The sequence below is a fragment of the Chroicocephalus ridibundus genome, chromosome 6 (genome assembly GCF_963924245.1).
Source record: "Chroicocephalus ridibundus chromosome 6, bChrRid1.1, whole genome shotgun sequence".
NCBI lineage: Eukaryota > Metazoa > Chordata > Aves > Charadriiformes > Laridae > Chroicocephalus > Chroicocephalus ridibundus.
In genome coordinates, this window is record NC_086289.1 from 66,809,695 (window position 1) to 67,044,628 (window position 234,934).

The 234,934-nt window shown below is 46.1% G+C and overlaps 6 protein-coding genes across 12 annotated transcripts; 3 read left to right on the forward strand and 3 right to left on the reverse strand.

Moving 5' to 3' along the window:
• Window positions 1-12,265: 12,265 nt before the first annotated feature.
• On the reverse strand, window positions 12,266-18,285 carry C6H3orf33 (chromosome 6 C3orf33 homolog). The gene is made up of 5 exons (XM_063339807.1): window positions 18,174-18,285; window positions 17,972-18,031; window positions 15,544-15,697; window positions 14,613-14,773; window positions 12,266-14,177 (listed from the first exon to the last, which is right to left on the reverse strand). The coding sequence occupies exons 1-5, from the start codon at window positions 18,252-18,254 to the stop codon at window positions 13,905-13,907; spliced, it is 729 nt and encodes a 242-aa protein (XP_063195877.1). The 5' UTR covers window positions 18,255-18,285; the 3' UTR covers window positions 12,266-13,904.
• An 888-nt stretch (window positions 18,286-19,173) lies between these two features.
• Window positions 19,174-32,473, reverse strand: SLC33A1 (solute carrier family 33 member 1). 2 transcript variants are annotated; one of them, XM_063338674.1, is made up of 6 exons: window positions 31,568-32,473; window positions 28,047-28,237; window positions 27,207-27,391; window positions 26,125-26,242; window positions 25,057-25,272; window positions 19,174-23,407 (listed from the first exon to the last, which is right to left on the reverse strand). In XM_063338674.1, exons 1-6 carry the CDS (start codon window positions 32,337-32,339, stop codon window positions 23,240-23,242), a joined length of 1,650 nt encoding a protein of 549 aa, XP_063194744.1. In that variant the 5' UTR covers window positions 32,340-32,473; the 3' UTR covers window positions 19,174-23,239. The 2 variants fall into 2 exon arrangements, with proteins under 2 accessions (XP_063194744.1, XP_063194745.1); XM_063338675.1 differs by lacking the exons at window positions 26,125-26,242; window positions 28,047-28,237.
• Window positions 32,474-32,585: 112 nt separating this feature from the next.
• GMPS (guanine monophosphate synthase) lies at window positions 32,586-63,694 on the forward strand. The gene is made up of 16 exons (XM_063338709.1): window positions 32,586-32,710; window positions 38,400-38,581; window positions 42,154-42,268; window positions 43,862-43,959; window positions 44,979-45,082; window positions 46,786-46,979; window positions 47,269-47,434; window positions 48,925-49,076; window positions 49,562-49,735; window positions 51,535-51,640; window positions 52,683-52,798; window positions 53,832-53,957; window positions 55,100-55,215; window positions 56,900-57,030; window positions 58,633-58,805; window positions 60,366-63,694. The coding sequence occupies exons 1-16, from the start codon at window positions 32,684-32,686 to the stop codon at window positions 60,465-60,467; spliced, it is 2,082 nt and encodes a 693-aa protein (XP_063194779.1). The 5' UTR covers window positions 32,586-32,683; the 3' UTR covers window positions 60,468-63,694.
• Window positions 63,695-75,241: 11,547 nt separating this feature from the next.
• On the forward strand, window positions 75,242-149,305 carry KCNAB1 (potassium voltage-gated channel subfamily A regulatory beta subunit 1). Of its 3 annotated transcripts, none has more exons than XM_063339097.1 (14): window positions 75,242-75,528; window positions 124,517-124,560; window positions 129,682-129,719; window positions 131,188-131,267; window positions 132,090-132,134; window positions 133,337-133,381; window positions 134,609-134,652; window positions 138,024-138,110; window positions 143,306-143,391; window positions 144,421-144,541; window positions 145,035-145,129; window positions 146,470-146,590; window positions 147,011-147,099; window positions 147,786-149,305. In XM_063339097.1, exons 1-14 carry the CDS (start codon window positions 75,257-75,259, stop codon window positions 147,873-147,875), a joined length of 1,257 nt encoding a protein of 418 aa, XP_063195167.1. In that variant the 5' UTR covers window positions 75,242-75,256; the 3' UTR covers window positions 147,876-149,305. The 3 variants fall into 3 exon arrangements, with proteins under 3 accessions (XP_063195167.1, XP_063195168.1, XP_063195169.1); XM_063339098.1 differs by lacking the exon at window positions 75,242-75,528 and adding an exon at window positions 78,507-78,980; XM_063339099.1 differs by lacking the exon at window positions 75,242-75,528 and adding an exon at window positions 96,733-97,913.
• Window positions 149,306-151,540: 2,235 nt separating this feature from the next.
• Window positions 151,541-154,819, reverse strand: SSR3 (signal sequence receptor subunit 3). The gene is made up of 5 exons (XM_063338032.1): window positions 154,603-154,819; window positions 153,841-153,967; window positions 153,333-153,431; window positions 152,781-152,912; window positions 151,541-152,094 (listed from the first exon to the last, which is right to left on the reverse strand). The coding sequence occupies exons 1-5, from the start codon at window positions 154,739-154,741 to the stop codon at window positions 152,028-152,030; spliced, it is 564 nt and encodes a 187-aa protein (XP_063194102.1). The 5' UTR covers window positions 154,742-154,819; the 3' UTR covers window positions 151,541-152,027.
• Window positions 154,820-155,939: 1,120 nt separating this feature from the next.
• On the forward strand, window positions 155,940-197,343 carry TIPARP (TCDD inducible poly(ADP-ribose) polymerase). Of its 4 annotated transcripts, none has more exons than XM_063338029.1 (6): window positions 155,940-156,064; window positions 173,579-174,579; window positions 189,465-189,633; window positions 191,210-191,391; window positions 195,287-195,562; window positions 196,598-197,343. In XM_063338029.1, exons 2-6 carry the CDS (start codon window positions 173,642-173,644, stop codon window positions 197,043-197,045), a joined length of 2,013 nt encoding a protein of 670 aa, XP_063194099.1. In that variant the 5' UTR covers window positions 155,940-156,064; window positions 173,579-173,641; the 3' UTR covers window positions 197,046-197,343. The 4 variants fall into 4 exon arrangements, with proteins under 4 accessions (XP_063194099.1, XP_063194097.1, XP_063194098.1 ...); XM_063338027.1 differs by lacking the exon at window positions 155,940-156,064 and adding an exon at window positions 170,364-171,435; XM_063338028.1 differs by lacking the exon at window positions 155,940-156,064 and adding an exon at window positions 170,364-170,674.
• Window positions 197,344-234,934: the final 37,591 nt, after the last annotated feature.

The following is a 234,934-nucleotide window of genomic DNA, read 5'->3' on the forward strand; positions in this document are numbered from 1 at the left end:
CTGGCAAAAAATTACCAAAGTCCTGAACAGATATAAATTTGAGTTCAAAACTAATTTGTGTAGTTACTTGATATCGCAACCAATTCAGAGAGTTGAAATCACTCCTAACTTTTCCATTCTACAGGTTTCTCAACTTAGGGATATCACTCTTTCATAACAAGCAAAATTCCTGTAGGTTCAGCCCTAAGCACAGCACATTCATCCCAAGAGGTAAAGCAATTGGTGCTTCACTACCTGAGCAAAGAGATGTTACTCCGGTGTTCCAAGAATCCATCTACTTTGTATCTGGATAAAGCGTATTAACACGTAATTGTGCAAGGGAGTCCATTATGTGGTCTGCAGAAACACAGGAACTTGAAGGAACTGTATCTTCTATTTCTGATTTATTTCCATTAAACGCGTGTCAGCTGGGTTATTTTAGTACTTTGAGTACTGCATTCCATAAGAGATGTCCTTCCAAAGGAAGTACTTTACAAAAGTACAGTACTTTACAAAACAGTTATTAATGGAAGTAGACTGATTTTGCACAAGTTTCATACAAAAAAATAAGTTAAACTTGTGTATGCATGTGCATATACACATATCTGTGTAGATATAGATGGATAAGTTGAATATTGTTTTTTTATCAAGATAGTAGGTGAACTCACAAGCAAAGTTTTGTTATATGCATGCTTTATAAAATTATTTTATTTTAAAAGTTAGAGATGAATGTGTAAGATACTTATGAATTTAGCAGAGGATGCATATGCTCTCCCTAGGTTGTGACAGATGCTTCTTATTCCAAGAGGCTTAACACCAAGAACATAACACCTGACACCTCCTGGTTCCACAGTATTCTACAGTTTCCCCTGTTTCACAGAGAAAACCTCCATGCTTGTGAGCTGTGCAGAGAAGTAGGATGTTCATTCCAGGGAATCACAGCTGGAGGGTGAGCAGCGCTTGAGTGAAATGTTCTCAGCTCAGGCTGATTGTTATGGTTAGCACTAAACTATTTTAGAAAGTAGCAGCATAATCTAAATATTTACCTGCAATATTTAAGTTAGACACCATACAGGTCCCAAATGTGAAGAGGGTATTAAGCACACATCCATTTAGCACTAGACAGAAACAGGTCTGAGTCCTGTGCACAGCTCTCAAGAACACTCAGGTTAATTGGTAGTTAAGTGAGAAGCATACAGGGTGGCGAGACTGCTAATCTCACTTTTTCTCAGATGCCCTCTCCCCTTCTTGCTTCTGAAGTGCTTCAACAGATAACATATTAAGTCAATCAGATAGTATGAATGGTTCCTACTAACAGGAGAGATACTGCAGTTCACCAGCACTTCCCTCTGACAAAACCACACCTCCAGTTTCAGAGCTTGCTGCTCCAGTGTCTAGCCAGTGAACACATTTTGAAAGTATGATTTATAAAAAAAAATGTATTCCTTTCCCTAGCACAAAATGATGTACAGTAAAAACAAAGATTTTGTAAAGAGTTCTATCAACATTTACCAAAAAAAAAAAAAAAAAAGCAAGCAGCTGGCAATTCTGTCTTCAACAGAAAAGAAAGTCCAGAAGACACTGAATATTCAAAGGGCTCTAGATTTTGGAAGCTTGCACCTGTTAATGACAAATTTTAGAGTGAAAAGTAGTTTAGAGATACTGGATGCTACAAGTGACATAAAGGAAAGGTATAATAATGAAGAAAGAAAAAGGTTAGAAATGAGAAGAGCAATACAGAGTCAAGCAAAGGACATACCAAGTGTGTGACTGGAATAATACTGCATTAGCTCCAGATACAGACAGAAAGCACTCTTAGAAGCATTAGAGACATCTGTACGGGAAGGCAGAAAGACCATCTGGCACGCACTAAGTAGCAGGAATATACTGTCCAGAGAGAAACACTGGTCTGTAATCTGTGTTGTGTGATTGCGGTGGGGGCACCCAGAATCTCTGCTGGCTGCCGTCACGTGCATTCAGTTTGCTTCCAGTTATGGCAAACAGAAAAAATAAACACCAAGTCACAGTAGAAATACTACTTTGAACTTTCCTTGGAGAATACTGAGGTAGTATTCAAAAGCTAAGTGATTTTGCTTCACAACAGATCTACACGTATTATTAGAATAGACAGGTTAACTGATTTACCTTAAGTTTGAGAGCAAGCAAAAGATTCACTTGCACACCTCAGGAACAAGATGAGGCCTGCCCAGATGGGATCACTGATCTTTCTGTACAATTTTTTGTTTCTATAAAGATATGTTCCAGATCAAGCTCTACATCATTTCTAAAAGTGCCAACAGCACTCAGCAGCTTGGCAAGCACATTGCAAGACACTTATCCTAGAACATGCTCTCAATAGTCCAAGGGTTCAGCCCTTTGTTATACTAATACTATGAAATAACAGATACTGAAGAGAGTATGACAGTCATGAAGTCATGACTGAAGTAATTTGCAATTCTGTTTACACCACAACATGCAACCAGGAATATTTATGCTCTCACCAACTTTCTTTCCTTGGACCATGTTAAAATATGCTTCTCCTAGGTTAGTTTATCAGTAGCCATCAACAGGAACCTCATGCCAAACTTTATAAACTAGAAAGAGAGCTGCTGTTTCCGGTTGAGGTTTTTACTTTCTTCAGAAAGTATCAACAAATCCTCTGCTGGAACAACCTTCAAGCTTTCAGAGACCAGCTGCTGTACAACATGGGCTGTATTTTTATTATTTTTTTTTAACAGTATCCACAAAACAAAGTAGCCATAGGATGAAAAGCTTAGCTTTCTGTACACCAGTTAGACCTGAAAACCTAATCCAAAGAGATTAGAAAATCCTAATATGACAATATTTCATGGGGCATCCACCCACCTGCAGTCTTGGGCTTCTTATTTCACTAAGCCCTTAACAGTCATCCAAATATTGCTAAGCATTTAAACTGGTCTGAATTTATGCAGATTTAGATTTAACCGTCATACAAACCCAAGCTCTAAGCGTTCCACACATCATTTGTGCAAATCTCCATTTTAATCAGCATCAAATATCAACATTCACTCAAAATAACTTGCATAAACGTTGCTAAAGTTACACCTACAGGAGCCATGCAGAATAGGCAAGGCACGTTAGCGGCATGGGATGAAAGATCCACACTGTTGATACAAAATGACATCTCTGCCCACAAATTGATTTTGCTCTCATAACTTAAAAAACAAAGTTTCGCCTACCTATGGTGTAAACTACTTTGTAAATGTACGGATACCTTCCAGAAGTTAAAAGTATCTTGTATAAACAAAAAGCTTAAAAAATATTCCCAAAGTTACACTTCCTTTTCAACAGCAAGTATTTATCCATAAATATCACCAGCATGAAAAAAGATTATTGATAATACTTGGTAATAGAAAGGAAAAACACCCGGTAACTGATCCTTTATTTATTTCTCTAGGCACTGGTCTGGAGGAATAAGAGATGGTTTGGTTTATTTTTCTGCCAGATGAGTTCCCTGATCTAACGTGCCATGAGAACAGCTGTGCTGGTACAATGCTAGCCGTAAAGGTGTCAGAGTGTGCAAGCCAGCATGGTAGAAAAGTTTCCTGTGGATTTCCCTGGAAGCAATTGGAAACTCTTAAAGGTCAGAGTTGTCTATTCAAAGGGAAAAGGTCAGTGCACTGGATATGCACTGTCAGGAACAGAGAGTTTGGACTTGGGATACAGATGTTGCACTTGTATGCTCCTTAGACAGATGAAGCTTCCTGAAAATGCAGATTATTTTTTTTTAACCTGGTATTTTGGCTATTCCCCCATTAGAGCATTAAACACTAATCTTAGTCATACATCGTTTCACCAGACAAAGACAGGCTCTGATGTCAGTTTAAGAGTTTGAAAAAGCTGCTTCTAAATCTTTGTTCATTTTACAGCAACTAACAGCCTACATCAGCAAGCCAGAAATAGCACTATCATCACTGACATGGCTTGCCACATGAGGCCACAGCTCTCTTCTTTGCCCCCTACACTTGTTCAGTCTCTTGTCCCAGTACCAACAGTCTGCTGAGGACACTCAGAAAATGTACCCAGCTTCACTTGGCCAGTGCCAAGGTGTAAAAGGCAGGTGGCAGTGGCTGCACATCTCCCTCGTAGTGGCATTACCAATTTGTGAAGTTCAGCCTAACTCCAACAGTATCTAGCTTGGCTCATGCTGGAGTACTAACACCCCATAATTTGATCCATAAGCCACCCTTTCACTTTCCAGGACGGAAGCAGGTAAGTTTAACTGCATGGCACAGTACATGGTGTCTGGCCAACAAGTTACCCAGCACCCATTTACCACCACCCCGCCTCCCATGTAGACCACCTAGTGCAGGCAGAAGGCCAGTCAAGCTGTGTTAGCCTGTATAACAGACGACTTTCATCTGTCCACAGCTAACAAACAGCGACCCCCAATCTTCCTGCGGCTGGTAATTCTGATGGAGCTTTTGTTTCAAGTCATTTCTCTGCTCTTTCTGGGAAGTCACGAAAAGCATGTGTCAGCACAACTTGCTACTGAGGAAGGCATTAGAAAGGATTTGAACTGACTCCCCATGGCAACAGACCCTGAAAAGGAATTAGCATTTGCTCCCCATTCCTCAAGAAGCCCAAATGGAATTTGTTTTTCTCCTATTTAAATAATTATTTCCAGGAGTGCAGCATGCTGTTGCCTCTATTGCTCAGTGGGCACTGCTTCAGAAGACACCTACCTCACGCACTCTGTGTTCAGCATAAGTCATCCCACCATACATGGAACTGATAGAGATGAATTAGTGTACATTAATGTTTTCCTTACACAGCTTTCTAGTACCCTGTACACCTTCCTGCTGCTTTTGCCATCTCTCTGTACACCAAGTCACTAATCCAAATAATTTTCTGGTTTTGCTGCACAAAGGTTTTCAAACTCCAGATGTTGAACACAAGAGCCTTTCTACACCAGAGATTATCATCTACAGAGAGAGAACTCACTTCACTACATTGGCAGTGCTATTTTTTTTGTGCATCATCAACAACACATCCTCAGACTCTGTTATACTCTTTGAGATTGTTTTATATTTTCTCCATTGTCTTCTATAAACACCACCCCTCACTTCAAAATAGGCAGAGTAACACACAGCAAGCCCAGAACTGACAGCTCCAATAGGCGGAGTAACACACAGCAAGCCCAGAACTGACAGCTCCAAAAGCCATCCACCCAAATACGAATGGTTCCAAAGTTGGGGGAATTTATTAATCTCAGAGGCAGTTCATGAGCTCCCAGAGATTCCTAGCTCATGCCTCAATTCTCCAGGTAAAAATTGGAGGCTGGTGTGTGTGGCACACATGGAGTCAATCCAACTTTACCTCCCATACTGGGGATGATAAATTTTCACAGACTCCAATGAATTACACTTCTGCACATGGTCAAGAAAAGAAACTCCCATTCACAGCACTCAGTCAAGGGGTGCTGATGCTGACTAGGGTGACCTATTGAAAGTATCAGCAAAAGGACACCACTGGTCTCCCAAGAACACATCCAGTACTGCTTTTAGCTGAAGCTCTGGTTAGCACTGCTTCACTACACACGTCTCTGCCTGGAGTGTGAAACATAAAAGGCAAGTTAAGGGAGTAGATGTTCTCACGGAGATTCAACACAGCGAGAAATTCACCAAACAGCTGCTAATAACACATCTTTAAGACCTTCTGAAAATACCTGTCACAGACTTTAAGAAATTTTCCCAACAGAAAAATGATGCTTTAAAGACATGAAGTCACAATAATGAACCTGAAGTGTAAGCTTGCTTTGTTCTTACCTATCATTATTTTGGAAAATATTAATTCTGTTTCTAGAAACTAAAATAAACATTTCTTTCTCACAGATCATTTCCCAACTTTAAGAAGAACCTTTTCTTCCCCAACAGATCATCAGAAACATGCTGTGTAAAAAGCAGGTGGTATGCAGCACACCAGACCATGCCTAAAAGTATCCATCTCTCACTAGGAGTAAATATTTAATAATTCAGACCAGTCACATTCAGACACACTGTTAATATACAAGACCCTAATCTTTGAAATGGGCAACACTGCCATTTCAATAGCTGAAACAGCTATTGCCAAACTTACAACTATTGCTACACAGAATAATTCAAATAATGTGATAAAATAGGAAGATAAAATAAGATGCCTGGAAAGGACTTGTGCCAAGACAGCCAGTCACATGCATGGATAATCTGCATCTTGTATGATACTTGGCTACTTATCAATTGATGTGCAGTCCCCCAAAGAGCAGACATTTCATACCACAAGACCCTTTACATTTGTCATCAATTGACACAGTTGACAATTGTCAATATACTTCCATTTTTTTCTTGTGGGGACACTACCAACCAATGTGTCAATCACCCGCAGCCAGAACTAAGACCAGGCAAAGAATATGGGAAATATGTCAATATGAGGCTCAGCAATGCCCGATTTAGACCTATGCAGTTACAGTTGACACATCCCATACTCATCTCAGTGACATGCTTGGTCATGCTCAGTGCACATGGGTATGTGAACTTTGCGTCAGTTCCAATTAATCAGGCCTGTAATGGAGCATGGACTGCTCTACTCAACAGCTTGTCTCCACTTGAAACTTCTTACAAGCAAACTTGAGTTATTTCAAGTTGAAGAGGCTCACATGGACACCTCTTGCCAAAACTGATACACCTCTTCAACGCACGTGGCCAAATGCCCTTGAAGCAGTTTTGCACTGTTCAATAGTGAACCTGAGCCTCCACAGGGGCCCATGTTGCATCCCCAGCATCGTGTCCCTGACTTTTTTCAGCACTGCAACAGGCACCTGCTTCCAAATCACTGTCAGCAGCTCTGACCACCTCTCCCTTCCACTCCTCTGTACTCCTGCTGCCCTTGAGGAAATATCAACTACTGTGGACAGGCACTTATTAAGGTTCCCACACCTTCTGGATCTCCCAGCCTGCCTTTCCATCTCTCAAATACATGTTCCACATCACTGTCAGTTACCCAGGTACAACTAGATAGTGCTTCTGTAATGCCTGATGACCAGCAAAAGGCTTTGTGAGTCAGGAAAGCAGAGTACAAGCTCAGATCTCTGCAGTAGTGATAATGCCCTCAGTGGCTATGGGGACTAGAACAAAAAAGCCACCTTTATTACAGAAAACAATTCCAGTTTCCTAAAATAAGCAAGAAAGGAAAAAAAACAGCAACCCAAAACAAACAAACAAAAAAAAAAAAGAGTACACACACCTCTCTCCTGGTCATTAGGTCAGTCTGCACTAATGTTGGCCAACCTCAGTAGTTCTCCACTGGAAGCACCTTCTGCTTAAGGACTTGGAAGCAAAGACAGATTTATCCCTAGCACAGTCCAGACCCAGTGGCTAAAAGCAATTAATCTCTGGCATGTTGCTCAGCCCTGCTCCGCTGCCCAAGGGAACCACGCTTTGCTGGTTAGTGGCTTTAACATCCTCCCAATACAATAACCATGATGATTGCTCAGAACATACTCTGTATCCTACTATGCCAAGAGGAAAACACCATAACAACTGCATTCATAAAGACCTTTGCTTCAACACATTCAAGTAAATCTGAAGCACTGACAACAGAAGTTTCTGTAAGACCCTACAAGGCAATTATGTATGGCAATCTTACCTCCTCTGAAGAAACAGGCAGGAAAAACTTCCTATTGAAGACAATACAGGAGGTCTCTAACAGACCTCAGATTTCATAATTTGGAGTGTTTGTGATATTTTTTAACACTCAGACTTTAAACTTATTTAAAAAAAAAAAAAAGACAAAAACAAAGCAAACAATCAAAACAAAAAAAAAAAATCCACCACCACACCACCCGGTGCAGCTGTGGCCCTGGCTTTGCCATCTAGGTTATCAATTTAAATTGAATTGGATCTTGGTTAACACCTTAAAAAAAAAAAAAATCCTTATTCAGATTTCATTCAAGGAAAAACATCCTATTTATAGGAAGATTATTTTGCAGAGTCAACAGAAACACACAGCTTTGGCATTAAAGCCTTTCTCAGAAATAAGGTGAAGCTAAATATTGAATAGAGGACTAATTTTCATTCTGCGTTCTGCTGCTCATCATAAAACTGTTTTACTGCCACGGGCATTTGACAGTGTTCTAAGTTACAGATCAACTCATGCAAAACTGGGATATCTGTTAATAGCGAGTGGCCTCTCCTTTGCTTTTATGAAGTGAAAATTTTATTCTCCTTTACAAATACTGGTGATTTTGATCAAAGTCATCATGGGACACCCGCCTCAAAGGGTGAAAGGACAGAAGCATTAAATCAATTCCCTAGGCAACCTCCCAAGCAGAGCCAGTATTGTTAAAATAATGAGTTGTGCACCACTTGATCCAAAACCACCAGCTGATCCCCATTTTTATAGACAAAAGGTAGCATAAAACCAGAAAGCGTCTGCAACCAGTCAGATCATTTTTCACAAATCACGCATCTTCGACTGATAAAACACAGCATTTTTTCAGTAACAGCCTACTGGCATTTTTAAACCTAGAAAAAGCACCCTTCAAAGTTAAAAAAAAAAAGAAGAAAGTAGTGTTCTCAAACTTATTCCACGGAGCTAAGATTTAAAGACACAGGCACTCTGTTGTCTCTCACCTCACGAAAAGTCTGCGTTTTCTCTCCATATACCACATTAACTTCGCTGTCTTGTTGCGGGGTTGAATCCTGTCTATCTTTTCAGTAATGTTATGTGCAGGTATTCTTTCACATTTCAGAACAACAGACACCCAAAGTTTTCCTTTGGTTCCTCTAAGTTTTGAAACGTACAGGCCAGAAGTTCCAAGGACAAGTAAATCACGAGAGTCCACTGAAACAGGCAAACATTGTGCTTTATAACTCAGAAGCTAAAGCACACTTTAAACAAAGAGCCTATGACTAGTTCATCAGATAAGGCTTATATCTTTCTCCCTGTAATTTAATAACACTTCTTCTAAAAACACTTTTCAGTCAGCTAGAGTTGAAGTTCCCAGAATTATACAGTTGCTTAATCACAACAAAATGTGCACTGAGTCTAACTCATAGCTCGTTGTATTTTCTTTTTTTTTTTTTTTCCCCTCTTGAAAAATGGTTTCTGGAGTAGATTATCAATGCTCAAACAAGGTATTTTTAGGAAGGAGTCAATCCAGCAAAAGGCTTGACTCTTCTTGACCCCCACCTATGTCAGCATCTCACAGGATGGGGACCAAGAGTGCTCCATAAGCGTCGCACCCTGCAGCGCTCTTGGGGTCATGTCCTCCACTCCTCGCGACGGGGCCAGGATTTTACGTTTTAAGCCTCATTTCACATGGTTTGCCCTAAACCTAAGCCATGCCCAGCGGCCGCAGTTTTCTCTAGTTTTATATCGGCACCGACCCGGGTGCTACAACTTCTGACGCGACCCCACGGCAGAACCTCCCGCGCCACACGGCGAAAGCGGGTTTTACCCGCAAGAGAGGGAGCACAGAGCCCAAGAGACGCCTTAAAAGTTTACCCGGCACCATTCATTATTTTAACCGACAGAACAAATACGGTCAACGCAACCGCCGGAGCGGCTCCTTGTGACTCCGGCCGACACCAGGCACACCGAGGAAAAGCCCTCGGTACCGGCAGCACCGCGGCCGCTGACTTTTCTCTCAGGGACCCCACGACGCTGCCGAGGGTGCCCCGGGCCGGCCACGCCACAGGGACCCCCCGCGGGGGCCACCCCCCGCCCGCGCCCCAGGGAAGCTTGGGGCACCTTACCTTACCTTACCTTACCTTGCCTTGCCCCGTCCCGTCCCGTCCCGTCCCGTCCCGTCCCGTCCCACCACGGACCACCAAACTCAGCTCAGTCCCGTCCCACTCCACCACCGCCTCAACCTGCTCTCCCGTTCAAACGCACGGCGCTGCCGCCCGCACCGCCCCGGCTTGGCCCGCCCTCCGGCGCGGAGCGCCAGAGAAACCCGGAGCTGCGCCGTGCCCGGAGCGGAGCGCGGTACCGCCCGCCAGCGGAGCCCCGGCGGCGGCGGCCGAGGCCGGCGATCCAGCCCCGGTGTTGCGGCAGCCCCGCGCCCGCTCCCATTCAACCTGCTCCATTGTGTGTCCGCTGCGAGTCGGCGGGGCGCCGCGATGCCCCTCAGGGCCGCCCCGCCTCAGGGCTGCCGAGGGGCCCTTTTCCTCACTGTCCCGGGACAGGCTCCCCACGGCGGGACTCACGGAGCTCCCCGAGCCGAGCCGGGGGCAGCGGTCCGGGCTGAGGCGAGCCGCCGTCTGGCGAGGGCTGCGGGCGCGGGGCCGCCCCTCAGGCGCGGCCCCTCGGGCTCACCTTCGCCCGGCCGGCGGCGGGTGCCATGGAGACGCGCGGGACGGCGGCAACCGCCGCACCTGCCGCGCGACGGGGCGGGGCGGCACCGCCCGCCCTTTTCCTCACAGCCCCGGGGAGACCGTGAGGGACCTGCCCCCGGGGGAGGGAAATCACCGGGTTTGACTGACTTTAGGGGGTTTTTTTACCTTTAAAAATCTACGATGAACCTCCAGGGCTGTTCACCTGCATTGGCTAAGGGAACGTAGCTGCAGGAAAGCAATAACCGGTACTCGCATGGCTCTGGTTTCCCTGACTTTGGCCACTCAAAGTCCTGGCGTGAAGGAACGCACCTCTGCTGGAGGAGATGAAGTCTAAAACTCTGCTTTTGAAGTTATAACTTTTTATATCTGGTAGTCCAGTGGGCAACTGAGGAGCATTTTGTAGGGAACCAGTAGGTGTGAGGCCCGACGCACTGGTAAGAGAGTGGGCACGTTGCGATGAGGTGACCTGAGGAAGGCGACTCTGCCATCTCCCCTCTCCCAGGGAACCTGGCAGGGGGGATCCCCCGGTGCCCATGGCTGCGCGGCAGCAACGCCTCGCTCCGTGCACAGGGCCAGGCTTCCTCGTGAGCTTGTCAGGGAAGGATGCTAACAGCACCGTGCCCACCGCTTTTGGTAATGTTTACAATGACCATTTGCCTTACATGCCACACCAGCAATAAAAACCCTGTGCAACACTGAAGGTTATTTTTCTTAGTGGGCCATTTGGAGGCCTGTCACTCCCTATGATCTTTTTAAGTTGTATTGCTCACAGCGTATTCAAAGTTGCAAGGGGTGAAGGCGCTAGAGCTAAACAGTTTAATTCTTGTTCCAAATCACACAAAAAGTGCATCCTCTGCTTGGAAATACTCTTGCGTGCATTGCTGCTGTGGCTGAAGGAATGGGATAGTGCTCCTCAGAGGCAGCGTGGGGTGTTTTTATATAATGGAGAAAAGTGCTTTTTCTCCCCCTGACCTCCCAGTCAGTTCCTCAGCGCTATTTGTTTCTACTCCTGTTACCAGTTTTTCAATAGACTGGCCTCCCACAGAGACAAGATCTGCAACCTCTCAAGCCTTGCCCAGACGGAAAGCCCAGCTTTGAACTGAGTTGTGCTTTTCTGAGGGGGGAGGGTGTGGTGGTGGTGCTTTTTTTTAAACAGATAAGCCAAGCCCTGGATGATAAGGAAACCAGCATTAACAAACAATTAGAGGAGCTGACCCTCATGAAATCATTTGTCACTGCAATCTCAAATCCTGGACCGCTCAGTTACTCTCTGTGAGACTAGCGTTGTCCCTTACAGCACTGAACCCTTACACCAAGCTGCTTCCCTGGATTTCTATTCTGACCAAAACCTATAGTAAGAGCACGTCACCAAAACTTCTTGTCATGTGCAACAAACGTGAAAAAAGATCAGAGGCCTAAATTCAAAGATTTTAGATATCCCTCTCCATAGTTCCTTCTGAAATTATTTGTTAGACTACCTCATGACCACAAATACAGGGAAGGGAACTTCAAAAATTTAGTTCAGACTAAGGAGAGGCTTCCTCTACCTAAGTGATAAAACAGCTGTATTGACACCTATTAAAAATCCTTCACAAGCCACAACCTAATGGAAAGGATGATACAACAATTTGCTGTAATTTAGAAAAATCTCCGGGTTTTTTCTGAACTTCATCAAGGGTAAAATGGGCTAAGAGACAAGACTGTGAGGGAAGAAACTCGGTTCATATTCGCCCACACCACACCTCTGCTTGCTAGAAATGTAGCATGTGGTTTCCTGAGATTTTTCTCTCAGCTTTACAGTGGATTTTTGTGATAAATCCTCCTATGACTTATTTGTAACACAGAAGTGCAAAGTCCAAGTAGAATTATATTTAATTATTACAGAAAAAAAATCATAACTGTACAATTATGCCCAGTTTGGAAAAGCTCTTTCTACTTATCAGATGTAGGAACAGTTATAATCACTCATGGGTAGTGGACAATTGCTGAGACTGAATTTGTAGTTTGGGGTTAAAAGTCAACTTCGAGTTTCGCTTCGGAGGATGCCACGGCTGATCCCGAATCCCTGACCATCTGTATGACTTTTATGCGCAAGTACCACAGCAGTGGTTGGCCTAGTCCTTCCCTGTATAACGCATAAAACCAGATGCCTCACTTTTTTTTTTTTTTTTTTTTAAACAGGCAGAGGTTTCCAGCTCCGATCGAGGTCTGCCTCTGCCCAAAGAGCTGCTCCCCATTCCCCACACTGGTTTCCAACACTGAGATCTGCACTGCAGGTACTATGGCTAGCTGCTCACTGTGCTTTGCAAAAACCAGCCTCACCCCTGAGAGGACCCAGGAACAAAAGTAATAAAGAAGCACTAACATCTATTCTTACTTGAGGAAAAGCTGCTTTTTCTTTTAGGACCTTAGGATTCACAATTTTGCCCTGAAGCCAGCAGGTAAAATGATGACATAACAACTAATTGTCAGACAAGCAATGCTCAGCTATTAAGATTTTTTTTTTGTACCACACTCTTCTCCCTAGTATTTCATTGGCAAGGAATCACACAGAAAGAAAGAAAATCTGTAAAACACTTCACTTTAAATAAACATTGCGACTGTGGGATGTTAAACAAAGGTCAGGTGCTTGGTATATAAAACATGTAACAACGAACATAAGAAATTCAATCTTTATTCTGAGAATATTTACAAAATAAATAAGACATTCTCATATACTAAACACCTGTTTCATAAATAAAACAAGAACAGGAATTTAAGTTCTTAACATGGTATAGTCCACCTTTTCAAATTCCATGTTCAAGTTCTATTTTCATCTAATTTTAGGTATTTATAAATCCATGAGAAAAAACAGCATAGGGTTTTCCTCTTCAAGTGAATGTTGTCTTCTAAAAATTTGGATTACTGACATATTAATTTATATTCTTTGATATACCAAGTGATTTTTTTTTCCCTGAGAAACTTTAGTTGTTATGACCTTATGTCATATTGTTATGACCAGCTTTTTAAGATCAGCCATAACAAATTACCTTTTATATCGATAACAATGCAACCCATTATTCAGGATGAAAGATTTTTAAAACACAAGTTATGCATAAAAGAATAGAACTCAAACAAAATGCTTGTGTGTAAACACATACCACAAGCTTTGTAAAGGTCTGAAACAGAGTTTTCTAACCAATGTGGGCTACGTAGTAATGACATGTAACAGAGAAGCATTTAAGGCCATATACTGTGAACTAACTCTGTACCTCTTAAAAACTAGACTGTTGACTGCTTTCACTAGTTCATTAACACAGCTGTGTAGGTATGCAGCAGGTGGAAAAGTGGACAACTCATTCAGGACATTATTGTAGAAAAATTTTGCTTCAGAACATTTTAATTTGTGGCCTGCATACTACTACAAAATTTCAGTCCCATCTCAATTATAATACGGCATTAAGTAACTATGGGTTTTCTGTTCAGGATAGGGACCCTCAAAAATATGGCACTGTTTTTTATCATAAACTTCTACTTTACATAAAGCACATAACATTGGTAACTGGCATTGCTCCAAGCAGGTCTCCCTTTTTACCTTTTAATAGAGCCTCCTAACCAGTTCGCAAATTGTTTCACTGTCTGTACAAATTTACTGTTACTTATACGATCTCTAATTCTTTCAGAGTAGCTTTCTTCTCTCCATATTCCTTTATTTTTCTTCAAGGCCTTTAGCTCTGCTTGAAGCAGTCTTTTGTGAAGTTTCCAGTACAGGCGGGAGTCATGGTGTAGTCCTTCAATACGTGCTGTTCTGCCAAGCCCTTGTCTCAAGATCTCTTCATTTAAGCACACGCTGAGAAATTGACCCTATAAAAAAGCAAAATAAATGTGATATTCACTTCACCTTTAAAACAGTCTTGAGGGGTTTTTTGTGTGTGTGGACTCCCTCCGAGACACAAGCTTTACTACTAACCTCTGGCAGAAAGAGTTAGAAGTTAAGAGGAATTCAGATGACTGTTAAACATAATACTAATGCAAGACATTTGTGAGAGAACATATGATGGACTACACATCAGGGTCATCAGAACTACATGATATAGCCTAGAGAAATACACTCCTGTTGTGAATCAGTCTGCAAAAATACTAGTCTTGAAATGCGATTTACAAATCCAACATTTAAAATTCATATTAAGATAGATAAATTACAAATAATAACATTCCTTAAATGTACTGAGATAACTGAATTGTGTAAATACAAACTCAAAACTGCAGATAAAAGTCAATTTTTGTCAATATATTTACCTTATTTACTAAAACAAGGCACTCGAGGGACGAGTTCTCCCGTCCGAGAAGTTGGAACCATATCATTTGTTTGGGTTTTAACTCTTGCTGTAACCAGGCCATGCCACCTGGAGCCAACTTCACCCCAGCAAGCCTCACCAGCAGAAGACCTTTTGATTGCCCTGATTATAGAAAGAGGGAACTTTGTTACTAAATGCAGCAAAAGAAATTTCATGCTTTGCACTGATCCTCAGCTGTTGGTAATGAATTTATTCCCATGGATTTAAAAAAAGAAAAATAATCCATTTCAGTTCCCCAAAGCACAGCTCATTTGCAAATAAGGATTTGGTCTCATCTCTCCTTCAATAAAAAAAATAATTCAAGACTGCATAAGTGGTTTAAGCTAGGTTGGTTTATTTTGAATACAAATAGAAAGAACTGCTTTCATTATCAGTCACTATTACTTTATCTGAAGGCGCAGAAACAACAGGCAAGAAACATCAGCACCTGCAGGTATTCACAAAGCAAGTGTGTGACTCACAAGACTTGATGGACAACTTCTGCGAAGTCACTGTCCCTAAAGAATGGGTTTGTGTACGTGGCTGCCAGACCTTCATCCCTAAATAAAAGAGTAATTCCAATAGAGTCTTTTTGCCAGGAAGGAGATGAGCTATGTATGCAAATGAACTGCCCGCATGCTAGCTTTTGCTGCCAGAAAAATATCACAATAATGATGCCAATTAATACAAATACTGTAATTGGCAAGCTCTTTCTACAGGTCTCCTCGCAGTCCTTTATTCCCCAATTTCCTGCCTTGTGAAGTATGGAAAAAGACAGAGCCAGGATTGTAACTCAGCCCTTCCTCTCAAGCTTGCCCCCGCCCGTTCTCTGTGTAGCCATGTTAAGAACAACATTTCATTCATACCCTTGTTCTTCACATTGTTTTACTCACATTTTCTCTGTACTGACGTAATGAAAGGAACGCTAATGGGAATGTGTTCAACTTCCAGGCCTTTCTCAGTTATATGATGTAATTTTCCCCGCAATTTCACATTCTTTTCTACAAACGCCACAGGTATATCCGAAGCACGTGTAAACTTTGTTGTCTATTGATGGAAAGAACAAGAAAAAGTTTTTGAAAAAGCATAGAGCAGTAACAATCGCTTTAAATACAACTTCTTAAAACAGTTTGGCAAATTACAGATCTATTATTAGAAAGCATGGGCAAGAGTGTGTGTGTGTGTGTGTGTGTGTGTACACATATATAAAATTTTTTTAATAGTAATCAGCTGCAGAAGCCATTATGTGCCAGCCTTTCCAGACACTTACAGGACTTGCAATATTAGGAGAGAGCATGAAGGTAACATTTAGAGAAAGAAAAGAAACAGGCATTTTCTGAGCAGTGCATATTGAAGTTCACTTGATTCACCATGAAAAGAGCATTTCAGAAGTGGCCTGAACAGTGCTAGAATAGGAGTGAAAGGAAGCCAAGACGTGCAAAGAACAGACACGCTGAAAACAAAGGCAAAGCAGGGAGGACAGAAACAACATAGACTTCGATAAGGGAGTGAAAAAAGGAGAGAGACACAAGCAGGTGTACACCTTTGAAAAGATCACAAGAAGATTAAATTTGACACCACAGCCCTCAATTAACAGGAGGATTCAAAGGGATAGTTACGTGATCACACAGGAAAACTAAGCTTAGCAGCAGGAAGGACTTGGCCAGCAGCAAAGGAGCGAAACTGCCACCGGTTTAGGGGTCGAGGGAGAAGGACAGGCCCTGGGGATGGTGGGACACCCAGGACTTCAGACGCCGTCTGGAAGTCTCAGGGCAAGAAGCCTTTTGTAGAACACCGACCTACTTCTCTACAGCTGTGGAAAGTACTGACCTGCTTATGTGCAACTGCTGGGACACACCAGCCCTTAGGGGAAATAAACCAAAACACTATGTCTAAACTTAAAGATCTTTTTACTCTATATTATTTATTCAGTAAACCTTCCCATTTGTGCTCCATAAGGTCTCCCACTAGGAATACAGAAACTCAGGACCTTGCAGGCAGAAAGCCTGAAGGTTTTTACAAAGAGAATTTGTTCAAGTCTCATCTCATTTGCACTGGAAGCTCCAACAGCCTGGGTAACACATTCACGAACCTTGGGTTTAATGAAACAAAAAGGCAACAAACAAACAAAACAGAAAAATGAAAAAAAAAAAAAGAATTCTGGCAACTTTTGTAGTTCAGGCTTTCTGGTAAGATTTTAAAGTAAAACCTTTATACGAATGTTCTCTCATAGCAAATTGCATTTGGAGTTGTGCAGAGGGAAGATCAGAGTGACTATTATTTTTTAAAGAGCTGTATCGACACCGGAGAGCCATTGCTCCCTACCTGCATGGGCGCAGCTGCAGCTGGAGCTGGCAGGGGAGCATCAGCACATGCCACAAACCGGTCATTTGAAGAAGTGAAGGAAGATTTAGGGTCATGCTTAAAAATATTCAAAAGGCAGTTTTGTTCATGGAAGTATGGAGAACAGATGTGAGAAAACTGCTTCTATTTCAGCTTTACTCAGACTATGAGACAGTTTGGCCAAGAAGGCCAACGGTGTCCTGGGGTGCATTAAAAGGAGTGTGGCCAGCAGGTCGAGGGAGGTCATCCTCCTTCTCTTCTCTGCCCTGGTGAGGCCACATCTGGAGTACTGTGTCCAGTTCTGGGATCCCCAGTTCAAGAAGGACAGGCTACTACTGGAGAGGGCCCAGCAGAGGGCTACAAAGATGATCAGGGGAATGGAGCATCTCTAATGAGGAAAGGCTGAGAGACCTGGGTCTGTTTAGCCTGGAGAAGAGAAGACTGAGAGGGGATCTCATCAATGCTTATAAATATTTAAAGGATGGGCGTCAAGAGGATGGGGTCAGACCCTTTTCAGTGGTGCCCAGTGAGAGGACAAGTGGCAACAGGCACAAACTGGAACGTGGGAAACACGAGGAAAAACTTCTTCACTTTGAGGGTGACAGAGTGCTGGAAGAGACTGCCCAGAGAGGTTGTGGAGTCACCTCTGGAAATATTCAAAACCCGCCTGGACGCCACCCTGTGCAACCTGCTCTGGGTGACCCTGCTTTGACAGGGAGGAATGGGGCTGGACTAGATGGTCTTCAGAGGTCCCTTCCAACCCCGACCATCCTGTGGTTCTGTCTGGGCTGCACACCAGAATGGATGGTGCGTACGAAGGACTGCAGGAAGCTGCAGAGGGAGAGGCAGAACCGAGGAAAACAACACCGTAGGTTAGAAACAAACAAACAAAGGAATGGCGGGGAAGGTGCCCGGGTTCTGGCCGCGGAGATGCCGCACGAGGGGAGCCACGCCTGACACCGGCCCCCCCGCACTCACCATACGGACGCTGCGAGCCAGCACCAGCACCCCGGCCACCGCCATCCCGGTGCTCAGGTTCTGCGGGCAGAGGAGAGAGGGGCTCAGCCGGGCCCGGGCCCGTCCCCGCACCCGCTCGCCGCCGCCCCCCCGCCGCCGCCCCCCCGTCCCCGTCCCCCCGTCCCCGTCCCCCCGTCCCCGTCCCCGTCCCCGTCCCCGTTACCCGCAGCAGGCCGAGGTGCGCGTCCGCCCACTCGGAGAGGCGGGACAGGCCCTCGGCCGCCGCATTCCGCCGCTCCGCCATAGCCGCCCGCCCGGCCGGCCCACAGCGCCGCCCGCCGGCCTGGAGCGCCGGGGCGGGGACACGGGGGAGCCGGGGAGGTGCCGGGGGAGCCGGGGCGGGGACAGGAGCGCCCGACCGCTGAGGGGGGCGGAATCCAGGGCCGGGCCCCGCCTCGGACTGTGCCAAGCGTCCGCACCCAGCGGCGGTAACGCTGCGACACTCGGGCAGCTGCAAAGCAAGACTCTGGCGATCGCGGAGTCGTTCTATGAGATCTCGGTCTGGTCTCATAGAATCACAGAACGGTTTGGGTTGGAACAGTCCTTGAAGATCGTCTAGTTCCACCCCCCTGCCCTGGGCAGGGACACCTCCCACCAGACCAGGTTGCTCCAAGCCCCATCCAGCCTGGCCTTGAACACCTCCAGGGATGGGGCAGCCACAGCTCCTCTGGGCAACCTGGGCCTGGGGCTCACCACCCTCACAGTCAAGAATTTCTTCCTGATATCTCATCTAAATCTCCCCTCTTTCAGTTTAAAACCTTTCCCCCTCGTCCTATCGCTCCCCTCCCTGATCCAGAGTCCCTCCCCAGCTTTCCTGTAGCCCCTTTAGGGACTGGAAGGGGCTCTAAGGTCTCCCCAGAGCCTTCTCTTCTCCAGGCTGAACAGCCCCAACTCTCTCGGCCTGTCCTCACAGCAGAGGGGCTCCAGCCCTCTGATCATCTTCGTGGCCTCCTCTGGACCTGCTCCAACAGGTCCATGTGCTTCTTATGTTGGGGGCGCCAGAGCTGGACACAGGGGCAGTCTCACAAGAGAACTGGTGATTACCTCATCTCTTCAAACCTGCGATACACCTTCTCTGATTCTGCAAAATGCACTATGATACAGCTCCCTTGTCGCACCTTGGGGTGCTATCTTAAGAGAAAAAAACAACTTTGGAACATTCCTGTATTCATCATTGTTGTTTATTCTTTTCCCTTAGTTCAAAACTAACAAATATTTGTAATTCATTACCAAATGGCTCAAGTCAACTGTTTCCCTCAGGTGAATCAAATGCCCGTCTGTGCAATGCACCTATATGGTCTTTACAGAAATACATACGCTCTAAGAAAATAATCAGACAATGACATAAAACTGGATTTATGTTTACACAAGTCTCCCGTTTCCATTACAGCCCAATTCTAGGTTTTTACATAAACAGCCAATACATGAAACGATACTGGTAACGGTCACAACTCAGGATTTCAGGAAAAGCACAGATTTAGTTGGGAGTTTATAATCGAAGGCAGCAAAATTCATACTTGAATCAAAACTTTTTATGTAAGGTTCAAACTAAAACAATTCTTAAATTACTGGCTATGAGGTAAGTTGGACAAGTAAATATCACCCCTGTAATTTTTTTCAAAAAAAGCAGTACAGTTGTTAATTTTACTTTATTTACAAAATGTGAACATTTTAAGGTTAAGTAATAAATATAGAGATAGTGCAAACTCTTGGAAAAACATAACTTGTATCCAAACAACAATTTGGAGGCGTACAGCTGACTGCTACGAATTGGATGTTGGGTAAAATGCTAAACAAATAGCATTGTCTCCTGGTGGGGGCAAGAGTCAGACAATATTCCTGCCTGCAAAAGCCCGTCTGCTCCGTTCCCTGCTGCAGGGATATGCTCTGCTTTCCCACAGTGGACTCTACAGTGCTTAGTGACAGAACTCTCCTTCCCATTTTATCAGATCAAAAATGATCTGAACACCCTCTTTTACCAGCCAGTGTCGAACAGCATTTATCACGTGGAACTACACTGAGAACAGCCAGAAGATAATGAAACACAACAACTTTACAGAAAAAGAAGAACCTTTGACAATCGGCACCAGTGCCTGTAACAAAGATGAAATGTGGAGTTGGTATTTTAAACCAAGAACTGCTGATTGTTGCAATGGGTAGCGCACTGACAGCACTGAAGTTCACCAGGACTGGCGGGTCTGATCCTCAGCTGATTCCTGGCGGGGCCGCAGGAGCAGGGCGCAGCAGCAGCAGGTGCACAATCCTATTTTGCACAGCTTGTCAAACCTTAAACTTTGCCTTACCCATGCTCTTTCTGGGCACTAGAATTACAGAATTGAATTTTGGAGCACCAGTATTTGCCTCTTAAGGAAGTCTTGTGAAACAACAAATTACACTGGGGAGCGCAGGTGCTGATGACTTTCCTGCATGGCAAGTCCCCACAATGACGCAGCCCTGTGTATCGGGCACTGAAGAAGGGGAAAGCTGTTTTCTCCCTCTCCTCCCATGCCCTGCTGCACCGGCCCTTCGCTCCACCCTCTCCCCTGGGACCTGTCTCACTTCACAATGAGCCTGATCAGGAATTTAAATCAGGACAAACCCTTTACCTACAAAAATCTAATTTCTGCCATTTCCCTTTTGCTAGAGAGAACACACATCTGACTCCCCCCGGGCCCTCTCGGGTCACACAGGACCACACAGCCCCGCAGTAACTCAGGGATCTATAGCAGCTCCTGGTGTCACTCCTCCAGCTCCCGTTTCAATGACAGACTCTCAAGGAAGAGGTTGGGCTGCTTCTTTCTTGTCTTTTGAAAAGTTTTTTTTTTTTTTTTTTTTAATGTTAAAGATGTTTAATTCTACAATAATTTTAATATTTCAAAAGAAATTAAATTATTTCACTTTAAAATTCGTTAGGAGAAAAAAAGTAGCAAGACCAAAAGTTTACTGATTCTTTTTAGCTAATCAGCTGGTATAGCAGTAACATTTCTGACTTGTGTTACAAAATAGCAACATAGATTAAAAAACCTATTCCATCAGTTGTTTCTCCAGTGGGAGAGAGGAAACAGTTACTTGATTTAGGTCCCATCATATATAGTACTACTGATTTGGAGTGTGTGTTCAATTTTGATTTTGCCGAGTTCATCAAATGTACTGATAAGCAATTCTCAACCCATTGTTATTAATAACAAGTTTCACCGGCACCTTCAGAAATAGTGAAACAAAATTGCAAAGTAAAAGCATACCCTAAAACATCTATGAATTTGATTTCCCACATTCTGCAGATGAGAAGTTTTTCCTCAAACTCAGAAAAACTAAAAAACAAACAAACGAGAATCTCCAGGTATGGACAAGATGCGATTAAAGCAAGTGGCCCATTGTTCCAGTAAAGACACAGAACCGAAGTGCCTCATACGCAGTTAATCCAGTGGAGATGATCTGGCTAGGACTGACAGACGCATCCACCTTTGACTACAAATCTCTGAAATATTCTTGCATTCTTTGTGCTTATGCAGAGGTGAAATTGGAAAACTTCTAGTTTAGGGAGTAAAAACAATGTGCTTTTATTTAGCTTGATTGATTTTGCTGTACTTGAAACAAACGGCAAGAACGTGGTGTGGCTGGACCACAGCTCACAGCTGGAGGAAATCTACAGCTCAGGATTTGGCTTTCCACTGACTGCCAAGGGCATCCCCCTGAGAAGGGAGAGGGGAAGAGACAGAGGAAGCACTTGGTCACACTGTCCTCTTCTGGACACCTTCTTACTCCTCATGTCATGTAGACACTTTGTACACACCCATGTCCCTTCCAGTCAGTCAAAAGTTGGTATTGATTTACTTTTTTCTTAAAACATACAGCAACAAAAGATCCACAACCCGTTTTGGGAGTCTGGAACACAAAGCTCAGGAGGCAATACTTCTAATATTGACAAGGCAAAAAACACAGAATGGAAAAGAAAATCATGTACCTTTCAAAGGTATTTTTAATAGTTTTTTTTTTTTAATAACGATGTACCATATACATCCAACATTATCCAGGTGCCCTCTCTCTTGGCGTACAGTATGCTTGCTGTACACCACTAAGGCACTCAGGAAGGAATTCATTTTTGACAAATGCAACGGGAATGTTTCCACTACACAGCATCAGGAATAAGTTTCTGTAGCAGCTCTACCACAGGATTTAGCTTGTTTGATAAATGTGACAGCAAGTTGTACACCAACTCACTGGGAATTTGGCAAGTTTGTCATCACCAAATCACTTCCAAAGGCACTGATCATCTTTTCTTACCCCTAGCTGGGAATAATCATGGTTTTTTCCACTGATATTGACTCTGAATGTTCAGACATTTCAGTGACATAGAGGAAACAACACTATCAATTCATTCCCTCAAAATAACAATTGCCTTCCAAAGGCCTGCGTGCCCCCGGCCTTGGGAGCCTGCCTTTGTGTGCTAACTGCTGCTCTGTCCAATTTATATCTTCAGGACTCAAGGCCTAGAGTATTGTGCGTTACTCTTAAGTCCTACCTTACAACAATTTTTTTGTCAAGAAAGTACCTTGAACGTAAATCAAAATGCTTTGAAACAGCAGAAATAAATTAAACAAATGTAATTTGTTTATAAAAATATTTTCTTATAAATCTTTAAAGCTTATAAAAGCCAGAAAATACATTTAAAAGAATCTCTGAAATGTTCCATCCTTTGAGATGTGGTTACAGTTCAGAAAGTGAGAAGAAACAAAGCCCACAGACATTTTACATTTATCTTCCCACAAGGAATTCCATAGTAGAACACGCTTAACCTACAAGTCAAAATGCCTTTGACATCCTTCCCCGGGTCAACTCCCTGTGTCAGATCATTTCTGTTTGAAAATAAAGAGCTGGAACTTAGCTGACAATGCTGCTGTTTAGACAGACATGGCACATTAGCTTTTCCATAGTTACTATATGGAAATTCAAACGCTGGTTATACCAGCGGCCGTGACTCTGAAGCTAGAGCTCAGGGATATGTATGTAGTACATAGGTGCCATTTTTTTAACAGTTACTTTCTGAACTTACATTTTAACATTGGGAGGGCAAGTGGTATCACATACAAACATACCACGGTCTCAGCCACCCCTTTTTTCAGTGATGTGGCATTTAAAAATACCTATATTCCTGTTTATTAATTATGGGATATGTCTTTGTAATAAAACTAAAATGACCTTGCTAGTCCATCCAATATTTAAACTGCATCAGTTGGTCCTCTTGCACTTCCACGAAGACTGTCCTTCATCCTGCAGCCTTTTAAATTTTGGCCCAAGTAGGAACCACCAACCAAACCCCAGAATGACACAGATGACAGATTCCACGTAGTAACCGTCCAAGGTAGTAACACAGGAACCACCAGCTTTTGTGCAGAGCTGAAAGACAGAAGCAGAAGTTGATGCATTAAGTATTCTCTGGGAGATACAGAAACACAGACTTTTAGACAGTAGGCATTAAATATCCACTGTTTTTTTTTACTTGCTCTTGGTTATGACTAAATATATTTGTTTAATCTGCTTATGGAGTTAGTAAGAGAGGCTTCCAAGTGTACCATTGCTATGAAAAGTAACAAAACTGTTATAAAACATTTGTTAAGTGGAACATATTGGCCCAAGGGGCTAACTCTAGAAAACAGAAACTGTCCAGCTGTCTCATCCTGGCCTGGAGGTACAGGCACTGTTCTTAATCCCATGAAGATTTTTTTTTCCCTCTGAGCCATGCAAATGACTTCCTTAGAAATTATAACCTTGCATCTCACCACACTGAGTCTGCAAACGGACAGTACAAAATGCCACGTATCTCTGGGAAAAACATGCCCAGGATGTTTTCTAGTTGCAGAACTGGAAGACAAAAACTCCAGAATTTAAAAGGTACATGTATAGCACATGATCATTTCTGCTATTGTTCAGCTTTCAATACTGCTATAATCCAAATCAATCCTCCGACTTGAGGTTCTGCCAGCATTTTCATTATTCTGAGACATGTCAAGATCAGATTAGGAGTAAGGGAGTGGTGGTGGAACATTACCAACTGGGAGGATGCAAAAAAAGATCAGGGGAGTGAGGTGAAGGTGGAAGGACTTAAGCTCACTAGAGGCCCAGGCCCAGGGAACCTAATTAGTGGCAAGCCCATGACAGGCAGAAAAAGCACACATTAGGGGGAAGCAGTTTCCTGTCTGTAACTAGTAAAAGCTGCAACTCAAGTTCAAACAAGTCACATTTGACTCCTAGAACACTTTGTTTATTTAGAACCTCCACATCCCAAAGAGTCCTGGCATTCAAGAGTGAAATCTCAGACACGAGTACGAAATAAAAATCCCCCAAACCCCTAAAACATTTCCACCCTTCCAAACACCTAATTTGCTCATGAGGAGATCAATTTGAAACCTTGCTTTCCAAGCAGTTTTGCATCGTGTTGTTTGATCTGTGTACAGTAGCACAGCACGTTCTTTGTTCTCTTCCACAGGGCTCCCCAAAACTGGGAAGGCAGCCAGTGACACCGCTCAATTTCACATAGAAAGTGAAGATCAAAGACAAGAGAGCAAAGTAACATCATGGGAGAAGGTTTAAAGGTATTCAGATAGGAAGCCTCCAGAAAGACAGACGGAACAAAAACCTATCACAAAACTTAAAGGACTTGGGGAACAGACAGCCTGACAAGAACAGAGCTCCTAATTACAAAACTCTGAACTTAGCAGGGTTTACTCTCAAAAATATAACAACAGCCTCCTCACACTCCAGAAAACGTAGCACCAATGTAGTGCTTCTACCACCAGGCTTTCCTGCCAGCCCAAAAAGAAATGGACAACTACTCTGCAACAGCAAATCTTTGGTAAGATGTTAGTTATTAAAAGTGCAAAGATAAAAACAGACTTAATTTTATCAGACAGGAAAATTAGCTCAATTGGTGGGAATTTTTAAGCATAAGCTATGCACTATGAAGGTTTTCAATGGCAAAAAAATACCAAGAGAACCAATTTCATTGAAAATAATGGAACAAAGACCTTTACAGCCTCCAAACTTACTTCTGCAGCAACTGTAGTTCCGCAGGTCTGTTCCTGGGCCCCTGCACACTCTTTCACCGTAAGTGGGTCCACAAGCCAGAGTGCAACAGTGGAAGGCCAGTTCCCTCCCAGATTCGACACAGTATTTAGGAGTGTCATGTAGGTTCCTCCAATCAGTGGATCGCTGACTTTGGCGTTGAAAGCCATTACTGCAACATACATGCTATACAGCGTAATCTATAGAAGAAGGAAGAAAACCCACAGGACAGTAAGGTCTCCCCAGTTACGGACAATGACAACTAAAAACCCCAAGATAAAAACTGCTTTAAGAGATTACTTGAAGCTAGCAACATTGACTGAAAAGTAATCCCAACAGCTTAAAATTGCATGAGAGAGAAATTACTTTGTCAGTCTGTCTCTCTTGTCATACCAAGAAGTTAGCCTTGCCATTTGTCTCAAGTCATGCTGAAATGGACCCAGCCTCACATGCATCGGAATGATTGAGGTTATCAAACTGAACTATAAGGCCAGCTAAAATAGCACATAAAAATAAGAGTCTTGCATTTAAAATAAACTCTCAAGGCATTGCATACACTTTAGTTCTGATCCAAAGCCCAGTTTTTATCAGGAGTTTGTTTTCCAGGCCTTTGGATCAGATCCATTATGATGTTCCTTCAAAATCAGTAATGCAGTTTTTTCTAGGACGAAGACCATATAACTTTACAGATCTGCACAACAAGCACAATCATCACGTCTGCGAAACTCTGACAGAATGCTGGGATTTCTCCAACATCACCCTGCTTTTGAGCTTCTGGTTGGGGGGGATGGGGGGGGAAATCTATGAAACAAAAGCAGATCTGACCAACTAAAAGTAACTTCATAGAAGACGTCTAATGTACCACATGGAAGAAAGAGAAATCATATTGGCAAGGGTATCAAAACAAAATATAGCCACACAGCACAACAGGTCAGACTTAGATGAATTCTAGTGTAAGTAAGAAAAGCAGATAACAGCATTTATAGTCCTCTTGTCGATTGATATAAATACCCTCCCATCCCTCTCCCCTTCCCACATACAGTATACATTACCTGATGTAAAGCATAACTCAACAATACTACAACATAGTAGTAAACAGGAAATCCTCCTTCATGTTTTACTTTAGGAGTCCACCATACCAAAAAAGCAAATTCCAGACCAAGCAGTAATCTGGAAGAATATGAAAGATAATACATAATTCATGTAATTCTCTTCCCCTTGTGTTTCCTTGATACAAAGCTACTCTCAAATATTTATACATACAGAATACATTAAAACAGTTTATATGTAAATACTTAAAGGTATTTCTGCCTTAGATAGAATTAGATATTAAATATCTGACAAGCACTGAAATTGTAAACGTTTTATACCTAAACAATTCTATCATCCATATAAACATAATTGACTACCAGATCTCCTATACTAGCTTTCTCCCCTGCCCCTCCAACAGACACGTATTTTTTGTGGAAAGCAACACACAAGACATCTAACCAAATTCAGCTGGAGGAAAACTTACTCTTTTTTTTTTTTTTGCAAAAACATATATAGTTGCATAAGAACATGTTAAAGTAGCATCTACCCATTACAGACATGTTACATGATTTACCCAGTCACAGTATTAGGTAATTTGCTGGATTCACTGGTTTTAGAACTCCATAAGCAAACTCCTATATAAAACATGTAACAGAGAAATTAAATGTTTCCTTGTCCATATCAGCCTTATTCAGCTTCTTTCACCCTCAGTTACTTCAGTAAAGCACACACCCAGTAGATGCACCAAATGACTTGTCAATGCGTTCTGCCACTCTTACATTGGGAAGCATGCGTAATTTTACAGCTAGAGTCCCGGATCTAGTCAGAATGGTTCATGAATAAGGAACTAACAACATTGAGTAAGAGCAGGAGAGTACTGCTCTAATGTTGTTGCATATGTACCTTAAAAACACCTCATGTTCCACTTGCTTACACGTGTTACTACATGAATCAAGGCACAAGACACAGAGTTCTACTTACTATGAGAATTCTGACATACTTTCTTGTATCTGGAAGTTTAAGAGTTACACAAGAAATCCTATACTTGATCTGAATACACAAATTACTAAGTTTCTGTCAAACAAGATTTGTTTGTTTTTACCTGAAAGGCATAGCTTTGTAAAATGTGTTCAGCGGCTGGGGGCCTGCTGTGTATTTGCTGATAATCAGAGGCAATATTATCTGTAAAGGAACCATTGGAACCGCTAGCAGAGCTAAGTGCTCTTTCGGGACTCCCTCTTCCACTAATTTGAGTCCTGTTACAGCATCTGCCGCTGAAAATCCAACCTGCAATATAAGTTAGAAAAAATAAATTGAGGAAAGCAGTGATAGTTTGACTAGAAATTCAGGTTACTCAGTATTAAGTAAATTGAGAAATGTGATAGAGTACAATTCTTTTGTGTCTCATTTGATTTCCAAATCCGTTCTGAACCATGTTCTACACTTGCATACTCTTCTTGTCATCAGTGCCAAAACTATACCAAGAACATTAAACAGAGCAATGACATTCATGCTTGTGCCTTAATTGCTGTCAGTATCTACGATGGCCAACAAGAAGCCATGGAAACCTAGTTTGCACAGAGTTGCAGATTCTGGGAACAAGATTTAGGTTAAAAGAAACATTTTCTGTCCTTTTAACTGCAGACTACACAAAAACCATAACTGTTTAAAAAATGTTTAAGAACAAATTAATACTAGATTGCAATCAAACTTCTCTTTAATGCTTGTGTAAACACTTAAAAAAGCTCAAACAAATGTTTTCTGTTGTATAACCCTGCTTAGCACGATGATATAAACAATTCTGTTTCAAATTTTATGTGAAAATTTGTAACTCTGATGATAACCACTAGCAAAACTAACATATAAGTTACATTGCAAGGATTCAACTACCTTTCAGACTGATATCAGCAGCATCCAACTGTTCATACATGTATTTACTTACTTTTGCTGTGAGAATCAAGAGACAGAAAGTAAGAACTGCTGGCATCTTGATTATTGAGAATAGCAGCCTGTATGTATCAGTGATGCCTTTTGTTTCTTCTTTTGTTGGTGTTAGTTCCTTGTTTTCCTTTTTCAAAAGGGCAACCAGTGTAGTGGTAATTAAAAAGACAGTTCCCCAGAAAAACAGGAAATCTGGAGGGGAAAAAATAGTTACAAGACAGGGAAAAAACTTCAGAGGAAGAAGTCATTCACAACTCCCCAGCTGATTTACTGTGTAGTCATGTAACTATTCCATGCCTCGGTTCTATTCTCCCTATATAGTATCTATCTACCATCTGAAGGAAACAAAAGATTTATACCTATGAGTGTAAAGATGGCCTGGTGAAAGTTCTTACACAGTCATCAAGTAGCGCGTCACTCAAATATGGCTGTTTTAAGTAGCTATTATACTTGCTAACCCTCAAGCACTCTATTTTAAGCAGATATAATATTTTCTAAATTGGGGATTTGAAGGCAGCAATAGTAAAAACCCACCAATATTTTATGGCAAGTACTTTTTGAGTTAGTGAATGGATTAATCTAAATTAATCCTATCCTCTACCTTTATGAAAGAGGCAAGAAAGAACTCAGTAACATGCAGAGGGTAAGACAGAAGTAGCCTTTTATCTTCCTGGTCACGAGCAACTTCAGAAGCCTCACGGTGACTTGAAAGAAAGCAGCAAGGGCTGGTGAAAGGGCAAAGACAGTGCAAAAGTTTAGTCAATTATTAGCTGCTTCTTATGCACAGGAAGAGCGACAAGCACAACAAGCATGTAAGAAAACACAGAAAGACTACTTTAGCTATATCCCAGCATTCTCAGTGTAAAAGGAAAAAAAGGCATTTCAAACCATTTTCTGCTGCTTCCACACCAGCTACTTCTCCCTTTCCTAAAGTAAAGAAGATCCCATAACCAATGCTGTCTGATTGCTCTCTTCTCTGTTAAAAAAGGTACCCTGAATATGTATTTTTAAGTAAAAGATGAATTTTCAGGGAGTCGTGCTAATCACAGCTACTGTTTACAAAAGACATACAGCAGTGGTACTCTAATAATAGCACTAAGCATTATCACTGCAGTGAGACTTACAGTGTGAGGACAGGAATAGAAATAGCTTTGAGCATCATCGCATGAATACTCCTGATCAGGTCAGCCCTGTCAGATGCAATACAGTAATGGCTGGATTACCAAAAAGAAAAAAAAAAAAAAAAAGAAAGGCAGCCATATAGTCCACTAAAAGGCTACAAGCAAAAGAACTTTTTAAAATTATAGTTTACACAACAAGTTTCTAGCATAAAGTTTTTGGTGCCACCAGTGCTGCTTAGCCCCATCCCTATTTTGTCTCTGCCTCTACACTATTATGAGCAAAATAAACTGTTGTGCTGGGGGCAAAGCAAACCTTTGAACTAGACTGGGGACAGACCAGGCTTGAAAATAACCATCAACGAGGTGTCCATGGGGGGACTGGTGTTTGATCACAACAGCTTTAGTTAATCCTACAGCTACACATCTCTTCCCAGGAAAAAAGGTGCTCCACAGTCACCAGTCCAGGTAAGTTTGCGCTGCCTTGAAGGGGTACCTTCTTCCTGCACTTGCGCTTTACCTCTCTCCCATCATGCTGGGACAGGCATTCATGTGACTGCATGGCAAACAACTAACGCTGTTGCTGCTGCACAACTTGAAGTTGACTTGGGATCACAAAGTGTTGACTTGTTCTTTCCCTCGCATCGGCACACAGCCTACAAAAGCCTTCAGAGATCTGAATGGGCAAAAAGCTATTATTTTAAAACTATTTTCTGCTCCTTTAACTGCCTGAACAGGCTTATCACAAGCCCCATTACAACCTGTGCTAGGACCAGAGAGCCACTCTCCTCATTTCAGTGAGCTGGTTTTCAGTACTGCTCTACAGCTGCTTCAGGAGAAATGTGGACACAGCAAACTGTGGCAGTCACATGAACAAGGGATGAGAAACTTCTTGCAGCCAGTTTTACCACCCAAAAAAACATATCCTGCAACTACAGTATCAGAGCTATTTGCTTTTCTTACTCCACCCAGGTTAGTACTCCAGGACAAGTTATACAGGTTGCATTGGTGTTTTTTGATTTTGGGATATTTTTATTTTTTTTCAAAGACAGCACTCTTTCAATAGTAACAAATCCATTTATGCAAACAGTACTGAGAGAAAAAAAACGAAGACAAGAAAAAACCTGGACATTGGAGGTAAGAATAGACAAACCAAGCTCTCTTAACTACACTAGTGATTTGCAGGTTGCATCAGCAGTAAAAGACATCAGTCTGCCGCTGGAGCAAGAGGGAAGAGACACACCAGCACTTATGAACTACACAGTAAGGGAAAACAAAGGAAAGCAATAAACTAGCAGGGTTACTTTGAGGGCTACTCTACATAGGGTTATCAACTGGAAGGAAAGTGGAAGACTACTTAGCAATTGTGATAGCTGCACAGACAAAATAAGTACAGCAGTCTTGGAAACTGATATCCTGATTTATCAATAAGATAGGTACAGGACAGAAAGCGAAAACTAGCCTGTAAACAACAATTCACTCAGTTTTGGCATACCTTTTCTCTTACATGATACAGGAAGAGCATCAATGTAAGAGACAGAAAAGAAACTAAAACCATGAGAATTTACTCTTCATTGCTAGCCATGGTCACTTTGAGACTGCAGCCAGAAGCCGTGCCAGTTTTTCTTGTCCTCCCATAAGCTGAGCTGGCTAAATTCAACCTTGCAAACAAAACATGTATTTAAACATCTTCCAGGCAATATGCCAAATATCAACCACTACATATAACCTTTCTGAAAAAAAATCAAAACCAAACAAAATCCCACCCCAAACCAATGCCAAAACCATCAAACAGAAAACATCCCTACACTAACAGCTAGGTATGGTGGTATTACCAGACACTATTAATTCATTAAAGAGAAAACAAAATCCCCCTTAATTTACTAAAATAAGGCCTTCCTTGAGAAATTGGCTACGTGGTCAATCCTGAACACTTGTCATTTCTATTTCTGTGAACAACACCACTTTGGAATAATCAATTATTTTTTTTTAATTTCCCCTTTCCTTCCTCCCAGATGGAGATGTTCTTAAAAGGCCTCCTTAATAAGAGGCAAAGCATTTGGTTTGTTTGGGTCGTTTTAAACAATAACCTATTCCACGGTCATTACAGCGGGGGGTGGGGTGGGGGGGGTGGGTGGGGAGGTGAAGTCTCTAAAGTGCTTAGATCAGCCAAGATAATGACAAGGCAAGTTTCCCACACTCATAAGGCCAGAGAAGCCTGGAAGTTCAGTGCATGCAGCAGTGGACTCTACCAGCCTCCTGGCAGGCTGTGCTTTCTCATGGGCAGGGGAGAACCCAAAGCTGCTCAGTTCACAGCGCCAAACCACCGCCCTCTCTGAATGGAGCTTTGGTCTAGGTTCAGGGAAGAATCATCCCCATCCCAGCATCATCAGGCCAGCAGTACCTGAGAGGGTAACAATCCCCTGGGGCTGGGGCTGGAACCGCAGGTACTTGTTGCAGAAGGAGGCCGACTCCAGGGCCAGGAAGAGGACGTTGCCCAGGAAGTAGCCAGCCGTCTGGCCCACGGAGTTGCAGGTGGAGGCGTAGCCCACATTCTCCCTGGACAACATGGTCAGGGCCCAACCGTCCACTGCAATGTCCTGAGTCGCTGCCAGGAACTCGAAGAAGAAGAAAGTCCCAGTGAGGGCCACCACGTTGGGGCCCCGGCCCTCCCCGTCGCCCAGCAGCAGGTCCACCTGGGTGGACATGTAGATCATGAAGAGCCCCAGGATGTACTGCGTGGGCACCAGCCACGACTTGCGGCGGCCGAAGCTCCGCAGGTAGACGGCGTCCACCAAAGGGGCCCAGAGCAGCTTGAGGCTGAAGGGCCAGAAGACGAAGCTGAAGAAGGCCTGGTCGGTGTAGCTGGCGCTCTTGCTCTGCAGGATGAGGGGGACGCTGCCCGCCAGTCCCAGCGGGATACCCTGCAGCACGTACAGCACCAACAGCAGCAGGATACTGCCCAGCTCCGCCCGGCACCCCCGCGCCCCCCGGGAGCTTGCCTCCGGCGGCGGCGGCGGCGGAGGCAACAGCAGCGCCTCAGCCTCGCCACCCGGCAGTCCATCCCCACAGAGCACCAGGCCAGGCGGCGCCTCACTCCTCACGTCCAGGTAGTGGTGGTGGCTCCCGGCCCGGCGTTGCCGGCCGCCCTCCTTGGCCGCAATAGCAGGCGACATGTCGGCGGCAGCGCCGCGGGACCGCACTGGGGGCCGAGGCGGGAGCGGACGCCGCCGCTGAGGAGAAACCGCGCACCGGCCCGTCCACCACCAGCCACCGCCGCCCCGCCCCTTCCGGGCACGCGGGGCCAACAGCAGGCGTGGCTGCTCCTCATTGGTGCGCTGCGCGCTTACGTCAGGTAGTCGCCCCGGCTCCTCCTCCTTCTCCCCCTCCCCGCGGCGGCGCGGCGCAGCCAGGCGGCATTAGCTCATCGCGGCGCGGCGGTGGCGGCTTCTCGCCGCCCTTTCTTTCCCCTCCCCGCCTCGGGGCTGCCCGTCTGCCGCTCCCCGCCCTGGCAGCCCTCATGGCCCTCTGCAACGGAGACGCCAAGGTCAGTGCTGCCGCGCTCCCCTCCGCCGTGGCCCGGGGTGCTGCCCGCCGCCCGCCCGGGCCTGACGGGCGCTTTGTGCCGCTGGGGCCTGGCCTGGCTGTCGCATACGGCGTGGTGGGGTCCGGCCTTTCCCCGCAGAGCAGGCCGGAATCTGCGGCGGGGAGCGGGGCCAGACGGCTGCAGGGGCTGCGGGGGGCCGGTGCCTGCCTGCCCGCTGCCGGTAGCTGCCCGCCTCCCCTGTCCCCTGCGCCGCTCTGCCCGCTCGGTCACGCAAGGGGCTGTTCGGAAAAAATCAATTAGTTTTACAATCCAGTTTTTTTGGTAGGGTTTTTTTAAGCGTTGGCTCGCGGTGTGGCCCAGCTCATGGCCGCCCAGTGCCTCGCACGGCCTGCGCTGCCTGCGGGCTGAAACCGAAACGGGGGCATGGCCAGCACCTCCCCTAGCAGCTAGCCACGTTCTTTTTTTTTGGCGTTACGTCCTAATAAGCACGGCAACTTATTCAGCCAACCTAAGAGAAAAATTGGTTTGCTTAATTGCTGCGGGTTTGCCTGCGCAGGGCCCTCTGCCCCGTCCCGGTGACCCCCGGGACCGTGCTGCTCCCTCACCATCGCCCCAGGTCCCGTGTGCAGCGACAGTGATGAAAAAGCTGTGTGTCGGCGTGGCTCCTGCATGGCGGGGGGACAAAACGACTTATGCGCCTTTATGAAATAGAAGTTTTTTTCTTGACAATGCAACTTCTGAACCAAAGCCCTGTAAGCTGTCTCAAGTCGCTTCTGTAGTAGGATAGAAGCCATGTTTTAGACGTTTTATCTAATTTGCAAGAAAACATGACTCTGAGGGTTTCTTTAAAGCGCTTAGTTGGTTGCTGCTTTAAGTTTTCTGACACATTTTTCCTGACCGTTGACACCATCTCCTTTCCTGGCCAGGGCTGCTCTTCAGGACTCCACTTCTCTGGGGTGCTCGCGCCCACAGCCAGCTATGTGCTGCGGAGCTCATCTTCCATGAGCCGTGCACTTGCAGGAAGCGTGTAATGAGAGTGGCTTCCGCAGGGGGCCAGGCCCAGCAGCCGTTGGAAATCTGCATGTGACTTATGTAAATTAAAGTTTGCCTGAGATAACGGGTTGGGGGCTCTTGTATCAGTCTCGCGGATTGCCCAAGTTTGAAGGAGTTGCTTTCCTGTTATACTTTGAAAAATTATGAGTAAGTGTTCTTATACCTGCTTAATTTTAATACCACAGGGAAACAATTAAACTCCTGTAAAACCTGTGCTGTCTTGAAAGTGCCAGATCAAGGCTCCTGGTTTAGGCTTGTCTGAAGTTATTATTGTGGGTGAAAGCTGAGGGCTCGGACAGAAGGGCTGTTGCTGCAGACTGGGCTCTGCCAGGTGCTTCTTGGTACTCCAGATTATGACTGTTCTGTATGCTAATGTGTTTTATAAATTGCATTAATGAAAATCCTGCAAGCGTGTGGGAGTGTGAAATGCTGAAAAATTCTGTGATTGTGCAGAAGTGGGCTGTTGTGAGCCTGCAAAACTTAGTTTAAAGTACTAGGTAGGAATAAGATATGTGGTGTCCTTAGCTGGTAATGCAAGCCTTATGGCAAGTCTCCTACCACAGTTCGTTATAGAACTGATAATTATTGGTTTTGGCACGAAAAACCCAAGAGCAATGAAAGTTTTTTTTCTTACAGTGTTACTAAGTGGTAAAGCTGAAATGATGGATTAAAGCTGAACCTCGTGGTGCAGTTGGAGGTGGCGATAGAGTTCAGGTGACAGTCGGGACCTTGGTTCCAGGTTTTGCGTCTCTGAAACAGGGAAATGGCAGTCTGGAGATAAAGCATTTTGGTGGTGTAATCAGTTTATTTGGTTCATTGGTCACAGAGGAGAGTAGGAATCTTTCACATATGATGTGTTTTTCAGGATGACTTGTGTTTTAAATTATCTGAATGTAGACTTTGTTCCTCCATTTTTTCTCTTGGTGTACACAAGTTCCATTCTGTTTTTAGTCCCACTCTCGGGACATCAGGCTGGTGCATCTGTCTGCTGTGCCTCACACCTGAACCTCCTTGGGCACCTGCCGAACCAACTTCAACAGAAGTTGTGAAAAAAAGCAATTTCTACAGATTTTTGTGAAAATAGACCAGGAGAAGACAAGGAACTCTAGTTATGCCCCTACTGAAGGGAAAAACAGCTTTTATTAGAAACTGGAGAATCCCCACTAGGAAGAGGTGCAGGCTCCATAGACCCTGTTCCTGCAGGAGTTGGGCTGCCTGGTATCCTCTTCATCTTTCCCTAGCATGCATATGGTATACAAACATGAGCTAAACTGCCATGTTGGCTGCATGTTAACAGCATCTGTTCTTTTTTTTGATTTTATTAAATGAAGTTTCCCTTGTTAAATTTGAGTTCAAAATCTCTAGCCTTGACATGGTGCCTTTAAATAAAGCCAGATCCTGTACTGACTTACCACCTTTCTCCTTCCTCTCTTTCCATGTGGTTTACAATAACGTTTCTGTTGGGCTCTTTTCAGAGCTGAACCTCCTTACAGTTCTACATTAGCTCAAAAATGAAGTGCAAAAACTCCTCTGGCAGAGTCAGTGTGATGATAGTCACCTGTATTGATTCCTGGGATGGGGCTTGCTTGGACATATGCTGGGATGTGCTGTGAGGCTGCCTACAGGAGAAAAGCAGAGCGGGCAGTGCCCTGTGTAATTTCTGAGAGAAAAATATTTCAGCCTGTAGTTCACTCTAAGACCACATCTAAGGGGGCGGCAAGTTTTTAGATGAATGTTGTTTTGTTTTGTTTTTTTCTGGTGAGGTGCCTGTTGCCTTGCTCATCTTATATATTCCCCATAAGATCTGTGTTGCTTGATGGATGCAGTACTCTTACTGGATTTTAGCCCATATGCCTTTAGCATCATCTGAGGAAAAACCTTGTGAGCTATGATTAGATGCTGGCTTTTGAGATTTTGGGAGGGTATTAACAGACTCCCAGTGGAACTCAGGCAATGAGCTATTACTTGAAGCCTTAAACAGCCATCTTTCAGGGCCACAAAACCCCTTAAGAAATAATTCTAATGTTGATGCCGTTGTCTGTGAAAGTGTTCCTCCAATCATTGTACAAATGATGCTATACCTAACAAGAGCGAAGAAGCAGGGACGGCTCAGTGAGGGGGTTTGCCGTCTTGGGAGCTGAGTGCTCACACCTGGGTGACTACAGTGCAGAGGATTGTCCCGTTCATGCTGGTGACAAAGGGGTAGGTATCACTGTCCTGCTTTTACCGAGCAGAACTAAGGAAGGTGCAGGTTCATTTGAGATATAGACCTACTTATGCTGCCTTATGCAATGTTTTTCAAACTACTCCCGATGTAACTTTGAGCTCTTTTTGTTTTCACGTGTGTGTCTCCCCCACAGCTGTTACTTGGGCCCAGCTAATTACACCAGACTGCTCAAAGCAGCTCGATGCCTTCAGGGTAGGGCGCTGAAAATGAGATTTATGTACTAGCTCAGCCATCGGTCCAGCTGAGCTGATGCCAACAATAACTTGGGTTTAGCCTTTTTTATTGTAAAATGTAAAAACTGCCTTCACAGCTACTTCATTCTTACTCATTCTGCAGGTTCTTAGGAGTCAGCAGGTTGGGATGATGGGTATGATGTGTGGGTAGCAGTGTTGGCAGGTGGACCCATCTGCAAGGGCTGGCTATGCACCCCTGGCTTGCCTGGGGCTCTGGAGGGGACTCCTTACATCCCACCCTGGTCTCTTGTGGGTGGAAGTGGACAATCTTGAACACTAAGCCAAGAGGGCTGCAGAGCTCTGTCCCTTTGTGGTACAAGCTACAGCATGTGCTCTGAAACAATTAAAGACTTTAAATAAGAAATAGCACTGCAAGGAATTTGCCACAAGATGGAATTAGAAAAGAATAAGGATGTTGGTCTTTCTCTCAAGAAGCACTACTTTAGAAATTGCTAGGTGAAAATGCCCAGAATCACTCTAAAAGTGGTTCCCTCCCTTCCAGTTCCCCAGAAGGGAAGACAGTTCTGGTGACCTCTCTCCATCTGAGCAGGGGCTTTGAAGGGGCGTTTGCTGCTGAAGTCTGCTTTACTCTACATGTGCCCTTTTTGTTATATAACCCAAGACTAAAAAAGTCGTTAAGAGCTCCCCATGAAGCACACTCAGCTACCAGTTGAAGGAAAGAAATTAAGTAACTGACTCTAACCTGGATTTAGGCTTTTGAGGGATTTAGCATATTTTTTTCTGCTTGTGTCCTTTAATTTAGATAAAACCTTTTCCAGCTAGCGTAAACTTTGGAATTTTCCAGTGTGCTTGCCTTCCTTGGTTAATTTGAAGACAATTATCTGAAGTGTCTCTCAGTAGCCGTCGAAGAAAGCTTAAAGGCAGCCTTTTTTGTGTATTTATTTGTTGGGGAGAATGTGTCCCAGCAGGGTGATGCTCTCCTCCAGAATCAACCTGTGGTTGATACGGGGGTGATTATCTGACCTGCGTGGAAATACTGTGGCATGCTGCAGGCTGCCCCAGCTTCCTTTGGAGCCCAGGCAGCGGTGGTGGGGACCTCCTGTGAGCCCTGGGTCAGAGGCTGCATTGCCTGGTACAAACATGCAGAACAACTCTAATGTGCCATAATTAAAACTTGAAGTGATCATAAGCTTCAAGGTGTGTTTTGAGGCTGTGTTTGCCTCAGAACCCTTCCATGTTTTTCCTTCGTCAAGGTACATTGTCAAGGAAACAGTTTAAGCTTTAAGTTAAGGGAAAACCACCCTCGAAATAAGTGATTTCTTTAAGCAGCAGAATTTTTTCTGCATGAATTTCTTGGTGTATAACAGTGCAGTTGAGTTCACATTCTTCCTTGAAGATCGTTGGATGCGGACACTTCCATGGAAGTGCCATGCCTCTTTTCATAATTTTTTTTAAAAAAATAACGAACCAACCAAACTTGTCCTTGCATTTTCCTGCCCTCGTTCAGATTTAGCTGAAGTTGGCTAGTCAATTCAAAAGTGACAGGTTCAAAGAGAACCATTGCTTTGTTCCAATGTGCAATCTGCTTGAATGCTGCAGTCAAAAGTTGAGCTTTTTTTGAAAAATTGTTTTAGCGGAGACATTTGTTCTCAATTTCTCCTTTTTATTCTCTCCAGGAGGTAATGTCAAGTGAAAGCTCAGCCTATGAGGCAGTGTGATGGGGAAAAACATTTTTCTTGTGACTTTGCACTGTCCTGTTTTGCTTGAGGAAAAGGCACATGGTCTTAATTATCATAGGGTGTGCTGGGTTTTGTATGGAACTGTAAAATGGAAAAAGCTGGAGTGGTGAACAGGGCATATGACTATTTATGGAAAGCTCTGCCTTCATTAGCTTATTTGCATATTTTTTTTTTCCGTAATTTATACCATGTTTGGTTTTGGGGATGGGGATGTCATGTTTGTGTGGCTGCTTGGAAGGGATGTGCTGTGTTAATGCATGGCCCCTTTTTCTTGCTAGTGCATCTACTGGTCCTTATAAATTTGAGGATTTTTTTCATTTAGAAGTTTTTCCACTACTCTTTATCATTGTAATCATAAATTAACTTATAGGCAGCCTTAGCAAGTTTACCAGATGTTAGTTGTTTAAGAGATCTGGCTTAAAGTCTGTGGTCTGCAGTGTGTCACCATAAAGCGCTGACATGAGTGATGTTCGCAGCCAGAGAACACCGGAGGAGACCTCAAGGATGGGCAGCACCACTACGAGGGAGCCGTCGTCATACTCGATGCCGGAGCGCAGTACGGCAAAGTCATAGATCGTCGGGTGCGTGAGCTGTTCGTCCAGTCTGAGATCTTCCCTTTGGAAACGCCAGCCTTTGCAATCAGAGAACAAGGGTTTCGGTAGGTTGTTTCCTGCGATGCCTCTGCCTGTGTGTGCTGCTTGTTCTCTCCTCTCTGTCTGACAGTATCTGTGGATGTTGGCAGCAGTAGTAATTGCCTGTGTTTTTATGTGCAATAGCTTTCATTGTAATTACGTTAATGATTGCATCTTTAGCTTATCCATGGGAACAGCTGAGTTTTGCTGGGGAAACTTGCGCGGCAGTATGAATTTTGTCTATTTGCCTTCACGTCATTTTAATCATTTCCATTTGTAAGTATAATTTAAGAGTCTGCATTTTAAATATGTATCTGGAGAAATTTAGATGATCTTGCTGTTTTACCTGTTAAACTAGAATAGCTATTGATCAAGAAAACAAGTTTTATGAGTTTCTAAAAAAGATTTTTCTTAGTTATTTATTTTTTTTAAATTAAACTAACTTGGATACTGAACATATTGGGGTAAATCATGCCAAACTGTTTCTGGGAAGCAACTGGAAAAAAAACCCAACTGAAACTACCACTCATTGTTTGCAGCAAGGAAAGGTCTCACAATTATTTAGTACTTTGTGCATTTCTTTTTCTTGTTTTATTAGGCTTACAAGGGTATGCCTCTCTTTTGTGTGGGGAAAATAAATACCCTGAAGTCTACAAATCATCAAAGACCTTACTTGTTAGTGTGGTACAAATCCAGAAATACAGTGCGTGTCTACTTCTTGGTTGTGCCCAACAATAGATAAGACAGTGCTTTGCTGCAGAATTGCATTTTTCTAATCAATTGTAATTAGTGAACCAGTAAACAGTGTATTTTAGTAAGTCAAATAGGAGCTTATTGATCTCTTCTGAAAACACAAACCAGAAAACCCAGGACCTGTTGGATCTGTCAGGTAGCTGCTGTGTGAAGAATTTCTCTTTCAGAAATGTTCTGAAAAATACCTTCTACCTTCTCTTATCAGATCTTGTTTGTAATTCTCCAACAATCAAGTCTTTAAAAGATGGACATACCTAATTACTCGTTTAAAAGGAATTCCTGCATCTGCTGTGTGTTGGGTTTTAGGTGTAGATCATAGTACTAGTGATGTTTTGTCTCAAACCTGTACTGTATTGATGCAGGTTCGTAGTGGGAAGGCCTTTTCGCCCTTTCTTTTCAAAGTTGAAAGTTCTTCAAAGTCTTGTGATTAGACCTGTTGGTCTTGTCATTCCAAATAATTGCTCTCTAAAATGTGGCAAAACCTCTTCATTCAAAAGGTCACTTCTCAAGGTTAAGATAGTGGTTTCAGGTTATCGGTTATCCAGATTGGTCAATAAGTTGTGTGTCCACAGTCTCATCCAGGAAAGCTCAACAAATATTGATACCAGCTGTTGGGTGCCTTTATTCACTGACTGCCATAAAAATGAGTTTGTGGTTTGCCTGCAAGATTTTGAGATATATTCTGTGTGTCATGGGAATAGTCAGGTTTCCATGTTGCAGCTCTGCATTGAACGGGCTGAGGAGCTTTGGTCTATGCTAAGGTTTGAGAGGCAGCAAGACTGAATGGTTTGCTAAATTGTATTTACAAGTTGTGTTTAGAAAGCCAGCTCCTCAATTTTCATAGTTTCAGAACAATCTCTAGTGACAAGTTTCATCTAAATGTGACATAAATATATTAGCCATTTCCACGAGGTCCTGGGCTGAGAAGGTGTCACGTTTGGGGGCTCTCCTGGCATTAGTCTGAATTCTGGCACCGTCTGAGCTCTGGTGTGAGTCCTGAGGTCAGGGTATCAATGCATGCATTTTACTCTTGCTATTTTTACATGGTTCCTGATGTGCCTTTAATCCATTGCAAATAGGCTTTCCAAAGCTAGCTCAGGTTGTTTTGGAAGTGGTTTAAGGTAAATCAGAAAAAGGTATATTCATACCAACACGAGAAGGTACGTAAGAAATTACATGGTGTTGCAGTAAAACTTTCAAAGTCTACGTCTAATGCTGGTTTTAATTTATCCTGGACAGTTGAGAAGATGCAGGTTCCTCTCTCACCCTCAACTCATAACTTTTTTTTCTTTGCTTCGACAGATTGGATAACCTTTCTGTATTCTGTGGGATTTTAATTGGTATGGAAAAATAGCAGATTTTAAGACTATACTTTTTGAATAGGACAGTGTATAACGATTTTGACTTGTCATAAAAATGTTCAATTTGTAGGTGTGGCTGTATTTCTTTTCATTAATACTAAATAGTGTTCTGTACACTTAACTCCACATAGAGAAGCATTTGCTTATTAGAAGCAGTAATACCACCGGACATTAAGAGTTTTCAGGCTCTTTCTGGCAGTGTCTGAGTTTAGGAAATTCCTGGTGTCTCCAACTTGAACAGAAATGCCTGTACATGTACAGCAGCTACTAGTTATCAAGATTGTTGAGTGTAAAACTACGCCAATGTCAGCTGTATGCTTATTCCAAAGCTCACTTGTAGATCCCTACATACAGAGAAATAAACGCTGCCTCTTCCAGTTCACAAGCCACTGTGCTTTGGCTCTGAGGGGTGTCCCCATACAGCCTTCCGCCTCGTCCCCTGCCATGGGATGAGGAGCCCAGGCTGGGGGACGAGGAGGTGGGCTGCTGGGGAGGGCTAGCCCTGTGTTGGTGGGAGCAGGTACCCTGTGTGACTGCAGTTGAGAGGTGGCATTCGGTATGTGGGCTTGTAACTACATGATTATTTCTGCTGGTGGTACAGATGTAGTAGGAGCACTACCCGTTTCTGCTGCTTAAAAATAGAAAAATTCTATTTTGTCAGTGCTTGCATGACAAACACTCTAAATAATGCTGGAAGAAAGCTTTATTAGGTGCGCTTAATCCTGTGTATGCAACTTCTCTCTCAGCCCATTTTGCATTTCTTGCTTTGAATAACAGATTTGATGTTCTCTGTGAAATAAACAGTACATGAGTCCAAGGTCTGGTACACCTGTGTTCGATCCTGGGCCAAGGCCAAAAAGCATTGCTCAACTGGCTGGTCCTGCAGTTCACAACCTTGCAAATCATCATGGTTTGCAAAAGCTCTCTATTCTTCTTTGAAAAGATTTAATTTTCTGTGATAGCGTGATGTATTAACTTGAGACCATAAATACTTGCATGTGTTGGACTTTTAATTCACAACCTGTGGCTAATGCCATCTCACTTTGTAATCAGGGTGGATTAAAGGACGTTTTCTCAGCAGCTCTAGAAATTTGGGAGTCTGTTTTCTGAATGCAGCTTGCCTCCACATGGCGCAGACACCATGAAGTATACGTGTCTTCATACTAATGCTCTGCTTTTGATCCTAGCCATCTTGCTTTTCTCATAGTTGACAATTCCTATGAGGAATTTAAAATACAGTCACTTTTTTAGATGGTTTATATTTGACTTTGTTTAAACTGATGAAATACTTCTCTGGTAAGTTTCTTTTTTTACAGCTGTAGCATAGCAAACAAGCTGTTTTAGGATATCTGTATTAAAATTTACGTTAGGATATATAGAGTTCTAAAAGTATTATGAAGTAATGTCAATGTTTAAAGCAAATAAAGACATTTTAAAGTAAACGATATATTTGAGTTAATGTTTTCTTTATCTTTTGTCTGCAGAGCTATCATTATATCTGGAGGACCAAACTCTGTGTATGCAGAAGATGCGCCATGGTTCGACCCAGCGATATTTACAATAGGAAAACCAGTTCTTGGAATCTGCTATGGCATGCAGGTGCTGCTGAGAGATATGTTTGTCTTCAGCCATCTTCCAGGCCTCATTTCTGATACTAACTGAAGATGAACTGCTAAAGGACCTGCTTTTCAAATATAAGCAGTATGCCACATGTGCAAAAGATACTTCTAAAGTGCTAATTTATAAACTGAGAATACTGTGTATTCTTCTCTTGGCTCTGCCATATCAATAGCATAAGTGGTTTTTCTTTACTTAAGTGACGTGAATTGAGTTCCACACTGCCTTTTTTTTTGGTCACAATAAATATAACCTGGCAGTCATTAACTAATTCTGTCTAGTTGGTATTGGCAAGTGTGCCCCTCATGTAAACAGGTGAAATAGTTTGGGTTTTTTCCCCTTTTGTTTTCAAGTGTGGAATGTTTCTAGCATAGTTCTTAAGAGTGCTTAAACTCCACCCTTATGAAACACTTATTTACCTTAGGACTGAGCGGTGATCCTGCAGTGATCTAGGATATCCAAGCTGAGTGAAGAAACAAACTTCCAAGGAGACAGGGGATGGATTAGATGCATGACTTCTGCTTGTGCATTTTGTTTTTTTTCCAGGGTTAGTGATTTACTAGGCCTTCAGAGGTGCTGAATAATGGCTGGAAAAACTCCTTTAGAAAGGCTGGTAATTACGGAAACAGTAGTGGCACTCCCTGTTCTAAAGGGAAACATAGGTTATATTAAAATGTGTCTTAAGCAAACTGAAAATATGTTACTTAGCCTCAAGCAGGGGAGTTCCTTAACGCCAACTTTATGGAAATGAATGGCCTGTGTGCATTAACGCACTACTACTTCATTATAAAAAAAATTGAAATCAGTCAAGCACAGTAGGTATAATATCAAACTAGGCCTAAACTGAAGTCTTAAATCTCTGAAAGTTAAAGTAGTTGGAAGGTGAAACTCTAAAAATATTTTTTCGTTACCAGTTATATTTACAAGGGAAAAAAAAAGTCTTTATTTTGAGACCTCTGAAATCTAAAATGCAGATATCCAACTCCAAATGACAAGGTGAAGTTTTAGAAAGAAAACCTGGTTCAGATACTACTCTTTTTATAGTAAGGATTATTAAGAGTTTACTCCTTTAGTGTTATTTTTGGGACTCAAGTTTTTGATAGCTTCTTCAGAGCTGAGGAGCCACATGTTGAGAAGTTTAAGCCTATCTGAGGCCTTTAACTAAAAGATAGATAAATCATATTGTTGTTCAGCAGCTTAACTGTTTTTATGATAACTGGCCTCAGATACTCAGCTGATTTGTAGAGCACCCACTTCTATGTGCAAGTATTGAATATGCATTATTTTGCAAATCTCTACCTATTGTCTACTGTTGTGGATTTCTGCTGCTCATTGTGTGCGGCAGCAGTCCCCAGCTATGCCAGCAGAAGGGAACGAGCCCAATACAGAAGTGTGATTAATTTTGAAGAGAATTCTTATTGTTTTGGAAAATAATATCTTAAATGAGTATAATAATGAAAAACTAGGTTGGTACGTATTGGAGGGCTAGAGCTGTTGTCAGTCATAGGCAGACTGAGATATGAAGTGGTACTAGGTTGTGTAGTGCTTTTTCAGATAATGTTTTTGTTTTGACAGATGATGAATAAGGTATTTGGAGGTACGGTGCACAAGAAGAGTGTTAGAGAAGACGGAGTGTTCAGCATTACTCTGGATAACACATGTTCACTGTTCAGGTACATAGACATTTTAAGTTATCAAAACAATATTGGAAATACCAGTCTGGAAATTGGTGGCTAGATGAGAGGAAGCTTATTTTAAAGGAAATAGCAAAATTGCACCCATGCTTATCTGATAATTTCTAATAAAACTTCTACAGCTGTGTTCATGAGTAAGCAAGTAACTCATTTGAAGAAATACTTAGGCATAACTTTTCAATTGACTCTAGAAATGCAGATGTATTTGCTTGGAGTAGGGTGTAAACCCCTTATTTCAAAGTAGAATGTTGTCTTTAAGACACCATAAAGTGTACCACAACAAGAGAATCTTTGTGTTGAGCTCTTATCTCCTTCTGCTGTGCAGTGCATTACTCTTGTATTGGTTGGCACCCTTCCAATTTTTGAAAGGTAATAGAAACTCTGAAACCATTCTTTTTCTACTTTCCTTTAAAATTGTTTAGTGATGTTTTGTAAAACTAGAATTAGATTTCTTGGTAGTTTGTCAATGCCTCTCAAGTTTCTTGTAATAATTCTAACAATTTACTCATACCTGGCATTCCAGTTTTATTAACATTCCCCTGTAGGACTACTGCAGAACTTTATACCCTGTCTAAAGTCTGAGGTGCCCAAATTGTCCTGAAAACACTTGGTTTTGAGCAAGAAAACTTCACTCCGTTGAAATAAAAAGCAGGACTCCAAGTATCCTCATTGATTCTAGATGGCTCTACATGTCAGAGGGGATACTTCAATATTGGCGTGTTCATCAAAAAACCTCAAACCCTTCTGAACTAACACAAATTACCTCTTGCATGAAGGATGTGTTGTAAAAGAACTTAGGCAGCTTCCAATGAAGGCATCTCAAAGCTGGAGATTACTTTTTGGGAAGGAAATTCTGCGTGTATTTCAAATGCGCCTGGCCAATCAAGATGTTCCCTTATTGGGATCCCTAATGGCTTCTCTTGGAAACACAGATAGCTAGGTCTTTGTTCTTTTTTTTTTTTTTAATTGATTGATTCTAGTTTTTAATCTTTGTTTAGGGGCCTTCAGAAAGAAGAGCTTGTGCTGCTCACTCATGGAGATAGTGTGGATAAAGTAGCTGATGGATTCAAAGTGGTTGCACAGTCTGGGAACATTATAGCAGGTATTTATTTTACACTAAAATTGCCTTTTGATAGCATTCACCAAAGGAAAGAATACGGCAGACAGTAGTTGGAACGAAATGGGAACAGAATATCTCTGTTATTTAATTGCCAAATAAGTGAATTGTTTTTAACAATTTCTTGTGTTTGCTTGCGTATTGTGCTGTCATGATACTAAAGAAAGAAATAGACATGAAAATGAAAGGTTCTGTTTTTAAATTGGTAGCTTAAGGAAAATTTAACTTCTACAGTTTATTTTAAAGTATGCACGTGTTGTTTCTCTTTGAAATAAAATATTGTGTGCCCTTAAGGCCCGGGAGGGGAAGACATGTACTGTAGTGTGCAGCGTAAGTGCTGTTTGGTTTTTGCACTGTAATAGTACAAGTGAAACCCTGTTTAATTACTAAAGCTTGATTAACTTGCTATTGTATTTAATATTATTGCATGAATGTTCAACTGAGCAAAAAAAATGTTGGTACTGAAAGCAGTGTTTCAAATATTCCACGCAGATTGTCACAGAAAAATGTAGAACCTTAGAATTTGGTTTTTGAAAGCTACTCAAGTTATTGAATGCCAAACAGACTCTTTGAGTCTCTTTCTAGGAGATGGGAGACCTGAAAAGGTCTTAAGTTTGCAGAGCCTCTTAGTAAGATCTCAAACTATTCACCTGGTTTATTTTAAATCTTTCATTTAAAAAAAAAAAAAAAAAAGAAAAGCTTGAGCTGCTGCTCTTAAATTGGACAAGTAACTAATTTGAGAAAATCTGGCTTTTTAAAAGATTTAAGAATGTCTCGTTATGGAAAGATTCTTTCCAAACTACTGTTAAGATTAAACGGAGCATTCATTGTATTCTGGGTTGCCTTCAAAGTGATCTAGAGCTCATGACTGCTCAGATCTCTCTATAAATTGTTTTGCTGTGTAAAGTTTGCTGCATCCAGTGTGCAAGCTGCACCAGGGCTCTGATACCTTTAACCCTGCTTTATGTAGGCATTAGAAACAGAGTTGTACCTTTCCTATCCACAACACTTTCCTGTGCCATTTCCCATGGGCTTTTATAAAAGCCTGTGGCTCCTTGTGCCTAAGCAAGCAGAGAAATGCTGGTAAAGTGGTAGCCAGGCTTCCAGGAGCCAAAGAAATACAGAGGTACCGTGTACGTGGGAGTCTGACGCAGGTTGGTGGAATTAGGCGGTTTCCCTACTGCTTTTTTTAATCCCAGTCTGATCAATGCTTGCTGCAAAATGCAGTGTTGTGATCTACTCAAAGTAAACCTCCAGAGACTGTTAAAGAGAGGGGTGGTGCTCACAGGCGTGCTCCTGCAGGGACATCTGCACAGCTTGACAAGCACAACCCTTTTACTGTGGGTGCAGCTGTGTCCATGTGGCTTAGTTGTAGGGTTGTAGAGGTATCCTGTGGTGAGGAAAAAATTAATGTAATTGATTTCCTGTTTTCTCAATGGTTTTCCTAGGATGTCTGAGATGTTTTCCCTGGTTTCTGAGGGATTGTGTGTTCTAGATATGTAACAAGTACCCCTGTTCCTAATCTTAACCAGAATCTTTGGTTTTGATGGGTGATTTGTGCCAAAAGTGATTATGACAAAATGTGGCAGAACAAATCTCTCCAAAAAGTCTATGCTTGACTTTCTTGGGTATGCATTTCACTTCCAATTTTTTTTTTTGGTCATGCTCATTTCTTTGCACCAATGAAGGCATAGCAAATGAATCTAAGAAACTGTATGGAGCACAGTTCCACCCTGAAGTTAGCCTCACAGTGAATGGAAAAATGATCCTGAAGAATTTTCTTTATGATATTGCGGGATGCAGTGGCACCTTTACAGTGGAAAACAGAGAGCTTCAGTGCATTCAAGATATCAAAGAGAAAGTGGGCTCATCAAAAGTCCTGGTAAGTAGATTGAAACAAAGCTGAAAGATTATTTGCAAAAGCCTGGTAGAAACACTGACGCTTACAGTTACTGAGGTTAAATTGAAAAATGCAGAATTGCCATGATTTCTGTAATATATTAATGAAGTTTTAGACAATTTGCACAATTGGATCAATACGTTGTTTGACAACTTGTTTTCTTCCACATCATTGGCTCTAAGTCAATAGTCTGTTCTAATCCTCACAGTCGTATCTACTTTCCCTGTAGACAGCTGATCAAATTTTGGTTTTGTATATTTTTTATCCTTAGGTTTTACTCAGTGGCGGTGTGGACTCAACAGTATGTACTGCTCTCCTGAACCGAGCTTTAAACCGAGATCAGGTCATAGCTGTACACATAGATAATGGATTTATGCGGAAGAGAGAGAGTCAGTCTGTGGAGGAGGCACTCAAAAAACTTGGGATTCAAGTTAAAGGTACCATAATTTTGTTAAGTATGCCTGATATCGCTAATGATACAGCCAGTGTTCTAAAATTTACGTTTAGTGTTTTGTTTCATTGATTTGAATTGACCTTTGCAGTTCTCAGACTTTATATACCAAAGCATGGTTGCTAATTTGGAACAACCTAAGCCTATTCACAAAATTCAAAGCTAAATTTTAAGCCTTACTTACTTGATTGGAGCATACAATGAACTGACCTATCTCTTCGGTTGTTGAGATGTGATAACCTGCTATCGGGGCACAACAAAGCAGGGGGTGTGTGCCTCACTCACTGGTGCTCAGTCACTTTTCTGCTGGTGGGTAAGTAATCCTTTTCACCTGCTGCAAAACTCATTTGACTGCAGTTTTCTTCAGTGGCTTGGTTAACAGTCCTCCACTGGGGCTTTATTTCTTGTCCTAGACCTCTTTCTTTTTAAACTGTAAGCTCATTTGGGTGATTGAATTCCGTTATAGCCAAAATTACTTTTTCAAGGCTTTTTTTTTTTCCACTCTCCTGGCTTTTAAATAGGTGCGTTTTAGTTGTTTTTGGAGTAGCTTGTTGAGAAGCAATAGGTTATGAGAGAGTGGAAGGTACCTTGTCATGGCTGATAAGGTTTAGAGTTTTTTGGCGCTTGAAGTAGAAGGAGGTCAGAGAAGACAAATTATGTGTTTGAGTTGTGCGAACAATGAGAGCTTCTTTATACTGCCTGACTGATTTATTTCATAAGTAATAGCTGCCTGTTCCTGGGGCTGTGCGTAAGGACTGCTGTCAAGTGATTCTCTTGTGTTTTGGTCAGGAAGCATGGCACTAGGTGAGCAATGCTTTCCACTAGCCTGACAGTGTGAAACAGTGCAGGGAGGTGGCACGTTAGCATCTTGCAGATTGGGCTGCAACATCCTGATGTAGCAAAGCCTAAGCTTTGTTCTATACACTTTTTTTTTTTTGCGCTCTGTAAACCAGGCTGCTAGAGAAATAAATTGAGGGAATCCCTTTGCTGCAAATGCTTCTTCTGTAGGTCATGGAGTTCAGTGCTGGTAAAAGATGCCAAAGAGCCTCCTAGCTGATCTCTGCATTGAGAGCCTCTCTAAATTAAGCAGCATATAATGTACCATGAGTAAATAGTGCATCATTTAATTTTGGTTGCCGAAAGGCCCTGGGGAAATACCATCCTGTAAACTATTTAAATAAAGCAAGTAAATTATAATCTAAGAGGGAAATCAAGAACTGAACTTTCACACAGCTGCCTAGACTCGTAATATGAAAAATATTGCCCTCTAGAGTAGGTTAATAAGACAAATAAAATGCTTTTATTACAATTAATTCTTGAGGGATTGAACAGGCTTATCTAATGCAGTTAATAGTTAAAGGACTGGACTGATTTTTATTTTCTTTTTTCAAAGCAATAAAGTGAAACTTATTTTTTTGCAACCTTGCATAAAAATCTTTACTGGCTTTGACAACAAATTCCTGTAATTTCATACAGTGGTGAATGCAGCCCATTCCTTTTATAATGGTACAACAACTCTGCCCATCTCGGATGAAGACAGAACTCCACGTAAAAGAATTAGCAAGACTTTAAATATGACTACAAGTCCTGAAGAAAAAAGAAAAATTATTGGTGATACGTTTGTTAAGGTAATATTTATAGTTATTTGTTGGTTGCCTTTTTAAAAATGACATGATTTCTAGATACATCTTCTATGTCAGACTGTTTCATTCTAAAGCACTATGCACTCAATGGCATCAGTGGTTTTAAGTTGTGGGTGACCTAAGAAGCCTTTGGTACATACTAAGCCTAAAATTTTCCACAGTCATTTAGCGGTCACAACACGGTTCACATGCATTGTACTAGATCCAGCTTTGTGTTTAGATGTACTGTATTGGTTGGCCATTCATTTCTGTTACATAAACTTGTATATAATGTGGTGTTTGGGTTTTTTTGGTTTTTTTTTTTTTTCCCACCAAATCAATGGGTAATGTGGATTGGAGCATGCTTCCATTGCTTTGCTGAAGATGAGCCATTTTCTGTCTCTCAGCTATCAGTGTTGATGATGCAGGCCTTTGATAACTGACAAGTAGATTGGAACGCTTTTTTTTTTTTTTTCCTCTCCATCTTGCAGATTGCCAATGAAGTTATTGGAGAAATGAATCTGAAACCTGAAGAGGTTTTTCTTGCTCAGGGTACCCTCAGACCTGATCTCATTGAAAGTGCTTCCCTTGTTGCAAGTGGCAAAGCTGAAGTGATCAAAACTCACCATAATGATACAGAGCTGATTCGAAAGTTAAGAGAAGAGGTAAGCAAAAATATCCTTCTGGTTCTCACAAATGTTAAGCTGAGTATCAAAATGAAAAACTTCTGTGTTTTGCTGGTATAACTGTCCCATGTTGATGTGACCCTGTCCTGGTGAGGCCCTTTAGATTCTATTGTAATAGGGTGCAATTCATTACACTTCTTTTTAGCCCCTACGTTCCCAAAGTAGTCAAAATTGTTTGAGTATTGTCCAGCATTGGATACTGAGGAAGACGTCATAGAATCATAGAATTGTTAGGGTTGGAAGGGACCTTAAAATCATCTATTTCCAACTCCCCTGCCGTAGGCAGGGACATCTCCCACTAGATCAGGTTGCTCAGAGCCCCGTCCAGCCTGGCCTTAAAAACTTCCAGGGATGGGGCTTCCACCACCTCTCTGGGCAACCTGTTCCAGTGTCTCACCACCCTCATGGTGACACCCTCATGTCAACAGATTGAACCTGGATTCATTCAGTGTGAACAATGGTGTTCTCAGCTGCAAGCTGTTTCCTCACTCTCCTACTTTTTAACCCTCAACAAATCTTGCATCCCAGTAAGGAAGCAAATGCCTGTACCAGGAGAGTAGTTTTAAGACTTTTCTCAGACAACTTTATTCTGGTTCAGCTGGAATTCATGATGTAAAGGATTACTCTATTCCTTCTGTTGTATCTTGTTCTGAACACCAGTCAATGGGTAATCCTTAGGTACCAATAGTCCAGATCTGGCACATTATGGATTCAGGCAAGAGCTGTGACAGTGCTTTAGTGAAAACATAATCAGCTCCTGTTGAGAGAGAGGGCCAAAGTTCTCCTTCTTTTGAACTTCTAGTAACATTCATCACTGCAAGCATAGTATTCTGCTCTATTTTGGGAGAGCATGAGAACAATATATTTAAATGGGTTGAAATCTAGAGATAGTTCCTGCAGGATGAGTTCTTTCTGTTCTTATGCAGCTTCTGCATCACGTTACTAGTAACCTGATTGTCTGTCTGCCAGCAGTATGCTGGTGGCACACAATCAGTTTGCCAGTTGTCAATTTAAGGACTCGCAAATCTTTCTGAAATGACCCCACGTGGACATCCATGGATGAGATTGAAGATGATGTGAACACAGGAGGTTGAACTGCCTGAAGATAAGCAGCCCAAGTCCCATCCCTTTGATTGCACTCTTGTTCGGTCTGTTTAGTCTAGAGTCCAGAAAAGCTTTTTGAATACCTTTCTTGCGCAGAGCTCTTTAACTATTAGCACATGAAGCAAATGTCAGAGACTCCCCTGTTTTGCCTTTTCTGACATTAGAATGGAAAGTTCTCTAACCGTATTATAAAATAAGAAAGAATCAACATATGAGACATCACATAATAACCCTGTTGGAAGGTGCTCTTGTTGGAAGGTGTTGGTTATTAGTAAGTGCCCGGCCATAGGAGAGAAAGTAACCGTTACTGACCCACACTTCTAATACTGTAAAAAGTATTTTCAAGGCTTTTAGTTTGGTTTGAACATCTAGGGAAGAGGAGAAGGGTTTGAATTTCTGAAGACAGTCAGAGCAGGCTTGACCTACAGCTATATCTACACTGATGGAGCCATTGATATTTTTGGCACGAACTTAAACTTCCTTGTCTTAGCCTCTGTCCTGCAACTGTTTTACAAAGCCCACATTCACACGTACTTTTCTTTGCAGGGCTTACGCAAATGTTGGCAGCCGATGCTGTGAAAAGCAGGCCAGTTTGACTGCCATAACCTAAACATTTGAGGCTTTTTGTTTGAATGTGTAAGCTGGACTCTAAATTACCTTTTTTTTTTTTTAAGGGTAAGGTAATAGAACCACTGAAAGACTTTCACAAAGATGAAGTGCGAGTACTAGGGAGAGAACTTGGTCTTCCTGAAGAGCTGGTTTCGAGGCATCCCTTCCCAGGTATGAGTGGTGATCTGTGCTACTTAGCGAAGGGCTATGGATCATGTCAGTATTGTTTAGAATATACTTAACCTGTAGAATAAATTTATGTTGAAGCCTAAAACTATAAACAGGAAAAAATTGATGGATTTATTAGTTTTTACTTAAGCAGGATCTTTTTTCAGAAAAAGAGGATTTGAGAGCAGCTTTATTATGTATAGAGATTAAAGGAAAAGTTTTATAATTTAATTTGCTTTTAGCTGTATTTGTTTATTTTCAGTTGCATAAGCCAAAGCAAGAATTATCAGTGAAGTACAGCTGAATGCGGCTTGAGCTGTCAAATGTATCTTTCTTGAAATAATGGCCTATATCTACCTGCCTTTCTAAGGAACATTTCCTGTTTTGAAAATGATTGCATGGAAAATAACGAGTTCTCCACCGGGAAACATCAAAGCATATAATACAGCAAAGCCCACATCCTTTTATGGGGGTTATGTTTTTCTGTCCATGTGTTTTAAAATTGTCCTGCAGGGTGTGTAGTAGTCACTGGCAGAGTGCATAGGCTGTTGTGCTAATGTACCAGCATCACATGAAATGCAAGAAGCTGTCTTCAGGCACTTCCAGTAAATTACGTGTGCTTTTCTATTAAGAAGCTAAAAGGTCAAATAGCCGACAGGGGTCTTTAAAACCAACGGAGACTCAACTGTGTGTTATAACCAAGTCTTTCATCCCGGTTGCCTAGCAAAGGGAAGGAGGAAGTTCCTGTTCACTTTGACTTGCCTTCTCCTGCACTTCACCACTAACTGCTGCTTTACACAACTATCCAATTTAAGATATAGGTAAATAGTGCTTAAATGTACTGAACAGAAATACTGTTCCAGAATAAACTGCTTGTGAATTTTTTTTTGTCTTGTAGGGTGTTAAGACAATTGAAGTATAGGTACAATGGCAAAGCACACTCTACTCAGTGATTGACTGCTGTTCCAGATGCTGGCACATTTTTAGATGAAAGTCAGCTTTCCCGTTGTTTAGTATAATGGTTTTTTTCAACTTTGCATTGCAGGTCCTGGTCTAGCAATTAGAGTGATATGTGCTGAAGAGCCTTACGTGTGCAAAGATTTTCCTGAAACAAACAACATTTTGAAAATAGTTGCAGATTTTTCTGCAAGCGTTAAGAAGGTAACAAAATCACTAAACTCTAATATGCATAAAATACTATGATCATTCTGTAGTGGCCTGCAATGAGGCTCTAGGTGACTCTGTTCTGGCAGGAGGGTTGGACTAGATGATCTCCAGCGGTCCCTGCCAACCCTACCATTCTGTGATTCTGTGAGGTTTAAGCTGCTAAATGTTTAAAACTACTTACTTGTGCTCTTTAAGGAGTAACGCATTCCAGTACAATTCACTTGAAGCCATTCAGTGTAGTACAATAGAATTTTTTTGCACCATGACTAGTGCAAGTGTTAAACAATTTCTGGAAAATGGAAGTTTATACACCTTTCAAATAGTAAATAAATTTTGGTTTAATTAAATTTTGTGCAGATGAGAATTTCTGAAGGTTTTTCCCTTCCTAAAATAACTGTAACTTTCGAGATTTACATGCTCTAACAATCGCTGAATGTCTAAATTAAAGTGCAGGAGCAAGGAACTAGTGCTTGCCAGATGTTTTGAAGAGAAACCTGAAGTTTTTAATAGATTACTTTTAAATTCTTAATCTCTTAACTGTTATAACCTTCATGATTACTGTAAGCTCACTTGAACTAAACTGCAGGGGCTGGAAAGAGCCCACTCTAAGTTGAAGTTCTAAGTTCAAAACGACTTCCAAAATATTGAAGGGGAGTAGTTCCTTGAAAACTTGTTGAATTGCAGTGTAGTGTAACAGGATATTACTTTGTTCTGTATCTGAAATAAACAAAAATGAAAAGTATAGCTTTGTGAAAGAGAGAATGAGCATAAGAAAAGAGCTTCATCTATGGCCTTGGAGAGAGGTTCATCTTAAACTACATGCAGTCCAAGCAAATAAAACTGCTTTTGCTAAAATTTAATTGTTAAATGAAAGGGTTTTTTTTTAAGTAGTTCCAAGGGGGTAAATGTGGACTAAATCTAAGCAATCGGCTACTTACAATGCAAATAAAATTATTATATAAAAGTTCTATTTGTGTGCTTGGGGATTTTATTTAATTAAAAATTATTTCTCTGCATCATTGCACAGCCACATACTTTGCTGCAAAGGGTCAAAGCGTGTACAACCGAAGAAGACCAGGAGAAGCTGATGCAGATTACAAGCCTACATTCACTGAATGCCTTCTTGTTACCAATCAAAACTGTGGGAGTGCAGGTAAATGGATTCAATCCAAGGGATGTTCTGAAAGCGGCCTCCTGGCAGTGTGGCAGGCTGCAGTGAAGCATAATAGTTGCTGCTTTAAGACTGAGTGGAAATAAAGGGCTTGACTCCAGAACATAAGCTTCAAGTGACTGTGATAGCTACGTTATTGTCATTTGTCAGTGCTGGTGTGTAGTGCAAAGGTGTCAAGACATCCAAATAGACACTTGAGTAAATGCAAATACACTTGAGTGTATTTGAGGATGTCATTGAGGTTGGATAATGGTGGCCATTTACAGGCAGTTTCTTCATGACTTCATAACTTGTAGACTTCTGCTGTAACTTTTAAGGCTGAGGAGTCCTAGACTAAGTTGATCAAAAAAACCCTGCTTCCTACATTTGAACGTGCTCGTTGCCCTTTCCTGTACTTTTTCAGATTGTACTATATCCTTATCCTTGTCAGGAAAGGAACTAGAGCAGCGCAGGCTGTTCAGGGTAGAGGAACACTTGAATCTGTGCAATGGCATAGTGGTTTGTTTTTTTTTTTTTAACTTTCACTCCTTTGCTAATGCCACTGGAATTTCTGCGGGCTGTCCTCTGTATTTGGTTTGTGTTTCTGTCGCCAAACGCTGAGCTGGTATTCTCGTGAAATAGTGTGCAGTAGCTTGGAAGATTTCTTTACTGCCTGGTTATAGCTGTAAAGTACCTTTCTTTGCTTTATCAGTATTGAATTACATCTTTCATTATCAGCTGCTTAATCTTTTGTGTCTCTTCTGTAACTCCGTGCAGTCAGCTTTTCTTACTATCTTAAATAGCAATATCATCAGCAGATTTCTACGCTTCATCATGGGTTTTCTTCAGATGGTGCCATCAAAAATAACAATCCACAATCAATCCCTATGCTCAGGTCACCTTATATGAATCTTTCCATACTGAAAAGTTTCCTTTTATACGCTCTTATTAGCTTACAAGAGGTCTGTCTTTTTCTGTATTCTATCTTTCATGTGGTATCTCTCAGCATACTGATTTCACCAGCTTAGTGTCTGCTAAACGTTGACACAAAGTATAGTCCTGGAACCTATGGGATGAAGGGGAAAGTATTGTGAACTATTTTGGCAGCAAAGTTCATGTTCAATTATTATTTTTTTAATTTATAGGGTGACTGTCGTTCATATAGCTATGTTTGTGGGATCTCTAGTAAAGATGCTCCACACTGGGAGTCTCTTATGTTTCTTGCCAGGCTCATACCACGCATGTGCCACAACATAAACAGGTAAGTATTTTGAATTATCTTTATTTCTAATGATCTACTTAATATATTGATATTAAGTTCAGCATACACAAGCATTGGCATTCTATGGTGGAATTTTTTTAGATGTTGGACAGGTGTGTCGTGCAGAGGTTACAAAGACACGATAAATCAAAACATAGGTTTATTTCTGGAATTACTATCTTGAAAAAGAAATTGATAGCCTATTGGTTTTTTTTAGCACTTGATTAGACAACGTCCAGTGTAACTTATGCAAAATCTTTTTTGAAAGATTCCAAGCCTGTTGATGAGTTGTGATGTCATGTGGTGTTTTTTTTGCTTTTTGTCAAGGGGGAATTCCCCACAAAAGGGAATTTATGTGGGACTATCAGTTCTAATGGCCCATAGGAAGGCTCCAAAGCTGGGCAGTGTGAGCTTTTTTGTGAATATGCATTTTTCTAGCTGCTTGAGTCCATAACTTTTCTAGCAGCTGAAGTTGATTAGATATTAAAGCAGTTTTGGAGAATGCATATCCTCTTTGCCTGGCTGTCGAATTTCTGACGAAACTGCTTATAATTGCTTATAGCAAAACTTAATCTTGTCACAAAAGTGACGCCTACTGAAAGAGGTGTTATTCTTAAAAGCAAGATCTTGAATTGTAAGATGATACTTTAAATGCAGAGGGAACAAAAGAAGGTATAAAATCAGGATTGCGTGTGTGATTTCAAAGTATATGCTGGATTTACAGCATAGCTATCTTCTTTAAGCTCTTTTGGATTTAATACTTCCCTCCTGAATATACACATCTCTGGGGGTCCTGCTGTACCAGGGTATGTTTTCAGAATCTTTCATTGCTGTTTACAGGGACATTGAAGCTGGCAGTTTGAGGAGTGCACTGAAATAGTTGGTCTTTTGCCCAGCTATGCTTGCAGACTTTATATTACAAACAAAAATACAGAATGTAAAGCTTGCATATTTTTCTGCTTTGGATTTTGGACAAGTATTCTTGGTTTGTATCTACAAACTCAAATAACTCGTGTGTATACACCATAGTAAATCCTTGTATAAGGCCTGTCAGACAGTATTATACTTCGCTTTTTGTTCTGCAACATATGAAACGCAATGAATGAGCCTAAAAAAAATATGACTGGTTTGAATTCAGAAAATATTTTATTACAGATGTAGTTATGTAGATTTATAAATTGCAATGTTAGTGCCCTGTGCTGAAAACACAGCTGTTTGTTAACAGTAAGGTTTACTGTTTCATGGTATTTTTTGGTGGTTTCCTATTAGGAGAGAAGATAGAAATTGTAAGCACTTATTAAGTAGCTTTCTCAGAATAATCTTAACTTTTACTGACATCAAAGTAAAATTGAAAGAACACCGTTTGTGATACTGCTGAGTTAGTATTTCTGTTTTTTCAAAGGATTATTTTCTTGAGTAAGTAATATTGTGGCTATTGCTAGTCTCTAGCCAACCAAAATAAATTAGTACATTTGACTTGTAAAGCTAGTATGCACGTCACGTTCGTGGAATATGTGCATGAAGTTATATTAAGCTCTAGTTAGTAGCTAAGGAGCAAAATCAAATATTACACTTTTTTCCCTAGTTTTATTTCTCACTGTGATACTAAAGATGCAGTCTTTAGCATTCTGGTTTATTCCGTGTGTGCAAAATGTGTTTTTCTACCATCCTGTTTGTTTTCCAGAGTTGTGTACGTGTTCGGTCCACCGGTCAAAGAACCTCCTACAGATGTCACCCCCACTTTCCTGACAACAGGAGTCCTCAGCACTTTACGTCAAGCTGATTTTGAGGCTCACAATATTCTCAGGGAGTCTGGTAGGTGCTTTGCCTTATCCCATGGATTAGACTCTTGTTTTAAGATCTCTGCAAACCTAACTAAGTATATAATGCTACTGTCAAAAGCTTCTTGAATATCTCCAAAGAAGTGATAAATTCATGGGATGACAGGCAAGAGCTTTTCTGAAAGTTGTAGAAGCTGATAGCTAAAGGACAGGAATTGTTAGCCTTTCTGCTAGCAGAATTAATTTTAGGGTATTTAGGGGGACTGAGGCTTCCCTCTGATGCGTTCTGAAGCTCAGAGGTGTGGTGCTTCACTGCAGCGCAAACTTCTGCAAAAAGTGCTGTTAGCCAGCTGAAAGTCAACCGAGTAACCTGTCTGTTCTGGTGATCTCAGCCATCAGTATTTACAAGTAAATAAACTGTGTAAAGAAACTTGACGTGGTTTCTAAATCATGGGGTTTATGTGGAAAGAAGGGAGCCCAAATACTAAGTTTCTAATGGTGGTGCCAGTTGCTACCTGTGGTGATTTCGTATTTCTTAACTTAAAATAAAAGCTGTATTTGTAAACCCAAGCACTTCAGGCTAGCAGATGGTAATGCTTCGAGCCCTTAACATCCAGGGAGCATTCAAATATCCTGTGATATGGTACACAGGTGGAGTCTGGGAAGATAGTAGTTCTGAGGCTTGGGGCTTTTTTTTTTTTTACTTAATTATATTTGAAGATGTGATATGTGTGGGAAGAAGTTCATCAGACTTGCCTATATTTTGTATAAATGAAGTTAGAAAGGATATATCTTTTTAAAAATATGTATTCTGTTTGCAAGGCTCTCTTAACATAATCTGTACAAAAATAGCCCCCAAAGGGTGAGGATAACACTGCCAGTTGTGTTTGTAAAACTGTAGTTGTGTTTTGCTAACTTCTGGTGACACTGGGCTCTGTGTGAATGAATCGCTCCCAAAAATAAGACTTGAGTTGTTCAGTGGAAAAGACTCCCTGTACCAACAGCTCAGGCCGGTGCTAGCAGAGGGTGAGAGCCCGCATCAGTGTTAGGCTGGCTCTGCACGCTGCCGCACACCCAAATCTCCAACTTTTAGATCATTTAAACAGCGAGATTAGGTGGTCTGTGTATTGGTTTTCGGAAGGAGATATTTAAAAAAAAAAAAATGTGAGATGGTTATCTGGAATTACCTATCAACCACCAGCAACAGGGACACCTGAGAGCTTTCTCTTAAATACGTCAGACACAGAGATACTTGCGAATGGCTCTTTATTGGGCTTGATATGGGGATAGATAAAACCCCATGGCTTGTTATGTGGGAAGGAAAGTACATCCTGAACCGCATTCACAGCGAATTACAGGGTTAACAGGAGGTTATCTGGTTTTGTTCTGCATGCCTGCAAATGCTGAAGATTATTTCAAGTGGCAATTTGAGTAGTTTTAGTGTATGCACCACTAATTACATAATTGTATAATGAGTGTGATCTTCTGAGCTGTGGTAGCAGTAGCAAAAAGATCCCAGAAGATGTAAATGTAGCTCCTAGTATATAGTTTGAAGTACACGTGGGAAGTTCTGTAAAACTGCTATCATGTTTGTGTCTTTCAATCAAATTAATCCACTTTGTACTATTTTCTGAAGGTTATGCCGGGAAAATTAGCCAGATGCCAATAATACTGACACCGTTACATTTTGATCGGGACCCCCTACAGAAACAACCTTCCTGTCAAAGATCTGTGGTTATTCGAACTTTTATTACAAGTGATTTTATGACTGGTATTGCAGCAACTCCTGGTAATGAGTTTCCAGAAGAGGTAATACAGGTTCTCAAGTTTCTTTTCAACGTGAGCTAGTATTGCAGATGGCTCACTTTGACTTTCTTCCCTCTCTCTTGATTGCTTGCCTTGCCTTTGATTTTTTGTTGCAAATTTTTCTCTCTTTCATAGTATTCATTAGGAAGAATCCAGTGGTGGTTTGGGGGAAAAACTGTAACAACATGGGAAGCTGGCAGATGGGTATGACAAACTTAAAGGCTTTCCAACAGACATGAGCCAAAATACAATCAATTAAAAGAGAAAGAATACCCTAACTATTTTTGGGATTTTGAAATTAATTTTTTGCGTTAGCAATTGGGAATGACCTGAATTGCAGAATTGCTCTTGATCACCACTCCTGATTTTACCGGAAGCTGCTGTTTAACATCTCAAAGTGTGCTATTTTCTATTTAGGTCGCTAAAAGGATTTAAGAGTCAAGTTTAGGCATATTTTTCTGGGAAACTTTATCCATGTCCAGTTTCAAGTACTTTGTCTCTCTGGGAATGCAGTGTAGATGAAGAACAGAATTGACTTTTATTTAAACATACTTTAAAAGCATATAGGCATTGTTTAGTAATTGTATGTAACCGAAGTATTCTACTTTAAGGAAGCCTATCCATTTAAAAAGAACCAATTCAAGGCTAAGTTGCCATGTAAACTAGTCCATTATATAAAATGAGGATTCATTTGACCTTGAAGTTTGTGTTTAAAAAAAAAAAAACAACAACCCACAAACAAAACAACCAAACACTACAAAACCCATAACTAACTAAACAACCCCACACACACACACATTCTTTAAAATGTAAAATGGTCACTTTAAGGCTAGGTAATAATGTGGTGACAAAACAGTAGAGCTTGTGGAATTTATGAGGAAAATAATCATATTTGATTAAAAATTTTCTGTGTTTTTCCATGGAGAGCAATGCATTGTTTAATTTATGCTTGCACTATAAAACAGTATGTCATAGAAGTGGCATTGTTGTGAACTGTGGGATTTTTAAGGAAGCTGAACTTCTAAGGATCAGCAAATTCTCATCTAGAATACTTTTGCTAATGTGAATTAATTGTGAGCTCTGGAGAACAACTCTCAATGGGAACTCTTTCCTTTGGATGCTTCTTTCCCTTTTTTATTTTGAAAGGGGTTTCACTCAGGCTGCTAATTTGTGTTTGGTAGTTCAGCTGGAGATGATGGTCTGAGAAAAGTCTGAAAATGGTTGATAGTAACACCTAACAGCATATGTTCCTGCTGAACTTTCAAGAAATAGTTTTGAAGAGCTGCTGCCTTGAGGGAAGCGTATTGTGATCGACACCCTGATTTATTGTCAGTGCCAAAAATCAGCAAGTTCCAAATGTAACTGCAGATATCATGAAGCCTAGAGGTTTTGTATAAATTGATTTTATTTCTTAAGTGGTGAGAGTATGCTAATAAGCTCTTTCTCTTGTGTATAACAGAACTAGTGTGAACAAAGTTTTCCTTTTTTAAGCTTTTCTTGGATAGTTTTCATCAGGTCTGTCTTACATGCTTTCTTCTGATATTTTTCTTTTTTCAACGATAGGTTGTGTTAAAAATGGTGGCGGAGATTAAGAAGATTCCTGGCATTTCTCGGGTGATGTATGACTTGACATCAAAGCCACCAGGAACTACAGAGTGGGAGTAATTAACTTTTTTTCTATTAAAGTACTGTGTGCAGTCTAAATCATATCAGAAACCATTCCCAGTGTTGACATGCAGTACTGTGAAAGAGTGACTGGAGCTGCTACATCGCATCAGATTCCTCTCCTGGAGCATAAACCTGCGGTTAAGAGCTGTGCTGGGGATAATAACTGAGTGGGGCTGAGGATTTGTACGGGTAAATAATCATGGCAGCATTGCCGGTGCGCAGACAGATTCCTTTTGCTTTTGCCTTTGTCTTACTGATTCTTCCTGTTTTCTTGTGTTTTATTGTTAACTGTCATTTCAACGTCTCTTTGGTTTTGTACACTGTGTAAAAAGAGACAGTTTATTTACTTCAACCAAAAGCATTGTTACAGCCTAAAAATGTAAAATGAATTCTTTGTGACCAACTGCTTTTGAACAGATTTATTATAAATAAATATTTTGCCAAATGGAGTAGTGGCTACTGTTGAGTTGTGGAATTACCGTGTATCTGTTGTATACTGTTTAGCCTATATTGTTTGACATATTAGCTCATGGCAATAACGTTGAGCTCCAGAAGAGCAATGCTAAAATATTATTAAGTTACCCCTGTCTGTCTTTCTGTACTCGCTCCCTCTTGCATCGCTCAGTAGGTGTGCGTGTTGGTAACAGCTGTGTATACACCGGCTAATCTTTAGTGTACACTTGCTGCACGTATGTGTATGTCAAATTCCAGACAGTGAAGTATCTTTGTGTGCTTCTGGGGAGTCTGATAGAAGTGTAAAAATGGGAGTGCAGTTTGGAAAACTGTTGCACCAGAGCTACTGGATCCACGAATCCTGTTCCTGTCCTCCAACACTTGCGCAACAGTCCCTTCGCAGCCTGCTGCCGATGTGCTTTCCTTGTACTTGATGACAGTTTATTTTCTACGCATTTGCTTTTACAGGATTTTTTTTGGGGGTATGTATTGTATTTAGCTTGATCGTTAAGATCATTATAGTCGTTAGTGTGGAGTCATGGTATTGGAGGTGACTTACCCAATCCATATAGATCCCTTCTGTCATTCGTATTCTGCTGTTTATGTAGTTAAGCAAGCAATAATTTGAGAGATGGTTACTTTGCACATCTGTGCTTCTATGATGTATTGAGGCAAAGCTATTTCCATCCACCTGAGAATTTTGTGTGTCCTGCTGTTGCTGTCTCTGAAAGTACCAGTTAAATTCTGACGTGAGCAGCTTGCTGGGTGCCTGCTGGGTACCTCCACCGGTGGAACCATAACCATGTATCCAGGCTCATCCCTCTTATCTTTTTTTTTTTTCTGTTTTTAATTTAGGCAGTTGCATTTCATTCAGCTGCAAGGTTACCATAGTACTATGGAGTAAAATACTTGTTTTAAACTGTTCAATAATGTGGAGTATTTCATGGCTTATGTTTCCACTTGCATAGATTTGTGAACTGGAATTAATGGTTGAAATTGTTGTTCTGTATTCTTTTGATTGCACACGTTTTTCTGTTGTTCTTACATTTACTGCCTACACGTTATGGAAATTCAGTTTAATTTCTGCTCGTAGGAAATGGCTAACTTGTGTAAACTTATTCTCTTGCCTGTGTCATTGAGTGGTGGTTTTCCACTTGGAGGAGGAGATGGCATATTACAGCCCCCTGCTCTTTGAAACCCTTTGGGGACAGGGGCATGCAGGAGAGCAGCAGACCCATGGCCAGTGTAATTTGAAGTCAGGAACACTGCATCCCCCTCACAGCCCTGCTCCCGGCAGGCCTTGTAGCTTGGGCAAATTGATATTAGTCGATATTTTGGTTGCCTCCTTTATGGAATGGGGGTAGTAATTCTCACCCACATCCATCATAACCTCTGTGAGCCCTTTGGATGAGCTTTTTGTGATGTAAGTGAAGTATTATCAGTACAAATGTTCTTTTATTACTGGATTGTGATCTGTAAGAGCTGTTGGTCAAAAACATTGTAAATCAGTGTTTGCTGTGGGAGAATCTGTTATAGCATGGGTTCCGTTGAAAACAAATTATCTTTGTAGCTCGTCTCAAAAGAAAGCTCCCGAAGGAAATTGTGGCCTTTGAGTACATTTTAACTTTTCGTCAGAAATAGCTGAGGATAGTTGTTTTCATTACTGTATTGGCATCTCAGATGTAAAGGGTGCAATGACTAGAAATGAATCTTCTCGGTGTAATGCAGAAATCCTTCAGACTTTTAATGCTATAGCAGTTGTTGCTTATTGTAAATAGGCTTGTTCTTGCTGCTGCCGCCACCTGTTTGCGTTGCCTTGACAGCAAGTAGGCAAAACCAGAAGGAATTACTAAAAAGTAACACAAAGAATATAGAGGACCTCTTAAACCAAAACCTTTCTCAGTTTTGACTGAGACGCTTAGTTGGTCTCTGTGTAAATAAATCTGCGGTATATAGTCCCATAGTTAGGATGTAACTTGCAAGAAAACTTGTGTGGCGATGGGGGTGCCCGGTGGGTTGGGGCTTACGGGAACTGTTGTACCTCTGGACCACGAGCTTGCAGCGTACCTGGATGGAAATCTTTTATTCACTGCGTGGTGCACACTTGGAAGTCCTTCTTGGAGTTGCATCTTAACTATAGGCATGATGTATACCTGTATGCTCTGTGTATACTGAGGTTTGACATACACTTTTACCAGCTTTTAATCACCTGGATTGCTTCCATGTCTGTAATGAAATGGAGCTTGACAGCAATTCCTGTGCTCTTTAGGAATATACTTTGGTTTTGTTTTGGTTTTTTTTTCTAAGCCAGAAAGTTGAATATTGAAAATTTTAGGCATAAACTATTGCACTATAATCAAAATGTCTTATCGAAATGAAATTTGTGACCTTTAGCTCTCTTCCCCCTGTTTGACACCTGTGCCATGCATTGTAGACGTGGTGGGTTGTTCTTAGGAAGGTTGGTGTTATCATCCCAGCGGTTCTTGCGTGTTTTTATGGAATCCATGTGTATCAGACAGCCAGAAGTGGAGGGAAACATAATACTCTGTTCACATTTCTTAAAACAATTATATTTAGCACCTAGTTTACAAACTAATAACTGTAGCTGCCCTGTACAATTGTTCACCTCAAGTCTTCAGTAAAACATGTCAGCAGTTAGAGGAATTTGTATTGGGGGCATTCCCCATCATTCTCAATTTTTAACATTTTTCTGCTTGTGAAATGATGAAGTACTGTGAGCCTTAATTTTTATCCACAAATAAAAATATTATGTTTGAACATTGGTGTGACTTATTTTTTAGGACTTGCATGCAGAAACTACATTATAAATGGACTGTCCGTTTTGGGTTGAAAAAGCTGTTTTGTGGCAGTTATCCTTTCTGGCTGCAGACCGCGCTGGGGTAAGATGTCCCTCCCGGGGCATGGCTGTCCCTTGCCGTGTGACAGCACAGGACACCCCGCTGCAGGGTAACGGGGTATTTTGTGCTACTTGCCCTGCGTGTGCTTTTGTATGGTGATGCTCTATGGCAAATGTAATTTATTCGTAAAAATGGGCACAGAGCCTTTTCTGGGGGTCTGTTGTAGCAGCCCTGTTAATTAACCTGACCTGTGATGCCCACACAGCCTGGGACAGGCTGTTCTGTCCCTCGGGCTGCTGGTGGCAGGTCTGTAGTGTCCTAGTGGGAAACTCCTCCCGCACCTCATTGCAGTGAGGTTGCAGCTGATTTTGTGGCAGACCTCTGGTGCTGGCGTTTAATTGTTTTTAGCGGTAGGTCACGGTTTTAAGATTGCATACAGTTTTTCCCCTCTAAAAAGAAAAAGGCAGCTGAGATTATGGTTAAGAATAAAACCTTTGTGTGCAGTCGTAAGGAGTTGCTGTCATCTGCAGGGGGGAGCACGAGTGGGCAGTGGTCATTTATCTAAAGATCATTTCTTGCAGTGCACAGGCTACATTCTGTGATCAAAGTGAACAAATGCGGTTTTGGTATAAGTGATTTGGCCTCCAGCGCCGTGGCGGTGCTGGCTCCGTGGCAGCGCCTGTGCCTGGCTCCGGCTGTGCTGGGGGCTCAGGGTGGAAGCGGGTTTTGTTTGAGCTGTTGCTTGCAATCTGCTCCCTGACTTGTGATGTAAACGAACCCTTATTCCCCGAAGAGCACAACGGACCCCCGGCAGTGTTTCCGAGTGGCTGCGGTGCTATGGGCAGCCCTCTGCTCCATCTCCTGTTGTGCCTCGGCAGCTGGAGCTGCAGCAGTCGCCCCATGCTTGGGACCCACAAACCTTGCAGAGACTGCAGGGCTTTGCTTTTTTGGAAGGTCTGTTTTCCTGTAGGGAGCCTTCCAAACAAATGTCTCACTCTGCATGTTTTTCTTCCATAGCTCAGTAGTGATGGAGACTCCGGGGCAAAACCCTCAGTGCAGTTTCCAGCCTTTCAGGAGAGCATTAAGGGATTTCAGGGAGAAGCAGCGGGAAGGATCTGAGGTAAGGAGGATGTGCAAGTCTTGACTGAGCATCACCCCGAAGCGCTCTGGGAGCTGGGGATGCAGCAGGAGTGGTTCCGAGCCAGGTGATGGCTGCGCAGTTGGGCTCATTGTGGGGCGCTGGGTGTCAGGAGCAGGGATGCTCCTGGGGTCTCTCCTCCCAATTCGTGGCAGCAGGGCCAGTGGTGTCACCAGTGCATTCTCTCTGGCTCTGGGTGCAGTTCCGTGTCTGCCCAGGGAACAGCGAGGTGCTCAGGGACCCTGTTACAGGAATGAACACGTTCCTGGGAGCAACCCCTCACAGCATGACAGCAGCTGGGGAAAGAACAGTTGCAGAAATGAAGCCATAATGTTTTTCGCAAAATTGTAACTTCCTACAAAGGCTTTTTCAGAAACTTCACAAAATGAAAAGGAGTTTGGATTCATGTTGGTTTTTTTTTTTTTTGTTGTAGGTTTGGAAGAAGCTTGTTTGCCTTTTCAGCACATCCTGCAATTCCTGCGATCCTGCAGCACGGTACCCTCTGTGTCATGTTGGAGTTTCCCCTGATTTCATTTCCTCAGTTAAAAATACTTGAATTAGTTTTCTGGTGATGTTGTATCAGTTAAGTTACTTTAAACGTGTCTACTTCTGGGGCTGCTGTTCTGGTTCTGCTGATGCCCTGTGCTGGCTTTATTTAAAGGAAACCACCTTCTTCTCTCTCTCTTGCTGCACCCTAGTCCAGTAACGATCTTTCTAATAGAACAAAAAGCTTCTCTCTTGAAATGTTTCTGCCGTATTTTACAGCGAGCACAGGTCCAAGGCAAGGTTTCTAACCGTGAATCGGAGGTTGGTGCTGGCTGCAGCTCGGCTCTTGGGCGTTGCTCAGATGGTCCCCATGGTCCCCAGCGCTTCCTGTGGGGCTGCTCTTGCGTCTGGCTGATTTCTTTGCTGAATTAGAAGCAGATTGCAAAGAAACTGCTGTGCGATGATGTAATAGCTGTTTGCAACTGACTTTAATGAGATTTAGGCCATTAACCCACTTGGCTAACTCATACATGTGAAGAAAGCCATAAATAAAGGAGTAAAGTGGGATCGTGAAGCACAGTGTCACAGCTAGACCATTTCCATGTCTCAGCCTAAAGATCAGATCAAGAGTGCCTTGTGACTCTTCCTTCTAAAATTTAATTTCCCATTGAATTTCTTGCATCTCGTCACAGACAAGAACTTGAGACAAAGTGCTCTTGCTGTCCCAAGGATAACCTCTTCCCTGGAAGTGCAGTGCCGGGAGGCGAATTGCACCTCATCAAGGGGAGTGGATTATTTCTGTTTCTTTAATTGCCTGGACATGAACTGCAGAAAACTGAACCAGTGCTCTAGTTTAATTACTTCATTATAAAATTGAATAGCTTTAACATTTGAATGAGTTGGCTGGCTTTTATGCTCTCGGTTCCGTTGTGGTTTTGCTTGGGCTGGTTTTGAAGGTAGCAAAGACCTTAAAGGTGACATCCTAAACTCACGGAGGTCAGGCAGATGAAAAAAGCCCCAGCGCAGCCCACCCCAAAGCGGGGTGTGCAACCACACGTAGAAATGTTGGTTTTGTTCCTGTAAGTATCATAGGGGGGTGAGAACGAACGGTAATTCAGTTTCCAGCGGTTGGTGTAGCTGTGGGGAGCTGTAAGCGCTTCCCACGCCACCACCACAAGCTGCGTGCCACCTGGAGCTCCACAAATGCCCTCGCTTCGGGCTTGTTGGCTGTGCATGAGTCCCACAGGTTCCTTTTTTATGGTGTAATTGGTTTAAATGTGTGTTCAAGAGCCCCCTTAGAGTTGGGATATTTTTCTTGTTGAGTGTTCTCAAGAGTGGTTTGGGATACAAAGGGCAATACAAAGATGCTTGCAGGATTTCTTTCTTTGTTTTAGTGGCTTTTTAGAGTGAAAAAAACACGGAAAAATGTTCTGGGGTAAGTCTAAGTTTTGTGGACAGCCTGAGTTTGAGCTGTGTGTTAATTAAAGAGAAATGTTAATTAAAGAGAAACACTTTCTGCTCCTTACAGGGTTTGGTAGCAGGTGACAGAGCTGAGTGGCTGTGCCGGGGGTGGGCTTGGGAACTGTCCCCCCATGTGTGTCCCTCTGGCTGCACCGGGCTGAGCCCCCAGCCCCGCTGCTCCCCATGGAGCCAGGCTTGCCCTGTGCAGAAAAGGGTGTTTGCCAATGTGTTTGTGTGCACACTTTCCTTAATGAAGAAGAAATAATTCAAAGCTGCCATGTATAATTTAGCGCGCTCTGACGTGGGCTGCCATGTGACTGTGGGCTTGCAGGGACCATGACCCGGCCACAGACACCGGAGTCCCTGCACTGTTATTCCCGCTGTGGAAACCTGCGATGCCAGAGGGGAAAGGGAAGATCAGCACGTTTCTGTGCTGTGGCCTCCAGGTCCCACAGCTCTGCCCGAGGTGGTGCTTGGGCCTTGTGCATGCAGCGCTCACATGTTGGGTTTTACACCCAGGATTTACATTCTTGTGCAGATTTTATCCTTTGGGTCCACTTTGAGCTGTACTCTGGTGACTCAGTGCTGCTACTGCAGTTTGCTCCATGGATTATTTTTGGTGCTATTTTTTGCGCTATTTTTTGCGCAAGGTGATACGCAACAAATAAGTGTCTAGTTTATCTTTTCATGTCTGATCTGCCTGGGTCTTGCCCAGCTGTCCAAGTTTCTTGGCGTGGATGTGGGATGCTGCACAGGACATTGGGAATCAGTGGGGTTTTAGGGGTTTAGGAGGAAAAAAAAAATGAGCCTTCCTTGCTGACCACAGCCCCATGAGGGCTCTGGACAGTTGTCTACCTGCTCTGGTGGAGGTCCAGGCAGTCCTGGTGGCAGAGCTCAGCAGTGGTCAAGGACTGAAGCACCCCCTGTGCAGCAGGGAGCTCGCTGCTCTGCACTGCGTTGTGCAGGGGACCGGGAGGATGGTCCCCACTGCGCAAAGAGGGGTGGCAGCCCAGTGGGAACCCGGCACCATACACACCTGGGTTTGAAGCTGGCTGAGTCAGGATTTGGATTCAGGACGATCTTTTGTGCTTTGCGGAGCCGGCATTTATTTTTAGTCACTTCTGTAGTGCTGATTGCCATGGTAACGTAATGGCGTCACGCAGGTTCTCCAATGGATGTGCTGGTTGTGCTGCTTCGGTGGCAATGGACCACAAGAAACAGGTGTGGGGACAGGGCTCCTGGCCATAGTTTTCTGGGCGGAGATGGCAGCTCAATGTCCCACGTCTGGTCCATGCCATGGCATTTGACTTACTGTCAGAGCTGGGGTTCTCCACCTTTGGAAACCCAACGTGATCCTCCAAGCTCACAAACCTGTCCAGGAAGAATTTTAAATGCATCCTTGGAGAATTAAAGCTGCTCAGCAGGGAATTAACTGCTCAAAACCTTGTCGACTAAAGCGGATCAGCCTTTTTGTCTGAAATTTATGCAGAAAAGTGAAGAACAACGTGGGTGGTTCTGCACCTTTTTGTACTGTTTGAAAGCAGATGCTGAACGACTGGGGATCGTCAGGCTTCAAAGGCTGGTGCACGTGTCCAAGAGCAGCCAGGCATGACCTCCCTCGCCTGCACACCCTGGGTAGCTGCTCGCCCCCCAAAAGGTCTGAACATCTGAATTCCCCTTGACCTTGAAAAATCTGCCCCTTTCTTATCATGGATTGCTTGGCCACTATTTGCTCTCAGTGCAACTCAGAGCAAACCCAGAAAAGCTGCTCGTCAGTGATCTTGCTGAGGACTCAGCAAGGAGAAAAAAAAAAAGTTAATTAACATACCCTGGAATTTTTCCTTTTGCTTGGGTGTGATAGCAATGGTACTGGGCTCCAAGATTGTAGCTAAAAATTGGTTGAGAAGATAAAAGGCTGAAGGGCGCTTACTTCCACTTCAATTTTTTAATTTCAGCAGATTGACTCACTTGAAGCTGAACATTATTCAGCGTTCTCTGAGCTGCCCAGCTCCCTTACGCCCTTCAAGGGGGCAGCTGGGAGCTTTCCAAGGGGCTGCCTTTGGGATTTATGGAGTACACTTCCACACGCGAGTGCTCCACCTCTGTTTCAGGAAGAAATACAGTGCTTTTTACTGTCTGTCACTTTTAATTGCAGTGGTGTTTCGATCAGATGTCATAAATCTGGCCGGCAGAGGAACATAGCAGTACACCAGCAAATTGCAAATGGCTGTAATTGCCCACAGGCTGGCTGAGATGCCGTCCCCGGGGGAGTCCGTCCTGCTCTCCCTCCTGTGCTGGTCAGCAAATGGATCAGAAATAGGCAAGACAGCTGGTTTTGGGTGTGAGGGCTGATCTGAGATCTGCTCGTCTGCAGGGGCTGGAGCTGCTCTCCCAGCAGGGAATCTGTGGGCAGCCCGTGCCCGACGGGCATGTAGTTCATTGCACAAGCTGGGCTTGCTCTGCCTGCGCGGGAGTGTCTGGCCCCAGCTCTGCTAATGGCACCAGGTTTCTATTCCGTGCGATAAATCCAAGGGGAGGCGGTTCACCTCCGGTTCTCCTGAGTGCTGGGGAAAGTTTGCCGGCAGGTCTGGGAAGCCTGGAGAAACCAGATGCTCCTTCCCCAGGAGAAACACCTGTAATGGTCTGCTCCTGGATGGGTGCAGGGCGTCAAACCTCAGGTCTCTCCTGTGAGCTGGGAGATGAAGTGCCTTGTGTGGTCCCTGCCAGGAGAGGGCTGGATATGTGGAAATACATTAACACCAATTTCTGGTGCATTGGATGTTGAGATTTCTCTTTAAAACCTGAAGTATGTAGATATATCTAACTCTTGGTTACCCAGTAATGCCTGTGATGCAGCTATTTTCCCCCATTCCCTTCTCTCTTCCCCCCCCAACGCTGTTCCTGTCACCATGTTGGACTCCTTGCCCTACGGGGGCCGCGTGGGTGCAGTGCCCGTCCGACACTCCTCATGGGCAAAAGGCTGGGGGGGAGCGTGTGCTGCAGGGGAAACAATGCTGCTGGCTTAGAAATGTATTTCACATTCCTGTTGGGCTCCACTCCCTGGCAGCACGAGGGTCCTGGCCCCCTTCTGCTGCTTATTTAGGTTTTTTTCGGGGGCTGACCTGCAGGGGAGGACAACCTGCAGAGCTGGCATGGCTGGGGAACCACAGTGCTGAGGGGGGAGCCAAGGAGCAGTTTTAAAAACTAAATAAAACCTAATACAGATATGTAGTGGTTTTTAAACATAATTTTGAACCTGTTCTTTGTTTCCCAGGTCACACCTGCTTGCCACGAATAGAGGAATGAACAGAGGGAGGGCTGCTCCTCCACCCCGTGAGGGCTGATGGGATGCCGGATCCCTTTCCAGCTTGTTCCAAGACAGGATGAAAACAGCAGGGAATGCTTGACCTGCTACGCTGAATTTTTTTTGAGAGCTTGCCTATATTTGGAAGCATGCTGAAATGGCTGATTTGGGATCCTTCCCCCCGCGTTCAGGGGTGCCGGTATTGACCATGGCACAGGGGCTGCTCTGTCACGCTTCCAGAAGTTAAAGAAACGTGAGGGTGGATCAGGAGAGGAGCCGGAGGTGTCCCTCGGGCTGTCTTTGCGGGTGTTGTGGGGAAGCACGTGTGCTGAGGGTGCCTGTGCATCCCCTGCCCGGAGCAGGCAGGATTCCATGCCACGAGCACGGCAGAAAGCAGTGGTCCCAGGCACGAAGCTGGTTGCTGCTGGCTGAGCAGCGCGGGAGGGGGTTGAGGTTCTCGCCTCATCCTACTGTGCATAAGTCACTACGTTTAAATGCTGTCAGAGCAGGGTGAACCACTTAAAACCAATTAAGTACCCTAATGAATCTTTCCCTGATGGAGTTTCAATTACCTTAAGTAGAAGACAGCATGGAGCAGGAGTACCCTTAGCCTAAAGGCTATTGTTTAGGCTCTTGCTAATTGGATCATGCATTTGAAAATTACTCTGCTCCTATGGGAAGAAATGTATATGTTTACTTAGATATCACTTACAGATATTTTCCAACTCAATCTGTACCTGCAGGAGGCTTGCATTTTGCTGCTTAGAAACCTCTAAGTAACCTTCCAGGTTATTAACTGCTGGTAACTTACCCAGCTTGAGACGAGCTGTACCTGTGTGTGCACATGGATTTTAGACATCTGTATGCCGAGCTGAAAAAACGTGGGGAACACTTGTTTAAGAGGCTAGCCTGGAATCTGAGCACCTAGGGTGGATTTTAAGATCATTGTGAAAGAGGATGAATTCTAAATGAGTTTTAGTAGAATTGATGGAGAATTGGTGGATCCGAATTTGCAGCCTGCGCTCCTTTAGCTTGGAATGAGGCAAAACAAGTTTGTTGTGAAGAAAATCGGGAGCACTTTCCTCGCATAACATTGTGAGACACTTGTCAACCAGCACACAGATTTAACTGAAACGGCACATCCTGATAGAAAAATACCTAAGAGATTTTTAAAAATGTGAACTGTGTGAAGTGTACTAATTCATCATGGACGCCTAGTGCTTTTCTGAGCAGAAAACATCTACTGGAGGTTTTTAGAAATGTTTCTCTTATTTACATCTGAAAAATCGGAGGTGTGACTAAAAGCATATCTGAGCCAATATACATTAACCCGTGTTCTGATCTCAGAGGTGGCGCGGCCGGGTGTTACGGGAATCTTCTGCTTTAAAACTGGTGATATGAGCTATACTGTTTAGGTTTTTTTAATGCCTGCTCTGTACCTCTGCACTTCTTTTTATTGCTGTAACTTCCCGTCGCTCCAGACAGCTCAGGATTGTGCGTTTAATACAGATAAGTGCAGGGCATTAGGCTGGGCAGCAGGAGATTAACCCACCCTGCTGGGGCAGTCAGGGACTCGGTGGGGGCCAGCTCAGCCCCAGGGCCACCAGCCAGGACCTGTCGTGCCAGGGGGGCGTGGGAGGACCTCACCAGCGGGTGGGGGTGCTTCTGTGGGGAGTGGCACGGAGATAGTTTTCATATCATGTATCCAACTGTAGGGACAGCAGCTGGAATAAAAATCAAATTTTATAAAGCATTTTAAGAAGAGCTATAGACATTTTTAAACCCTGGAGTAAGTGTGCTAATAATCATAGAATCACAGAATGGTTTGGGTTGGAAGGGACCTTAAAGATCATCTATTTGCAACCCCCTGCCCTGGGCAGGGACACCTCCCACCAGACCAGGTTGCTCCAAGCCCCATCCAGCCTGGCCTTGAACACCTCCAGGGATGGGGCAGCCACAGCTCCTCTGGGCAACCTGGGCCTGGGGCTCACCACCCTCACACTCAAGAATTTCTTCCTCATGTCTAATCCAAATCTCTCCTCTTTCAGTTTAAAACTGTTACCCCTCATCCTATCACTCCACTCCCTGACCAAGAGTCCCTCCCCAGCTTATCTGCAGGCCCCCTTTAAGTACTGGAAGCCTTCTATAAGGTCTCCCCAGACCTTATAATAAGTTATAACTTGTAATAAGTTGCAAGGACAGAGCTCATGAACATGTTTTTATAAATATATACAGTGTATAAATAACTTAAAAATATATAATTGTAATAAGAATGGCTTATTACTTTAACCAATAACTTTACCAACTACTCTATTACCAATTACAATAATTACTTAACCCATAACTTTAACTTGCCTAGAAAAAGCAATACAAAGGGAAGGCGGTGCCCCTGGCCCTGAGCAGGGATCAGGTTAAGGTTTCACGGGCCAGGGCACTATCCCCTGGTCCCATACCCTGCCGTTCCGGCCACCCTCCCCCATGGTGGGTGCGGGGTGAGACATCCCCCCAGCATTGCTTCTCCTCTCTTTGTGGGAGGGGAGCTTATGGAAAGCTGGTTAGCGATTAATCACCAGCCCTCATCTGGGAAATAATACAAGGGCTGACTCGTCTTGGTCTAGCAACATTCATGAGTGGGATGTTGGTCTGTTGGCACCCAAGTGGCAGAGGATTTGTGGTGCTGGGGGAGATGCTGGTAGGGCAGAGGGTTCATCCCTGCTGGGAGATGCCCCCAGAGATCCAGGCCGGACATCGGTGCTGCTCCGGCTCGGCAGAGTCACCTCGCTCAGCGAGCTGCTGAGGCAGCCCCACGTTTCGATACAGCTGCAGAAATGTGGTATCAATATTTAAAGCCAGCTGACTAGCTTTGCTTTCAGGAAAGCAATCTTTCTGCATTTTTTATAAGGTGAGCCAGGGTCTCTTTACCTGCCAGAATATATAATCATCCAAGAGACAATATCCGATAGCGTTACCTACCTAAATGGGACATTACGGGAACATCTCCCCTCACAATACCCTGCTGTATGACCAACAATGCTCCATTTAGAGAGGAACAAATTGTCAGCATCTGCTTTTAATTTAGTTTACTTTTAAGGTGACTGATACCTTTTAAAGTCTTTGGGAGCAACAGGGTGTTTCTGTGGTTAAGGAAATGATAAACACGGAAGGCTGAGTAAGCACAATATGCCTTTTACACAACAGTTTAAGTACTGTATTTTGCTTTTGTTCGCCAACTTCTAAGGGAAAAAACTTAGAAGTTTTTTCTTCTAAGAAGAATCTTAGAAGAAGATCTTCAAAGAAAAAAACTTAGAAGAATCTCATAAGCCTTGAAAATTATATCTCTGTAAAAGAAGTATTTATTACTTCAGCTGCTCAGGGTTGATTTAAAGGCTTCTGGGGTTGCTGAAAACCTTTTCCTTTTTGGGAAGTGCTAGAAAGCTTAATGACAAATGAGGTAATGTTTTAGAACAGGCACAGAACAAGAATTTCTTAACAGCTCAAATTTTGAGTCAGTTTTCTAGAGTTTTGCAAAATTTCCAGAGAACATTTTACTGCCACCTCTGCTGAATGGGCTGGATAACACCAGTTTCCATGGAAGGTAAATTTTATGCCACTATCTTCCAAAAGGGAATGGAACTGCTTTCTTAAAAAGCACCTAAAAAGCAATTTTGTTTTTACTGCAGCACAGTAAAAAAAGATGGGGACCCAGATCCAGGAGGGGTGGTGAGAGATGGGCTGGTCCCGGCCAAGAGGGGACCCAGCAGCGTTCTGGGAGTGTCTGGAGAGGAGGGAGGAAGGTGCTGGATCCAAACTCTCCTGGGGAACGGCAGGTGGTCAGGCAGGGAACACCAGCCACAGCTTTGGAGCTTGGGAGCTTCAGGATGGACCTTGGGAAGAGATTTTTCAGCAGCGGGTGGTGCAGCGTGGGCAGAGGCTGCCCAGAGGGCTGGGGGAGTCTCCAGCCTTAGGGGTCTGCAAGGCTTGGGGGGGGAAAACTCGTCTAGGGCTGGTGACAGACCTGCTGTGGGTGGGAGACTGGGCCAGAGACCTCCAGAGATCCCTTTTCCCTGATTCCATGAAGCTCTTCACTCAGCCCCATCCCTCTGCAACTGCTTTCCCTTGGAGCCACACGCATCCTCTGCACAGGGCATGGATGGGCAATTACTCTTCTTTTCAATGCAATAGCTTTAAAATCCTGCTTGTCTTTAGAGGGCTTTTCTTCCTCTTTGCCTGCCTCTCTCTCCAAACATGGATATGTTTGTGCTTCTAAAGTGGCTGCTGTGATTAGTGCTGTAATCTCCGTATCAGCTTTTACATTTCAAATCAGAGAGGGGAATTAGTTCAATTCTAGTATCTGCTCCTTTCATATACTTGCCTGAAACACTGTTCGCTCAACAAGCAAACGAATTGGGAAAAGTCTTAACTTTGTTCTCATCTTAAGGGTGATCGAATCCCTGAATTTCTACAAATCCTTTGGAGAATGGAAGTTCCTGCCGGACGGGGCGATCCGAGGAGCTGGAGCACTGCAGGTGGGAGGAGGAGGAGGGATGGAGTGGCCGGCTCAGCTCTGACACAGCTGGGGAGGTGAGGACGCCGATGCTCCGAGGCCGCATCCGGCAGGAACCGTGCTGCAATTTGCTCGGATGAGCCCACGTGGCTGCGGGTTTGCCATCGAGGGGAACACACTCGTGAGTTCACCTCCGCTGGCTGGAGCCTGACGACCTTCACAGCTTTAGAGAGCTGGACTTTTTTTTCCCCACTACTATCCATCTACATACCTTGTTTTGTGCAAGTCCAGTTTAGGTGCTCTGCTTTGCACGTGGTTATATGTTGTTTTTTAAGAACTGCCCTCTTTATTCGTTGCAAAACGAAGCCCGCTGGCAAGCGGGAAGCTGCTATAGATGTTTCCATGAGAAGGTTGCAGCTCTTCTTTCTGGTTAAGCTCTGCAGACACATATCTAATTACAGCTTTGTGGCCGGCATAAGGTTATAGGAGGGAGGAAAGTGCGTGCTGAAAATCAGTTTACATGATTTGAGGGCAGCAACTTAGTGCCGGGGGTGCTGCCTTTGCACCGAGGCAGGAGGCAAAATGCTGGCAGCACGCACGGGGACCATGGGGAATAAAAATGCCGAGGAAGCGCTGAAGCTGAGGAAGCAGTCGGTGCTTTCCCTGGGGAGCAGGGAGCGAGCGCTGAAGAGCTCCTCGGAAAGCGTGAAGGAGGGCCGGGGCCGGGGCGGGCAGCCGCAGCAGCGTGCCCGGCGGCTGGCTCTGCTGCGGGAGCTGGAGATGAACTGGTACCTGCGGGTCTGCGAGCTCTCCCACGAGTACACCATCGCCTACACCACCGGCATGCCCCACAGGTACGTACCCCACTGTTGAGGCAGTAGCAATTTGCACTATAACAATAATACTACTATAACACTACTACTAATAATAATAGAAAGCTTTTGGGCTTTACAAGTTAACTTTTCTAATTATTCAGTTTTTGGTTTTTTTTCTGATTATTCGCTGCCATGGATGTGAGTTACAGAGCTGAAAATTCTGCCAACTCGTTTCTTAGTTTCTGTAGCTTCTTTGACACAAACTGCCTGTTGCTATTCAGCCTTACTTCCCACCAGCTGTTTCATCCAGGTGCTGTGCTTTCGTTTGAATTTTGTTGAGAAGTTGCTGCTGTTGTGCAGGGACCGGGTGGGTGAGGGGAGAAAAGGGCAGGAAATCCTTTGCTGGATGCTGCTGGCCCCGTCTCCCCCTTCCCTCCCCGGACACGGCGAACAAGCCACTCAGGAGGGAAAACCCACAACTGCTGAATTTCTAATTCCATCCATCTTAAATGTCACAGCCTCCAGAATCTGATCTTGCTCCTTTAAAAACAATATAAGGGGATCTTGATATTAGTGGAAATTAGATGTGTGACACTCTAATCTCCTGCGCCGAGTAAGACCCTTAATGAAATAGGAACCTAAATAGGAATTGCCCGGCGCTGCGGTCTCAGCTCAGCCGCCCCCAAACAGCAGCATCACAGGGACAGGACGGCCATGCTCGCTCAGGGCAGTTTCGGAGACTGGTGGAGGGAGGACGTGGGTTTCACTCACCTCAAGGGACAGGGCTGCTGACAAAGGGGGTTTCAGCATTTTGCCCAGCAATGCACAAATGCGGGGGTTTCAGCTGAGAAGTCGGGTGAGATCTTCCCTAGTCCCAGACAGAGGGGGGATGCCTGAAGTGCCTGGCACAAACCGAGATCTTACAGATGCGCTGGCATTAAAACTTAATAAAAATGTTATTAGAATAAAAAGTAGAAACAGGGTGACTGAAAGGAAAACAAGGTAAAACTATGAGAGGTGGAGAAAGAGGTTATTCCGTGCAGAAGTGTCTAACAAGCCCAATGAAGGGAATGTGAGTGGGTGTGCAGACTAAGACTGAGCAGTTTCTCAGGCACAGCGCTCACCGGCCACACCAGCCCCTGGTCAGGTACCTGTGGTGTTGAAGGGCACTATAAAGGCAAAGCACTGGGGAGTAGCTTTTGGGAAAACTAAGTTTTTAATGACGCTGATCTATACAAGCCTCTAAAACTTCAAACCAGTGAAACTCTTATGTCTAAAAAATTCAGAAGAGCTTGTGGAAATATTTCTTTGCTATTGGTTCACCTTGTGCTATAGATGAGGAGAGAGCCGGATCTGCCAGGAGGTAAAACAAAAGAGGGATTTATTTTAGGAGACACCGAGCGCAATAAAGGGAGAAGTCGGGAGTCCCAGCCGGATGAACCGTGCTCAGGTAAAGCGTGTTGCTGCAGACCTGTCCACGCCTGCTGCAGGGCAGCTGCAGGAGAGATCACAGCTACAGCTGCCGGTGGTACGCTGCTGGGGGGGGACAAACACAGCTCCTATGAGGCAGGCATGGCTGCAGTCAAACAGCGCCTTTTCCTCCATTGAGTGTACTTGTGTTGCGAAAAGCAGAGCTTGAAAGTGTCACCTGCACCCCACCATTGGTGGTTCAGCTCGGTCAGCACCATGAGAACAGGATCCCCCATTTTCGGGTAGCAGTGTGTCCGGGTACCACTGGGCTGGGGGGGCCTGGGGCGGCATGGCAGGACCCCTCCCACTGCCCAGCCTGGGACATCGAGGTCCATTAGTGCCCTCAGGGCCTTGACACAACAGTAGCAGAGAAAGAATAACTGGGTAATCCAAATGTCCATGCCAAACTCCCCTCTGTGACATTGAATTATAATCTTTTAAAATATGTTCTGGGTTTGGGATCAGTCCTTGTTTATCTGCTTTGAAAGATTTAAGGATTAGTTGAGTTCATGATATATCCATCACTTGATTATTTAACTTGTTTTTCCTATGTATTTGGGATTGAAATGACAGTCAGGAAATGGCTTGAGTTTTTAAAATGGAAGAGTCTTAGGAATCTGCCTCCATGGTGTGTATCAGACATTGTCACGATTTGTTTGCTCTGAGCTGATGTTAGCCAGAATAGGTTACTGTGGTCCTCTGGGATATTATCTTGACCGGGGGGTGCTGGATGACCTCGGGCGCTGGATTTGGTGATGCCGTGAAACCTGTGCAGTTTCTCCCATCACTCCTCAGGGATGAAGACCCTGAGAACGAGAAACTTTATTTGCTATTTAGCAGAGGTGAAATAACTGGTTGTTGGTTCAGAACATTTACTTTTTTATTTATATACCTGTATTTATACACCTCCTGCCCTGTGCTGAGAAGCAACCAGTTCTGTGGAACTGGTGGCATCTCAGGCGCTTTGCCAGCTCCCCTCCCACGGCCCCTCTCTATCCATGCCTGGGCTCCTGCAGGAGCACGCAGCCTCCCAAAAGCTGGTGCTCGTTCCCTGCCCCAGCTCCGATGCCTGTAGCTTGTTGCTTTCTCGAGTATTTCCTTTGTCTGTTTGGTTTTAGTTTTTTGGTTTTTTTTTTTCCTTCTTGGTGTTTGGCTGCTCCATAGCCTTTGTTTTCTAATTAATTGTTGAAGCCCCAGGAGGCTGCAGATACTGGGGAAGTTTACAGACCCTGGAACCTGAGTTATGAGAGTTCACAATGAACTATGAGAAAACAAAATGTTTTAATGACTTGCATAAGAGATGCTTGCAGCATTCATCTGTCCAGGCCAAGGCCTGAAATAAACCCTGTGAGAATATTTGTTTTACATTTATTGGCCTTGGACTGAATCCCAAACAAATATTTCTCATTATCCAAATATAAGACCTGGGAAACAGGGTCAGTGCTGTATTCCCACTGGCAGTCCTTATCCCTTGCAGTACTTGACCATGATAGGTTTCAGCAGATGAACGAGATTGCTGATCTTGGCCAGAATCCGTCCTGGGCATCAATAAAAATGAGCCGGTTGCAATAATATAGAGAATGGCTGGGAGAAGAATATTGCTCCATAATCCTGTGGTCGTCTTGGGCAACACAACCCAGACCATGCCTTCTTGTACTGGTGGGAGCATGATGGCACCGGGCTCTCCTCTCAGCAGACTGTAGTGTGGAAGCTCTTGAGGACCCTACACTCCAGTATCTACTGGGCATTGAAAGTCTCTGCAGCTCCGTGTGTTGGACCATGCATTTGTACAAGCCCGCCTGCACAGATATCCCACTCCACAAGCCAAGCCTGCAGAAGCCGAGCGAAGTGCTCCTGAAAGGTAAAAAGCAAAGCGTGGTTCCCAGAGCCAGCCCTCCCGCCGCGGGCTGGCCGGGGAAGCTGAGCCCAGCTGCCGAGCTGAAGCAGCTGGAGAAGTTCCTGCACCTGCATGGGCTGTCGCTGCAAGAGACCGTCCGAGCCGAGACGGGAATGAAGTACAGGTACTACTGCATGTCCCTTGCTGGGCTACTTGGTGGCTGTCTGTTCATCAGCAAACAGCTAGAACTACAGGAAACCTGACCGAGCAACCATCTGACACGATGGTCAGTCTGTGGTGTCAATGTGCACCTTCAGGCAGGCTTACAGCATCTGAAGACGTTGTCTGCTTTAGTAGCTTTTCTCCTCTAAGTTTTCTGAGCACTGTAAGAATTAGCACAACTTTGAGCAAAGCTAAATGCATGTGACCTACTCTCTTAAAACTGAATTTGATTTTTCTCTTCTAACATTAGTTGTTTGTGTCCGTCTACTGAACTGCCACTTTCAAATTCAGGTGGAAATATTTACTCTTTCCAATGTTTCAATGAAAACTCATGTATTTACATGCATTAAAAGGATAACGGCTGAACAGTGAAACAGAAAACATGGAGAATAGAGTTGTTCTGACTGTGGCTGGTAGTTTGATGTAATGTCTGTCCCTGCTGTGCCCTAAAATTGGAGCAATGGGACTGAAAACCCAAGAACTATAGTCTGGCTGGGTTCAGGCTGTGAAATACGTGGTTTATGTGTTAGAGCATCCAAGGGAGCGGGCCTCATCCATGCGGGGAGCTGGGACAGCGTGTGGAAAGAGGCTGTAGGCTGGGGGACAACGGGTGAAGAAGACATCAGTGTGCTTAGTCTTTAGGTTGTCATTTTGGTTTTTGTTTCAAAAGAGATTCATTTAAAAGGATGATATCCCTTATGGAAAGTAGATACATTAGCTGTGCTTCTAATAAAAGAAAATTTTCTTCAAATTGTTTGCTTTCCCTAGAGATTAACTTTTGACCATGGCTGGTCTCAGCTTAAAATTGAAATAAGACAACACGTGTACTATTTTTATGGAAATAGCACAGTTGTTTCACAGCTTGAGCCGCTGGCTGGGGAAATTTGTTGTTTGGAGACACTGTCTGGGGAGGACTCAGTGTGTGAATAAAGTGCTTTGGAGCCAGCATAAGAAGAAATGGCAAAGGGCTTTGTACCTCTGCTCCGCCTGCGCCAGCTGGGAGTCCTTGAGCAAGTTGGGGTTACGCAGCCTTGAAAGACGATGTAAATAAGTAGAGAAATGAGCCCACAGCGTTCAAGTGATGAAAAGGGAAAATGTCCAAAGGCAATGGAACGGCATCCCGGGGATGTCATGCTCTGAGTAGAGCAATGATAGAAGTAATCCCTGGTGTCGCTCTAGGTTAGCAGGAGTGATGCTGTCCCTGAGCAAAATACTCTGATTAACTGGGTCTTCTGGATCTGGAAACTTGCCTCCCTTCTAATGAGAAATTCTTTTGCTCCCCTTCTGATGATCATAATCCCACGTGGCAGTTGTGTTTGAAATGGTTGGTGTTAGTACGCACACGAAAGTTCCCATTTATTTTATTTCTCTGCTAATTCTGTACTTTCTGTGGTGTTGGTCCACTCCAGACACAGTTTAACGCTTACGGTGCCCTCGCTGAGAAGCACAAGTAATGTCATAGTTCCCATAAAGCAGTTATGATCTGGTGTCTTAAATTTCCTCCCCAGGAGGTTATCCTGCGGACTGCCCTGATGTGCAGACTCCTCCCTGGTAAGGAACCTGGCGCTACCGAGGCAAAAATGCAGTGGTCAAAACCAGCAGCGATGTTCATCTCTTCTTGCTGCCACACAGAAAGTGTGCCCAGCCTGGAGGAGACAACCTGCAAAGAGGCTCCTTTGTAGAGAAAACTTCTGTAGGCATGGATATCCAATCCCCAAATCTGCGTCAGACTGAGTTTTTAAGTCACAGAAAAATGCAATTCATGAGCTATTCTGGGACTGTCTTGTGCTCCAGGGGTAGTTGGTGTTGGACTAGAGGCTTTACCCAGCGCCAAGGTCTGTGGTTGCACACTCTGCTCTAGCACGGGCTCCGTGCACATAGCTTCATGCCCCTCTCTGTTTCTTGGCTTACAAAGCGGAGCGGTCTTCATTCATCAGAGCCTTTAGTCATTGTTAAATAAAGCGTGCACTTAATTTCTGTTGAAGCTGATGGATTCAAGCATATGCTTCATTTAAAGCACGTGCATTTTTCATAGTTGTCAGAATCAGCTATAACATACTGTGTTTCACCTATAGCAGCTCCAGTGCAAGGAAGGCTTCTGCAGGAGAGGGGGCTGTGTGGAGGGCTCTGCTGCAGGGCGGGTGGGGGGATTTTCCAGCAGTCCTCACTTGCTACTTTCTGTAGATTTTTGCTCTTCTAGCTTTAGAAGTACAGAGGCTCTTCTAGTCTTACTGTGAACTTAAATGTTTTATTTTCCAGCGTGGCTTGTTTTTCCTTCCAGACATTTCTTCCGATATCCATAGGTCTAGTCTGAAGATAGCACGATAAAAACCTCCTATTTTATTAAGAGCTATTTAATTATGTGTGGAAAGTAATGAATTGTTAACAAGAAACACTTAACTAAATACTCATAAGCTGGTTTATTTATAGGATGATTAGTTCTTTTTCCTTTCATTGCTTTAGCAAATACAGCTTAGTTCAGCCTATTACTGAATAACCAAAAGTGCAGCAGTGCGTGAGCTTAGTTTGTTTCTGACGACAGTAGTATTTCTCTCAGATGAAATGCCATTTGCAAAGCCAATTTGGTGTCTGGTTATCCAAAAGGGTGTTTGTTGCACGGCTTCCTTCCACACACACTGTGCTGGGGTTTGAGCTCTTAAAGACTGAACTATGTGGGCCAGGTCTGTCCTCACGCCTGGGAAGCTGTGACTGTAAAACCTCTCGATATTCTGCTCATGCATGGTTAAAATAGCGTTTCTGCACTTGGGCAGCTGCAGTTTGGGAGCCCGGAGGCAAAATGTTAGATGTATACGTCTGCAAAAGCACCCAGGCAACTTTTGCAAAACATGCTGTTGGCAAATGTTATATGTGGAAAGTATTTATGGAGGTCATGGACTCCCGAGGCGCTGCTGGATTAACCCAGGCAGCAGCCTTCGGAGCTGGGGCTATAGTTTTCTATTCATATTTTATCTATTTTATATTTAGTTGAGGTTTTGTTCAGGGAGGATGGATTCTTCCTGCAGCACACGAGCCCCCAGCAAACTTACTTCATTTGGAGCGAGCCCCCGAGGCTCTGCTGCAGGAGCTCCTGTGTCCTGAGAAAGCGCTGGGATGCTCCACCCAGCTTATGTTGCTTTTGTTGGTTACGCTAATTAAAAACTTGAAATTTAGGATTGTCATGCTGAAGCTCTTGTACGAAGACTGGACAGCAGGTAGCCCTTTGCAGGATGGGCTGCTTTTTCTTTTATTTTCTGCTTGCAATGGGAAATGTCACCGTCGCAGAGCGAGCACTCGGCTGGTGCAGCAAGGTGGGCACGGTGACTGCGGGGAGGAGACGGCACCAGCAAATCGTCAAACTGATGGTAAACCCACCCTCATTCAGCTTTTTCTTTTTCCCCAAATCTCTTGCAGTCTCGTTTGATGTTTGAGGAGGAGGAGGTGGCTCATGCTGGTAATAAAAATATTGCCGTGACCAGATAGCCAATATCTCTTAATTCTGAAAAATGAGAATACTTACTGTGGCTACATACAGCAAGAGGAAATACGAGAGAGCTCTAGGGAGAAAATTCGGACAAAAGATCTGGGATTTGTATGTCTAATTTGGTGCGTGTCTTATGGTGGTACAAGTCTGCATCAGGAAAAGCACTCACTTCTGTGAAATACCCAGGAGGCAGCGCCAGGATGAATGATGCTCTTCAGCTACATCGTTACTTTCTAAGTGTTACTAGAGATCAAACATGCTAAATTTACTAGAAAGGCTCTCCAGTTTGGTAACCTCACTGAGGCAATTATGGCACTTGAGTCACGGAATCAAATCCTGAAATAGCAGAAGGTTTTTGATGAGCACCAGGATTTTGTGGTGACCACTGAAGGCACTGACCAGCGTGGGCAAAAAGATCAAATGCTCCTGCAGAAGAACCATCCTTGAGTTACGTTAGCTCGTGGTAGACACAAAGGCAAACACCGTTTTAGAAAATGTAACGGGTGTTAACAGCAAATTACCAATTTTTAAAATAAATTTCTGGGAGCTGACAATTCAAATCCTGCAGTCTGTGCTGGCCATTCCATTTCAAGGGGATACAGTAAGCTGGGCTGCAGAAAACAGAGGGCTCTGAGTGATGGGATTGTCCCTGCACCAGGCGATTAAACAGGCTTTTAGCTTAGGAAAGAGATGATTGACAGGGATTACAGCAGATGTGTTTAAAATCAGGAACAGCCTGTAGCAAGTAACTCGCTGTCTCCCATAACACAGAAACCAGGGGAATGCAAATGAAATGTCTGGACAACAGGTTTAAGACATGGGAAATGCTTTCCTTGCATCTTGTAATGAAATTGGGGATCTCATTGTCATGGGATGTTCTGGATGCTGAAAGCACGAGCATGTTCAAAATGTTATTAGGGATCAGGCAATGCCACCAAAGGCTGTTAAATACAAAGGGGTTGGTTTAACCTCTAGCGCAGCAAATTTCTAAATGGCAGATGGCAGAAAGCTGAGATGATATATTGGGAACGGCATTACTGTATTTTTGTTCAGTTCCTTTATAATCCTTTCTCAGCACCTGCTCCTGGGCATTGTCTGGCCGGTCTGCGGGGCTGCTTTGCTGTGCTTGTGCCGTGCAAGAGGAGACGGGTCAATGTGCAGGGGCTGAGCAGGCAGGTCCTGCTCTTCAGCCCTTGTCCCTTCTTCTGGGGTCATGTTTATACCCCCACGGGGCTTCTACAGAGAGGGGAATTTGGGAATGATTGCTTTGCCATAGCTGCTTTTCCTGGCTCCCTTTCCTGGCTTATTTCATGCACCGAAGCTTTAAAATATCTAATCTTTAGACGGCAAAATATTTGAGAGTGCTTGATGTGGTCCTATAATCCTGCACTGTAATCCCGTCTGAATTGAGCAGATTAGGACCACAGTTGCATTATATTTATTGGGATATAGCTTACAGCGTTAATGTTTTCCCTGTTTCCTGTGCAGATTGATCTATAGAGCCGCATCCAGCTGCGTCCTTTTTCCAATAGCCAGTGTAATTTTTCTGTGTGTTTTTTTTTTTTTTCTTTGTCAGTCTGTTCAAACTGTAGTGCCTGCTATCTAGTGCGGTGGTGATGGCAGATATTCCCATGTCTATCCTGTTTCCAAATTATTTCCGTTTCCACTCGCTGCTTGTTGTTTGTGTAATTACGTAGGGTTCTTGCTGTGGTTCTTTGTAGGGTTCTCCCACACACGAATCAGGGAAGATGGGATGAAAACAGGGGACGAGTATGAGGACGTGGACAGGTATCTGCATGTGTGTATGGTGTCTGTAGCATGGTATTTCCTCCTTGAAGCAAGAAATCCCGTTTCACTCCTTGGGAAGAATGGTACCTACTGTCTGTGTGCGGTGTGAGTCCCATCTCCCCGGCGGGGTTTCAGCAGGAGGAGCTCTTTAGCTGCTCGTACCGCACTGTCTCCTCATCCTGCTGCTTTCTGCCATCACCATCGAGAAACACATGTGTGCCTGCACACGCGTGTGCACACACATGGGCACACACGCTTCCTATTGCAGCCTAAGGCGCTCACCGACACTGACAAAGCCCTGTAAAAGCTCAGCATCACGGTACTTCCAGGGTTACTCACACCTTCCCACAGGAAGCTCCCTGTGCCGTAGGTGGAAGACGGAGCAAACTTTGGTCCTCCCAGTTCACCACCCCAGCAGTAAATCCCAGCTGACCCTTACCCGCCTGCAGAGCGGCAGCTCCTGCCGGTGCCCAGCGGGAATTTGCATGCTCGCGACTGCTTTTCACACACCTTCTGCTCCTGTCAAACTCCAGCTTGAAAGCCTGTGCCGCCAGATGCTGAATAAATCCCCAGCTCCGTGGGCAGGGGGCTGCCTGCTGAGCCTGCTCCCTGCTCCCCGCAGCGGCATCGGTGCTGCAGAGCAGATCCAGCATCTCTCCAGGGGGCCAACTGGAAAGTTTGGGATATTTATATGCAGGATTGAAGTCTGCAGTCTGTGTGTTGTGTGGCCTGGGAGGAAACTCGGTCTGTGCAGTCTTGGTTAAAGCAGATTTTATCTGGGAGTCGTTAGGCTGACTTTGGGATCTGCTGAGACTGGGACGTCGCTGTACATCATGCTGACAACAAGGTGCCGAACCGTGGATAGAAGTGGGGCTGAGTTTAGGAAAATCCCAGCTAAACCCCCTCTAGCAGCTGCTGCTGGTTTGTTTCAAGGCTCCATCCTTCAGGAAATAATCATAAACCCAGGCTCTGGCCAGGCTTTAAGGAAGTTAGCTTCAGTGCCAGGCTGAGAGCAGAACTCCGTATCACCACCCGCGGTGCGTGCTCCGGCAATGCTGACTCTGCGCCTGGCATCGCAGATGGCTACGGTTCAGGTGCAATAAAAATGGATTTCACCCTTCAATACAAACCTTCAATACAAATCAAAGCAAATACTGATGCAATTGCAACATTTTTGCTTTGCTTAATTGAAGTAAATAACCAAACGCCATGGCAGCTGCTCTTCCAACATCTTTCTCCCTCCCTACAGTTACTCCTCCTGATGCATCCCCATCCTTCCCACTGCGGGTCTCCCACTATGAGCAGAAAATGTCCCTTTTCAGCCCTGGCAGTGCAGGTTGATGGCCCAGTCTGTGCTTAGAGAATTCCCTTGATTTTCTTTCTTCGTTATTAATCCTAGTTGGTACACTAGTGGTCATTATTAGCAAATTTGCATTGCATTCAGAATTTGCAAGGCATGCAGACTTGGGGTAATGTAAAGAGGAAACTTTTCTGGAAATCAAATATTTTGTCCAGTCCAGCAGATTCCAAAGGCAAAACATTTTGGATAAAAAGTGTCCTTCGGAGACCTGGGGATATTGGAAAGGATTTAGCAGAATCAAAGAGTGTCTGAGAGGAGGCAAAGCTGTGATGTGACTCCAGTCCAGGTAATTTTAACACAGAGTGTCGGGCACAGGGACCCCTCATCAGTGGTTTGCAGTTTTCTCCTCTTCCTCAGACTTACTCCAGCATCAGGACATAGTTGCCAGCTCAGGGAAGCGGATGCAGATTTAGGTTATGGTTGATGCCAGCCCTGGAGGAGGGGATGCTGGCTCCTGGGGTGCTGCTGTGGGGCTGCCCCATGGCACAGCCCCAGCCTGCGGCCACTTCCCAGCACCAACTCCAGTAAATAACACAGGAGCAACAAATCTCCCATGGGCAGAACTGGAGCGTGTGCCCTGCAGCGGCGCGGGGGGGGGGGAGCTCCTGGGGATTCTGCTTTGGGACTTCTAGATACACTGTCTAGCGCTGTCTGCTATGAAATACTAGGTGTAACTACAGAATGTCAGGATGCTCCTTCAGTCAACCACTCTCCTCTTCTCTGGGCAGTCCATCGTGCTGGTGCAAGTAGGGATGGGTTTGGTGTGCTCTGGGAGTACCAGCATCGGCCCCGCGTGCTCAGCAAGCCATGGAGCTCAGCCCGGTGAGTCTTTGCACCCATCCTTGAATAAGAAGTTGCTTTTTTTTTTTTTTTTACAACTTAAGCAAGCCAAAATGATTAACTGCAATGTATTTTTATCATTCTGGTTTTTTTCCCCATACTGAGGTGACCACCTGTCTATCTCTGTGTCTCGCCGCCAGGCAGAGCCCCCCTGGGTGGGACTGCGGGCAGCTGGGCTCCCCCCGGCTCTGCTGTGTGCCGCTGCCCGGGGAGGCTGACTTGAAAGGCAGCTTTTCCCATGGCTAAACTGCCTCCTGCAGACTTGCTACTGCCTGATAAGCTTTTTTTTTTTTTTCCCGTCTTGTTTTCAGTGTGCATTTTCGTAGTTACTTGGCTTCATCCCCATGCCACAAAGACTCCAGAAGACAACACAGCGTTTCCATAATTGCAGGAGCACGGTTGCTATTTTTTCCTGGGGTGTCTGTGAAGTACACGAGTGTCCTTGGTGTGTCCAAATAGGCATGGTGAGGTTGTCGGGGGGAGCTGCATATCCTGGCTGTCCAGACGCAGGCCGGGTAAGCAGATTCCCCCAACAGCCCTTGGTTGCCCATCCCGGCTGGGGTGGTGAAACGCACAATTTTCATGGCAGAGAAAGGCACCCTGTAGATTGCAAGCATAATTATTCTTTTCCCCTGAGGACCTAATGAGTGGTTATGCATTTGGCAGTAAGTACCAATCCTCTTGTGAATCCTTTTGTTAATTAAATAGGCACTATTCCAGTATGAAAGTGATTGTTCAATACCATTTGGAATATGCTCGGAGATCAGGGACTACTTGCCTGGCCAGCACTGGCCCTGGGAAGTACAGCTTCCTTGGCTTGGAAGTGCTTGGCAGTGCTTGGAGATCACCTGAAGACTTGACAGTGCCTTGTATTTAATTTACTAAAATGACAATACAGCACTCTGAGGTACATTGTGCTCCTGCCTCGGGTGCAAAAATAAAAGTTAAAAAGTCTTTGCAGAGCGTTCTGGAAGGGAAAAGACCAATATTTTTCCCCTTAGTCCAGAGGGAGTGGAAGAAAAATTAGGGAGCTAAAGAGTTCCCACAGTCCCTGGCTTTTTCCCGGCAGCAGAGTCTGCCTTCACCCCTGGGCATCTGCCTTCACCCCCTTCCCTCCCTCTCCGATGCAGGGAGGGAGGTCTTGCGCCTATTTTGCTGGATGTAGCCGATGGGATTCTCACCCTGTGCCACTCACTTTAATAATTGGAAGTGTTGTTGCAGCTGAAAGAGAGAATCTCGGGAGAAGAATGAAAATTCTTCTTAAAAAAATACTATTTGGGAAGGTGATATTTTCAACAAAATGGTCCCAAAGCCTGCTCTGGCAAGACCTGACAAGACGGGTGGAGGAAGTCACCCCGTTCAGGTAAAAAGCAGATTCCAGAAGCCCTGAAATGATGATTTTGTTAAACTAGTGATGTAGGCTAGTAACTAAGTTGTGGAGGAAGTGCTGACGCAACACTTCTTGCTGTATCACGTTCCCCAAAGAGGAGCCCGGCAGTGTGAAAAGGCAATGATAAAATTAATTGGACTGAAGATCAGTTCTTAGTAATCTGCTGCATTTCAGCAAAAGACATTGTTCTGGGTGATGTGATAATTCTCCTCAATGACTAATTCCAACAGATGCCTCTCATTATTTTGGGAGTGCTGGTCAATGGGAAGAGATTTCTCTCCGATGCAGGGAGGGAGGTCTTGTGCCAATTTTGCTGGATGTAGCTGATGGGATTCTCATCCTGTGCCACTCACTTTAATAATTGGAAGTGTTGTTGCAGCTGAAAGAGAGAAACTCGGGAGAAGAATGAAAATTCTTCTTAAAAAAAATACTATTTGGGAAGGTGATATTTTAATAGTGCTTATTATTCAGTATTGATTTGTATAAGATAATCACTGATGGAGACGCTCAACTTCCATTAGTTTGCTCACAAAAGAGCGCAGGTCCCCACGTTGGCTGGAGAAGGATGCAGCTGGAGTGAAAGCTGAGTGTTCCCAGGAGAATAGGAAGTTTGCCGAAGGGGTATCCATTGGAAGAAAGTTTTGCAAAAAATGCAGTCTCCGGTAGCTCGTCTTTATTCTGACCCTCTGCCAGCTCATCTCAAAGATTCAGAAGTTATTGCATGATAATTAGTCATCCATCTGCTACAGAGCGTCCCGGAAAAGGGCAGAATGGAGTTGTGTATTATTCAGCATCCAAAACTGAGACCTTAGCAACATATTTCTTCATATAAGTTAATTTAGAGTTTTAAGCTGTTACAAGTAATGCTTGGGTGATAGCTGACGTGTATGAATAACAGAATAATATACGTAACTGCCTAAAATCTTCTATTCAACAAGCACAGGCAAGTTGGAAGAACACAGCTTGGGCTGAGCTTTATTTGGAATAAATTTATCAGTCAGGTTAACCTGGGAAAGATCTGCCTTGTCTGTATGCGTGGTCTAGAAGATGAGTATGGCAAAATAGAAAACCACTTGTTTGCCACAAACTGCCAACCTCAGCGCGTTTCTCTAACTCTTCACTTTCCTTGCACTATTCCATATTTTTATAGTAGAAAAACTGGCTGTAGTTGAAAACCTTTAGTTGCTGTTTCACACCTGCTGCAGGGGGGCAGGTTTGTGGCTGGCAGCCGCGGGCTGTGCTCGGGGCAGGCGGTGGGGCCGATATCGCTTCCTCCGGTGCCCCTGGACCAGCCTCTGCCCTCCAGCTCCCTGGGACAGAAAGGATGTGTGGGGCCTGATCCACTTCCCTCGAAAACCCCTGAAATACAACAGAAGTGAGAAAAGTGGTGAGCAACCTGCCGCCACGTGCTGTCTGCTGTCGCTGAGCCTGGCACGGCCACCGTGCAGATATTGCCAGGCTCCCAGGACCACACTGCTGCTGCTGGGGATGCTCCTCTCCTCCAGGCCTGGGATGCACCGCTCAGTAAGCGGATACCCGTGCCAGGGGCTCCAGCCTCGCATAGAAGGTGGGGGACAAAAAGCAAGAAAACCTCTTGTACTGTGCAATGGAGCTTTGTGCAGCTCTAAGTGCTTTAATCACATTTAATCATGTTCGATGTATTACAATGCATTAATATAATGGTCGTTTCTGGAGCCCATCTTGTAAGCCACTGGCTTTCAGTCATCTGAGAAATGAAATAGATAACGTGGAAAAATTAAATTACCTGGTTTGGAGTGGGGAGTAGTGCAGTTAATAGGGTGATAGGCAATAAGCTGGTGGATGTTTTCCATCTGCAGGGATAAGTGACTGGTTAATTGAATTGGGCGCCCAGTAGGTTACATCCTCTTTGTAAGACATGGAAGCTCTGGGTCTCGGTTTCAGTATTGATTCTTTCACGTCCTATTAAGTGACAATTTATTTAATGTTGTGTGGAGCTGGATAACCATTGCAAAATGCTTCGGTAGCAGGCGGCTCCCCCGGTGCCCGATGGCTGTACCGGGGGTGCTGTCGGCTCTCAGTGGGTGCTCCTGGTGCAGCCGATGAGCATCCGCAGGGCTGGCATGCGGGTGCCTCGGACACCTGGGGGGCTTGAAAATTAAGTGGGAGCTTGTTCATGAGTTCCCTGTGAGTGGATCTCTATAGGATGTACAGATTGTGTATATCATATAGAAATGCATGCAAAAAAAAAAAACAAAAAAAAAGAAGAGGAGGGGGGCTCTGACACCTGGTGGGTTTAGGAAGTTGGAACAGACATATTTTCTCCTTTGGTGCTGCTTATTTTTAAAGGCCCTTTTCCGCAGGGAGCCCTGGCGCAGCCGTGGGGAGGCCATAGCCGAGGGTCCCTGCTCTGGGGGCTCAGCTCCCGCTCGGGCAGAGCAGGAACTCCCGGCAGCGCTGCCCGCAGGGAAGCCGTCTCACACATTTAATACCCTGCTGGTATCTGGCTCAATTCTAATTAGAATTAAGCAAAGCTAGTGTATTTTTCATGGCGGTTTTGATTCGGTTATCGTTTCATCGCATCCTGAAGAATCTGTAACGCGGACGTGGGGATTATCTCTGCGCAAGAGCAGGGCAGCGTTCACAGTTTTGCACGGAGTCTCTCCCCGGGGCTGGGATGATGCTGCCTTATTTATACCCCAGGCTTAACACATTGCACGTGTCAGCAGGGCCAGCAGCCTGGCCCCATTTGCCCGCACCGGTACATTCCCGATTTCAGTCCCTTCTGGGAGGATGGAGCCCTCTGGGCACGGGGCTGGAGCTGATAACAAATCTCATGTGCTGTCGGAGGCAGGCAGAGCTGGGCTGAAAACCTGCCAGAATGGATGCGTTTTAACTAAAAAAACATTTAATGGGAATTTTGATCAGTCTTCCTCAAGTGCAATTACAAATGCAAATTAAGTTTTTCATGTGGAAACCAGTGAAAATATGACGACTGTTTGCTAGATAAGCGCAGTGCTTTTGTTATGCAGCTCGTTTCCTTGCCAAGCTTCCAGTTTTGTTGTCAAAAATAAATGTTCCTTGTGGGTTTAGATACGCCCTGAGAGAGCTACAAATCGCTGCGGGGTTCGTCGCTGCTGCTTCAGATGGGACCACTCCTCAGCTGAGCGGGTGAGCATCCCACTGCAGTAGGGCCTTGGCTGTTAATTGAAATTAATATCACAAAAACCCTTTAGGGAGATGCGTCCTAATGCCAGCTCGCTCCTGGGCTCTTCTCCCCACTCTCCTGGGTGGCCGCGCTCGTTATCTCGCCAGTGTCCATATCAGCCCAATTTACGGAGATGTAACGGAACTGCTGCAATCATAAGTAATTAGCCCAGCAGGAAACCTGTTTTCAAACAGCTATTGAGATGGAGTGAAACGGCTGAGAGATGCGCGCGGGCTGTATTTATAATCAGAGCTTTTATGGCCCAATGAAACTTTTATTGGGACATAACACAGAATTTCCCTGAGTGTGTCCTGCTGTGCTGTGGGAGAGTTATCGTATGGCAGTCTGAAAATCAAGGATTTGTGACAGTGTGTTAACATAATTCTCATGAACGCCAGTCTTGGAGACTACTGCCTGGAACATCTGCTCTGGGTTTTGGAAAGGCAGCTGTGGACAGACTCTGGTTGCAGTAGCAAGGTCTGGTCTGTTAAATAAAATAAAGGGCGTTTTTCAGGTGGAAAAGCTCCATGGGCAGAACCCTGCATTCCCCAGGCCCTGCTTCTGGAGCAGGATCCTGCCACCTCGGCATTGCCAGATGAATTTTTGGTGCTTCCATGCAGCTTTCTGGAGTTTGGCTGATCCAGTTACATTGCATGCAAAGTCCCGCTGAGCACCTGTCAAAATGTCCAATGTGATTAAAACTCTATCACGAATGCTGAAATGTTTGTAATATGCCCCTAGCCTGGAATTGGTGACTTTGGCTGTTCTGCTGCATCTCACCGGTCTCTGGCCCTGCTCTGGCCGTGGGTGCAGAGGGCAGGTCTCTTCCCCGTAGGGAGCAGAGGGAAAGCTGCCAGCGTAGAGGTGATGCAGTGGCCAGTACTGGGCTGCATTTTGCACCCAAGAGGCAGGTTAGGTGCCGGTTTTACTGGTGTGAGGGTTGCTGGTGAGGCCACCCAGATGAGGTCCCACAAGGAGAGTTGCTGTCAGCCCGGCCCGGGTGGCCGCTGGCGGGGAGCGGCTGCTTCTGCGGCACTGGGAAAATGGTTCAGACTTTGCATTTAATGTTGCATGTAATTATGCAGTGGTGATGCAACGCCGATCATTTGCACTGCTGTAGTGAGCAACAATAACCGCGAACTTCTGCTTATGCATAGCATCGCGGTGGTATCGGGAACAAAAGCGGTTTGAGCTGTGTCCCCCTCCTAAAGCCCTGCCTCCCTGCCCACCGCCCTCAGGGACCATCCGTGGGGCTGGCCCAGGGGATGTCCTGGAAGAGATGGGGCTCAGGCAACCAGCAGCCCCCAGTGGGAAAAGCAGACAGCTGCTTTGTGCCATGGAGTAAATGCCCTCGACCTGCCATGGGAACGCTGCCCCAGGGTCAGCACAAGCTTCAGCTGCGGGGTACGGGCATGCAGGCAGGCGTGGGGATGCTCGGCATCCCAGGGCTCCTCCAGATTCACATCCCAGGCACCTGGCTTGCTGGCACCTGCTGTCCCCAGCTCACAGGAGGTCCCCAGCGCCCAGTGGGGACACCAGCTTGGCAAAGTCCCTCCACAAGCCCTGGGAGAGGCTTGTGGCTGTGCAAGTGTAACCTGGTGCAAGCGGCTGGTGCTCTCGGCGCAGCCCCCAAGGGCGCTGGAAACTATCCTTAACCATACTCCCCCCAGTATATGGTCTATATGCAGACACGGGCTGCATGGTCCTGGTTGCTGTCTGGGGTTAAACCATGACACATTGCTAAAAAGGGAGGCTTCCAGCAAAGAAACTTTGCCGAGGGGCTCAGCTGACATTGGCACTGACGGTGCTACGTTCACTGCTGCATTAAGTTGATATCTTCTGTCAACGTTGAATAATTTCAGTTAAGGAGCTTAAACTGGCTGGGATGGCATCATTATTGGTGACCTGGATTGCTGGTTGGCATGCAGGGATGTGGGTTTATGTAACTGGCTGCATGTGGTTGGTGTCCAGCTCTCCTCCGCACTGCAACCTGCAGCCAAACACCATGCGGCGTCTTCCACGGTGCATAAACCTCCCACTGAAATAAGGTGAAAACGTGCCCTAATTATGTTGTGATTCATGGAGAACATCCCATGGTCACTGCCCGGCTCACAGCCCCCACGTGTCCTTGCAGATGTGCCAATCCCACTCCCTTGCAAAGCACAAATGTGATTAAAGGGGAGCCGGGGAGCTGCCGAGGTCCCTGCAGCAGTGAGGGGGGTGCAGAGAGTCGAGTGGCTTTCCTGGGTGCTCACCCGCTCGGGCACAGAGCCCCAGTGCCTCGTCCCAGGGAGATAACTGGGACAGATTTGCTTTATCAGCTCTTCAGATTTGTTTTATCAGCTCTCAAAATTTATAAGGCAATTTTGTAAGAAATTAAGGTTAAAGATTGAGAAATACTCAGATTATTTATGTGAAAAATTAGATTTTTTTTTTTTTTTTTTTATATAGATCAATGAAAATTTCCACTTTACTTTTTTAGGTAGAAACGTGAACTTTGCAGCTGGTGATGAAAATTCTTTCCTAAAAAGGTTTTACTTAGTAAAGCATGAACGACGCAGGGATGGAGGGAGGCAGAGGTGATCTGCTCTACCTTTTACCCCATGCTCACCAGCTGCCTTGGCCTCACTGCCTGTGCAGTGCCTATGGTTTAATTAACATCTGTGGCTACCATGAATACAGCCTCCTGCTTAGGTCTGAGCTCAAGAAGGGCATGAAATGAAGACCTGCCATCTTAAAAGACTGACAGAGCCTGCCAGAATTTATATACAGCATATTGGTATTACCAAAAATACAGGTTTAGCTGGCAATAAGCTTAAATTTAATGAAACGAATGAGACGCTAATTGATATTTGTCCAGTGAAATGCTCTGCTTTGGTAGAATGGCGCGGCAGAGTAATTAGTGTAAACAGCCATCAGGCGAATTCTCAAGCCAGACTTGGCATAAAGTTTCAAAGTCGTTTCACCAGAAGGTGAAATTAAAAAAAAAAAAAAAAAAAAGGAAAAGAAAAAAGCAAGAAGCAAACAGTGCGTTCAGCTTGAGCCGTGCCAGAGGGCTGGGTCTGCATCAGCTTGAAATGTTTCATCCAACCCAGACTGAAGGACCTTGGTTTATTTTTATGTTTTGGGCTGCAGAAGCATCTTTTCCCCACTCCTTAGAGCCAGAGCCGTGCTGCTGCCCGGCCCCAGGAGCAGAGACCCGCTGTGCCCTGGCACTGCCAGCCCTGCCTGCAGGGATCACCGGGGAAGGGCTGCCTTCATCACCCACTGGGCTGCACGGCCCCAGCCCCCCACCATGCCTCCGCAGGGACCAGACCTGGTCTGAATCAAGTTTTTTTTTTTTTTTTGCTTTTTGGAAGTTTCCATTCTGCTGGCTGCAGCGATGCTCGTCATCCCACCCCTGCAAGGTCCTGGGCAAAGAAACAGACTGCCCAGGGCATCGAGACGTGTATTTGTGTAGGAGCAAAACATCTCCTGGCTTCTGCACTTGCCAGAGCATCCTGCTTGTCTGTGTTTGGCTCTTGTCTCTATTTTGGACCCCGGGATGGATGCAGCGGCTCCTGGGGTGGGGGTTAACGGGGATCACAGGAAAGGCAAAGCCAGCATGGTCCTGGGCATCTGTGTTAAAACAGATTTGCTTGATGAAGCATTTTAAGGAAGTTGTTTAATGAGCGATTGTCGTCTTCCTCAGAGGGGGAAATGCATACGTAGGTCTTGGCAAATAGCTGGGTCTGTAGCGGTTTGGTGGCACTGAAGCGGCAGGGAGAGCCTGGCCAGGGGCTCGTGGCTGAGCCTGAGCTGCCACCACACCCCAGCACCCTCCTCCACCGAGGCTGTCACGTATCTCTTGTTTTATAATCTCGGGATTTTCATGATACAAAATTATGTTATTCTAACGTTTTAGTCTAGAAGTGATTATCTTGTTCAGGGAAATGAAATAAATCCCGTATTTAAATACATATTTCTTTGGCAGAGACTGTAACCCCTCTGAAGCTAAGCGGCTTGAGTTAATATGCTCTGCGGGATGTGCCAGTGCAGAATGTGACTGTTCCTTTCTGTCCCTCCCTGGGTGGACACCCCAGGGAGTGGGCAGCAGTGGCATTTGGGACGGTGACCAGGACCTGCGTGATGGTACCCAGCCACGTCCCCAGGATCAAGTCACGCTGCTTGGCAGCACCGGCAGAGCCAACGGCTGGCTGCGACAGGAACTTTTCAGACATGTATAGAGCAAGATATAAAACCACGTCTTCTTCCTTGAAACATCCGTGCCCAGCAAGAGGTTGCTGCATATCCATCAGAAAGAGAAATTATCCCAGTTTTGTCAACCTTGTTTTGGTCTCTGAAAGGCAAAGCTGGGCTCCAAAAGCTGGGTGAGTGCTTAGTCTGCTTACTTGGGCTGACTGCACTGCCAAGGCAGAGACCCGTGGGTGCCACCACCAACGTGCCAGCCACATCCCCCAGTCCCATGGAGACACAGAGGATGTCCTGGATGAGGCCCCACCATGGGGCACCTTGGTGTCAGTGACCCTGTGGCTTGTGCCCCCAGACGACACACTCTTTTCTGCGTATCTAACAGCATTTATTTGTGATATGCAACACTAACTTACTGATTAGGTGTTTGGAAACTCTCTCAGAGCTAAATCTTGTGTCTGAAACACAGCCTCGCAGCAGTTAGTTCAGCTAGTTATTACTTAGCTTTCTGACTTCCACCCCCCAGATCTGCCTCAAAGAAATGTGCTGCATAAGTGTTAATGAGCCATTAGATGAATGAACTGCAAAGAGATCATCAGAAGCTATTCACCCTGTCACCCTGGGTGGTGGGTGGCCTTGGCTGGCTGCCGGCTGCCCACCCAGCCGCTCCCGCGCTCCCCCTCCTCAGCAGGATGGCTGTGGGGGAGAAAACCGTGCTGTGCCCCCGCTGCAGGGGAGGAAGTCAGAGGTTTGTCAGCCCGAGTTCAAAACAGGTCGTCATGGCCACACCAGCACCTCCAGCTTCTCTCTTATTGCTTCTGCTCCTGCCCTACCTTGGTGTGCCATGAGCAGGAGAGAGCACGGCAGGTCAGTGGAAAGGCTGGGGGGTCTCCAGCCTGGGAAATACTCACACCCCAAGGGGACAGGGTCCTGGGCAGCCTGGACCATGAGCAGTGGGTGGGTGAGAGGACCCCGGAGGTGTTCCCACCCTCACCCCAGCCCTCCTGGTGGTCTAAGGGCAGATTTAGGAGTGGGGTGTGGGGAACCCCTGTGGAACTTTTCTCACCGGCCTGTGCCAGGCTGGGGAAGGGACAGCGGGCAACCCCAGCCCTCTCCCACCCACCTGCTCAGTGCTGCCACCCATGCACACCCCGTGGGCACCTTCTCCCGGGGGTCTGCACCCAGGGTGCACCCAAACCGCTGCTCACCGCCTGTCCTCCCCCAGGACCTCTCTGCTGGGTGGCAGCAAAGGGCAGGGGTCCCAGGGGTGACTCCCAACCACCCCCATCCCTGCCTCACCCCCACACCGCTCCGGGGAGCAGCTCACCAGCCCAGCCCCCCCCCTAGGCTGCCCCTGCCCTCTGTGCCCAAGGCCAGTGCTCCGGGAGAGGTGACACACGGTGGTGGGCAGCGGGGGCTCTGCACTGGGCTCCCTGCTCTGGCTGCAGCCCCCACGGCAGCCAGGGACAGGGACCGTTCGCTTCACAGACTTTGCGCTGCAGTTTATTCCTCTGGCGATGCTGGGGGGAGAGGGGATTAACCCTGGCACTGCTGCCAGCGTGGGTCTGCAGGCGGCGGCTCCGGGTGCCAGAAACATGGGATTAACGTGTTAACTCACTGGCACGCTCTAGCAGAGCCATTTTTGTCTCCCTCCCCCCCCCCCTTTTTTTTTTTCCCTTCTCACAATTAGCCCATTTTAACATCGAATTGTTCCCTGCTATAAGAGGTCCTCTCCTCGCTTAGCGATGCCGGCAGCTATTTTTACGGGAGACATCTGCCTGAAACGCCTGCCTTCCCCCTGAGCACAAAGGAGGCCCGTTCCCGGGCTTCCCGCAGCTCTAGCCGGGGCCATCCCGGGAGCCGCCGCAGAGCCAGCCCCGGCGCGGGGATGTAGCGGGCTGCCGCACTGGGCAAAGGAGAACCCATGGATATCGCTGGTCCTTAGAGAGCGGCTGGCGAGTGGATGGTTCTTCGGGCGGCGAGGCTGTGCCTGCTCAGCAGTTCGCGGGCCAGCGCTCGCAGCATGCCTGCATCGATTTAAAGCCGGCACGCAGGAGCAAGGCTGCATCAAGGCAGAGCGGCGGCTGTTGCGGGCGGTTCACCATGAAGGAACAGCTTTATGTTTCTGAACGCACCTGACTGGATGGATGCTTGTGTCTAAGCAGCAGCAAATATCGCAAGGGGAGAGCTGAGAGTGAGCCGAGACCTGCGCTGGCGATTGCTTTGTCAAGTTCAGGGCTTCTCTCCTCCTGGTATCGCAGGGAGGCAGCCCGGCTCTCCTGGAGACCCCCGCTGCCTCGGCTACTTCTGTGAGTTCAGGGTCGGCAGTTTTCCTCGGCTGCCTTTGGGACCGAGCCCCGCGCTGCTGGGCAGCCTGTGGCCGGCGTGGGGGCGGCCGGGGGCTCTGGACAGTGACTGAAGGAGTACCGAGGGCGCGATGCAAGTGTCCATTGCCTGCACAGACCACAACTTGAAGAGTCGAAATGGTGAAGACAGACTCATCAGCAAGCAGAACACCACTACCCCGAACGTAGTGAATGCAGCCCGGGCAAAATTTCGGACAGTGGCTATTATTGCTCGCAGTTTGGGGACATTTACCCCTCAGCACCACATTTCATTAAAAGAATCCACCGCAAAGCAAACGGGCATGAAATATAGGTATGGTCACGGTATTGTTCTTTGTTACGTTGCAGTGTAATAGCTCTTTACTTTGCCTCTAAAGAATTGCCTGCCTGGATGCATCTGATTTTGCAGAGGAGCTCTATACTGAGGTTATTAATAGATTTTTTTAAACTGAATAAAGCTGAATAGCTTTTGGGTGTTAATGTTTTTGCAGGCATATATACAAAAAAAAATCACTTGCCTGGGTAGATGATATACAACATCGTGAATTTACGATAGCTGTGTTAAGATGGTTTCTATTAAGTGCTCAATATAACTTGTATTGGTACTAATGAGCATAAAAATCAATTAGCAAAGCACGGTTGAGGCTGGACAGGAAAAGTTCATTTGCAGTATGCTGTATGGAGCGAAAAAAAGGATCTGCCTTAGGTATCATTTCGTCATGGTGATCGCTTACTGACTTTTCACCTGGTTTGCTTAGTGAAGATGAGATCAGAGCCAATTTTAGGTGAAATGCAGGGAAAAAAAATATCACAGGCATTCATGTAAAATGCCTCATGCATCTTACAGATTTTTATTCCTCCTAATCTAGGCAGGAAAAATAATGAACGGCTGTGACTTCAGCCTGAAGTGCTTGGTGTGGGTAGCTGATAAGCTTCTCTGTCGTGCCTTCAGCTGAAAATGAGAAGGGTTTCTATGACTTTGGCGTCTGGCTTCTGCCTGTTCAGGATGTCCCTTTCCAGCCACTAACGGGTGACGTTGCTGGGACTGGGAAAAGGAAACAGCCTGGGGATGCTCTGCCCCCATGAGCAGCCCTGCACAGAGCTCCCAGTGGCCGGAGCGAGGGGATCCCCACAGGCATGAGGACAGCAGTGAGGGGCACAGGGCTCCAAGCAACTTTAGCCGTGCTTCTTCCCAGTCCATGGAATAGTGGCGGATGCTCCTGTGGGGCCAGCTGTACCCACTCCAAGGGAGTGGTGCCGGGCTGGGTTGCAGTTTTGCTGTTACGCTGATTTTAGGGTATGGGGGCTGACGCAAAGCCAAGCTGGCTTTAGCACCGTTACACGGAATTCAAGTGTGCCTGCAGCCCAGCGCAGGGCTTGGTTTAGGCAATCCTGTAGTTCTGAAAATTTCAATATTCACTCTCCAGAAACTGCGTAGACAGGGTGTATGGAAGCAGAGTGAATGGGATGCTCAGATGCAATTTGCCGTGAGTTGCTTGAACGGTTGATAAATAACACAGAGGCTTTGCCCGCGTAGAAGCCCAGCCTTTCTGACTGCTTGTTCCTGCCGTTCAGCCATGACCAACTTTTAGCAGGAGCTTTGCACGCTCCTGCCGCTTGCTCATCAGCACGGTGTCGGCAGCAGGAGAGGTCCGGGTAGCGCTTGCGGTGAGAGCAGAAATGCTGATTAATATCTCCCAGAGCCAGCTGGGGTAGGCTCAGTGCTCTGGGGAGCTCCTGTGGGGTGACAGTCCCAGCTCCCGGATGGCCCCAGCTGTGGGGAGGGCAGTATTTGGGGGATGGCGGTGGGTTGTGCCCAAAGGGAGGAACCTCTCAAAATCAATATAACTTGCCATTTAATCCGATATCCGCAGCCTCCCAAGTGGAGTACGGGCCGATGGAGCATTGCCAGCTGGGAGCTCCCTGTGACCCCTCTCCCCTCCTGCAGCCCTGTCCAAGCCATTGTGCCTCCCTGCCTCAGTTTCCGTCACAAGCACATCTGAGGGAAACGTGTCTTTGATCACGTCATTCGAAGACATGACCTGTTACTGAGTTGGGGCTTCTGCTTGTTAGGCTTATGGACACTGTGTACTAATTGTCAGAAGTTATCTCTGCTGATTTCCCACGGGCTCCCGGCGCTATCAGTGTGCCGACACGCTAAGTAATTGCAATTCTTTGCTGCCCACATGACACAAACGCTCCTGCAGCCTCCAAAGTTGGGCCATTGTAAATCCTTTCTGGCTTATTTCTAGATAAGGTTTCAATACGGAGGGCTGAATTCTCCCGCTGGTGTTCAGCGCAGCCCTGACGGCTCCCCCAGCTTTGGCTGCCTGAGACCTGGGGAATTGCATCAGGAATAGCATCTCGTTTGTGACAAGGCTGATATTTTATCTTTATGACTAATCCCTGTTTCTGCTCCCAAATCTCTCCATATCTAGAGCTGATTTCTCCCCCAAGAGAAGAAGTGAAGGGGAATTTGGAGGAAGAGCTGACTAAACCTCCAGGCTCAGCTGCGATGCTGCTGAATTGAGATAACCTTTAGTTAGGGAAGACACCTACCAACGGTGATGGAGCTGATATTTCGTGTTCATCTCTGCGCCTGGTTCCTCAGTCCGAGGGAAATCCAGTGGCCGGAGAAGCCAAAGACTTTTCCCAACAGCTGCAACAATAATCCTGTAAAGTCCTCAGCTCCCTTCCAATTGAAACTGAAGTCCTTCCCAATTCATTTTCTGCTTGAATTATGTCCCTGATGCTGAGCTATACAGTGTGCGTTACTTAAAATGACATGCTAGCGCAGCTGCCCCTTGCTTTACGCTAAAAATACGGATAGCTGCTCCCCCCTTTTGACCCTCAGCGCTGCTGCCGCCCCCCTGGCAGGGCTGCCCGTGGCTCCCACTCCGCTCTCAGGATCCTGCCTGGCCCCGGAGCTGCCTCCCCCGGCTGCCAGGAGCTCCTGGTGCCACCGGGATTATGTAAAATAGAGAGACAGCTACTACAGCTCTGACAGGGGTGGGGGCGGGAGAGGAGCCAGCTCGGGGGGCTTTTCATCAAACGGCATGTTTCTGGAGCCGTTCCACCTCAAAGCCCCAATTGGAATACAAAAGACCAAGTTGAGGGAATAAATATGTTCACCGGGGAACATCTGCAAATATTAGGACTCAGGTGCGCTCCCGCGGCGTTTGCATGAGCAAACCTCTGCTTTGCATTTGTTAAATCCCATTTCGCTGCCTCCCTGTCGGATCGTGGCATCAGGCGGATGGGACCTTCCCAGCCGTCACCTCTGCTGTCACCGCCGGGGACAGCCTCGGCTGCCTCCCGCGCACAGAAGGCACGGAAGGGAGAGGGGCTGTTCCCTTTTGTCCTCTTTAATGCTCCCATTCAGTCCCACTGGTGAGCCTGCCCAGATGCTCGGGGAGAATATCGGGGATCACTTCAAGTCTTTCCTTGAAAATGATGTAGTTGTTGTGCTTGGCTTGGAGAACTGCTGTCTGCCGCACCGCTGCTGAAAACAAAGGATGTGGTTTTGCCTCCCTCCGATGCACAGCATGGGAGGAGAGCTGGCAGGCTTCGGACCATCAGAAGGTCACAGCCTGGGTTCTTTTCCCTCCAAATTTGCTGTATTTTTTTAAAATTTATTGTCAGCCCGATTCAAGCTGTCAGTAAGGTGGATCCAGCCCTGATCCTGGCACACGGGGCTATTTGGGATGTGCCACAACTACCACAGAGAACAACTTCTCAAACTGAGACTTGTACCAGGCTTCCCATGCTTGTCCTGGCAGCCTTGCCATCACCCATGCCGCAGGGCGAAGCCTCTCCCCAGAGAACCCCGGCTCCCCACCGAGCCTGCTCCGTGCCCAGGAGGTGGCAGGGAGCTCAGCCGCACAGGGCTTGGGGCTCAGCTCTGGCTCCAGCCACGGCGCTGCCGATTCAGAGCCGTCAGCAGTTCAAAAATAGCCCTTTATGAGAGCTCTGCCCGCACAGGGGCATGAGGGACCCAATTTATGAAGCTCAACTATCTATTTGTGTTCATAAATAATTGATGGTGGCAGCTTTGACCATTAGCTCCAGTGCGAGCCTAAACAAAAGAATTTTAACTGCAAAGGCAAGCTGGTGGAGTTAATAGTCCATGCTCATCCTGCAGAGCCTGGAGCAAGGTGCAGAGAGGCTGGACACTGGCCCCCAGAGGGGAAACCCATCCCTCCTGCCCGATGCGGGATGCCCACCCCTGTCTCATGGGCCACTCATGGCCACCAGGCCCGTGCCACCACCACGCTGGGGCTCCTGCCTGTACCGCCGGGGTCTCTGAAGACGGGCAGCCGTAATTAAAGTGTGGGGGAGCCAGCCTGGGAACCTCGTCCCTGCTCAGTCAGGTCTGCGAGGGGACCTGCCCTGCTGCTGTGGGCGCGAGAGGGAAGAGAGGGCTGTTTGCAGTCGCTGAGCAGTGGACGTGCAAGGATTGCGTGTCACATTTTGCAAGGTCTGGAGCAGCTTTAGCAACCAAAGACCTTTCCTGGCCACCCAGGAAGTGCCAAGCTCTCCCCGGTGCCGTGCCGCAGTGCTCAGCTACCCGCTCAGCACCGGCATGAACCCCAGTGCGCAGGCAGGGTCTGGAGGAGACCAAGCTGGCAAGACACGCGATGCTGCTGCCTGTCTGCTCCCTTCTCCCAGGGCAATGGGTACGTCTCGGATTTGTGGGGGCCTGTGCTTACAGCAAGCCTGGTGCAGGGTGGTCTGGTCAGTCCTTGTCTTAACGTGGGATTTTTTCTGGCCCGTTGCCTGGGTCCTGCTGCTTGCCAGGCTGCAGGCTGTGGGACCTTCCAGTGTCCCCGGCGGCACTGAGGCAGTGCCCTGGCCACATTCCAGCAGAGGGACATTACATCCTGCCGGCTAAAAATTCATCAGCAGTTCGAAGGCTTTTTTCTTCACTGTGTGCCTGAAATTGTGGGTTCTTGTCGAAGCGCATCACTGAAGAGCTGCTAATGCACTGCATCGCAGCGGTGGGTGTGTTGCTCCGGTGGCTCCGGTGGGATGTCTCTCTTCCCCCTCCTGGAAAGGCGTCCGCAGGCTCGGCTTAGCCAGGGTCAGAGCTGCGCTCCATTGGCTCTGCACACCAATTACACACATTAAAAGGCACAATAAAAATACTACAGCACAAAGAATTCCTCATCCCCCTTTTCTGCCTAAATAAATATCTGCTAGCAAACATTATTAAGGTGTGTAACAAGTATAAAACTCTCAATCCGATGGTTAACTCAAACCTTTCCAGTGTTGTGGGCTGGTAGGTCCCAGCCCGGAGGGGAGTGATGCTTTGGAGCTCCTTCCCTCCCAGGGTCATTGGAGCAGGGAGAAGAGCAAACCTCCCGGGAAACATCCCACAGCCGTTCCCCCTCCCCGGAGAGGTTCCGAGCGCAGATGCTGAGTGCTTGGAGAGGAGGAGGAACCGCTGCCGGTGGGGGACAGAGCCCTGCAAAGCCCCAGAGCCGTGTCTGAGACCTGTGATTACCATCAGGAAAATGACTTTCGCCTCCGTGACCGCTGGCAGTTTCTTCCGCTCCTTTGAGCGTACCCCGGGTGACCCGTGGGCTAGAAGCAAAAATTGCAATGCTTTTATTAAAGTGCAAATTCCTTATGTAGAAGCGTGGTATTATTAACGCTAGAATTGCACTGTGGCGCACGCTTTGTATGCAGATGCCGTGCAGCACGCCTGGCTGTGCAGCTGGGATGAGCGGGGGCTTACAGGAGTCCACAGCAAACTTCCAACTGGCCAGGTTTGGAAACGCACACGGGTCGGTTTGGGCTGCAAAACTAGTTTGGAAACAGAAGATAAAGCTCCTACGCTTCTCAAAGGGTGTAAGTGACAGCAGGTATTTCTTAGCAGTGTTTCAGGTCTTGTGTCTTCTTTTTCCTTGCATTGCACTATAACCATCGACCATAATATCTACCTCATATATTTAGGAATCCACGGTTTATTTAAGTCTTGCTGCAATTATAAATAGTTTTAAGCACTCACATGCAAATGGCACAATTATTTTGATATAAAATTGCGTATTATTTCAGTAGCTCTCCACATCAGGTTGATTTTTATGGCTCATCATCTGATCTTCATTTTATTGCTGTAAATTAAGACCAGTCCAGTGAAGAGAATGCATTTAGACTGAATTCACAATGCGTTTTCCCCCAGGACTGTAGCTTATAATGGCTACAAAGAAGGGAGGAATAACTCAAAGAAGGAGAAAAAGGAGCCAGTTGAGTAAACAAAATCTGTGCGGATTTGTGCTGCTCTTAAATTCCTAATGGCTCTCCAGGAGTTTGTAGCTGCTAGGTAAGGCTGTGGGTTCGGTGTGGTCTGGATTTTCCCCATCTCATTACATTAATGCAAAAGCCATGTTTAACCTTGCAGTGTTAAAACCAGCATAGACCAAGTGAACTTTAGATTTGAATACGCATTTACTTACCGTGTAAACTCTGAAGATACGATAGTGCAAGGAGTTTGCCAAAGGTGTATTCACTCCCTGGCTTTCATGTCTTCAGTAAATGAAGACTTCGCAGATGGCTGGGCTGAGTGTAAGCACTGAAAATGTATCTTCCAGGTTTCAGATACAGCAAAGTCATCTCTTTGTTTTTTTAAAGCAGCCTGCCCAGGTGGTGCCTGCCCGGCTGAGCACGGCTGCTTCCCAGCTCTCTGTCAGGGGAGCGATGCCCAGCACTGCAGGGTCTGCAGGCTCTGCCCCGCTCCCCCAATGCACTTAAGGGATTTCTTCCGCTCAGGCTTTTTCCTTCTCCCCTCTCTCCCCTGGAGACCCAACCAGGCCAAGAACCTCCTACATCAACTTTGGTTCATTGACAAATGCATTTTTAGCATTGTTTCCAAGTGTTCTAATATTCTTTGTAAAAATGTTTCCAATTTATTAGGGACTTTGGAAATATCTGTCCACCAGATTAATTATATATCCTCCAGTGAGGTCTAGCTCAGGGAGAAATACGCAGCCAGTTGGAGCAGTGCTGGCTCATGCGGGAGACTGTAGTACAGAGGACAGGTGACAGCATTTGACACCGTCTCTGCCCTGCTACGCCGTGATAGTCCCCACTTCCCTGGCCAGCGTGACATGCAAGCTGTTTCTCATCCCCCAGCGTGGTGTCCTGGACCCTACAGAGAAAGGTCTGGGGATGCCAGATTGCCTGTCCCAGCATCTGTGTCCCGTGGGGGACGGGAACACTGTCCTGCAATGCTGGTGGCACTGGGCGGGGGGATGCAGGGCAACAAGCCAGGGCTTGGTCTGCCATCGATTCCAGCCCCCCCATTTTAATCCCAAGAGAGAGTGATGAGCTAAGGAGAACAAGATTGAATTCAAGGACAAACGGTGTTCTAGAGAGCACGCTTTTCATGTCGGGTTTGTTAAGCAGAAGCAAAATGATGATATTTCAAGGAAGCTTTTAAATAATGCAGTCGTATGCTGGTGATGAGCTCTGCAGCCTCTCAAAGCTGTGCAGGGCACAGGGCAGGGGTGCAAGAGCATGGGAGCAGCCCGGGCGGCTGTCCCCATCACCGGTGGGTGGCTGTCACAGCACTGCTGCTCCCTGTGCACCCATCACTGGCATCCCCTCTCCTGGGGCGGTGGCGGCCGGTGGCTGTCCCCGTGGCAGGAGGCACTGGGGGGCAGCTCCCCGCTGGCGGCGGTGGCTGAAAGGGGTTCCTGATGGACTGGCTGCCAAACCCGATCCTGCTCCGCTCTGCTCGTCCCAGACCGTTCCCCGAAGCATGATATTTTCCATCTAAAACCTGCATGACAACATTAATCTAATGCTTAAATGGGTGGAAGAAAAGACGTAACGCAGAAACACTGCTAATTTAATTACTTGTGAAGCGCACAGTTTAAGATATTTAAAATGTATTATTTTAGCATGGCTGCTTTGGCAAAATCCAATTTGAATTTTGAGCACGCTTATTTTTATTTTAGACTAGCATTATAAACCGCCATCTGTAGAACATGTTTGTTAAGAAATCAATTCTCAGTAAAGAAAAGAAAATGCGCTGTATGAGACTTGGTGTGAGCCCAGAGGTTAAAGCTGGGGTGGCATTTTCCCTGCTACAAGTCAGTGGCCATCTCCCCTTTGCCTGGCGTTCAGCCTGTGCTGAGCACTGTGGCAGGAGAGGGACGACTCTGTGGAGCTGCTTCTACAGCAAAGCTTCCATGGATTTCAGTATCTGTTGGATATTCAGAAAATATCCAAAACCCCAAAACCCCAAAACCCCCACTAACCAGCGGCGCTTAGTGGTGGGCGTTTCAGTGATGTAAAGTCAGTGGATGGTTCGGATGGATCTTGCTAATGCAAAGAGGGATTTGGCTACCGTGTCCCTTATCCCAGCCCTGTTCTTTGGGCTGGTCCAGGTGACATTTCCCGTCACCCTGCAGGAGTGAGAGCAGTGTTTGGTGGGAGCCTCTGGAGCAGTTCAAAGGTGTCCACTCCTGAAAAAACCCATTTCAGAAGTTGTTTAGATGCAGCGCTCTCTCCACGTCCTCTGCTGCTGTGCTCGCTGTACACCCCTCCGGAGGAGGCAGAGAGGATGAAGGAGCCCCCATGACAGTGTGGTGGCCCTGGGCGTGTAGGAGAGATGGTAGCCTTTTGGGGCAGGTTGTGCCCTGTCTGCTGTGTGCTGGGGTCATTCCAGGTGGCTGGTGGGACACACAGCTCTGCTGTCCCACCACGGTGCCCCCGCTGTTCCCCACAGCAGCATCCCCTGCAGGAGATGCAGCATCGTCCCTTCAGCAAACCGAGACTTGCTCCTCATGGTATCCAAATGTATTGGAAATGTTTCTCAAGCTATTTTTGTAGCAGTGGAAAACCTCCTGGCAGGCGGGTGGGAGTGGGGAGCAGTGCCTGGTGTCCGAGATGCCTTGCTCGGGGTGGTTGGGCACTCAGTCAGGGCTCTGCAGGCACCGTGCTGAAGAGTTTCGGGAAATATTTTTTGGCAAAGCTCTGCTTGGAGAACAAACAGAAACAATCGATGGGACACTGGGCTTGAGAAGCAGAAGGAGCACATTGGAAAATAAGATCCTGAAGCTCCTGGAAGCCCTTTGTACCTGGCACCTCTACAAGGTCCTGGTGCCTTGTCTCTTGCAGCTCCTAAAGAGAAAAGCTGGCGTGGGTTTGACGCCTGGTTTTTTGCTTACAGCACGCAACAGCAGCGTGAGAGTCTATCGCAGGGCCTGCCGGCAGCGTAAATTCGGCTGGATGCAACGCATCTGGAGAACCTCAGGTTCGATAAATGAGATGGCCTCCTTGCATGGAAAGGTCACAAGAGAGGCGATGGCTGGGCTGAGGCTGTTAGGATTGCTTGCGCCTACACCAGGCTGGCATGCTGCTTGCGGAGGGGTTGTGTAAGTCATTGGAAAACATGTGCCCTGGAAGTAAACAAGCTGCTGCAGAAATATTTTTGGGTAGGAACTTATAAAACTTTCATGGCATACCTATATTTTCCTGTTGGCATTACGTTTGCCAGAAAAACCAAGCCCTGCCTGGTCCCAGCTCCTGCTGCAGCGACTATGAAACTGTGCTGCAACTGCAGAAGTAGAATCGTAGAATCATAGAATCATTTAGGTTGGAAAAGACCCTTGGGATCATCGAGTCCAACCATCAATTCCACTCTACAAAGTTCTCCCTATCCCAAAGTTCCCATATCCCCCAACACCACATCTAAACGAGTCTTAAACACATGCAGGGATGGTGACTCCACCACCTCCCTGGGCAGCCTATTCCAGTGTCCGACCACTCCTTCTGTGAAGAATTTTTTCCTAATGTCCAGCCTAAACCTACCCTGCTGCAGCTTGAACCCATTCCCTCTTGTTCTATCACTAATTACCTGTGAGAGGAGACCAGCACCAACCTCTCTACAATGTCCTTTCAAGTAGTTGTAGAGAGCGATGAGGTCTTCCCTAAGCCTCCTCTTCCTCAAACTAAACAGTCCCAGCTCCTGCAATCACTCCTCATAAGATTTATTCTCCAGGCCCTTCACCAGCTTCGTTGCCCTCCTCTGCACTCCTTAAAATCTGTCCAAAATTTCCTTTCTCTCTGAAAGGGTCAAAGTCATGCACAGCAATTAAAACAAAAATTCAGTTACTTTTCACAGTGGTCTCCCTTCCTCAGCCTGCTTATTTTTAGAACAGTTCATCCAAATAGCTTTTACCTAAATATTTATATGGGGATAGATCTCCCCTCCAACACGAAAGGTTCCCTTTCTCAGGCTGACCCTGCTGTGGATGGTCCTGGCTGCAGCTAGGACAGACTTGCTTACGGCTGTGCCGAGCGTTGTCCGGGGCTGCTCAGATTCTTTCCTGTCCATTCATCTTGTGATTTTTGTCAGAAATAGCCTCTCCTGCCTGTGGAGAAAATATGTGTTTGCCAGTTTCAGCTTATTCAATCACTTCAGCTTAGTGACTAATACTTTCCAAGGTGGGTCAACGGATGGGGAACGAAAAACTGGTGGCGGGGTTTTAAATTTTTTATTTTGCCTCTTTCAGTCTGAAGTAGTACCGAAATGAGAGAAAATGGCATCTATTATTTACAGCCCTATGGGATGTGTTGACTGGTGACAGCATAGTCAGCACCCTACGCGTAGGTATGATCTGCTTACTAATTTCCTACATGAATAAAGTGGAATCGACCCGGGCATTGTAACAGCGTTGGGCACGTGTCACAGGTTTGCCAGGTCTTTGCCTGGTGTGAGAAGTGTAGCACCGCGGCGTCAGGTACCGCTGAAGGCTGATGGGGAAGCTGTGGATTAACCCATGCACAGGTGTGATGGAGACCTCCCTGATCCTCTCCTATTTCTGGACATAACTTGATTCATTCACATCCTTTAGGAAGTGTGAGATTTTTCTTTTTTTTTTTTTACAAGGATAACGTTAATTCCCTCAGACATTTGAAATTCTGCACTTTAAAAGCATCACTGCAGAATGACAAATGTTTTTTCTTTTCCTCTCTTTCATCCTTGTGTCCCACGGCTGACGAAATGAGGTGGGGGCAGGAGAGCCGTGGGCTGTGCACCACTCCAGGATGCGGTTGCTGGAATTGTGGCCCCCCCACTCCCGGCAGAGCTATTCCCCTGGGAACACCAGTGCCAGCACTGCCCTGCCTCCGGCATCCCCACCCCGTGCTCCCCACCGGGAAAGCGCTGGGAATAGTGATGGCAGCTGCTGCCGTCGCAACAATCTACCGCAACCATTTGTGCTTGGGTGCTGGCACCCAGCTGCCCGGCAGACTGCCTCCCGGCCGGGCTTGCTGGGAGCTGGGGCAGGAGGGAAGAAGTGGGAAAGAGCCTCGCATGCCGGAGCCTCATTGATGGCACGGATCCCGCGCGGGGAGGCTGAGCATGCCGGCACGTCTGCCAGAGCCACACGCGGCAGCCCCTGCGCTTGGCTGCGGCCCATCTATTTTACCTTATCTACATTTTAATGCGTCATCTGCAACTTTTCTGAGGCTGCAGCCAAAAAAAAAATCCTGGGGAATTTCAGCTGAAGCGACCACCTACGCACCCGGTGGCCCTACGAGTATGGGAGATGAGTTGGAAAGTGTGAAGAGAGCCAAGAATCAGGGGCCAGATGCCATTTAGGCACCTCCTTGTCCCCTCGTGCTGTCCGTGCCTGGGCTGGCTGCCCCTCCTGCTGCCAGGCTGGTGTCTCCATTGCCCAGGACCCACCTCCTGGCTTCGCTGCTGTTGTTTTTCAGCTGATCAATACTGTTCTGTTTTGCCTCTGCAGCTATTCCACTAGTAACAGGGTATTTTTCCTATTTTGTATCATTGACCTAATACTTAACAACATTGCTGCAGCAGTGGGGACAGTCACCAACTCCTCCAAACCCCGTTTTAGTGCGGCGGGGACCACAGGGCAGCCACCGCCTGCCACGTTGCTGCAGAAACCCAGACGGGAAGGAAGATGCTCAGAGGAGCGCCTGGGACCATGTGGTCCATCCACTTCCACTCTGAAATAGCTTAGAAAAGCAGCATCGCTCCAGGTGCACCTTCATCATGCCACTGCAGACATACAAAATTAAAATAAAATTCTATTTTATTCCTGTAACATCTTAGGTATAAAAGATTACAAAGCAGTTCGCAAAGAAGCAAACATAAGCACAGTCAAACGCTGCAAGTGTAAGGTTGAATGTTAAAGCAAGTTTAAGAATGCACATGCTCAACCAAGGAAATAAATCTGTGCTTTCAGCTCACTCAAGTATCTGTTGGGCCATCTACGGTCGTTGAGCTTCTGCTACGGCTTTGCATGTTCATCTCTGCTTCTTGTCATTTGAAAACGGAGTTAAAAATTTCCTGAGATTAGATGCTTTGCATAAATGTCAGTACTTCATCAGAGCCAGGAGTGTCTGTCTTTGCTCCAGCACTATGGCTTGAAGCTGTCCTCGACTCCTGCCCAAGCACGGAGCCTTTGCTCGGATGCAGTGCCTTGGTCTGAGCATCCGAAGGTCTCCACGGCCATGGGCTGTTGGGCATGGGAACAGACAGCCAACGGTCTTGGCTGGTGGTGTCTCTGGCAGGTGTTGGGCGAAAGCACCCGCATCTGGCAGGGCTGAGCTTGCCTCCAGCCTGCCTGGCTCTGAGAAAGGTGGCTTTCCCAGGGGAAAACCCAAAGCCACCCTGTCTTCCTTGGCCACCGGTGGGATGCAGAAATGCCACCAGAAGCCTCCGTACTGCTCTGCTGTGCCTGTATGAGGTGGCTTGGGTGGTCTTTCAACTCATATTAAGGTGAAACAATTTCCATTTAGAAACAGGGAATATTTCCGCAGGGCAGACTGGAAGGAAGTTTGTATTAGAGTAAGGAAAGATACTCTGTAGGAGTCTGGGTAAAAATCACCATTCTTGCTTTCCATCCTGTAATAAACCATTTTCTAGGCAGAATGCGATGCTGGCATGAAAGGCGGTTGGAAGCACCAAGAGAAAGCAGCGAACGCGGCTGGTGAGGCATGGCACCGATTTTTGTAGCACTACGCAAAATGAAGTGGGGTACCGCGGTTTGCACCTGCCCGTAACCAAAGCTGGCTGAGAGTGTGCAGGTGTCCCAGAGGCGCACAGACCTCCCTCGCTTCGCTATCTCTGCACAAGTAAATGGGTTTAAAATACATAAAACAGTGGAAAGCTGCAATTCTGCATCACTGCAATTACTGCTAATACGGGCGGTAATTTAGTGGAAACTGCTGTGCATGTTGTGAAGTGTTTTGTTCGCAAAATGGGAGACAGAAACCATTATTTTTCTCTCTTCCCACCCACACCACTTAGAGACAACCTCCTGCCATCGGAGCTTGCTGAGGGGCAGCTACTGCTTGTCGAAAATCTGCAGGTCCTTCTGAGCTGATGAGGCAAAATGAAATCCAGCCTTCAAAGCAGGAAACCACCCAAGTTAATTAAAGAAGAGAATTAACACCTCCATGTTGCCTCACCCTTGGTTCGCAGCAAGACTAAGCTGCGCTGGGGGCTGTTGCAGCCCGATGAATCGTGACAAATAGCTTTTACGTGTCTCCGAAATGTTAGGAAGAGCTGAGCACCCTTCAGTGAAGGAGTTTGCATCTTCCCCTGGGGAGGCAGGGAGCTCCGGAGCCTGAGCAGATGCTGACAGGTCACCTTAGAGACTTGTGAGGAGAAGTGGAGATGATGTGTTTTCCCAGAGCACTTGGAAATACGTAGTGTCTTTTTTCTGTATTTTCGCTGCTCTCTGGTTTGGCATGGCCAGGCTAAGGAGATATCTGCATGTCCTGGGAGGAGTTCAGAGGTGCAAAAGCCCTGCAGATGGGGCTGGAGGGGTAGGTGTGTCCAACATCACTGCGCCCAAGAGACACGTCACCCAAAAATTCCAACAGTTTTGCACCAGGAAGGCTCAGGAAAGGCTGTGTCGTGGTGGGGAGGAGAGCTCGACCGGGCAGGAGGGGATGGACCCCCTCCTGCCTGTCCCTTCCCCTCCCTGCCGCGTTGTGCTGGTTGGCACAGGGCACCCCGTGGCCTGGGGACCCCGCAGACATTCTGCTGGTGTGAGGGACAGCCCCTTCCCCACGGGGCAGGGATGGCGGGTCCTGCCCCACCCTTGCTGGGTACAAACAGGGAAATTCGGGGAGCCACAGCTGCCCCCCGTCGCACATTCTAGCGCAGGGGACAGGGGTCTGCAATTGCTCAGGGGGTGGGAGGTGGCTCTCTCTGGCATTTGAGAGGGGAGAGAAGCGGGGTGTGATAAGGAGGGTTCATCATCGTGGGAAGCAGCCGAACCGGTGACGATTTCGTATGGTACAAAGCAAGCAGAAGCGCTAAGGCCAAGCGCGGCTCCAAAGCCTGGGATTACACTTTGTTGTTCCCCACTCCACAGGTCACAGGCAAGGGATGTCGGGTGTGCTGCAGCGGGAGAGGGCAATTGGAAAGGGTCTCCACTTTCATCAGGTTTTTGTTGTTACTTGAAACAGCCTCTTTTATTTTTTTTCAGGGAAGAAATTACATATTTTATTCATTTTCTGTGCAGAAAGGAACGGTTCTGGAGCACTAATAGGGATGTTTCTAAGCAACGTTGTTTTCCCACCGCCAGCTTCAGGAACAGTGACTTTTCTTTTACATTTTTGTAGCAACAAGCCAAACTGTCTGCAGTTTATACGCAGGAAAAAACGTGCCATGGTTTCCCCAGTTTTGCTTAATCGGATGGGTGGGGGCCTGTATCACCGCCTCGGGGCTCACCCCACACCCACAAGGGTGCATGCAGGCATACGAGGAAGGCTGTGTTGTGCCCCAGGCCCTCCTTTTTGGTGGTGGAGGTGGAGGATGTCCATGGAGACGCCTGCAGGCAGGTCCTGAACCTGCAGATGCTGCTGCCTCTCCCAGGGGCTGGCTTTGTGCCCTTCCCGATTCCCCCCGCTCTGCTCAAAGCCCCTCTCTCTCCTCCCACCTCCTTTCCCCCACCATCTATTTCTCTCCGCATGTTTTTTGCATGCTGGAATACTCAGAAATGCCTGAGGAGCGGTAGGTTTTGCCTCCTCCACACACCTCCCTCACGCCGAGGCCGTCGGCGTGGCCGTGGGCACTGTGGCGTAGGCGGCGAGAGCTGGTGGTGCCCCCATGGACCCAGGACCCCCACCCACCATCTCTCCCTGGCAGACCCCGGGGGTTTGTGAAATGGGGTCCCTGGTCACCTGCCACCAGGGCTGCTTCGGTAGGACCGACCCGCACGGGATCCATCCCCTGGGTGTTGTATTTCTGGTAGAGGTTGGCCTCTGTGGGCAAAACCACCAACACGGAGCAATGAAACTGGGGTTGGAACAAGAGAAAAAAACAGCATTATCTGATTTCTGTCAAGCTCTTCTAAGCCTGATGATTCCTCTGTGGGTGTGGAGTCGAAAATGTTTTAGTCATTGTATGTGTTATTGCAGAGATTTTATTTAAAACTTATGTTTTTCCTTACAAAAAAACTCTCACCCTTTCTCTCTCTCCATCCTGACAGATAGATAGACGGATAGATGGATAGACAGACAGACAGATAGATAGTTGTATGGATAGACAGGCAGATAGGGTGGTTATCCTGATCCCATTGTACAGATGGGAATAAAGGAAGTAGATGAGCTTAAAGCAGGGTTTGCTCAGCGCACCTTGGACTAAAGCAAAGCTGCTCAGCAGCTTTGTCTTCCAAACAGCCCAGCTGTCACTTACTGCTTTAAAATCTTAAACTCTTTGTTTTTAGCCTCTATCAAACACGAGGCTGTTTTGGAGGTGGTTCCAGTCTGGCTGGATGCAGGGTGGGGGGAACCGTCAGCACCCAGAGCTGGTCCTGGCTGGGATCAGCCTTAACTTCGCTAAAGCACGATGCAGCAGGTCAGCTCAGCCTGGTGTCGGGCATCACTTGAAGTTTATCCCGTGGGTGGAGGCAGATGGTTTTGGACTGAGCAGGAGCCACCTCCCCTTCTGCAAACCAACAGGGACCCGGTGGGGTTATGGAGGCAGAGGCCGATGCAGGTTCAGACACCTGATGGTGTGGCAGCCCTGCCCAGTGCCGGGAAGGGGAGGTTTGGGCTGATTTGGGTGCATGTTAATGGAAGTGGCCAAACCCAAACTCTCCCCCCTTTGAACAATGAAGGGCAGCAATGAAGCAAATCTCCCACCTGGATAACCAGGATGTATTTTCTTATAATTGCTTTGTCCCTTAACAATGGGAGGAACCACTTGTAGGTTAATGAGTTGCTTAAGCAGCACTGGTGGCTCAGAGCATAAATTCCCACCGGGAAGGGGCTGGCTCAGCCCTTGTCTGGGGGGCTTGTCATGGGCTTCAAGCTGCTGCTCTGCCAGCCATGTGCAATGGGAAGCGTCTGGTACCTAGGTGATGGTGTGCGTGGTGTGCTGCAATCGGGCTGGAAGGTTAATGGTGAAGGTTGTCTTAAAGAAGGGAATTATTCTTCCTGGCTGCTTGCAGAAGGGCAAGGGGAAGTGGGTTTGCCCTGCACCAGGGCTGGGTGCTGGGGTAGGTGCTTTCTCCTGTTGATGTACCTGGGGAGCTGGCTCTGTGTGGTTTGGGGCCTTCCCCCTTGCTGGACGTGGCTCTGGAGTGATGGGGAAAGTACCTGACAGTGGTGGCTGAGGGATGCTTGGTGCTGGTGGGCTACAGGGACCAAGCTTGGTGGCTGCTTGTGGTTCCCTGCAGCCTGGTGCTACAGCATCCTCCAGCGCTGCAGTTTCCTGCCATTGATGAGCTCCCTTACTGATTCCACTACACTAGAATTAATTAAATGTGAATAATTACAATCGCTTTCTGCCCTGTGCCACAGGAGACAAATACCATTCCTGCCATATGGCACGGGCTGCTTTGTAGACATGTTTTCTCCCCCACCTTCTCCCCCTTTTCTTTTAATTAAAGAGACTGTTAGCTCTGAAAATCCCCCAGACCTGACCGGGCACTGGTGTGCCACACCACTGCCCACACGGTGCCTGGGGCAGACCTGGCTGTGGTCCACAGTGATGCTTTTCTGCTGGGGATGGGGGCCCTGCCAGCACTGTGGGAGGACACGGGTGTCTCTACACATAAGTTTGGGGGGGGCCCTCTACCTCAATGGCTGTGGGAGGCACCTGGCACCCATGCAAATGTGGAGCTTCAAATGCAGGAGCTGTGTTAGGCACTTAGTTAAAGATCTGTCCTGCAGCTGCCTGGGTGCATAGAGCCTGGTCTGAGTGGGTTCAGCTACTGCCCATCCTGGGGGAGGGCAAGGTGCTCGGCCATGAAACAGGGACCTTCCCTTCTTCTGACACCCAGGAGCCTCGCTGGAGGTGTGTGAGGTCTGGGGTGTCACAAGGGGTGCAGGGCTGTGCTGTTACGTGTTGCCTTGTCAGTGGCTAGTCATAAAAATCGTAGAATATTTCAGGTTGGAAGGGACCTTAAAGACCACCTAGTTCCACCCCCCTGCCCTGGGCAGGGACACCTTCCACCAGACCAGGTTGCTCCAAGCCCCATCCAGCCTGGCCTTGAACACCTCCAGGGATGGGGCAGCCACAGCTTCTCTGGGCAATCTGGGACAGGGTCTCACCACCCTCACACTCAAGAATTTCTTCCTCATGTCTAATCTAAATCTCCCCTCTTTCAGTTTAAAACTGTTCCCCCTTGTCCTATCGTTCCACTCCCTGATCCAGAGTCCCTCCCCATCTCTCCTGTAGCCCCTCTAGGGACTGGAAGGGGCTTTAAGGTCTCCCTGGAGCCTTCTCTTCTCCAGGCTGAACAACCCCAACTCTCTCAGCCTGAGAGAACATCACTATGGTGGGTTTTCTCCCCATATCCTCTCTCTGGATACCTTCTGCCAGAGCCAAGCCTGTCCCCCCCCCCAGCCCTGTTGCTCCCTGTATTCCCTTTCATTTCTCATGGCTCCCTGGGATCCCTGAGCCTGCTGCTCCTGGGAACTCTCTGCTCCAGGCTCATCCCACCCACACCCTGTTCACGTCCCTCCTAAAACTATTCTCTTAGCCCAGGCTGGAGAGGGAGACTTTGCTGCAGGGACAGCCGGCTCAGCCTTGCCATGCTGCCCAGAACCTGGATCAGAAGAGCAGTGGAAGGGTACGGGGCAGGGCTGCCCGGCCTCTCGCTCGGGTCTTGCTGCCCGCAAGATATATATAAAAATTATATATTCCTTTTGGTCTTGTTCAGCTCTGTCTGCACTGTCAGCACTTCCCCTTCCGAGGAAATAATTAAACTAGAAGTTACCATAAAAGCCATTAAGGAGGCACTGGGTGAGCACAAGAGGCAAAATGAGCACCTGGGAATTTTTCAGATCTTTTGGAATCCTCGCTGCTGTACCTGTGTTAAATAAGGTTTAGGTGGGGGCTGGACTGGGCACCACTGGTTTAAGGCAAGGGATATGCGCTTCTTACCTATGTGCAATTCCCACTTGAAAAGGTTTTTCTCAGCTTGGGTGAGGTGAGCCCTTAACAACCATGGGATTATAATTGGCCACCCCCCACGTACCCTGTGAGCTAATTGGGACAGCAGCATCCCAGGGAAAGACTGGCTTTTCAGCCAGAAATGGTTTAGTGTTACTTAAAAAGCTGGCTTAAGCAGAGGAGATCTGGAAGAGGCTTGCAAATAGCTGTTCCGGTGAAAAGGCTTTGCTAACGGCGTAATGGAGTGGAAATGAGGAAATAAAAAGCTTTGGTTAAATACTGCAGAAAGTTCCTAATAGGAGGGAACAGCCGAGCATGCCTGAAAGGCGGAGCTGATGTCTCTGGTGAGCAGGGCAGTCACGGAATTTCAGAGTTGGAAGGGACCTCTAGAGATCATCTAGTCCAACTCCCCCGCTAAAGCAGGACTGCCCAGAGCACATCACTCAGGACTGCATCCAGGTGGGTGTTGAAAGTCTCCAAAGGGGACTCCACCGCCTCCCTGGGCAGCCTGTTCCAGCACTCTGTCACCCTCACCGTAAAGAAGTTTTTTCTCATATTTGATTGGAACTTGCTATGTTCCAGCTTGTGCCCTTTACCCCTCATCCAGTTACTGGGAACCACTGAAAAGAGTCTGGCTCCATCCTCCTTAAACCCACCCTTTAGATACTTGTAAACATTAATAAGGTCTCCCCTCAGCCTTCTCTTCTCCAGGCTAAAGAGTCCCAGCTCTCTCAGCCTTTCCTCATAAGCTCCAATCCCTCAATCATCTTTGTTGCCCTACGCTGGACTCTCTCCAGTAGTTCCCTGTCTCTCTTGAATCGCTGCAGACGGCTGGGGAGGGCTGTCCCTGCGGCAGACGAATGGCACCGGGCACCCTGGGCTGCACCCAGATCGCGTCTGGGTTGGATTCTGCAAGATGAGCTGAGCTCTTACGTGATAGAAACCAGGAATAATCCCCGCCATGAGGCTCTTGGTGGCTTTGTCCTTTTTGCCCCTTTTCACGCTCAGCCTGAACCCCACAGTGCCCATCTCTGCAAGCTCAGGGAGAGCCTGTGAAACCCCAGTCAGCAGCAAGTTCCAGGTCTATTTTTATAGAGATATTCTGTATGATTAACACTTACTTCTATTATGCCGTTATATGCAGATATATGTTGATGAGGTGGTACCCTGGGGTGCTGCTGCCGCGTGGGACAGTTTGGAAGGTTGCAGGGTAGCCTGAATAAGGCTTTTAAAAACAAAAGTGGCAAAGAGGGGAAAACCTTCCGACAGACTTGTAGGTCTTCTTTCTTCGTCATTAGGAGAATGGTTTCAGACTTGCAGGTAGCCAACAGTGTTCTAGGATGTTATTCCCATCGAATGCCCTTCTAAATGGGTTTAGAATTGCTGCACAGTCAAATTATTCTCACTTTTCACTGCCAAATATTAATCACAATTTTAAACCTTGGGTTGCTGTCTTTTTAACCAAAATTAATGTTTTGGGTGCAATCTAATCTTCCTACACAGCCACGTTACAAGGAAAAATCCCCTGGAAATGGATCTCCTTTGTTCCTGAGACTTGACAAACTGTAATTCTTTTTCCTCTGCATTTTTACTGTTGGGCTTTATCCCAGATGTGTCTCGCTGCTCTTATCACCCCTCTGTATTTCTGTAGAATGTGTTAGTCCCCTCTTTTTTTCCTTTGTGTCCCTTCTTGACTTCCTGGTGCTGAACCAAAGAGCTCTTGAAGTCAAAAGTTGCCACCTCACCTTTTCTCATCTGTGTCAAACCCTGGCTCCTCAGACAGACAACAAGCTCTCCTTACCCATTGTTCAAATCTGACACATCTCTCTAGCATTTTCCTTGGTTCTGCCCATGTCTTTGCTCACAGCAAAGTAGCTAACAAGCAAAATGTGCTTTTATTTTTTTTTCTTTTTTTTTTTTCCCCCTCCAGCCTTGGGAAACTGAGGGCTTTTTCAGCCCTGAGCGTGTACCTAGGGCTGGATCCAGGTGGTGCTTGTGGTGGCTGGTCTCCATATCCCTGCATGGACAGGTGTCATCCCGTGAGCACCCGTCTTGTTTAACCACTTGTTTCTAGCAAAATAATTAACTTGGGCTTCTTCAATATTGCAGTTGGGTCCAGAACCAAAGTATCGTTTCTGTATATAGTTTCTCCCATGCTTAAAAGCTAAGCTGTGTGCTGGGTTTTCGTTGGTTGTTTTTTTTCCTCGCCGTTTACAAATGAACAGCTGTGGTGGGACACAGGGACCCCTGCTTTGTCCCCAGTATCCAGCTGGGGCTGGAGCTGCAGATAAGGAGCAGTGCATCTGCTGGAAACAAGGGAAGTGGGAATTAGTCACTGAAGCGAATCTGAGAGCGCTTCATGCCCTCGAGTCGGAGAGACTGGGTAATTGCTGCCCAGGCAGAGGCCCCGCTCTCTGCTGTGGGCTGGGAAGAGGCGCCAGCAGTTGAGCACAGATTTTTCCAGGTCTCTGCATGGCTGAAATAACCCTTCACCTGCGGACCTGATGCCTGCTCAGCCGGGCCACTGCCTGCCAGGCCACCAGGCAAAACACCCAAGCTCACCCTGGCCAAAACCCCTACAGCACTGGGAACTGCAGCTCTCAGCCTGAGGATGATGATGAAGGAGCAGGCCCGCTGCATGTGCAACTCCCTCCACTAGCAAGAGATAATTAGAACTTGATTTTTTTTATTTTTTTTTCTTGGTGAAGACCTGCCAAATGGCAGAGGGGTTGGTAACCAGCCCTGTGGCTGTGCTGCCTCTTTGGGTCCCGCTGCTTGAGTCGCTCCTTTCCAGCGGGAAGGTGCTGTTCCCTGGCTAGTGCCTCCTTCCCAGCCTTTTCCCCACCTGCACCATTTGCATGTGCTGCCCGGTGGTCTGCGTCATGTTGGCTGGTGTTTAGCAGCAGCAGCTGGTACCTGGGTGCTGCCACAGATGCCGGCGTCCTGGAGCGACATTCCCGCATCGCTGCCCATGGCCAAGAATCTGCGCTTCCTCGGGAAATGGATGTGCCCTCTGCTTGGAAAAGCCTAGTCAAGGGAAATGTCGTCCCTCCCCGCGTGCTGTTTTGGTACCTCAGTGTATTTTTAACAACATCTCTGAGTTGCAAGCTGTGTTTTGAATGAATCAGGCATTCATCTCCCGCGCTCGTTAACCCAGTGCAATCTGGCGAAGCCGCCGGTGCTGCGGGGACGGTTGTGTTAGCTCAAACTCCCGGCTGCACGGGCAGGGAAAATGCCACCTTTGGTTTATGCCAGGAAAGAAGAGCTATGTCAAACCAGTGTGTGAGGCTGGGCTCTCAGGCGCTTTGCATCCCCACACCCTTCGCTGTCCCCTGCCCTGTTTGGCCCCGGCACTGGGACAGGGTGGTACCTGCTCCCTGGAGAAGGAAACTGTAAACACTTAAAATTAGAGCTACAAAGAGCAGAAACAGCGTGGTGTGTCCCTTCCCAAAAATCAATGAGTGCCCTATGTTCTTCAATGTATTGTGTTTGGCTATAAGTGTCCTTTACTAAATGTTTCGTTGACCCATGTGCTTTCAGTGAGGCTTGCAGAGCTCCTGCTGTGGGTATGGTGAGTGGGGCTGCCCGCAAAAAAACCCAGATCCAACAGGGAATGCCGCCACTCCCATGTACCTTTCCCCATCCCGTCCCTTCAGGAGGCTTCTCCAATGCCTTCAGCTCTGCTCTGCCACGTCCTGGGTTTGGGCAGCAAGGTAGTGCTTGGCTTCAAGCTTTGGTTTTAAAATAATTCAGGAGTGAGGTATTAAATAACTTTGGGTCTTGCTTGCGGCGCAAGTTTGGGATAAAGGAAATGAAGGTATTTTCAGATTGGCAACTGGAAGCAGTTTGGAAGGTGCTGCTGGAGCTGCAGGGACAGGGTCCTGGATCAGGCGGTGCCCAGGCAGCCGGGTACAGCAGCAGATAAATCTCCTGGTGCTTCTCTGTGTGCGGCGAGGTCAGGCGGTGGTTTGTGGGGAGCGGTGCGGTCGTTCCAGCTCTGTAAAGTGCAAGGGAAGCTGAATATCATCAAGAAGAGAAGCAAGATAGCTGTGCTAATGAGGAAGAAAAAACAAAACCAAAAAACAAACGGTGTATAAGAGGCTGATTTTTAATCGGCTGCTTCTACGCTAGGCAAAGCAATCCTGAGAGACTGGAGGCTCCTGCAACGTCCTCAGCAGCACTGAGTTCCAATTTGGAAGGACCTCTTTTTTCCTTCTGAGAGAGTGATTAAATAGCATCAGCATAAGCCCTCGGCGGCGGCGGCGCTGGGTATCTGGGCGGTGGGCTGGGCTGCCTGGTCGGGGCTCAGAGATGGATTGACACACTCAGGACTTTAATGGTAGCAAATAACACTGCTGGCGCCAGCTGCTGCGCAAGCAGGATGGTGGGTACCACCGCTTATGGGTGCTTGTGGGGCAGTGCCCTCTCCTCTCCACCTGCTGATAGCAAGTGCCGAATAGAGACGGGCGACCAGGGCAATAACGCCCATGAGCTGACCGACAATTACTAACAAAAAAAATAACATATGAAACACCACCTTTCCCTAGAGAAAGACCTGTGAGAAGGACCTTGGGATGCGGGGACAATGGCGTCTCTAAAGCATGGGCTGGGAGCTTCAGCACCCCCCAGGCAAAGCACACGAGCAATAGCTGAGTGCCAACTCATATGATTATTTTGTATACAAAGATCATTTCTAGCCTTGAAAATATTGCTATCACTAGCCCAGAAAAACCCGAGGAGTCCACGACTGCTCGGGAGAGTGATGGCAGAACCCCCCCAACACTCTCCTGGCTGATTTTTCTGCCCCCCTCCCCACCCATCCCGTGTTATCCCCCTGTGCAGGGCTCTATTCCTGCGGAAGGGACCCGCAGCCATCCGGCAGTGCTCTGCCCGGTACCCACGGGCACCGGCGCTCCCGCAGCTTTGCCCGGGGAGATGCTCAGCCCACACATGGCCGGAGCAGCTGATGCAGATGGGGCACCTCGGGCTTTTGCCGGGTTTTGCTTGTCTTGCTGTCCTGGTTGCTGTCCCAGCGCAGCCATTCTTGGGGTTTTGCCTGGGCTGCTGCTGGTTCAGCTCTGGGGACTGTGCTGGTTAATTGTCTCAGACTTGGGAATCAGTGCAATGGAAGCACAAAGGGCTTTTACTGTCCAGTTACTTAGAAACCAACCATTGATTTTTACATGGCAGCTTCCAGGCACGTGTGTCTATATATATGTGTGTGTGTGATATATCTACACATATACTTACACCTGAAAGCTGCAAAATAGATGTAAATGTGTACATATTTTTTTTTTTTTGCTTGGTGGGGTTTTTTTTGTTGTTTTTAGGGGGCTGGAGGAGAACTAGTTCTCAAGAACTGTTGCTGTTTCAGACAAATTGCTGCTCTGCCCTAGGACCAGGAATCAAATCAGTGGCTGCGTGCTTTTAAGCAGCACGAGGTCCGTGCTGGGAGGCGAACCATGCCGAGTGGGCTGAGTTTTTAGCTGTGTTGTGGCTATATGTGTTGGTGTGGCCGCTTCACTTTCTCACTGCCTGCCCGTTAATTAGAGCGTGCAGTTGAGTGAAGCGCTCGCAGGCAAAGGAGGGCTGGAAATGATGGGAGTAGCTGGGGGTTGCGATGCTCTCCAGGCTGGACCACAGGCTCAGGGAACCTCCTCCCACGCTGCCAAGCAGCTTCTGAGCTCATTTTGCGAGAGGGATCTTGCACTGCAAAGACTTGGCATTTTCAGTGTCGGCTCTTTACTACTGATATAAAAATTTCCAAGTACCCAGGTCACATGTGCTAAGTAAATGGCAAAGACAGCTTTAGAAATTCAAACACAATATTTTTTCCCAGATTTGTTAGTGGAACAGACTCTGCAAGGAGCTGGTTATCGTTCTCTGGAGCAAAGCCTGGCTCCTGTGTGTGTGCTTTACCCCCCCCAAATCCGTGGGGTGCAGAGGGATGAGCCCTGACATGGCTTTGTGGTACCTGGGCTGAGACCCTGAGGCAGACCCCACTGCTGAGGGGAGTGGTGTGCTCATCAATGTATGCGAACACCTGGGGTGTGTATACAGGGTATGCATGTGTATACAGGGTATGCATGTGTATTTACGTATGAAAAGGGTATATGTGTGTGGATGTATATATACACCTATGTAGAGAGAGGGGTCCAGCTGCATGGCCAAGCTGTGCCCTTGCGGCTGTGTGCCTGTGCAGAGACAGAGCCAGGCTTTGAAAACCAAAGAATAGCTTGGTGAGAAATACGACTTAAAAAAACCCCCGCTTCTACAAAATAAGCGTAAACTGTTTGGAAATCATAGAAGCATAGAATGGTTTGGGTTGGAGGGGACCTTAAAGACCATCCAGTTCCACCCCCCTGCCCTGGGCAAGGACACCTCCCACCAGACCAGGTTGCTCCAAGCCCCATCCAGCCTGGCCTTGAACACCTCCAGGGATGGGGCAGCCACAGCTCCTCTGGGCAACCTGGGACAGGGTCTCACCACCCTCACAGTCAAGAATTTCTTCCTAATATCTCATCTAAATCTCCCCTCTTTCAGTTTAAATCCATTCCCCCTCGTCCTATCGCTCCCCTCCATGATCCAGAGTCCCTCCCCATCTCTCCTGGAGCCCCTTTAGGGACTGGAAGGGGCCCTAAAGTCTCCCCGGAGCCTTCTCTTCTCCAGGCTGAACAGCCCCAACTCTCTCAGCCTGTCCTCACAGCAGAGGGGCTCCAGCCTCTGATCATCTTTGTGGCCTCCTCTGGACTTGCCCCAACAGGTCCGTGTCCTTCTTGTGCTGAGGTCTCCAAAGCCAAGAGCATTTGACTTCTCCAAAAAGCGTTATGTAGTGGGTGGGCTGACTCCAGAAGTAAGGTGGAAATCCCAATCTCGGGCTCCTCTTTCCTGCCAGAATGGCTGCAGCTCTGTCTGGAACACACAGGCAGCTGATGGATATTTGCCTTTTAACTTTCTGAGGGTTATGCTTTATGCTGGTGAGCAGGGGACGACTGGCATCATTTGTGCTATTCTGTGGGTTTTGTTATGCAGGTGTCCATCAGTGCTTTCACTCCAAAAACTAATAAAAAAGGGAAAAAAAAACAAAAAAGAAACAAAAAATCAGGTCAGTGCCTGCCCCAGCCATGCTGTGAGCCCGGGAGCTCGTGGTGCTGGAAATGCAGCTGCAGCATTTCAAATAGCTACTCGAGGACAAGTTCCTGTCTCTCCCAAAAATTTAAATTCCTGTTAGCAGCGCTAAATTTTGGGTAGAGCAGTGGAGTTAGGAGGCTCTAGGGAGGGGCGGGAGGGTGGCCACCCATGGGCTGCCTGCACCAGTTGGGCTGGCTCCCCTGGGGACGCCTTTGGTTGCTCTCCCACGTGGGAAATTGTGCCATATGAGCAAATACCTGAAATGGCTACAAAATCAAACATGTAAAAAGAGAAAGAGCTGAGCACTTTTCCTGTGCAACCTGCTCTGGGTGACCCTGCTCTGGCAGGGGGTTGGACTAGATGATCTCCAGAGGTCCCTTTCAACCCCGACCGTTCTGTGATTCTGTGAAAGAGCAGGGAAGGACCTGTGCTAATGTCGAGTGTTTTGTCTGACCCCTGTCGCTGTGGGTGAGCAAGGCTTTTTTTTTTTTTTTTTTAATTATTATTTGGCTTTAAATAATTCATTAGGAATAGCAAAAAGTGCAGTGATTGTTCACGGTGCTCTGTAGTGGAAGGTAGATAGATGGTCCTGAGATTATACCTTGATCTGGCAAAAAAATTGCACAGATCCAGCTGGAACATAAAGGTTAAAGCAGGAGGGTATAATTAAAAGGGTATTTTGTACTGCAGAGATAGGTTTAAGTTAGGGTAGGGGTTTAATGTATGGCACATTTCATGGCCCCGGGGCTAATTATCTTGTCTCCAGCCTGGCTCTGGGAGGTGGGGAGAAGGGTGATAACTTTATCTCGCTGATGTGGAAAAGCAGCCGGCATTAGGGATGAAGCCGCTGCCTGCCCTCGGGCTGGGAAATCGTGGGGTGTTTTGTTTGGGGGGGAATCCATGAGCTTGGGACCCCCGACGGTAACCAGACCAGGGGTCTGCTCTGATGGATGGGAATGTTTTGAGAAGCGTGAGGGTGAATAAGACAAAAAGTGAAGCTGAACAAGGTGAATATGTTAGTCTGTGTTACTGCAATGAATACTGAATGATGATGAAAGTGAAGGGAATGCATGTGCCTTATTCATGGCACTCCAAGCGACATCAGGTGTGAGATACATCTGAATGTATTTGGGTTTCTTCCCAGCCCCATGAGTGATCAGAGCTTCTCCCACAGCCTAGTGAGGCAAGGGATGGTGGCAGTGCATCCATCCTCCAAACTGGGCAGCTGGCATCCCCAGAGAGGGAGAATATGTCCCTTTTGGAGGAGAATGGATGATTTGCACAAAAGCAGGGTCTCGTCTTCACCAGCTACTGATTTCGCACCGGGTTATTTAAATTGTGTGTCCCTGCAGGGTTAACGATATTTTCTAATTATTTTCTTTTCCTTCTAGAAACCTTGGAAAATCTGGACTGAGAGTCTCGTGCCTGGGCCTGGGTGAGTAACCTCCGCTGGTGCTGCACTCACTGCAGCCACACGCTGCCCCGGAGTGGTGGCGGCTGCTCTTGGATTTCAGTATATAAAAAACACCCCCAACCTGTGCTCCCTTGGAGCCTCAGCCTGCGCTCAGTCCTGCAGATGGCTCACAGCAGAGGCCATTATGTGTGTTGATAGCAGCTCTGTGCATCAGCCCAGGCGCTTGCCCGCAGCCTGAGGCAATGCTTTCCACCCATCACCCCCGGGTGGAACTGTATGAGGGTTTCTGGAGTAAAGTCCTTCTAATGCAGCCTGATCCCCGCGAGGGACAGCCCACAGAGACCACATCTGAGATGTCTGTGAATGCCCCCAAGAGCGTTAAGTCTCAGAGCTCCAGTCTCGGGGGATGGCAATCTGCCTGGGCCGTGGGCAGATTTTTATTTTATTCAGTGTGCACACCTTGCTATTTCTGTTCCATACTGGTTTGAAAACTAAAGAATATCTTATCAATGTTTCATCTTACCAATGTTTCATCACAAAGCGCATCTATAAGCACTGCAGCACATATGTGCTGGTCCTGTAGGGATGCTGGGGTTCCCGCCGGCTTTGGTGTGGTGCCGCTGGCCTTCCACTGCCGGCGAGGAGCGTGTGCGATGGACTGGGCCCCTCCTGATGGCTTTAATCATGCGAGTAATTTCTTTGATGACAGTTGAACCGCTCACGTGAAGAATGCTTAAAAGTGCATGTGTATATGTTAAAAAAACCAAACACTGTAGAAAGGAGGAGGCTGTTTTTCTTGCAGCCCCTTCCTGCAGTGCAAGGCTGGGGCGTCAGGAGGGCGAAGGCTGCAGGGATGCGCAGAGACCCCCAGGGGTGGATGCTCTGCTCTGCCAGGGCCCCTCCAGCCCTGTATTAAAGGGGGGTCTGGGCTCGGAGGTGCCAGCATGGGGAGGTGGGGGCACCAGCGGCTGGGGGTACTGGGCTTCCTCCCGTGCCGCTGCCTCAGGGGGGAGTGAGTGAAGGGAGGAGTGGGCACGGACCAGGGTTCTGCCTGTATTTTGTGCCTGATGTGGTGGTGGGCATCCCCTTCCAGCTCCCCACTGGTGCCAGTTGTGCTCACGGGGCAGGTGCCCAAGGGGTTAGCTCATTTTCTCCAACAACGCTTTGAGATTTGGTTTTAAAATAGAGTGAAATGTGAAAGTCACCCTGTATCACAAGTGATATAAATAAGGCCTATTCTGCTAAGAAGAGCTCTTCTGGTTAAAATAGACCCAGGCATTGAAAGGAGTCGTGTTCTTATCTGGTTCAGAGATTTTATTTATCATCCTTAGAGATCACCAAGAGCTAATGTTGTTGTGGTGGAGAAAAGCTATGGGAAGGAAGTAGCATCAGGAAAAAAAACAACCAACAAACATTTTGCAGAGCTTTTCTTTAATTTCAAGCATGTGGAACGGCAGCAGCATCTAAATATATTGAGCCTTTGTGTGTGCAGCTGCGCGGGATGAGTGGGGGCTGAGGAGGGAGCAAGTGGCTGCTCCGGGTGAGGGAAATGCATGGGTATTTCTTCTGCGGCGCAGCTCGTCCTCCCCTCCCACCTCAGATCCATCAGGTGTCCGCTTCGAGCGCCGGCTTGCGTGACTTTTCTAAATAGCTTCTCTTTCGCAGTTCCCTAAAAGACAAATGTGTTTCCCTAAACTCTCTGCAGCATGAAAATCTAATTTAAGCTTTACTAAAGTTTCTGAAGACTCAGCGATCTTCTTAAAAGCCTTCCAAAATCTTAGCAAGGTGGGAGCGTGCTTCATCCTCTAGTATGAAAAAACAGAGAAAAATGTGAAGCAGGAGAGAAATCAAAGGTAGGCAGTGCAAGTCAATGCATAGCCTTTAATTACATCCTGCTTCTCCCAGCTCGCACTCTAATTAATTAATTTGCTGGGTGTTGCTCGTGGTGTGAGAAGTGTTACGTGAGCAGATGAGGTCAGCTGTGTTAGTGGGGTGTTTCACAAGGAGAGAGATTTGGGAAGGGGCTGAGCATCACTCCTGGGTTGCTGAACCTCCATCTTCTCCCACTGGAGCTGGGACGGCTCTGCGGGGCTGAGCTCCCCCAGACCCAGCTCCTGCAGCATCCCGGAGCAGAGCCTGGCTCCAGGCTGGGCTTTCACCTCTGCCTTTGGGCGATCTAATGCCAGGTGAGGCTTTGGATGAGGAATTTTAATTAGTCTAACCCTGAGCAAACACATATCCCTTTCTGTGATGCTGGCTCTGAAACGTGATTGCAATGCAGGGGAAAAATATGGTCACATTTTTCTTATAGTTAATTCAGAGCAAATTCTGCCTGTAGAGGCTGCCTGTTGATTTTTAGAAAATGTTGAGACAGCCTCCAACAAGGTCATTAGCCGCGATTCCAAGGAAATGAGTAGCAGGGTGAAACCAGCCATCCCAAACCCCGCAAATCCAATCCAATGTACAAAAACACAGGAGAAACCTTCCAAAACAAGCAGTTCCTTCAGCCACCGGCGGGATACCCCACGCTTGTGATCAGGTACAAAAATAGATGTTTCCTGAGCAGAAAGGGCTCAGCTTCTGCCATTACCCCCTGGTGCTTTGCTCTGGGGAAAAGCTTTTGCAAACCTGTTGTGTAAGATTCACCCAACCCAAAGGTCGTCTGGCTGCGGATGGCGGTGAAGGGGTCCCATTCGCACCTGGGTGCTCGCAGCGTGCAGAGCCGAGCATTTGCTGGTTGCTCGAGCGCCAGACCAGACCCACGTGCCAAATCTCTACATGGCATCATCCTCGCCAGCAGCAAGCCAGGGATAAAATTGTACTGGCAGGAGGCGAAGCTATGGCTTTCATCCAGGAACCCTCTTTTTTTTTTTTTTTTTTTCCTGCAGAGGTGACACATCTGCTGGCAATGACATTATCGAGTGGTGAGTTTTGCATCAGCAAATAACCCAGCAGTAATCACACCTTGCTAGGCTCTGGGATGTGATGGAAATGGAGCCAAAACTAGTTTTAATACAGAAATTCCTTTGTCAAAGGTGAGGATATCCAGCTGGGAAATCGCTTTCCAGTGCGAGACGTGATGGGCGAAGGGCAGGAGTGGGAGGTCTCCCTGCCACTGCCAGGCTGTGTCGGGGGGGACACATGCACACACGTTTATAAACAGCGAATTGGGGTGGAGAAGAGAAAGAAGATGACTTGTTAAGGGGACAAGTAATGATTAAAAAAAAAAATCTTTCTCTAGCATATTTTTCTTCCAAAATACTCTCCTTGGCTGAGATTGTGAATCATCCTCAGTCGTTGTTTGAAATGCCAAGTGCGCCTTGCGCTTTCTGGAGTGTTTTTTATTTTTATTTTTTAATCAGCGTTGAGCAGCGGGTGCTGTGCTGTGCCACGGCCCCAGCAGCTGCCCAGCTGCTTTGGGTGTAGGTACCACCCACACCAACTGCCTGGGGACTCTCTGGCTGGGACCCTAAAGTCACTTGTTATGGTCCCAACCAAATCTGATGCTTTAGAGATCGCTTTGCTGAGCAAAAACTGGCCTTCCTGAGGAAAAAAAAAATAAAAAAATACACCAAGGATTCCCCACCTGTGTGGTCCCGATGATCTTGCCATTCAGCCGTCCCAGGCCCCTTGGGTCCCCCCCGCTGTGATCTGGCTCCTGTTGTGTTTTTAAGGAGGGAGTGATCAAAGCAGCGGGAGTGGTAGCAGCCGGCATGCTCTCCGCTTTCTGACTCCTGCTCCAGGTTCATCCTCCCCGCTCGCTCTGAGCAATGAGCTAACCCATACATTTTTAACGAAGATGTGGGAGCGTTTACATATCTATTGCACCAGGACCTTTGCAAGTCAAGCAGGCAGGCAGGGACCGCTTAATATTTTTACCCCCTTAGCAGCATCAGAACCCGACCCCTCCCGGGCAGGGTGGTCTCTCCTCTGCCCTGCCCAAATCGCACTCAGTTTTCCAGCTCAGGGCCTGAACCCCTCTGCCTTCCTTATGGAGGGACGATACAAGGCAGAATCTTAAATCCTGGAGGATTTTCTGGGAGCCACGTGAGCCTTGACCCATCCATTAAATGAGTAATGCGTGATTGTGTACGTAGCTGGCGTATCGGTCTTGAAAAGCGCGGGGAAAAGTTGTTCTGTAAATCAAAGTGCCGTCGTGACAAGCTGGCAAAAGGCACGGCTCACGTCACATCCTGCTGTTCTGTGTCTCGGCGTCGCTTTCCATGGGGTGCTTTGTGAGCTCGGATAAGTAGGGCAGGAGCGATGTCTGCCGGGCTGAGGACGTGCCGTCTGATCAGTGTCCCATATGTGACCTGGCACTTCCCCAGCTCGCTGCCATCTCTTTCTTCCAGTGGCTTAGGAAAAATGTATTCCTTATATGTACATGTACAGAATATATATAGAAAATAATATTCCTATATCTTAGGAATATCCAGTGAAATCCACACATTGTTTCCACCATGGGATATACGTTTTTCTTTTGAAGCAGTAGTCATAAAGAAATAACGCCCCAAGTTTTTTCTAATAATAGACCAGAGTCTGCTGCTGAGTCTCAACTGCAGCTACTCTTTGAGCCAGCTGGCGAAAGGGCTGCTCGTCGGCTGTTGTCGGACATGGCCTTGATGGAAAAGTTCCTGGCAAAAAGGTGCTTTGGATGAGTTTTAAATGCTTCATGTCAATAGAAATATGTCTCTTCCTGCCTCCCCCCCCCCTAATTTTTGACTTGTATGATGCTAAATGCTGAAGCATAAACTTAGGAGGAGTTTCATTCCCCAAATTACAAGTTTCGGCAGCATCATAAATTTTTTCCAATTTGTCAAATTGAAGCTTTGGAAAATGAACCGGGTTTTGCAAAGAGCTTCAGATTTCAATAAAACTGTGTATTTTTGCAGCACAGGATCTTGCTGGCGCTTCCCTGAGTGGGTTCATGGGCAAGTCTTGGGTCCGCACCTCCACCCCAACCCTGCTGTTTCCCCCCGGTGCCTGCCCCGGTCCTGGCCCTGCTCACTCGGGGACGCAGCAGCGTCTAAACCAGTTAACCCCATTTTAAACCCATTTAATCCCAAGGACCTTGAATTTTGGTGGAGTGAATTATTGTTGGCAAAACCCTTTCATATTAACAGACTGTTTTGTTCTTTCTAGGGACGTGGGTCACTTTTGGAGGTCAAATCTCAGATGAGGTAAGTAATGCTTGGTGTAAGTATACAGCACAAAGTAAAAACCAATATGAGATATTTTTAAATGAAACCATGGCTACCAAAATCTGGTAGCCTGTTTCCGTACGAAGAAATGGCAGAGAGTTACTATGCAAAGCAATAGAAGGCACGCGCTTATGCTACAAAAAACCTTAATGAATCTGACATTTCCAGAGATCAACTTTAATAAAAAAAACCCCATCTATCCCTTAAAGCGATCTTCTCTTCCATGCTGTTTGGAGCGATATTTCCTCCTTACCGTTGGCAGCAGTACTGTTCCTGGAGCAGAAATTGGAAACTATTTTTACATCATGTACCTAATCAGCAACAAGCATAAATGCAGGCAGGGGCTCGGCTTACAAGGAGCTGCCGGATGATTTATTTTTTTTCCATAATAAGATGAAACAAATGAAAATGAGCTTGGGTTCCCTACGCACTCTTGCCTGTACCAGATAGCTCTTAATCTTGGTTAATAATCCTCCTGAGTGCTGGGCAGCACATGGGTTTCCCTCCATCTCAGGCACGCTGCAGATGTTAGCCATCAAAGGGAGAGTGACCTCCCGGCAGCCCTCCGTCTAGTACATGACAGAAACCCTAAAATAACTTTTGCGGAAAGAAAAAGGCCCAGGAGTCTGAACTCAAAATGTTTGTGGTTTTTTTTTCCTTTTTTTTAATTCTCTTCTTCTTTGGTGGTATTGCTTCTGACAATGGTGGATCACTGAGATCACTCCGGTTTCTTGGCATTGCAGGCTGAAGCGAGACGACTTGTTTCGGTCATAAATTTGCTCGCTGGCTCTTCTGCTCTCCTTGTTTAGAATAAGTCAGTGCCAAGTGTTTGTGCATGGAAAAAGAGGACTGAAACGCAGACCCGGCCTTGGGGATGCCCACCCTAAGGACAGTGGCTGGGCATCCACCCACCCCTGGCACTGCCATGTCCCTCCGGGTGCAGAATTCCCCCCCAGGAGCATCGGGACCCCCTGGGGCTCTGATAGGGATCACATGAAATGACCTTCAGCTGTTTAAATATCCCATGAAGTCTGACAGAGAGCTGCAGGACAGCCTGTTGGGTGGCCAAAAAATATTAAACTCTTTCCATGGAAATATCCTTTCTGTATTAAACTCCACAGATTTGCAGAGGATCTTCTATAACTCTATTAAATTCTTGGCTGCTTTCCTATTAGAAAAGCCTAGAACGTTCCTATGAGAAAAGATTAATTCCTCCCAGGATAAGTCAAAGGGAAGCTGATGTAAATCCGTGTTTTGGTGCTGCTTGGGCCAGCACACGACCCCCTGGGTGCCCTGATGAAGGGTCTGACCCTCCGGGTGGGGGATGCTGACACCCCTCCCAGCCCCACTGAAGCCCCTTCAGGGGCTTTTCCTGGTGTGGGAAGAGCTGCTGGCTGCTCGGGATGCAGTCTGCCACCCCTCACCTTTCTGTTTCTGCTTCCCCAAGGTGGCTGAGCAGCTGATGACCATCGCCTACGAGAGCGGCGTCAACCTGTTCGACACGGCCGAGGTGTACGCAGCTGGCAAGTGAGTGCCCAGCGTCCCGCTCCGCTTCCCCAGAGCCCCTCCGCCTGGCCCTGCTCCTCCTTGGGTCACAGTCCCTCAGCATGGATAGGGCTCTGCTGGTGCTTGGGAATCCCCCTTCTCCCTGAGGGGGCACAGAAAAACCTTTATTTTTGGAGCACTCTTAAAAAAAAAAAAAAGTAAAAAAAAAAAAAGTAAAAAAAAAAAGAAAAATAAAAAAAAAAATCAAACCCAATCCCCCTTGCACCCAGCTGAAGCCTTGAAATGTATCACTCATGCCACTTGCCGTTAGCACAGGGAGGAAAATGTCCTGAATAAATGAAAAGTCAGTGTGCATCTTAATGGTGACGGATGGCCTGTGCCAGTGACAGCTCCCAAGTGCAGCTCCCGGCATGGGGAACCGCTCTGGCTGCAGCGGAGCTAATGCTCTTAGTGTTGCTGTGGGACTGGGGAAAAAAAAAAATATCCATCCATAATATAGTTGACTTCAGCTGATTTATCCGTCTTTGTATTTAGTGTAAAAGGTGGCCTGGGACATCACGTTCCTGGTGTGGGGACAAAGTGGCTCTGCCTTCCCAGAGCAGGTTCAAGCAGACATAGGGCATGGGGGTGCAAGTCCATCCCCATGGGTGGGGGGACACACAAGGTGCTTTGTACTGATGGAGGGGACCTGTCCCAGCTGTGCTGGGTTGCTGTCACCCGGGGAGGGTAAGGGAGAGCTGCACAGCTGAGAGCGGGGCTGCAAGCTGGCATCGGGGTGGCACCGTCCGGGGGAGCTGAGCATCCTCCTGCCTCCCCTCACACAGGACTCTCTCTCTCCTGCAGGGCTGAAGTCATCCTAGGAAACATCCTGAAGAAGAAGGGATGGAGGTACTGTTCCGCTCCCTGTCACCCCAACTGAGCGGGACCCCTGGGCATATGAAAATTCTTCTGGTTTCTAAAAATGATGCATGTTAGGTGATGCTGGCCCAGGAGCAGGAGCTTGCAGGTGTGAGGGCCGTGCCCAGAGCAGCCAGCCAGGGGTCCTGCGGCAGCCAGACTTTTTCAAGTGCCAAATAAAAATGCTCTCTGGGTTTTTTTTGGGAGTGCACAACAGCTGCGATCATCAGCCTGCGGTGCTGCCCCGACCCTTGCACGAGACCATTGTCTCTGTGAGCAGCACAGTTAACACAACTTCTGGGCATATCCACCATCTTTTCCACGCACGGTGTATGGAGACGGATGATTTCTGTGCTGGCATCCTTATTTGTGTACATAAGACTATGTATTAAGAATGCAAAGCTGTGATGGGCCTTCATCCTGGGTAGCCCAGTAGGAGATGATATGTAATTTAAATGATGCACCGCGTTAGCACATGTTGTTTAGTTTTAAGAGCATTTACATAATTTTTAAAGATCTCTTGCTTGTGTCATATCCAGCCTTTAAGTGAAGAGTGGTTCCCAGCAGTGCTCTCATCAAAATCAGTATCCCCTGTGTTAGGGGGGATGATAATTCATAAGAAATACCCTGGGTACTGTGTAAGAAAAAAAAAAAGTCTAGCAAAAGCTGGAGAAATTGTGTTGTACACATACAGTTAGTTTATCAGCAAGGTACTTTGTGAAAGAAATCTTTAATTTAGTACCACACTGGAATTTATAGATTAATTCAGTGAATGCATAACTCTTGGGATTTTAATAACTCTGGAATACCGCACGGTAATGAGAAACACTGGACTTGGATACCAAGAAGGAATAGCACCAGAGTCTTTGGCTCTGGAGAATGCTTACTCCATAGTGAAAAATGTGTCACTTCTTTTGGTGACTTCACTTGAATTAGCTTCGGTTTCCAGACACCAGCTACCGTCGCTCCCTGCCCGCAGCAGACCTGAGGGTGGGAGGAGAAGTGGCCTCTAGACCTGTTGTAAAAAGGATTATAGTGATGTGTGAACTCTCGCTCTGAGCCCAGGGAGGCGAAACCAGGCACGGCTGTGGGAAGCCAGGGTACGGACGCTTGTCGATGGGCAGCATCCTGCATGGTTACTCATATTATCAATTTTACTTGTAACGGTAGTAATTTTTCTGTTCTGTTTGCAGGAGGTCCAGCCTGGTCATAACAACAAAACTGTACTGGGGTGGAAAGTAAGTCTCACAGTTACTTGTCGTGGTGTTTGCTGCTGCGTGCTTTTCCCTTTTACAGCTGTAAAACCAGGTGGAGATTAATTGGCATCTCAGAGGGGGGATTTCTTGCCATCGTTTTCTTTCTCCTCATTTTGCTAACTCTTTTAAGGAGTCGGAGCCTGGCAGAGGCCGTGTCCCTGCCCTGAGCAGGGCTGCGGCACCAGGAAGGGGTAACCAGCCCTGCTTTTCAGCCCCTGCACCTTTCTTCAGCTCATTTCCATCGTGCGTTGGTTTTTGGCCCCAGAACAAAATATCAGTGTGGATTTTTTTGAATCTACCAGAATATCTGAGGAGAAACTTTCATCAGAGATCTTGTGCAAATGGCTGTAATTATTTTTTCCCCCGTTTCACTGAAGTTATTTAATGGTGTAGAGAAGCTGAGGTGCAGCACAGTCCTCTACTTCTCTGGGAAAGCTGGGATGTAACTAGGACACTGCCATGAATTTTGGTATGGTGGGTCTATAGTAGCTATCCCACTTCGTTGTGCTGTTGCTTCGCAGCAGGGTCAGGATCTGCCTGGTGTGTGAGAGAGACAGGCAAAATTAAACAGTCAGAAAGAAAAGTTATGAAGCCATGTGTTGCCTCTGAATCTAGTTTATATATGGATGATGGGCCTTGGTTGTCTGGGTCTTGTTCCTTGTTGCCTTGCCTTGGCAAGGTGACCTGCCTGGAGGAGGTCCGGTCCCAGCAGATGGGGTGTTTAATGATTTTGGGGGTAACCTTCACGGTACCTTTGTGCCTGCGTTGGGAGGAGCGCTTTGTTGGCTTTGCTGTCTGCCATCTTTGCGCTGGGAGGACAGGTTGGATGCTGCCATCTTCTGAAATGGCAGATGCTGCCAGTGGAGCCTCAGTGGTGCACAGTCGGCCGGGGCACAGCCCCATCCCCGCGCTGTCGGGTCCCAGCAGCCACCGCTGCCCTGCCAGCATCCTTACCCCTTAGAAATGTCACCTGGTAGCTTTAGGGCCAGGCAATATCCGTAGCAAGGCTGTTACCACATTAGCAATGGTCTTACTCGTCCCAGATGCTGTCGTCTTTGAGGCTGGGAACCCAAGAGAGCTGCGGGATCTCCCTGTTGTATGAGTTGTAACTTCATTTTGGGGATATTTAAACCAGAATACAAAATTAGCGCTCCCCGATTGTTAGCACCTCAGACCTCTAACAGCTGTGTACCTGTTCTTCCTTTGCAGAGCTGAAACGGAAAGAGGGCTTTCAAGAAAGCACATCATTGAAGGTACATGTTGGTGGGGTAGGGTGGTCTGGCCGTGCCCAAAATGCACTGAAGGATTGTTCTGTCTTTCCTCAAAAAGTGTGAGCAAACACATTGCACACAAAAAGCCTTCTCCACGTCTCTATGCAGCAATAACCTTTTGGGTTTTTTGCTATAATAAGCCAGCGTGTTGTCCTTGGCTGGCTGTGCGTGCGTTGCTTTATCACACATCCGCAGCAGTCAGGGTTTCCCATGCCGGGGTTTCATCGCCCGCTGCCTCACGCGGGTTTCCAGCAGCTTTATGCTGTTGTCCTCAAGAACAGCCCCGATCCCAACTGCTGCAGTGGGATCAGCTGCGGTCCCTGTGGCAGAAAGGCTTGGCTGACCTCGAGCTGCTGTGCTGATACGTGGGGGGGACACATACACACCCCCCCGGGCTCTTTCCCGGCAGCAGCGCGTGGTGGGCAGACGTGTCCGTGGCTGTGTGGGCTCCTTGTCGGAGCAGGAAGGGATGAGAAGGGCTGTGGTTTGCTCTTGGTGCTGCTTCTTCTCAGGTGCTCTGCTTTCATGTACGTTCCCTTGCCCAGCTCCTTGCATCCAGTCCTGCATCCCGCTGAGTGACCTTCCTCATCCACCGGGATTTATTCACCCAGGTGTTTGCTGCGTCTAATGCATGTGCCTCATCTTCCTTCTGCTTGCTTTTTTTTTTGTTCTCTTGGACACATTATTGTAGGAGAGGGAGTGAGAGCACATACGTTTTTCCATACAGACAAGTGTGTTTCACCTGATCTGGCTCTGCCTGGAGGGCTGTTGGGTCAGGCACCCAGGCATGGTGACTGTGGCCATAATTATAATTTGCACGGGATTTTACATGCAGGACGCAAATAGAGCAGCACCCATAAAAAGACACACTGTTGTCATATTAAGGATGAGCAGCGTCAGCCACAACCTTGTCCCAGCGAGAGGTGCCAGCCTGGGCTGGCTCCTGATGGGGGCCGGAGTGGACCCTGAGACCCCCCAGGAGGACCCTTGGGCCAACAGCAGATCCCGAGCGGGTCCCAGACCCAGCAAAGCACAGAGGCCTGGGTCTGTCTTCCACATAAATCCTGAATAAAAATAGCACAGGTTTAGAGAAAAGCTGTGTGAAGCCATGGAAGGGAATTATGGGGGGTGTCCTGGTTCCTGGGGAGGGCGGGAAGCCTTCGGGGCAGAGCGGGAGCATCAGGCTTGGTACCTGTGCTTCAGCTCTCCACCGAGGGCTTCGCACTCCCTGCCTCTTGTTGCTGTTTGACCCACTTGTGTCTGCTGCCGCCGAGGGATGTGCAAAATGTGTTCTGTGGGTTCCTGGGAGATGATACGCTCAGTGCCAAGGTCCTTGGGGGAGCTCAGGACTGTGCCGGTCCCTGGGGAGCGGCTGCTCCTCGCTGGGCGATGCCGATGCCAGCCCCGGTGACGCAGGGGAGCAGCACCCTTCACAACCCAGCACACCGCAACGGCTGCGGCAACGAAAAGCAATTCTCCCTATTGCACTGTGTATGCTGGGGTAATTACCCTCCGCTTTGATTTATGGGATAAGCCCTAATTGTTTACGGTGGTGGTTGGTTAAGCTAATGTTTGCTGCCGAGACAAATTAAAAGAGAAAAAAATCAGGCTCGTCTATATTACCAGTGAGCCCCGGTGTCAGTAGTTTGATGGCACAGGAGGTACGCACCGCAGAACAGGCGGGGGTATGCTTTGATCTTTGCTTATCAGAAGGTAGCATCCCGCTGCAACGAATCAGGTTTGCCCGCCAGAAACGGCAGCTTTAACTTGCATTTTGCCATTTGCATGTTTTATCACCGGGATCTGCAATGGCCCATTCGTCACAACCTTTGACAACCAGGGTTTGTTCTGTATACATTAAAACATTGATTATATGGAAAATACAAACATAGTAATGGTATTATCCACCCCTCGCCTGGGATGCCACTGCCGCCCGCACCACACCCTGGCTGATTCCGTCCCAAACAGGTGATGTGGGATGAACTGGGTGAGCCGGGAAGCCTCCTCCCTGGGGTGCAGACTTGGTCACCTTCCATCTCAAAGGAGCTATTTTGCAGAGATAAGGAGCATCCCTGGATCACGGTCGGTTTTGCCTCATAGTAACCAGCTTGTACGTCCTGGGAAGTTTACATTATTTAGCATTTGCAGAGTTCAGCTACGTTAGGATGTGACTTTCACGTTAAGGTAATGCTGGAGAAAGTTTTTTAGCTACTTTTTTGAACTCTCATTCATTGAACCCATCAGGTGGTGTCCCGGCTGCTAGTGGCACTAGACCCACAGTTGCTTTGGGAAGTTGCAGCCATGTCACAGGAGGTCCAAACTCATCCATTTTCCGTCTCTTGTGGAGCTACTTCACGAAATGATAGAAAAATACTGGCAGCAGTTGAAATAACTTCAAAGAAAACATAGTGAATAATGTTAAGGTCAATGTTAGCTATTTTCTAAAAATACATTTGGCAAAAATGGCCATTTTTTTCATCTCAAAATCCAGGGAACATTTTCAGACTGCTCTATTTTGGCTCATTCTTCATGAACATTCATAAAAACATTTTGTTCCTGGGAAGATTCATAGAAAATAAGTGTTAGAAATCCTCTTTTCTCTCTCTCACGCACATATATAAATATATACATATACGTATGTAGGCTTTTGATGCCATTTCCCATCAGATCCTCATGGAGAAGCTGTTGAAGCCTGGGTAGTTCTGCACTGTAGCTGTGAAACGGAGCCTTGTCCTGCTCTGCAGAAACTCTTTCTGCCCTGTGCCATGCATTAGTGGGCACGGCTTGCTCACCCTGCAGAGAGGGCAGAGCCCTCCGTGGTGCTCTATCTGCTCATCGTAACATATCTAACCGAGTCCCACCATCCTCCCCTCTGGGCTGGAGTTTCTGGAAGGTCTCCCCCCAGGGCAGGGCTTGATTGGGTGGGACAGGAGCCCTGGGCTTGCACAGAACAGCTCCGTGATGTGACTTTTATTAAATTAACTCTGAACAGAAGCAGAGCACTGAAGCCCGTCCCTGGCAGCTGCCTCTTGATGGGCCGGCCACGGACGTGCTTGCTAGCAGGTGTCTGTTCCAGTCCAAATCTCAGCCTCATTAAAAAATAAAACAAATTCTCATGGAAGGGGGACGGACGGACCCTCTGCGAGCAGCCAAACTGGTGTTTTCTTAATATGGTTGCACTGATGTGGGACAACTTTATGCGGTATCCTTCTCATATGCTATATAGTTGTGTGTATGTATAGTAGGTATGTATATAAATATAACGAGCTCTATTTTTCCTAGTATGGTTTATCCCTGTCAGCTCTGTGCTGCCGCGCTCCTGCCTTGCTCTGACCATGCTTTGCTGTTTCCAGGGCTAAAGGCTTCTCTCCAGAGGCTGCAGCTGGAGTACGTGGACGTCGTCTTTGCCAACCGGCCAGACAATAATACCCCTATGGAAGGTTAGTGGGAGCTCGAATTAAAGGTTTTATTGTGACTGATCCTGGCTTACAGGCTTAGACCAATGATGGTAGGAAATGAAAAATGGTTTATTTCTTAAATATTCAGGTGGGGCAGCTTAAATATACAATAGCTGATTTGTGATGTCCTGGAGCCCTATACGGTTATGCTTCAGTGAAATGAATTTGTATCTCTTGAAAGGAAATTGAAGTTTCCTTTATGTCCCAGTGGTGGCTTTAATGTTGTTTGTTTCTTTATTTTCTTTTCCCGATTTCAGGTAAAGTGAATTTGTGTTTAAGGCTGATCTCTGTCAAATGAAACCTGTATATCCCTAATCCTGGTGTGGACAGCTCTAGAGAGGGGAGCGTGCCAGCGCTGCCATCCCCATCCTTGTCCCCGTCCCCTGGGCTGCCTGGATAGCATGTGCTTCTTCCCGTGCTATAACCAGGGGTGCGATCTAGTGCGTGGTCAGAAACAAGAAGCAACTAGCAAACTTTAGGGTTCACTGTCCTGAACAGCACAAGCCAAGTCTCCGGTGGGCTTGGCGGAGGGGCTGGGCATGGATGTGGCCCCCCAGGACACAGCGTGTCCCCCTAGGCACGGAGAGCAGCAATGCTCTGCCCAAGGTGGCTCAGCCTCAGCTCCCCTCTCCTGGGGGAGAACGGTCCTTTTACATGCAGACAGGGGGAACGAGTGTAGGAACTTGCAAGATCTGTGACTATGTGCACTTTAATTGTGTTTCATTGCTGATAACCATATATTCACGCTTGGTACGTGGCCATATAGCCCAGGAACCTTCATCAGTAAGTTTTGGGGTCAGTGCCCTATTTAATGGGCACCAGTTCCCGTTCCTTCTCTTTTCCCATCAGAGTTAACACAACCGTTCACACTGTGGCAGAAGATTAGCTTCACAGCTAAATAAAAAATAGCAAGAAGAAAAACTTGCAGGCTGCAGAAGCTGTCATGGATGAGTACATGTAAATCAAGCAAACCTGGAGCTTGACAGGCCCCTCCCAAGCTCCTGGCTTGTCTCTCAGTGGTTGTGACGCCTATTTTCTTAACGAATGTGGGGCTGCGTGACCCGGCACAAGCCGTGGGTGGGAGGCAGTGTCGCTGCCCCGGCCGACCAGTGTCGGCAGCTGTGGGTTCATGGAACTGGCCCAGGATTTTGGGACCAATGAGGATTTCTTTAGTAGCTGATGAGGTCAAGGAACGTGACATGTTGTGTCTTGGAGGGAGAAATGACCTCTCTGCTCAGTCAGTTGTCATCTAACGAGGCAGTGCGGAATATATTTCCTGTGCCTGCGACACACCGCTGATCTCAGGCGTTTGCAGCCTTTAAGATGCTACCGATACTGCTAGCAGTGCTGGAGCTTGGCAATAAGGTCTAAACTGTGGTGGATGGTGGGATTTTGAGCAGGGTGAAAAAAGGGACATTTTTATTATGAATGGTGTGGTGTTGATTCTTTCTATGTATTTCATGCTTTTTTTATGGTTCACCTACTAAGCCACTTCTATCCCAGAGCATCTGTTGAACCATCTGTCAGTTCTGCACTATCTGGCATGCACAGTAAGTGCTGAGCTACCTCCACAAGACATACGATCCCCGCTCCATCTCCTTACGTGCCTGTGCTTTTCCCATGAGCAAATAGCTGCTCCTTAACTCTGTGCAGGCAGCATCTTGCCCGTGTTGCAGTTGCAGGGGACTTGGGTGGATGGAAGGAGATGGCTGGAAAGTCTCCAGGTGCTTTTGAGAAGGGCAGGAAAGCCATGAGCTGCTCTGCAGTTGTTGTCATGGTGCGGCAGTGACCTTGGGAGGGTGCAGCTTTTGTCCCTGTGGGAGAGATTTGTAGGTAACCTTAAACGTTCCCTGCTTGTGCCACTCATGCCAACATGAGGGTGGCATTAAGGTGGTGAGACTCTGGCCCAGGTTGCCCAGAGAGGTGGTAGATGCCTAAACCCTGGAAACATTCAAGCTCAGGTTGCACAGGGCTCTGAGCAACCTGATCCATTTGAAGATGTCCCTGCCATGGCAGGGGGGTTGGGCTTGATGGCCTTTAAAGGTTCCTCCCAACCCAAACCACTCTGTGATTCTATGTGAGGGGCCCTGCATGAGCAAAGAGCGTGGTACCACCAAATTATTCAAAGGATAAACTTTGAATGTTCATGTTGTTTTTGTGACTTGCTGCATGGAAGGCAGGTGAGGTTTCTCTGCTGTCACTTGTGGGGTCCTCCGCCTGCTGTGCTTTGTGTGTCTGTGGGCATCAGCAAGCGATGGATCAGCCATATAGAAACACTCATCTGCCCCTTCCCTGCCCCAGGCAGAGCAGAATCACTTCCCGCTCCCCTGGGCTGGTCATGGCCCAGCTCAGGCTGCCTTCGGAGGCACGGGTAGAGGAGACCTAATAGGAGAAGATGAGCCACCTTTATTGTAGGTGACTCTGGTCCCCAAAGCAGCAGGCAAAGCTTGCTTGATCAAAAACTCAGGAATGTATTTACCTTTCTTAAAAGTCTCAGAGCAAGTTAAAAAAGGTTGTCATCATAAAAGCAATGCAATATTAGCTTCAAGAAAAGTCTGAAGATGAGTACTCTGCAGAAGGGTCTTTGCACAAGGCTGCAGTCAGGTCTGGCAGGTCCCTGGCCAGGGCAACAGTGTCCCTCCTCGCCCCTCAGCCGGTCCTGGCTCTGACAGGGCAGGCAGGACGAGGGGCTGCCCTCGCTGGGATCACCCACCCTTGCTGGGGTCACCCATCCATGGGGTGATTCTGCCCCCGCTGCCCAGGCAGCTCTGCCATCACACGGCATCCCCCAGAGGGGCACCTTGGGAGATGGGTGACGGGCAGGATTTGTGCTTCTCCTGAATTTCTGTGAGTTTCATGCCTTGTTAGTCAGGCTGGAGATCTGATCCCCCAACTGTGCTAGCAGATGCTTTTTTTCATCCCCATCAGCTTTTCCAGCAGACAAGCAGAGCAGCTCAGGCTGTGGGGAAGGAGCGTTCCCTGGTGAGACCCCCCGTTGTCACTGTGCCCAGGGACCAGGTGCCCACTGCACGGCCAGCCCCAATCCGCAGCCCTGGCAAGCAGGGAGGGAAGGTGACATTGTTCCTATCAGGGAACTTTAAGCTACTTCAAAATTATTATGCTGCTGGAGGCTGTTTGCTGGGTTTTGAACTATTCATTTATATTTAAAAAAAAAAAACAAACTTCTTAAGTGATGCCACTTGTGCCACCCAGCTGGCAGACCGAGCGGTCCAGGCATGTGGTCTTCACAAGCCATCCCATCATCATACCCATGGGAGCAGGCTTGGGTAAACAAGAAGATATATATATATATATATAAAAAATGCATGTTTTTTATGAGTTGACCTAAGTTTTTCTTCAAAGGAGTAGAGGTGGGAGAAATGAAAACAACCATGGATTGAAATGTGTAAGAGGCGTATGATGAAATGCTTATCAAAATTCCTAAATGGTAGTGCAGCAAAAATAGAAAACTAGACCCAGTGAGAAGGCGGCGCTGCCGAGGAGGGAGGGAGGGATTGCCGTACAGCTGCTTGTCACGCACAGCACGCCTGCGGGGAGCAGGGTGGCTGCTTAATAACGGGACATTTTGTTGGACTAATACATGCCTGAGAATAAAATGCTTAGAAATAGAGAAGAGTATGGCTTTGGCCAAAACGAAGCCAAAAAAAAAAAAAAAAAGGGAAAACAATATATGGCATTTGAACTCTACTTTTTATTGTGGGGGTTGGGGAAAACTCCTCAAGCCAACATTTTCCTGGAGAGGAAATTTCCCTTTTCGGTAGGAAGGCAGAAGCCCAGCGCAAAAGGAACGGTCTCTCTTGTACAGCCCTCTGGGGTTATAAATGGAGACTTCATCATCTTTAGCTGCTTGTCGCTGCCTGCAGAAGAAGTCTCACAATAACATCAAGATTGGCAGTGTAATCTCCCCTCTGACAAGCTTCTTCCCCCTCTCCCCCCAAATAGTACGAGAATCCTTATGATATAAAAGGCCCTCGATCTTGAGACAGTGATGCCTGGAGTCATTGTCCAAGCAACAGCAGACACCCCGAGGGATGTAATAAACACACAGGGCTTCTCTGAGCAGCCCTGCCTCCAACCAGACACTTTCCACCTTAGTTCGATGGGTCAGAAATTCATCATATAGACGTAGACTATTAGTCGCTCCGATTTATTACCGCAGTTGGGACTGTGACCCCAGGGCTGCGGACTCTGACAGTCCCCGGCGCCTCCTGCCCGGGGAACCCCGCTCGGTCCCCGGCTCCTCTGGAGCAGGGATGTGACAGGCGCTGCCTGGGCCCCCCTGCCACGCCGTGTACCCAGCAGGCTACTTCCAGGGAGAAATCAGGCTTAAAAATGAGTTGCAAACAGTAAGCAGGGGCTATTTTATTATTAATTATGATTATTAATTATATTATAATTATTAATATAATTATTATTAGTGAGGCATCCTACCAGGCACTGTAACCTTCTGGGCAACCATGAGGGACAGACAATTTTTTTTTTTTTCCTTTTCTTGCAAACTGAAGTTTATGATGGGATTCCACCCCCCACCCCACCCCACCCCCCAAGAAGGCAGGGCTGCTCGGCAGAGGTTCCGATGGATGGAAATTAAAGATTCTGCCCCAGCACGAGTACCCTTGCAGGCTTCCCTGTTCACAAAGGAAAAGGAGGACACGGGGACCGTTGTGCTAAGGAGCTGTGCCGGGTTTTGCGGAGGTGCCGCCTGCTCCTCCCGTGGTTGGGCCAGCTTCAGACATCCAACTTTGTCCCCGGTATCCTAATATTCCTAGTAAAAAGAAGCAGGATCACATATACGCTTTTAGTAAACAAATTTTAAAATAAATTTAATTTATCTTTTAGTTTATTTTTCGACTGTGCTGCCCTCTTGTGTTAAATTTTAAAGGAAATATTGTAAGGCGGAGGTAGGCAACCGCCAGTTGGTAAAAGAAGTTTTTAAACAACTGCAGGTTAGAAGTCTTTATGTTCGCACCATCAACGCTTTTTCATCCACGCTCGAGCAAGAGGACACAGCAGAAGCAGCATTTAATGCAAAGCTGCTCAGGCTTGTCGGTGTACTTGGCATTTCTAAGTGTCTTTGGGAGGATTTGGTGCTGAAAAATGGGCTTCTCTGCAGTTCTCATCTAGTTTGGTTTTTTTTTCTTTTTTTCCTTCTTTAGAAATTGTCCGAGCGATGACACACGTCATAAATCAAGGCATGGCGATGTACTGGGGAACATCCCGCTGGAGCGCTATGGAGATCATGGTAAAGTCGATTTTTAGGAAAGTGTTGGCACTTGGTAATCAGCTGAACCACGAGCGTGGGTCTGGGCTGGGGATGTTTGCGTTTTACTCCATCCAGCATATTTTCACCTAAAATAATTTTAAACCCTGTTCTGGAACGAGCCCAATGTTAAGTGGGAGGAGATGGGCTGATGTAGTGGGTTTGGGGGGTCTTGTCTTGTTTAATTGGAGGTTGTTTCATTTTGGCTTTTTTTGGCTGACTTTAAGACTTCTGGCAAAGCTCCTGTTTGATGTCTGTACCCATGGCCACTGATGCCCGGTTTAAGATGTGGCTCCTGGCAGCAGCTCCGTGACACACGGGACCATCAGTGCTGCTGCTGTGATGGTAACAGCCCCCACTGCTCTGTGCATGTCCCATCCCGAGGTGCAGATGGGAAATATCCCTGCTCAGCCGAAGGGACCTCTTAGCTGGCTTTGTCTGCAAAACCCCAGACTGGGGGAGCCAGTGTCCTGACGGCTCATCCTTAATGCTTTGCCAGAAGCATTTGTTGTTGCCCAGAGAGATGGTAGATGCCCCATCCCTGGAGGTGCTCAAGCCCAGGTTGGACGTGGCTCTGCGCAACCTGATGTAGTTGAAGATGTCCCTGCTCATGGCAGGGGAGGTTGGACTACATGGCCTTTAAAGGTGCCTTCCCACCCAAACCATTCTGTGATTCGAAGAGGTGCCAAGGAGCATCCTGCTGGTCCCTACTTCTTGTGGTGGGGTCAGAACAGGACAAACAAGCTCAGCACCCACCATCCCAGCTGGGAAGCTGTTTGGCTTGTTGCTGCGCTGGCGCTGAAGCAGCTTTGGGCTGGAGGAGGCAGAAGGTGGGCACGTGGCCTGCTGCAGCAGGTACAGGGGCAACACAGGAGCATTCTCAGGGATGTGTGGCCTTGCTAAGGGACAGCAAAACTTGAGTTTATTGGCTCCTGTACACTCAAGGAGTGTTGGCTGGTATGTTATGTTTTACTTCATGAAGTATTTTATCTATTAATTTCTTTTCTCCAGGAAGCCTACTCCGTAGCCAGGCAGTTTAACATGATTCCACCCGTGTGTGAACAAGCTGAATACCATCTTTTCCAAAGAGAGAAAGTGGAGGTTCAGCTGCCAGAATTATATCATAAAATAGGTAAGACTGAGACTGCTGTGCCTTTCAGCTATTTCATTTGCTAACCTGGGCTCTAGATGGGAACAGTGCTCTCCTCCGCTGGATCTGAAGGGGACAAGACAAGCAACTATCTAATGACCTAAGACGAAAACGAGCTTACTGTGCCCCTAATAAAAACAGGTGCTAATTGCCATGGCTGCTTCTTACTCTTTGAGACTCAGGGCAGCACGGGTGAAGGAGATGCTTGGGCTGAGAAGCAGGAGTTCAGGTACTTTGCTGCAGCAGGATCTAGGACAGGGCTGGAGGCTCTCACAAGAAGGTTTTGGATGAATAAACTAGTCGGTGTCTTCCAGGAAGATGCTGTTGATGCATCGTTAAGTGAACATCACTGCCAGCAGCAATAGAAATGAGCAGCGATTGTTTTGCTTTTATTTTTTTAACTGAAAGTCCTATTTTTGATACAACTCTGATTTCTCCCAGTCCCCTAAAATCTCCTTTTCTGCTTTCTCTGCAGGGGTCGGAGCAATGACGTGGTCTCCACTAGCCTGTGGGATCATCTCAGGGAAATACGGCAACGGGGTCCCTGAAAGCTCAAGGGCTGCACTAAAGGTATATTTTTTTTTTGTTGCATGTTTGAGAAAACTAGATGTGCTGTTTTTGTGAGGGCAGGAAAATAACAAAGGGAAAACAGTTCCCTCATGAGAAGGCTGGCCTGAGTGCTGCTGTATTGATGGATCAGCTCGGTTTCTCTGGCAACCACTCTCCAAAGAGCGGGAGAATCTGGGTTATAAAGATGCTTCAGGTTCTGCACCGCAGTGAGCTGATGGCTGCAAGCGGGCGGTGGGGCAGCACGCCACCGGAGCCAGGCTCTGCGGAAGGATGCCGTCACCTCCCTTACATTGCTGGGCCATCATCAATGAGAAGGCACAAGCCCAGGGTTTCTGTTGCTTTCGATGCTCCCAGCTGATCAATACGGCTGCTGTGACTTCAAAAACTCTTCACCAGGCGCAGCGTTGTGGTCACCACAGCCCTTGGTTCCTCCCACAGTTATCCTGATTGGGTGTTATGGCGTCTCCCACCCACTCTTATTGGGTGTTATGGCGTGTCCGCCCGTATTGTGCCTGTGGCAGGAATATTATTTAATGATTTGAAAAACAGCACAGCATTAAAATGTCGTGGATTTGGAGAAAAACCCAGTCAAAATTATATTTGAGGCTATGTATCAGCTGATGGGCAAAAGCCAACACCATCTGACAGGTGCCAGCAGACTGATCCAAGTCCCCTTGCTGGTTTTTGCTCAGCTTGCTGCTTTTTGAAGGAAAGATGCAGTCTACGCTGACTTGCTTAAAAAGGGCAGCATTTTTGAATGTGGTATTTCATTGCATTTGTGATTTATTTTTTTTTTCCAAAATAAAATTAGGATTTGGTAAAAGCTAGCTAAGCAGCTAGCATTGCAGAGAGGGATCCAAATTAAAATTGATGAGAGTGAAGCAGAATCAAGTTTCAATTCTGGAGCTGGGAGAACTGAAATCTCAGCTTCCTTTAATTAATTTTCTAATCTTGAATGGTAACAGTAAATCTTGAACATGATCAGATGTTCTCTCAGAAATTTTTTGGGGTTCTGTTTGTCAAAATCTCCTCAAGTTGACTAATATTTCACTTCTTTTGCTCTGCAATGGGATCCAGTGGTCCAAAAATAAAACTGAGGAGGTTCCATGTTCTAGACTGAGCCCATCAGTTGCGTAAAGCCAGAGAGATACAGATGTAGGCTCTCACAGGAGACATCCCAGTCCTGTCGTAACTGCTTTGGGTAGCAAAGCATTGCGTTATTCAGCCCCCGTTACCTCCTGGGTTGGCTGTGACTTTTTAAGAGCTGTTTATAATTGCCTTAAATATTTCAGTTTTGGAGATGAAAGCTAACAGGTGATTGCAATGTAATTCACCTGCAGTGCTACCAGTGGCTGAAAGAGAAAATCATAAGCGAGGAAGGCAGAAAGCAGCAGGTGAAGCTGAAAGACCTGTCGCCCATCGCCGAACGCCTGGGGTGCACACTGCCTCAGCTGGCCGTTGGTAAGTGATGGGGTGGGGGACGGGACCACTGTGCCAGTGCCTTTTGGCCATCGCTGGTGCCGTAGTGCCGCATGTGCATCAACTGGCTCACATCCTTGTAGTGTGAAGGGCAGCACTCTGAAACACAGACCGCAAGTTCGTGCCTTTTGGGTTGTTGAGGGATGTGGGCAGGTGAAACCTTGTAGAAACTCCTGAAGCTACAGGTACTCTGATAGTGCTCCCATCCTTTGTTTGAGTATCAGTATTGTTAACTGGCCTGTGCATCTTCCTGGTAGTGCTGGAGGAATAAAGTGAAGGTTGACAAGTAATGTTGTCATTATTTTTCAAATAGAAATAGGAACCCTGACAAACTTTAGGATCTGGAGTTATGGTGTGTTGTGAAGCCTGTGTCCCTGACCATCTTGTGCCTTTAATTCCCAGCATGGTGCCTGAGAAACGAGGGAGTGAGCTCTGTTCTTCTAGGATCTTCCAACCCAGAGCAGCTGATAGAGAACCTCGGAGCCATACAGGCAAGTGCAAGTGGTGGTGGCACCTCAACAGAGCTGGGGGGGTTGGCCACTGCCCAGCTCCCTTTGGGGGTAACACCAACATACCTTGACATTAGCGCCATCCTTTTCTTAATATAGTTTTAATACTTTGCATTTTGTTTCAGATATCTTCCCCTTCTAGTTATGCATGTTAATTAGGTAAACCTACAGTGCATCACCATGACTTACCACCATTTGTGGTAGCTATAGCCATATCCAGCAACAAGAGGGTGGCATCAACAGGTTTAATGCATTATTCTACTATTTATCTAAAAACTTACTTGAAAAAGCAAGTGACCTGATTCCGGGGCATGTTGTGATAGGTTCTGCGCCAAGTCTCCCACAGGGCACATGTCACTTGCACCCACCTTTAATTATTCTCTGTTGCTTTTCACAACAAGAGCTTCCTCTGTTGTTCTTGCCACCAGCTCGCTTTCCACTGCAGCTGAGCAATATTGTGCAGAAGTTTAGGAGCACTTCTGTGATTCTCTCACTGGGTAAAGATGCTACAGTAGTTTTTCCTTTAGGGGAGAAAAGAATTAGGTGAACGTTTAAATATCTGTCACACAAAAAGCCAGAGGAAACGTTGTTTGATTAAAATCTAGATTTGAAATTGGAAAAACCTTTAATGGAAGCTTGATTAAACGTCGGTTTTCTTTTACCCCTAGGTCCTTCCAAAGATGACATCCCATATTGTAAACGAAATAGATAATATTCTGGGAAATAAGCCCTACAGCAAGAAGGACTACAGATCATAATGCAATGCATGAGTTACCTGGACTGCATGGTTTCAAAGTGCTCTGTACAGAAGTACAGCCCCGAATTAGTATCCGGTCATGAGAATCATTCAGCAGCTTGCTGCTTGGTGTCTACTGTCACTGGATCCTTGGAGATGTGTGCTGTTGCTACTAATCTGCAGTGAAATTTAAAAGCACAGTTGATCTCTCTTCTAACCGAGAATAATCCTGTATTTTCTTACCTTCGACTGAATTCATTAATTTTTACTTTACTCTTAGCACCTCATGCTTGTGCTGTGAAAAACACGTGTAAAGCAAAAAATAATTTATAACCTTCAGGTACTTGGTAATTAAAGAAGGATGTACAGATCTATTTTTTCAATGAAGAAAAGCCAGATACAACTTCAGGTTTTAATAAAACCACATTTGGGAAATCCCAACTATAAAGTTTCTTCAGGTTAACAGATAGAAGGGGCAAGCTCAAATTTTCCGTTTTCTTTTTTATGCTGAATATATGCTTTAGATTTCGTTTGTAGTTGAATAAAGAATGTAAGTCAGAGAATTAGTTAGAAATTAGATAGCTCAACTCCTAACTATACAATTAGTTCAGCAGTGGAGTGCTCCTGGGAAGTATTTCTGAGTACAAGCCAGAGGAGCACAGTTCGAAAACCCAAGTGTGCATGTCAGGTGAATAAAAACAACAGCTGTTTGCAAAATTCTAATTCTACATCAACCTTAAACCAAGAAAACCATGATAAAATATTGGGTTTTGCATCTGTAGAAACCTGCCTCTACTTTTGCCTGCTTGTAGACATAGCTATTGCAAATTTCAATATTCATGAGCTTTTAAGGATACAGATACTTATAAATATATATATATATATATATAATATATAGCTGCTGAAAAATACCAGAAAACATCAAGTACTTACTTTGGAGGGCTACATTTGCTTTAACTTGTTCTGGAATCGGGCATAAGTAAATGCATAGTATTTTTGACACACTTTAAACAGGTAGGGTTTTTTTTTTTGTGAGCATTTCATCTCTCTTCAGGAGTTGGTAGTAAGCACTTATATATTAATTTGCCCATCTTAAGAACCGTGTCATATTTTACCATGAATTTGCTTTGTAAAAACGCACCTATGATTTCAGTAAGATATTTCTCACTCGTACCGAATGGCAGACTTTGGGCACATACTTCCTAGGGGTACAGCGATGTACGGTATTTGTAGGACCCTTGTATTTTAGTCCCCTTAACTCCAAGGTATCTGGAGAGCGTGTGCAGCCCTCCCGCGGGCCATGTGGACAGATACCGATACTTGAGTTGTCTTCTCCTGTATTTAATCCAGTGAGCTATGGTATGTGTAAATGAATTTAGCTGCTGTATATCCAGAACTGCAGTCTGACTTTGACTTCTGCTTGGACACAATAAAAGCATTTTGTGCATCTAATTTTATACTTAAGAGACCCGTTACTAACAGCGAGGCTGATTTTGAAACAGCAGTGGTTCATGTTGAAAATGGATGTGTATCGTTCCACAGGGAAACATTAATCTCCAGCTGCACCTGGTTGGGAACAGCTAGCCGAGGTGGAGACAGCCACTTCTCACCTTCTTGGTATTGTGTTCTCTGCCCTGGGCCACGTCCCCTAACTTTGCACTATTAGCTGTGAAAATTAACTATTTATGTATTTTAAAATCTGATTCATGGGCAGCACAAAGGCTTTGATCATTATACAGTTAACATCTTGATTGTTTTAACAGGATAATTCTTTCCCCAGTAGCAGACCAGCTCCTTTCCTTACCTCTGCGGGTACAATTTAATGTTTTCTCTTACCCTTCTCAGATACATGGGAATCCAACGATATATTAAAAATATACTAAGTCCCAAATTTTTTTCTTTTATTTGAAAACTTGCTAAATGCTCTGAGGGCAATGGGATGCCAAGCGGCAGCCTAACTTTAGGCTGAGCTTTCAGCATCACAGTGAAGAAATTAGGCGCAGCTTGTAGTGGGGATTGCAAGAGAAAAAACAACCAACCTCAAAAGCAAACAAAAATAATAATAATAATAATAAAAAAACAACCCACAAAATTCCCCAGTGCTTTTCTGTGAAGTAGCTCACAGAAAAGACCAGGCTTTCTGTAGAAAACAACTCACCCACCCACCCGCTTTTGTTTCAGGTTGTCAACACTGCAATGTTCTCTCCCCAGAAAAATTCCGACACACACTATGCTCCAGGCCTCAGCAACTGTCAATACCAGAAAAACTAAGGTAAGATGAAAAGCTGTTGATAAAAGACTCGGCGAACTGACAATAATAGCAGAAGAAAGCGCTGCTTCAAACGACTTTTCTCTAGATGGCAGATTTCCTGGAAAATACGCCTGCCACTTTCTAAAACACCCGATAGGGCACTCTTATCCCTACCACTGCTGACAAGTAAAATGAGTGCATTAGGGTTCTCTGTTCACATGCCCGAGTTTAAGTACTGTGTACTTTTGGTAGGAGCTGAGCAAATCACCAGTGACCAACAAAACAGCCACGTTCAAGTCCCCTTGCTTACAGAGCAGCCAACTTAGCCTCATGGTTGATTCTGACCATTTATAGAAGTTTGTTAGAAATTTGTTTTACACGTGCTGAATACTTAGACTAAATACTTACAAATTACACCCTTTGTAAGTGACAAGCCAAGTAAAGTAAAATAATGCAAGCCAGGCACCACCAATATGGAAAGTCTCCTTTCAGTAGTGAATGAGCAGGCAGAAGCAATAAAGAAAAATCCACATATTTTGAGGGAAAACAATAAGTTAATTTGAAGAGTGTTAAATGACTGACCAGAAAACTAATTTCAATGGCAGCTCTAAAGCGCACCAAACCCACTGGAATTTTTCACAATGTAAGCACGTGAATAGTATTACCTTTACTGGGAAACAAAGTAAAAGTAAATTAGTGGTGTGTTGAGATTGAGGACCCTCATCCAAGCCCCAGTCCCGAGGGATGCTGGAGAGAGAAGTACTGCCGTAGTCAGCAGGCACTGGGTAATTAGGTAATAGTTGCATTTGTCAGGAATAGAGATGTTACAAACTCAGCATTCTCTAAGGCAAGCCAGAAACAGTTTCCTGCACTTCAGAACCTTCATTTTACATAAATACAAATCTTATTGAAGTAGAGATTAGCAAAGTAATTGTTACATTAAGCTTTCTCTTTCTTCCCCATTTAGGATTCCAAGTCTGTAATGGCAATATCTGTAACTTCTACAATTTAAGTCCATTAATAGTAGTAGAGTTTAGCATTTAATATAACAGTTGCTTTACTGATAGCATGAAAAAAAGGAAAAGGATTGTCTGATAAACCCATTATAATAAGTTAGCTAAAGCATTTTCGCTAAGCTGTGCAAGGAAAACTGGCAGGTGTTTTTTTTTTTTTATTTATAACTTTAGAGATGAATGAAAAAAACAAAAAACCCAGTACATTCAAACCACTTCAAAAGCATTTTTCTAGGAGGTGTAGTTTTGTCCTGACTCCAAGTTACTGAAAAGTGAGTATTTTTAACGAAAACAATACATATGGTGACTTGTAGAAGACTCCTCTCTTTCTCTAAGCAGAAAGAGTTCACAAACGGACACATGCTGCTTGCCCATGAAAATATCCTTTTTTTTCTTTTAAATGAAGAATGGAAATACAATGAATTAAATGACAAAAAAGCCTCCTTTTTATTACAACTTTTCAAGTTACAATGATAAATGGCGGATTGTCACTTTTTATGATCAGGGAGTTCATCTCTTAACCCAGTCACCAAACTTACAGGGGAATGCCATTACAGGTTTTAAGTACGACCATTTGTGCTGCAGTGTAGCAGCCCACTGCGGTGTGCTTGGCTAATAGTCTGTAGTACCGTCACACCTATGCAGTGCTTCAGAAAGCTTGTTTGGTAACTTCTCGCATACAATTTCCTTTCATTGCTAAGTAAAAAAAAAAATTAATTCAGTTATTGAATAATACCATGTAAAGATATCAAAAGTAAATATAATTCACTCATTTTGGATTCAGACCCTCCCTCCACATTCCCTCAAGCAGTCAGACTATAAAAAAAAAAAAAGGATTCCCATTCCACCCTTAAACTTTTGTATGGCAGTTGAACCCTCTCACAGAAATAAATTGGTGTGGGTTTTTTGTCTACTTGGATCCTGTGGAGAGCAGGGCAATCAGTCCAGATGAAGCACTTATAGAAAGAATATAGTTGCTGTAGGGAAAAGGTTAAGGACATATACTTGTGAAGAAACCACTATTTTTGTACAGAACATTTAGTAGAAGTTTTATGAGAAACAAGGGATTGAAATGGTCTTCCTCTGTAAGAGTTTTAAAATTGCAACACTGTAACCTGAAATACAGCTTCCAATCAAGATTGTTAGCAGGATGTTGAAATGTACTTAACTTCAAAATTAAGACACCCATAAAGTTTAGCCTTTTCTCTTAAAAGTAGTTATAAATACTGTTAAATACTGCAGAGCTTTCATTAACATATGCAGCCCTGATGGGCAGTACTTATTTACTTAACTTTACTTCTGAAGTTACTGAAACTAAACAATCCTGTAAGGTAAGAGAACATGTCAACTCACACTGATAGACGTTCTGTAAGAGTATGAGCTGCCTCCCCATTCCACAATTATAATTGAAATGGCAAAGCCATAAGAGTTTCTGTGTATTGTCCAAGCAATGCCCTCAAAACATCTGCTGTCAGACGTTAAACTTTTACGTAATTGGGAGACTTTGTTTTGTATTCTCTATTTTTATGTTAAAGTCTGAGGTACTACAATGAACTGCACATACCAAAAGAATAACCTCACAACCCACATGACAAATATAGCTACTAATGGCAACAAGTAGGAAGAGGACTCTGGTTGTTTCAAGCGTAGTAATAAAGGATACACAGTGGGGTTGAAGTTCTTCAGCACAAAAAATGAAGCAATGATGACCAAGACCAGAAAGAGAGTGTTGTTGTAGAAGATGGAGAAAGTCGTTGCTTCATAGTCTGCCACTTCATTTTTCTTCCACAGAATTCTAGGGCGAAGTAGAGACATTATTTCAAACATATCTAAATAAATGCCCATCCTGGCACACCCACCATTGTGAAGTGACTGACAGGCAGAGGTGTAGTAAACCACATACTGCTGCTCATGTTTTAGCCAGCTTCTAAAAGACAGAACACAGCAAGAACTACCAGTCAACTCACTAGTTAAAGACAAATCCCTGCATATATTACGCACTCGTACCCTTGAGTGACTTATGTTTGTTTTCCTACCAGGCACATCAAACCTAACGCTTTATAAATGACACTTTTTGTGAGCTTGTATCTGTTAGATGCACATACAGAAAACAAAAAGTGTCCAAGCAACAGTCCCTAATACCCTACCTAGTGCATTAAAGATACCAGGCAGTATTACAAAAAAAGAAGAGAAAGAAAAGAACAAAGAGAATTACCTTTCATCCTTCTCCTTACGAGACATCTTCCTATTGTCTGCCTCAGACAGCTTACGAGTAACTTCTTTGGAAACAGCATCTTCTCTTTTCTGTGCTACTCTGTAAGAAACACCATTGAAGTTGAAAAATGAAAACAAAAATCCCTGGGGTTATAGGAAGTTGTGTTTACAGCAAAGAATAAAACTCATCCAAGACACTGAACAGTTTTGAAAAGTTGAAGGGACAACAAGTAATAATCAAATTACTAAAAGTATTACTCAAATATAGTTTGTGGCAACACCCACCGAGAATGAAGGTAGTTTTGCTATTTCATCATACTCTTAGCTGATTAGTCTATTCCATAATTACAAGCGAGATGACAGAAAACAATTAGGAGATACTTCCATGTAAAATGGTTTTGAGAGTAACATTTCAGACATTCTTATTCATTAAAAAAAAAAGTTGTAAACATTGGTGTTTTTTTAATTATTAAATAACAAGTTCTACTTCAAATAGCCACCAAACTTACTTGTGTTTGAGAACAAACTTGACATTCTTATATGCAAAAGCTACTAGATAGGTACTGATGAGGGTCATTACACTATACAGGACTGCAGACTGAACAAGATCCATATGCCATATCCTCCAGTAAAGCCCTTAAAAGAAAAAAAAAAGAAAAAAAAAGACATTTTGAGTGGTTTCTTTCTCCAAGAAAAACGCCCCTACAGGAGTCCCTCACAGCTTATGAGCTCTGTAATTCAAGACTGGCTCTACAGACCAAGCATAGCTTCTGCAAAATCACTGGGGAGTTTCTAAACTGCATTAAAAAATACTTTCGAACACAAAAATCTGCTTTGCTTTTGGCTGAAAGGAGCCTTATGAGACCATGCCAAACGCGGCTGAGCAGCAGCCCAGCGCAGCAGCCTGCCAGCTTCACCCAGCGCTGATGCTGACACGTCAGTGCTCCACCTCGTCCATCTTTACGAACCACAGACCGATCACCCCGCCCGCTGCTCCAAGCGGGACCAGCTTTGAAGCCGGGTCTCACCCGGCACGGACATAGCCAAGATAATCTCGCCTGGGGACCCCTCAAAGCCGGCCAGGCCGGGGCCAAGGCGAGCCCCGGCAGCCCGGGGACCCCCACCAGCACCCAGCAGCGGGCCAGGAGCCCGAGGCGGGCTGTGGGGAGCCCCTTGGCTCCCTCAGGGCCTGCCGTCCCCCCTCAGGGCCTGACGCCCCCGCCTCCAGGGTCCCTCGCTGCCCCCCCCCGGAACCCCCCGCCGCCGCTCACAGATGGGGATGGCGGAGACAATGAAGGCGTTTCCGAAGAAGAGCGCGGAGGACTTGGCGGAGAGGTTGCGGCTGAAGTCCTGCAGGAGCAGGTCCTCCTCCGACTGCTGTCGCCCGCCGGGGCCGCCCTTGGGAGCCATGGCGGGACGCGGGCCCTGGCACCGTCAGCGCTCCACGACTGCTTCCGGGTCGGACCCCGCCAGCGGGGCGGGGGCGGGCCCGTCCCACAGCACTTCCGGGGGGCGGGAAGGTGCCGCCTCCCCTGGTCGTTGTGACCGTTACAACCGTCATGGCCGTCCCTCCCCCGCCCGTCCCCCGCGGTCGCCTCGGTGCGGGGCCTGCCCGCTCCCCTCCCCTCCCCGCCCCGCCCCGGGCTGCCGGAGGAGGCCGGGCGGCGGCGCGGCCTGGCACCCGGGAGGCCGCAGCCCGCGGGCCCCGGTAGCTGAGGCAAGTGAGTACTCGGGGGGCGGCGGAGGCCGCGGTCCCGCCGGGTCTGCCGGTAACGGCCTGATTTGGGGAAGCAGCGAAGCACCGCAGGGAACCCGTGCTTCTACTTTTGTATTTTTCTTATCTGGAAAAAAAAACCCAAAACTAAACGCCAGCCCCCATAGAATTGGTACAATTGCTGGCATGTTGTTCTTTTTTTTTTTGACACGTTCAAATCTACTTATGCTTCTGAAAAGCATTTATTTATTGTTTAAACTTTTGGAAGTGCTCCCTGATGGTCTCTCCCACACACACCAGCTTGGGGAGCCACGGGCAGTGGTCCACACAGATTTTGTTAATGGCCCACCGCAGTTTGTGATAATAGCACGGGGGAGCCCGCAGAAATTTTGGGGATTGACAGTTGTGTCTTGCTTGAGAGTGTGGAGGGCTCGCCTGCGTAATACAGCTTTAGGGAGATTGTACCGATGGCCTGGGGTGACACTAGCACTCCTTGTCTCTTGGGACAGCGTTTTTTCCTTAATATTTCTAACATATTTGAGGAACCTTCATTTAACAAAGTGTGTATCTTTTTAAAATTTAATTAAAGTAATTCTTCCCACTTATTTCCCCCCTGTTTACTAATATTCTTTGCTTGCAAGAAAAGATATGAGGTACATGCAAAGAGGAAATGCTAGCTGGAAATGAAGTTAAATTTATATGATCAAAAGTGATAATTTGTTATAGAGTTTTATGAAAAGTTTCAGTGCAGTAAGACTCTGCTGTTTGACCTTGTAATAAATTTACATGACCAAACTGAGTGGATTTTTGTGATACAGTGTGTATTGAACATAGCGTGGTAGCAGAATGATATCGCTCATATGTTATCTACAGGCAACTATGGGAGTTACGCTTCTGCTAGCGAGACCTTCCTTCTTGGCTTGGAAATATGCCTACAGCAGGGATTCCCAAGCTGGGTTAGCCAACACATCAGCTGATCTGATGGAGCGCAGGAGCTCTGAGTACCAGCAGAAGCACCTGTGAGTACTGATCAATGGCAGCCATGCCTGTGTGCAGCTGGGGAGCCAGCCTTACCCCTCATCCATCCCATGCTCCTCGTCGCGTGGGCAGTGGTACCTGCCCGCGGTCAGGAGTGATGCTACAAGTCATACACCAGTGATAGATGTTCCACCTAAAGACGCACGTCTGTATTTCACTGGACTTGCAAACATGTCTGAATTCCACTGATTTATTTCTTTTTGATGAGTATCTGTTACATGAAACACATGGGTACTTCTTTCTGATGTCTCTGTTCCTTATGCCCTGCATCTCTGGGTTACATCAATCTGTCCTGAAATGGCTTCAGCTGTTTCTGGCTTCCACTGTTGGGAAATGCTGCTCGCCCACTATGTGGCATTCTGAACTGGGGATGGTACTCACCCAGGAGCGGAGATAGTGTTGGTTTCTTTGTAAAACGTGTTAAAAATAGGTGTGAAGTAGGTAACGTCACTGTTTGATCAATGTTACCAATCGTAAGAATTTTCCTATTAAAGAATATTGTTAGAATTGTATAAAGTAGTTGGAAGTCATGAGAAAGATTAAGTTGAAGTTTGTTTGAAGATTCAGATGTAGTCATTGACTCTTGTTTTTGCACAGACTTCTTCCTTGCGCTCATCTGGGTAAACTTGGTTTGTTTTGTGGCGGAATGTAATTAAACCTAACTTTTTGTTCTTGGTTTGGGTTTACGTGAGAAGGATGCTGTCGTTTTGGAACAAAATCTTCCTGCTGACCATCTGTCTCCCCATTAGGATGAAGTATGACGTTGTTTTAGGCAGTGAAACGATGAAAGATTTCCTTGAAAAAACAAATGAGCACTTTGCTTTTTTAAAAATCCTGGCACTGGCAAACTGTAGCTTTAAGCAGAACACTGCATACAACGCAGCTGTCACTGAAGCTTCATACTTACTTTAAGTATGTCATAGTTGCTTCCCCAAAAGTAAATTGGGCCACTGATTTCTGTCAGAACAATTCAAGTTTTTGTTTAAGTGCCTAAGTTTGCATTGTGCTGACTGCATCTTGTCTGAATCCTCATTCAGAAGCTGTTGGGAACATCAGGCATCAAAATCAGAGGAACAGTGGCTCTGTGACACAAAAGCAAAAGTTCTCCTGGTAATGGAAATATTAATGCTGTTATTTTGTAACTTATGAAGTGTGTTTCTTACCAAATTTCTTCCTAAAACACAGAAGCAGCAGTAAATATTCTTGAAATACAAGGATTATCTTTACTGCTCTCTCTTTTTCTCTAAATCTGTAAGCTGGACCAATCTTAAAATTTTAAATGAGGGCAGTGGCATTTCCTAGCAGGATTTTTTTGGTCTGTTTTATTGTTGCCACTTATCTGGCTGAAGTGGAGACTCCAAAACACACGTGTGTTGGATTGAAAAATAGAATCTCCAAAGCAGGTGATTAACAGTAAATAAGTCTGCTCTTCAGCAAAGTTTTGTCATCTTCTGTGATAATAATAGGAATCTTAATGTCCCAACGTCTAAGAATGGTTGTCATTAATATGACTATCTTACAAAAAAACGAACCAAAGCAAAATCCTAATAAGTCCATAATTTATTACTAGGGGTTTTTCAGTTGGTTAATTTGTGCCGTCTCTTCCTTTAGGTGTTGAAATCCTGAAAGAATCTGTAATGTGCAGAAGGGGAAATTCTTGTAAGTCGGCACAGATAGGGAGCGACCTCAGGTGGGTCAAGAACAGAACCAGAAAGCTGTTGTGGTGGCTCTTTCTGTCACCGTACAGCGCCTGGAATAGGTGCCCTAGGTCTGAAGAGCTGTGAGTCATTGTAGCTCCAATGGTGATATGGAGTTGTTCTGGCCAGATAATGGTTCCTGTTGTCCCGTGTGTCTCCAGCAGGCCGGTGCAGGAATACCATGGATGTAACCAATGTCTCGACTGCGTGTGGGGTGGGAGGAGTTGGGCATTCCTCAGGTGGATGCCAGAGGTTGTGTAGCTGTACTTATACAGCCAAGAGTTTTGAACACCTTGATCATTACGGGTCATTGGTTAATAACCTTCTGACCATCTCTTTATTTCTGTCTCTCTCCCTCTTTTTATTTATGCATTCCATCAAATGAATATATTACAGAATCTTGTGTAGCAGTTCTTTCAAACGACATTTGCTGTGTTTCTTCATGTTGCATACAGTGACCTTTCTGTCAGATTCTGATTACACTTGCCCAGCTATGCCTACCTAAACTCTTGGGAACACGCAAAGATTGTTTCTGCGAGTAAGACTTCTTAATTGTACTGAAAATTCTGTGTTGCTTTGAGCTACAGTTTTTTCTTGGCATTGTTCTGCTGAAAAGATTACAAGCATTTACAGCTTGATGGTATTTACAGTCCTCCTAGCCTAATTCAAAGGCTCTTGATAACTGGTTTTTAGCTTGCAAAACCTGTGGGGGAAAAACTCTCTTGGGATTAATACATTGTGTGTGAATGGACTAAATAGGACTATTTTTGTTGTCATCTAGTGTTAATATTAGGACATTCCAGTATTTCTTATGGCTAAGTGAATTGCTCTGTTGTTAGCTACTGTAGTATCTGACATCTTGTTTAACAGAGGAATTCTTAAAAACCTTCGGACAGAAACATGTTTTTTTCAGGGTAGCGATCTCTATCGCATTCCAACAGTACCAGTGGTATCAAAAAGAAATACTAACTGGCAAGAATCTTCTCCGAGTCCCACAGGAAATAACATTTGTGATTAAAATACATGTCACCCCAGTGGCGATTATAGCTGATTTCTGTGTTCTTGTACAATTCATGTTCATAGAAGTAATGTAGAACATTGTGTGCTGTGTGGAATTACAGTGTACACCCTTCATATCTCTATAACAAAACAAATGTTCTCAATGTGGACTTTGATACACCCTCTCTGTTCTTTGCTTTTGTAACACTCGTTTGTCAGACTAAATCTTCAGAGATACATTTGAGATACCTGATATTTTAAAATTGTTTATTTCAGCCGGTTATAGAATGTAAGACAGCAATGAGTCCAGCTGTCTTTCGGAAAAGGAGAGTCTAATTTCTTTGATGTTGTCTCCAGATGCTTGTGCATGTTTTTCTCAATAGTACCAGCGGTGTCTGTTCTGTTATACTTGGGGATGTGTGTGTTTTCCTCTTTTTAAGTTAGTCTGAAAAGGATTTTGTGCCTTTGGCCTTGTGTCAGTGATTACCCTGGATTTGATGTTTTACTGTGGAGTTGAAGCCTCTGTGCAGTCTCGTGTCTTTTTCAGTTCATTATCTATATGCTAGTGCTATATGGATTTTGTTATAGATTGAGGCCCAATAATTGACAGGAACCAGTCCAATTAATCAAATTAGTTTATTAAGCAAGCGGCAACAAGCAAAACAGCGCTGGGCGGCCGGGGAGTCTTTGCTCCGCCAACGGCGCACACCCCTTCCCGAAAGTAGTTGATTATATACCCTTCTGGTTCCCGTATATGTGTCAATCCTGGTGTATTCCGTGTCTGAGCGACATGTTGCTAGGGGGTCGGTCTTGTCCCGCCTCCTGATGGTCGTGAGGCTGAAGGCTCCTCATCTTTATCAGTGTCCTTGGGGAGACTCTTTTCAGCTTATCTCACAACTTAGCTCTTCCCTTTGAAGTGTTAAAACACACCAGATGCCTGTGATTTAGGCCTTTAGGTGTCAAAGTGCCCCAGACAGCACACCGGATGCCTGTGATTTAGGCCTTGAGGTATGAAAGTGCACCAGATAACACGCTGGATGCCTGCCTGCGATTTAAGTATGTGAAGAGTCGAAACAGTGTAGGTTTTCACCAGCCTTTAAGAAAGCCTGATTTGGTTAACAAACATGATTCTATTTATTACAGATTTTAGTTTAACTCATACCACAGCCAGACTCATATGAAAATACCATTTTATATTCCATATGCAACTATATTGTAAATCTACATCCAAAGCTAAAGCATAAACTTGGCTGACCTTGCAGCCATTAATTTTGCTGCCTACTTACCAACCATTCTGGTTTTGTTTGCTTCTCTAAAAGGATTTTTGTTCAGCACAGAAGCAGTATCTATTATTTGCTTTGGTAACTTTCACTGCCAAGTCCTCTGGGGGTGATCACTTCCTTTTGCCCTTATGTAATTGTTCTAGCTGAACCATTTCACATATCTGGAAGACTTCTCTTTACTCTGTTGGTTTTAACTTAAGTAATTTGCTGAAAAAAAATCGAGAACGCTTCCTAGTAGTGTAGATACAGTCTAAAAAGTTTGTGACTACAACTTAATCTTGCAGCTGTCTATTGCAATTCTCAGGGAAAATTGTGTATTCTCCTCATTCTAGTTGGAAGAAATCTGGACAGATTTCTTTCCGTGTTTCCTCTTATGTGGAGGAAACTCCCCTCTCCTTCCCAACACTTGTTAGTTGAGAAATAAATTCCATAGTTTTGAAAACTGCTGGGTTTTCACATTCACATCTAAATCTAAATTCAAACTAACTTTCTCAATGGCATTCGTTCCAGAGTCAGTGGATTAAAACTATGTCCAAGATTTAAATTAGAGCAGAGCAAAAACTTCACTGTAGTTAAGACTGAAAAACCCCTCTTTGTTCAAAATTGAACTCTTCTAATATTCTGAAATCCCCGTGTTTACTTGGATGTTTTCAAATTTATCATGCAGTAAGGGATTAGTGTTCTGAGTTTTGGATCAGCTGAATGAGGATTGTTGAAATACAAAAGAAAAACCTTCTTTGAATAAACATGCATGACGCTCATAAACTGAGCAGCTTCTGCCATCTTTGTGTGAAATAGGTGGGTGAGAAGCTTTTAAATTCTGTGTGCTCTGCTTTTTTTGAAGCATTCTGTGATGTCTGAGGTTTAAAATTGGAGACATAATCTGGCTGTATCATTTTTCAGCCAAATCAGTTCCTTGAGCTGTTTTAGAATGTAGCCCCCAAAAGAGCACAGCTGGAGGGGCAGCCTGGGGGCTGGTAAGGAATGGCACTGTCTTGAACCAGTGTTGTTTCCAGACACAGTTTTGAGAGGGTAGCTTTCTTAGTAGGTGTGTGAATTTGGGAAGAATCTGTGACTCTCTAAGGGGAGGAGAATGTCTGAGTTATTCTTCTCTGTGTTAGGAAAAGGGAAGATAATTGCAATAATCACTGAGGTGAACAAAGTAGAGTGCATTATCCAGTGCTGTTGCTTCATGAGCTGTTCTCTTTTACCTGCTGAGAACACTGCACTGAAATAATGGATTGCTATGCTCACCTTTAATTTCTAAAAGCTGAAATTGCTGGATTTCTGTGACACTTGCTGTGTCTGAAGGGAGCTCAGTGTAGCATATGTGACCCATTTTTGGTGTCTTGAAATGGTCTCATCTGCTCCAGTTTCCTCCTTTAGCATTTTCAGAGTTTTGGTTGGTAGGTTCTCTGCATGTAGATGAAATGAATGAAATAATGTCTATTAATAGATTTTCAGGGGGCTGGCTTGCTCAGCATTTATCCCAGATAGAGCGTGAACTGACCACACGTTTGAAAAGCAATATCAAATGCAATATTTGGAAAATAACTAAACTGTACAGGTAAGAGTGAACCTAATATTCAAGATTCGGGGCATCTGTTTCTCAAACATCAGGGTCTGGATCCAGCCAGCTGTCATCCGAGGATGGCAGTCAGGCCATTTGTTTTGTGGAGGCCACTGGGGAGCTCTTAACTTTCACTCGCTCAGGAGGACTCTTCTAGACATGCAGCTCTGAGTGTGCCACCTAACATGGAGGCGCTGTAAGTTTTCTTACAGGTCATACTGGCCTTCTATGTTGTGGTGGAGAAATACAGGGTAGAGTAAGCCTGGGAGCTGTGTCATTAATGCTTCAGCACGAGGGCTGCGCTAGGGGAGGCTGAGGAAGTTGAATGAATGAGCCTTTGATATAAGCAGACCTACCACATTGTGTTTTGTGTCTGTGAAAACAATTGGTAGGCAGGAGGATGGCAGAATGAGGTAAGGGTGTGACTTGAGGCAGTGAAGCACTGGTGTAGGGCCCAGGTTTGTTGCTGTCTACATAGCAAAGTCTGGAACTATTCATTTAGTTGCTGCTGTGATTATTTATTCAGGCACAAAGGGTGCCAGGCAATCAGAAACAATCGTTTAAATGTGGGATAGTCAGCTTGTGTCTCTTTAACAGCAAGCAGATTATAAATGGTTCACATGTAGTCCCCACACTGGGGATATATCAGGTGATCTGCAGCGGGATTATGCTAGTCCAGTTCAGCAGTCTGAATCCCTGTTAGGGGGAGGAAGTCAGCCAGATGGGATTTCTGAGTCTGAAATGTGTCATCCTGGCACCCACCCACCCGCTACTGCTCATTTAGCAGCGTAGGAGGAGCTCATGGTGGTTGGTGTCACTTTCCACCTGTGAGTTATCTCTAGGGTTTCCCATTCCTGCACCCTTGAGTTCAACAAATGTCTTCTGGATCTTAGCCATAGGAAAATGTTAGCCTATAATGTGTAGTCAGAAGAGTTGCCCATCCATGTGCTGATGACTCCTAAAATGCTAATATCTAAAGTAGGAAGGGTGAACTAGAAACTAGATACTGAAGTATCATGTGAAGAATGTTTGGGTGAGTGAATAAAATGGTCTATTTGTGACTACTTCATCCTCTGAATATTTATTTGTAATCATATGTAACACAGACTAGCCTTGCACATTGCAAACATTTGAGCTCATCATGGTAATACCCATTTCACTGTAATGTTTTGTGCAGAGTGAAGTACATAGGAATTATATCCAGGCAGCTTTAGAACTTTAGGTAGTGATTGAGGTATACTGAATAAAAAGTCTGGAGATACGAGGAAATCCGATTAATACTAATACTGAGGATTCTATAAGAGTCAGGCTGGCTGTAGCAGTCCATCGCTTCCTAGCTGGGACAGCGATCTCACCCAGCCTGGCCTTCAGAGGTTATCTGTCTGTCGCAGGGAAGCAGGTCCAGGTATGTGTAGGCGCGCTTTGCAGCAGCAACATTGGATCCAGTGAGTCTAGTATGGAGCGAGACCTAATGAGAAGGACAAGAGCCAGGATAACTACGGACAGCCACTCAGGTATCTGCGGTGGTCTAGTTCTTCTCCAGGTTGGACCTACTGAGTTTAATGTAAAGGCAGTGTTATGGGAAAGCTATTCAAAACTTCTGCAGCACAGCTGTAGAACTCTCGTAGCAGCAGTGTAGCCACACACCTGCGGTGATCTTGTGCATAGTGCAGACTTGAGCTAGCTCTGGATAGAATTGATTCAGGTTCATTTATTTCATGCCGTATTGGTATAGGTTGGAGATAAATCCATCCACGGAAAACAGAATTAGCTTTGTGCTTTCTAGCTAGCCAGTCGTGGCTACACTCAACCTGGACCTGTGTGTTAGAGGAAATTCTTCCAAGTGATGTTTTTTTTCCTAATTTAAAAAACCCTAGGAAATTTAAAAGCAAAAAAATCTTCATGAACAGAATTAATATAGCAAGGCAGTATCCTATATCCTTTTGGAATACTGAATTCAGCAACACACAGATTGCTGAATTCTAGAAATAAAACATTTATAGTGTATTCCCACACAATAATTCTTCCATAAAGAAATAATCTTTCAAAGGCATATACTCATTCTAAAACACAGAGCAGAGCATCTCTCCTACTTATGGTCACTTAAGGCTATTTCAGAGAAAGGTCATCTGCTGAATATAGCAATCATTTTTCTGTTTTCTGCGTGATATTCCCTAACGCTGTGGTTTCATTTATGTGTTCTGCAGACTATCCATCCAGCTGCTCACAATATCCACAGCAGGGAGGCTTTGGGAATCAACACTGAGACAGACTGTATGCCATGCAGTACCAAAGGAAGACATGCAGGATTTCTAAAGCAACGTGTGCGTCTCTTCTAGTTGGTTGAGTACATATGTATTAGGCAAAATGAAGGACTCATCCCATTTCCTTCCAGATCGTTTTGTATCATTAATCAGGGTTAGAACTTTACTGTGTTGCTACAGCTGATCTGGAACCACGCCTAGCTCCTTGGATGTGCATGATATGTTGGCAAATAATGTCCATTATTATTGCCATTTTCAGGAGGCACCATTAAGTTTGAGGATTTGAACATTAACAGTATTTCCTCAGCTTCAGATTTTTGTTCTTCATCTCCTGCATCTTTAGAAGAAAAATGTTTTGTTGAATTTGGTGTTAATTTCTTCCGTTAATTTATTTTATTTTTAATTTAAGATGCAAATGCAACTGTATTCCTCCTTGCTGTTTGAATCATGCGGAGAAAGGGCAGTCAAATTTATAATACTTCTCCCTTTTGTATTATAAGACTTGACCTTTTCAAGAGATGTCTACTGAGATCTTCATTCATACCTTTAACTTTTCAAGGGTGTTGCAGTTCTTTGTAGAATCAGTGTTTTATTGCATAACTAAAGCTCTAATGAAGGTTTGCTCTAGTCAGCAGCTCTTAGCTGTTTTGAAATGTAAAATATTATGGTACTGTTACCTTCCAGGTGGCCCTTTATAATTTGTTGGAATTTTTGGTTGAAGATTGGACATTATTTATATGTAGATACTAAACTACCTGTGTGCTAGATAGAAGTAGCAGTTAATTTTAGAACTGTTTAAATTTTAGTTGGTCAACACTGTATTTATTATAAAGGAACATTTCCATTTTGTTTAGTTTAAATAGGAGTCAGTGTAAAGGAGTAAAACCACGGTGTAAAGGAGTAAAACCAAAGCACTGCCATCCACACATCACTACTTATGCTATGGTGGGATCCTTGTGTTACAGAATGATGAGCGTTTTAGAATTAACCTTCAAAAAAATCTCAAAAGTTACATGGTGTAATATGAATCAGTTTGTATTGCTTGTATTAGTTAAGGATGCATCCTAAGTGTTGTCTTGGCCTTAACTAAATCTACATGGCTTATACTGATTTAAGAGACTTCCACAAGAGGGTGCAGCAGTTCAACAAAACCCCATATAAACCAAATGAGTGTGTCCCCATTGTGGGCATATTTACTATTATTTTATGTATTAACTCATGCATCTAAATCAACTTCAAAACTGAATGGATGCTTTAATCAGTTTAATGTCCTATAGCATCTCCCTGGTCTGTAAGAGATACATGAATGGATGCATGATACTTTGTGGGTGAGCAAGTCAGGAAGTTTAATTTTGAGCAAGAGGCACTGTTTCCAGAAGTCCTGATCACACTGATGAAAGGCTGTCTTCAGACTCCAGTCACAGAATGCTATTTAGACTTCTGGGTTTTTTTAGTGAAATACTTTACCTGTTCCTAGTTTGTGCCTGACACCCTGCAAATGCTCGCTACGTGCATTTTAAAAATAAGGTTTTAGGATTTTTTTATTTACTTTTTTAGTTTTGAAGCATCATTAATTTTCCTCTCCAACTGGTGCAACATTCGATAGGACAGCTGCAGAAGAAAACTCCATCTAGAAGACTTCTTGAGAGACTGCTGACTTGAGTATGACTGATACTTTTTTTTTTCTTCTGTTTCTATTTTGTGATAAAATTACTTGTTTCATAAGGTGGATGGGAACTCTTAGTAACGCTTCAGCTAAAGTTGTATAATGTTATTGTACTGGTAAAAGTACTAAAAGCATTAAAGTGTTCTGCATGTGTAGGCCACAGTTCTAGGTCCGTTCCTCTGAGACTGCAGTTCTTAGAATAGTAAGATATCTCTGCAGAAATGATTAACTCTAACAAATTTTCCCGGAAAAGGGCCCGCTTTTGAATCATGCATTCCCTGTGTGAATACGTGAATCATAAATCGCTTACAGAGATAAGATTATCTGATAGTCAGCAAAACAACTAGAAGTGTGGTGATACGCAGATGTGTAGTATATGATTTTCTTTTCTGAGAAACGTGTTTTGTCAAACCTACAGGTTTTACTAAATGAGAGAAACATAATGGTGTGCTTTAAAAACCTTTAACTACTAGTACAAGATACTAAAAGAAGGTGAATTTGAGACCAAGGAAATTACTATTTTTTGTTACTGCTGGCTGCAATTGTAAAAATTGTGTCTGGATTCAAAAGGTTTCATTTACTAATAATGATGAACCGGAACTACTCTAGTTTTGATACTTTTCTTTTGAGCAGTGTAAAAGAGAAGAATATGGGGTTTTACTAAAAAATCACCACTACACAGTGAATATGTTGTTTAACTATCAAGAAGATTTTTATTTTAAGAACTATAGCCGCCTTCTTCCATTCATACCAGTTCTAGATTATCATGTGTAAAGATAAGGGTTTATTTTTTTTACTTGCTTGTAGTTAGTACCAGAAGAATAATTTGTGTTTATATTTTTCTTAAAAACACTGTGGTTTTAGGTCATTGCTGTCCTCCAAAGAGCCAAATGCACCTACCAGTCAGTAGGCAGTACTGCTTAGTTATCTAAGATTCCTGGCTCTATCTGGTAAGGAATAGTAATTACTATAGTTATTTACTTACCCATCATCTTGCTCTGACTATAATGGCATTTTCAGAAGCAATTCTTCATTCTGACAGTGTGTGGAAATCAGCCATTTTTAAAAACATAGACACACAACACAGAGGCCCCCCTCTGTGCCCCCCATCAAAGTAGGCTCCCAGCTTCTTTCCCAGGCTCCAGCATGGAGCATTTTCCTCCTCCTGACCTAAGTTACGCGTGCCAGCCTCACCAAAGTTGAGTCAATGTTGATCATTTCCAGTGGAGGGAGATTTTAATACAAAATTTCATCTCAGCATGTTTGGATCTTGACATTTCTGCCCTCCAAATTTTCAGACCAAAGCGAGATGTGGCCCACTAGGTGTCACTCCAGAAAAGGCTACCCGAATACAGGTGTTGACTAAACCTTTGCTGCCCTCCTCTCTCTTCATTAGTGAAACTGGCTTGAATTATTTCACCTTCATATAAACACAGCAAGCACTTTTTTCACTTCTAAAAAAAAATCAACCCCCCAAAAAATTACCAGTCTTAGTAGTAAGAGGGAGGATAGAAATAAGCACAGAGAATAAAATTTATAAATAGTTTATTTATGCAACTTGTAAGGGAGAAAAAAGAAATCTATATATAATAGGTTGAAATATCCTATTATGGAAAAAGGACGATTAAAAAAGTCTAATAGGTACAGAAGAGTTAGTACCTCTTGATAACAGGGTGAACTGATCAGAGGTTCTCTTTTTCCCTCTGTTAACTTTTTAAAAAAATGTCTGCATCATTTGACATTTCTTTTCCCTTGATACTTACCTAACTGACTTGATGGCAGAACAAGGCTTGAAACGTTATTTGAAAGTGATTAGCATTTGTCATCGAGCATTGGTGTGGAAAAGAACCATCTCTTTAGTAAATTTTAAAGCCTTACAGTAAAAATTAGCTACATAAATGAACTCCCAAGTTTCATATTGATTTCTGTAATAAACGTACATCTTTTGTTCAGTGCTGTAAAACATTAATAGATTGATTGACACTGCTAAATCAAAGTCAGAAGTTCAGCATTTTTACTAAAATAAAGGCAGTATAACTGTGTAGTCTGTTTTGAACTGCAAGCAATGATTCAGTAGCTTAAGAATAACAACTTTCATTCCTTTTTCTTATTTTTGGCATTCATGTCTGCTGCTATATAGCAAAGATCGTATGTTCTCTTTGACTTTGAAGTGCTACGTGGTTGATCCGATGTGTCAAGTGCTGTTGTGTGAGTCAAGGGACCTGTGTCCTCTTCCAGTCACCACGGACTTGTTGCTTAGCCTTGGACAGGTCTCATTTTGTGTTTTTGCTTAATTGTTATAGCAGACAATTAAGAAAATATTAATATAATTATATTACATAAGAATGATAATATTAAGTAAAAAAGCCTGGAACTGTATATTTCAGTATTTTATGTAGTAATAATATGTACTGATTTCTTTACTTGTATGTAGTGGAAGATCCAGAGCTAAAAAGCAATTTTAAAAAAATGTAAAATGTTATGTAGTAATTGATCAAATTGGAGAAATGATAGAGAAGTTTTTGAAGGAAACTCTTGTATTACTGAAGTCAGGTTCTTTCTTTTGATTTGCTGTGTAAAGCGAGGTAGATTATTTTAGATATACAGAGTATAAGCACTTTGGGAACAGTAGCACTTAGACTCCTCACAGGAGGAATTTTTGATGCCTTGTAATCAACAAAGACCACCTAAGAACAGTGTTACATGTAATCTCCAGATAAGTTAACTTCCCACCAATACAACGTTCTGTAAGCATGAGTTTTAATCATGCAACTTCTGTGTTGAGTAGCAAGAACTTGGAATGATAGCAGTGGTTTTGTGATTATCCTACTGTCAATTAAATTAATTATCATACTGTCAATGAAAAGTAATCTTGCAGTACTGATGGTTAGCACGATGACCTTGAAGCATTTTTTTCTGGAAAGGCCACCTTATTTTCTGGAAAGGCCACCTTAGATACTATGGAAAGGTATGTGCTTGCGTAACACCACATAACGTCCTGCCATTTCTTGTCAGTTGTTTCAATGTTCACCCGCTCCATAATTGAGAAAGTGAAAATGTAAACATGTTAAAAGTTTTGGACAGTTGGCTGAAGTAGATAATGCAGTTTAGAAAGTTATCCTGAAGGCAGGGAAGTATTTTTAGCCTCATTAACTTCTTTTCCTGGATACAAAGAAGCAGGAGAAGAGGGTTTTGAAAGATGTTGGTCTATATACTGCATTGGTTTTGCTCCCAAAAATGTCAACCCACAACACCCTCAAAACTGCATCTGCAAGGATTCTTAATCTTTAATGAGAGGGTTCCCCCCATCCACTGCTACCCACCACCGTAAAGGTAGAAAAGGAGGTCTTGTTTCTGTCACTAGAAAAAAATGTGTTGGAGCCTGAGAACTTTTTTTTTTTAGCATGAACATTTAAGTCGAAGACGTTTCCTTTCTTTCATCAGCAAGTAAGTGAAGTGTGCGTACTGATTATTCCATTATTTGCAAGTCAGAATTGTAAATTACTGCATTCACTCTGATGCAGTTTACCATCTGAAAGAAATAATTAAAGCTTTCTTTCTCTTGCCTAAGATTTAAACGTGTATTTAAAAATGAGATCATACTTTCATGGTGGTCATAGTTTCTTTATATATTTGTGTGGGGTAGCCTCAGAAATGGGTGTATGATCTGCTGGTGTGCCGTGATGTATTTCCTTTAATTATACATTTGTTTTGAGAAAGATGGTTATTCCAGGCCTCCGTCTTTCCTCAGTTACGTCCTTACAATCCCACTGCAGTGGGAGTTGTGCGTACCTTGGTGTGTCGTTCAGCCATATGTGCTACTTATTTATATCTCATGCATGAAATAAGCAATTCCAAACAGATAATTTCTGTTCTGGTAATAGAAGATAAATGCAAGCGTGTATACCAGTTGTTTCTCAGTAATTGAGGATATGACACATTGCCAGTCACCGCGCTTAGTAAAGCTCTTGTTTGGTTGAGTCCAGACAGTGTAAGGCTGTGCCTGTCTGATGTTTCAGACACTCAAGAGTTCAATTAATTTACAGATGATAATTTGTTTTCAGCTCCTGTAGATATGGATGCCTTCTTTACTCAGCCTCTATTGTGTCATTCTGTAAGAAGTCAGCTCCAACTGTACAAAGCTCAGTTTTGGTAATATTTTTGCAGAAATGGCATGTTCTCCCTGCATTATAAACACAGCTGTGCTGCATTTTCAAAACACACTGCAAAGCTCGTGCCATTTTGAAAAGACAGTTTCTTTCCAGATGCCTGTATTTTCTGTATACATAATTTCATAAAATCACTGAGCATAAAGAATGAAAGACTGGCTTTATTTAAAAAGAAAACAATAACACAAATAATACAATGGGTCTTCCATCAGCATAAAATTTAGCTTCTGAAGTTATTTATCTCTTTGTAAGTTATTTTATCTGGACAAGTTAGCGATGCGGATGCACTTAATTTTGGTGGTGTGGCGTCAGTGTGAGTTGACGTGTCCTGTGGCAGTGGGGTGCAGCAGTCCGGCCGTGCGGCTCGCCGGGGACGTGTCCCTAGCTGTCACACACACAGCCTGCAGCCAGGAGGGGACATCGTCCCCGGCTGTCACACACACAGCCTGCAGCCAGGAGGGGACAGCACGCTCGTGGCTTTTGGGCAGCAGAAAGTTCACTATGCTCTTAACGAAGTCCAGCGATAGAACACGCCGTGTGAATAAGTAGTAACGTAGTGTAATTCATTGTATTTGCTGCACTTTGTGCGTTCTTTTCCCGAGCGCGTCCGGGGCAGCAGCGAGCACCGGCCGGATCCTGGCGGCCGGGACGGGGGCCAAGCTCATGCCGTGCGGGCGCAGAAACTGAGTCACCGTGACTTTGTTCCAGGATGGGCTTCTGGTTCGCTTCTTAGTCATTAGTTAGCGATCTCCGAGGGAGTTACGCCGTGAAATTCAGCGCCGTTTGGAAACTGAGGGTGCTGTCTCTGGCTTTAGTGCGGACCGTCCGTTCTGGTGCCGCCTGAGCCCCGCGGGCCGAGGCGCTGGTGCGTTCCGGGCCTTGTGTGCCGGCACGCTGGGGCTGGGCCGGCCCCGGGGCTTTCTGCCTGAGGGAACCCTCTTCGGTGAGGCATCGGGGCGAAACGAAATGCTTAACGCGTGGTGAATCGAACGCGAAGGGGTTTCTCGTCCCTCTGCTGTTGGGAATGATCGAGTCACGCTTTCAGTTTGCTGCGGTATCGACACGGCGGCTTTACAGAGGCGAGCGGCCGCCAGGGCCGCGGGACGGGGCTGGCTCCAGCCCCGCCGCCTTTGTCTGCCGCCGGCGGGGGGCGGCGCGGCGGGGCGGGCCGGTTCCTGGCAGGGGCGGCGGGGAGCCCGGCTCCGCCCTGGGCCGCGCAGCTGCCGCCGGGCGCTCTGAGGAAGTGATATTTAAAACAGCCGGGAGAAGATGTGAGGAGCAGAGGGAGCGGCGGGGCGGGATGGGATGGGCGGCCTGAGGGGCAGCGCTGGGCGGGCGGGGTGGCGGTGAGCCCGGCGGAGCTGCCGCCGCCGCGACGGGGCTCGGCTCCGGTCTCCCTCCCTGCGCCCTCCTGCCTTCTCCCTGCCTCTCTCCTGCCTTCCCCTCCCCGCCTGCCTTCCTCTCCCTCCCCGCCGTCTCTTGGTAACCCCGAAGGCAACTCGAGAAACAGCCCGGGACCCGCGACGCCGGCGTTTCTGCATTTTTAAGGTGGAAATACCGGCGTGCCAGCGGGCGGCTGCAGCAGACAATTTTTTTTTTTTTTCCCATTTTTATTTTTTCCCTACCAGAAGGCTAATCTTGTTTTGGTGGCGTTCTTAAATTGGGACAAAACGCAGGAATCTCACTGAAGGGAAGCAAAAGCCGGTAGGTTTCAGCAGGGGGGAAGGTTCCCCGGCGGTCTGTGTCGGGGTCTGCTCGCTCCTGTTGTTGTCAGGGTTTGTTGTTTGGGCTGTTGCTTTTATTTTCTAATTTTATTTAAAAAAAAAATATTTTAGGACGAGTAGGCTTGTTTTCTTCAGCAAAGGAAAAGGAGGTGTGGTTCGCGTGAGAAGGCTGGTACTTAGGGACCGAAATCTCCCACCGAGAGAGCTTCCTCCGTTGAAATGTGTTGTGCAAATATAGCACTGCTCTTGGTGATTGTTGATGTTGTTTCTAAATAATAGCGGCTGTTTTGGGCTGTTAAAGTGCTGAAATAGAAATGCCAGCGAATTCTGATATTCTTCATGCCCACTGCTTTCTATGTTTAGAGTTGTGGAGGGATTCAACTCTATACAGTAAGGCAGTTCTTTAAAAATAGCAGCGAAACTTAAATGATAATTGAGTGAGCAACGCCAATATTGAAATAGCATTAAAGATATGGCTGAAAAATGACCATAAGTTACTTATTTAGCTTCTCGGCACAGCAGGACTCCCTGAACCCTGGCAGATCCTCTTGCATGTCACAGGGCTGTTAAACCTGGGCACGATGAATTGAAGCATCGGATTCCTTTTGGAGCTGAGGATTCTTAAACCTTTGAAGTTACTTGGAGGTTTAAGGTACCCTTGGTGGTTTAGAAAGAGAATTACCTGGTATGTCTGTGGAAGAATAACAGAGATACTAATAATTTTGGAGTTTTTTTTTAACCAGGAAACAAATACACCAGTTGCTTTAAATTTGATCTAAGACTGGGAAACCAGAGAGGTACACAACTTCTTTTCTTTTTCCTGGCAATCCTGGCGTGCTGTTTCCCAGGGTAATGCAAAAGCCTTATAAATGAATGTTCCAAAAGAAGGAAGACTGAGTGAGAAATTTTCCAGAGCAAATCATCAGTAGTAAGAAATTATTGCCAAATTTTATCTGTTTACTGGGATTTTGTTTTGTTAATGAGAAGTTACTTTACTTGGAATGCATTTATCCAGGAAATAATTCTTAATGTGCTCCACTCTAAGCTTTGAGGCTACGTGCAAGGAGATTGAAGAGGGTTTAATTAAATGTAATCAAATATTGCAAGATCCCTGATTAAAAGGTGTAGAGCTCACTTTCTGGTGACGTATGAGACACAGCATTTGTTTGTACTTCAGGAAAAAAAAATATCATCTTGAAAATATTTTTTTTTTCCCTGTTCCTGAGTAACTAGCACCCCTTTGTTTTCTTCGCTGCCCGGTTTTAATTCTTGTTGACTCGCCTAGCGAGAGGCAAACGAGCTCAGTGTGTCAGAGCAGGGTGAGGGAGTGCAGCCTGTACGTCTGAGTCAGTGCGGGAGTGTGTGGGCATGTGAGGATGGCTGTGTGTGAGGTGGGAGTGTCTGGATGTGGCCCAGATTGTCACTGTCAGATGCCTAGCAGGAGGAACAGGGTGTAAGCACTTGAATTCCTGTGTCTAAAAAACCAAACATTAAATCCTGCCCCCTGCTGAAGTCAGTATGAAGTTGGCTCTTCATTTAACTGAAGGCAGCAGGTCTCTGGAAATGCTGCTGGGTGGATGTGTGAGATGGTATGAGGGAAGATCTATGTGAACGGAATGGGAATGGGTACGTCTGCCCCTTTATCTGATGGGACAAGAAATGGTGCGTGAATGTCGTTGCAGTGTGGTGGGAACGTTCAGGGCTGTACGTCTGCTAACGCTTCTGTTCTCAGGTCTGTGTGTGAGGGATGCATAAAAATGAACAATGCAGTGTTCAGGTTTGTGGAATGTAATGAACTAAGGTGCTGTTTAATAACAAACATCATCGCAAGGAGGAGGGCATCAGACCATCCCCCTTTCCTGCCCCCCCCACTCTGGGGACTGTGCGTGCGTGCCTGAGTGTCTCTGAGATTTCATGTGTGAGAAGATGATGAGTGTGTGTTTGGGATTAATTAGCCTGAGTTTAGCTGGTTTCATGCTTTACGTGCCTAGGGGCTACCCACAGTCACAGAGAGGGGAGGAGTTAGCTGTTGCTGGCTCGAAATCCTCTCCAGGGGTGATCTTGTTCGTGTCAACCATGAGCAATTAGAGAGATTAACTGTCTTGTTTTCCTTTCTGCCCTAGATTGATTCTTGTGAGGCTCTGGGACATTTGAAAGTGATTTGGAAAGAGCAAAGTCTGTGTCTGATGGACACCGAACCAAAACCAGCGTGTGTTGTGCAGCAGGCTCGCTGCCCAGGAATGAAGTGCCCTCCTTCAGAGGACTTTCCTCCTCAGATAAGACTGTCTGAAAAGATACCACCCGTGAAGCCTTGCTTCAAGAAGAAGCAGCAAGTGCAGAAGAGACTGGACACAGAAACTCTTCGGGCTTTGAGGCCAATCTTTACCAGTTTGCTGGGAGCTGGGACCTTGGATAGGGTCTTTTTGCCCCGAGGCCAAGGTGGCGGTCACAGTGATTTATGTGAACCTGCTGTGAAAAAGTCTCTGGATGTTGGTACTTCTTGCCCCCAACCAGAAAGTAACGTGACTGTGCTGATGCCAACAGCTCCAGAGGTGCAGAGTCAGTTGCCAGTAGCTCGTCCTTCTTCTGGGCATCCGGAGCAGGACATCCAGTCAGGCGAACAGGGCTTCTCACCAGAAACTGCTCCTGGAACTGCTGCTGATAACAGTAATGAATCATTCCAGGATCATCCTTTGCACCCAACTGCTGGTGGTGGTGCAGCTTGTCCTTTGTTCCCAGACAAGATTCTGGAAAGCTACACATCTGGCCTATTCCACGAGAATAGCTGTCCGATGCAGTACAACTTGAACCCAAGCAATAAATTCAGTGCCGGAATATTCCAGGATAAAAGCGAAGAAGCTTCTCTTGACCTGGTATTTGAGCTCTTGAACCAGCTGCAGTATCACACTCATCAGGAAGACGGAATAGAAATCTGTGTGGATTTTCTCCAAGGCACTTGTGTTTATGGCAATGATTGTCCTAAACATCATACAGTCTTGCCTTACCATTGGCAGGTGAGAAGGACAGCAACCCAGAGTTGGCAAAGTGTGACCAATGATTCTCAGGAGCATCTGGAAAGACTCTACTGCAACCCTGACAATGATAGGATCAAAGTGAAATATCGGTAGGTAACTGAATTTACTCCCTTTATAGCAAGCATGCTTAATCGAGCAGTGGTCCAGAAACAGAATTACAGGTTACAACAGAATGTGCGTTCTTTTTTCCTGATGTTTTGTATACAAGTGTTTTACAAGCCACATGATGTTTGCCACCACAGAAAATTCTTGCACACCTATTAAAACTACTGTTTATCATTTGGAAAGTATTCTTTGAAGCTGAAGGACTTTGAAGTGCATGAAATAAAAAAAAAAACTTTGGTTCTGTAGAAATTCAAAGAGTTGACAGAGGCTGTTGTGTAACGTTGTACTTGTTCTTGAAGTTCCTAATTAGTCTTTTCTCTATATTAGAGAAAGTGGCAGCATGAATGAGCCTTTGCAGGTATTGAAACAAGAATGATACAGCTGTTGCTTTCTGTTGCTGTGAATCCAGACTGACTGTATGCACTTCAAGCACAGCTTTCATAATTACATTCTAAGCAACTAAAATCAGATAGGTGCTTTGTTAAGCCCTTTGACCAGAAATTTCATATAGTTGCTAATATATGGTGATGTTTCAGCTAAATTCACTATGAACAACCTGAGTGATAGCTTCAGAAATGCTGATCATCTATTTAAATTGTCATCTAGACGTGTTAAACTATTCATTAGAAGTTATTGTTTCCTCTATACATAATAGTATTTATCTATTCATTCTCTGAACTTAGAAAGCAGCTTTTAAGTTTCGCTGGTTATGTTATTGATTTAGGCTTGATCCTGCACCCTGAGATCTAAAACAGAACTTCTTCAACTTTTATAATGCAGGCTCCATTTTGAGTAGTAGTGGGGAGTGCTGATGTTTACAAGTTCATCGGGTCTATATAGTCCATATTTGTATGAGCACAGGGTGTAGACTGGGTTTTTTTGGGGTTTGTGTTTTGTTTTTTTTTTTCTGGAGGAAGCATACAATGCAAATTTCTCTTATCTTATCTGCCCTGCCATAATCTGTGAGCCTGCTGCAACTCATACTTGTCATGGGCAGTTCAGAGCAACGTTTCTGTAGTTGTGTAGTAAAAACTCCAAATTGCCTTTGCCATCTGAGTCCTTGTGGATTTGTTCTCACTGTCTCTTCTTCCTTCCACTTCCTGAAGAAGTACCTCCCTTCCTCCTTAATGTTTTAATTTTCATTTAATATGCTGAGATTTCTCATTAGGCACCAGAGACCCAATCCAAGGCTTAAAGTCTATGTGAACGTAGTCTTTACTTTCACCTAACTGGATGTTGGATTAGGCACTAAAACTCAGTCTCCATCAGATTACAGATTCATCCTTTTTACTGAAGGCAGTACCAGAATATAGATACTCCACAGTGTAAATGAAAGTGAAGTAGGAAATAAGAATTATATATAATAGGGAGTAATCATATTTTATAGAACTGTCTTGAAAATATATGCCAGTCTGTTTAAAAAAAATAATAATAAAAAAATCTTGAAACTGCATAGCAGATAAAATGTGCTGTATGTTACAACAGAGAAACTTCAAATTTTCCCAAGCATTTGAAATGATTTCTGAAAACAAAGCATCAAATGTAAAAATCAGACAAGCCTGTGCAAGTAATTTGAGTTCTGAGCAAATGGGCAAAAGTTTTCTTTTTTGAAGCCTGTATCACAGAATCCATCGCTACACACATGATCTACGTGTTGTAAATGATGGCATGATTAATTTTAAAAGAAACAATGCTTCATAATTGCTTAGTCATCTCCAGCCTGTAAAATTGGCTGAATAGCTTTGTCCGCCTTTGCACTTACTTTGCAGGTTTCCAGTCTGGTGGGTATTTTGGTCTCTCGGTACACAGAGTTTCTGTCTGTCTGAACTTTAGCGGGTGTGCTGCCAGACACATGACGTTCTCTTAGCGTGAGTGAGGTCGGAGGAGCAGCGTGGTCTCGGAAAGCCCAGGTGTGCTGGGTCAGAGCTCTGCTGCGGGTTCTGCGTCGGCGCGAAACTCTGCTCTCAAAGCGGAGGCGGATTCTTTGAATACAAACTAGACTTCATCTCGCTGAGCTGGCTGCCCAGCGAGGGTCTGCCTAACCGTTTTCTTCAGGTAAAAGTGGTCTACTGAGATTAAAATTACTTTAAACATTGGTATTTTCTAACTAAATGCTGTTTCGAGCTGCTGATTCGATAGCCTGTACTCTTCTTACTTCTATTAAAAGACTTTGTGAAGGTCTTTGCTTCAGTCAGTGCTACAAAATCATGCCCCAGTGCAAAGTAGGATGTCCGTTGTAAATTTATAACACATGATTACCATGGAGTGACAAATTAGCAGCTTCTGTAACTCTTGTATATATCTCTTCCCTTGGAAGAGCTTTGTGTTTGTGGATAAGTATCAGTGAGAACCTAGGAGTGAACCTAGGAGTGAAGCTTTAAGACTAGAGCTTCTGATTTCAAACGTTGAATCTGACATACCTTAAAACTTAGTCTTAGCACAATTTGAGTTAGATTTTGAATCATGGGGTAAATGCTGTGGGGTTTTACTGTGTATCATCACCAGTTTCTTCTTTCGCAATGTCATCTTGTATCAGAAGAACCTGCTAAACCTTTAGCTGTGGGCTGCTTGGACTCAGTGTGACTCTTCATGGAGTTCACTGGTGGTCACTGCAACCTGCCTTCCCTCGTGTTCCTGGGCGATGTTGTGTCTCCTGGCAACAAGATGCAGATAGCAGCGTGTCGAACCTTGCTGAGAGGCTCGCAAACATGCTAGAACAGCTCATCGTTCACATGGTTACCGCATTATTTGGCTAAAGCTATTAATCTCTTGTGGTCAGACTAGCTTTACAGGCCTATCTATACAGATTGCGTACAACAGGGAAATGTCCGTTCAGCAGTTTGCATGTCCAAGAAAGGCCCTGCAGAAGCCAGCCTGACAACCAGTGGGTGGTAGCTGTTTATTCTCCTTTGTTTTAAACACAGTTTATACGGCATAGTAAGTAATCGTTAATAGTCTGCATGCATAATATTGCCATTGTGTGCTGCTCCAAGAAAGTTGGGCCATGCAAGAAAGTGTTGGTCTGCTGGCTCAATTAGAAAATAAGCTCCAAATTCAAATATGATGTTCTTCAAGTAGCTATTTATATAGCTCTTTCTTCATCTCAGTGTTATTGAGATGAGTAATGCAAAATATACATTCAGTTGTTGTCTTTCACCTAAAGGAACATGATCTTAAAGTAGGAGAAGTGTTAAACCTTGTTTAGTTACTTCTTTGTAATACAACGGCCTCAGATACTTGTTGCAGTTTGGCCTCAAACTGAATATAAAACTTTTTCATAAATTGTTTATATTTTTCCTTTAAGTCGATCAAGTATTTAGAGCCAAATACCAAGCTTTCTAAACAAATGGGGGAATATGAACTTAAGCAGGTTAAAATACTTAGAAGCACTTGGTTTTCCTCATACGTGTGAGGAGAGGCCCTGGAGAAGTTCCAGCTTGCAGCTAAGTGTTTGAGAGCCCTGCCAAGTACTGCTTTCCAGCCTGAGAGTACCCAAGCTGGGATATTTTCAGATGCTCTTTAGTAAGGGGAAATACTTGGCTGCAGAACTGAGCAGGTTTTCCCCCCACACACACACACCTGTCCAGTCATGCATGTGTTGCTTTTCAAAATAAGCAACATCATTACTGATTACATGAGGATTTGTTTAAAACAACTCTGCAGTTCCTGACCTATCAGTTCCCCTTCCTTGGCTGAAAATTCCACCTTTTCCCTTGGCAAAGAGACATCCCTGTGTGCCATGGGAACTGCAGCATCTGTTTAACTGTGTGTACCCCGGCATATTCCAACTCACGGGAAACAACACCTGCTCATAGTTGCTTTGATTTCTTTCTTTTTTTTTCTCTGTAATTTCTATAAATTTTATGAAATGGCTGCTTCTAGCTAGAAGAGAAAAGCCAAAATGAAATGGCTCCAGTCAGGGAAGAGCAGGTGGACCTCCAATGGTACATATCCTGCCTGGGAGCTAATTGCTTAGCATACATGGATGGTTCTTGGATGAAGTCACAGTAAATACTGTGTGTTTTCCCGATAGGCACATGGAGGTACCTGGGAAGGTAAACATAAAAGGTAAATACAAAAATAAATGTAAAGGAAACTAGTTTTCCTTTGTTCTTGTGTTCATGGGATAACTTGTTTCTCTGATGCTGTCAGTGTATGTTTATGTGATTTTAAAATCATATAGAGCACAGTGGAAGCATTTCAGTCATTCAGGGACTTACTGCAGGTTGTCTGACCAATTGAATAGTTAAATTTCAGAAGTTATCTTTCTGATCTGCACAGCTGCCACAGTGTATGAGATAACTCATGTGTTATTGATAACACCGGAGATGAGAAAACAGCTGAAATTCACTGTGCCTGGCGATTTTGTGTGTGGTGTTTCTTGAATGTACACAGCTGAATGGTTTTGAACTTCTTTTAATTCCTTGCTAGAAGGAATGCAAGACAAACTCTAAATAAAAAGCATGTGAAGTGATTTTAGAAGTGTTTGCCTTGTGCTTTATAATAATGTGCTTCAGTGAATTCCTATTTGCTCCACTTTATAGTATCATTTACATATGAAATAAAACTAATTGGCTTCTAGCTATACAAATCTAGGGAAGTTAGAAGTGTTATGTTGAGCTGCCGTAGGAATCAGCAACCACTCATATATCCCTTTTCTTGTTTCGCGTCAATAAATGGATTACAGTTTTGGAAACAGCTGTCACCTGGCTTCAGGTTGAGGTCAGTCTGTTCCCTGTGTACTTACGGTAATAAAACAGCCCTTTCTGAAACAAAGATTTATAACTGGTGAAACAGATTGCTCAGAAGAGTTGCTTGCAGGTACTCCAGCCGGCACAGCGGCGTGGCATTGTCTGCCCTGCCCGGTTCCATACGGGAGAGGAACAGAAAGAGTCTGTTACAATTATTTGCTTAGCAAGAGCAGCGATCGTGAAGTTCCTTCCTAGTCGGTACATGTATTTGTTGAAATCAGTAAAGATTTGAGCTGAGTAATAATTGCAAAATTTGGTACTTGTAGTCAAATGTATAAAGGAGTCCTTTTTTGGGAAGCTGGATGTGAAGGGCGTGACACAAAACCCTGGATGGAACATTCAAAAACTGAAACATACAGAATTGGTGATCGCTAGTGAGCGTTAGCCTTGTATATGACCATCTTATGTAAAGCATTGATTAAACTGGTGCAGTTTCATTATTTATCATAAGTCTCGGAGGTATTTTAAGTCCTGAAATTGGATAGAATTCTAAAAAAGAAAAAAAAAAAAAAGAAGCAGGCCTCTCTGTGCAGAATGTTTTTGAAAAAGGGGGCTTTGAAAATGGGGCTCCATCTAAGCGCTTTGGAAAGTGTTCATATCACAGCTTTGTGAAAGCAAATGTCTCTCTCGTGATTTGAAGCCCTGTCCTGTATCAGGTCTGTTGCCACTCGGAGCGGGGCTTGTGCTGTCTCTAGAACATCTACTGATATAAAAATTAAAGCTAACAAACAAAACTCTCTGCAAAATATATCCCTGACCAGCGTGGTTAGGGGACCTTTGAAACCAGTAGTCCACCTCAGGCAAGGACATCCATGTTTATCCTCCACTGCAAATAGAAGATGTAACTTGGATTTGAATTATGAAATATGGTACATGCAGCAATCCTTGGAAGATTTGTATGTATTTAACATCCTTATTGCTACAGATTTTTGGAACTTAGCAGTTCTTCACACCAAAGGTCCATTTTAACCCCGTACCTCATGTCCAAAAATAGCCAGTGGTGGGTTTCTTCGGAAGAGCGGAACAGAACAAACATACTTCTCCGTACAGTCTCCGGTCTTTCAGCAGTTGTGCCTCAATGTCTTCCTGATCCAGAGATGGTATCTGTGTGTCAGACAGCTTGGTGGAGATTTTATTTGTTTCTTTCCCCTGCCAGAAAAGATCTGGGGCCAGACTTTCATCTAAGCTGTATATGTATCTGGACCAGTATTCCAATAGTTGTCTCAGATTTACAAATATGTGAGTCAGGCCAGAACATTACAGAACATTACTTTTCAAGCATGCCCAAAGACAAGAAAACCTGCCTTTCCAACTTTTTAAAAAATAAATTATAGGAAAAGCAGTAAAGCTACTATATTGATAGATTATTTTCTTTAATTTTTTTTTTCGTCCCTGATGGAGCCTTTAAGTGTAGAGCTAAATCTTTTTGTATCACCTTTCTCTTTTCTGAATCTTTCTTACTGTACACCTCTGGCATGGCTCACAGTCGCAGTAGAGAGAAGCAGTGTGACACGATGAGGGAACAAATTAAGTAAAACATGAAACTAATTTCCTGCCCTGTCACCAGCTGCCCTTCTTTTCAGTTTAAGATTGATGAGAGACTGATAAGATCAAGACTGTGGGATTGTGTTTACTGCCTTGTTTTTGTTCTTGCCCTGATGCAAAGTATTGCTTCTGTGAGGGAAGGTTCCTGTTTTCCTTTCACGCTCCCTATAGCAATTAGGATTTGGCTGCATTTTTATCACTGTGTTGTGAAGAGCTGTTTGAAGAACATCCCTTTGTGAGCCTTACCTGGGCCCGTGCTGTTACTTCCTATGGAATCGGTATTGGTTTCGATGGGAGCGAATTTTGACTGCTGTTGTCTAAGATCTGACATTCCTATTGCAGTACCTTTGTTTAAAAAGAAAGATCTTATTAAGAGGATATACTTTAAGTGAAGTTCAGTTTCATACAGTGGAGTTTAAATGTTTGGTCCCTCACCCAAAGCTGGACTACAACCTGCAACTTCAGACAACTGTGTGCTACAAATAAGATGAAATTTTGCTGATTTGGGGTCACCAGAAGGTGTCGATGCCTGACTTGTATCTCCTACAGTAGCTGAGTTCGATTTGACTAATCTTTCAACCTTAAGTACAAAAGGGTTTTGTACCTGTTTGGATCTTTTAAGCTCATTTGTTCCCCTGGGTGGCTTTCAGGTTGTGGCTATTGCAGAGAGGAACTGGTTTAGTCATAGGGAGAAAATCAACAGTTTCATCATCTAAGTGGTGTTTAACTCTCAGTCTTGCTTTGTATCACAGCTGTTCTGATGGGAACTGAGTTTCATTTCCTGTACAGACCTTTGTTGATCGCTAGGTTTCTTTTTTTTTTGGACCCTGTTTGCGGTAAGACTCATGACATATAACTGAACTTAGAAGAGTTCGAAACCACGTGCATTTTCACAGCATTTACAAAAAAATATTTCTCCTAGTCATCTATTTGTACATTAACATCTAAAGAACGTTTGTCTTATTGAACCGAAAGAGCACAGAAGGTTCATGCATTAGGCTGAAGTTCTTCAGAAGGATGCAAGGAAGAGTGAGCCCAAATAGCCTTATTTTCGCAGGCCACATTCATCTCACAAAAGATTTCAATGTTGTAACTTGCTTAACAATGTTGTAACCTACTCATTTCAGTGCCCTGAAGAGATAATGTCTTTGTGGTGGTATTTGGTTTGGGTTTTGTTTTTTTTTATAGTTAGGGTACAGAGAAAATGTAACTTATTCAAGGAACCAGGTTGAGAGCGCTTGTGGAATTTTATTTTGAACTGTGCTGTTGTACCACACCAAATTTGGGGTTGTGTGCTGTGAAAATGAGAGTCCCATATGCTTATTCTTTCAGTGCAAATAATTCCATTGAACTGCTTTATTTTATAAACAGAGACCTTTATTTGGTTAGTTGGTGAAGAGACGTTCTTAAGAAATCTCTGTTCCCACCTCTGTCACAGTTTCTCTTTGTGACTTTGGAGAACCTGTTTTAGTCTCTCTCTGCATCCGTTTTTTCCAGGGAAAAATGGGGATGTAATTTTCTACCTTAGAAGCAAGATGAGGCAAAGTTTTGTGGTGTTTGCAGAGACATTTAATATATTTTTCTGTAGAAGAAGATAGCATTGTTTTTATTACTGGTTTCAAGCTGTGCTGAAGGCTGTTCCTGCTGCGTGATGCGGAGAGGCAGTGGGAGTAGCGCTGTGCCCCACCAAGGTATTTGAATACATTCCCTGCTTTCCCAAACCTCTGACAAACTCTAGCATTCATCACCTCCTTTTCGCTCTTCTCCAGACGGATATTTCCAGATAGAGACTTCAAAGTTCACGGCTAACAACACTAGGTTATTTTTTTTATCATGTTAGCTACAAAACTCTCCTTTCCCTTAACACAAACTGCCCAAGGAAAGTATGAAGAGCAATGGACACCATTCATGGAGCTCATTTTGGGAGGAAGTGTTGGGATGGCTCTTTCACCCCTGCGCACGAGAAAGGATTTTAATTGCTGGGTTTGTGTGTGTTTGTTCTGCCTCTGTCATCACCATAGTACGGAGTGTTTCATCACCAGTGCATGTGAGCATCTCCCAGTGGTGGTTAGCCTGGCAATCATGTGCCCGAGATGTGGTACGTGCTCTTTCACCCTCTCCTGGGGCACAAAACAAGGCAATGTGTGCCTTGCTGCGTTATTGTTGGGTTTTCCTTCTCCCAGTCTATGTTTTCCATATTCTCTTCATTGTGGAGGGTACCCTTTACTTTAGATAGCGTACGTTGTACCTCAGTAGTAGTAAATCATTATGCTGTACTGGAGATAAAGTGATGTTATGGTAAAGAACGTTTCAGTTGTAACCTTGAGCATCTTGCATTCTTACTGGTTTTGAACCCTAAATTTGGGGTCTGTCACCTATATTTAGGCCTCAGGCAGCTGAGAAGTGCAGTTGTCGCCTTTGCTTTCATCATCGGTGTCTTAAAGCTAAAGCCAGGAATGTAATCACGCAATTACTTGCTGTAATCGCAATTCATTTTTTTTCATGGCTTTGCATTATGTAAGCTGGTCATAGGCTTTTTAATATACAGAGGAAGTGCTTTAACTGAAGAGCTATTATTAAACAACTTTGCTAAATATATTTTAGGATTTCAGAGCTTAAAAGCCAGTAAATGTTGTAATTTGAAAAAGTCAATACTTCTGAATAGAGAAATACACTGTTAAAGAATAGAGAAATACGCTGTTAAAGAATATTACTCCAGCACTCATTCTTTACATTTACACATATTTTATGTGAATCAACTTTTTTTGCGAAAGAGTATCTTTCTGTATTCCCAATGTTATAAATAGGGAAAAAAATTAAATCAGGTAGGCTTTTGGGCACATAGTGTATTTTTCAGATGCAGTCACTTAAATTTGTCTAAAATTTTCAGCTGTATACAATAATGCACTGTTATTCCAAATAATTTATTGTTAGGTAGAAAACGTGTGTGGAGTTTAAAAGTTTTCAGTGAAAGTATTCAGGGAAAAAATAAAACAGTTGTGTAGATATCAGGGGGTTCAGCTATTTTGGTCACTTAATTTTCCATTAAAATTAATAGGAAGTAGCATTCTGATCACTTTACCAACTTGAAAAATAAAAATACCATTTTTAAAGCATCCCTAATTTAACAGAAGTTTGAGTTTCATGAAAATTCTGCTATGTTACGTCCTGAAATTGCTGAACCTCTGACTATTCGCAGCTAAGGGGAATGGATAGAGGATACCATACCAAGAAATATCTTGACCCCATTTTTGCTTCATGAAATAATTAGAGCTTTTTGGGGGTTCTGAGGTGCAGCTCTTACTCTGAGAAAAACTTTAAGTAAACCCAGGTAGCAACTGCCCAGAGCCCATGTCCCGTGGAGGGTAGGGATGCCATCCAGAGGGACCTGGACAGACTTGAGAGGTGGGCCCATGCAAACCTCATGAAGTTCAACAAGCCCAAGTGCAAGGTCCTGCACCTGGGTCAGGGCAATCCCAAGCACAAACACAGGCTGAGTGGAGAATGGATGGAGTGCAGCCCTGAGAAGGACTTGGGGGTGGTGGTTGATGAGAAGCTCAACATGAGCTGGCAATGTGCGCTCACAGCCCAGAAAGCCAACCACATCCTGGGCTGCATCCCCAGCAGTGTGGCCAGCAGGGCAAGGGGAGGATTCTGCCCCTCTGCTCTGGTGAGACCCTCCTGCAGTGCTGCCTCCAGCTCTGGGACCCCCAACACAAGAAAGACATGGACCTGTTGGACCAAGTCCAGAGGAGCCCAAGATGCTCCGAGGGCTGGAGCCCCTCTGCTGTGAGGACAGGCTGAGAGAGTTGGGATTGTTCAGCCTGGAGAAGAGAAGGCTCCGGGGAGACCTTAGAGCCCCTTCCAGTCCCTAAAGGGGCTACAGGAATAGGACGAGGGGGAATGGTTTTAAAATGAAAGAGGGGAGATTTAGATGAGACGTTAGGAAGGAATGCTTGACTGTGAGGGTGGTGAGCCCCTGTCCCAGGTTGCCCAGAGAAGCTGTGGCTGCCCCATCCCTGGAGGTGTTCAAGGCCAGGCTGGATGGGGCTTGGAGCAACCTGCTCTAGTGGGAGGTGTCCCTGCCCAGGGCAGGGGGTTGGAACTGGATGGTCGTCTTTAAGGTCTCTTCCAAGTCTAAGCGTTCTGTGATTCTAGGATCTTGAATGGAGGAGTGATGGAGTTGTATTGACCAAGGTAAAGGCAGTGGTAGGTGTGCGGGAGCTGAGCTCTGCTCTGTGGCACGAGCACGCACCAAATGTGGGTTGTTTAGAAATGCTGTCACCTTTGCAGTCAGACAGACTGAGCAGTTCTATTTAGGAATGGGAAAACAAGAACACTTATCGTGTTGTATCGTACTTCAGCTTTCAAGAAGAGTGTGTGAAGGGCTGGCAATCAGCTGTTTCGGTGCTTGATGCCTGCACTCTTGTTACAGGGAATTGTCAGCATAAGTCAATGAGCGATGACCATCCTGTCCTTCTCCATTTGCTTACAGAGGAAGGGAATCTGATCCAGAAGAGGCAGAAGCAGTGAGCTACAAAAATGTAAAAAATTCCAAACAGCAGACAGTCATTACATTTTTCAGTACTGAGAAATAATTTGGCACATTCTATACAGGTTTCGCAGAAAAATATTTAGCTTTCAGAGAAGCTGTTTTCACTGTAAGCTGTCATTAGCTGTCAGCCTTATAAATCTTAAACAGAGTCTGAGGAGATACATGGATGCACGCTTAGCTGTGCACGGATTTTGTTTGTCGTAGGAGAAAACTTACTGCAATTTGTTTTACTGGAATTGTATGTGAAGTTTTGATGTTGTTATAGCACTGCTAGAAGAGAGACGTGTAAAAACCCGACCGTTCCCCGCCGGTTTTGCATTAGAACATGTCTGCACACAAATACCCTTTTTTGCATATGCACTGTTAACCTCGAGTTTTAGGAGTTCATCCTGAAGATCTGCTTGCTCTGCGTGAAAAGCACGAGGCAAAGCAGTCTCATACTGTGTTCATCTCGGAAAGTGTTTTTCCTTCCACAGGTTTCCCCCTGTTGCAGCCCTGTGACTCTCCCCGCTGTGCTGCAGAGCTGTGGGGCTGTTGGAAACTGTATTTTAACCCAGTTGAGCCCATATTAGAAATACCCAAGTCACGTATTGGAAGCCAGCCATGTTTCGAGTGCCTGTGGAATTTGTTTTCCAGTCTTAAAAATTTCACAGACCTTTAACTTTTTAGGATATTAACCTGTACGTGTGATTACTTTTAAAAGTAGAGTTTAGCATGCTAATGGATAATCTTTATCGTGTTTAGAGTGCATGTTGATTTTCAGATCCTCTTTACTTTGCACTGCTTTAGCATAGAACGACTGCAAACGTTTTTGCATTATCTGTTTCCAGTGTAACACACGCAACATACAAAGTTATAATAAAATTAAATAATCCTTTGGGCTTTACCACCCTTAAGAGAAAATAATCTACTCATGAAGAAAAGGTTTTCCATTTCTTTGCACTTTCTTGGAGGTTACAGATCTTTGGAGTAGGGAGAACCAGGTTACGGTATTTGACTTGAAAAGAGATCAAAGTGAGAATTAATGCTCAAATTGTGAGATTTTGCATTGAGAAATACCTTTTGGGGTATTTGTTTCATACAATATGCAGCACGGTATCTGGGGGTCTTGATTCAGGACTTGGGTTTGTAAGTGCAACATAACCCCAAAACAGTGAGTCAACTCCTCACCCCAAAAGGGTAATATAAACAGTATAAATTGCTAAACACACTTTTCTCAAAAATAACAGATTTAATAGGCACCAAAATTCGGAATTGTAAGACTAGGTTTTGATAAGAAAAAGCAAATGTCCCTAAAACAGCAGTAAAAATATATTAATGATTAAATTAACTCAAAAAAATCATGTTCATGGTGCTGCCTGCAAATACTATAAATAATAACACAGCTTGGTATTTCAGAGAGATGGTTTCCTCATGATTTCACACATTGTTTTCAAATAAAGTAGATTATAGCCTGTTGTTATGGAACAAAATGACTACATACCAGGAAGGTGGGGTGATCTGTTATTATTTTTTTCACTCCGGAAAGTGTGTGTATTTTTTCAAGCTCTACATTTAATTTCAGTCCCTTGGTACTGGTCATTTATTTTGGTTCATGCTAGTTTTCCTTCCGGCTAGATCTGTCGTCTCTCTGACGTTTGTCTTGCCGGGCTATTGTTATATGCGTTTCCTGGAGTCGCGTGGGTGCCCCGCACCAGCCCCTGATGCGGAATGTCAGCTTTAATTAGTATATCCAGCTCCTCGCGGTGGGCTGCAGCGCCAGTGGGAAGACACGGGTTATTAGAAGACACCTCCTACGCAGAATAGCTGGGTTCCTCCTGTACTCGTCTTCTAACCGTAATGATTTTGTATGCCGTTGACGCAAGTAGGGAACACACTGTTAAACCTTCGACAGATTTGGTGCGATAACGTCGTCTTGACAATATTTTCATCTTAATTAGTGGGGCTCTATGACGGTTTTTAGAGATGCATGTGCAGGGAGCTGGCAAGATGTTCTTTTTTGGGTAGGAAGTTCTCGGCGTAAAAGGGCAGAAAGCTGGCTGGAGTTATCCCTGCTGTAGGCAGGGACAGGGACAGCTGCCCTTGGGGGGAATCGTCCCCAAAATGGGTCGGACAAAACCCGTGCTGACTGGGGCTTGGGCTGGAGGGGCTGCAAAAAGAATGCTTTTGTGTCCAAATAATTTTAAAAGTAGCTCATGGAGTTGCATTTTTAAGGTATTTTATTTGCCTTTTGGGACTATTCTGTGTCTTTAAGTCTATATGAAAGCCTATTGAATGAAAACAAAGAGAGCAATCTAAATTTACCCAAAGAGCAGTGGGTCAGATCTCCCTATGGTGAGCCTGTAGGAACAGATACATCATCCTTTTGTCTATGTCAGGGAATAATACTTAATTAGCACTTAATACTTCAAGCAGTGCTTAGCACTTCACAGACCCAAGTGCAATTAATTGATGATGATAAACACTAAGAACAGCTACGCACCTGTATCTCCTATTGGGAAATGAAGGATCATTCCAGCTGATCGTCATTTTTTAAAGTGAGAACTCTTCAGTAGTTTTCTGTGAAAGTAGCATAAGGAAATTCTTCAGCAACTGTACCTGTAAGAGTGTGAAATAGCTAGCAAAACTGCAGCCATTCTCAAGCAAATCTGTAATCATAAAATCATAGAGATGTTTAGAATGGCTGTCACTGCATATGGCAAATTTCATACACAGCGCTGTGATCTCTATGGTATTAGTGTGCCAAAGTTTTGAAAATAAACTGTAGTTTTCAAGTATCAGCTTGATTTATGTTTACTCTTAAGAATTCAAAGAAAATATTTTATATAGTCTCAAAAGCTGCATTTCCAGTTGCCAAAGATTAGTAACTGTTAATGAATACCAGTAAGCTGACAACTTGTAAAGAGATTATAAAAGTAGAAAACTAATTATGTAAACAGCAGTATTTTGGAAATATGTTAATCCTGGTTGTAAAAAAATGTTTTTTTAAGGGAATGAATATTACTGTAATTTTTTCCAATTTCCATAAATTTCTTAAGTTCTTGATTGCTAATAAACCAGCGATTGTCCTGTGATCAGCAGAGCTTTAGAACTCCGTGCTCTACTTGAGAATGTTCTTTAATTTGATGCCTCTCTCTCAACATTGACTAATGAAGCAGCATTAGAAGCTGTTTGCTGAGGCATTTCACAGTCACTGTTAAATGTGGCTTTGTAAAGTGTAGAGGAAATGCACTTCTATTTTCTCCTTTCGATAAAGGGTGTACTCTGGTTCTTAATTTGTAGGGCCCTGTTGTCGTTAGGTCCTTTTGAAAGCACCAGTCACTTTACGTGGAGTTGCATACTGGCGTTGATTTTTATAGCAGCAATATAGCTACTCCAAAAAAAAAGGCAATATTCCTCGGTGTAGGCTCCATAATTGTGAAATTATGTTTCCTTTTCATATTTTCCTAGTTCTCTTCTGCTGCACGTGGTGAAAGATACTCGAACTCTCTGGTGGATTGGCAGCAGATGCTCCTCATCTGGAGCCATTTACATTTTCTTTTCTTCCCCAAAGCACTAACTTTCACAAGAATAACCTTTTGAATAGTATGTGGCTGCTTCATCAGTCTGGTTGTGTGTTGTATTTACTTAGTATGCTCAAAATGTCAAGGATATGTATATTGATTTTTGTACCGTTCATGCATACTGAATAAATACCACTGGACTAGGAAGACTGCTGGGTTTGGGTTTTTGTCTTGCTGTGCTAAAGCCCGTGTTTTTTCCACCACTGTCCATGGAAACCATTGAAGAGTTCCTTTGCCCTCACAGTTCTTTGCACTTGCTCCTGTGTTGTGCCTACTTCAAGCTCAGGGGACATCCTCTTGGTCACCGGGTGACATGAGGACAGCCAGACCAAGGGTCTCGCTCAGGAGGACTATGCCAACTGTTGTAGTTCTGACTGCCTGTTTTGGTACCTCTGAATGCTCTTTTTAATGGATTACAAAAGGTGAGAATTCCTTGTTTTTCTTGTTCTTTCCAGGGGACATGAGTTTTGGGTGGATTTGAATGTTATGAAATTATATGAAACAGTTGAGTTTGACCAAATGCGGCGGCTGTCCACACCTTCCTGCCCCAGCTCCAGCTCCAACTACTACACCGTCTGGAAATACTTCTGCAGGGACCACTTTGGCTGGAGAGAATACTCGGAGGTATTTCACATGTCACAGAATCCTGCTTTTGTCTTGTAACCCAAAACTCTGTGTACAGTAGATACTATAAACTACATATACGTTTTTAGTCTGTTTCCTCTTCAAACAACCTGGTCTAGTGGGAGGCATCCCTGCCCATGGCAGGGGTTGGAACTAGATGGTCTTTAAGGTCCCTTCCAGCTCTAACCATTCTATGATTCAGGAAAGTTACTTAGACTTATTGCTGAGGAAGATGATCAAGAAGGTCGGTGTTGAACTGAAAAGGCAATAAAAGGAGAACTCTGCTCTGCTGGACTGCACCTTGAATTTTCCCTGGAAACATCAGAGAGACAGCAGCTGATCGAATTGTCAAATTTGAAAGTAAATTGGCCCATGTCAGTACCAAGAAAGTCCTTTCTAATCCTTATAAATCCAATTTTAAGATGGGGGGACAGCTTTCTGCAGCCTTTTAAACGCCACTACCATTTATCTTTGCAGTTTTTAATTTATTTACCCATTCCCAAAGATACCGCAAGGCAGGATGTGAGCCTCCAGAGCCGCTGGATCCGGCTCCTTGCTGCCTGGGAGGCTGCAATGCACAGTGCTGCAGCCAGATGGGCCCACAGCTGCCAGCCCTGCTCCTTAGGGACCCCTTCCTAAACATCTACTTTAAAGCTGTTCATCCATGGCTTATTCATACTCATTCCAGTGTCACCGCTGCCCTTTGGTCTTTAACAGCGATGTTTTTCCATGCCAGGTTTTCACCTCAGTGATAGGCACAGCAGTCACATCCACTGTCAACCAGGATTGTGCTAGACAAAACCAGAATATTTCTGTTTCTTCAAGTAAGCTCTCCAGCAAGCCTTGTAAATACCTGTGGTAGTTAAGAGCTCATCTTTGGCTGACCGGAGCTGTACATCATATTTTGAATAAAACCTCATCAGTGTTTTACAATTTTGGCAGTAGCAGAAATACTTCCACCAGTGTAAACCAAATCACGTTCATCTTTTTTCATGCGTCAGGCTTTTTTCATGTGGTGGGAAGCTTAAGGCAGAGCACTGTATATAGTTTGGGGTTTTCCAAATGAAAAAAAAAAGTAATGCAAGAACTAGACAGAGTCTGGAAGAAGGCACCACAAAACCAAGAAGTTTAGGATGTTTGGCCTGGGAGGAGAAAAGAACTGGGTTTCTCTAGAGTAGAAAAGGGAAAAAAAAAGTTATGAAGAATATATTTATATATAAAAGATTGTTCTGCAGCGCACTTCTGCTTTTCACATTCAGTGAGCAAAGGCTATAATTAATTTGTGTCAAGGGAGTTTTAGGTTAGATATTGGGAATGACACTGGACATGTAAAAATACAATAGCACCAGCACCAATTACAGAGGGAAGCTGTGAAACCTGCCTTGTGGCACATCTTACAAACAGGTAAGGGAACATTTTTTAGTGATCTAATTGTACTTGTGCCTCAGAGCAGGGGAAAGAGAGGAGAGGGGAAGGGAATAGAGAGAGGGATTCTTTGAGGTCTCTGGCAAAAATATTAATTTTTAAGGATGTCATTTTTCACGTGTATGTTTTTGTTTTAATTTTCTTGAAACAGCCTGTTGTAAGATTGATAGAAGAAGCCAGCTGCCGGGGTCTGAAAGAGGTTCGGTTTGTTACCTGGCACAATCAGTATATCTTAAACATCAAAGATGGATTCCAGCAAAATGCATGTTTCAGAAGAGAAATCAAGAGGAGACCCCTTCTTCGCTCATGCATTGTGCTGATGCCGTTTTTACAGTACGTATCGCAGCAAAATAGAAACTTTGCATTTGTTCTTCATGTTGTTCTGTCCGTGAGAATTGCATTCCTTATGATGTGGCAAGGAAATAGGCATCACTGGGTAGAAAAATCAGAAGAAATAATACAAAATGTCAGTCATATTGCCAGCTCTCGCTTGTCATTTTTCAAGATAAATATCATCTGAGGAAGTCCTTACTGCTGGGCTCTGTTTGTTATTTAAAGGTTAGAATGTACCTTGTGGATTGCAGAACATCAGAAGCAGAGATGTCCTTCAAGTTTGCCAAAGCATCGTCCAGCTTTCAGCATCTCACCGGCTATAGTGATTGCCGGGCTACCAGTTCTAGGTCCCGTAAAAATGAGCATTCAAAAACACTTTATAATTTTCAAGCACAATTAACGCATGCCTTGTTTTTTATTGTCGTCTCAACTGGGAGTGAACACGCTCGCCCATCAAAGGCAGAGTGAGGAAGGTGTTGCATTGTAGTAATTTTTGATTACATCTCATAAAAATGCCATTTATGTGATCTCACCAGCACAGCTGGAAATATGATTGTCAGAGTTCAGCAGTTAGGAACACATTGTCCTGTTAGCAAAGGGGTGGAAGTCGTTAGTCTGACTGGCAGCTTGGCATGCTGGGCCCTTCAAAGGAGCTTTAACTGCTGCAGTAGGGCTAGAATGCTCATTATCTTGCAGAGTCGTTACCGCTTCTAATTGCGAGGTGAACATGAATTTGGTCAGAGCCTCAAAACACGTGGTTGTTAAAAACATTTTTAGATAGTTTTACAGGAAGGAAACCCGAATTATTAAAGAGGGAGGATGTGGGTAAAAAGACCGAGCATGGACTTGCTGTTTATAGCAATTCTGATTATCATCGTAATGACAAATAAGGATTTTGGGTATTCTCCTGATGTTTTGCTACCAGTGACTTTTTTACTACAGTGTAAGTCTATAATTTCGAGATATGCTAAAATTATGCAATTCCCACTAATTTTAGTGGACTCTTGAGGGTTCTACACTCATGAGGGCTTGACCCTGAGTATTTGTGCCATCTACCAGATCTATAAAATAAGCTCTGAAATGTCTGTTGTTCTGTTTATTTTCTTTGCCTAAACACCTTGGAATGCTTACTTAGAAATCCACCAATTCTTAGCAGGGAACAAAAGGGTATTTTAAATATTTGTGGGAGCTATCTTGAAAGAAGACAGTATTTGCCTCCATTTACCACACAACGCTACCTGAGATGTTTTATTTGTGCCCCCCCCCAATTATACCTTAAATTTGGTATAAAATTGGGAAAGAATACTTGAATAGAAACCGTGGGAAGTGGGTGATGGTGGTTGACAAATGTTGACTTTTTAACGGCTTCCCTTGTATAATAAATGCTTACAAATAATTTACGCTAATCAGAAGAAATGAGCAAAGTACACCAGAGGATTGCAGTTATTTTTATTGTGTTGGATGTCTTACTCATTAATCCATAACTTATTGTTAATCTGTGCTTGGTCTTCCAGTCCAAGTGTGAATGAATGAGGTTCGACAGTAATATATTTTACCTGTTGATTTTAGGAGGGGGAAAAAAATATTATTAAATGGACACTGTAATATCGCAGACTGCTATTTTAATAATCATTCTTAGAAAAATCTATCTTCCGGGTTTCTGTTAAACTATTAATAAACAGTGAGAAGAATTTTGAGTTGAGTCAAATCCGTACAAATAAAGTGAGGTCCCTTTTTAGCTTTGAAGAGCAGGTGAAAGCCACATGAACACGTTTTTAAGGAGTATCTCTGCTCTGAAAAGTGTGAGTGCTGTTACACTTTACTGTCTCTCTGATCCAAATCAAATGTGTCAATGTAAAAATAGACCTTTTTTCCCCCCAATTTTTTTTTTTCTAAACCTGAAAGACTCAACCTGCAATTAGGAAATCACATGAAATTATTTCTGGGTCACACAAAAAAATCCCACGTGGTTCTTTCAGGCTCATATATATCACTAGCATTAAGTATTCTGAAAGGCAGCCTTAATCGACATTTCGGTAGGTAAGACGTGAATAGCAGTAGAATTCTTATTTCTCGAGGTAATTATGTTGGCTCTGCAGAGAAATGCAGGCTAAGGAGCAGGGACAATGGGCAGCTGCTGTGTGACTGTGTTTTGGTGTGCCTCAAGAGCTGACCGGCCGGGCGCAGATGTCACAGGTCCGCGGCCCTTCAGGCAGCGTCACGCGGGAACAAAAGAAGATTCATTCCTGAAGAGTCACTCGGGAGAAAATGGCTTTGCTTTTCGCAAAGCTTGGAGAGTTTGTTTGCTCCCCAGTAAACTTTCTTTTTACAAACCTAGTTTGCCTGTCGCTCGTCTGTGCGAAATCCAGCTACATATGTGCAGGGAGGCAGGATTTGGCCTTGGATGTTGTCAAACCTCAGCTTGCCGGAGACGAATAGACAAAGGATTCACTTTCCCCATTTCCTCCTAGGCAGAACAGGTTTCCTCCTTGTGCTTTGGCAGTGACACATTATCAGAACACAAGTGACCTGAGAAATTTAATGAACTTTAATGTTCATTAAACTTCAATTTAATGAAATTTAATTTAAGGTCATTTGTGGGGTTTAGAGACAAGATTCACCTTGGGTCTTTCCAGCCAGATGTGGGTACCTCTGTCTTCTGAGTGCACCTTACCCACGTGCATTCACTGTGCGAGGGTCCTGGAGTCAATAGCAGCTTTTCTATAAAAATACTTGGGTAAAATACTCATCTGGTGAAATGTTGAGATAGTTCCCTATATTTTTGCAACTGAAAGGGAGCCTCACCAGCTTGCAGGAGCTGAAGAGCTGTGAAAACCAGAGCCCGAGCCTGCAAGCTTTACACGTTCCAAGTATTTTCCTTGACGTAAGAGGGAGACTCCAATAAGTAAGGATTATTCAGCTGGCTAAGGCTTGCTCGTTCAGATTATAATCAGGTGAACGTAAGCCACAAATGCCACACTCACTATCTAAATTTAGCAGCTTCAAGAGTGTGAAAAATTCCACAGAGGTGCGGGTATTTATTGAGAACTAAGTCTTGCCACACCAGAGTTGGTGTCCTTAACTGGGTTTCACTGGTGTCTGTTCTTTTTTCTGGCATCCCTGCTGCTTTCTTGCCACGGCCGTTACCGACTTTCCTTCGCCCCTTCCTGACTCCGTCCCTGGCAGCATTCCTAACAGGAGGGGCTGGGCTGTCGCATGGAAATAAGCAACTGCAAATGCAAATCTACATCTGGCCTGTGCAAATGGAAAGAAGAGAGCCTTCCTCAGCACAATGCTGGGTAGTACTGGAAGCATAGCATCTCCTCTTCTACATAAGGCAGTGAAGTAACGGCGAGTTTTGCCTATAAAACGTTATTAGTTGGGGTTATTCCTTATTCATACTGTACAAGAAAGTATACGTTTCTACTCCTTATATTGTACTCTAAGGAAATTAGGTCAAATGTTGCCACAGTATTAATGTTTTCTTATTCTGTATGTCCTATTTGCTATGTTAAATTCACTAATACTTTATAGCCAACGTACAAAATAATTGTATTTAGTAGCGTTCTGCCTGTCTGTAGTTTATAACCCCACCCCAGAATGTCAATAATGATGATGATGGCAGGCTTTTAAACACCACCAAGCAGTACGATTTCCCTAGGTGGAGCAGCATCCCTGAAAGCCAAGCTTGTATTGGATTCTGTGGACGGAGGAGTTATTAAAATAGCAGCAATAGCTGGCATGTTTGTTTTAAACAAGCATTAAAGATACGTAAATTGTGACAGAACTGAAGAGCAGCAATTGCTTAAGATATGTTGGCGATGAAATAAATGTGATTCAAAGCTCTTCTGTTTGTGAATGTTTAAGCACAACCTTTTTCTCCTTCCCCATCTAGGACCTTAGGTGGCAACTCTCCAGTACCCTCCCCATCGGCCGAACCAGCTTCCTCACACGTCTTATCTCCCGCTGCTGTTACCTCTCCAAACTTCTATCCTGAAACCTGGATTAGTATGGATCCATCTCAGGACTTCATCCAAGTGCCTGTTCTGAAGGAAGATAAAAGCTATAGAACCATTTATAACCTATTTCACAAGACTGTGCCAGAGACCAAATATAAAATTTTGAAAATTCTGAGAGTCCAGAATCAGTTTCTTTGGGAGAAATACAAAAGGTAAGATAATGCAAATGCCATTCTTTTACAATAGTGGAAAAATACCTTAAAATATGTAATTTGGGCTGCAAAATAGAAATTGATCATGAAGTAGAATAATAAAGTCCCGATTTTTCTGAAGAAAAGGAGCATCTTCAGTTGAACGACTTTATCTGAAAAATGCTGAAAAATATCTTACCCTGGAATTTCCCGTGTGAGTGGTTTAATATACCGTCTACTGATAATTTCTGTAAAATATATCTTCACAGAAATGTCAAGATAAATCTAAAATATCTAGTTGAAAAATCTTTCGGTTCACTTTCAAGCCGAACTAGGAGGAATTGTTTTGATCAGATAATTTCCGTGTTGAAGATAGCCATCAGTGCCTTGGTTCCCCAGAACACGGTGACCCAGGGTCGTGCTGTGGTCTCGCAAAGACAACTCCTGTGTCAGTCGGTCCCATTCAAACCAAAGATGCTGCGTCTGAAAGTTACCATCCATTGACCGCTTTGTAACGGAGATGAAATTAGATTTGTGGATTCTCTCCCCCTTCTCGAGAAATGCAGAATCTTGGGAGAAGTTGAGGGATGGGCTGTGGGAGCAGAGACTGACTTAATGCTGGTCCAGAGCATCTTCACCCACCCTGTCCCAGTAATTTCTCTTCGGGGCCTCTTCTGAGGCTGTGGTGGGGTTTAATTTTTGCACAGCCCTTGTTTTCACTCTGGGGAAGATTTCCTTCCGCATCTAAGGTGGAATGCAGGCAAAGATAAGCAGGCGCTTGTCCAGCTGCTTTGCCTTTGCTGCTGTGCAGGTGAGAGAGCTCTGCCTCCGGCAGTGTCAGCTCAGGACCTTTAAAACACACTTATTTCACGCAAAAGCTTTATTTGAAAGTGGAAAGCCCTCTCTGCTATCCGTACAGAAATGTTTTCATACCTCCTCTTACAGCTCTACTATTCCAGAGGATAATACTGATACTTTAAGAGCTGTAATGAAAACTGCTTTTCCCTTGCAGATCTGCAGTGAATACTCATCTTCACTTTCCGTTTTCTATTCCAGGAAAAAGGAATATATGTCAAAAAAAATGACCGGGCTTGACAGGATAATGAACGAAAGGCATTTGTTCCATGGCACCTCCCAGGACGTGGTGGATGGAATCTGCAAGCACAACTTCGACCCGCGCGTCTGCGGGAAGCATGCCACCATGTTTGGACAGGGCAGTTACTTTGCCAGAAAGGCAAGCTATTCCCATAATTTTTCCAAAAGGTCACCCAAAGGAGTTCATTACATGTTCCTGGCCAAAGTCCTGACAGGAAGGTACACAGTGGGCAACCACACCATGAGGAGACCTCCCCCGGTGAACCCCGGCAGCATTACCAGCGACCTCTATGACTCTTGTGTGGACAATTACTTTGAGCCTCAGATTTTTGTCATTTTTAATGATGATCAGAGCTACCCTTATTTTATTATCCAATATGAAGAAGTTAGCAACACTGTCTCCATTTGAAAACTTGTGCTGCTAAATTACTCATTTTAATAAAGTCTCTTACCTGGCATTGGTAGCAGTTTTTTGCGGGGGCGGGGGGGGAAATGTGGACGTTGCAGAACTGATTCAATTACCTGCTTGGAAGGAAGGAAATCTCAAAATATAGAAAAGAAGATCTGAAGTGACCAATTGTGCACTTGCTGTTTGATTATGTATGTGCAAATTGTAAATATTTTTCCATTGTTTATAGTTGAAAATCCGTGCCTTTTGTTATAAAACACTGTTTATTTATGTTAGTAAATATTCATGTTTAAAAATGTGCGTGTGTGTGTGTGTATAATTTCAGTTGCGTTCTGTGCGTATTAGAGCGGCTACAGAAAATTGCTTATGCCCTGATCTCGAAATCTTGCGGATGGCCATCTCTAGATAACCAGAACCGGATAATTTTCATCCCAGGTATATTAAATAAGAGATTCTCCCAACCACTATTTTTTATTACTGTATTTGAGAAAAACTGGGGGAGATTACAAAACTAACATTCTGCTCATACTTTGGGTTATTAAACAGGGCAGCACAAATAAATACATCATTTTCTAAAATCAGCCCTAAGTAAAATTAGGAGGAGGTTGGTCTGGCTCGCAGTCCATGAGGGTTTAAAGCTTCCCAGCAGCTGACGGGACATCCAGTTTACCGCTTTTTGCGGCCGTGGCGGGGACGGGAAGGCCACTGGGGCAGCACCCAGCTGCCAAGGGCCAGGTTTGTGCCATCGAACCCATGCACAGTCAGGTATGTGCCACCAGTCCCCGTCACTGCCGGACGTCCCCAGTTAAAGGTGGGGGGTAACTTTGGGATTTCTTGGAAAAGAAACCCCAGACAAAGCCTGGGTTCGATGAGGTTTGGTGTTTGACCAAGGGTGAAAAATCTGTGTTAATGTCACTTAGTGAAGCTGACATTGAGTGAATTTAAAAATGATTGGTACATTAAAATAATTGTCAACACCCAATCCTTGTTTAATTGGGATATTTTTTGTGTTTTCCAGGCAGCTATGCTTGGCTTGGTGCTCTCCAGTACCTTCAGCAGCAATATGGCAAAAGTAACAGAAAACAGTGGCCGATGTTTGCAGCTGGCTCAAACCAGCCGGGGTAGATGGTAGAATATTGGATATAAGGAAAAAGGGTTGTCAACCAAAAGGGTTGTCAAGTGTTGGAATGGGCTGCCCAGGGGAGTTGTGTAGCCGTCATCCCAGGGGGTATTTAAAAGAGGGGTAGATGTGGTGCTGAGGGACATGGTTTAGTGATAACTTGGCAGTGTGAGGTTAATGATCGGACTTGATGATCTTAAAGGTCTCTTCCAACCAAAATGATTCTTTGATTCGATAGGCTGGTCGGTCATTCCCAGCTCCCGCGTGGCTTGGGATGCTGGGATCTTCCAAACAATGTGTGCTGGAACGCACCCTGGAGCAAGTTTGTGCATTTGTATCTTAAAGGGGGGAAGAGGGACAGTGCGTCGTGCAGAATTACAGAGCAGAAACGTGTACTGGGGTGGAGGGACCCCAGCAGTGACACCGTGGGCTCACGGCAAAGCTTGCCGGAGCTGGCGCCCACGGAGGTTCAGAGGGGCTCCCATCTGCTACAGCGCACACTTCAGTGGAACAGCTGAAACCATTGCACTAGGGTTTTTTATCTAACTACGCTTTAAGAAAATGAGTCTCTAAAGTGGGATCAGAATAATTCCAGAACTATGATTTGAAATTCCGGAAAAGTTAAGTAAATAGAATCATAGAATGGTTTGGGTTGGAAGGGACCTTGAAGACCATCCAGTTTCACCCCCCTGCCCTGGGCAGGGACACCTCCCACCAGACCAGGCTGCTCCAAGCCCCATCCAGCCTGGCCTTGAACACCTCCAGGGATGGGGCAGCCACAGCTTCTCTGGGCAACATGGGACAGGGGCTCACCACCCTCACAGTCAAGCATTCCTTCCTAATGTCTCATCTAAATCTCCCCTCTTTCAGTTTAAAACCATTCCCCCTCGTCCTATCACTCCCCTCCCTGATCCAGAGTCCCTCCCCAGCTCTCCTGTAGCCCCTTTAGGGACTGGAAGGGGCTCCAAGGTCTCCCTGGAGCCTTCTGTTCTCCAGGCTGAACAGCCCAACTCTCTCAGCCTGTCCTCACAGCAGAGGGGCTGCAGCCTCTGATCATCTTTGTAGCCTCCTCTGGACCCCCTCCAACAGGTCCACGTCCTTCTTGTGTCGGAGGCCCCAGAGCTGGAGGCAGCACTCCAGCTGAGGTCTCCCCAGAGTGGAGCAGAGGGGCAGAATCCCCGCCTCGCCCTGCTGCCCACGCTGCTGGGGATGCAGCCCAGGATGTGGACGGGTTTCTGGGCTCCCAGCGCACATTGCCGGCTCATGTCCAGCTTTTTACCCACCAGTACCCGCAAGTCCTTCTCAGCAGGGCTACAAATAATAATGACTTCCATTCCAAACCTTGGCATAGTTTGTGTTCTCAGCTCAGTCGGGTTTTCTCTGAAGCACCACGGCATGGCAGAGCCCATGCCACGTGCTCACCAGCCACTGGGCCACCCCAGGAGCCAACTCACCTACTGGCTGTCTCCTGAGCTAGTTCCACCAGCGTCATTAGGAGCTTGTCACAGGCACACTCAGGTCCCTGCTAACCTTACCAGCATTGCAACAGGCTGGCTAGCATAACAAAATTTTAGTTATATGGCAGGTGACATCGTTTATACCCCAGTGAGATTAATTTTATAATTGCTGACCTCACGCAGCCCGAGTTAGATGTACCCGAGATGCCCTGTCCTCATTAGGATCTTCACAAAGTGTTACGTATCTCATTATAAAAGCTACACCTGTTTTATTAGCGTAGGTGTGGCTGAGGAGTGCTCGCCCGATGTTCGGGAAGCTCGGGTGGCCCCCGTGCCTCTGCCAGCCCAAGGAGCAGGTCTGGTGGGTCTCTGGGATGGGAAGGGAGCTTCTGACCCGGTGTTCCGTGGCTCAGCAGCAAACCTTCTTCAGCTGTGCCTGGAGCTGCGCTTTTGGGATAACCTGCTCGGTGTCTGCTTTCTCTCTGGGGCCTAATAAAAACACGTTTTGCCATGGGAGAGAATTATTTACTCCCACCAGTGCTCCTGCTTGTTTCTGTCCCCCTGGGTCGCTTCTCGTTGCCTGCAGTAGATCAAACCAGCTGGTAGGTAAGAAGAGGGGCAAGATGGAAGCAGCTGGTTCCAGTTAACTCCCAATCTCTTCTGAGGCTCTTGGCAGCACAGGGAAGAGCTCAAATTTGAGGGGGTCTGGCTTGAAATGGTTGTGGTGGGATGGGAGCTACCAGCTGGGGTGTGCAACATAGAGGAGCTGGTCCTGGCCATAGCTTGCATCTCCAAGAGGTGACTTCAGAAAGGTAAGGTGGTTTGTGGAGGAAGGGGTTGTGGCTGTTGATGAAGTAAAGCTCTCCACAGCTGAGGTTGTCTGCTTTTAAAAGCTGCTAAATCTTCTGGCTTGCCCTTCCCTTCTTCCTGCTGATAACTGGGCTTTCCTGCAGCAGCTCGGCAGCCCTGCTGCTGGGAGGCGGTGGTGTGCTCTTGTGCTGGTTTGGCCCAGCCATAGTGGAACTGGGGTGGAAACCCTCTCTAGTTGCTTGCACGCCCTGTAGACACCGGGCTGGGAGCGCTGCCCGCTGAGCCCCGTAGCACCAGCGATGCCGGCCACGGCACGGGGGGTGCTTGGCGCCTGTCTCTGTCCCTGCCGGGAGCTTGGGGCAGCATCTTGAGGGGTGACTGGGGCCAGGAGCTGCCCCAGCAGCCCTGGCTGGTTGTCTGAGACCTTTACATTACACCTATGGCTGTGTTTTAGAAGTGCCTTTACGCTGGGATGTGAAGTTACTTCAGAATGGAGACTTCAGATTTACTTAAAGACTTTGAATAAGGGTTGGCGTTCTCGCGGCTTTTGCGTTCAGTGGTTCCCCCCACCAAAGGCTTTGAGCCTCGGATAAGCAGGATCCGTTCGGGAGGTGGGACTGCTGCGGGGAGTGAGGGAACGCATCTGTCAGGGAGGGCGTGCTGGGGGCTACCGAGCCTCGGGCCGGGGATGGGAGGCTTTCCTCCCTTCTTAAGCCACCACTGGGGAAATGGGCTGTACTTTTTCCTTAGATGTTGTAACGGGGTTTTGGCCTTGTGAGACCTCCTCCTCCTCCTCCTCCTCACTGCTGGTTTGCTGCCGACCGTTTGCTCCCACAGCCCTGTGCCCGCTGATGCTCCCGCAATGGTTTTCCTGAATTCTCACCTCTTTGGGCTTTCTTGTTGAAATGGCAGCGGGGATCGGCGATAACCAGCTCTGGTGACACGCTGGTGACAACCTCTTGAAAATATTTATGTTGTTTCCATGCCAACCTGTTCCAAGTGTATAAACCATCCCGCAAAGGCTTATCAAATCAGCAGCTGCTCAGCAGGCGTGGACTGGGGTGGTGCTGCCCGGGGGGCACAGCACCCAATGTCCCCTTTGTGCCCACATAACCCCGACCCTGTCATTTGTGTTGCTGCTGCCATTGGGAACCCAGCCGGTCACAGGCTTGTGCTGGCGAAAATTTGGCACGGCTGGTCTGCAGAGGCGCCGTGTCACCGCACGTTGCCACCTTGCCGTGCATCAGTAACCCTCTGGAGTCCATCTGTCGCTCTCCCAGGGCTAGTGGAGGATCACTCTTTGGCTTCCAACCTGCCCTGGGGCTGCCTGTGGGGCAGGACCTGGGCAGGAGCCATGGAGCTGCGTGGGCATCGGGGCAGAGCCCAGCGGGAACAAAGCATGCCCCTAATCACCCAGCAGGCTGTTAATTGCCTCCTATGTGCATCGTCTCAGCTCCTTCCATAGCACCAGTTGCTCAAGGGGTGTCTGAGCAGAATACACTGAGAAACCGGCTGTTGTATTAAATCCTGCTCCGGAGCTGCCCCAAGAGGAGCATCAGGAGAGAACGGGCCTGATCCCGGCCTCGCTAACAGCAATGCTCCCACTCGCTCAGGGGGGCTGCTGCAATTGTGTTTATCTCTATAAAAAAAAACCCTACATAAATATAACTGAAGCGAAACCCTCAGGCAGCCCTCGCAGCCGGTCTATTTAAATGCCTGTCACCAGAATTCCCACCCCTCCCACTTCCCCCTTGCTGGTTGTTATTGAACTCAGCGTTTGCCCGTATCCATGCACGAGGTTTCTGGGGCAGGATCCGTCCCCATCCGTGGATCTGCAGGGCTGTGCAGCGGCTGCCCGCAGGGTCTGGGGGTTTGCCACAGTATAAATAAATAACAGTGTTTTCTTGCCTTGTTTTTGGTGGCGTCACTCGTTGAGAATTCGAAGGCGAAACTAGTTGAAAATGAATATTTGTGATAAAGATCTGTGTGTCGTTATTGAAATTGTAGGTGATGACACATGCTTTGGGCAAAGCCGTGTCATTAGGAAAAGCCGATCAGCGCAACTCGTGGGTGGTGTGGGGGTGGCAGTGACAACTGCATGTGCTGAGAGGGACCTTCTGGGCTCTGCTTAGTGTTTCCAGCAGCACAGGCTGTACGATGGGCATCCCGGGGGGCTCCTCTAACTTACACCTGTACATGGGGACCCTGCCGGGGTCACGTTTCCAGCTCCTGGAGGCAGCAGTTTGAGCGCTGACTTGCCCAACAGTGAAAGATGGGGTCACATCTGCTTCAGTCACTGGTGGTGCCTGGGCACGGCAGGTGATGATGGAGGGCTTTGTCATGAAACAAACTGTGCTGGGCAGCAGGATGAAGGCGTCCTGGTGGCTGGGAGGAAGGAACAGTTTGAGCGTGTGCTGACTTGGGAGCTGGGCAGAAGGTCAGGAGGCTGTTCCTTAAGGAGACATTTAAGTGCCAGCTGCCCAAGAGGTCGCGTGAGGACAGCCAGAGCATTGTGATTCCCATCCGCTCTTCCTACGTGTGCGGGCACGCTGCCCACTGCCCAACTGCTCTCCTGACGCTGGCTTCAGCCTGGCCGGGCTGTAGAACGCCCTGGCAGAGACCGCAGCTGTGCGTCTGCTTTGGCCTCTGTATCTTGTACAAGTGATGTTCAGGGCTGCCAAGCTTCTACATCTCTTCATAGAACAACAATCTTGGAGCAGGAGATGCCCCCTGTGCCCCTGCCCTTACAGCTGCTTGAGAACTGCTGTGCAGACCTTGCCTCTGGGTGTAGCAGCTGTTGGGACGGCTCCGCGGGAGGTGTTTGGGGAAGTGGCTTCAAGAAATGTGGAAGCAGTGGGTGATTGTAGTGGGTAGGTTCCTCTGGAGGTGTCCTTCAAGTGGGAAGGAACCTCAGGAGGTGTCTAGACCAACCTGCTGCTCAAAGCAGGGTCAGCTCTGAGGTCAGACCAGGTAGTTCAGGGCTTCACTGAGCTTGCTCTTGAAAACTCGCAAGGGTGGAGGCTGCACATCTTCCTGGGCAACCTGCTCCACCACCCACAACGTCCTCCTTGTGGGGTAAAAAAATAAATCCCCTGATATCCAGGATTACACTGCCCCATGATTACATTCCCTGGCTTCTGGTGTCCATACGTTACAATCAGTTTATATAATTTCCAAACTTGGCACGTGGCGGCGGCGGGGGGGAGGGGTTTAGAAGTGGTGGTGGTGATGAGGGAGACCCTAAATCAATAGTGAGACACTTCTTGGCAGCAGGCTGCAAGAATCCATGCTGGATGGCTCTCCCAGGGACTCCCATAGGACTGCTGCAGCTCTCTGATAGATTGCTAAAGCCTTTCTTTTCTCAGCCCTGGAAAAAAACCTTTTTCCTCTCAACTTTGTGGAAAGGCAGGGCGAGACAAGGCCAGGAGAACACGTTGTTGTCAGTGTCACGGCAGGGTGGTCACCATCTGGTCCAGTGTTTCCTTCTGCTGGAGGGGAATTCAACGCTGCTGGCTCTGAGGGCTGAGACCTCACACGATTGGCTACTTGAAAAACCGGGCTTTGACAAAGCATAACACACGATGAGTCTTTTTGCTTCCTGGTATCAAAACCCCCAGCAGTGCACACAACTTGGTGTTTGAGGTTGTTTTTTTTTTTATTTTAATGTGTAAATCTGAGATTCTCGACGGGTTGTGGGAACTGGGTTATGGAAACAGGAAGCCCCTCTGGCTGCTGCTGAGGTTTCTCCATTACTGGCAGTCCACGGTGTCATCGCCACGCTGACATCAAGGCAACCAAAAACATCCTCTCCATTAATTTTTTTCTTTCTTCTCTTATGGCTACAAAGTCTGTTTTTTAGGAGGATATTTTCCCATAGACTGGACAACAAATGTCAGGTTGACCTAAGGATCGTTCTTTCCTCAATTTCCTTCGGGTTCCCTTTTCTCCAGCTAGCCGGGTACAAGTTGTTTCAAGCGCAATTAGACTATTATAAATCATCTTCTGCCCTCCTCCCACCCCCGCCCCCCCAACCTTCCACCAGGAGCCCATTCTCACGCATTGATACACACTGGGGTTTGTTTTGTCTGTCAGACTTTGTGCAATCCTCATACCTCTGCAGCTGACCAGCACAAAAGTGGTTACCAAACCTCACTGAGAAGGAATCTGCAGTCTCTCTCCCAGCAGTGTTTTGAAGAGGAATCAATCACCCAACCAAACCTCTCAGGTGCCTGGGCCTGCAGCTGTTCTGGGATGGGCTCATGGTAGGATGTAAGTTCAGGTTAGTGGAGATGACCTACTGCTGTCCACGCGGACAGGGCATGGACCTGTTGGCCTGCTCTGAGACCAGGTCATGGATCAGCTTGGAGAGTTTTGGTTTTTTGTTTTGTTTTGTTTTTTGTCCATCACAGTCGACGGTGGGGAAGTCCCTGACCATTTTCACTTCTGTTATCCATGGTGCAGCATCCGTGCCTGGCTGTACCTCCATGCCGTGGTGGCTTCTTGAGGGACTCTCTGCTGGGTTCCCCCACTGCTGCCTGGGCAAGTGGGTGGGAAAGCAATTTTCCTCTGCCCAAGCAGACATGGGCTACCAAAGCAGGCTCAGCCCATGGCTCCTGCCAGCACGCCGTTAAATATGGGGCCTCTTCTGTAACTCCACCCTGATCCCAGATGAGAGGAGAGGGTTACAAGAGAGAAAACTGAACTTAAAATGTGCCCAGGATCTTCTGGATACCGGAGGAGAAGATGCTGTCTCTGATTACTTGCGCACAAACACTCTCTTGGCCAATGCCTGGCTGAATATCCAAGGCCAGGCTGGATGGGGCTTGGAGCAACCTGGTCTAGTGGGAGGTGTCCCTGCCCAGGGCAGGGGGGTGGGAACGGGATGATGATCTTCAAGGTCCCTTCCAACTCTAACGATTCTACGATTATCTTAGTGGGTGAAAGTAAAAAGCCGCAGCCAACAGAGCTCACCAGGGAGCCAGTGTTCGTGGGGAGCAAAGCAAAGGAGGAGACGAATGAGTGAGAAGGAAAGGAGGAAGTCATTTAAGAAAAGTGAGAATTGGTTTCTTGGGAGGAGGAGGAGGAAGAAGGGAGGGTGAAAGGAGCAGGAACAGAAACGGGGCATCACAAGAAGCATTCAAGGGAATGCCCAGTGGGGGGAAAAACACAAATAGAAAGTGAGAAAGAGGAAACATAAGGAAATGGAAAGGAAGATGCCAATGGCAAGAAATCATCAACAGGCAGAAAAATAAGGGTGTGCAAACCCCGCAGAAATCCAGCCCTTGGGTGCGGTTACGAGTGCTCTGTCAGGAGTGGATGCTGCTGTGACACCAGGTGCTGCTTTACGTGTTCCCCTGTGCATTGGGGTCTCTCCCCTCCACCTGCCAGTGGGGTGATGTGCTGGGGGGGTGGTGTGTGGGGGTCTCATGGGGCCGGGCTGCCCTTGATGGTCTTGCAAGGACATCAGCGCTGCAAAGGGGCGGACAGTTGTCTTGTTCTTCTGGCATGTTCTAGCAAGTGTTTAATCGCTCTGTTGGGTGTTTTGCATTCAGAACCTGCTATGTGTCCCCTCCCAGGGGGTCTGGCCACTGGTAGGACCTGCTGCCCTGCGGCTCTTCTGGTGACCAGGGAACAATGGGCAGGAGTGTGGGGCTGTAAAACCCCACCACTGAGTGAGGGAGGGGAGGGCTCTCACAAGGACAGGTGATTTCCCTTTTTCTTTTTTTTTTTTTTTTTTTTTTTAATTTCCACTTAACTTTTGGCATCGTGTTAGAGGATGCAAATACGCCCTCAGCCCCTGAACGTGCATGCAGCTGCTGGAACCCTTTGTGCACACCGTTTCTGATGTGACCACTGGCTTTTATGGCCTTCTAATGAAGGGAGAGCTGTGTGTTTGGAAAGACTGGGCAGGACTCGGCAGACACGCTGTAAAGCATCTGTGGGTTTTGTCTAGTTTTTTTGGGGGTTTCTGAAAAATCTTACATTCTAGCCTGGATTTAAAAGCTAAAGAATTAAGTCAAATCAGAGCCACTTTACCTGGGTAAAGCCATGCTCTTGTCATCAAACCCTTTGTGAAAGCCAGTGCCTGTGGACTGCCGTGCCAGGGATCATGCTGCCCTTCTGCACACGGGGGCTTCCCATGGAGCTGAACAGGCTGCCCAGGAAAGTGGTGGAATCGCCATCCCCGGCGGTATTTAAAAGACGGTTGGACACGGTGCTTGGGAACATGGTTTAGTGGTGGTTTTGGCAGTGTTAGGTTAATGGCTGGACTCGATGATCTTAAAGGTCCCTTCCAACCTAGATGACTCTATGATGTGGGCTGCGGGCAGGGCAGGGCTGTGTTTCATGTGCCCAGCCAGTTTCTGAGCACTCTCATGCCAATAGCTTCTTGAAACAGTGGCTAAGCCCATAGGAGAGTGCTGGGCGACAGATCAACACTTCATGGGTTTATTGCTGCCGTGGGTGGAGATGCTGCACATACCCACCTCCTGCTCTTTGCTGCGAACGCCGAGCGGTTACCGGGGCTCTTGGGTGCTTTCCCCACATCAGGCTCGCCCACTACATCCCTGTCCTCGGGAGCTGGGCGATGTTGAAGTGGTGATGAGGGAGCAGAGCATCCCCCAACACGAGCTTATTGACTGCTGAGACCTGCCCAGCTCCGGCAGCGGTGGCCAGGAGCTCGTGCCTGCCCGTGCCATGGGCAGGGGGCAGGCGGCTCTGCTGGGGCTGCGCGGGGGGAGCTGGATGGAAAACACCCCCTGGGGACAGGACTGTGGCTCACAGGCTCTGTTTGGGGTTGGCTGGCAACAGGGTGCAACCAGGGCAAGGCTTGGACCTGATTTCTCATAATTTCCCTTAGTTCCACTTACGCTGATGCCGTCTGGCTCTTCCTGTGAAGAGGTTGGCAGAGAACCCGGGCTTGCCCCTTGTCGCATTTTGAGGAGTTTACATTAGTGAATTGCCTGAGCAATAGCTCATAAAAAAAGTCGTCTTTTCTGGTTCCCCCCCCGTAGAACACAAACAGAAATATTTTTATTTTTGTTCTCTTAGCAGCAGGGAATTAAAGGAAATCCAGTTTGGTAAAGCTCTAAATCCAGCACCCAAGTCATGGCGAGTTGCTTTGTGTTGTCCGAGCTGATCGCTCCTATTCTTTCCTCCTGGGGCTACTCCTGAAACAAAAGCATAAATGATTGCTTTGAAAAAGCTCTGTATTTCCTGTTACTTGGAAAATAAGCCTAAAAAACTCACTAGTGATGAGTGTGTGATCTGAGCATGAAGCCTGGCCAGCTGAGCCTCAAAGGAAGCCCCTGCCTGTGGGCTGGCTGCAGTTGACTCCTAACGAATAAAATATTAGCAGGGTTGTAACAGAAATAAGCCAGGCTGGGGTGGCACCCTCTCTGTTCCGCAGCTGTTCGGGATGCTCGGGGCTCCCCTTTCGTTAGCGTTCATCCTAAAAGAAGGCTCTCATGGGGCATGCTTGCCTTGGGGTTGGTTTTGGAGGGCCGGCTCCTGCTCCCCTTTCTGCCAGCAGCGAGGCTCCATGCAGGATGCTCTGGGATGCTCTGTGCCGGTGCTGGGCTGCCGCGCTCCCAAGGGGCTTCCTGGTGCCCCTGGAGCGAAGGCGAGGCAAAGTCTTGTTTGGGTGCGTTTTTGGTTTATTATCTTCATTTCCCCCTCACCCCTAGCCGATCCTATAAAATAACAGAGCAGTATAAAAACTGAGGCTGTAGGTCTTCCAAAAGCAGTCACTGCTTCCCCCTGCACATCCACCGCTGCTTTTACAACACCCGCTCGGTGTGAAACGTCAGCCCTCCTTCACGTGTTGAGCGAGACGTGCTGAGATGCATCCAAAACCACACGAAAAACATGCACCAGGTCTGTAAAAGCAGCGGAATGAAGGAGTCGCTCAACTCTCTGGTTCCCACCAGGGGCTGCAGTGGGGAGGTGGCCCCGGTTGACCCTGGGCAAAGCACATACCGGCAGCACGCGTGGATTCCCACCCTGGCAGCATTGAGGGTCCATTGAGGATCCCTCCACTGAGGGTCCGAGGTTTTTCCTGCAGCCTGGCACAGCACCCCAACCCAGCGAGTGGCAAATTTGCCTGTGGGACACGCAGGTATCTCTGTTACTACTTTTTTTTTTTCTTTTTTTTTTTTTTTTGGAAGGCCAGGCCTTCTGCAAGAGGAAATGGAAACCATGAAGCCACGGCCTGGAGAGGTTTCTGCTAATGTTTTTCCGTAGAGTGAAACTGGAAACGACTTTTTAGAAAAATATAGGGTGATTTGCCAAAGTATTTTTGTTCTGCAAAAATACCTCATCGTAATCAACAGCATCCTTGCTACGGAGCAAAAATAAGCGCATCGCTAAGGATGAGCTGATGTTTATTCCTCCTTGCATAGCAATAGGAAGCTGAGTGGCTTCCACACAAATCCAGAGAATTTCGTTGGCGTTACTACAGGCGTCTCTCGCTTAGCAGAGCACTACAGGTGCAATGAGTACAGGAAAGGGCTGGGCACTGTTTAATCGTGAGTATTTACGGGGGCAGCTGCTTGCGGCAGTGCTGGGGGTGGGTCCCCGTGCTGGTTTGATGGCCAGGGAACAGCTGATTCCCAGAGCCTGTCCAGCACAGCCTTCAGCAATCTCATCACATCATGGTTGTTCCTCCCCGCTTCCTTACCTGGAAGATGGCTTCAGGCTTGTACCGAGCCTTCACTTGGCAGCGTGCTGTCTGGGTCACAACTCTTCCCTGCTCCGGAGCAGTAAGAGAATGCTTCGCGGATCATACAAAGCCCTCTGTGCCTGTCCTGAGGCAGGATTCACGTCTGAATTCACCCTGATTAAACTCAGTCCAGCACATTTCTGAAATCCTTCAGAGCTGGGCAATGCAGAAGCCTCCTGAACGCCCGAGCCTGACGATGAGCCTGACTTTTCTTTGCTGAAAGGTAAACCTGTTATTACGCGTCCTTCCCCCAGCAGCCACAGGCGGTTTGTACCCTTCCCTCTGCACCAGCTTCTTACATACTTCGAGAGTGCTGTCATCCCGTGCCTCTGGCTTATCTGCCACCACCTAACCAAACTGGGGGCTCCCCCAGGCCATGCTCATCCATCCTCCTTTGGGGTCTTCCTGCCCCAAACCGGGCTGTGCCTTTGGTCGCGGCCGGTGCCTTCGGTCACATCCTTCTGCAGCACTTATACAGAACCAGGCTGATATTTGCTATTCGGGGTTTGGTTTTTTGGGTTTTTTTTTGTTTGTTTGTTTGCTTTTTGTTTTTGGTGAAAGCTGCCACTATCAACTCAATCGCACAGGAACCCCACAAGCCGGATCTCTGTGGTGCTTGGAGACAAGGCAGGCTCAGGCACATGGGCCACCACACCTGGGGGGGGCATCTGCTCACCCAGAGCTGTGCTTCAAATGTGTAGTGAATTTAAATTTAATAAGTGTCCTTACTAATTAAATATCAACAGGCTATTAAAACCAGCTTTATTGGAGATTAGCAGGTGAGAAGGAGTGATGTTGCCATTTAAATAAACTAGGGCTGCTTGGGTTGTGGTTTTTTGTCCTGTTTTTCGTTGGGTTTGGATTGGTTTTGGGTTTTTGGTTTTTTTCTTTAAAGCTCGTTTGGCCCATACGGGCTCTGCTAAAGACATATGCCCTCGTGGCTCTGCCTTTTCCTTGCTTTCCCCCCGCCAGAGTTCAGCACTGGAAGGATGGCGTGTCTCCCTGAGACCCCTGCCCTGCTCGTGGACACGTCCCTCAGCACCGGGCAGCCTTTGCATCCAATCCATCCAGGAAACCTGACATCCAGGAAAGGGCTGGAGATGAGGTGTTGAGGGTGCTGCCAGCCACGAGCACACCCTGCTCCACCACCCTCTCTCCATCCCAATCTCATCCAGGGTTTAGCCCAACGCACACAAACGGCCTCTGAGGCTTTCTTCCTTCCATGGACGGCTCACACACACACATCCACCCACCAGCAATCCAGGTCTGCCTTCAAACCCCATCTGCAAATTGTCTCTGCAAGACATAGATGTGCATTTAGGTGGAATTGGGCTTTGAGCGGCCTGGGCTAGTGGAAGGTGTACCTGTCTGTGGAAGGGGGGTTGGAACTGGATGGTCTTTAAGGTCCCTTCCAACTCTAATCATCCTGTGATTTAATCCACTGCAGCAGGACGAGAGCCCCGCCAGCCCCGAGGAAACGCTCTGCCCCATAATAGCTCTCCTGCAGATTGCACCCTGCGCCTTGTTTACTCTTCTATAAATAGCTCCTGTTGAACACTGCTCACAGAGCAAAACCCAAAGGGGGTATTGCCAAAGAGCTGTCAAAACAGTTCCCAAATTGAAATATATGTATATGAAGTAGTTCTGCTGCCAGTCCCCTTAAATTACAGCTTCCACACCTGCAATTTTTTGGTAAATATTCTAATGCATTTCTTTACGCAGGGGCGTTAGAGCAGCAAAACCTGCCTTAGCACTCTGTACAGACGTTTTGTTCTCATCTTGGCTTGCACATCCAAAGTACTCCATGGAAGCCGTCCCTGGCCTCAGCACCCAGTGCCCTGTACGAACGGCTGTGCTGGATGGTGGCAGGGGTCCCGCTGGGGCTGTTTTCTGCCCCCACCAGCAGATGTTCAGAGGAGGGTGGAAGGACACAGAAGAGTATAAAACCTTCTTGAAACAGGTCCTGTCTAGTGAAGGAGCTCTGTGTCTTCCGTGGTCTGTTATGGCTCGCCTTCCTGTGGCCTAAATGGCAGCCACGAGGACTGTGCACCTTTGCTGGTGGCAGAAAGCGGGGCAGTGCGGGGTCTCACCGGTCCCTGAGCATCCTCTGTCCATGCAGGTGTAGGCGGCCAAAGTACAGCAAGCTTTGACACTGGGCACCTTGCTTCTCTTGCGCTGTTCTTTTTTTTGAATGATGCAGTTTTCTCCTGGGTTTCCTCATGGAAAACCACGGGAAGCAGCTTGCTAGCAGGCAGGCTCCATCGATTTCCTGCAGAACCCTGTCAAACCCTCTCTGCAGGGATTTTCCCTCTCTGCTCCGTGTCAGATATGCTGGGCTATATGACTCCGTGCACGTTTCTATCCCTCTCCTCCTTCACAGTTTTCCAGCTTTTATAGTATCTCAACTATGGGAAATAAAAGGCTGACTGTCTTATTTGATTGAAAAAAAACTGATTCTGGCTTTTTCAGGTGGCTGAATAGCCAGAATCTGTGACGGTGCCTCCCCCTCCCACCAGCCACCAGTTCAGCCGTCCACAAACTTTTTACAGTAACTTGCCTGCTTAATCAAAAGAGTTGTTTGCTTCTTGGAGCAAGTGGCTCAGGGGACGCGCAGTGCCCTTTCAAGCGTAACTCTCCTCGTTCAAGGGAACACTTGCAGAAGAAAGGATAGATTTTTGAATTACGAGAGTCACAGTGATGGGGCCAGGTTTTGCCCACTGTGTTCATGTGAGCAGCCGCAACGCAATGGAAGTGCCGTGATACGTGTGATTGATGGGTGGTTTTGGATTAGTTGGAGGGAGGGAGCCAGTACGCAACATTTAAAGCTAACAGGGCCTAAACTGGCTTTGATAAAAACATCACAGTCCAGCAATGCTGTGCGGACTGCTCCAAAGCCACTCTGTGTTTTGCGGCTGGGCTGGGAAAGGTGCGAGTATACAGCCTCCCGAACGCCGCAGCCGTGCAGGACAAACCCTCACAAACGTGCTGGTAGGTTTACAGGATCCCTTGAGGCCACCCCGTGGGGCCGTGATCAGGCTTGGCAGCCACTCCGAAGGGCAGAAACAATGTTAAGCACCGATTCTCGCGGCTGGAGAAGTAAGAAATACGAACTCAGGCCAGAGAGCGGGGAGCTCGTCTCCTGGTGCCACGCTCTGCCCTGCGCTGGAGAGCAGCAGAGTCAGCGTGCTCGGTGGTGACAGGGCTGAGGAGAACAAGAGCAATGGCTCTGCCTCCAGGAAAGAAAAGCAGTTCATTTGCCGCCTTCTTCAGCAGAGCCTGAGCGCTCTGATGAAATATCCGTGCAGAAGCTAGGCTGGGAGCTTTTACCTGACGAGCGTGGCTCTGCAGGGTGCTGGCTGTTCCCTGTGTGATGGGTGTGCTCCTGCCCACATGCGGTTTCGCTCCTCCGATGTCCAGAGAAACCCGAGTTCCTGGGACTGCACTGCTTGGGCTGCGCTGCCCAGCGCAAGAGACTCCGCTTTGCTGGTCCTCCTTGTTCCAGCCAGAAATGGCCGGAGGGAAGGAAGAGGTATAGCTGGAAAAGGAGCAGGGAGCAAAGCTGCCTTGACACAAGGTCAACGCATGGGGTAGGACGTGGGCTCCCCAGCGCTGTCCCAGGCAGCTGGGATGTGCTCTGCAAATCTCTTTATCATTAGCTCTTCTCTTTTTTGCTCCAAAGACTGTTCTTCGTGATGAAAGGCCTTTCACAATCCTCAGCTTTTGCAAAGACGCCGCATCCCTCCCAGCACCTGCTGTGGCTTTGCCTACATGGACATCGTGGGGTGCAGTCTCCCAGTTCGGGTCTGTCTGGGCAGGTCAGATGTGCCTGGGATAAGGCTTATAGTTCCCTGTGACCCTTCTCATTTAAAAGCAACACAGCCCTGTTGATGCTGCTAACCTTTAGTAGCAAATCCCCTTCTATAATGGCCCTCCCAGTGGGCACAGCACAATGTGGGGTAGCTGCGCTCCCATCTGCAAGATTATTCCCACCAGAGCTGCTTGCCAGCTCTCTGCTTCCAGTCCCTGGGCTCTTCTGGCCTGACTTGCGTACATCATGCAATTATTGTGTATATCATGAGTTCGTTTAGTGCATCTGCTAAGTCATTTCTGCCTGTGGTAAATACAGCATGTCTCCATCCACCAGACTATCACCAGCCCCTCAAACCTCGCTGTATCCAAGCTGCAGGAGATCTGGTAAGGAAGATGGAAAACAGAGGTCCAGAGAGCATAAATAGCTTCTTACATGATCATATGTATTTCTTGACCAGAACAAGAGATCAAACTCCATTGTTAAATTAGCATCCTCATCAGTGGACTGTCCTGCCCTCTGTGGGGCTGTGGATACTCAATACTTGGAAGAATTCAATCCCAGATTTTGGATCTGGAAGAGAAATATGTGACTATAGTCCCTCAATAGAGATGGCTGTTGTCACGCCTTTCTAGGCTAGAATTCTGTGACCTACTCCTTATTTTCCTTTTGGTCATTGGGGCAATTTCTTTACGGACCCGTGCAAATGGACTCTTCCTTCCCTGTCCCCTCTATAGCTGATTCCTGTTTGGAAGATAAGTCACCCCAAAAAAGGCTCTGGGATAGGAACGTAATGGCTGGCTGTTGGTGTCTGGAGCTCTTGTACTGCCAATGGTAGAGTCTTGACTTGAGCTTTCACTGAACTTGCAGAACTTGCCCACATGGCCAGACCTTGGTGTACAGGTCACCTCGGTTCTCAGCAGCATCTCTGCTCATTGCCCACCAGTGAAATTCTTACTTCTCTTTTCTAAAAAGAGCATTCTTACTGTCCCTACAGATGTTCAAGGAGCACCAGAAATATACTCCTTGTTGGACAATACTTATTTGCCTTCATCCAAATGACAGAAAAACCTCCAAACCCTGGTGGCTCAGAAAGAGGGAGCAGTGCCAATACCTCCATGAAGAGCCATTCTGGAGCTGCTGTCCTCTTGCATGAACTTATATGTGTAGTAAAATTTCTCAAGAAAACAGCCTGAAGGAAGAGTATCTGGGCTTGTGGTACCTAAATGTGAGAGTGTAGCATCAGTCTCGTGCCAGAAAATTGGTAATCTGATGTACTGACACTACTGATAGCAAGATGGATTCCCGCCTGCCAAAAATAACTTCAGAAAGCTAAAATCACGGTAAAACAAGATTAGCATGAACTGCATACCTTCACAGACCCTGTGTGCTCGCCCATGTGAGTAGTAGGCCACTGGAAACAAGGCTTTGTAGCAAACACGGGGGAAGAGCTCTTGGCCAGACTGTCGGTCATTCTTTGGTGCTTGTTACCTGCAGCTTTGGTTATGACTGATCCTATCACAGCCATAAAGAAGCAGTAGCAGCAACTTTATCGGCACTAAGAAAGGGTATCTCTCAGGGAGCAGAGAGAGGAGGCGCGTACCCCCAGAAATCCAGATCTAGCCTCAAAACCTAAAGCGTTCACCAAACTTAGGACCTTCAGTTCTGGAGCTACTTTGTACGGCGATAGGCTGGTTTGCTTTAGGAGCTGGGGTGCAGGGTAAGAATTTAAACAGCTGTGATAATGTTGTGGATCAGGCCTATGTTTGTAAGGCATTTTATGTTCTTCCCTTCATGGAAAAAGTAAAGCCCGATATTTAAATGCAATGATATTTCGATACTATAGACTTACAGGATTTCTTTTGTTTTGCGTGCCAAGACAAACCATGTACAGATGTGTAAGAACCAGGATCTCCTTCATAAAAATCCTCAATAACTAAGTTTTATACAAGAGTTCATACTGTTGCCCACCAGGACAGGTTTTTATTGAAAATACCATCACAGAAAGCCTGTCATGCCAGGTCGTACGAAGGACTGGGTAAGGAAATTTTGCAGTAAATACCACTATGGAATCAAATTGCTGTTTGTTTCCCATGAACTCAATATTTGCGTAGTCGGACTAAATGGCTTTAATTTCCACTTGGATGTTAACAACGAGGCCAACACACCAACTGACGCCTTTTCCAGATAATCTCTAGCTGTGATCTGCTGAAGTCAGAAGGCTCCTGCTGACGGACATGTTTCAGGTGCTTTCTCTCTCATTCCTAAACATTTTCCAGAGCATTAAGCATGTGAAGCAGATTTTAGAAACATTCAATAAAACCACAGAAGTGTTTATAGGAGTCTACATTTTTACTGCATTCTGGAGGCCATTATAATACACAAAACTGAATAATTATTGCAAGCAGCATACCAGTTAAATGAGGAATATTGTTTTGCATTAGAAGCACACCATGTGTCCTAGCCCAGCTTGCTGGCCGGTCCCTAGCATCAGTTGGCCATGACAAGGCATTCAATGCTTGCAACAGTCAGAAGAGCAGCACTGCTGGCGACATGCCTCCATAACGGTGACCAGCTCTGCCTATCAAACGTTGCTGCTGGGTTTTCATCACCTCAGATCTTCAGTATAAGTCCTATAAAATGCTGAGACAGCCGAATATGCAGCGAGCCATGGAGTGAACTCCACTTAACCTCCCTTGGTCGCTCACTGCCACGTCTGACCTCTGCGCTGGAGGTGCTCCGGGGTGAGAAGGCGAATTCTTCCTATGGCCCTGCTCTAATACAGGACCTCTTTGTGAACAAGCTATTGGGGGGGGACAGGTTTAATTTACTGCTCGAGTTGTGAAATAATTTTTAGAAGTATTGGAGATTTCTTGCTCTGTTGCCATGTGATATTTATGTGGCTTGACAAAATTTCTCAAGCGTGTGGGCGGTGCGTGCTGGGACACCGAATGTTGCACGGGGCAGGTGTTAATTAGCAGCGCTGTCAGGTCCTATATCAGCACCCAAATGGCTGATTGAAAGGAAAAAACGGCTGAAGACAGGTGGTTGATGTTGCTCATTCGTAACTGGTGGTGCTTCTGGGAACGAGTTGTTCCAGCGTTATCTCCTGCCCGGGCACAGCGCAGGCAGGCACGGGATGGTGGCAGCTCCTCCCTGGGGGGGACACAGCCCTGTCCCCTCCCCATGCTCAGCACCGAGGTTTGCACCAGCTGGGGAGGGGTTGTGAAACTTGGCTCACTGGTGATTTATGTGTCTCTTGTTCTTCAAAAGGGGTTTCCACCTGAAACACAAGCGGTGGAAAGTCCTCTCAGTCATTGCAGTGGCTTTATGTAAATAAAAGCTGTACCTGTATTCTGAACAGCTGTATTCCAGTGGCTAGGGCTGCGTTGGGTGAGCCCTGCACACCTCAACATGTGTGTAATGGAGAGGATTGCCTCCTCTTCCCCTTGCATATACAGCCTCCCCAACCTCAGATTGCTCTCACTGCCTTTCTTTGAGCATCTTCTGGTTTCGCTTGCTCTCAGAGAAGAAGCTGAACCTACCTGCACACCCCTCTTAGAAGGTGTGTGGTCTGGTGCCCCTCTGCCCAGGCTGCTGGTGACAAGGTGTGGGACGTGGGTGGTGGTGGCTGACCCAGCCCAGCCGCTCAGGCCCAGGTTCCTCAAGGAGCAACATGCCCTCAGGCCTCCTCACTGTTGGGGCAAGAAGGCATCAAGGGGCTGCAAGAGCCAGAGCCGCGGCTCACGCTTCAGGCTCACTCAACACCATGCAGAGTTCATCTGCCCTCCCCAGATGTCTCTGTTTCTGCTCACGGAGGTTGTTACAACATGAGAACTCGGCATGTGAGTCGTTCAGATTGTTCCTTCTGATACGCTGGGTCTTGCCTGTGTCTTCCCTGCGCTTCATGTGCTGGGCTATTGCTCAACAAGCTCCTCTGCCGAAGTCCTGCTGAGCTCCGGCTGAATCGCTTGTGGTAGAATTTGCTGCCTTGCTCTTCACTTCTTCGAGGTTGAGCCTTAACAGAAGTGCGAGGAAACGCTGTCCTTAGGCTGGCTGCTCTTTCCCTCTCTCTCACGCACGCAGCACTTATTTGGCAGCCAGGCTTTGCCTCTCCCCTCCAGCCGGAGTGCTTTGCTGAGAGCCTCTCACAAGGGGCTGTATCAAAAGCTGCAAGAGCTCTTGATAAATTGCTTTTCACTGATAACACTTCAACAGTGCTGTAACAGCTGAAGCAAGCACGACTAGGTTCACAAATGCGGCAATAGGTTGTTCTTAGCCATTAACTCCACTTGCAATGTTGCCTGCTGTCCCGAGCCTAAACTGGGTGACAGACTGGGGCAGGATTACAGCCAATGTCGAATGCAAACCCTGGGGACAAGGGTGATAAGGTCCAAGCGAGGGCCGGGGAAGCTGAGCCCCCCCACGGAGTTGCTCAGTCCCACAGCCCAGGAGTGCTCTGGCGTCTCAGCTGAGGGGCTGGGAGCATGGGGAGGCGCCGAGGAGCACGGCTGTGGCTGCGAGACGCCTTGGTGCCTCTAATGACTGGAATTCTCACCACCTCCAACCTCTCCCTGCAACGGGCAGCTCCAGGATGCAAATACGGAACATGCAGTAGTATGTTGTCCTCATTTGAGTGACACACGATTAATTTCTCTTTCAGTAATTTCACTTTTCAGTAAGTTCTCCTACAATGCTTGTGAAAACAGCAGTTTTAGAAGACTCTGGTGTCTGAATTTGTGAAAATATTCACTTTACAGCCAGCTATGGTGTGTGGGTTTCAAGGTTTCAGTGTTTTTGAGCTTGCCAGGCACAGAGATGAGGAGGAGCGAGACCCGGGCGCTTGACCCAAGCTGCCAACAGGATTGTTTCATACCATGAACGTCACATTCGATGTAAATGCGAAAGCTTGCTGATGGGTGTGATGCTGGGAACTCCTTGCCCCGGTGCTGGAGCCCTGAGCCCTTCCCTTCCTCCCAAAGCCACAGCGCTGACAGTGTCCCACGTTTGCTGTCCCTGCTGGGAGCACACAGCTTCTGATGATGGAACGGGCTGAGTATGATCCTTGTGTATTTTATATTGGTATTGGGATCAATCTTTAGTATTATTAATTTTAATTATTTAGTCTTATTCTATTAAATCTGTCTACATTTCAACCCCTGGGTTTCCTTGTCTTTTCCCGATTCCCCTTCCCGGGTGGACAGGGGTCATCGGGTGATAGAAGAATTGTCTAAATGACAAGAAATTGTTGTGGGTTCCTCAAACCATAACATATGTCTACCTGGCTCTGATGGATGCAGCATTAAAATACCACACTCCTGCTTCAGCTACAAGCTTGGCAGCTTCTCCAGCCTGGCTTGGAAGTGCAAGACAAGGATCAGCTTCTCCCATGAGCTCCGTGTTCCTTAGGCTTGTGTTGCAAACATCTGGCAAGCTTTTGTTTGTTTGGTTTTCCGCACTTGCACGCATTTTAGTCATTTCTGCCATGCTCTTGAACGTGCTGCTGTGGACGCTGCTGGGGAAGCCACGGTGCTCTGCAGGAAATGCGTCTAGCCAGTGCAAATCCGTGCTTGCTTTGGGAGGGAAGTCGGGAAGAAAGAATATTTGCCCTGTGGCATCAATTTCCTGTCTAGCGTTCTCCAAAAAGCAGCTGGAAAACACCCAGCAACACAGATGTATATGTGTGGGCCTGGCACCCTCCTGGCAGGGGTGAGAAAGAAAGCCTTTGGTCTTTCCCTCTGCTTGTCATAGATCTGCTTCCTTAGCCCTAGCCGCTGTCCCCCTCCAAAATTCCCCAAATCATCACTTTGCTGGAGAGCTCCTCTCCTCCAGAAATAGGAATTCAGTATTCAATTTCATGTACCATATGGGCCCATGTGGAAAAATGCAGATTCTGCCCCGAGAGACAGAGTGATGCAATCGCCTGGGTCGGTAAGATGTGTGCGAGGGAGGCTGGCTGCGTGACAGCGCTGGGGGCAGCCGCACGGCCGGCGGCTCCTCTGCCAGCGCTTCAAATGCCTCACTCAGCTCGTCAGGACACCTCCAAACTACTTGACCTTTTTAACGATAGGGAATTTTAACGATTTCCTTTATGAGTCCGACGTGTGGTAATTCAGCACCATGTCCACTGCTGACATCCTTCAGTAGGAGCCGGTGGGATTAAAGGGCAGAGGAATATAATTCATTAGTGGTAGGGAATTGCCTCTTGTTGCTGTGTAGTCTCAATAACAACAAAAAAAAACCCCAAACAGCTCAGAACTGATTGATTTTAAATGTGCCTTACTTAAGAATGAAATGTTGTGGATTTCATGTCAATGGCTTTTAATGGCTCAAGTTTTGCATGTATCACGAGTATAGAATGAGCTGCTTTAGCAGGCAGCTGCAATGTGGGGGGACCTCGCCGGGCAGCGAGCACAGACCTGGTGCCTCCTGCATGGCATGAGAAGACCCGTCTGTGTGCTCTGCTCTCCAGGAGAGCTCTCAGCACATGCTGAGTCCACCTTCCCAATGGGACGCTGGGTTATTGCCACTCCGTTTACTGTTTCAGTAGGCAGCATCTGAATTCTGGTCTATTAAATGATGCTGCTGGCACACAAGGTTTCTAATGAAACACTGCCTTGCCTTGGCCCTCGCAGATCAGAGAAGTATTGGGCACTTCCCAGGCATTTCTCATGCCCCTCTGATGGTGAAGAGCAGAAGGACATTGTCTCTCCCAGCTCCTTCCCATACAGGCAAACATCAGCTAATGAAAGCTCGCTTCTTAATGTGACCTGAAACAGAACTTCTCAGTCCATGTTTTCGCTTTTCTTCTCATGAAACTTATTCAAGAAAGACTTTCTTTGTCACTTCGCAAACTGTTTGCAGTTATTTGTTCTGGTTATGGAAATACTTTATTTGAATAGTTATGGGAAAAAAAATGCAGCCTACGGCTTGGTTCAGCTCCAGTCACCTCCCAGCAGCACTGATGCTGCTCTGGCTGGGTCTGGAGCACTGGTTAGATCTCCTCTAGGTGAAAATCAACAGGCTGAGAGAGCTGGGGTTGTTCAGCCTGGAGAAGAGAAGGCTCCGGGGAGAACTTATTGTGGCCTTTCAGTACCTAAAGAGGGCCTACAGGAAAGATGGGGAGGGACTCTTGATCAGGGAGCTGAGCAATAGGAGGAGCGGTAATGGCTTTAAACTAAAAAGAGGGAAGATTTAGACTAGATATAAGGAAGAGATTTTTTACAATAAGGGTGGTGAGGCACTGGCCCAGGTTGCCCAGAGAGGTGGTAGATGCCCCATTCCTGGAAGCATTCCAGGTCAGGTTGGAAGGGGCTCTGAGCAACCTGGTCTAGTTGAAGATGTCCCTGCTCATGGCAGGGGAGGACAGACAGGACTATAAGGCCTTTAAAGGTCCCTTCCAACCCAAACTATTGTACGATTCCATGACCTGTCCCTTTTGAGTAGAGGGAAAGGGAGGCTGCAAGGTCCTGTGAAGGTTCCATGTTCACCCAGCAGTAAGGTCTCAGCTGCTGTTTGGTCCTACAGCCATACACACAAGGTCACTGCTGTCATGTTTGTGGTGAAGGGACAATAATAACAGCACGGCAGCAGTTCTTCTTGAGGAGGATGGACAGGAAAGACCATGAAGGCCGTCTTGGGAAGGAGTAAGAACTGAAAAGAGTCGTATTACGGTAACAGCCAGAGGTTGGCGAGCCTGCAGCGGAAGGCAGAGTGCAAAGCAGTCGGATGATCTTTGCCCTAAGAGGCTCAGAGTCCAGCTGAGGGCAGCCGGTGCAGAGGGAAGAGCACTCGATGGACGTGTGAGCACGGGGGGAGGATTAGCTGGGTAACAGCAACAGATTGCACAGATTAGCTGCACTGGCAGCACAAGGCTATGGGGGCACTGGGGGGGAACACCGCGTCCGCAAGGAGACTTTCTGATAGCTCTTGACATTGCTCTCCATCCTCTCTCGCCCTCGAGCAGCCCTGACCGTAGCTGGCCACCTTGGCCTGCACGTGAAGCAATGGGTGCCAAGACTGCAAGAGTCCCAGCGCCCTCCAGCATCTTATATCGTTAGCTGAGATTTTTTTTTTTAATTTCATTAGTTGTGTAGATCTGAGTCAGAAATGTATTTAAATCTTATTTACAGTTCAAATACATGCTGGAAGTTAAGCAGATGATAAGTGCTTCCCTAAATGCTAGTAGTGGGCTTGGGTTTTATTCTTCTTTTTGTATGAAATAGTGCGCTGTCATAGCATAAATAATGCAACTGAATTTATTTAGCAATCTTTTTGTCTGCAACATGTCTCGTGGCTTTTGAGAAGAGCAAAGCAAAAATAGCTACAGCTATTGTACTAAATAAGGCTGTCATCAACACCAACTGAGAAACAGGGGATCACTACCTGGCTGGACAAATAAGTAGATATTTTTTTCTGTCTTCTAGGGTACATTTTCTTTTTGCTGTGCCTCTGTAAGGCCAATTAACATTAATGGGAGTTGTATATACACACCCAGCAGAGAACAGACCCTTACAGGAGGACCTCATTAGCTCTTTCTGACTGTGGCTTTCATTCTGAGTTGCTAAATTTTATGGATTAGCAGGAATGCTAAAAAATATGGAAAAGCAATCCTGGATATTGCCATACCAAAGTGCTTACTTAATGAATTTTAACAAGTCAGGTTTGAGAATGAATTGGTAGGTTCATGTATAACTAGACCTCTGGAAAAACTATACAAAGGCAATCTGATCAGCCAGCTGTATAAATATCCCACTGCATGGTCCTGACCTCTTCCACTCAGACAGTATAATTCCCTGAGAAACTCTGTTTCCAAGGGAAGAACACTAGAAATTCTCATAAACTTTGCTTTCCCAACCTGCCAAAGAAGAGGCGTTTGCAAAGGGAGTCACGCACAGGAGAAGGCTCAGAGGATCTCCTTGGGACAATAATGCTACAAGGATTGCTCATCTCCAGGGACAACGCTGTGTGTCCCAACCATCCTCCTTCCTTGAGCAAACTGAGCTGATATTTTTAAGGACAGTGTATTTAAGACAACTGTGAGAAACCTGCAGCCCCTGACATCATTTCTCTGGCCTAGGGATGCTTGATTCTTCCCACATTATGGTGGGATAATATTAGAAGTGTTTGCACGTGTGGTTTCCCAATGGTATTTGAAGGGCCCTCAGCAAGGAAAGATTCTTCCCTGTTTCTTCTTCTTCCTGTGGGTTTGAGGGAATGTAACCGCAAGAGGAGGCAGGTTCAGCAGTGAAGATGTTTCTCATCCCTTACCATACACGCCCTGCGCCCTGGAGTGAGGGGCTTGGGTTGTACCGGAACAGCACTACATGTCAAACAGTGAAGCATCTGAATTCAACATGTATCCCTGTTGATTAATTATCAGGATGATGGGAAAAAATGAGCAGTTGAAAAGGAATGACAGAACTGTGATAAAGCATGCGGAGGCTGGGAAATCACCCTCCTTTTTAAAGAAGCAAGCTTTGAAAATCTTAAACAAATGTAAGATTTAAACAGAAAAATGTCCCTGTGCAGCAGCAATTGTTTCACCCAGCTGGAATCCCACCACAAACCCTGCCTCCCATTGCTGCTCACCTTCTGCTACGTGATGCCTTCCTGCCGTCCCCTCGCAGAACCCCTGCTTACAGAAGGTGATTGCTGGGGTACCTGAGGTAGTACACAGCCCTGCTAAATCCAACTCATTACTTTTGTAAAATGAAAGCAAGCTGGCATTTGGGGGAAATTCTCAAAGGCTCAGGACCATCCGGATACTCTCCTTCCTTCCCTACAGTCATCCTCAAAAGTATTTCTGTTCTTTTCTGCTCCTCGGTGGAACGTTTTTTCATTCTTAAATTGATGGTTTGTCCTTTGCGATGTTTCTGTGTGAGGATTTATGTGTCCTCCAATGAGGCACATAAATAAAAAGCTGGATTCTGAAAGCCATGTGGCCTGGATCACGGATCTCTGAATTGCTGTGATTTTTCTCCTGACTGCTCACCCTGAGCGCCCACTTATCTCCACCTGCATCTCAGCTCTGCACCAGGCAGGCCTCACGGAGCCAGGCTCACTGCAGGACAGGACCTCATTCAGCGTGCTTCCTCCAAACAGCGCACAGACTGGACACTGGCTCTGGGGGAACTGCACTGATTTCACTAATTTGCTTTTGAAACCCAGTTACCTTAAATTGCGCCATGCCCTGGCTGGGGCTTACTTGCGTTTGCACCTGCAGTGCGCTGATTTAGGTCAGGAAAAGCTCTAACTGAGGTGTCAGCTGGTGCCAAGTGTAAGGGCTGGGTGCAGGGATGCCCAGAGAGGTGGGAGACAGTGAAGCCTACAAATACATTTGGGTATAGTGGAAGAGAAGAGTTAGACCTCCAGGAGAAACTCTGAGCGGCAGGACGGGGAACCCGTGAGAAAACCCAGTGAAGAAGAGACTTGGGGTGTCTTCTTTCTCCTCAGACTGTCTGTGGCCCATCAGTCCTCCCCCTGCCTGTTCTCACTTCCCAAGTCAGTGGAAAGTGGCGCCGTCTACCTCGCCATTTATCAAGGACAGAACTGCAGCAGAAACCATGCCGATCAGGGAGAAGAGGCTCCTGCAGCCACCCGACACGAGCCACCTGGCTATTTTGATATTCTCATCTCGGCTTTCAGTCCCCGTTACATTGAAATTAGCTCTTGAGGTTAAATCTTCTTGCTTTCAGAAAAACATGCAAGCAAAAAGACAAGGTTTTCTTTTTCGTTTTTATTGTTGTTTCCAGTCCAGCTCTTTAACGCTATTTTTAGTAGCCTGGGTTTTAATGCTGTGGAGTGAATTGCTGGGATTTCCCTTCGCTAACATAAAATAGACGATCTGCACTTTGGTATTAGCAGTCAGCCAGGAAATCCTTGCCTGGTGCCAAAAATGGGCCTTCTTTCATAAATCTGTGTTTGTTTTAATTTCCTTTTGCAGCAATGACACGCCAGATCAGCTGCGTTGGTTTCTTGACATATTATGTAGTGCCATGTTACATGACAGGCTTAACTGGAAATGAGAGACCAGATTTGTCTTTATTTGATTCACTGATGATACACACAGCTGGGAAATGCTGGTTTGCAAGAAATCAGGGAAAGGACTATTTCTCATCTCTGTAAAGAAGAACTGGCAGAAGGCAGTTGTTCTACAGGGAGCTTTAAATGTTTGAAAACATACAGGATGAATCCTGTATGTCTAATTGCCTTTAACAGCATGACAGGATTGTCTTTTAGTGATCATGCATTTATTACAAGGCAAGGAAGCTGTAATCAAGTAGGCTGAAATCAATTGAAGGATCCAGATCCTCTTCCAGCTCTACCACTGTCTGAGCTGTGAAATGGGAATCATTTTCTTGATCCGCTTTTTGTGCAGTCTGTGAAGGAAAAAGGCTCTGTATAAATAACTCATAATTAGGCTTTTCTCTGGATCAGAATTAATTTCCAAAATACTCATGTCCTGTTGCTACTGTGGCTGGTCTCTTCCTCTCAGCCAGGAAGGTATTACGTGGTAAGGATTACACGAAGCATTTTTTTAAGTTCTATTTTTAAGAGTTCTGAAAGGCAATACCTAAATGTTAGTCATTGCCATTCTTAAAATAAACAAAATGGCAGCTCCAGGCACTTTGACATTCATGGTTAGCAGGGAACGCACACAGCACAGGGAATGCAAAGCAGCAGCGTGCATGGCGTGGCCTCGCGCTGTACAGCTCGCTTTCAGCTGGGGAAAGGTTCCCGGTGCATCGTACCGGCTCTCTGGCATCGTTCCCTCAGACTGCTTCACAAAAATACAGCTCATGCAGATGCGGTCCAGCAAGGACTGTGACAGCCAGTTCTTGGAACAGGGGTCAAAAGGGCTGCAGTTTATCTCCCCGGGATGAACTTCCTTCTCAAGGGGACAAAGTTCAGCAGAGCTGTTCAGAGCAGCCCTCTGCTCTCTGCTCAGGGGGAAGAGCTCACCAGTCACCCAGCAAGAGCTGGCATCTCTGGGGGAAGCTGTTAATACACACTGGCAAATCAAGCCAGGCGATTTGAGTACCGCTGTCGATGTACACGCAGTGCGAAGCAGCAGCCTACGAACAGGTTATTAGAGACCTAAATTCATCTCGCAAGCTGACCCCTGGAGGCTAATGAAGTCCCAGTGAGTCCTTGCTGCACTGTGCTGCGGCATGGTAAGGTACAGGAACGTGCACGTGAATAAGCAGGTCACAGGAAGCAGCAACAGAAACCAAGGCATAAATGAGCAGCAGCAGCAGGTATTGTACTTGATTTACTCCTCCGCAGTTTGGCCCACAGTGATGCGCTGTGTCTGGCTCTGTACCTTTGAGCTATGCCCAGTGCCTCATATAGGATCTTCCCTTGGCGTGCTGTGAGCCAAAGGTCATGCTGGAGGGAAAGGTGAGCTCTGCCTGGCTTGCTTTGTTGTGCTAAAGCTGCCCACTTCAGATACAGCAGCCACCATGGGGAGCAAGTGCTTTGAGTTGCTAGAGGAAGACGACGGTTAGGGACACGTTACACACATTCTTGGATTGCTGAGTACTAGACCTTATTTACTCACAAGGCTGTATTTCCACAGGCAGACTTGTATTAGGAGACAAGTCCTGTTGATGCCACTGCTGTCCCTGCCAGCAAGAGGTCCAAATCCCAACCCTGCATTTCCCTTCAATGTCACCTGGTTCCAGGCTTTCCTCTGCAGGCAATGCCAAGCTGCCCTGACCAGAAACTGCTGCTCTCACCCTATCCCCAGTCCCGGGCTTAGTCACTTCCAGACACTGGTTCTGCTTCCTGCCCCGCTGCTGCCGAGGCCCCTTCCAATTGTGAAACCGGTGGTTGACATCATGCCCAGCAGTGAGTGAGCTCGCCCATCCCACTACCACGTGCAGGCCACCCGCCTGAGGCAGGCTTGCCTCCTCGGCTGTGCTAACGCCTGCAACACGCCTGGGTGAAGCAGCAATAGTTGATAGCTAATGAGTTGCACAAGAAAGAAGCAGAGTCACTCGCCCAGGACATCTGAGAAACAGAAATTGAATGCGGACCTCCCACAGTCAAGGACTGTACTTCTACCTACCAGAAATCCTCCTCTTGTAATGGGGTAAAGGTTGTTCCGTGAGAAGAGTTACTTCTCAATGCAGAAAGCATCCCCTGTGCTGTATGGTTTGCTTTTTCCCCAGCTCCCATCCTGCCCTCTTCAGGAACGGCGTACCTTACAGCAGATGGGCATTGCTAGTGGAGGGTCCTCAGCTGTAAAACAAACGGGCGCCAGAACGTAGCATTAAAACAAAGCCTCCACCCTTCAGTACCACCGATAACGCGACGGGTCTTTCCGCACGCAGAAGGTTTATGAAATAGGCATGACAGGGCAGCTCAGGCAAACAGCCACCCTGGGGCAGTGGGTAAGCCTGAGCTGGGGCTGCATTCTTTTGGGGCAGGGACTGTTCTTATCATAAATTTTTAGAGCACCGAGTACTGTGGACCTTAATCCTGATGGGGCCTCTAGGCGTGACAGCTATATAAATATTTAATGTGCCTTTAATCTCAGGGTGGGGAATGCGACTTGTATCCCCAATAGGAAGTGCTGATCCTCCATTTGTGTGACTGTGTCATTGTTGTACTTAAAGATACTGTGCTGAGTATCTACTACAGTATCAGCTAAGATACTGTAAAGTGTACTCAAAGGGATATTGCACAAAGAGCAAACAGCAGCATGGGAGCGCTTTTGTTCCACAGGCACTAATCCCAGCTCTGCAAGCAAAATGCTGCGGAACTCCCAAAATCGCAGGGGTTTTGAGTCGTATCTGACTTGGATCCTAGAAAGGGGGTTCTGCTGTTTGGCATGGTGCCCTCCCGTAGAGGAGTGCTCAGAACGAAGAGTGTGAGGATGATGGGACGCATTCTGTCCTGATGAGCTGATCCCAGCCCGCCAGGCACCTCAAACCCTGCTAAGGGAAGTGGTCTTCACCCATTCACCAACAGCTGGTTGGTTTGGCTGGAGAAGGCTTTCTGCACACCTTGCGGAACAAAACCACAGCCTTTTCTCTCACATTTGGAAAGAAAGGCCAACAGGCAAAGGTCAGGAAGCTTACATTTTTGTGTACTTTTGTATTCTGTAGGGAAGAAAAACACTGACTGTGAAAGGAGTCTGTAAACCGTAGGATGCAAGATTTGTTCTTCTCGGTGGCTTTCCTGTAGCTAAGGACACGACTAATCCCCTGTGACAGCCCCATGCTCGGAGCCTGCTGCTCTTACTGGTGCAGCTGGGGACTCTGTCGCTTTTTACCATCACAACATGAAATGGAAACTCTTTTGCAATGAAATTGTTTCTACAATGAAATGGAGGATTGCTAAATTACTTGCCACAACCACTGGGAAAAAATTCACTTTTATTTTATTCACAGTATTGTGAACAAATGGTGAGTTACGTACTGCAAATGTCCCCGGTGTGGTATCATGTGGGTGTGTATAGTCCCGAATGAAATGTGAATACCTTTGGTTTTAAGCCATGAGCTACTGCACTTTAAGATGGACCCAGAAAGTGTGGCAGCACCCTCTTAGTCACTCTGGTGGAACCCCAGTTCAAGCCCAACTTCCCAGCGAGGTTCAGTCTTGCACATGCACCGATGAAACGTAAGTTGTACCTTGCTGTTCCGGATTCCCTGGGGAGCAATTTCACCCCTGTGACACATCTAGGCAACCTTCCAGTCTGCCCTCACTTGTACCGCAGCGGCTGCAGCCTCAGTGGGCTTTCAGCAAAGAGGCGGTCACAGCTACATCTCCTCTCAGCCCACCGCCATGCAGCCCCCTGCACTGCAGCACCCTGCGGCCAGCCTGGGCTCAGCACAGCCAGCCCTGTGCCTGCCGGGGATCTTCCTTATTTCAGACCATAAAAAAGCTCTGGCAAGTTTTATTGCCATGGCGTGCCAATGTGGCTTGAAAATTGTGGCTGCAGTTCACCAGAGATGGGTGCAAAGCTACTGGTGAAATGTCATGTAAACAGGAAGAAAATATGCCTGTTCCCTTAGTGACTCCACAGTGACAGGGAAATGCTGTTCAATTTCACAATCATCTCTTTCTTCTTATGGGTTGAGTTTTATTTGCTGGCTCTCCTGATGAGGCCTACTGCTGTCAGGTGAGTAAGACAAGCTGGATTCAGCCCTCAGCAGCACTTTGCTCTGCACATCATGACATGTCTCTGCCTCTGGACTGCTGATCTCCTGCTTCTCCCTGCAGACAAGCTGTTAGGCAGCTAAAATGTACACCACAGGCACCAAGCTCCGGTAAACAGCGGGACGTTAACCTGTCATGAACCTTACCTAGGGGTGAAGCAGTGTAGCCATCAGACAGCAGAACTAAGGTCACTCCACGTGCTGAACCTCCCCTGGAGCCTAGCAAAGGGCACGCTGCTGACGAGAGGCTGCAGCCCAAGCCCGGCTGGCACTACGTGTGCTCTTAGCAGGAACTATGAACACCTCTTTGCGTGTATCTCTGATAACATGCTGTAGTCTGCACTCATGCTCCCGCACATCTCAACAGTCTGGGCCTTGTGCTGACGACTGCGCCAAATTCTTCAATAGCTTTTTTCAGGACAAATGGCAAAGAAGCCTAAAGCTTTTAAAGCAAGTATTTTGTTTAAAATTTCCTTTCCTTAAAACTTTTAGGATAATTACAAGTAGCAAACAGATTATGTAAATCATGACTTGCTGACAGATAATTCACGGGAATGAGAGCTAAATTAATGCAATGAATTGTGGTGCTGAGCAGGTCATCACGTTCCTCTTACATGCTACAGGAGACCTGAAGCAACCACCTTGTAACTTCTGCTGACTTCTATTCCAGACCTCTCATAAACCAGCTTGCACAATGATGGTGATGCCTGCCACAATTCATTTAACTACAAGAGCTCTCACGAGCTGCCAGCTCAGCCGGCATCAGAGCAGCAATGAGCAAGGCGATGCCAGTTACCTCAGGTGGCCACAGGCCATGACTGCTGAGCTCACTTCTGCTTAGTGCATTTGCTGACGGCACTGCAGTTGGTCGTAGCAGTGCACGGGGGTAAGGGAGCAGAATCAAGTCAAACTCACTTGGCCATCATCTACCCCAGTATCTACCTTTAGATCCCAGAAATAACCACTTTCGCACTTCATTAAATGTTACCTATATTTTGGGTAACAAAAATACCCATTTTGGATGGGGTCTTGACTTTGCCCCGTTTGAAGTCAATGGGTTTAACTGATGAGTGCAAGAGAAAACAGGTTCTAAAGCAGAACAAGAAAAATCTTATTCTGTCTTATTTTCATCTGAGTTCCACATAGCAACAGCACGCAATCAACATACACACAGTGTTATCTCTTTGTGGGAGATAAATTTAAATTGTCAGGTCATGCCATGGAAATGCAAAATTTGCGTTTTCCTATCAGAATGTGCCAGGACATTACACTGCAATCACAAATCATGAGGTAATAACGTGGAGGAAGGAGTAGCCTAATCTACTGCAAAGTGCTATATGCTGTTATTTAGTATTTTAAAAAGGTGCCAATAGCATCAGGAGACCGAGTGGAGCCCAAGAAAAGCTCTGGAACCGTGTCAGCAGTAGATATCATAATACAATTTCAGGGCTTGCAAACCCACAATCTTCTCAATATTCCTTATTCATATGGATAATCCCATTCCCTTCCTTGTAGGCTGTGAGACTGATGCATCGTTTTTGCATTCTGGATCTCAGAATCATGTGTACGTATTGATCTTGCCTCCTACATTGAACTCAGCCTCACCATCCTCCTTGGTATGCCCTGTCCTCTAAACAGCCAGGCTTCCTTCGTTTGTTTTTTTCTCTTTATCTTTTCCTGTTTCACAATGACTCCATAGTTCCTTCATCATTGCCTGATATTTATTCCAGTAGCTCACTGAGACTATAAGTAACATCTGTCTTGTTTCATCCATTCTCATCCTCCTTCAATGGGGAGGGCTTTGTGTGCAGTTTCTATTTTGGCAGGATTTTCAGTTTGGGTTTGTTTTTTTTTTAAGCCAACAGTATAAACGTTTTTCTCCCTACAGATTGTGTGTTTAAATTAGGAAAAAGCAGATCACCCTGTCTGTGGATGGGAGGAAAGGGAAAGATTTATGGGGTTTCTGAGTTCCCGTGGGAGTTTCCTAGCAGACCCCTGGGAAACTGCTGAGCCCTGCACAGATGAACCTCACCCTTATGGTAAAAGTCCTGTTTTACCCAAGGAACCATCAGAAATGCCACCATCGTCATTGTCCCGGAGCATTAGGTGATCTTTTAGATATGCTGAGCCCAGGCCCTTGAATGCCTTAAAGATAAAGAACTAAATCTTGAACCCTTCTGCACCGATCTCCCAGGGCTCTGGGCTTTTCCTTGGTCATTTCCTCCCCAAATCACGTCCTGCTAGCTGGCTGTCCGTGCCCTCTTGTCCTTCATGCCCGTTCTTAACCGCTCGACTGCTGAAGCTGCCCCTGTGCTCTGTATTCCTTTCTCACTTCAGACTCGTATCTGTGACGCTTTCTTGGCACCCTTCCCAAGTTCTCTTGCTGCCAACTCACAGACTTAGTACAAGCTTCTTGTATTCCCTTTCAAATCCTTTTCTATCGTGGCAAATAAGCCCCCTGTCCTCTACACATACACTCCTGATAGTATCCTTGACAGCTCTTCACTTCTGGCACTCAGCTGCTGCTTAATCATAAAGATTCCTTCTCTGATTTACCTCATGTGCTCTTGCAGCCAAAAGCTTGACTTTGATTTGGCAATGTCACAACGGGAGTACTGGGATCTCCTCCCTTATGATCCGATTCCTGCCTGGTGTGCCCCACTGTCATTAGCATGCTCTGTTTCACTCTGCCATTTGGGCTGGCATCACGGCACCTTTGGAGTCCGGTACCATCACCTCACCTCTGCCTTTCTGCACATACCGCCAGTACCCTGCTCCTTTACGCTTTTCCTGATTTTATCATTTTCATGCTCCTTTAGAGAGCTTCTATCCTACTACTGTCTCTTTGCACAGAGCGACCCTCCTGACCTTGACTCCCTGGTAGCCCTCACGTTCAGATCCCTCCTCCAAACATCCTTCCACAGAGGCTGCTCTCCCACCACGGTCTCATCCTTGTGACATTTGCAAGGGAGGGGGGCAGGCAGAGCAAACCAAACAAATCTAGCGAGCAATACAGCTTGAAAACAGGAACTAACACGATGTGCATGCAGCGCCAGAAATAACCTTGCTGCCGTACCCTGTGCAAGCCCTGTCCTTCCCTTGAGCTCTCCCCGTACATGTCTCCTGCCATCTCTCCTCCTGTCAGCCTCCGCTGCAGGCCCCAGCACCGGGACCCCTCCTGCTCCTCTGCAAAGCCCCCACATACCTGCGGCACCGCAGGTCTGAGCGACAAGCGCTCGAGCTCTGCTCTGCCCTGGCAAAACAAGCGGAACCGCCCGCAGCTTCCCAGAGGAGCTGTTTTCAGACAACACTGCAAAAACGCTTCTCTGCACTCATCTTTGTATCGAGCAAATGAAAGGACAGCCTAAACCAAGAGGGCTAGTATAAAAGTATGACTTTCTTTTGCCCGAGGAATGTTGCAGGCACAGGCACACCTATTCACCCTCACACACACACCCTGGCCAGTCCTGCTTTGTGTGAAGAGGGTGTTTGTGTTTATTAGCCTTTTTTCCCTAGCTGCCCACTGGCATGGACTTTGCTCCTCTGGGTTGGGATTTCTAAGCAGCAGGAGGCTTTCCACGTGTGTTTGAGAAGGTACAAAGCCTGCTGGAAAACAATGGAAATAGCTGGCTTATGACTGCTGCGTGTCACGCACTCATTTCTTGCCTGTTGGTTTGTCCTTGGAGCTGCTTGCGCCGCCTGGAACCTGATCCCAAGCGGTGCCGGTCATTCCGGCTGGCACGCGCACCAGCCTGCTGCCATGCCACCTGGGCAAGACATGGCCGGGCTCCAGCCTGGCCTCCCTGCCCTGCGGGCCCGGGCAGACAGACCCCTCTCACCCACCGGAGCCTCCAGCCACCCCTGAAGCACAGACCAGGGAGCAGAGTCCATGACAGAGTGGGGATTTTGTGTGGGATTCCTGCAGCGGGGAAACAGCTGCTTCAGAGCAGAGTGTGGCTCCAGCGGCTGTGCTGCCCCAGGGCCCCCAGCTCGTCAGTGTCCGGGCTGGCAGCAGCATGGCCCCGGCCGGTTTCTCCTCACCTCCAGGACAGGCTCTTCTCACCCCCCAGGGCTGAATCTCCTCACACCCTCCCCTCAGCACAGGATCTCCTCAGCTCCACAGAGGTTCCCCTCAGTCGTCGCCCCCCAGGACAGGCTTCCCTCAGCCCTCCCCCAAGGACAGGATCCCTTCAGCCCCTCCAAGGACAGGAGCCCCTCAGCCTCTCCCCCAAGGACAGGATCCCCTCAGTACTCCCCCAGCACAGGATCCCCTCAGTCTCCCCCTCAGGATGGGCTCCCCTCAGCCCCCCCACAAGGACAGGATCCCCTCAGTCTCCCCCCCAAGGACAGGCTCCCCTCAGTCATACAATCATAGAATGGATTGCATTGGAAGGGACCTTAAAGATCATGTAGTTCCAATCCCCTTGTTTTTTACATGCCTGCATACACACAAAAGAAAAAAAGTCCCCCCAGGACAGGCTCCACTCAGCCCAGCGTTTCCTCGAACCCCCAGGACTGGATCCCCCTAGCCCCCCCCAGGACAAGTTCTTCTCAGCCCAGGATTTCCTCAGTCCCCCCAGGCCTGGATCCTCTCACCACCACCGCCCCAGCACAGGCTCCCCCGCATCCCCGTTGAGGATCTCCTCAACGCCCCCAGCACGCGTTCTCTTCAGCCCCTCCAAGAGCAAGCTCCCCCCAGCCCAGCTCCCCCCAGGACTGGATCTCCTCAGGCACCCCCGCCACAGGCTGCTTTCGGCGGGCACAGCCGGGGGCGGGGAGGGAGCAGCCCCCGCTCCACCGCCCTCGCTGCATCTCCCGCCCGCTGCGTGACGGCCGCCTTTCCCCCCTCCCGTCCCCCCCGCAGCGCCGCGGTGATCCACGCTGATCTCATCGCCGCGCCGCACGACACCCTTCCCCGGCACGTTAGGCGGCCATCGCGTGAGAGGCGCTCGGCGCCCGGCCCGCCGCTCCCCCCCCCCCCCCCCCCCCCCGCCGCCATCACGCAGGGGGAACATATGCCGGCAAGGCGCGGCCCGGCACCCAGCCCCCCGCCCCGATCAAAGACGCTCCCTTCCGCCGTCTCGCTGTTAATCCCGCTCCTAATTAAATACCTCCGCGGGGGGCAAGCCGCCCTTCACACGCAACGTCCCTCCCCTCCCTTCGCCCCCCCCGCCGCGCCGGCAGGCACCGCTTGGGGGTGGCTGTGAACCCCTGTACTTTATATTTTCTTTATTTTTAAACACCACACACGCACACACCGTAGTTCTTCATTCTGACCTTTGAGCGGACGCGATGGGCGAGTTAATGTTTGCCGCAGGGCGATGACTTGGGTGACATTCCCACGCGCGGGACATCCTCCCCCCCCCCCCCCTATCCCCTTCCCCTTATCCCCGACCTCGCGTGGGATCACGAAGAGGTTAAAGGAGGTGGTTTGGGATGGAGAACGGCGAGGGGGGGGAAGCTGGGGCATGCGGCTCCGGTTGCTGCCAAACCGGGGATTAACGATGCAGCGCAGCGCGGAGGTCGGCACGCAACGTGGATCGGGTCACGCCGGCAACACACGCGAGGGCTTGGGGGCGGGGGGGGCAGCCACCCGTGGGACAGCGCTGCAAAGCCGGGGGGAGGGGAGGCGACGGAGGGCACCGGGCTTTGCATCCCTGTGTCATTGCAACAGCCCTACTCATGCAATTTTCCTTTTTCCCCAATAAAATTCATTGTCTTCCCCAATAGAAAGTCCGTGCCCCCTCCCCCCCCATCCTTGCTCACACTGCTCTGAAAAAAACCCATCCCTGATGCTTTCACCTCCGCGGAGACGCCCCAGAGACCCAACCTTTGCAGCGAAGAGGGAGTCGTGCATAAATTAAATCAGGTTAATAAGGCTGGTGGAAGGTCGCCTCGTTTTTCCGCTGTTGCCTCTTTCCAAGTTTTGACCCTGAATTATTTTTTTTGGTGGTGTATCTTTTTGTATAAGGCTTGTAGGGAATGCTTTGGGCATATAGGGAATGCTCTGGGCATGTAGGAATTGCTTTGGGCATATAGAAAATGCTTGGGGCATGCAGGAATTACTTTGGGCATACAGAAATCGCTTTGGGCATGTAGGAATTCCTTTGGGCATATGGGAAATGCTTTGGTGGTGCAGGAATTACTTCGGGCATATAGGAGTTGCTTTGGGCATGTAGGAATTCCTTTGGGCATATGGAAAATGCTTTGGGGGTGTAGGAGTTCCTTTGGGCATATGGGAAATGCTTTGGGGGTGCAGGAATTACTTCGGGCATATAGGAGTTGCTTTGGGCAGGCTGGAAATCGCCTTTGGGACGGTCTCAGCCCTGCTGTGCTCATGGCCCCTCATCCGCAGCATCACACATCTGCCACAGGTTGAGGTGGAGAGACCCAGGCTGTGCTGGCTCCCATGCTGGGGACCACGGGGACAGAGCAGGTGGCCCTTGCAGCATGGCTCATGGGATGCGACAAAGAAGGCTGAGTCTCACAGCACGCTGGTTTTATGACATGCCTCAAAGGGGCCACATGCAAAATAACCAGCGATGAAAAGGAGAGAGGGGCAGAATGTAAAATTAATTCAATTGAAACGGGGCTATATACTGAAAACTCCCCATTCTCACATCTTTTCCCGATTTATTTTTATTGCTTCGCTGTGAACTCCAGTGGGTTTCACGGGCAGCTGGCAGTACAGAGATGGTTGGTGCAGAGGCTGAGCACATAAAATCATCTAGGTCGGAAGGGACCTTTAAGACCATCAAGTCCATCCATTAACGTAATGCTACCACAACCACCACGTCCCTCAGCACCA

Bases quoted from the DNA above. Each gene is read 5' to 3' on its own strand.
- TIPARP (XM_063338029.1), top strand. From the start codon at position 173,642: ATGGACACCGAACCAAAACCAGCGTGTGTTGTGCAGCAGGCTCGCTGC. The intron at 191,392-195,286 runs GTACGTATCGCA...TTCCCCATCTAG, and splicing joins GTGCTGATGCCGTTTTTACA to GACCTTAGGTGGCAACTCTC. The intron at 195,563-196,597 runs GTAAGATAATGC...TTTCTATTCCAG, and splicing joins CTTTGGGAGAAATACAAAAG to GAAAAAGGAATATATGTCAA.
- C6H3orf33 (XM_063339807.1), bottom strand. From the start codon at position 18,254: ATGGCGGAGCGGCGGAATGCGGCGGCCGAGGGCCTGTCCCGCCTCTCC. The intron at 15,698-17,971 runs GTGAGTGCGGGG...TTCCATCAATAG, and splicing joins TGGCTCGCAGCGTCCGTATG to ACAACAAAGTTTACACGTGC. The intron at 14,774-15,543 runs GTGAGTAAAACA...TTCTATAATCAG, and splicing joins TACGTCAGTACAGAGAAAAT to GGCAATCAAAAGGTCTTCTG.
- GMPS (XM_063338709.1), top strand. From the start codon at position 32,684: ATGGCCCTCTGCAACGGAGACGCCAAG. The intron at 42,269-43,861 runs GTGCTGCTGAGA...TTGTTTTGACAG, and splicing joins GAATCTGCTATGGCATGCAG to ATGATGAATAAGGTATTTGG. The intron at 49,736-51,534 runs GTAAGCAAAAAT...TTTTTTTTTAAG, and splicing joins TTCGAAAGTTAAGAGAAGAG to GGTAAGGTAATAGAACCACT.
- KCNAB1 (XM_063339097.1), top strand. From the start codon at position 75,257: ATGCTGGCAGCACGCACGGGGACCATGGGGAATAAAAATGCCGAGGAA. The intron at 129,720-131,187 runs GTAAGTAATGCT...TGCTTCCCCAAG, and splicing joins GAGGTCAAATCTCAGATGAG to GTGGCTGAGCAGCTGATGAC. The intron at 131,268-132,089 runs GTGAGTGCCCAG...TCTCTCCTGCAG, and splicing joins GAGGTGTACGCAGCTGGCAA to GGCTGAAGTCATCCTAGGAA.
- SLC33A1 (XM_063338674.1), bottom strand. From the start codon at position 32,339: ATGTCGCCTGCTATTGCGGCCAAGGAGGGCGGCCGGCAACGCCGGGCC. The intron at 27,392-28,046 runs GTAAGTAAATAC...CTTATATTGCAG, and splicing joins TCTTGATTCTCACAGCAAAA to GTTGGATTTTCAGCGGCAGA. The intron at 26,243-27,206 runs GTAAAAACAAAC...ATATTCTTCCAG, and splicing joins TACAAAGCTATGCCTTTCAG to ATTACTGCTTGGTCTGGAAT.
- SSR3 (XM_063338032.1), bottom strand. From the start codon at position 154,741: ATGGCTCCCAAGGGCGGCCCCGGCGGGCGACAGCAGTCGGAGGAGGAC. The intron at 153,432-153,840 runs GTAAGTTTGGTG...TGTTTCTTACAG, and splicing joins AAGTTTGTTCTCAAACACAA to AGTAGCACAGAAAAGAGAAG. The intron at 152,913-153,332 runs GTAATTCTCTTT...ACTTCGCCCTAG, and splicing joins CGTAAGGAGAAGGATGAAAG to AATTCTGTGGAAGAAAAATG.